Genomic DNA, 288,358 nt, shown 5'->3' with positions numbered 1-288,358 from the left:
AGGACAGTTTACCATTCGGTCAGGACAAAGCGACAGTAAGCTAAAAAGTACAGCCAGTAGGAGTTTAGAACAACAGCATAAAAGGAAGCCAATAATGAAAACAGCCTTGTAGATAGATAAAGAAAGTGCCGAGGGCAAAGGACTGGATGTCAAAATTGGATGAAAGAAAAGTAGGGAATCCCTTAAATGAAAGTAGGTTTGTGTAGCAAACAAAAAAAGGATCAACTCATTTTTTACCTGAGCGCAGTTGCTTGATTCGTCCATTGTTAGTGGATGTGTTGACAGGCAGGAAATCTTTAAACCAAGTAATTTCAGGATCGGGATTTCCACTAGCTGCACAAAGCATGGTGGCAGTCCTGGAACGCTCCACCACTTTAAGCTGGGGTCCCATGTCAATGGTGGGGAACCCGGAGGGTAGCTGGTCCTCTGCGAAGATAGATAAGTCATGTTTAAACAATTGCTCTTTCTCCATGATTTTCCTCGCATTTTGAATCATATTTACCACTATTTTTGCAACAAATGAAATCTTTCATGTACATTATTCTCATGTTTTTCTTGACACCTGGAATCATGAAGTGTATTTAAAGTATAATGCAAAAACATTTTGGTCCCAACATTTATCAGCACATTATAGAATGTAAACGAAGGACGATGGCAGCTAGCATAAGTTATTTTCTGACAGAATCTTAAGAAAGATACCAGGCTTTGTATGTACCAAAAGTCTATAGTTTCATATGGCAGCAAAGATTGACACATAGCTATATGAATATATATGAAAAGATATGGAAGGAGCAATATATTGCTATACTTTGACCTTATATCTTTATATGGATACATATAGATCATATTAGATGGATCCAACATAATTCAAATATCAGCCCCAGGATTTAATTTAGTTTGAAGTGAGTTAGAGAAAGGCCTTTGCAAGCCTGTCTTGATGTCACAAAATACACCGGGAACATCAACATTAGGGTCTTATCTCCGTTGCACCACCAGCTCCTCAAAGACGCAGAAAGCGCTATATAAATAAATATTACTTACTTACTTACTTACTTACATTTTAACCTTCTTGTACATAATAAAATCCTATGAATATCACTGGGATTTTATCACATTTATCAATTCAGCATCATATTTACAGAGCAAGTATCAGTGTCAGCCATTTTTCCCACTTGGAATTTCAACCCTGGAATGTCTTCTTAGCACATCCCAGATTTCTATTTGTGTCATACCCTGCAGCATTTTCTCCATAATGCCCACCATTAGCTAGAGTCCATGCCACCAGCGAAACTCTTCTCCATTCACTAATTATCTCCTTAGCCAACTTGTTCCAGTTTCCCACTGAGCCAGTGTGTTTGTTTTTACTACTTGTGTCGAACACTTAATCACAACTGCATTCATTGGATTATTTACAGACGACAAGTAATGAGTGTCGCACACCTTTTCGGTGTAATGTGTTTAAATTGGGTTTTTAGTAATTGTTTCATTTATGTCCACTGTTGGTAATGTCTGTAAGAAACAAAATAAAGCTTAACCGATGGATTTAAACCTACTCTATGCATCAGTTGTCAACAGGTCAGAGCGGTTTACTCACCTAGTGATTGATTTGAAGGTGGTATTCATTCAATTCAATTTTGATAAAGTGCCAACTCATAATGTCATCATCTTGAGACACTTAAAATAAGCAACATAAAGTATCTGTACGGATAATTTTATTGAAGAAAATACAAACTTGAAATCTAGTTTGGTTTTTAACAACAAAAAAGATACTGAAAGTTTATGTTAACCTACACAAAAATGTGCCAACCCTTCCTTAACACGTGACAACAATGTGACAAAATACATTTTTTCACGATAAACAAAGGGGATGTTTAGATCACTGGTTACATCTGAACTTGCTTTGAGTGACTCTCCATACAAAAAGATAAGATGGTAAAATCCTTCAGGATGTTTGTTGACTTGACAGATATGATGAAAGACTTTTGCTTTCAATGGGGTTGAACTTGTTTTAAAGAGATGATGAACCAACAAATTTGGCCGGGAACGGCAGTTTTGGAACACAATCACAAAACAAGATTGAGATTCTTCATCCAACATAAAAAAGATAAGCCGAGCGAATTCCCGTTGTAAGTCTCGCACATAAGCTCCTTTGGAACCTGACCCTTCACACGCAAATCAACTATGCAGGCCCAAATTCCTTGAGACTTAACAATCCCTTTGAGGTGGCATTTCAAATGCCAATTCATGGACATCTGAGGCAATTAAATCAAACATGAAGACTCATTCCACAGTGTTAGAGGAAATCAAAGGCGGTTTCGTTCATCTGAGCACTGAGATGCTTCTAGGGGGTAAAGGATCAAAGATGTATAAACTAAGTTGAACAAGCGCTGCAAACATCTAAAATCCTGATAATAAACTGAGCTCTGTGCCCAGTTAAGAGTCACATTGGATACAAAGTTGAAAGAGATTGATGTAAACAGTTAGAAAAGAATGGATAAGGAAGTGGTCTGTGTTGATGCAAGAATTTTCAGCTTATTTGATCTAGTAACAAGCGTATTTGAATTTCGAAGCCTTTCCTCCCCCAATTTTCAGCCACAATCCTGTGACTCTATCCCTCTCAACCACACGGAGCCTCATTAACGGGAAATCCTAGCGCTGAACCTCGCCATGGAGATGCTAATTCTGGTACTGGCCCAACGAACTGAAGCCGACGGGTCATGAGACACTGGCTATGCAAGTGCACGTGTGGCCTTTTAACAGCTCCGGTTTCAATCAATCACCACAGCGACAAATGGAAACATCGCTATAATAAACCAAAATAACAAGATGAGAAGATGTTTGTGTGAAGTGTCGGGGGTGGGTGACATAAAAGCACACACTTGCAGAAAAGGAGTACAATGAAACAAGATCGTGGACAACGGAAAAAAAAATATAGACAAGAAAGAGGGAAAGAGGAAACCTTAGTGCATAACAATCCTGGTTCATTCTTTCATTATGCAAACAGTTACTTCAAAGCTGGCTCCTCATAGGCAGAAATAACTTATTCCATTTCATCTAAGTTTGATGGGACGCTGCACCAAACAGCCGGGATGCACAGCTAGACATCTCGCATCTCACTCCTTTCTGTTCGACAACCACAGATGCAAAGTTGTCCCTACAGCAACATTTAGCCGGCTGGCGTTAACGCAGAGTTTTAAAAAGTGTATGAAGCCATTATATTCTATGAGCAAGATTTTGATCAAGCTATCTGTGTAACTGCAATACAAATACACCCATTCATATCAAGTCAAGTAGTTCATGTATGGTATTAAAAAGGGAGCATTGTGTACTTTTAGGTCAATTTTAGTTTCCGATGCCATTGATTACAATGCCGGCAATCTACAATCCATTAATAGTAATTCATTGTGGCTTTTCTCTTCATATCAGTGTTGGTTGCAGCCGCAGAACAATTGAACCCTTGCAACCTTAACCCAGAGGTCCGAAAACAAATGTGTTTGTGGTATCACTTGTGTTGTCTCTGGGTCAAGGTGAACATCTATTATTACCATCTTTAAAACTCTACGCTCATTAACTATTAAAATCACTCACTAAACAAAATATCTCCAAATGAACAAAGAATCCATACCGTGACTTTAGTTCTACTTAGGATTCTGCCACAGAGAGGTTTATTCAAGTCACAATGGAAATTGAATTAAAATACCAGATGAGCGCAGACAACAGGGAAAATATCTACATTGTTAGACTCAATCTTGCAATCTTTTCTTTTTTAAACTTGGAGTCCGTTTAGTTTTCATGAATGTTTTATTAAATATTTTTGTTAAATGCTGATTTTGTGTTGCGTTTACAATAATGGCAAAACGTTTGCTGAATCTGATTTGTCTTTATTTTTCCTTTGTTACTTGAAAGAAAAGGCTTTTCAGCCTCCGCGAAGAAGCAGTTGATGATCCTCAAAACGTGCCGCCTTTTTTGTTCAAAGAACCAACCCCTGCTGATCATACTGTCCCATCAAACAACAAGTCTAAAGTCGCAATAACTTCTTTCTCATGGCTATTTCACAGAGAACAGGTTAAATGGCTACAGTATGTATATCTTGAGATGGACCAGTCACTTTTACACTTTCTTTACTGCGGTCCCTAAGAAAATAGTTTGCAGATCTAATTATAGTATCAAAAGTACGATTTTCTTAACATTTATGAGTTTGAGTTTGGGTATGGGTTTGAGCTTTGAACTTTCATTGAGTAGCGTTTTTCAATGTATTTTGTGCTGTATTCATGTGTCAATATATCAAGTGCTTGCTTCAATGAGTACAAGCTTGTGTACAACAACATTGACAAGATGTTTTACTGACACAGGCTTAGTTTTGTTGGAGAACTCAATATGCTACTGGTGTTTACGTGTCATTCTCAAGTTTTCATGTCAGGATCAAAGTGAAAAAGAAAATCAGTTTCTTTCAGATTCAGTTATTTTCCCTTAGCAACTCCAAGAGAGCAAAGGTTGTAGCACAAAAAATAACAACTTAAGGTTTGCAAGAGCACAAAATATTTTTCCTTGTGTGTGGAAACATGTCAAGTGCTTGGAAAAGCGTGGATGAAAAGATGAAAATAAGAAGCTAAAAGAAATAACGTTCCTCTACACACTGTCAAAAAAAAAAAAAAATCAAAAATCATATACAAACTACCAAAAGCCAGAAGAATAATGCTGGTTCAAATCAAATACATGTGTACCATAAAAATGTACTTTGTTTAATTGTATTATTTCAAAAGATGTTTATCAGAAATACAAAAAAGCTTACTTATATTGAAGTCATGAATGAGATTTACGGTTGAGAAGCAGCTGTGGTCAACGCAGATGCAGAAGTTGATGTTCTCTTGTTGACAGAAGCTCGCGCACATTTCATTTGGACGGACTCCCGCTTGAGTGTTTCCATAGCGCAATAGCCCGATAACTTCACAGCTCATATAAAAGTCTGGTTTCTGAATCATGAGGAATTCAGAGCAAACATTCTTGTCTCACACACGATGAGATTCCCACACATTGTTCATTGGTTTTGGTGTTTAAGGAGCTGGAAGACTGGGAACCATGATAATCGCTGGTTTCCAAGAAAAGCCAGATGTGCTCTAACGACAGAATCAACGATTTTCTGCTGTGATACAGAACAAATGAACGGTCGCTCTGCTTGGTTACTCAAAACAACTTGATTTAAGATGATAGAGCTGATGGGAAATCTATGCAAATGAAGACATGGACTATGGAAATTGATTGGTCTTGATATGGATGCTATTCGTTTTACTTTTCAAACTCAAGGTGTGTTCACACCTCACCGCTCAGACTGGCACAGAACGTTGGATTCATCCTCCACTGACGGCTCATACAAGTGGAGTCCAGAAACTGAAAGCTAGCAACACTTTTCTGTCCGAGTCCAATGATCCAGCCAGAAGTCTCATCCCTAATGTACTCCTGAAAACAAACCTGTTCTCTTCAGTCACAAAAAACTTGGGAAAATGAGATGGTTTAATATGTCTTATTAAAAAAATCATTACTCTGAACGACTTTTTGTTCCATTTAGAGCTGGGAAAGATGACATAAATATCACAACAAGATCTTTTTTTTATTTGAATTACGACTCTATTCCATCACTGACAGGTTTTTTTTTTTTTTAACTCATGTTCATGACTTAAATATGTGTTTGAAACACAACACATTAAGGAGTTACAGATACATTTTGGTTGTTGCTGGCTTGATTTAGTAACTCATTTATTCACGAGGTAAATCTTGTTTATTATTGCTTAATTTTCTAGAATCAAACTGCTGCCAGTAAATAAACTTGTTATTTTCTGTATTTTCCCAAATTAAACTTACATTTTTCACCTTAGCCATTTCTTGGCGAAATGAGAGGTTAGTTACAGTAAGGCGTATGGACGACAGGGCAACTTGGAGAGTTTTCCTCTGACCCCAAGTCCCTGTTTGGGCTGTGGGAGGAAAACCGTAGTGAACTCTTACGGGTCAGGGAGAGCATGACTTGACCAGTGCCAAAGCCGGAGCTATAGTATCAGGAGGCTTAATTTAGAACCAGGATGTCATTATCTTAATGCTCCTTTCCGTGCATGTCAAATAGTAATTGAAGATATTTTTAAATGCATCTACGATAAGTGAAATTCCACCGAGGATAAAGTTGTCCCGGGAAAATGCCGGGAATAATTGCGCCGCGCCGTCGACACCGAATTAAACACTCTGTCTCGTACATGGGCCCCAAAGTATTTTAATTGCTCAGGGACGTTATTTTTCAGCGACTGCAATCACAGTGGTTTGCTGGAAGCCAAGATTTCAATTAGGCGTATTGTAATCCTCAGTAATTAAGCCCGCTGACCTTAACACCAGATCCCTGCTGTCAGGGCTGCGCCCGTCAAGCCGTCAGTGTAGGTTTCCAGAGCGAGCGCAGAAGTGAGTGACACGATCCCGCCTTTGTGCGGAACCTGAGTGAAGATATGCCTCAGAGTGTGTGTGTGTGTGTGCATGTGTGTGTCCTAGCTGCCATTTAGAGTCTTTAAGGGGCTATTAGCCGGTCCCGTGTGGCCTTTTGATGCAATCGCAACACAGCGACTCCTCCGAGAAGCTTGAAGACACTAATCACTAGATAAAGACTCAAACATTGGCATGTGCACTTGATTGTGACTTCCAGCACGCATTAGTTAAGGCTTCCTCCACGCCATATTGCACAACATGCACAGCACAACGCGAGAGCGAGACGAGAACAAGCACTCGCCGCACAGCGCCGGAGACGCAAAGAGTGAATTGAATAATTTAGAGGGTTCTGTGTGGTGGACCGTGGTACAAGCAGAGAGTTAAGGCGAAAAAAGAGAGAGAGAGCGACACATCTAGGTAAGGGGGACGCTTTAAAAGAAGGAGAATTTATGGCGGAAACAAAAACAGACTGATGGGATGGAAAGCGAGGTGTGGTCGATAGAAGGAGGGTAGACTGTATGTATCCGTTTAATATTCCTCGGAGAGACATGAGGGGGAAAGAGGAAGGATGGCAGAGAGATGAGATGGTGGAACAATACACTGCACGTCCTTCCCACAACCACGGACTGTAAAGGCTGGCTATGTGATTATCAACACTTGAGCAGTTACACCCACTCACGCGCTTCCAACTACCGGTACTTAATGTTCTCCTAATGGACTCCTCTACCATTAACATCACTATCTGCATTAATGGATTATTGCTAATGCTAACAAAGCTGTAGATGTACATGTATCTACTTCAGAACAAACAATGTCTCGGCTTACACTCAACTGGGCTCCCAGGTACACAAAGAACTATTGTCCAGAGCACCTTATTTAACATGTGACATCACTTCCATTATGACACGTTTCCAATTGTTTCCCTGCTCGTCTGAGCTTAATAATGTAAAACCATAATGATAATACAATTTGAGGTCATAGTGTTCACTATTATACTGAATAACAACCCACCACCTGCCCTGTCACAACAAATCGTACAAGGTTTTTTTTAGTTAGAATTAAAGGGCAACTAATGTTGAACTCCAATTCTCCTGACTTACTCTCATGTTCCAAATATTTCAAATGTAAACGTCTTACTCTCCAAGATGCAGTCAAGCAGGATGCTTGACCTATCACGGCAGAGTAGGTGTGGTTATGGTAAAAAAAAAAGATGTATTCTCCAGAAAAAACAGAAAAGTGTTTTCAGTGGGTGGGGCTTCATCACATTTTCTCATGTAAATATTGAAATTAAAAAAGAGTTTTTAATAAACAGACGTTAAAAAATGAAGACAAAATCAGTTGTACATTTGAAACTATGAGAAAATGTTGAAAAGAATGTTGGAGAAATTAAAAAAGTAACATTAAAAAGAAAATAATAATATAAAAATTAAAAAGACAATAATAATATAAACATCTAGGAAACATTGGAGCTTAATTTGTTGAGCCAATCTTACCTTTCTCCAATATAGCTGTTCCATCTTCAACAACCTGAACTCACCTCGCAGCACACTCAGTCGTGTTGATGCTGTGATCTCTCCTGCAGTGTTGGACGCGTGACATTCGTAAATGGCTTCGTCTCTGGGGGTCCTCAGTGGCTGGATCCTCAGGACCGAGCCGGAGCCATCATCAAACTCTATCACCTGTGTGATTGAGGATCAGAGTTCAGATGCCAGCGGTTCTGGTGATAGTGTTACATAACATGTACACAGCAAATCATAATAATATTAATATAGAGAATTTATTGAGCATATATATAAATCACACACATATATATATATATATATATATATATATATATATATATAAATCATGTATTTATATATATCAATCCAAACTATTCACTTTGATCTAAAATCAACATTTAAAAAATCATTTAAAAAAAAAAGAAAAAATATTTGCTTGAATAAATCCAACAAAAATAAGGCAAACAAATTAGAATGGGGAAGTAAACAACTGACCAAAAGTATTGAAAATGTGTCTTTAGTCAACTAATATGCTTTTTTATAATAATATTTAGTAATTGAAGGGGAGGATAAACGCTAACATACAACTTGTAACAACAATAATATAATACTTAGAATCTAAGAACTTTGACAATATCATCCAATTTTTTTTTCCTGATTTCACTTTGAAACTTTAATGATGTCATTGTGACTTGATACCCAATAGCAGTCAAACATGTAAGGTAACTAATTCATACCTCAAATCTCTGGTTGCTAACTTTCTTGCCTTTCTTGTTCCAGACAATCTTGGGTTGAGGATCTCCGGAGGCTTGGCACACGAATGAGGCCACGCCCCCTTGTACTCCTATTTGGTCTTCTGGGGTTCTTGTAAATTTTGGGGGAGCTGCGTGGAAATAACAAACGGGTGAGATACTTAGCACACGATCAGCATAAGAACACAAAGAAGAATCCCTTGACATCTTTACAATTCTCCCAACTCAACAATTGTTCATAATAAGAAAATAAATTGTTGTCTTGTAACATATGTTATATGAATTATAACATATAGTTATTAGATTAGAGGTACATGGTTCTCTATTTAGAGTCTCATTTTGAAGACAAAGGAGAGATCTCCCAATGGTTTATTTCATATTTCATCTCAACAAACCAATTTAAAAAGGCAGGGGGGGTGTTGTTCAAAACTGTGTGAGCAAGCTGCAGTTTAAATTCAGTTTAACTGTACACAATGACTAACCCAACTTTTGTGCTGCAAGGGATTCTTGTGAAACAATATAGTAAAAAGTGTTTGATGCAAAATGTTTTTTTATCTTTAACTGTCTATATTTAGTGACACATGTATGATGAAATAAGCAGGATAACCTTGCCAAAGGGCACTTACTTTAGTCATTGCCTTATCTTAGGTTTACCCGCCTGACCTATGTCAGAGTCACTGGTCAGTTAGCCTAGAGGTTAAAGGTGGTTTTCTCACTTATCTTTGTTTGAACCCCCAAAGAAAAAATTTCCCTTGAAAGAACAGCAAGTGTTGAACATTTCTTTTATATCACAACCTTTGTTGGTTAAAGTCCATTAAAAGACTGTTGATAGTACAAATATAGTGTTTTGTTTATTTTTAAATCCCTGATATCACAGCAGCGTTGGTTCAGCGCGATTTAAATCAATGAGGTAAACATGGATTATATTAGGAGATGACAGCTATCAGCATCATATGTGGCAGCATATGTGTCTGTGTTTAGAAAGTGTGCTGGTGTCACCCTGGGAGTGTCTCTCTCTGTCGCTGCCAAAGAAGCTTAATATTTAGCGGCCATGGAAGATTTAGGAAGACTTACTCTTGGCATGACCACTAAAGCTCCATGTTGAGGGACGCAACAATATCATACCCGGGCACACCGCTGGATCGCCACATCACAACTCAAATCATAAAAGGTTCGACACATCAGCCCATGCACGTCATCGCCAGCTTGCCTAATGGCATTTAAGCCAAACCAGAAAATCCCTACTTAGAGGCTCAGAGCAACTGCCCTGACAAAGGGAGGAATTGCTTTTTGCAGTTTATAAGGAAGAAGAGAATGCTGGTCGAAGTAGAGGAGAGAGCGGGCGAGGGTGAGAGATAGAGGCTGGGACAGATGGAGACTGTAATGGGCAAGGAAGAGAGGAGGATGGGCAGCGAGAAGATATGAGACAGAAACAGACAGAGACAGATGCACTGGCAAACACAGCCAAAGAGCCTCAAGCTGCTGAGGAACCTCTACACCTTGCTGGCCCACGACCAGACTCAGAACAATCACCCAGGAAAACTACAGCAAAAGCTCTTTTATGTATTCATAACTGGGATAAGATGGTTAAAGATCAAACTGATAATGACCATTTAGATCTTTCTTTTGTTAACAGAGAGCTGAAACAGAACTTATCGGACTCAAAAGAAGTGCCTTATCATGAATAACTGGCTGTTGCTCTTATAAATCTAGAATCTAGACAATAAAGGTGATCGAGCACTCAGTCAATGACACGTTGTATTCTGGAGCATGTACTGCCTCACCAGAAATAACTGTTGAACCCATGACCAAAACAGCGTGCGCACACCAAGTCTTTCACTGGAGTTTTCAAGAAGATTACATTTGACTTCATTTCAAAGTGACGGCCCGAAGCTACGCCGTCCATGTTTCCTCACCTGTACTCACTCCTCACCTGCCTGAGAAGACCAGCTGCACTTTCCATTTATAAGAATGCAGACATGCACTCTCCCTTAAAGGTCGGGGGGGCGTGTTGTCCCTTCCCTTTGGAAGTCAAAATGAGATTCAAACGTCTTTTTAAGTCACCTGCTTTTTGAGAATTCCTCACAAATCTATGCAATGTGAGGAAGAATCACACCGGAATCATGTCACATTCTTTTCTTTACTTGAACAAAGACGCTACTTATTTACCCCTGGATGTGCACGACTGTGGGACACATCATTTAAACATCAGAAGAAAAGGAAGCAATTACGTATTTATAGGAGTCCTTCAGTCAGGCATCATGTGGCACTCTCCAAATCTTTAACACAAATTGATTTTTATTGAACCTATAAAGAAGTAAGCAGGAGAGAATATAAAGTGATTGCTGCAGCTGGCTGACTGTTTCAATTGGAGACGCTCTCTTCCATCATGCCCCAGCGAGCGAGCAGATGTGCGTGCTCACCATCTGAGAGCGAGAGAAAGAGGGAACAGAAAGAATGCAAAGCGGGAGAATCGCTCTCTTAATCCACTTGCTAATCTCTTCTCCACAAAACAAATGAAAAGTGTAAAGCCAGCAGAGCCGTACTAAAAGGCACAGTAGATCTTTCAATTGCTTTTTCTATCCTTCCATTCTCTTTTATCTCTTCACTGTCTTTAGTCCTGTTTTATATTTGATTGTCTGAGGATCCCTTTTTTGTCAGTTTTTCATCACTCTGTCAGTTTAAAACCTCTAAAAGAGATCACCCCTTACACAGCTGCTTTTGTTCTTTCATCCTGCTCCTTGTTACTCTTCCTCGTCTCCTCCCTTCATCTCTGGGGCGTTACATAAGTTCCTCTCACATTGACTGACTTAATGAGGGAGGATGCACCCATATGCTGTGCTTCCAATTCACTCTCAACGTTCCCACTATTCTCTCCCGCTCACTCTTCATCTCATTTTGATACAGCATCCTTAATATCTCCTCCTTCACCTCCTATTCTTAAGAGCATCCGTTTCCCTCTCTTTTTCAAACAGCAGGAGAGCGAACAGAGAGAAAAACATTAAACTAATCAGAGAACATTTAAATCTATTAATCAACTAATCTGGATTAAAAAAAAAGACAAATATACTTATAATTCAAACATTTTATCTAAAGCCAATCAACCAAGAACCACCACTAACAGTGTGTTTCATATGGCTTCCTAAAAAGTCTCCCAGAACCATTTTCAGTATTCAGGAATAACACGCAAAAACTTAAAATCAAACCTGCGTTGAAAATCCAGCCCACAAAGTCATTCTATTTGGCCCGCTGGAAAGTTGGCTCAAATCAAAGTAGATTATTGTTTATGTAGATATCATGACCTATGAAGATGCCTCTGTGTAAAGAGGCTTTCAATAACAGTGAAAATCATTGTAAAGGAAAGGAATTTGCTTAATGGAGGACAAACATTGACATAATTAAGCATTATCGAGGCTATATACAGTATATGGCAGATACATATCTGGTAAATATACATTATTTATTATCATTATGAATTTCATTTTGTCCGGAACTCAGTCGTGCTAAAGGATTTTGGCCCATCGTGAGTTTGTGTTGGACAACCCTTCTCTAAGAACCTGCCTGCTCTTCCTGTACCTGTCAACATTCTGATGCCCCCAACCCATTGCAATTCATATGTTTTAGACATTCATTTCATCTGGAGCTGGGATTGAACCCACAACTTCTCAGGCCACAAGCCAACCACTCACCATCTGAGCTATGACGCCCTGGAAGTTGTGCACTTTTTGGTTTGTTTACAATCAAACGAATCCATTTTAGAAACAAAAAAAGTATATGGAATAATAAATAAAATCTAAAATAAAATATATATGAAAGAGGTCCAACAATGTCATGGAAGGATATATCAATACAACAACTGAAAGAAAAAGATGGAGTCCACTAAGACTGCGTGATGATCCAACTAACTAACTAATTTAAAAGCTATAACAAAGGCTAAAAACCTTCTAACACAATGTTTAATGACAACATTAGGAAGTATAGCTGCTAAATTTATCTAGAAACAGGACAATTAAAGCTTGTTTTGACATCGGAATACAAATCTAACCTACATGGTTGACATGTTTGTTGTTCCTGTTTACGATCTAAAGCTCATTCATTCATTCATCAACAATGGGTGAAGTAAGTAAGTAAGTAAGTAAGTAAGTACTTTTGCCAGACCCCAAGCTCCAATGATGTCTTTGACAAAGAGGAGTTTTTCACAGGATACACAAATTGTTAATAATTTAAAGCACCAATAAATATGTTTATTTTTCATATGTCTGTGATGATGGTTTAATGTTGAACAGTGACGACCCATTGCGACTCTAGATATTGTTTGAAAGATGCTCTTGACTGGGTAACTGACGCCCAGAGGGTCTATGGGTGTCCCTGAAACACCAACTTGCTACAGCAGATACAATGATAAATACATGTCTATGCAGTCAGTGTGTGGCAACAGCTAACTTTGACATTGAAACTCTGGTCTATAGCTGAGACCAAGACCCTTCATTGACGATCTGAACTTATTGATATTGTTATTGGATTGATTATCTTAATGTCTCTTTTCTTAACTTTAAATGCAGCTTAAAACATGAGTCACATTTCTGAATTGGCAATGGATTGCCTGGCTTGGCTAAATAGGGATTTTTGTTAGTTACCTCAAAGCCTGCCTGGATAGACATTGCCTGCCGAGGAACTGGAACTCATCACAGTTGGCATTGCTTGTGAGCAGCAGCATCAGTTCCAAGTATGAAAATGAAGGTTATTTCTATTATGGGATGTTCACTTACCCTGCAGACCATTGTGTAAAAGCAAAGACCTTTAAAACAATAACTTTTTAAGACCTTCAAATCTGCCTCACATTGTTAATTTAGGAAGGTGGAAACGACGGGTTGACAGAGGTCAACTTGAGACATAAATGTCTTCCCAAGAAGAATCAGATCAACACACGTCAGCTCTTTATTATCCTCAATTCCTCTTCACTTGTCACTTGTCACTTGACCGGTGCTGGTCCTAAGTGTCGAGTTGATTTCAATGTTGTTTTACAGTTTTTAGCACTAGGAGCTGAGCCGATTGGACGACTATTGTAAGGAATGAAACTACTTTTATGAAACTACTTTTATCACCTATTCTTCAGCATCCTTTTTTAAGAGCTATAAAAAAAGCTCTTTTGGTCTCCATGTTCGTGACAGCATGCAGGACCGATGACTGATCTGACAAAACCTTCTCTTTCAGTATGTTGAAGTAAACCCTAGTAAGTTGTAGGTTTAGGACTCAATTGGGGCATAATAACTAACTTTTTGACAGAAAATGTGGAGGATGGAAAAGGCCAGTTATAATAATTACCTCTGCCAAGGAGGTAATAATTGTTTTTGTTGAGTGTATCACAAAGATTTTTTACAAAATGTAACTTGACGGATCAAAACTGATGAACCAAACTTCTACTGTGGTAGCAGACAGCACAGATGTTCTGGGATTATTAAAAAAAAAGATGGTGTTTTTTAAAATGTTGTCGCTCATTCTCTATGTACGTGGATTTAACCAGTTATGTCCCCCATGGTGCTGTAGTTCTGCTCCACTTTTTAATGAGGGAGACTGACAGCACTTGGAGAGATTGGTGGCTGTACAAGTGGGCAACACCCCAGGCGGCCTTCTTTCCTTCAACATGACCCAAGATGGATGTTATAGGAAACTAATAAGCACAGAGGGAGATTTAGATGGAATTAGGCAGCGGCAATCTTCCCTACTTTGGGTGTGTGTGTGAGAGAAAGTGAGGATGGCCTACATAAAGGATGCCATACAGTTACCATGACCTACACAGATGGCAGGGATTAACAATCCGGCACCCATCGCTGCGCCCATTATAAGACGCATCCTTAACTTGAAATAAGTGAGTCCACGTTTGATATTTTTATTGAGAAATGATGTCGAATCATCAAGTCAACACAACAAACCAACATTACAGGTTTTCACACAGCCTTCCCCTAATCCCTTTAGATTATAATCAATCTAAGATTTCATGTTCGTCTTGACCAACTATTCCTGAGTGAACTCCTATAACAAGCTTGTAAAAGTGAGTTGATTGTACGTTGAAATGACACACAGCGAGATGAAATGACGCTCAGGACGGAGAGGGGGGTAGCTGACAGATGCTGTCTTAACCTAGAGGGACGAAGCGAAAGAGATGAGTTTGTAGGAGCAGATGTTTGCTCAAACCTTCAGGGAGAGATTATGATTCGCCAATATTGCTTAATAAGAACGAATATTATATAACTGCCAAAATTAAAAAAAACATCTTAAAGAGATAATGATGATGAAGAAATCATTGAAACGCTGTCGTGAGCTTATCATTGACAACACTAAGGGCCTTCACTACGCTTCGATCTGCACATTTCTGGTTACTTAATCAACTATTAAACATCCCGGTCACTCATGTGGATTTTATTTGATGGACGAGTTGCTACCTGTGGGCCCTGGAAAGAATGAACAACCAAGTGACCAAATGAAATTGAACCAATTAACAATTATTATATTATTTCACATTATAATTATATGACAGGAGCTGATATTAATGTTCACATCTGTGTCCGAAATAAATCAAATGAGGAAAAGCAATCCTCCTTAATCCCACAGGCCCATTGAGACACAATTTAAGGATTCTGTAAAAATTGTCATTTGGCCTTCAGTTCATTGATTAGATGAAGTTGTTTGGCATAAAAGTTTATAAATTATAGCAGAATGACCAAAAGAAATTATTAAATAATCAGCAGAAAAACATAACTGAATCTCAACACATGATTTAAATGTTTTAGAAGATTGGTTAAATGTGGCTGAATGTCATTTCTTTAAGGATTTGGAGAAAAAGTAACTGACATCCACACATATATCAATATTTTAAAACTTAAGTTTTTTAACATATTTATTTTTGGTATTTTGGATTCATTAAGAATTAATTTGTATTAAAGTTAATAAAGTTTGCTCAGTAATAATAATTGAAAATCAATAAGGATAAAAGATCAACAGTATTTATAATGTTGGGGATTGTTTAGAGGAGATGGAATTCTCTACAGCGCAATGTTATGATCATATTTCTGAGCAGATGCTTCTGATTTCTGTGGACACACTCAGAGTGCACCAGAAGCTCTGGAGAGGCTTTCTGTTGCTGAAAGTTTCACATGTGAAAGTGGATGTGGGAACGACTTGCCAAACATCTGCTACTGTGCTTATTTTCCTCGTTAAGTCAATGGTTAGGAATGAAATGACTAATTTACATTTCCTGCCAGGGAAAGATCCAGCTGTAATGTGTTGTGTGTGGTGGCAGAAGGTCGCTTGATAATTCCTTTAATGTGCCCAGAATTGGACCTGTCAGACAAGTTAGGGAGCAGGCAGATATCCAGGGTCTAAGCCAGACCAACGATAGCCAGTCTCTAGAGCCGGTGGGCAGCCAGCCAGAGTCATAACTTAAAACACATTAACATCAAACCAACACATTAGGAGCAAATTATCAGCTACTTAGTTGAACCTGGAAATGAAAAAAAACTCTTGCTGTGGCTGATGGAAAGTGCTATCCCCTATCTCAATTTTTTTACTTGCTGCAAATCTGCATGTACTGTATTTTTCGCACTATTAGGCGCACTGGTTATCGCACGGTCAATGAATGGCCTATTTTAGAACTGTTTTCATACATATGGTGCATCGGATTATAAGGCGCATAGAATTAAAGATACAGTCAAACGTTTGACTTGGGTTGCGTTATGCATCCACTAGATAAAGCTGTGCTAAAGGGAACGTCAACAAAACAGTCAGATAAAGTCAAACTTTATTAAGCGTTTTGACAACTCCGTTCACTCCCATGGTAACGATGTTCAAATGATGTTTAAAAGGCTTGAAGCAGCAGCATGCGAGACTGGTGTTGTGAGCAGACAATGAAGTGGAGTGTGTGTATGACAGCAAGAGCGCGCGTGTATGACGTGTTGTACGCTTGTGTATGACTGGATGACACACTCGCTCAAACCGGTGGCAGTAATCTCACTCCATAGCTGTCCGCCATGATGTGACGTGCGTCGTAAATCCAACCCCCTTAATGACGCAATGACGTAATCCCGCCCACTGCGTGTCGGCGCAGAGTCATGAAAGTGTTTATAAACAAGTCACCCACCAAGTAATGTTCATATATAAGGTGCTATAGATTCTAAGGCGCACTGTTGTTTTCTGAGAAAATTAAAGGGTTTTAAGTGCGCCTTATAGTGCAGAAAATACGGTACATAAAAGATGAGATTACAATTTAAATAGAATTTACTAAATATCAGCAATTTCAATTTAACATTACATAAAACTAACAAAAAACCCTTTTTAATTATACATTTTGCTCAGTTTTGTCGTCACTGTATAATTATTGCCTTTTAACAAAGATGTTATACAGGTAGTTTATAAAGGACCATGTTATCTGCTGTGGATTTTTTTGCTTCGTAGAAGATATGGTTGCAAAAAAAGATGAATAAATTGTGATGCATTAATAAATAAAAATAATTTCACCCAGAAAAAAAAAATAGTTTCCATATTATATATTTGTACTGTATACAAATGCTGGGCTTACATCTTCTTAGGTCATCTTATAAAGTAGAACAGAAAGAGCTGCTCATTCAGCCGAGCTAGTGCCTCGTTTTATAACCTGCTAGAACTAATAGCAACACGATTACATTACCCTTGCAGGGCTACAAGGCCCTGATACTGATGCTAGAGCACAATGTGTGACTTGATTTGTGCTTTCTCTCGGCCAGTTGCTGGTCAACTGCGGGCTTGACGTGAATAGAAAATGATGGGCAACTTATTGTTAGAGTTTAGTGGGTCAGTGTTTCAGAGATGGAACCGGACAAGTGACTCTGAGGCTTGTTTTGAGCCTCAGCTCAGCAGAGAGGAAGTGCAAGGGTTTTGAGGGTGATCACATCTGATTTTCTGATAGCGGGTCTGAACGATATCAGTAAAATAATGTTATATTTGGAGGTTTTCTGCAATTGTATTCATGATTTTCTTCAAATTCAGCAACATTAACATAAATGACAACAATAATAACTAGCATTCGTCTAATGCACAATTTATCTTCACCTGCTTTGCCATCAGAGCTTCCTTAGGCCAAGCATTACTCGAGGTTGCTTTGCAATCATGATCACCCCAAGATGGCTATTATAAAGGCCCCACACATCTTTTCGTTCAGGTAGCCTCCCCAGTCATTAAACACTGCTAGCAGAACTACCATGAAATAAACAAAAGCAAATTCAAACACATTTGTATCATTTGCTTTGACACGAAACATACCACAGCATGTAGACCAGGGTGTGAAACTAAATCACAAAAGGGGCCCAACAACTGTAAGCAGTCCAAGTCGTGGTCAGAACAAAATTTAATTTTATCTTTTCATTCTTTGACCTTAAACACGAAGACTTTATAGGTCACCATATCAACATAAACATTGATCTTCTTTGATTTTGGGCCAAACATCTGGCGGGCCACGTAAAATGACTTGGTGAACTGGATACATTTGACTGAAATGTCCACAATGTTCCTAATGTAAAAACAGGGAACTCCCAAGTCTACAAAAAACGACTGCTCAGGCCATTTGTGTTCGGCGATTTGCTCAAGAGATCCTCCACTAATAAAAATTGGGGACCTGTCAGTTGTTAAAGATTGATCCGAACCCCTTTCCCATTCTTATCCCCCCTGGCTACTGCTACTGCAAGGCTGAGTTATATGGTCCTGTGTTGACAGGTTAATCAGTCACATGTAAAGGTTTGTTCTTTACACCGACGGTGCCTTGGATGAAAAGGTCACAATATATTCAAGGAACAGTCACACACTTACGCTCACATTATATATCATATATACATATATATATATCCCTTCAAAAATGACAATTAAAGATTCATGCACTGAGCATCTTGTCGTGACAAGTATCTCACCTCCCAGCACTAATTGAAATCACAACAAATATTACAGTATTGTCTGCATAGAGGGCTGCATTCCCGCACAAAGGATGTCTCATTGCCTACATGGAGCAGTGGCCTAGTTTGTGACAGGATCAGGGCATTACTCTTAATCCACTAGAAAGATGTCATTCGTACATGTGTGCAACAGAGCACAGCTGCAGAAGTGAGGGAGATGAAACAGGCGAACGGAGCAACATGTGATTTTGAAAATTCGCTCGTGCAAAATTCAGAAAATGCTAAACTGCACCTCTGGATTTCCAACACACAATGGACAGCCTTGGTGGCATGCAAGCTTTTTACGCGAGTGGCTTTTCCATAAGATTAAATCTTAATACCGCTGCCGCACCATTGTGTTGCCAGTGTGCAAACTTTAATAGTGTTATACACAACATGCACAACACACATCAGTGGACATACACTGCTTTAAGTAAGGGTAATCTTGAAATACCACAAAAGTGTTTTAATTGATAAACACATTCTAGCTTGAGTAACATTCAGTTCTTAAAATGCTTCTGTTAATGACTCTGTTCACACAAACGTCTGCTGTGTGCACTGATCTAGATGAAATACACACACAGTGATTACGAAATAATGACAAAACCAAATTTCCAGAATTGATCTATGCATAATCCAAGAGAGAGTACTGGTTATTAAGGCATTTTTTCCCGGGATGCACGGAAGGTTAAAATAATTTATAATTTATAATTAAAATGTATTTATTTTTTGCTCCACTCCTGCCCCCAAACTCAAAATTAAACAGTCTATTGACTCCTTCAAGAACATCTTAAGACACTTTTATTCGTGCAGGTTTTTCTTGATTTCCTGAGACTCCGTTGTTGTCGGTGTTATCTTGGTCTTTTAATTATATATTTTATTGAGTTTTATTTTGATTGTTTAAGCGCTTTGTGACCCTGGTCTGGAAAAGCGCTCTACAAATAGAATGTACTTACTTACTAACTAATAGCACGAGGAATGAATGAGTCCCTGAGTCTATTAGTGTTGCATCTGGGAAAAAGCATTCATGCACTCCTTGATATTCTATGTTAATGTTTGTATCCTTTGTCTTTGTTATCTTTTCTTAAATCTTGTTCTTTAACTTTAGACTCAGATCTTGTCATCTTGCACTTTCCTTTTATAGAAACTTTGTTCTTGTTCTGTATTGCTGTGTGCTGGCTGGAAAAACATTTTCCCGAAGGAGACCTCCAGGGAAATCAATAAAGTTTTATCTATCTATCTAATTTGTTCTGAAAAATGATATTTTCTCTGAAGTAACACTAGCATGTGACTCGACATGTCAAGACCCTTGTTTCAGTAAAGTTAATTGAGAATATAAACCTGATAATGACTGTAATGCTTTTCCTTGATTTTATGGAACTCCTGTGTTGTTCTCAGTATTATCTTGATCTTTAAAGTGTATATACTTTTTTGAGTATTGTTTTGTTTGTTTAAGCGCTTCGTGACCCTGGTCTGGAAAAGCGCTATATAAATAAATATTACTTGCTATATAAATAAATATTACTTGTAAGTGAGTTAAATACACACTCTAAAAGAGTGATTTTTACTGTTTTCATCTAAAGGTTGGTCTATAAATACAATGGTTGCGAAGCTTTCGACTAAGAAAACTGTTAATAAGTTACAAACCTTGATAGTTACGTGGATATTTAAAAACCTTCTATTTGAGAGTGAAATCCACATCAGAGTCTGCACTACAAGCGCAGTGATACACACTGTGATAGAAAACCGAATAGAAAAAACGTTCTTGTTTGCTGCAGCACCGCAGCTCTCGGCATCTTTTTTCTCTCCACATTAAGAGGACATTTGGAGATCGGCATGAAAATGGTCAGGAGAAGAAGAGAGGAGGTAGTCTAAGCCGATGAGAAAAGGCCAAAACAGACGAGGGAGACACATTTTTTTCGACCTGGTCACAGACCCGGTCCTCCCCATAACTCTCATAATGGCAATCTGGGTTCTTCATTGTTTTGATAGATGACCAGGCTTTTACTAGACGACCCTGAAACTCACACAGGGGACAAAAGGGCAGGAGGGTGAGGGAAAACAAGAGTGCTCTGTAGCTTTCTCTGGCCTCTCTGTGACTTTGTACTTTATAGCACGGCAGGAGTAGCTGCCCTGAGCCAAGACTGTGTGTGTGTGTGTGTGTGTGTGTGTAACATGGCTGACAACTGCTCTGTTTCAGATGATATACGTCTGGAGTTGTAGCCACAAGCTCGGAGCAATGTTGCTCTTTCATTCCTACACGACAACAAGGCAAAGTTGAGTGTCCCTGCATGCAAATCTAATGAAGAAATATTAGTTTCAGTTTAGAAGGAACGATAATTACATCGGCAACAAATAAGAGATAACATTTATTTTATATATTTTAAAGGTGCTAAAAATATCTTACTTTTTGGTTTGGAAAATAAAGAATATTCTACATTAAATTATAAGAAAGATAAATGAAAATTCCAATCATCCGAAAAATGACCTAAAAAGAAAATCATGTGGCTGTGAGGAGCTTGATGTTGTACCTCATGTGTTCTTCAGTACTATAAAAATTGGCCCAGGTCTCTTTTAAAGGAAATGTTTTCTTTTCTTATCTGTGTATCAAATGGGTCACGACTGATAAGAAAAAGATGCTACAAACAATCATGTTTAGCACTTGTATAAAAGCTGGATGAACCTATGGCATGGATCAAGACTACGCTCGTCTGTCTGGTCCAGGTATCAGTTGGTACCCAAATATCCTCATGAAATTCCTCCACATCTGTATTAAGCAGGAATTTGGGATCATCGCTTGTGTGGACGCACCATAAATTCTTGTCTCCGGGCAGTTTGCCAGAGAAGACATGAACTAATGCACTGTCCATTGACTTCCCGTGAATAATGTTGAAGTCATATACTGCATTTATACAGAGAGTAATCAGATCATTGCTTAGTGCACTTAACTCTATTCAATCTGTAAAAACAGCGCTGTAATCATGCTTCAAACTCAAGCACGGAATACGTAAAGACACATGATAGACAAACAGAAGAAAGAGGAAAACAACACGCAAACACTGAAAACTAATTTATACAGGATTAATATGACTTTGTTTGTTGAGATGAGAGAACATTGTTGATAGAACAGAGTTGAGGGAACAAGGACTCACAGTCTCCATTGGCCAGCAAAAGAACGCTGAGCAGGAGCAGGCTCGGGCCGGTGGAGTGCATCGTGGGATACGTTGACACATGCATGCTGTATCCAGCGTGAGCTCACTGCCTCACTGTACAGAAGGACGAAGGAAACAAGCCCTTACAACCTGCGGAGAAGCAGAACACATAACGCTCTCATTAAAAGTACGACACTGGCTGTATTAAACTTACACACATCAACACACATGGACAAGTGTGAGCCCCCTCGAGGCAACTGCGGTATCCAGCTGCCCTTTTCACTTCATTAAGGTCGAACACTCATTGCCAGAGGTGTATTTTGCAGATGTGTGTTTGTTCGAGAGAGTGCAAAGTTTACAGAAGTAGCTATTGAATTACAAGCATTTAGCATCAGTCAACACATTTTCCCCAAAAAGTATTACAAGTGAGCCTGGTGATTATCCAGTACATGATCCCAAGCAGACTGCACTTCACTATTTCAGATTAAAAAAAATAATGATTGGTTTTAAGATGGAAAGCTGGAATGATGGAGTGCAGGATTGATGGAGAGATTAAGGATGGAAGGGGGTTGGCGAGCGGTGTTTGCGGCTATATTGCTTTAAGTTGAATAATCATACAGCTCAATAGCTCCATCCTTTCATCCTCACTCTACAGACATACACTTCTTCTTTCAAATTTTCTAATAAATAGATGTTACATCTCTCTTCTCATGTCATCTTTTTTACATTTGTGCTTTTAGTTGCAATCAATATTGTTCAACAACAAACAAGGTTTATTGGCAAAATGTAGGAATTAGCAACTGTTTGCAAGAGCAACTAAGATAGGCCAACTAATATTACAACACAAAATCTCATTTTTGATGACCACTGCAGTGTCAAAATTATTCAACCCCTTCATGACCAGCAACTTTAATACTTAGTAGAGCACCATTTTGCTGTTATGACCTGACCATGACACCAGCTTCTGGCAGCGTTCCTGGGGATTCCAGTTCACTAATGTTCTTGGGTTTGCGTGCGGCAACCACATTTTTCAAATCCCACCACAGATTTTCAATAGGGCTCAAGTTAGGCGATTGTCATGGTCACTATAATATCTTCCAGGACTTCTGAAACCAGGCCTTGGTGGGCTTTGAGATAAACTTGGGATTATTGTCCTGTTGGAAGATCCAATGACGTCCTAGCTTCAGCTTCCTCACAGACAGCATGACATTTTCTGATACTTGATGGAATCCATCTTGCCCTCTACACGCTGCAGGTTTCCAGTGCCAGAGGAAGCCAAACAGCCCCAGAGCATCACTGAGCCACCACCATGCTTCACTGTGGGCAGGTGTTCTTCTCCGCACATGCTTCGTTCTTCCTCCTCCAGACATACCACTGATCCATAGGCCCGAAAAGTTCCAGTTTTGTTTCATCGCTCCACAGAACAGAATCCCTAAACCTCTTCGGCTTTTCAATATAGTGTTGAGGAAACTGGAACCGACTTTTCTTGTGCCTTTGGGTCAGTAGTGGTGTAAGTCTTGGAATTCAATTCTTCAGCATTTACTGTGGACACTGCTGCCACCAAGTCTTGCTGCAGGTCTTTCGCAGTAAGTCGAGGATTCTTAACCACCTGCCTACTCAGGACTCTGGTAGCAGCCATTGATAAATTCTTCTTTCTGCCACGTTCAGGTAGTGTAGCCACTGTTCCTTTCACTTTAAACTTGCCAACTATGCTTCTAACTGTATCTCTAGGAACATTCAGTGCCATTGCTATCTTTTTGTTACCTTTTCCTTGTTAATGTAAGGCAATGATCTCTTCCCTGAATTTTGTGGACAATTCTCTTGACTTAGCCATATTTCTAACATGCAATATAACATCACCACCAACAGGTATTTTATGTGTTCTCACGCACACCTGATTTGCTAATATGTTCTCTCATGAAGAATTCTATTCAGTTGAATAATTCTGACACTGCAGTGGTCATTAAAAGTGGCATTTTGTGTTGAATTTGGAGAATTGTTCTTATTTGATTTGCTTATTTCAAATAGTTGCTAATTGGTGCATTTTGTCAATAAACCTTATTGAAAAATGTCACACTTGGAAAAGTAACAGTCGATAACTTCGATTGTTTTGCATAGAGTAGTTTGTTCACTTCCTTATTCGTCTTTTAAACAATTTGTAGTGCAAAAGAAGTTTGGTTTGCATTACAGTTACATTGTGAAGAAGCTGAACAGTAAACTTGCACTTCATGTGGAAGCCTGGACAGTCGCTCATCTGAGTGACTTGTTTGCGATGTCAGTCTGTCAACCATCTGTTAGCGAGGATTGTCTGGCTTTAGAGAAGACAGGCGTCATTATGTGTGTCACAAACACCATTGCTCGTGTCACGTGATGCCGTCCAGAAACCATAGTTTGGAGCAGGCGGGTCCACATTGTCCCTTTTTTGGACGCATATCCTCAGGTTCATGCACTGGTCACAGCCTGGGAACGTTCCGAGAAGTAATGGCTGGTGGGAGTATTAATGCAACCAAGTTGATTGCATAGTGTTGGTTTTCTTTACATATACATCTTACATGGAGGCCACTAAGTGCATTTTGTTTGTGTAATTCTCAATTCTGGACAGGGCCATCATCAGCAGCAGCAGTTTTAATCCTCCACTACCCAACAAGCCATTTGATTAAAAAAAGACAAGAGGGCAGGGGGAGATACACGCCGGGAGGACGGGAGCAGCAAACCAAAGCCACACAGGATTTTCCATTTGGTTTAGTATGAAACAATCGCAAGTGGATAACCTGGATTTCCCCGGGTCAAATTGAGTCAAGTGACGTGTGCAGTACAGACACTCGACATGAAAAACATTTCTGATTTCAACAAAAAGTGTCCACCACGCTTGAAATATTAGACTCACACAGGTACAGAGCCACGATAACACGCTGTAAGCAATTGTAGGCAAATTCAAAGAACAGAATAGAAGGAAGAAAGGAAAGAGAGCCTGTTAAAGCTGGATTTTAAAAATACAGTACTGGAAGCTTCAAGAGCAGAATAAGGAGGGAAGGATAGATCACCAGACATAGAGAGAATCAAGGGGAGCATGGATTTATTTTTTAATTCCGTATTAAAACGGATCAGACAAAGTGTGGCTTCAATTTTCACAATAAAAAGAATAAAAAGTAGTTCATCTTCCAATAAAGACAAGTGGACCCTCTATCAAATAATACTAGTTAAAATGCTTCTTTTTGTCTTCTGCTGAGGTCATCAATTTTACCTTCACCCAGAGCAACAACGCCGGCTTGTCTGGACTCTCTCTAAAGTGAGTCCAGACGCAGTATCCTACCAAAAGAGCCTCACTGACTGTGTGAGCCTGTGCAGCTGCTGTACTTCACACTCTTCTAAGTGTTAGTCTGTTGCATTAGTCTCTATCACTCAATTATACACTCTGCAGCAGCCTTCGGCAACCAATCACACTTATCTCCCAGATACCTTCTGACATATCAAAGGGTTGCTCCAGTGACGGGCGGCTTTATATTTTCTCGCAGCGCTGATTCTGACTGATGTCGAGGCTGGAGTGTTTGCTGCAAGTTTTTTTATTTTTTATTTGTAATGTGTCAGAAATGCACAGCGAGAGCGACTGGAGCAATTAAAATCATTATCTGCTTTTGTAGAATAGAATTGATACTTCGATACTCGAAAAAACCTGAAATGTGAAACGAACATCTGCGTCACAAAAGGTTCAAGCAGCTCCACACTCACTTTCTGCCTGCATTGAAATATTTATACTTATATTCCTACTATTTCCAGAAAGTCAGTCCTGACACCTGTTATTCACGCCGATTGATGCTACGCTAATGGAAGCATTAATCAGGATGGGAAGAACACTTCAGCGAAAGAAGAATTCAGTTTGAATGACTCAAGATTGAAGCAAAGACATTGGTTTAGAGCAGGAGTGTGTGTTTATTGATGAGGGAATAAAAGCTTAAGGAAAATGCATTTTAGATTCATTTATTGTTCAACTATTACTAGCATTATTGGTATTTTTGCGGGCCACATTATATAGGTTGGTAGGCTCTGTTATGTCCCCCAGTCTGAGTTTGATACATACATACATTCATATATTATCGATGGCCTTTTACTATAAATAGGAAAAACATAATATCCCGGGAAGGAGATTTATTAATTGTAACTACTAGACACAATCCTGTGACATTACAACATCATTTTACATCATCATTTTGTTATTTTGTGAAATAATAATCTAAATAAATAAGATACTTACATCATTTCATGATTTCACTTCACAAGCTGGTTATTTTGAAACACGGTGAATGGTTGGATTACATGAGGAAAAAGGTTTGGTATAAGAGAATCAAATGATGCGTAATGAGAAGAAATGGTTCCAGGAGGAAGCGGTGTTGTACGCCCAGAGGGGAAGTTGAAACGTCGCAGACAAATACAGATACTGAAAGCTTTGCTTTGGGCAAACGGTGTGCCATGTAAAGAAACACAAAGTGTCTCCTTCTGATCGAATTTCCCTGAAGCCGAGCCACCAAATTCACTTGGACATGCTAATTGATCGATTATATTTGCTGTGATGAAACAGTGGCGAGCTGACAAGAGCCTCACTGCAACCATAATCTGGGTTCGTTGCATCACCAAACTGAATTTAAAAAAGAGATTTTATTTATATATTTGGCATCTAAATACAAATGTAATGGGATTAAGGAGGCTAAAGAAACGCCAGTCACTAAGGAAAGTGTCTCAACTCAACTATTAATTCAGTGGTCCCCAACCACCTGTACGGGTCTGTGAGCCATTTTCTATTTACAGAAAGAGAAAAAAAAAAGTTTATTTTTTGTTGTGTGGATTATACCTGTCTGAAAGGTGATCTATTTTCCCGAAACAAACATTATGGAATTGTATCAGTGCCATCAGAATTTTGAATGCTTGAAATTAACATTTCAAATGTTGTTATTTAAAAGAGAATTGTTTCATGATTGTTATGATCTATTTATTTATTTTATTTAAGGTTTTTTCTTTTAATTTTATGTTCAATAACATTTAAAAGTTCCAAATCAATACAGAGTATTTAAGGAACATCATGATTTCCTTGTAAATTAAAATCATTGTGATTATTGCTACAGGTCACTGGGTCGCAGCAAGGATTATGGAGTAGGTTGGTGGTTTGAATCCCAGTCCAGATTCCAGTTTTAGCAAATATAATCCAGTTGAATGTCCAAGATTTTGCATCCTATATGAAAACTTATTTTTTAGTCAGAATATTACAGATAAAAACTTAGCTTTAACTTACATGAAAGTGTTAAAGCAACTGAAAAATTATACACAACAAATAAGTCAGAAAGACAATCTAATGTTTTCCCCATAACAGAGCAATACAAAGTACATTAACAAACAAACCATAGCTAGAAATAGCTGAAAGGGAAGTGTTGGCTTGATGGACTGACTTCACACATGTTCACAGCCACACACACACACACACACACACACACACACACACACACACACACACACACACACACACCCACACACACACACACACACACACACACACACACACACACACACACACTGACGCTCAGGCACTCGCTGATTAGCAGTGATCCGTCTTCCCTCTTGACACACACAAACAGACTCAAAAACTAAGCCGTGAGCTCATTTGGGAGAGAAACATTGATCTTAAAAGGCACATAACTCAGGAGGGATGGCAGACAAGAGCGACACACCTGAGCCACATCTAAAAAGCCTTTAATAGTGATTAACTATATAGTACTATATGGACTGGCATTTATTTTAATATTGACAAAACACACAACTTTAATTTTATTTTTTCATTTGTTGTTTCCTTAAAAAAAAGCCAGAAAAACAAACTGTGCCAGGACCTTGATGGTTGATAAAACCATGGCTCAGTGTGAAGGTTCAAGAGTGTTATTACCTAAAAGAGTGTCCTTCCATGAGTCCAGCGACGGCAACAGTGTTCTTTTAGGGCTGTCCAATAATGTGACTGGCAGAGAAACACTCAATTAATCATTGCACTTGCTGATTTATTTTCAGCTCTGCACTGATGGTTTCTTTCACATGAACGAGCCAAAGCCAGTGGTACTTGAGTTTAGTGTTTCTTCCTGGATTTTGTCGCTGGTCGATGACAGTTAGGAAGACATTTGAAATGTCGAGCACTGTCAGCAGATTTGAGACCAAGTCGTGTGCAGTTACAGGAGCTCAGGAGCTTTAGTTAAAAAAAGGTAAAAAGTGATTCATTATCCATATGCCTAAAACCAACTTACATTACGATTGTTAATGATCGTTTGGTTCACGAAGAAATAAATGTTGTTGATTTCAGCATAATAACTCAAAACATGAATATATTTTAGTCAAACTTTTGGTGGTGTTCTGTAGTTTCATTGTAATTCATAACTGGATAGTGTTTGTCTGGAAAAAAATGAAACAAGTCTTCATATAAAGTTTGTTCATCTTCATCCAAAAAGACACACTTTAACCTTGAGTTATCTCAAAGGTGACCTGAAACAAATGTATTTAATGTATTCCTTTTGTTTTCTCTGGGTCAAGGTGAACGACCCTCAAGGCTTCCATTAATGTATATGCAGTGGTGGAGGACAGAACAGCACCATAGAAGTATGTGGATGTTTTTAAGTGTCTTTTGGATGAAGATTAAGATAAAGAACATTGAGCTACAGTCCCTTAATTAAAATGGACTTACATTTTTGCCTATAACTCTAAAAAAATAACAGATAACTCCCTTTGTCGACATGAGGGTGAATAGATAATTAGAAAAGTCTTAATTTTGCATGAAATATCACTTTAAAGAAAAAATAAATCTCGACTTTTAAAACATGCAATGTAAGCGAGTCATATGATGAACTATTGAACCTTTAATTGAAAACCAAAATAATTAACTGAATGAAACACATACTGTATTTTCCGCACTATTAGGCGCACCAGATTCTAAGGAGCACCTTCAATGAATGGCCTATTTTAGAACTGTTTTCATAAATACGGCGCACCGGATTATAAGGTGCATCGAATAAAAGATACAGTCAAATGTTTGACTGTGGTTACTTTATGCATCCACTAGTTAAAGCTATGCTAAAGGGAATGTCAACAAAACAGTCAGATAAGGTCAAACTTTACCAAGCGTTCTGACAACTTCGTTCACTCCCATGGTAACAATGTTCAAATGATGTTTAAAAGGCTTCAAGCAGCAGTGTGCGAGACTAGTGTTGTGAGCAGACAATGAAGTGGAGTGTGTGTATGACAGCAAGAGCGCGCGTGTATGACGTGTTGTACGCTTGTGTATGACTGGTTGATCGCGCAGCACAGTGATTTTTTTGGGAAATGTAAAGGCTTTTAAGTGCGCCTTATAGTGCGGAAAATACAGTGAATCATATTTGAGTCTGTATATTGAATTGTCAGATACTATACTGTATGATGCTTTTAAAACTGACCTGAGAGCTGGTCAAAGTTGTTTGTGTCGGTACCTCAGCAGGGTGTCCCTCAGTGAAATACACAGAAACATCTTCTTCTGAGTGACTAGCTACATTCACTCATCGTCACTTTAGAATCAAGTCTTTCACTGCGGAGTTTGACCTGTTGAGTTCTCTTTTCAAATTGTCCGAGTTTGAAATGTGAAAATGTCTTTGAGGTGCGTGTCACGAGCGCGTCGTTCTCACAGCACCAGGAAAAGTGCTGAGTGCAGACAATCTGAGCGTTTAGCCAGCTGTGACTAACAGTTCATGCTGAGCCTTGACTGGACCCACAATTGCTGCCGTTGACTACAGAGAGAGAGGGAAGGAGGGCGGAGAGGCGAAGATACAATGGAGTGGCATCAAGTCGAGTAGATTAGTAGTAGGTGAGGGACGACAACATGTAATCATCGTCAAATTAAAGTGGAGGACTAACTGATGTGTGATTCAAACGCTGGGGGGACGGAAGAAGGCAGGAAAAGTCAGGAGGTGCGAGACAGAGTACCGGTCAGGGCAGTGGATTGGTCGATGAGTGCTATTTGTGCATTAAAAACGTTCAGGGGAAAAAGCGCTTCTCTGTGCTAAAAGTCATGTCTACTTGCTAGATACAAAAAGATCAACATCTCACATGAGGCTCTTAGTAATGACCTTCTCTCAACTTGAATGATAAAGAAGGAAACTGATGTAGTAAAGTAGGGGTGTGATGAAAATATTGATGCCAGATACCGTATTGTATTTTTTACATTTCGATGTTTTTGAACATAGATAAGTTACGATAATGACCCATGAGATCCTGGCTATTGCTGAGGATGATGACACAGTCCACTTCAGCAGATATTATAGATGATGTTTGAACATCTACGACGAGGCTTCTCTTCCTGTCGTCAGCATTTCCCCCTGTCACCCACTGACCAAAGGAAACTCGAGTATCTGCTTTTATTCCATTCTTCTCCATTTGAGTTGTTGCTCCTCATAGTGCCCACGTTGGTCTCCCTGCAGTCGTATAGTGCTGAGGCAGAAGTGGCACATAAGAGGCAGTCATCTCTGTAATGTGTTTAAGTTCAAGGATGGATGAAGAGAAGGATACATCTACGGATGGATGAGCTGCGAGTATAGTAGCCATGCGACCGCCTCTGCACCCCAGCGACAGGCTGCAAAGAGTACTGTAGGCGGTCAGCTTTGGCTCACATGAAGCTGCTGACACACTTTAACGCAGAGAGAGAGACGCACACACACACACACTGACCTCTAAAGCAGGTGGAATACAGCAGTAATAATTTACCGATCTTGAGCGGCTCCCCCGTCAAATGAAATATGGATTTCCTCCAGACAAGGAGCCCGCTAGCCCTTTAGTACCTGTCCTTTCATCTCCTCCGACTATTAACCAACTCCCCCACACTTCCACCGGGCTGTATATAAGGTATGAAGTGGAGATGTTTCAGTCGGGTAAACCCTGGAAACTCTTACAAACGCACCGTGACTTCACTAATGATCACTTACTACGGTTCAAATCCAAAGTATAATTCATGGATTTAATCACTTCAAGTGTATTTTTAGTATAGTAATGATGACAACAAACTGCTGAGCCGGCAGAGAAGACGTCATTCTGCTGGACAAAAGCCATAAAAGAAATCACTGAATGATAACTGAAGAGAGGAACAAGGTGGCGCCGTCAGGAATGTGATACAATGATGATCAAAGTCAAAGAATGTTCTTTATTAAGTTCCAGAAGTGAGACAATGTTTGGACCTAGAGTTTGACTAAGCATCTGAAAGATGTTGTCATGATTGAGAGCAAACACGTAAAAAGAGCTTCCTTCAAAGAAGTGATGTGTGTCTTATTTGCTTAGGTTGTGAACTCTGATCCGCTTGTTTGAATTAGACTATGTATGATATCATTGACAAATGCTAAAAAGGTATTCAATCAAACACAAGACAGCTGTCGTAATAACATAAGTGATTTTAAAATGTATAACTTTTGGTTGAAACATTTCAAGGATCTGGGATTCATATCTGTGGAAACATTTCTTCACAGATTTGTCTCCATTAAGTTTGCTGTCGCGGAACATTGACTCCACAATTGATCCGTCAAGTAAGCGTGATTATCAACGGTCAATGACATCTGCACTCTGGTATTGACTAAAGTGTGACTCGCAGCCGGCAGTGGTGTTGACTGAATACCATTCACTTTTGGTCTCAGGAACAGATGTGTGGGGGAAAGTATAGTTCACGTATACAATATCACAATTTAACCTTCATGGAGGTCAAAATGGAGTGTGATGGGGTATCGAGTCCCAAAATATCTTTCTTGATCAATCTTCTCCGATGTCATGTTACAACAACTGAACCAGCAGGATGAGGTTACCAAACCTCTGTTCCTAACATTGATTTTGGTCAGCAGTGCAAGACTACATGAAAGTACAACTCAGAATATCACACATGGAAATAATGGTGAGAATCCTGTGACGAATCAATCCGACACTTTTCAAATGATTTCATGGGCATCTGCTCATTCAATGTTGTCGAGGAGGTTGGATGTTTGTTTTTGAACCCAATGATTGTCACAAACCAACTCAAAAGTTGATCATGGTAATGATAAAAAAACAAACACATCCTGTATCCATAACATCAGACATAATTTTGCTGTACAATGCAGTCGACTTATTGACCAAGACGGAGATCAGAACAGAGAGGAGATGAAAGCCACTGTAGACAATCTCATGCCGGTGAAATGAAAAAGCACGGGGAGCAAGCAAGAGAGAGATTGCACCCCACTTCCCCTCTGGCTCTATAATTAAGACTGGGGACAATAAATATGTAATGGGGGGCTTTTTCCACCAAGTGCAGCTGCCTCCAGTCCGTGAAGATGGGACCTCAGGGAGACAGGCCTAGAAAAAGCAACTAAGTACACTGGCTATTAAAAATGAATGTGAGGAGCACCGGCCTCGAACTGGCACCATCAACTAACCACCCAGAATGTTGTGATGGGAGTTACCGTGGATACAAGTCTTCTGAATGCTCCTTAGTCCATGTGACTGCAGTCAAACCTCCCTACCAGGGCACCTTTATTTTCTCTATTGAAAGTGAAAGTGATTAGAATGAAACCAGGGAGGTATGAACATGATGATAGAATTCAATAATGACCTATTTTCAACATCTGTTGACGGGCCTATGACAGGAAAAAAGTGTCTGCTCTGATCCGAGGTTCTTATTTCAAAAGGTTGGTTGTGACAGGACAGATGCTAGAGCTTGCACACAGACTGACGTCTTTTGACGGATTGACAAATTTGTTCAACAAAACTAAACAGTGTTATCAAGACCAGGCTGTGAAAAACTAATACTTGAGCAACAAGAGGTAATAGTTTGTCACAATTTTGATTTAGCAGTGAAAAAACACTTTATTTCTCTTTGTTGTGGTCATGTGTTCTTTAGCAGGATATTCTTTAGGTTGATTTTATTCACCATATTTGAACCTTCTCCAGCCAGTTGCAGATACACTTCTTTAACTCTATGTAAACCTGTAATCCTTAAGTTTTTGGAGTGAACCCTGAGCTCAGGTCGTAGAAGTAATGAGTTACGACGAGGTATCAAAATCGTTGCTGACACAAGATTATACTTCTGGAGTTCGACAAAATACAATCTCAGATTTCCATTGAAACAAATCTCAGTAAAGTACAGAACAAAAAGGAAATCCTGAGGTGATTAAAGCATGTCCTTGTTTGAACGTTCTTCCCATGACGTCACCAATCATACTTCAGACTAATCAGACCATGGATTTAAAAGTCGGAGGTCAGAACAACAGACTCTCCACAGTTGAGGTCCACAGATGGATGTATGAGCCTCTGCATCAACTGATTCTTTTGTGTCCAGTGACAATAACATGCAGCAGGAGACTCGTGTCTCTTGCTATCAAGTTAATACAAGTATTTCTGATGAGGTGGCAAGTTTTCTTACACACATGCAGGATGTTTTCTTTGGTTTGTGAGTTGATTTTAGAACATTTTAAGCATCTGTGGAAGATGGAAAATGATCAGACTATTCACAGCTAAATCACTGATTTTTCAGACTCACTGCTAGTATTCTGCACTTTCACCCCTCTGCCCAGAATCAATTGCTGGTCTGGCATACATTTGATGTTTTTCTAAAGATTATAAATTCATAAAAGTTGTTTATTGATTTCAATGTGTGATTTACGTTTTATGATTCTAATTATATTCTAATTATTATTTTTATTGTATTATGGTTTATATTATTAGTAGTATTAGATGTTGTTTTTGTAATTGTTTTTGTCATGTGTCATGTCTTACTATATTGATTATGTGTTTACACTGGCCATAAAAGTTTTCTGATTTTTTATCTGATGTATTTATAATGTATTTTTTTAGTATTAATTTAAATGTCCCCAATGTGGGAAGACCAGAGGTTTTTCAATCAATAATAAAAAAACAACATGTGGATCTATTGCTTTAAAAAGCAATTTAGAGAAAAAAAGTCATTTAAAAAATCATCAACTATTCTTTATTTTCTTTTTAGTTCACAGTGTTTTGTATATATTTCCATGTTTATTCTCACCTCGGTCATAAAAGTAAAACCTACTTTCTGTCGGATCCTACTTCCGAGAAGCGGCACAAACTCGCACTGGATTTGAATTTAATCTATATTTTGCAATTAAAGGCATGTAATGATCTAATCTGTCACTTGGTCACCATCTGATGGTCCAATACATCAGCACATGGGAAGCCATCTATCACGCAGCCTCAGCAGGTTCTGCTGTTGTGCTGATGGATCGCAGCTGAGAATATAGAGGATGGCTGAGTTGCCCTTGTCCAAGTTATGAAAAGGAGAAAGATGGGTGGAGGGTGGCGCGCAGTGAGACCCAAATGTGTTCTGAAAACAGTCGTTTGTCACGCTTTGTCATCTGGGGACATCAAGGCAGTAAACAGCGTGTTTGTTTGTGTGTTCAGTGCATAACACCATAATGAGATGTGTGTGTGTAGCTGTACACCGATGTGTGCTTCGTCGCCATACGGCTCATTTGGGTATGAATTGCTAATAGGGGAAAACACAATGTGAATCTCTGTGTTTGTGCCTGAGTTCCCATCCAGGCTCAGCCTATGGTTGTGGAATCCAAAGCATTTGACCCCAATCTGTGCAGCTGCATTATTAATAGTTTGAAGCCAGCTTTCTTTTGTTTGGCTTTCACAGGGTGTCTATGGAGCTGAGGTGGAAGTACTGGAAAATGAAACAGCAGCGCAGAGATTCGCTTTCAACTCAAACGTACAGAATTCAATATCATGATCGTTCTCAATACACTCAACATAAGACCATAGCAACCATCTTTGTGCTCTTGAGCCACGCTCCAATCACATCCAGTGCCAAGTATGGATGGGTAAAGTTCCAGAACAGGGCTTCTTAGACACCATGCCACAAAGTAAGACATATACAAATATGGGTCTAAATTTTGAGAAGGCCACACGAGGAGCCTAACAAAGTGGAGTAAGAGCTGTTGTATATCTGTACTTTCATTTAGGGAACATAAAACCAAAACTTAAAACTGGTATCGGTTGTTTTTCATTCGGGTTGCTTCTGTTTAGGTCAGAAATGGTGCCTTTATACCCATCCCTACAAAGGAAGCTTTGTGGTTGTCAGTATAAACAAATATACTGAAACACAGAGACCTACATTTTTTAAAGGCTTGGTTGAGAATGTCGCCATTGGTCCTCTGTACCTATGCTTCTTGCTTATTTTGTGTGTTATCTTATGTATTTCTTTTGTTCTGTACTGCCACCACAAAAACCTTGTGTTTACAACAAATGAAGGTTTGTGATCCTGTCAATGATAACGATTCAAATGATATTTCAATTGCCAAACAAGTTAAGGAGTAACAGGGAGTAACAATATTAGTAACCTATTTTAGCACTTTTCTAGTCCCAATATCTTCACTTCTCACAAGTTAAACATACACTTTTTTGCCTCCGCTTTCATCCTCAATCATGACAACACAGATTCAAAAGCTAGTGGTAGTACCACAAGTGTAATTCAGGTCCACACCTCTAGGATGCTGTCAATGAGAAACAGTTGAATGAAGAATGCATGTAAGTTGATGTCCAAGTGCTTTCCCTACCAAAAGACGAAGGCATTGAGACGTTCATATCCAAGCACATTCATGATATACCATTAGCATCCATGAACCTCGCTCGGGGACAGATAAATCCCTCCGTCAATCACCTCAAGTGTCCCTCCCCTTCAACCACATCTGCTTTTGTCATGGCCGGCTGGTTTTTAATTGGTGAGTCAACGTTTGAACCAAGAAATGTCAGATTACTTTATAATCCTTCTTCTTTTTTTATCGCATGAGCACACTAACAAGACATGCTTAGACAGGCAAATTCACGAGGGATGAACAAGTATTGGGTCATCGGTGGAGCAAACGCTGAGAAAAGACGACGATCAATATCGGCTTTGACTGCATTCTGAACCTGTGTGGTACAGTGATAAAAGACGGATGACTAACAGCTAACTGTTTTAGGGAGTCTGAATAGAAAGCCCATTTTGTGATCGTCCATACAAACATCGCTGTTTGGTCACAGGTCTCAATAGAAGGAGCTGAACTGGTTCTAGCTGTCGACAGTTATCACACTTGGGGAAATTAGCAGGTAAGCTACACAGGAGGTTGAAATTCAGAACCTATTGGTTGACCTATGCTGGTTATTATTGAATATAATTCATAAGAAATAAGAGTTTCAGGTTAATGACTTATATATATATATACACACACACACACACGTTACGTCTGCTAAAATGTTGGTTTGCAGACAGAAACACACACACACACCCCATTGAAAAGAGTTCCATCGATGGATGCAGAGCCAGTCTGAAACACTAGTAGTGGACCATGTTATTTTCAATAAATCCATTACGAGGGCTGCTGGTGAAATGTACAGGGGAAGCCGACCGCTGGTCAGGTATCTCTTCGCTTCAGCTAGGAGATTCAAAGGATGAAGAGGAAAACTGATGCCAATCTCTTCACTGGGGATGTATTAAATGACAGTTATAATCTAATACTGAGATACTGAGAGACCTACTGAGGCACTTCCTGTGTCTAAAGGCCATCCAGTCCTGGAGTAGTTTAGAATTGCTGAGTAGATGAGTTTGAAGTACATTAGAGAGGGAAGGAAGTGATTTCATAATGCGTGTTTACAGTTGAAGGTGATGGATGGAGTAGCTTTAAAAGACGGAGACTATAGAGTCATGAATTTATTTAAAAATAAATCAGAATCACAAAAATAGCATGGTGTTGGTGAAGGTCAACAGGTCAAAATGTATTTAATGCCGGGATGCATAGGTACATATTCTATGTAGGTACATACATAGTGATTGGAAATAGAGCTATAGATGGGCAAACAAATGGTATTGTATTGCACAATAAAAGAGGGAGCATATGTAATAAATGTAATAAATACAGAAAACAGAAACGTGTAAATTAATAATCTATCCAATTCATTTTCAGCCTTTAACCTTCTTGCTCATGTACCTTCTCCTTGTCAGTTCCCTTCTTCTTGTCTTCCTCCTGTTCCTCCTACAGGATGAACACCACATGGAAAAAGCACTTACCGATCATTCTGTTTACAGAAGCAGTGGAGTGGCTGAAATTGATCCTTCATTTCAAAACTATCGATTTGAAATCTTGAATATATATATATATATATATAGCTAGTTTTTCCATCACTTTTTTATTATCTAATTATTGCACTCCCAGTCATGTACTTCTAGCGCCACACATCTGCTCGACTTCACTTGCAGGAGCGACAATGATGTTTTTTTGTTTTTTTGTAGCAATACAGGAGGTGGATGCGGTAATGGCTGCAACAAAAAAACAAAAAAAAAGGTTGAATCAGAACATCCGCGTTGGTCCTAAGAGACCTGCTCTCCATCCTTATCATCTTGACATTAAATCTGCATGTGATACAGAGTGCAAGCTTTTACAATCCCAGCTGTACGTAATGCCATTACACGAAAATGAAGGCAAGTGAAAAAAAATAAAAAACAAATCGGATACAGTGGGACGTTTCGGGGTAAGCTTTGCATTCAAGTCCATTACATTCTGTCTTCTAATGACAAAGCCTGTCGAGTAATTTCAATGTTGGGTGATTGTAAAGAGATTATTCGTCCTTCCGCATCATGACACACGGGCGAGCTTGCCCGCACGCACACACAACGTTTAATCTCAGGTGCCTCAGGGGGGTCTGAGGGAAATGGGAACGAAAACATAATTCCTAACCATGAACAACAAGAAATGGGCTTTGTGTCCCCCAGAGAACGTTAGAAGAGAAATAAACACCATCAAGAGGATAAATGACAGGAGAGGAACACTGTCAGTTATTTTTCACTCTCTTGGCAGAAACACTGTACGCTGCTGGAATAATGCATAAGACTCATATGGACTTGAAACAGGCAGTGTAATTAGAGCGCCGTAATGGAATGAACATGCTGTGATAGTGAATAAAGGGTGCTGGCTATTACAAGGTGTCCAGTCGCGATTTGGCCGGTTGATTTAAACAAGGTTGTGTGTTCCAGGCCAAGAACTGAAGGTCTGCCATGACTGGGACAGGAGCGGTAACAGCTCCCACAGAGCTCACTCTCCCAGCTCATATTATGATCTGGAAAATTCCTGGCGAGAGAATTCATCCATTGAATGTTCGCAGAAGCGTCTGTTTTGTTACTCCGCTGCTGATTGATAAAACACAATAGTGGGCCGAGCATTTGCATTTTTTCCTTCTTCACACTTCAAGGTGGGAAGTTTGGAAAATTCTCTCTGACACATGAAGCCGAAAAAAAAAAGATTTTCCAGCAGCAGAAATATTATTTTAATATGCCCATAACGCCACCCACTGCGAACAAAGACAAGTCCTATTATTATTATCATTATATACAGTGTTTGAGAGAAGCTCACCACACTGTTTGACTGACAGCAGAGCTTTGGGAAAATCCCACAGTGAATGCTGAGCAGGGAAGATGCTGCCAAGAGCCAAAAAAGGGATATAAAAAAAAGTATGCTTGTGGTCGGTTGAACAATTTGAATATTCTGTCTCTTTAAAACTCCAAACAGAATGTCATCTTTTAACATCCAGACAGTTTTAAATCCAACGCTGACGCTACTTTGTTGCTTTTGAAAGACGTAAGATATGATTTAACGCTTTACTGCTGGTTTGAGATGTACTATTGGATCCATCCCTTCAGTCCTGTACTCTGGTTAATGTGGCCAAGGACTGCTCTATGCTCGTGCAGATAGTTGCCACCTTGAAAAAGATGCTACTAAAGTATAATCCAATCTTACTTCTGAATTATTTGAGCACCTGTTTTGAATGTTTGAATGTTGTTGTTCTGAAATGATTATCATTGTTAGCAAAGGCATAGCTTCTCAATAAACCAGTCAGTGAAGTAAGCTCTGAATCAACCTGAGTCATTTTGTCACTATAGTCCTGTGACTTATTTTAGTGATTGCATGTTGTCTTTTAAATTCACGGGTTTCATCTTGTTTCCTTTTTTTTTTAAAGATTGTTAAGGATATGGCTTAGCATTAGGAGCAGCAGTTATACATCTTAATAAATCGGAATGGAGCTATGGTACATTGCAAAATGTAAACCATCTGAACTAGTCTGGTTGTAAACAATAATGAAAATCCCAGGCCAGGATGATAATCAATTATTTGTAATACTTCATATATGTAACTACTTTGGGCGGGAATTTTATTTTAATATAAAATATATAAATTGATTAGAAATATATATTATTTTTAATACACTTTAATTTGCCTGACTCTTGTTGACCTTCATACACAGTATCACATTAATAACTAAAAAATAAGGATTGAAAGTTATTTTGTAGTAATAAATTCAGTTTAGTGGATCTTCTGTTAGACTTAGGACATTCTTTACCAATAATCCCGACACGTTTCTTAAACCAGGAAATGTAAATTGTCATCAAGAGAATATTAAGTATTTGATTAATCAGTATTAAAACATATTGGACATAACTAGCAGGTTAAGATGCCGTGGAGTGAGCTCTGAAAGATACAGTATATTAAAAGTAAATGGTTTGTAAATGATTTTGGTCTTTCCACTAATGATTGACTCCATTCATTGCAGCCATGTGTGTTTGCTGGAGGCAAGAGTGATGCAGAAAGAGGACTTTGTCACTTTGTCTGTCGTCTTTTGCATTAAAGTTATGGCGTTTCTGTATTTGTGTTTTGCCCAGCCCATTAAAAGTGTAAGAAAAACATGTCTATATCAGAGAACGCTCGAGCAAATCTTTCCATTAATGCTATCTATGCTAGCCGAGCATTGCCACAAACAAATATCGCAGCGGTACCCATGATGCGAGAAATAGAGATTACAAAGACATTTAAACGTGGAAAATGTTGGTATGAATTATTAACTCAAATAAGCACTTAAGGCCAAACAGAAAATGGAAGACACGGAAATGGTAGAGCTGGTGGAGAGCAGCGACAAACAGCAGCAAATCCTCCAACTGAGAGAAAGAAGTGATGTGGAAGTCCTGCAGTCGTGAAGCTAAGCCCCTGCTGCAGATTAAACCGTAGACGAGCGGGGGGGTGGAGGGACTGATAGAGGAAAAGAGAGGGAACTGCAGTGGAAACATAGGGCTTTGGAATGTCAACTGTCATTTGTTACACATGGATAAAGAGTTGATTAATCAAGAGATAGAGAGAGAAGACATTTTAGATGTGATTGTTTCTGTCTGACAATCATCGGTGTGTCGTGATGAAGAGCAGCATATGAAACATGTCTTTGACTGGAGCAAAAAACTTTGGTACATAAAGAAGTGACAACAGTCAAGAAGAGAAAAGAAAACCATGAGTCAGAGATGGAGCGCTGGAGAGTTGCTCACATACATTGCGTCGTAGTTTGAGGAAGATCTATCACTAAAAACATTTGGAAAAGCAGGCGAAACACATCCCAGACAAGAAAAACACACAGAGAGTGCAGACCTCCACCAATAAACTCATTTCTACCCAAAAATATATATTACTTATATACATTTAAAGTATCTTCTTAAATTTTGTGGTATTGGGAATCTTACAAACTGAGAAAAAAAGGAACAAAAGATATATTTTCTGATTGGCCTTTTTTTCCAGTGTGTCCCTACAAAATAAGCAACAATGATATCCATGAAGTCTATTTTTTAGTTATTTTGCTAACAATACACATACAATCGGTTGAATATGTATTCGGGAAGGTAAACGTTAAAATTGGGAATACTTTAGTGAAAAGGAAACTTGTTTTGACATTAGCTGGTGATAGAGATGGAGAGCACCAGGAGAGGACAACAGGTTCATCAGTGCCCTGTTAGATGCTTCTGCTTCCTCCTCTACCCTCATTGATGCTTCTCGTCTCCTTATCTTCTCGTCAGTGCTTCTCCGCCTCCTCCTCTCCATCACTCAGGAGAGAAGAGGCACAGCTGGGTCTGTCTCTTCCTGCTCACTGCTCCAGCCTCTTTACCTGATTGTCACTCAAAGTAGTGAAAATGGAAGCCTATATATATATACAAACACTGAGGCAGCTGAGACCGTCAAGGTGAAAACCTAAATCTGCCCGAGGTCGAGAAATCAGTTATGAAATCAAGTGTGATGGAGTATCATCAGACTGAGATGTTATGTAGGTTTACCTTCACACGATGCACACAAAGACCCGTTTACAAACATTCATCATAGTCTTCAAGTGTCATCCGAGGCCTTGAGATGGAGATTTCCGTCTAGCTCGCTCAAGGGTTCTAAAGGAGCTCGTATCCAGAGGAAAGAATCAATTGAGACGTTCTGTCAGTGGTGTTGTCTCTAGCAATTTTCACTTCCTCCCAAACTACACTGCACTGGCCCAGTCTGTGGGAACCACAATGATCTCCAAGATACAACTTGGCTTTAAATCAACCTCATAAAATGACCCTGCGCCGGGTAATGACTCAACACTGCTATTGGTGGACTCTCAGCTCCGCAACTGAGGGAGAATGTAAACACATACACACACACACACACACACACACACACACACACACACACACACACACACACACACACACACACACACACACACACACACACACTCTCACAGACACACATGTTCACTAACACACACTCTCTCACAGACACACATGTTCACAAACTCTCTCACACTCTTACAGACACACATGTTCACTAACACACACACTCTCTCACAGACACACATGTTCACAAACTCTCTCACGCTCTCACAGACACACATTTTCACAAAATCACACACTCTCTCACAGACACACACATTGACATTGACAGTCACACACACACTCTCACACATCCACACACACACACATCCAGACACACACCCACACTCTCACAGACACACACATTCACATACAAAATCTGACACACAATCTGACAGACAAACACACACAAGTGAATCTACCTAAAAGGAACAACAGCTGTAGTGTCACACATGTACTGCAGTAGTGAGAGATCAGCTGTGCCTCATAGAAAAGGGCTTGTAACAAGTGACCTTTGACCCTAGAGAGGCAGCTAGTGTCATAAAACAGGTTGTAGGTCACCGACCTTTGTCCCTCATTTTAGAGAGGAGACTCTTTTTTAAGACACAGCCAACATTCAACAGTTCATGCAACGTAGCTTTCAAAGTCAAAAGATGTATCAATTTGATTTAATCTGTTGAGACAATAACTAGTTGGAGTCGAGCGGATCAATGGGGAGGTAAAGTAGATCTCAAACAAACCATTTCCCTCACAATTTAAAATTGAGTTGTCACAAGAACCGATACTTCGGTACCATTTCTGTAGCAACATGCTAAAAATACGATAACACCCTTTTTCGGTGAATGTCTTTAAAAAAATAGTTCCTGGTATTGTTTTGTCGTTGTTCGGTCATTTACTGAATGTTTGATGTGTGACCTGCACTAGATCTGAAGCTGTTTTTCTATTGCTTATTTGTGTGTTATCTTATTTCATTCTTTTATTCCGTACTGCCCCCACAGAAAAAAACAAACATTGTGTTCAGAACGCTGGCAATAACATTGTATTAATAGATTCTGATTAAAGTCCCAAATTTAAGTTTGAGTTTGTGTGTGCTTGTGTGTACGTAAAACTGTGTGAATACGTGTCAGTGTTTGTGCGTTTGTGTGTGTGTGTAAGAGATAGATATTGGATCTTGTGACTGCATGAGTGTCACTGTGTGTGTTTAGAGGTGTGTGTTTGTGCGTAGGTGTGTGAGAGATAGACGAGTGATTTTGTGTGTTTGAAGGAGAGTCTTTGTGTGTAAGTGTGTCTATGTTTGTTTGGAGGAGAAAAAGAGTGTGTTTGAAGGGGAGTGTGTGAGAGAGAAAGAGGGTGTGCGTGTTTGAAGGAGAGTTCGTGTGTTGGTGTGTGTGAGTGTGTGTGTGAGAGGAACACCTCCAGTCCAGTCTACGGGAGCCTCCAACACCAGTTCAGTGAGTGTTTTTGGAAGAAAAGCATCTGGACCAGAGGACAGGTCCACATGAGTTCACATCTGCTGCAGCAGTATTGAGTGACAGTCAGAGGAGAGAATACCTGGGGACCCGCGGCGGGACCTATGCTGGGACTGATGCTGGGACTGATGCTGGTCCTGATGCTGGGACTGATGATATAGACTTACGTGTGAGGCGACGAATTAAAGCTTATAAAGTCAATCTCCTCGCGAGCCAGTCCTTCTGGAACGACTGACACACATGCACGCGCGTGCTCGGACGCAATAAGTTGAACAAAGACACACGATCTTACCATATCACCAGGTTCAGGTCCGCGCGTGTGACGGGGGAGAAAAAGAAAAAGTCGGAATCTGTCCAATATGTCGTCTCTGTGTTTTACATCCACGGAGGCTGCAGCCGATCTGACCGAACCACCGAGAGCTGCGCGGCTTTTCCTCCCCCTCTCTCTCTCCCCCTTCCTCTCGCTCTCTCCTCTCTCTAACGCTCAATCGTTTTCTCTCTCGCTCCAATAATTCTCTCCCCTCGTGAGCGGGGAGTCAGTAAGGTAGCCGCTCTCTCCCCGGTGTGCTGGGAGGAAAGTTGGGACACATTTAAAGACGCAGTAGCTGGTGGAGTTCGTGATGTTTTTTAAGTGAGGAAAGTCTTCCACACACAAACAACAAGAACACACACCTTTCTTCACCACAGGTGGTCCATCAAGTGCAACACAGAATAGTTCCTTTCACAAGTGATCTGAGTGGAGGGACACCCTGGAGAGCTTGTCACAACACAAGGCTCGTACAGAGACGACAGACCAAACTTGCGTCAAATACGATTGATGGCTGATCATTCACAGACGTATCAATAAAGCTCAAATCACAAATCCATCTCATATGACAACAGATGAAAGAACAAGATTAAGTTACAAATCCTGGAGAGTCTCAAAGTACAAAACTTGAAGGCTCTCAAGAAGAGAAGGTAGACGTAGTGACTTTCCTCTCCGGTAATGGGCCACAGGTAGGTAAGTAAGTAAGTAAGTAAGTAGTTCATATTTATAGAGCGCTTTTAAAGACCAGGGTCACAAAGCGAAACTTTAAACAATCAAAACAATACTCAATAAAATATATACTTAAAAGGTCAACGTCGAGAAACACAACAGGAGTTCCAGAAAATCAAGGAAAATCCTGCTCAAATAAAAATGTCTTAAGATGTTTCTTGAAATAGTCAGTAGACTCCATCAAATGCAAAGAGAGAGGAAGATTGTTCCAAAGCTTAGGAGCAACAGCCTGGAAGGATTTCTCTCCTCTGGTCCTGAACCGTGTGCGTGGAACCATCAGTAGATTCTGATCCACAGACCTCAGAGCCCGAGCTGGGGTGTAAGGCTGGATCAGATCAGTGATGTAAGGAGGAGCCTGACCATGAATAGATCTGAAAGTAAGAACCAGAATTTAAAAGTTGATCCTGATAGAAACTGGAAGCCAGTGAAGAGTTTTAAGGATCCGAGTTCTTCTACTTGAGCGGGTCAGAATTCTCGCTGCAGAGTTCTGAATCAACTGCAGGCGAGACAGCTCCTTCTTGTTAAGACATGAAAACAAACTGTTGCAATAGTCCAGGTGAGAAGACACATACGCATGGATTACAAGCTCCAGATCATGTTGTTACAACATTTTCCTAAATTTAGAGATTTTTCTCAATTGAAGTCAACAGTTTCTGGTCAGTTTTCTGCAGTGTTGAACTAGAGACATGTCTTTGTCAAATACAACACCCAGGTTTCTCAGGCTCAGTTTGACAGAATGACCCAAATTTACCCAAGTACTGACTCAACCCTGGAACCTCATTATCAGGAGCAATAACCAGAGTTTCAGTTTTGTCCACATTTAGCTGCAAAGTGTTTTCACTCAGCCATTTTTTGATTTCTAGCAAACAATTGACTGAGCTGTTCAGCCTTTAGGTCTCAGTTCGATCAAAAGAGCAGTAAAACTGGATGTCATCAGCAAAAATGTGGTAAGAAACATCAGGATATCTCTGAATGATTTTACCCAGGGGAATTAAGTACAGCAAAAACAAAACAGGACCCAGAACAGAACCTTGAGGGACTCCGCACAACAGATCCGTCAATTCAGACCTCATTTGATTGGCAGATACACTGAAACTGCGCCCAGAAAGGTATGACGAGAACCACTGTAATACAGACCCAGACAGTCCCACTTCATCCCTCAGTCTTCTCAGCAGGATCTGGTGATCAACTGTGTCAAAGGCTGAGGACAGATCCAAGAGAACCAGAACAGTGTATTAACCAGAATCAGCCGACATCATGATGTAACTGGACACTTTCAGTAAGATGGTCTGCTGAGAGTAGTGTTCTGTAGTTCTGTTACACACTGAGCCGAAACATCGCCTTTAGTCAGCAAACTGGTTTGTGCACTTGTTCAGATGGCTACAAACACTGTCAACTCACCATTTGATCAGTTTTTAATACTTTTTTAGTCATGCATGTGCTGGACTTTTTTCACAGTATTCTAGTTTTGCACACATCTGCTGGCAACACAGATCTGGCAACACACAACTTTCCTCTGGAAATAGAAAGTGTTTACATTTGGTTTCTGTCACTTTGGTAGCATGGCTTCTTAAGAGACATGGCATCTGGAAAAATAAGGTTAAACTTCTGATCATGAGATCAATATTCTCACAGTTCTTTATATTGACTTTAATAAAACATTTAACTAAATCTAAGTCAATAATCTATTGTTAAGATTTGAGATTTATAATAACACATAGTAACACATATGTAACTGCATGTTTTTTACAACATGTGTATGTACAGAGCAAGGTTTGAAATTAAGTAAGTAACCATTGAAAAATATTAACAATGACAAAAAGAAAGGCAGAGAGAGATTGAGACAACGAGACAAATGGAAGCAAAAACTACTTGAACTGCCGTGGAGGACGAGAAAGATTGGTGTGTTGAGTGTCTTAAAACTTTGGCTGTATGAAGCCAAACAGATTAGGATTTCAATTCAATTAATATATTATATGACTCTATATATTTCAGGAGCATTCAGGAGCAGGGACAGAGATGCCATGAGGTCAACACAGCAGGAGGTGAAGCGATGCTTGAGGGAGGCAAAAGACACCTACAGGAGGAGGTTGGAGGAGAACCTGTGCGGGGAAGAAATAAGAGAGGTCTGGGATGGTGTTAAAACCATCACTGGACACATGACCAAGGCCTCTCTGACTGCAGTGGACACGGTGGAGGAGGCAAACAGTCTCAACAATTTTTTTCAGGTTTGAGCAGGTCACCTCACCCACACTTCTGCCTGCTTCAGGACCTGCCACATCTTCTTGTGCCCCCCTCAGCTCCAAACAACCACTTCCTAGCTTCACCTCACTCCAGGTACATGATGTACTTCGGAGGATTCCAGGGAAGGCTGCTGGTCCTGTCAAGGTGACTGCTCGACTGCTAAAGACCTGCGCTGCTGAACTAGCTGAGCCGCTCCAGCATGTCTTCAACCTCAGTCTTCAGCTGGGGAAAGTACCAACCCGGTGGAAGACTTGAATTGTTCCAGTCCTGAAAAAGCTCTGGCTGAGCTGAACGATTACAGACCGGTGGCACTGACTTCGCAGCTGATGAAGACACTGGAGCGGCTGGTCCTAAAACATCTCAGGCCACAAGTCAAGCACGCACAAGACCCCCTGCAGTTTGCGGACTATCGCACTGATCAATCACAGGAGCACCTCAGTGGACAGTACTGGCCCCTTTCCTCTTCACCATCTACACTTCAGACTTCTGCTACTACTCCGAGGGGAGTCTCATCCAGAAGTATGCTGACGGCACTGCCATTGTTGGATGCATTAGGGAAAACAGCGAAGACGAGTACAGGAGTGAGAGGAACCACTTGCAGCTGAACACCTCAAAGACTCAGGAGCTGGTCTTGGACTTTGTGAGCTCCAGGACAAAGCCATGTCCAGTGTCCATCAGAGGCGAAGAGGTGGAGATAGTTCACAACTTTAAGTACCTCGGTGTGTGGCTGGACAGTACACTGGACTGGTCCTGCAACACAGACCATGTGTATAAGAAAGTTCAGAGTAGACTGTACTTTCTGAGGAGGCTTTGATCATTTAACATCTGCAGGAAACTCCTCTGCATGTTCTACCAGTCTGTGGTGGCCAGTGTCCTGCTCTATGCTGTGGTGATCTATCCATCTATCTTAATCATTTATATAATTTATATTCCAAATACAGTATATACCATGAATATTCTCATAGTTCATGCTTTAGGTCACCTCAATCATATTCATTCCAGGTTCAAATTAGTCTTAACATTTTGAGAACGCACAGAGACTCTGAAAACACTTTTATGTTTCATCTCAGCAAAAGTTCAAGTCATGACATTTCCAGTAATTCCTCTAATCTCAACATCATAGAGCCCCACACTGCCACCCGCGTACACAGCTTTAGACCGTCTTAATCATTCATGATTAACAGCCCACGCATACATCAGCCGTCCATTCACCAGCAGCAAACACCATCACGACAGCATTGCAGAGGGAACAAGCTGATGTGGACGAAGAGAAGGATGACGTCATGACTTCCAGCATCACATCAGTGATGTGTTTTAGACCATTCCAAGAGTCATTAAAGCTAAATAAAAAATGGGAAGATATTCCATCAGTCGGCTAGTTAGTATTTCCTCAGATGCATCCACTTGATACTCTGTTTAGAGTAACATCATCTGCTGTTAAGTTGCTTCATGGCTCGCTTTAAATGCAGTAGACTCTCCATCTCAAAGTGTAGTTACTGTTGTAGCACTAGGAAACAAAGTTGTCTGTCTGTGTTTTAGAAGCTGTTTCTTAAATGATGCTTGAATTAAAACATCGAGCTATCTGTTTTATCAAAGTCAAGCTCACAACACAGGAGGAGTTTGTAATGAAACACATGCGGGAGTGTAGTATGATGAACATCCAGCCAGCTACTTTCACACAAAGGAAATTGCATTTGGGAATATTGAGCCTGCTGGATAGATGAAGTGCACCACCACCCCCCACGCCCAAACGCACAAACGCACAAATGCACAAACGCACAAACATATAGCTGCAGACATACAGTGTGCTCGCCTGATTTCATGGTCGTGCATATCCAAAGTAAAAAGATGATTTTTATGGCATCATAAACATGCAGAAACACACTCCCGCACAAAATCTCATTTAGCCAGTGTTCACAGACGAGATAACTACTGTGGAATACTGAGGAAGCGGAAATGAAAGTCGGCACAATCGGGTGGAGAGAGAGAACACAAAAAAGAGCAGGAAGTGATTGGAGGCCAGGGACGGATGCTGTGGTTTGTTTAAACTTATTTGGGGAAACATTGCTACCGTGCAGACAACAGGTTTCATTGCAGGCAGACCATTACCCGCCGCTGCTGACTCCATCAGAATGAGCGAGGAGTGACAAGCTAAGCAGCGCTCACATTAGCGGCGAAGACTGAGGAAGAGTTGTGCTGCTGTCCTCCAGGCATGAACCCACGGAGTGTTAAATGAGAAACACTGAGCTCAGAATGACATCCTAATGACATTTTGTTGAGTCGATACCTGAGCTTAGACTTTATGGGATCATAGACTGAATGACAATGCAGAGATGTATGGATGAAAACATGACATAGGCTTCTGATGAAGAATACAAAGCAGTCTTCATAGGAGTAAGTAAGTAAGTAAGTAATTTGTATTTATATAGCGCTTTTCCAGACCAAGTGACTAGGATAGACAAGATAAGAGTTCATGTGGAGCAGAAACAATATTTCCATATTATCATTGTTGTTCACGCTGACGAATGAAAACAAGTGAAGTAAATCAAAACAAACATGAAGATCTGATCCTGATCCACACAGTTTCAATGACTTACACTAAGCTGCAGTTACATATAATAATACTTGTTCAAGGCATTGAGGAAATCTTTTTTACTAAATCTGTGTTTTAAGTGTTTTTTTTTCAGATAAAGTGGGCCCAAGAGAAATAAAACATTTACAACTAAATGGAAAACACAACATTTCAGTACTACATTAAGAATGTGTTTCTCAGTATTTGCATGGACAACATCTCAAGTTGCATCTTGTTCTGCAGGAGTTTGATGAGTTAAATCATGTAGATACAGGAATATTTTCCACTAAAGTTTTTGTTGTTTTCATAGGTTCAAGTGAAGAGACGTAGACACTGTTACCCTTTAACAGTATGAATGAGGATAGATGGTTAGATTTTTTTTAAAATATTTGCTTGTTTTTTAAGAAACAATATGTAACATTTTGAAGGAGGTCATAAACAGGAGAAATTTAAGTCTGGTATTAGGTAGGTAGGTAGGTAGAACTTTTTTTTTTTCCAATTAGCCACAGCAATTATTCATAAAAATAAGAACAAGAAGATGATACAATCTAACTCTAAAGATAAAGAACAAGAACATAGATCAAAGAAAAATAACAAAGACAAAGGATACAAAGATTAACATAGAATTGAACATCATGATACTTTTACTCCACTCCTGCCCCCAAACTCAGAATTGTACAATTTAATAGCCCTAGGAATGAATGAGTCCCTGAGTCTATTAGTGTTGCATCTGGGAAGGAGCATTCGTGCACTCAATCTACCTCTCTGCTCACTGATGACAGTGTTGAGACAGTCATCATCCATGATGGACAGTAGTTTGTCCAGTGATCTCCTCTCAGCAACTGTCACCAGTGAGTCCAGCTTCATGCCAACCACAGAGCCAGCCTTTCTGATCAACCTGTCCAACATTTTGACACTCCTCTTGGACACATTCCCTCCCCAACAGATTTCCTGCAGATTTTAAATGATCAAAGCCTCCTCAGAAAGTACAGTCTACTCTGAACTTTCTTATACCAATGGTCTGTGTTGCAGGACCAGTCCAGTTTACTGTCCAGCCACACACCCAGGTACTTATAGTTGTCAACTATCTCCACCTCGTCGCCTCTGATGGACTCTGGACGTGGCTTTGTCCTGGACCTCCTGGTTATTTTATTTTGAAGTTTAGAAACTCTTGGTATGATGTCGAGATTACGATTCGGCCTTGCATAACAGAAGTCTGGGATACTCTGTCATAGAAGTATTTGGTGGCCATTTTGGTCGTGGGTCTTGAATGTGCTACAGTCAGGTTGCTGTCAGGTGGTTTGACTTGTAATCACACAGAAAGAGGAGAAAAGGGATTCACACAGATGCACACGGGTCATAAAGAAGTGGATGTCATCACCAGTGCTACCTTGTGCCAAAAGCGAAAACCATAATGAGCAATTATCTGTTATTATACACGACAGCGGCTCTTGAGGTCTGGAAGTCTGCGAGTGTGTTACAGTGGCAGTGATTGCAAATTACTGGTTACAAATTTCTACATTCTCAGAGGAGCGAGGAAGAGAGGAGGGACGAGAGGCAAAAACATTCAAAGGGGAGATAAAAGCAGGGAGTAGATTGACGATTATGTTTGACAGTTGGAGCGAAGATGGATCGTGGAGAGCCGCAGAGTTGCGTGCTGATGACAGATGTCTGGTGTCCAAGACATGCTTGGCACAGCCGGCAAAGGAGTGAGGAGACACATATTGAGGCTCTCACTCACTCTAATCTGGCCACATAGATGAGCTGTGTGTGCCTGAGCTTTGACCTTTTCTTAGTCTCGATACCTAAACACCATCAAACACTTAACAGACAGATGCACACAGTCACTTCAAAGGATGACGGTCTGCATGTTCCCCTGCTGTACACATACACACAGTCGTGTAGGTAGGTAGGTCGGTAGGTACCGTATTTTCCGAACTATAAGGTGCACTTAAAAGCCTTTCAATTTCTCAAAAAAACAATAGTGCGCCTTATAATACGGAGCGCCTTATATATGAACATTACCTGGTGGGTGACTTGTTCAAAAACGCTTTTGTAACTCTGCGCCGACTGAGCTGACGCAATTACGTCTTTACGTCATCACGGGGTGGGATTTACGACGCACATCACGTCATGGCGGACGTCTATGGAGCAAGATTACTGCCACCATTTTGAGCGAGTGTGTTTTGGTCTTTGTACACCTCAAAATCACAAAAATGACACGCACGCTCTAGCTGTCATACACATGCTCAACTTCTCTGCTGCTCACTCAACATTTGTCTGCTCACAACACAAGTCTCACGCGCTGCTGCTTGAAGCCTTTTGAACATCATTTGAACATCGTTACCACGTGAGTAAACGGAGTTGTCAGAACGTTTAATAAAGTTTGACTCTATCTCACTGTTTTGTTGACATTCCCTTTAGCACAGCTTTATCTAGTGGATGCATAATGCAACGCCAGTCAAACGTTTGACTGTATCTTTTATTCTATGCGCCTTATAATCCGGTGCGCCCAATTTATGAAAACAGTTGTAAAATAGGCCATTCATTGAAGTTGCGCCTTATAATCCGGTGCGCCTAATAGTGTGGAAAATACGGTAGTTAGGTTTTAATGTAACGTACATGTTGATGTATGTAACATATACATGTTAATGTAAAATTTACATGTGGACATAAGATGTATATGTGGGTGTAAGATGTAAATGTTAAACATTTAGTTGTTGATGAAACGTCAGATGAAATTCTCATAATTTCCTTCATGTTGTTAAAAGGATGTATGCATTTTCTTTCATCTGTTACAGTTGTGTCTGACATATAACTGCAGCAATATTTAAAGAGAAAAGGGAGACGTTGTGCACATGAATTATTCACTCCATGAGCAAGGCATGACATCTCTGTCACTCTTGGGCTGTGCCTTTCGCGTCCAATAATTGATTGCCGAAGCGTCTTTGCTGCCCAGTTGAATAATCTCACTATTTAAGCTTCAGTGGTGCTCTGTCATGACGCTTGACGCTCAGTCATCAAACCTCAGGGTAAATCCATATTACAGTACATCCTTAGTACACATCCAGTATGTATGTGTTTATGAAGTATGACACTGATCTGTCTCTGCCTGTTCTACAGCTTTGCTTCTATAATCCTCGTCCTAATCCACAGCCAGTGTGTAGCCAGGAGAGTGAGTCTGCGTCAGTTGTGTGTTTACGTGGCCGGGTCCTGGCATTTAAGCGTTTTGCTTTCAGAGGCCCCCTATTTCCCACGCCTCACAATCCACGCGTAACACTGTGGATGGAGCCTCAGGCCATTCGCTGCTTTACGTCCGAGCACTCAACACATCGGCCTGAACAACACAAGCCTGCGCTCAGCTGTCTGCGTCTCCATTAGCATGTCAGGCAGCACAAGACGAGGACTGAGAGCCTTTAGATGACTTTATTTCAGAGTTGATTAAAACGAAGCAGTGATGAAGTGAAAGAAGGCGCTAAATTGGTCTGTTGAGGATAATGGAAAATATAATTCGATTTTTAACATATATTTGTTTCACCCTCAATGAACGTGTGTAATCAGCAAAGCCAACAACATGAGACCACAATAGATATGTGGTCATACTCACTTTTTGTGACTCTCTTTAGGAGGTGAAAATGACAATCGTCATAGTTTATGTTTATATAGCTGCCTAAACACAGACTGGATTCTTTGGCACGTGCGTCAAGAGCAATGCAGGCTTCTCAGTACAGAAGCTCCTGAACACTCTGTGGTATGTATGATCACTTGATGGTCACGTTCATTTAGCCTTTTGGGTCGGCAAGGCCGTGTCCTGGCTCCGAAGTGTCTGCTTCCAAAGACCTCACTCGGCTGAGATCATTGCAGGTGAGGTCATTACAGTGGTGAAAGAACCAGCCGCTCTATGAAAGATGGCTGCAGAAGAAGAAGGGAGAATAGATAGATGAGCTGGACCCCCAGTTTGTTAATCCCATTAGCACTTTGTGGTGTGTGTGTGTGTGTGTGTGTGTGTGTGTGTGTGTGTGTGTGTGTGTGTGTGTGTGTGTGTGTGTGTGTGTCACATGTAAGGAGTCAAATGGGCAATTATCAGATATGACTCACATGAGGATGATTACAACATCTAGAACTGTTGGAATAGGCTAACAATGACCCATGAGCCGCATGAGATAAGATGGACACACACACACACACGCACACACACACACGCACACACACACACACATGCACACACATAGCCCTCCTGTCAAAAAGAAATGTAGGGGGACACGCTTTCCCTGGGATTGCGTTTGAGAAGCTAAAGAGCTTAGGGGGGTTGTCAAGGGACGCTCTATCAGGAAGCTTATAACTCAGTTCTTTTCTCAGAATATAAAGTAATCGGGCTTCTGTTCTCAGTGCTGCACTGTGGTCTCTTCCACAGGTGAAGATTAACGCTCACTGGCCGAGACTAAACTCTCCAGTGAAGAGTCATCGCAGTGTAATCCCTGTGTGAAGCCATCCTTTTGCCGGAGCACATTACATCTCGGACAATGACTATTACACTGAGCTGGTGGAGGCGAGGGTTGCGAAGGTTAGCCGACAGTTGGAACTCCACAATGTAGTTTGAGGTCAAATTAAAAATGTCAAATTAAGATTTTCTTTGCAAATCAATATTTTACTCTGATCGTTACAGTTAGGAAGTATTAACTTTTTAAATGGTTTACCCTGATTTACCAAGTTTCTTTATATAAGGTGCCCAGTAGGCGGCGCTGTCCATTCAATAACCTTTGGAAACTGATAACATGTTAAAGTGGTGCATCGGCATCTTTTCATTAAATTGGATGTATTTGCTTTCATTTTTTATTGATGATTTGCTCATCACTAAACTCGCTCCCCAGAAGAAAACGTATCTGACGGTCCATGAATGTTTGCTTCAGAATGTAGAGCAGTTTTGAATCGAAATAAACATCCATTTCTGCAAGTGTAAAAGAAGAAGATAGAAAAGATGAATCTGAGCACGGCTTTACTTTTATTTAATTGATTATGATAAAAATAACTTTTCTTTTCTTATAGAGTGAACTTGATCCTAGAAAGAAAATGAAAGCAGCTTCACAAAGTAGTGAACTGAAGATCACATCATTCATCGGCGAGATAAAATTTAATTTTTGTAACTTTTTCTTTGATGTCAGATGAGAACCACTTTATCTTCTCTGGAATAAATCCTTAACCATGGACGCCCGACCTTGAAATAACTTGCAGGTTCACAATTCACTCACTGCAAGGAAGGGTTTAAAAGGTGATCAACTATTTTAATAAGAAATATGTTGACATAAGAGACACAGAATAGAAAAGTTATTCAATTAGAAGTTTAAAAATAGCTGTTCAAATGATTTGCCTTTTTACAACACAAGTGAAATTGTCTCTTTGAGTGGATTCCTGAATCACATCTTAATGCCATTTAAGATGTGATTGACAGCTCTATAAGTGTGTTCCATTCATCCAAACTCCTCATCACATCTATCAACAATGTGTAAAGCGATCATGCTGATGTCATCAAGGGAAACGTCTTGCTCCACATGTTAAATTAAGAACAACAACACACTTTCAGGAGCACCACACAAACGCACGGGCCAAAAGCACTTGATTTCCAAATCTACCCCCTCATCCTCAGCACCCTCGTAGTCGACTTTGGCCTCCCCAGCACTCAACTGACAGTCGCCATGGCAACCTCTCATCCTGGCAGCCACAGGGCTAATGTTGTTGTTCCAACATCTGTCAGAACATGACAAAAAACAAACCCTTGAAATGGTATGAAGTCTCTAAAGAGTTCCGGTCAGTGCCAGTGTGAACCCCAAAAAATGACCATAATGCAGAAACACAAAGGAGGAGACAACTATCTTACTGTCACTCACGGTGCATTCTTGGTCTGGATGTTGACATGAAGAGCTGCAACGAGAGATGAAAAGATTTTCAGAGTGGGTTTCAGCGGACCACTTGAACAACGACAAGCAGAAAGAATCATAATTTTAAAGCTGAAACGAAACCACAGCCAGCGAGGTCGCGAGCGCTGCCCTGGCGCCATCTGTGGGTCAAAAGTAGTACTGCGGTAGTCATAAAACCAGGTCAGGAAGTTCAATAATATGAGTTGAACTCGCATCATACAATTCTGATATTTCTAACAGACAAAGAATAATCGTCTTCAATATCAAAACAAGCAAATGTAGGCCATGTTGCTGGTTGTATAACAGAAACAGTTCAGTTGGGTTTGCTTAGATGACTCACATAAGACCAAAACTCTGTGCTTGTCTTCAGAACAGGAAAGTGCCACATTAAAGAACGCAGCACATGTACCAGAGTGAGCCACTTATTTAAATATAGAATAGTGACGCGAGGCCAGCCTCAGCACTAACATGAGAGGAAAGCTCAGTGATGCGTTGGAGTGCCAAATATTCAATAATGTATCAGAAGGCTGTATTTTTAAAACACGTCCTGGGATCCCCGCTCTGTCTTGTCTTATCTACTCGTCTGTCTCTTCGCATGTCTTTGCAGTAGCGGATTAGCTTCTGCAGGGAGTTGATGTGTTGTTAAACATTCATCCTGTTGTCAGAGTTTCCACAAGCTGCTGCCGTCTCATAGGACAAAGTCTTTCTCTTTCTGTGTCCTGATATTCTCTGTGTATGTTGTGCAAGTTGTCAGGGTTTCCAAGACGAAAGTTAAGTTTTTCTAATGACAAATAACAAGGTGACATGTTAGCAACACGAGCCGTCAAACCGCTCCTGTTTAACTGAATCAAAGTGTTTCCCTATGCTGTAATTTGACCAGTTATACACATACATTGTACCACATCTTCCCCTTATAGCTAATTTATTTATTAAATCAATCACCTCCGTTGAAAATAAATACTTTTATATTTATACATAAATTCAGTTTTAAGCTACAAGTGAATGTCACGATAAGCTAGAAATTATTCCAATATAAAAAGTCTTTACAAGAAAATACTTTAATTTGAATGACTTTTTTCTTTATTAACTAAAATACAGATGTTTTTATTTGATACTATATATATATTTAATGTAAAGAGTTGAAAGATCTTGTTACATTTTTTAAAATAAGATGATAATGTTATTTTGAAATTTAAAAAAAGCTTTTTTTCCATCATTAATTATATAAAAAATGCTGATTTTAAGAAATAATCGGCTTGTTAGTAAACACATGGATTTATTTTCCTCCACATTTCATTAATGCTTCACATACAAACATTGCTTTCAAATTGGGCCTCAGAACCCCCATATACATTTTGGTTTTGAACTTAAGACTCTTTTACCTGTTTCAGTAAACAGGACCGCAGGGCTGTTTCATCTTTGACGACGAAAGTAGGAAATCTCCTCCGAATTCTCCTGCAGGAGACAGAAAAAGAGAGAGAGTGGGGTTTAGAGGGCAGAGGAGGTGAAGAGAAGGAAAAGTGAAAAGGGATTAGAATAGAGTCTTAGCCCTTCAGAACTCCGGAAACCAACTCCGGCTTTTTAGCTCTGTCTTTGCCTGCACTTGCATTTATGCCAGAGCTGCAACAGTTTCAGATGCAGGTCGGGGGAAATGGACAACTGCAGCTGAACACTTATCGCCGGAGCTTTTAAGGCTTTTAAGGGTTTCATGCTTGCTTCTTGAGAGCTACATGTAAGATGAGAGGCATATGTGCTGGGAATGAATCAACAGTTGGAAACCCTGATGGCACTGGTTGACCCGGCACTTGAAGCAGCAATTTACCTGTGACTACAAGAATATATTTGCTTTAATCTTGTCTTAATGTGATGCAGAGAAGTCGGCTGCATAGTTTTCTCTTAAAAAAAAAAAAGCAGAACAACACAATGACTAGACCAAAGGAGTAATTGTCTCAGACCGTTCCTCTTAACGCAACAATTATTTGAGTTATTATCTTTATTCTATAATGATGGTTTAAAGCCCAAGAGTCAGTACAACTCAAAGTAACTTTTCTTGACCTTTGGGTGTCCTCAGCAGGTTGATTTCAAATCTAAGAAAAAACAATACAATATTTTCTCTACTGTCTCACTGAGGGTCGGAGGCCCAGCTGACAACCATGGAACGTGCTTCACAGGTTACCAAATCCCCCATGCCATTGAAAATCATTAATCTTTCTCTGTGTGTCTTTGAAATAAAGTCTTAAAGGAAACGTACACAAGTTAATTGATTCTTTGTTTTAACTGGCACACTCTAATATGCTATGTTTTAATACCACCTAAACTAAAACTAGGAGTTTTACAAAAAATCTGAATGTGTTTTTGATTTTATATTTATTATTTGTATTTGTTACTTTACAAGATAATAGAAAGTTAAATAAGAGAAGAACATTTCTTATTATTTATCCCCTTTTTTCAGTGAACACATTTTTTTTTTTGTTATTTAGTTTGTTATCATGTTATTACTGTTTGTGTTCTTGTTACAGACCCAACTGATCGATGGATGATATTTTATATCCTGTTAAGGTTAATGTTTTTCCGGTGCTGTCGACCATACCGTCAGTTTTATTTCTTTTGATATTATTTATGTTTGGTCTTGTTATATTCTAATGCGATAATTAAATTGAAGTTAAAGAAACATCTCGGATTAATGTGGAAATATATTCCTAAATACTTACTTAATTAATTCTTTTCGGCCTTCATTTATTTTAACTTAAATGATGTTTGTGTGAATTAAATAATAGAAACCTATATACACGAGTCTACTGACTCCTTTAAGAAACATCTTAAGACGTTTCTATTTGTGCAGGCTTTTCCTTGAATTTCTCGAACTCCTGTGTTGTTCTCGGTGTTGTCTTGATCTTTGAAGTATGTACTGTTTTGAGTATTGTTTTGATTGTTAAAGCGCTTTGTGACCCTGGTCTGGAAAAGCGCTATATAAATATATATTACTTACTTACTTACTTACGAGAGCATGTGATAATAAAGTGGAACAACATGCAATAGCACGCTTTCGCCACCAGCACGCGCTGCTACCCCGCCGTCAGTGGCGAAGCGATGACGTCAGCATAACTCACGCGCAGGATTAGCTGATGTAAACCTCGTCAACAATGCAATATCAAATAAATTCCAGAGAACTCGGCATTAAAATTGGATCGTGCCCTATAAACACGTTTGATGTCAGCGCCTGTCTCGCAAACTAAATAGGTTTCCTCCACCACTTCCTGCCTGGAGTTGAAAAATGCATGGGCTGCTGGGTAATAGGGCAACCCCTCTCCCCACAGGACTGCTGCAGTTAGACAGGCACAAGTGTTGGTGCAGGTGAGTGAGGAACACCAAGTGTGATCTTGTTTTAGGGAGATGACACAACGCTCCACTAATTATCCTCCGCTTTCACTCTGTTTTCTCGGCGGCGATCTGACAAGCGTTTGTGAAAACAGATGGGAAAAGAGGCTGTTATCGTCTCCAGTTACCGTCATGTTGCAGGCTCAGGTTTTTTTTTCTCCTCCATCATGTCACGCTGCTGTTTCCCTCTCTGGTTGGTTAGCGGCTTGTTAGCAAGACCGGTTCACCTGCACTGACCAGCACCAGTAATGAAGGCCGTCCAGCCAGCGGTCCGTCGTCTGGACCGAGCATGTTGCAGAACTTGCTTCAGATCACAGCAGGGGTTCTCGTGGGATTCCCATTGGGAAGTATTTGATTCTCTTTATTATAATTAAAGCCAGGAGACTCCTCTTGTCTACACGTGATTAGAGTTCCAGCTTTTCTTTTGACTGAAAATGATCTAAATCCAGAGATTGAACCTGACCCAGATCGCATATTTTGCAACATTTATAACTTTATTGAATGTGATGTTTTTGAAGTTCCAGCCATTATCGGTTAGAGTTAGAAAATGATCAGATGTGCCACTCTCCTTGCCATACTGAGTCTGGACGCTAAAAGCTCAGGGGCCTCATGTACTAAAGGGTTGTACGCACAAAAAACGTGCTGAGCCTCCATTCGCGTCAAAGTCCATATGTATCAATCCTGAAAAGAACGGTAAAAAGTTAATAATTCCCACAAGGTCTGTAGGTCGCTACGCCTGGATCAGCTGTTCAGATGCATGTAAGTAAGTAAGTAATTTTTATTTGTATAGCGCTTTTCCAGACCAGGGTCACAAAGCGCTTAAACATTCAAAACAATACTCAATAAAGTATATACTTTAAAGATCAAGATAAAACTGATAACACAACAGGAGTTCCAGAAAATCAAGGAAAAGCCTGAACAAATAGAAACGTCTTAAGATGTTTCTTGAAGGAGTCAGTAGACTCAATCAAGCGCAAAGCGAGAGGAAGATCGTTCCAAAGCTTAGGACCTCAGAGCCCGAGCTGGGGGTGTAAGGCTGGATCAGATCAGTGATTTAAGGAGGAGCCTGACCATGAATAGATCTGAAAGTAAGAACTTTTAAAGTTGATTCTGAAAGAAACTGGAAGCCAGTGAAGAGTTTTAAGGATCGGAGAAATGTGAGTTCTTCTAGTGGAGCGGGTCAGAATTCTCGCTGCAGAGTTCTGAATCAACTGCAGGCGAGACAGCGCCTTCTTGATAAGACATGAAAATAAACTGTTACAATAGCCTCACTAGTCACGTTGTGATGTTCATCAGATTATCGATCAATATTGATCATAAATTAACACACAGTAGTTGTAGTTACACTATATGTTCTCTTCCACCAAAATTGATGATCTGTTTTCATGAAGAAAATATTGATCATTTTATAATGAATGTTTTAATCCACTATTTTACGCTATTCAGAAAAAAAATATTAAAGTAATTATGAACTTGTTTTTATAAGTCGACAAAAGATTTTTTGTGAAAGAACGTTTGATCAAAGTGAAGCTGCAGAATGAAACTATCTTTGAACAACACACCTATATAAATACACTGTCACCTGATTTGTCATTTGTACACGGAATGTTTTTATTTTATTAATGTAATAAGAAGTCGCATGTGTGTTGCAGTTGCATCACACATTTATATGAAACTCAGACGATCAGATCATCTTCATCATCAATACTCTTTAAGTCACTGATTTACACTTTTATTCTTGTTAAACTAATTTTGAAACGTTTCAAATAAGCCCCTGATCGTCTGTAAATAAAGTATTCACGTTAATAACTGTGTATATAAAATATTAACATTTACACCAGAGCTCGTCTGCACTATTTAAATGTAAGCATGTGATCCATGTCAGAAATGTTTAAATGAAGGAATATAAATGATTAATCCAGTTTACATTCATTTTTTTATTTGTTTTCTTCTGATCGCAGGGAGAAAAATCACGGACTCTGCTTCATTTAAATTTTATTTAAATATGTAAATGAGGGCGTGGAAAGGGACGAACATGTCTGCGATTAATTCTAGGTTGATCGTGATGTACGAACTAAAAGTGCCTAAATTATTGTCGCGCACTCTTGATCCAGGGGTTCTCACAAACCATGGGCTTTTCTAATGTCTTCATTTCAAAGATTCTGGAGAAAGTGGTTGCGAGTCAGCTCTGTGATTATCTCCATGACAACGATCTATTTGAACAGCATCAGTCTGGTTTTAAGGAACACCACAGCTCAGAGACCTCCCTAGTAAAAGTTAGTAATGACCTGCTAATGGCCTCTGATCAGTCTTTCAGTTCTTGTTCTTCTGAACCTTAGTACTGCATTTGACAGCGTTGACCACCAAATCCTTCTACAGACTAGATAAACAAGTAGGTTTACATGGAGCAGCTTTAAACCGGTTTAAAAGGCTAAAGAAAAAACGATATACGTGTATATCACCTATAGTATCCCACAAGGCTCTGTTCTTGTCCCACTCCTTTTCATGAGCGTTATGCTTCCACTACGCCATTTATTCAGAATAGACATAAACAAATATATTCTCAATGTTATGCTGATGTCATCCAATCATATTTATCGATGACGTGAGATGAAAGGAAGAAGCTCAAAACAACTACACTCAAAACTGAGGTTTTACTAGTCGGTCCACAACATCTCTAACGATCCCTAACAAATAATAGAGCCTTTCATAATATACTTGGTCCTGCTGCTAGCACCACTGAAAATAAATTTGGGGATGCTTTGATCAGGACCTTAACTCATACATAACCAAATCTCATGGACGGCCTACTTTCACCTTGCTCAAATACAAAACAGGACTTACCATCCCTTGGCTGCTGCTGGAATACTCATGTATTTTTGACTAGTGTAGTTCATATCTGTTAAATAAGTATCTAATAACTCTTCAGCTCATATGGAACTCTGAGCTGGTGTTAAGACTAAGAGTTGTGATCACATTAACATTGCCTTTTAGGAGAATTTAAAATGTAATTAAAATCCTTCTCTTAACCTCCAAAGCTTTACATGGTCTAGCACCAACATACATGACAGATCTAATCCGAACTACTTAGCCTTCTAGCATGATACGTTCCTTATACCTATGTCCTATTCGCACAGGATAAGTATTACCTGGAGACCTTTGGTAATTTGTAATAATTGCGGAGAATGTCTCAGTTTAAATCCCGCGCGAATGTGCCATGTCTGTGATTTGTAATGTAATAATTCCGCCGCAAATTACAGACTGTAATTCACAGACGTCTGGTGATAATACTAGTCCCGTGTGAATCTGAATGTCTGCATTTTTAATTCTGAATGTCGCATATGCCACTCTAAAGGACTTCTAGGCACTCGCCATTGTGTTTATATTTACCTCTGCTGTTTTATTTTGAAGGGGTTGAAAAGGAAGTAGATCGAGTTTGTTGTTGTTGGGGGTGTGTTCCACATGACGAAAGTAAAGAAGACGTGCGCACTGCACAGCTACAAACTAAGTTCCAGCCTTGTTGTTTCCCCACACGAACACACTCGGTTACACTACTGTAACAGACTATGTCTCTTCTGTAAGAATAATTTTGGGGCAAATTTATGTGCAGGGCAGGGCTCTTGCTGTTGAGCATCTGCACAGGTTGTGAAACGAAAGAAAATAAACGGTTGTCCACTTCATCTTCTCTAAAAGAAGAACACTTGGTTACACTAACTTTCTCTTTCAGTAATTGCGCTTTTTACATATGTATCTCTAGGTAATGTCAATAAAAATGACTATTTTACCGGCATCGCTTATCCTTTGTGAATGCACTTAAAATAACGCAGAGGAGGGGGGGTCATTTACAAAACACAGAGGTCCCAAGGAAATACTTTTCCCGTTAGAATAGGACTATAGATAGTTGTTCCAAAAATCCACTGTCGTTCACTGCGAATCACTCACCAGTTCTTCTTTTCTCTCATAAAGTGTTATATGAACTTCAAAGTGTCTTGAGATAACTATGATTTGACCCTTGGCATTTGGTATTTCACAGAATCCTACACTGAAAAGTATTAGAATCGTAATGAAAAATTTGTTCTGCAATAACATGTTATCAGTTAATCAAGGATTTGTGCAGTTTAACCCTCACATGCTAGATCAGTGGTTAAAAATTCCATCACGAGGCAGAATAGCTACAATAGGGCAAACGAGTATTGTCACAGTTCAACTGTGAGAGAAGTCATCCAAAAATTAAATCTAGAAAATCACATTATATTCTTTTATTTGCATATTATTGCATGACACCTACCAAAAAGTAAGAATTTTGTCTCTTACAGACTAATGGTGTGTCCCAAATAGCTGGTAGTGCACTTACACTTAATATTTTGAGTATGCAAGTGCATTCACAATGAGCAGAGGGCAAAAGTGGCGCACTCAAACGACTCACTCAAACGGCAAGAAAATTGAGTGTGGATCAATGTACACTTTCCACTCTTAATGGCCGCCATCTTAGTGACTTGGATGCACTAAACGTAAATTCCTCACTGACGACATGGCTGTGTCCCATATCACGCACGAGTGCACTGGTTTATAGTAGACATTAAGTGCACGAACTTGGCAAGTGTGCAAATTTTCGACAGATAGTACTGTCTCAAATCAAACACAATCACTGTTGCTATATTGTTTTGTGGTAAAATTAGTGTTTTCTTGAGACATTTACGCCGGTATCTGCTCTGATGACGCATGGTCAGTGACGTATCTTCCGTTTATCGTCATCTACGTCACTAAAAGTTGATCCTGAAAGAAACTGAAAGCTAGTGAAGAGTTTTAGGGATGGGAGTAATGTGAGTTCTTCTACCTGAGTGGGTCAGAATTCTCGCTGCAGAGTTTTGTATTGACTGCAGGCGAGACAGCTCCTTCTTAAGACATGAAAACAAACTGTTGCAATAGTCCAGATGAGAAGACACAACGAATGGATTACAAGCTCCAGATCATGTTGTGACAACATTTTCCTAAGTTTAGAGATTTTTCTCAGTTGAAGGAAACAGTTTCTGGTCAGTTTTCTGCAGTGTTGAACTAGAGATATACATTTGTCAAATACAACACCCAGGTTTCTCAGGCTCAGTTTGACCAACTGACCTAAGTCACCCAAGTACTGCCTCAACTCTGGATCAACTTTAAAATTCTGGTTCTTACTTTCGGAACTCTTCATGGTAAAGCTCCTCCTTACATCATTGATCTGATCCAGCCTTACACCCCAGCTCGGGCTCTTAGGTCTGTGGATCAGAATCTACTGATGGTTCCTCGCACACGGTTCAGGACCAGAGAAGAGCAATTCTTCCAGGCTTGGTCTAGGAAAAAGCGCTCTATAAATATAAATTACTTACTTACTTACTTACTAAGATGGCGGTCGCTGAAGGTGGAAAGTGTCCATCGATCCACACTCAATTTTCTGGCCATTTGAGTGTGCATATTTAGTGCTTATTGCGCAAGGTCAACAGGACTATTGACAAGCAGCTTGTTGAGAAGTCAACAAGTGTTGATGCAATTATTAGTAAATGTAAGAGGTTACAGCTGATGGTCAATCTCCTTAGTCTGGGGCTCCTTTGCAAGATCACACCTTGCAAGGCATCAATTATCAGGAAAGAAGGTGAGATATGAGGTCAGATGTACATCAATGACCTGCAGAGAGCTGGGACATTAGTTATACACCACGTCGCCATGGATTAAAAGCCTGCAGCGCACACAGCTCCACTTAAGCCAGTGCATGTCCAGGCCCGTCAAAAGTCAATGACCATCAGGTTGATCCAATGGGCGACTGGGAAATGGTCCTTTTATTCTATTCTATTCGATAGCTTTATGTTTGGAGAAAAAAATGATGAGTACAACCACAAGAAACTTTTCTTTGGGTAGGCATTTCTATAAAAAGGACAGGACAACTTCCCTGCATTGAAGGTAGGATGAAGGGGCCACATTTTGGAAGACCTTGGCCATTATCCTTCTTCACTCAGTAAGAGGTTTCAAGTTGTCTTCCAGAATGACAACAACCCGAAACACACAGCCATACAGCAACTGAGGAGTGAATCCATAAGAAACATTTCAAGGTCTGACTGACCAAGCCTATCCAAATCTTTGGACGGAACTAAATATCCAGCAACAACTCTGAAGCCTGAATGATCTGTATGGAGGAGTGAAGGTCAAAATCTCTGCTGCAGTGTGAGCAAACCTGGTCAAAAACTACATGGAACACCTGATCTCTGTAATCAAAGGTTTCTGTGCCAGTAAATAGATACTGCTTTTATTGCTAATAAATATAAATACCATGCAATAACACTGAAATAAATTATCCAAAAAAATATGCAATGTGATTTTCTGGATTTTAGTTTTAGTTTCCATTTCGCAAAATCAAAGTGTACCAACGTTAAAAATGACAAAACTTGCTGTGTAACAAGAACTGTATCTTCCATCTCTGCTGTTGTGGCGAGAAGTTAGTTAACTAACGACCACAACCACTGTTCTGACTCCCTAATTAAATTGGGCTTTTATTTTGTCAAGCCCAGCAGCTCCTGAAGATGATTTTTCTTTCAACTCTCTGGGTGAAAGCTAAGTGCTTGAATCCTCAGACTAACCCTCAGACAGCCTCATCACCCCACATCAGGCACCAAAGCAAAATATATGTTTGAAGAAATTCAAATGAAAGTTTGACAAAAAAGTAACTGAATGAGTCTGCACTGACGGTTCCATCAAGGAGAAGTCCCTGTTACCAACGCGAACCAAGATCTCACTGAACTGATCTGCAACAGCCTCGACCCAAAAAGATTATTCATGTTTCAGACAAGCTGGCCAAAAAGGAGTGATTCAAAGAGAAATCAAGTTACCAGAGCAGTGCAGTTAATGTTACGTGTACCTCTGCAAAAGTAAGTTTTGCATGCAGACACCTACACTGACTCTGAATCTTTTGACAAAAGTGCATCTCACACATAAAATGTCAATGTGTCAATATGATGAACACATGTATATAAGTAGAATCACATGAGGAAAAACATATTACTTCGTATTACATATTTATTCGTCTCTTAGAATAAACAATATTGACTCAAGAGACAGAATTTATCCTCACAGCCAGTGATGTACGATGCTCATGCAAGACAACAACTTAAATCATGGTGGTTTAGTTTCACTGGTACAGTCAGTATCAAGTTAAATTGGTGAAATAACGGACAAAAAGCAAGTTAACTCTAGGTTGGGTCATTGTCCGGAATCTTGGATTTTGACTTGACTGTAGCGATGTGTGGAGTCAATTTTTTTTTAAAAGTCTTGTTTAATATTTCAACAGAACCAGATGAAGTCACAGCACTTCTATAATGAGGAATCTGATCTCAGATGTGGGATTTTGATCGTGATTTGAACACCATATGGAATGAATGAAATTTGACTTTCAGGCACCACCAAGGAAGATCACAATAATGTAATTAATAATAACAACACATGCTGTTCTAAGAATGTTTAAATACCCATGAAATAGTTAATCTTTTAATATTTAAGGGTTATTTTAGTCGGTACGTCTTGAAAACACTGCAAGGGTGCTCCGGATGCCATTGTGTGCTCGGCTGTTCTCACACACATGGATTTATGGTGACAATTGAGAATGATCATTTGTTAGGTGCGACAAATTGCTCATGGATGTCCTACTTTAACAGACAAATTAGATGCCTCTGAGCTTGAGGCTAAAAGAACAAATGACTGAGAGAGCGGGAGAGGTAAAAGAAAATGCCTACAATGCAGAGGGGGAGCAGGAGAAATTACAAGAGTTATGGCTTGTATGAGAGGTGAGCGGAATTACATGAAAAAAGGGCAAATGAGCAATGAGATGGAGGAAGGGTGGAGAAATTCTCGCAGAGATTCGCCATGTTCCATCTGCTCAGCCATCATCTTTGAAAGGCTCAATTACACAGTACAGCTAATTCCTTTGCACGGCTCAAAGTCAAATTACAGCAACAATGACTTCTTCGCTTGTCAGCACAGCTCTGGATAACAAATGTCAGCACCTCGGAACATTATTGAATCATGATGTAACCCAAGCCAGGTGGTCTATACACGACACCTGCTCATGTTTACGGCGAGAGATATGAAGTTTGCGAGTTCAAAGTGGGAATTGCGATGGAATTAGAATACCCACAGAACCTTTTCAGAGCATCTCCTAATGAAGTCTCAAACTCCCTCTGCAAAAGTGACCCATTTTCCCCCCTTTTATTTTTTGCCTATCCCCCATCACTGATATAGCTGCCCCATATTCTTCACATGAAAGGCTTCTCCACCTTGGATCCGCGCAGCTATCGATATATCACTTCATTTACTTCAATCTCAATATTGTTTTGACTCAGAAAGGTTAGACGTCTGAGGGGTCAGTCTTCATTCTAGAGACAAAATGTCACAATGGCGACAGTACAGTAACTTGCACTTTAAAGGACAAGAGGAAATTGGAACAGTTTTGACTTTGCTTTAAACTTGAATAAAGAAAACGATTTTTGTTCTGTAAGCTGGAGACTTGCAGGTGATGGTTATATCGCAGGTGAGTCTCACTGTGAGGAGGCTTTTAGAAGGTGAAAGGTTTTATCTATTGGTTTGAAAATATTTAAAATCAAACAAGAAAGTGTTAAAAGAGTGGAATGTTTTAATCATCTGAGGGAAGCTTATCAAGTTGTTTCAAACTGCAAAGCTTTGCAAGAAATAATGTCATTTTTTAAAAACCTCTTGCAATTGCACAACCTCCTGAGGCGAGTGATTATACAGCACTCAGACACCTGCTCGGAGCTGGAAACGGAGCTAAAAAAAACTGCAAGATCATACAAGAAGATCAGCTGAGACTTATGAATTGATTCTAAAGTTTTGGCCAAAAGGCCAAACAATTAAGACGAGTTGCGGCATTTCCGATTTGATATGAATTATTCTTAACAAAGTCCCCACAGCCTCTTTGCCCTTTGTTAGGAGCCTGCTTCATCAACACAGCAGTTGACACGTGCACCTATTAGACCTTTAATGCCCCTCGTAGAGTCATGTCTGCATGTTAAAATTCCATTTAATGTTTTGTATATGGGCAGCCTCTAGAATAGGGTTTAAATTGAAAAACATTGTCATTTTCCTGGATGTTATTAGAAGGAACCGACTAGGATTTTGCATGATTCACATGATGAAATGAATCCTAACTTGCAACTGTGTAGGAGGGGTCCCTGACCCTGGTCCTACTCACACTGACTACTACACCAACATTGTGAATCAAACTGTTTCCATCAAGCGAAGATACTTTCAGACTCAACATTATATTAGAAACAGATTCAAAGGATTTTTGAGTTTCTTCTTTGGGAAAATGTGACTTTGAAGAGGCTGAAGAAACTGTGAGGATGGAAGAAAAATGTTCAAGAACACCTTCAGGAGACCCTTGTCTTGGTCTTGTGCACACATGGTTTTTGTTGGTGTCCCTCAATACACTGGCTACTCTCTAATTGAAAAAGCTCATTCTCATAAGCTGCGTCTCATCCTTTCAAACTAAATTGGAAATATGTAGCTTAAATATTAAGCAACTTTTAAAAGTCAAAACTACTCCAACGTTTGGGCTGCCGCATGATTTTTCAGAATGTAACGCTTTAACGTTCATGCAGGCATGTTAAAGGGACAAAGAAATATTTAAATCTAGATTACATGGCCCTTTTTTCCTGGGTTATTTCGGCCACATTATATACTGTGACTGTTTCAATCCAAAAGAGAGGAGCGAAGAGCAAAAATATTGGAGAAAAACTTAAAAAAACAAAGCAAGTAAGAATAGTAAAGAAAGAAATCACAACATAAAATAAACCTTATTATAGCAACAAAAAAAAAGTATAAACCTTTTGTGTAAAAAAAACTCATAGAAAAATCACCTTTTTGTCTGAACATACTAAAGTTACACAAAAAGTCAAAGAAATCTGAATAAAAAATACAAAACATTTTTTATTTAGATTTAATACAATAATAAACTTGAAATAAAATGTTTAGCTGCACTTTTCCCAGGTGTGAGCTAGTGCCTTCATAAAAAACAAAGAAGAAGCCAATGAAAGCGCTTGCACATTGCATCATGGTGAGCAAAGATGTTTCCCCATCACAGCGGACAGACAAGTCAGTTGAGCTGTTTTACAAGCTTTTTTTGAACCACCCTGGACTCTCCTGCCCTTCGTATACTCCGTCCTCAGCTTCAGTTCTGCCTGGTAAGACTCTTCCTCACACCCTCATACGTCCATTGAATATTTGGCTCTGAGATTTCTCTGCACTCTCTAATTTACCATGAACCTTTTTGTCAGCGCCTGTTGTTAATTGTTTTTTTGGAGACTATTATTTTTTTCATTGACCATCTCTTTTCTACTCTTCTTTAGTGGATCGTGCGTCTGGACGCCACTCCCTTTATACTTTAAATGAAGCTTTATGACGACAGTCCAGTTGCAACCAGACTGGTAACCCTAATCTGACACTGGATCAGAGGTGATGTGACTGATTCATCAATTGTCAACCTTTAGAAACATATCATCACAGAGAAGGTGCTATCTCATTCTAGTTGCCATGGCACCTGTGAGACAAAGTTATCTATGGCAGAAAGACCCCCATCCTGAAGACATGCTCGCTGCCAATCTACTCACTTGCATTCACTTTCTGTACCTCCTGTTCCCTCGAATTTAATTTAGATTTGGCATCCGTGGAGGAGCATTCAAGAAGCACCTCGTGCTTTCTGATAGGTCAGGTCGGAGCCAATCCCAAGGGTCATCGAAGAATGGAAAATGGTTTTCATGTAGCTATCATGACAAAACAAGAAAGTCTCACTGTTTACCTAACTTTCATTTTTAATTTTATACTATTCAAATAGTTATCCAACTTTTCTTAAACTCCAGCAACAACTTCAAGAGCTTCCTAGCACCGGTTTATACCTGATTCTTAGTCACTGCAACTCCCTCAGTGACGCTGTTTCCTTACAGAGCAGTGACCGATAAACTGGTCCGATCAAACCTTTGATATGAGTTGTCCAAACTGTCCAAAAAAATAAATTGCGCAATAAACACTCCAGAAGCTTCGCTGAGGATCCTTGTCTTACCGCTATAATGAGCCAATCGGATATGGATTCCGTGCTCTTTTTCCCAATTGGTTCTGGACAAAGTAGAAAGGTAGGGTGATCAGGTTCTGAACCCTCGGATCGCCGGCGAGTGTGTCGCACCTGTGCAGTTATTGACTGCTAGTGAGTTGAACGAGTGTGACGGGCTGTTGATGTAGTTTCATGAGCGTGAGAATTTACTCTCAGAAAAGTCTATGGATAGTTCTTCACTATGCAAGTTACTGCTATTCTGGAACCTTCTGTCTGGAGATACCAACAAGAACCTTTTGAGGGTCTCCACAATGCGAGTTCGTACTGAGCCCTAATGGTCTCGAGAGGTCTCTTCTTGGAGGGCTGCATGCTCTCTTGAGGTCACCTGACTTCCTTTAAAGAGGACACTGCTCAGTGTCCTGTGGCTGCAGATCGTTCTTCGTGATGAAGACATTAATGCTCCGGACTGGCCCTCCTGTCCCCCCACTGGACCTAATCAAGCACATCCGAGACATTGTCTATTGTTACTTCCTCCCACTAAGCCATGTCAGCTAGATCGTCCAGCACCTCTGGAGACATCTCTGGTCTCTTCTGGAGTCCAGATATTCAAGTACACAGAGGCCATTTTGAGGTTATTGGGAATGTCACCTACTATGCACCTACTACTCATTATTACTACTACTGATACAGAACATTTAATAGTTGCTAACAATTGAAAGTCTTCCACCGCACGGTTAAACCCTCTGTTATGGACAAAACAGCCCATCATAAAAAGTCACGGTGAGAATAATGTGAGCGGTGCCGAGACCTGCATTTTGTAAATAAGTCCTCTGGTAGAATCAATAAAATGAAAGTGTAAAATGTCATTGAAATAAACAATTGTTGTCAGTTTAATTTATTTTCCTGAACATTGAGATATATTAACTATTTTATAAATGTTGATAAAGAAAAATCTATGACCCACGTCATATGTTACATATTTTTTTTAAATAAATGAGGTTTGCTGCTCTGAGTCATGCTGGTGTGCTGCTGTTGGCTTCTAAAGTGCGTGCTTCTGCACATCAGCTGTCAACCTGTGGGTAAGAAAAAAGGCCCACATAAGTCATCTAGTAAAAGGGGATCCCTAATAGGACAACGGCTGTTTTGGTGTGAGCTTTTCAGGCACAACACACACACAGCCCACGTGGACAGCTGGTGTGCACAAACATACAGCAGCCCAGGCATGAGATATGGCCTTATTATCCTTCTTAACTCCGTGCAGCCAGTGTCCTCCCGTAAATGTCTTCCAAACACTTCTTGTGCTGCACACGTATTTCATCAATCCATCCATCCATGGATCTCTCCGCATTTCCCTTCAACCCGTTTCTGACTTCGTTCCCTCCTGCGTCTCAGCTTTTCACTCTTTCGCTTCACCTGCTCCCGATCCTCCCGTCCACGCCACTTCCATGATTCCGCCCAGCACTGAAATAGCTTCTTCGGGGCACAACTGGACAGAACCTGCTGGTCATCCAGGATCATCTTCAACTTCCTCCCTTCTTATTCACGCCCATCTTACCATGACCCCACCTCACTCTCCTTTTATTTCCTTTACTCCCCATTCTATTCCAAACTTTCATCATGCTCCGCTTTGCTTGATCTATTAATCTTTCTCCGTTCTCGCAGTCTGCCATATTCCCTTGGCTCCTTCCCTTCTTTGCCTCCTACTCACCCTATTTTATCTACCTCTCCCATCTGCAGCACCTACTGCTGAAGATGTCTGGAGTTGAAATCAAAATGAGAATGAAGAGGGGGAGGAACATGGTGGAGAGTGGATGGGAACCAAAATAGACATGAGAAGAAGAGACATGGCGTTAGCACTGTTTGAAGAGAAAGATAATGTAGATAAAAAAGAAGGAAATACCCAGAGAGTTAAAGATGTTCATGAATCTACATAAAAAAAAAGACAAAATTTCAGTGCAGCTTTTTGTGCTGTGCGTCATAAGTTGTTGTATTCTTAAAGAGACAAAAGTGATCACTGATTTACTGAAGCATGTGTGAAGATGATCTTCTTGATGACATCATGAAATGAATTACAAATGGTTGTAACAGAATTAATTATAAGGACTATTTTTCACTCATAATAATGTTCATAACATGGTTTCATTCACATTATTCACCCAGTCTGTTCGTACACAAGGTAAATCTGGCATCATGTTTTATAAAAACAGAATTATTGTATCAGCCTTATATAACACATGAATAATGACACTATTTGTTAATTATAGTTCATCTTGTTTTCTTTTTTCAATGAGCCTTTAAAGATGTCGTTCCAGACCTTTTTTGCACAGTGGACCTTAATGTCACATTAGATTCACAGAACAAGCTTCAGATAAAACCTGTACAAATGAATAACACTTAATTTTGAGTAATCTTGACTGAAACCAGTGGCTTTTTTCAAAATAAAACACCTTTCGTATTCAATATGTTCCAGGCTGCATCCCAGTCTGGAATTCCCACTCTTGGGATACCACCTCTGAAATTTCCAGCCGAATATTGTGGCATGACTAGGCCTCATTAGAAAGATCTTGTCAACTGACTTTATTTTGATGCAGAGCAGCAGCTGTTCCACAATGGTACTGAATGATAAGGTTTCTCAGTAACTATTTAAATGCGAACATTTGGGGGAAAGTCTTATTTTGCCATTTGATTGAATGATCTTGTTCCTTCGATGACTCATCATCCAAAGGTGAAATAAAAACTTATTTTGATATTGATTTGAATGTACTTTAAGATGCAAACATTATTTTGTTCAGTTCAATGAAGATAAAATGATAATGTACAGCATATTATAGATATTCTTTTTAAACTACTTTTTAATTATTTTTTTTTTTAATTAAAAGTGAATTGAATTGAGCATTCATAACATGTTCCATGAATGCATGTTTATAACATTACAATTGTTTTTTAAATAATAAAGTTAGCAATTATAACATAACAAGTTGTATCAATTCAATTGGTTTACGCCATAATACGCACCTAGGAAACAAGGTGTTGGATGCAAAGGAAATGTGGGGCATTGGCTGCTATAACTTCTGCACAGTAAACAACATCACACATCTATGCACAAACATTGACACGCAGGCAGTGTGCGACATGTTTCCTGTACGTAATAATTAACCTTTCTCCTGCTGAGTATAACCATTGGAACGAGGCAGTTAAAGTGTTGATTGACTGTAGCAAGTATTTCACACATAGACTGTTGAGATGATGGTTCAACTCTTGAGTTAAAGGAGTGTGTGTGGCATATGTTTCAAAGTAATTGAGTGGAGTAGAACACGAGGAACTGTCACACTTGATGACATTGACGGCTGATCACATCTATCTACGGTTGATCTGTGAGGGCAGAGTGAACTTGTGATGATACAGGTCGACAGCACGGGGGAGTGGTTAGTGCAGACAGCATTAAATATTGAATAAAACTGTCTGTAACAGGGAGTATGAGTCTGATGGTGATGGTGGTCTTTTATGTTAGTTCATCTATTACTGTGGTCAAGAAGAGTTATCAATAAAGCCCTGAGCCTCACCTCAAGTTGCACAAACCTTTTCAGTTATAGTAACTTAACTAACAATCTGAAGGGTTCAGAGCCGTGTAAGGTAACAATGGATTGTGGATAGAGATGATCAGGGACGTGTTTCATAGAGTCATCTCGACTGTAAAACATGGTTGTATACGTGCTGTCTTTTAATTGTTTGAAAGCGGGATTAATCATAAATCATCCTGGGGAATTTCCACCGCTGAGCCAGCAGAACAGCCCGAGCGTTGCATTTAAATTTGTCTTTTGCCTATTTTTATCTGTCCTGGAACCCCTCTCATGTGTTTATTGCACAATCTGCTTGATTCCGTGCACGTCATTAGCATCGGCGACAACTAGACAATGTCGAAATGCATTTCCGACATTCTTAATCGTAGTGCACGTAGACGTGGGTGAACCGTTCACACACTTTTGAGTTTATCCCTCAACATTATAATGCTGACTCATCGTTTAAACAAAAAAGCCACAGACACTCACTTAATTGTGTCTGTTGAGGAATCACACACTGAGGAAGAGCATCTCTCCCATCTGTTTTCTAATTTAGCTTTTCTTAAAAAAGAAAAAAAAAAAAGTCTCAAGTCAGGGCCAACATGGCAGATGGGCCAACAGTAGTGTAACATATGACTTTGTGCCCACAATGAGTCTCCAGTTCAAACACACGAGCCAAGAATGTAGCCGCTAATGAGGCTCTACATGCGCTCCCACAAGAGTCCACTCCAAACACTGCGAGCTAGAAAGCAAAGGGCAGGATCCTGAGAAATCTCACACTCGTACACAACCTTGAGCAGACAAACACACCAGAACCAGCTAATTCAGCGATGCTTCTGCTACCTGTCAAGGTGATGACGTTTTCACTACATCTTACAGCAACTGGGAGTTTTGATTTCTAGCTTAACTTTTTCATCTTTATTTATGAAAACTGATTGAAAACATAAAAAGACAAACCAGATTTCTAATCTTAAATATTGTCATCAACATACAGCTAGTATATCAAATATCAGTTTCAGATTCATTACTTTCTACATAAAGGTAAAAAATAGATTACAAATATCTCTGTACTTGATGATCATCATTTATTTATTATTCTACAATGATTGATGTAACCTCAGTCAGGTGAAGTGAAGTACAGTGAATCAGAAGTCATCTACATCTTAAAGGTCAACTAATGTGTGGATTGGTCTGTTTGTACTATAATGGACTTCGCTCTTGTAACCTCTTGTTCGCCAAGATTTTAAACAGGGGAGAACTTTATTAAAGGGCAGCTAATGTGAAAACCCAACTCTCCTGACTTATTCACATGTTGTAAATGTTGAAGTCTTTCTCTACAAAATGCAGCAGGTCATTCATCATAACGTTGCTCCGATTTGAAGTTATTACTGAATAAAGTTCTCTCCCGTCTGAAATCTTGCCAAACAAGATTACGGTTTAAATTAAAAATTCGGACATCACTCTGGTGGAGGTGCCCTAAATCAGTCAAGTACCTACATGTTAATTGTGAGAAAAAAAACAACAATATTTATGGAAACATGTTGAGATTTACATCTGCCTTTCGGAGTTTTTGTAATGTGTACATTAAGCAGCGAATCTTATTTTTATTATTTGTTTTTAATGTACAAAACGGGAGTTTCGTGGCTGAGTTTGAAATTTACGTGAGTCCTTGAATGCAACTCATGTTTTTGTGACCAATGAGAGCAGAGTCGGCGTGGTTGCTTGGATGAGACTTCTTCTCAGCTAAAACAGTGCATTTTAAGTGGGCGGGGCTTAAGCGTATTTTCTAATGTAAATATCTTTATTCAATGAGAATTTTTGGCAAAAAGAAAAATACTGATGAGTATAATGGAGGTCCTAGAATAATTCAAGAGACACTTAAATCAGCACATTAGGTTCCCTTTAAAAGAATAACTTGAAAACATGCTCATGATGAGGGACTTACTGCATCTGGCAGAGCAAGACATTGAAACGTGAGAGAGTCGGTAGAAGTAAGAGTTGGGTTTCACATGAACCCTTTAAAGGGTGTTCCGTTTAATGGTTGGAACTAGTAATAGTATAGTAACAGTAAACAAACATTTATATTCACTGCGGTTCTCAGTTTAAGAGCTTCATTTTGGTAAAACAATGTTCATGAATGCAGGTTTTTTTGGTTCTTTTATGTGCAAGTTTTTTTTCTTTGTTTAGAAAAAGCTGCAGAAATTAAAATGAGCGTCTCTGAGTTCCTCGATTTCTTCTGCTTCCACTTATTGAAATGTTGACCTGGTCTCACTCCAGGGGCTTCAACATTAAGACGTGTTTGTCCATGGACGGGTTTCACTGGGAAAGCCAAATGTTTTTATATGTGTTTATATGTCATTCATATATGTGAAAAATTGTCAAATGTAAGAAAGTTGGGATGACTATTTATATTTATCTATATGATAGTTCCAGTGTGAAGTATCGTATTAAAAACTCTGGATGTCATAATCTCATATTATTGTCAGCTCAAGTGTTTTGGTATCACAGAATGAACTGATCAAAAGGAGAAAAGGTTTCACGGAATGTACATTTAATCGAGAAAACTACGACTAAATCTATTCTGAAGGCTCTTCCTAAACGCTTCCTGCTTTAGTTTTACTTTGGAATAATCATTGTCTGGATGAATGAGACTCCACATGGACATAACATAATATAGTTGAATATAATACACAGATGTCGGAAAAGAGACGTCACCCGAAAGAACAATACATCTCTATCAGGAACACAAGTTTGAGCATAAGCTTCGAACACAAGGTTTGTTGACTATTGTTTGTTGTTCAGCTGCTGCAGTCTGTTTGGATTTATCTATTTAATTGGAAATGATTTTACCGAGTCAAAAGGGACTTTCTAATAAATAGATGATGTCTCACATGAAATTAAATCAAACATTTTCATATACTGAGCAGACTTGCTACACATTGAGGTTCAGTAAATGGATGTGGACTCAACAGTTTTTTATCAACAAATGAAGCTGTGAATTTGTCCCCCTATTTTCTTCATGAGGGGCTTTTGTAAGAGTTTTCTTCCTTTTTGATGTACGAGTGTGAGAAAAGAAATCAGAGCAAAATGGATTTTCAGGACATAACAGGATACACACACTGAGCTGAGAGCTGATGGCATGCTGGGTTTGAAAATCACAGAATTAGAAGGAAGGCAAACACAAACCGACAGTATCTCTTACCTTAAGAAGCACTTCAACACCTCAAACTGAGGGCGGAGGGTGGAGGAAAAAAAACAAGAGAAAGAGAGAAAATTAGTTTGTCACATCGTGTTATGACTCAACAGCTTCCCAAAAGGCTTCGCGATTGAACATGAGATAAGACTCGTGATGTTTCAATTCGATTTTTGGGGGTTTCAGAAGTCGACCTGTTGTCATTTGTGTTTCGAGGACAACACAGATCTTCACGGTCACAGTTGGTCACTTTCAAAAGGGATTTGACTCAGAGGGCTGTTGGAGCCGTGGAAGTGTGATGATGTGTGAGTGAATCTGCATCTGTGCTGCATGAAAGTCAAAGTAAAACGAATGTGTTAGCAAATAATAGTTGTGGAAAACGCGTTATTCACACCTACAATAAATTTAACTGACACAGGCAGAGGGAATACTTTTGATCTCACAGAGTTCAATTATAATATAAATATTTATGAATCTAAATATTTATTATATATATTTTACATTCACATGCAAGTGAAGCCAACTGTATTACAAATACTGGAATCACAGAGACAAACATCATTCTACAGCGGGACTTTATCATGACAAGACACCAGAGACACCTCAAGTGGCTGACGGTGAACAATAGCTCCGCCTCTGAGCCAATCTTATCTGCTCAGGGTGGGTCTTAAATTAGTGTAAAGTCAAAATGGCGGATCAAATAAAACTGAAGCTGCATTCCAACTTCTCCCGCATTGTTGTTCGACAGTTTGTTTGACTTTACAAGTAGTTGCTCACAAAACATGCTTTTCATGTGAAGCACCATTGGTGTGACCCATGTCACCCTTTTGAGAAAACTGTCCTTAGTGGTAAAAACAAGCTGTGTCCTTTGGCTCCGCTCTATCATTAACCCAATAGACAACGTCGGAGTCAACCATCAACGTTCTTCTACCAGCAGTTTGAAGTGTTTTAAGTGAGTCACACAGCATTGTTGTTCACAGATGGTCAATATCTTTATTAGTAAAAGGAACACTGGACACAGGCTGAAACCTGCCTGTCCGTCTGTCCGTCTGTCAACCATTTCAGGTGAAAAGCCATGAGTCGGGCATTACCTGAACTGACATCTTGTTATTCGCTGCCATCGTGTGTTATGAACTGTTGTTCTGGCAAGAATAATGAAGTCTCACTCAATCTACTATCGATCTGACCCACAAAGACAAGCAAGTAGTATAATCTTAGATTCGGTCAAGAAAGCAGCTTCGAACAAGTAGCTGTGCGTCGTCTCTTTCTGCTAATAACGTGATCACTTCTTTAATTTCGTCTCTGGCCGTGTCTGTGTAGGTGGACACCCACTTGCTCGAATCTGCCCACTGAACTAGAAAAAGCACTATTTGGTTGTGAATTATATAGAGTAGAAAATATAACTCCAGTACTGAATTATTGAGAAAAAAAAAAAGACGCGTTGGATTATTGATTAGCTATTTCTCCAGTGAACCAGAGTTTTTTTCTGTTGATTTGATGTTCTTGACTAAAAGCATTTAAACATCAACTTTTGTTGGAAGAGAAACTACAAGTTCTTGATTTGCAAAGATTCAGTTCAGTTATTTTATGAGCACTTGTTTTACACAAACCTTTATGTTTTTATATTTAAAAAGTGTTTTAGTTTGATGGATGGATGTATACAATCAATAAATACAAAACATGTAAAAATACATGAATAAATAATTCAAACAAAAAGTAAAAAGTGCATGTTAAGCATGAGGCAGGGATCTGTTGTAACATCTAATGGCAGAATAAACAAAAGATGTCTTAAATCGTTCTGTTCTGCAGTGCATGGAGAGGAGCCTGTTGCTGCAGTTACTCTTCTGGGCCGCCATAGTGACGTGCAGAGGGTGTGGGGGGGTCACTCTGCCCTGCATAAGAGCATGAAGCGTATGAAGAGTTTTTGCGGGTACTTTGGTCAAAGTTGGATAATAACCAGTTGACAGTTGTCAGCTGAAATATATATTTTTTTAGTTAGTTCAAATGGCAGCTGTTTCCTAAAGTAAAACCCCACAAACCAACATTAGTTCAAAGTAATTATTCATGAATCCTGTCTAAATGTGTCAGGAAGTCATTACATGCAGTGTTTTATTAACTTACTAATCATGTTATAAGTTGGTGACATCATGTGTGAGAACACCTACGACACCAACATTTACCCGCCTTGTTCAGTGAGTCAAATGATCATCTCATTTTTAACATGTTTTAAGTTAAATACACACACACACACACACACACACACACACACACACACACACACACACACACCCACACACACACACACACACACACACACACGAAGGCAAACACATACGCAAAGAGTGATTGTAGTGTTCATTAGTGAGGAGCAGATAGATTACGCTCCCGATGGAGACATTGACCGAGAGCCCTTCGATCGCCTGTGCTAAGCCAATCGTGTGTGTGTGTGTGTGTGTGTGTGTGTGTGTGTGTGTGTGTGTGTGTGTTACAGAGAGGTTACTGATGGAGTCTTTAAGATGTTAGAGTAAGCACAGTAAATCTAATCCAGTTGTGTTTAATGGAGAGTGAACGAAGCAGGCTGTAGACATATTCATTAGGCCCAATTACTCTGTCCAATTACCAAGAGACGGAGCGAGGGAGTCGGGGCGAGGGAGTCGGGGCGAGGGAGCACGAGTGCAGACACGTATATGTTGGCGAGGGGCCCGAGACAGGAGACTGATTACACTTAAACATAAATGAATACATTCATTCCACTTAATGCCTGACAGGCATTTTGCATGGGCTGGCATCTAATATCATTTTCATCTCAATGAAGCCAAACGCACTCCTGAAGTGTAAATCAATTTGGCTAAAACAGCCATTGCTAAATAACACGTGTTATTGATGATGCCATGATGATTGTGGAGCGCGGCGGTCGGGGAGAGCGTGAATGATGATGATCATACACTGACAGAAACAATTCCTGTAACAAGTCGCTCGACAGGGAAGATAAACGTCATTTCAGATCATCAATCTGCATATTTGTGTCCGCTCCGCACACACACACAAACACACACACATTTGTGAGAGTGTCACCGCAAGTGTTTTGTGTTCACGTGTGTGCGGACGCTAATTAGCGTTCTCTTTTGGATGCATCGGCTCTGAAGGTAATTGGACACAACGTCGACACCAACCCTCAATCTCTGTCAACGTGTGTGTGTGTGTCTTTTGTATTCTAGAGGAGGACCAGCTCATTAGCTCGTGCGCCGATTATGAATCGTCAGTAGTGAAACTATTAATAGGCTAAAAGTGTTCGGTCGGTCGGACGGTCATTCGAACGGGTTCTCTTCTTTCCTGTAAAATTCCTTTTTCATTAAAGTTGACTTCGTATGCGAGCGGGGAATGTGAGGATGCGATGCTGTGAAACTGTAATTCTTTGAATGTTCTTGTAATTAAACACTGAGATGAGCTCACGCAGGGATAATAGCCACAGACCACCGTGTCATTAATTACACTTTTACACCTGCTTGTCTCTGCTAATTAGACGTGCTGATGCACACAAACACACACACACACACACACACACACACACACACACACACACACACACACACACACACACACACACACACACCGCTGTCGCAATGAGACAACAGTTCAAACTTTTTTCACTGACGAATCAAAACTGCCTTTCAGCTTGATGAGGCCATCGAACCACAGTGATGGAAGATTTCATTTTTATTTCACACACCTGCAGAAATTAAAAGTAAAACTATAAAAACAAAAATGATTCTGGCGATATCAAGAATAAGATTGTTAATGACACTTTTACTGTTCATAAAAAAACATTTGTTTACTTGATTTTGAATCGATTTTGGTGGGCCACGTAAAATGGCTAAGCAGGCCATGAGTTTGACACTAGTTTCCAAAAATTAAACTGATCAATAGCAGTAGAGAACAACCTACCGCCACCAATAATAATGTAGCCTATACTTGAGCAAACCAGTTTTTAGACCTTTTTATTTCAGGTTTAGGTTTAGTTTTTCTTGCGCCACTCCTCCTGTGGCGTCCTCTGGCGCCACCAAGGGGAGACAAGCCTCACACTTTGAAAACAGCTGCTTATGGTCGCAGTGGTCCGCACATATTTGCTAACACTGCGAATGAGTCTTCCCCCCTTATGTTACCCTCGCCTCGTGTTGACAGGAAATCATGCTGCATTTAATGACGAAAAACAAATACATGGATTACTACCTTGTTTTTCCAGCCTGCTCCAGACCTGGTCAGTTCATTATTGAAATGATTTAGGCACGTTTTGTTTTTTTCTCGGGGCTGACGGGCTGAATCATCATATTCCAATTTTTTTTTCAAATCTACTTCGTTTATCGTGCCAACCTTGACATAGAAACATTTGTATATATTTGAAATGCTCAACTTCAGGTTTAAACCAAATACGTACCCTAAAATATATATGACATATTCCCAAAGATGCTACATACATGTGCCTACGTCATATTTATATGTACCTCGAGTGTCTGTGTATGCATGTGTGTGTCTGTGTGTGTGTCCTGGTGAGGCAGAATCCTACTTGTTTTATATACAAAGCTCAAATCGGCTGTCAGTTGGCTAAATAAGAGATTAAAGAAGGATAATATGGAGGCACGAAGCATTGATTTGGTCCAATTTGAATAGCATTAGCTTCTCATGTCAGCTCTGTTAAAGTCTTCTAAACTAAGGCAGTTTTTACATGGATCCTCCACAGCTATTATTTCTCTGTCTCCACACACACACATGCAAACACTCACAACTACACACACACACACACACAAGGCTCATTGAGCATATGGCTATTTCTCCACTCTTTGAAGGGTTTCTTTGAAGCTATGGCACTGGTATCGATTGGCGCTCAGATGAGCTTGCTTCGCCAGAGCCCTGCGATTATCTGTCGCTTTATTTCAAACAGCGCATGAGAAGGGAGGGGGTTTACACACCCATCACTCACCCGCTCTCTCACAGTCAGTTATGCACTCTTACAAGGGGCACACACACACTTAGGGGGATAATGAGATGAGCTTACCGACGGAATCCTGATACTCAAGGCGTGCTTCAGAACTGACAAGTGAGTTTTGAATGTTAAAGAGACAGAGACATAGCCCCGGAAAAAAGGGTAGAAAGTCAGGGAAAAAGTGATGAAACTTGATGGAAAATCCTTCAGCCGCTCTGATTAAAAATAGTTCTCAGAGGGATGCTAAATACCCGAACAAGACTCATTGTGTGATTTGAGGGTGAAAAATGTTTTCGTTTTAAATATTTATGCCGTTTTAATCTCACTCGTTTATTCATCAGCCTTGAGGAGAGGAGGCCACTGCCTCACTTCCAAGCTAATGTTCACATCCCATGAACACTAGTCAGCTGCCACGTGAAACAACGCCAGTTTCACGAAAGACGGAAGTGAGAAAGAATAGTACATTTTAGATTATCCATTCGTATATTAAATATGTAAATATTAATATTCCTGCATATTTTCTATCTAAATAGGAAACCAACACAACAAGAGCCTTTGCTCATATATAGTATATAGTTATGATATCACTCTTTTTCTAAGTAAAAATGTGCTGATATATAGTTGTATGCTAACGATAACGAGCTAAAACTACTTTATTTCAAAATCACAAGTTTAATGGCACACAAGTGCTGGGTACAAGTGCAAAACACACACTTTCTTCAAATAAATGGATGACCAAAGTAAAAGCTAGTCTGTCTCCGCTGACTGATGAACTGCGGCAAAGATACATCTGCACCCAACAAACAATGATGTTTTAGAAGTCGGCGTCTACAGAGACTGATTATCAAGGAAATGTTGTGGAGTTAATGAAATGCAACATAAATCAACTTTCATGTGACTGCGGCGACAAAAACGGTTTCGTTATATTGTTTTATGGCTGCCTGTGAACACACGTGTAGAAAGAGGGCGTATGATAGTGATTGACACGTCACCATCTGAAGCCTCTTTTATTGGATTGAATGAGGTTTTTTTGTCGCTTGACTAAGTTGATGTTTCTGAAAGAGTCATGTATACACCAGTCATGTATTTCTCATTATGGCTGCGTGTTACTTCCTGATTATAGTAAGACTCACCTCCTCATCTGAACGCAAGTTTGCTTTTCTGACACTACAAATGACACGTAAAAGAATCAAAGAATGAATTACACAATTAATCATTTCAATGGAAAAGCTTCATGACGTTACAGACTGCTCACTTTTCGTTTAATAGACGTTTTGCTCCGAGCCCGTAGAAGCAAGCACAAGGGTGACATGAAATGTTAATGGTCTGCCCAGGGCAGCAAAACTTCATAAAAAACGTGATTTAAGAGCTTCAGTGGCTGTCAGGGACAAAACATTGTCAAAACACACACAGATAATCAACCAGACCAGACGGGCGAATGAGGAAGAAACCAGTTAGAAGCAGCTATTATTATTATATATATATATATATATATATATATATATATATATATAATCTCATCCACTGTAAAATAATGTGTGAAAAGTCCAGTACTGTGTGTGTAAGTGAGAGGGACAAACCTCGACTCAGTAACTGACCAGACACAGGTTTACGAAAGCAGAGAATTAAAAGCGTGTCAAGAAAACTCATCGTAACAATCCAAATGTTCACTTAAGAAGTAAACTAGACAAACCGTTACTGCCTCACGTGAATAACTATTTCTCAGCTCTTTGTTGAATGACCAAGCGTTTCCATGTAGAGGTCAAAGCTCTTTTTAAAATCCAAACCACACTCCGACTTAGAAATACGGTTTGACTTGCATTTATTTTACCATATTTACAATAAGACATGAATGAACATAAAAAATTCAATATTTTAAAGAATGGTTATTATTTTAGCCTTTGCCTCTTATACATTGTTTTATTCTTGATCACTAATAATAATACTATAACCCTGACTACTATTACTACTGCTACAACTAATAATAGTGGTGATAATAATGATATTAAAGTCTCTTCCGGCATCTCAAATGTCTGTACCTGTGCCAGTCATCAATGGCATATTGAGAGACATTCACAGCAAAAGCCCCTCATTCTATTCAATTTCCTGCAAAAGTGAGGCTTCGGGACAGACTTACAATTAATAATGAATTAAGTGAGATACAGCGGCTGCACCGGGTTGAATTGAGAATAAAGATTTATTCTGCTTAAGTCAGTAAAATCTAGCAGTGAGAGTGTGTGTTCGAGTGAACCAACTTTTTACCTTGTAGTGTGGGTTACTGTGTGTGTGTGTACTAGTGTGCAAGTTTGTGCGTGTGTGTGAGTGTGCGTGCATATGGAGTGTAAATGCACCTTGGAGAGCCAGAAGAAATTAAAATGTGTGAGAGACATGTTGGACATGTGTGTGTGTTAGTAGAAATGTATGCGCGTGCGTGTGTAGTTGTGCGTGTGTAGGTGTGTGCTGACCTTTCCTCACTCGTCAGGTCGACATCCAACCGTCGCAATCAGCAGTAATCCTGACTCAGCACCAATTATGACCCCATTAGTCACGAACCCCTACTGAAATACCAATGCAAATATTTGGACACATACAAATGGCAGGATGGATTCCGGCTGCCATTACCATACATGACTACCAGCAAATGTTGGTTTCCATTCATCAGCCTTGGCGAGAGGAGGCCACTGCCACTAACGTTCACATTACCTGAACACTGGACCATCACTGAGTCAGGAGATTCTGTAACGCCTCTAAACTTGACTACATGAATTGAAAATAATCTTTACAGATTTAAAAACTTTAAAAGGCCCAGACATCATAGCGATAAAGACAGCAGCCCCTAAAAAAAATTAAGAAAAAGCCAGGGCAAATAAATTGGTCTGGGGTGTAAGGCTGGATCAGATCACTGATGTAAGGAGGAGCCTGACCATGAATAGATCTGAAAGTAAGAGCTAGAATTGTAAAATGGATCCTGGAAGAAACTGACAGCCAATGCAGAGTTTTAAGGATCGGGGAAATGTGAGTTCTTCTACTAGAGCGGCTCAGAATTCTCACTGCAGAGTTTTGTATTAACTGCAGGCGAGACAGCTCCTTCTTGTTTAGATGCAAAAATAAACTGTTGCTATAATTTAAATGAGAAGACACAAACCCATGGATTATCAATGACACAATTTTCCTGAGTTAAGAGATTTTCCACAGTTGAAAGAAACCGTTTTCGATCAGTTTTTAGCATGAGCGGACATCCAGTAGTGTTTTTTTTAGTAGGGTTGAGTATTGGCAATAACCTCAACATTTATCACAATATCTGAATATTGTGATACATTTCAAAGTTCTATTAATGAAATGATAATTTGGAAAAATGTTCAATATTAATCAAAATAGACAAATAACGTAATCAAGAAAATACAGAAGGTCAAATCAGTTATCACATATTATTTTATTTGTAAATAAGTGATTAAAATAAGTGATTACACGACTGATAGGGTCAATGTTTCCTATTTAAGATTATCTGAAGTTGCAGGATATATGTTTTTATGAGGTACGAACAACAATTCAATCACAAGCCTAAAATATTGAGTTCATTAATACAGCAAAGTCAAAGGTGGCTATTGAAAAAAATGAATATAAAGTTCACATTAAGGAGCAGGAAATGAAGCCTTGGTTTATTGCAGACTGATATTTATCCAGCCTCGGCTTGAGCCAGCTGGGGTGGGTTTTAAGAAAGTCATTTTATGTGCGTGTGGGAGTATATGTGCCGGTGGGGGAGGAGGAGGCACAATGATAAATAACACACTGTCTGACTGCTGCATAAGCAAAGATATAAATATGACCAGGACAACAATAGAGTGATGAAAACGCGCTCGCATTCACACGTTTAATGGGCGCCATTGTCCAGTGAGAGGGAAGATTGCTGACAGGGTAAAGGCCACGGGTCAGGGGTCAAAGGTTAAGATCCAGTCAGCAAGAGCGGACCTCACCGGAGAAATCCGCTCAGCTCTTCTTCTCTGCTTGCTGTGTTGGTGCGTGAGTTCCTGGGTGACCCCGGGGCCGCACATCTCGACAGAAGGGCCAGTGGGTGAAGAGACAAACATTGGAACTGCTGCTGTCAATCACAGATTGAGATTGACAGACAAGTTAGCTAGCCTTGCAGTGCACTTGGATTCATCCATGCTCGCACTCTCGCCTCCCAGGACTGCTCCCCGTCATTCTCTCCGGCTGCTGGCTGTCTTTCACCTCCTCCTCTCCTTCCTCTCTGTGTCTCCTCACATCCTGCTCTGTCCCTTTTGCGTCTGTCTTATAGCTGGTCCCAGTACATGGTGCCATTCTATCCTCACTCTTTTTTCTCTCTTTCGCTGTGTTTCTGCTTCACACACAATCTGTCTCTCATCTTATTCTTAGAGAGACTTTTTTTTGCCTAAAACTGTTTCTTTCACTTCTTCAGCGCTACAATGTATGTTCACTGGTCTGAGCTAACACGATGTCAACCTTGTCATTTGTTGTTTGCTTTGAGGAGAAGACATTAAGGGTTCAATTTAAGTAGAATATGTCCGTCTTAAAAACAAAGAGGTTGTGTAACTGTAAGTTACAGAGACCTTCACACTTAAATGTATTGGGATGAACCACTTGGAAAGTGGAGTTTTCACCACCTAAATAAATGAATCCGTGGGCATTAAACTGTATCAATATGTATCAGTCGTGAGGAAAGTAGAGCAACTAGAGTTGGAAGGAACACCAGTTTCAATGAGATCAAATTCTGCAACGATAAAGAGTCACTTTTTTTTATTATTCGTTTTGTCACACACCAACTACAATGAACAATCCTTTCACCTACACTTGCACCACCATTAACGACCACAGCTACAGGTACATCCAGGTACATTTTAATTCCTTGGGGTGCATTAGAAATGTGTTTCTCCAAATGTGAGCTCTGTAGAGTTCTACTTTAGAGGTCCCCATTTATTACAATTCCTAAAGACAATAATACGAATATTTTGGAGGTCAAGTAGCTGGTTTAATGAGCAAAATGCCAAATTGAATATAGATATCTATATAGAAATATATATAAACATATAGACCTATAAACCAGTAGAATGATTCTAGTTGCTTCTTTCAATTATTGCCTTTTAAAAAAAAAAAGCATTTTGTGATCAGCTGTGCTTTATTCATACGAGGTGTCCAGATTGTGCTCGCACTGAAGCCAACATTGACAGGCTTCCATAGTGTGAACGATTCGTGGAGCGAAAAAAAAAAGGCTGATAAACAAACGCTGCTCCCAAACGACAATGGAGTGATGAAAGGACACCAAATGTTTCCATCACTACCTAAAACGATTATTAAATGAACCATCTACTAATGCAGATCTTGTCATATCGTTCGGGCTGACGGTGTAGCTTTTCCTGCTTTAATCCTGTCTTAGGGGAGCGAAAAGTGCTGTCCAGTGTCTAAGCAAATGACAAGCTTTTATATCTGGACTTCCTGATTTGTATCTCATCTCATGCCCACACCAGCACAAAATCTCACGTTGTGAGGCAGAGCTATTTCTGTCCCTGCAGGATGCACTGCATCCATTCCACGAGTAATTCCCTGCAAATAAATAAAAGCGATTTTACCTGGAAACCTTTAAAATCTAAAAAGATAAAAAAGGAAAGAAAAGTAAAATACAATAGAGAAGCCTTCATTTCATTTTAGATGTCAATTAAGTTTCCAAAAACTTCTTTTAACAACTCCGGCGGGACATTTGTTGTTTTTGTTGGGATCGCTCACGATTACTTCCTGTTTCCTACGTCCAATCAGACTGTCCTTACAGCTGGCTGTAATCACTGGCAATCCTTAAAGGCAACACATGAAATGTCGTATTTCCAATTTCTCTACAATAGGATGCACAAATGTTTAGTTGCTGACTTGATAGAAATCCTGAAGTTCATGACTTCATTTAAATTGCTACGTCTTCAACATTGTGCACCAACACCTACTTAATGATTATGCCTATAATCATGCTTTTTTATAATCTCAGAAGAATCTTTGTGAATAACTGAATGTGGATCAAAATATGGAATTTCAATTGTTGAAATGCATTATGGGTGTGATCACTGTTTCTTACAAACAGGCCATTATCAACTTAATCAATCTCTTCAGCTGGGTTTGAATGTCGACAATAGCCTGGAGGACTTAAACCAATATTTTAAAGAAACTAGTTAGTACTTAACTGTCACTGACAAAAAACCTGAGAGTATGTCCGGTTACATCTAAGCTCTGTGTCATGAAAGGCTAAGAAAACGTTCATTTTGACCTACACACAACACCATCAGCCCACTTTGGACGATAGTAAAAACACAACTTTTTCTGTACTTTGTGTAAGTAGTGAAACACAAAAATGAAACGTTGTGTACCTTTATGTGAACTTTGTGAGAAGTACCGTCTTCAGATGTCTCTGTTGGAGGGTTGAGGACAATCTAAACCTTAACCTAAATGTACCAGCCAAAGGAGATCTAGAAACGTGTTAATTGTTTTCTGAGCTTAAGAACCCATTTCACACCTGTGCGTTAACATAAATCAATTCATCCTCTCATGCATGAATATCCAAAAGGTAATTTCACGTCCTCCCCCTTGATTCAAGCATCTTCCATGAAACCACTTTTTCTATTTAACATTTTATTCACATTCCTATGATTCCATTCTCATTCCTTAGTTCTAGCGCCATTATCCCTTCTCCTTCTTCGGCTCAGACTCTGATTAAATTTCCTGCCTATGTCTCCCCCTTCATCTCCCTGCACTTTTCTCCATCTTCCATCTGCTTTTCCCTCGTTCCTCCCTTCATCGCTTTGCTTTCGTTTCGACACCTGACAGAGTCAGGGATCCAGCAGTAAATCTCCTAAAGCACAGTCATCCACCTTGGTTCTCAGCACAAAGCGGGAGCGAGTGTGAAGTAAGACGGTACGGTGGGAGCCCGCGAGATGTGAGATAACACAAAAAACAAACACAAAATGGAATGAAACTAAGACACTATTGAAGACTCTGATGGTGTTAAACGAGAGATGGAAGTGAATAGACTGCGAAGGGTAGAAGAAGAAGAGAGAGGCTTTTTCATCGCTCACACACACACACATTCAACTGTCAAGATGAGGAGCATGATTTCAGGTCCCCCAGGGCCAAAAGACTTCCTTGCCATCCAAGTAGAGCAGGACAATCCAAGCTCAGCTCTTTAGGGCTGTAGAAGTGAAGTAATCAAATACCTAAACTCTCCCTGAAGGGTGAATGTGCATGAAAATGGTGCAGCGGTTTCACATGCTGATTTCTTATTATTTGTGACAAGAGCTTTAATTGCATCTGGGCTCATTTGTTGCATCGCACACACTATCCAAAATGTCAAAGTAACGTGAATTCACTGAGGTAAAAATAATAAAATCCTACAATTCTACCGAGGCCTCGAAACGTTAAAATGTCATAATTATTATTTCATGATTTAAATATACTTTTGTTTGTTTAAAACTGAGTTTTTCCCCTGTTCTCATCCTACAGATTAAAATACCATCCTGGAACACATTTTATAAGCTTCTACAAAGACACTGTCTCTTTAAGATACATCGCAGACATAACTTAAACACTTGAAGGAGCCAAGGTGCTCCAATAACTACACAAAATGTTAATGTTTTTAGGGATATCATGAATATTTTAGCTCTTTTGCTCACTATTTAAAGGACAACAAATTAATTGTCTCTTAAATAAATATTGAAACTCTATTGTACTCATCAGTATGTGCCTCTTTTATAGAAATATTTACATTAGAAAATGTACTTAAAACACTCTTGTTTACCATAACCACACCCACTCTGCTGTGATTGGTCAAATACCGAGGTTTTTCATTGCGTCTCATCAATCCCGCAAGTCTCCGCCTCCAGGGGACTCATTGTATAAACAAAGCGAGAGTGATTACAGCTGGCTGGAGGAGGAGTGAAGCCGTTATTACGTCATAATGGACTCCTCTCTCGTAACCTCTTGTTCGCAGAGATTTTAGACGGGGGAGAACTTGTGAAGTAATAAGTTCAAACCATGGCCATGATGAGGGACTTATTGAATCTTGGAGAGAAAGAATTAAACATTTGAAACATGTGAGTGAGTTGGGTTTTCACGTTAGTTGCACTTTAATAAACATCATATTTTTTTTATTAAAAGCAAAAACAGTGCATTAAGTTAAGAAGGAGGTTTATAGCAAAATGTAAAAAAACGAATAATTTAATGGTTCGAATGTGTGTGATTCTGGACGGTTTATTTCACACAAACTGATGTTTGCTAAGGGCTTGATGACATCACGGCGGTGCATGTCCACACCGGTGTGCGTCTGCATCGCGATATGAGGAATGATGTTTCCGTGTTCATGCACGAGCGGGTGACAGCAGGCGGAGCAGAGTGTCCATAGCTGCTGGTTTATGGTCGTGAGCTCTGATTACATGGGTGCGACTCGATGTGCGACCAGACTGCTGCTTCTATCCGTCTTCTGTGAGGCTGACTGAACAGACACACAGCCAATGGAGATGGCTCAGCCGGAACCTCTTGGCTGCGCTCCTGGAGCTCTCACAGGGAAGCGGACACATAATGAAATTCACACCAGAGGACCGTGCACATTTCCTGACACACCAGTTCGTATCGATACGCTTAGCTTCATTAGCATCGGACGAATCATACAGTGAGACATTGGAATACTGTACGAGAAGAAATAAGAAATCCACCTGGAAATTGTGGAGGGATAAAGCGAGAGATTTTCTTTGATATAACATTCAATCTGCAATTACCTCACTGTTCTAGCCGTCATTGTCAGCAGATGATAAACCCAGATTTATCCCGCTGATCCAAAAGAACATGACCTGAATCTATTGACTACAGAATTACATTTTCACTTGTGCAGATAAAGACTCCCAGCGAGACGCACTCCCTGTGATTTCCTGTCCTTTTCCCCCTACACGGTCCCGCAAGGTTGGGTTTTACGTATACTTTTGGCTTTTGAAGTTTTTCTCATTAATTCAATTTGTTGTTTGTGGGGGGAAAACACTATAAATAACTTACTCATTATCAATCCCAGTTGGGAGCAATTATGGGCTCTGAGTTTTGCTTTTGGATTTAACACTGCGAATGAACTCGATAGCTCACACTAACTAGATGACCACACAGACGTGGAAGATGAAGATGGGAAGCAGAAAGCTGCTCATGCCATAACTTGGTAACTGGGCCAAAGTCAAATAAACATCTAGAGAGTCGCGTCTTCTCCTGTGTCTCCATGTATCCATCTGTCTGACCATCGATTCTTCCATCCATCCTTCCATTAATATATCCATCCTTCAAACCTTCACAAATGAAATGTAGCAACTTCATCTGGGGGAGGCTGTGTTAGTGAAAAGGAAAAAGGATCCCTGCAAACAACAATGAGTGAATCACAGCGTGGCAGTGGCGAGGAAAACCTTGTAGAGAAAAAGAAACAAACAGACGAAATGAAAAAAAAAAAGAACAGACAAACAGAGTTTGGGTGGGTGTGACACAGCGGTACCTCAGAAGTACCTTAAAAGGAGTTGTAAGTTTATATTCTCAGGTCAGGTCTCAAGACATATCGTAGGAATCGTATGATGGGTCTGAACTTTAAAGATGGCTGCACTAAGCGGATGAATTCATTCCCAGCTCTTTGTAAAGGAAGACTGTATTTACGCCATCATAACCACGGTGAGTTTGTGTTATACACAGTGGGATAAAGCCGAGGCAGCGGTTTTTATCACGTGCACATGCAGGTAGTCTATCCAGGGAAAATAAGTGACAAGGAAGGGCGGTTGTGAGGAAATAGGGGGAAAATGTGGAGGAGGTGAGAGAAGAGAAAGTGTGTGAATAAATGGTGTTAACATAACAAGTTGCCTGGTGAAGGCAAAAATTAAGCAGAAGTGTGATCAGCGTATAGGAAACAGAAGCAGGACGAGGAGCCATCAGGATGAGCTAGGGTTGAAGGTGGCGCTGAGCATGCGTGTGCGCCGAATTAGACAGAATGCTGTGGTGTAAAGTGATGAGGGAGTCTCTGAACCCTGATGTTGTTACACTTTGCTTCCACGCTAACCGGGAAATATCTCCTCCAAACCAGTCAATTCTTGTTTGAAGGGGAGCACCAATAGAGATGGAGTCGATGACAGAAGAGACGGGATGAGAAGGAGACATTATAAAGAGAGGAGGATAATGATGGAGGGTAGGTACACCGGGGTGTGTGTTAGCGCACGTTTGAGTTTATGTGCAGCTGATTGCATGTGAAAATGTGGATGAAAAACTAAGGCTTTAGGTTTTTAATCAGCCCCATCAGAGTTCCGTACGGGGACTGGGAGAAGCTTTCATGTAGTGGAAACACACACTATCAGACACACACACACACAAAGCATTCCCCATGCCTTCTGTTCTAAATTTACACCAAACATGAGAACAGGAGGCTGGGGGAGGAGGCAAGGCAAAGGAGTGAGGAAAGACAGTTAAAAAAAAGGTGGAGGGCAGAAGTGTGTAGTCAGTGGGTGGGTTGATGAGAACCACGGGGAGAGACAGGAGTGGGAAAGATCCGCCGAACGACTAACTAGTCGCACTAAGACAATGACTTGAAGATACAATCGTGTGTGTCACACATGTAGACATCGATTATTAAATCAAAGTTATTGCACATGGCTGTCCGGAGAAGGACGAGAGGCCAGATTTGATTTAGATGTCCAGCAGGAGAGATTGAGAGAGGAAGGGACTGCCAGAGAGCAGGAGAGGAAGGAGGACAGTGGTATATTAGTCAAGGTGTCCAGTCTGTGTATTGCCTGCTGTGCAATACCACCTCTTTGATTTACTTCGCCGAGTGACGAATGATAGCGGGGAGGAGAAGGAGTGCAGCGGAGATGAAGAGGGGAGGAGGGAAGTGTAGCCAACAAGCGTTTAGGCCAAATTAACGGCACCTCATAAATTAGACTAACCGCCACACCGCAGTCAAGGCACGAGCGTAGGCAGTCGAGCAGTGTGTCATTGTGTATACAAACGTGTCACTTTGACGGCTTCGGGTTCCAGTGACGATATGTCTGCGAAGAAAGCAACATGGAAGCGCAGCGCGTGTTTTCTTGAGGACTAGGTGATGTCAAGTAACCGAACATCCGGCTAACTACTTGTTGTTAACCACAAGAATAAGTGAATATCCTATAATGACTTAATAGCAAAACTGTGCTCCCTTCAAACAATCTTTTCAGATATTTTCAAATTAGAAACATTGTTTCAAAAAACCTTTAACCAATTTTCCCTCAATACATCCTCAACAACTGGGTGAAATTCTGCTCTCTTTCAAATGCAATAACAAAGCTATTATTTCCTCGATGGACAGCAAGAATTTCCATTCGGTTAAGCAAAAGCAAATGGAAAAAAAATGAAAAAGTTTGTATGATGTTATGACTATCTTCTTGTCAGTAAAACGTATGTTAAAAAATAAATGAAAAACAAGAAGAAGAAAAAAAGATTTTCCAAGACCCATTCCAGAGTAGTTTAAGTAGCCTGTGGAACTCCAATGTGACACACAGACCTAAAGATTTAAAGCAAGTCCGAGGCTGAACAAAATTAATACCTGAGAGGAAGTTTGCATCTTGATATTATCTTCTCATTCAATTTATCTGAATTACATCTGTGTTTGTCCTCCTTCAAACAAGTACATTTCATCAGTTTGAGTCTTATATTGTAGACATTCATAATCTATGTTATGGTCGTCATCGCTCAGATGGTAGAGTGGTTGCCTGCAGTCTGAGAGGTTTCAGGTTCAATCCCAGCTCCAGATGAGTTTGTGGCGTTGTGTCCCTGAGCAAGACACTTTACCCTGATTGCTCCTGATGGCAGAGTTGGCGCCATGTGTTGCAGCCTACTCCCATCAGTATGTGTGAATGGGGGAATACGTGACTGTCAAAGCGCTTTGTGACCCTGGTCTAGAAAGCCACTATACAAATATACATTATTATTATTATGTTCCTTATCTTATCGGTAAATACAACTTTTAATCAAATAATTCTGTGAAATATTTTAACCAGGGTGGTGTATTTCTATTAATTGCAGTTATTCTCAATCTTCAGTTATAATTCATAATACCTGATTTTTGCTCATTCCAAGCCCACTCTCTGGCTTTAGCTGCATCTAGAATACCTCTGGAAGGCAGCTCTTCTGCACTCAATTTTAAGCGAACTTTCCGTTTTCACTGCTCAAAATGCCCCGTAGCTGTGTAGCCAGAGATCTTCACAAAAAGACTGTCATGAAAATCTCTTTCGCTTCAGGGATGAGCCAACGTGAGGTCTGCTGCACCACTGTCATGATATTAGTAATACGCACACACAAGTTTAGTTCTCCATTATATGTTCATGTCTCATCAGTTGTAAATGTTGTCGTACGTGTGAAGGATCTGATGCTTTTGCAGTCCTTCTATAATCTCTTATTTATTCTTTCACTGGATAACATGAGGATATGAACATCGGACAGAACTTTGAAGGGCCTCATGATGCATAAACTGCTCACTACATGATGTTAGAAGCCAGAGACTGTGTTATTTTAATTATATACATACATCATATTATACATCATTGGTTCACATCTCATCAGACGTTTCATGTTTTTTTCCGTCTGACGTGACTGTTACATATATATAGATATATATATAGATATATAGATTTATATATATCTATATATATATAGATATATATCTATATATATTTATATATATATATATATATAAATATATATTTACATTTTGATGGTTATTTTAGTGGATATGTTGTTTATTTTGTCTGTTTATTTGCTGTTATGTTTTGTATTTGATAAGAACACAACGAATGACAGCTGTATGCTAATGAATGTGATGCATATCTGACTCTGAGATATTTTGATAAAATCTTTGTTATCAGCATATATGTATATAATAGTCATCGACAAAAATAGTGTGATTAGAAGCAATAAATAGCAAGCAAAATATTCTGCACTTAATGGGCAACAAATGTGAAAACCCAACTTTTGCTGACTCACTGTAATCTTTCCAACATGCAGTAAGTACCTCATTATGACAATGCTTTGAACCATCTGAAATCTCGGCGAACAAGAGGTTACAAGAGTCCATTACTACGTAATAATCGGCTTCACATCTCCTCCAGCGAGCTGTAATCACTACCCCTCTTTGTTTATGCGAGTCCCTTGATGCTTGAACAATCACAGCAGAGTGTGTGTGGTTATGGTGAAAAAAATGGAATCTCTAGAAAAGTGTTTTCAGGGGGCGTGGCTTAAGTAGAGTTTCTTATGTAAAAATTTCAATGAAAAGAGAGTTTTGTAAAAACAGACAAATACTTACGTGTACAATAGAGGTCCAGGATATATTTAAGACACACTTGAATTAACACATTTGTTCAAAACTTCAACAGATTTAAATGTGTCATTTTGTTTCATCGTCCTCGACTCATGTAATGTATTGGCTATTGGAAAAAAACAATTTCCCGAAGGAGACCTCCGGAGGGATCAATAAAGTTTTACCTTACCTTACCTTACTTAGAAGGCACAACTTCACCTCATGCTGTCACAGACCAGAGCTAAAATCCATCTTTTAAATTCTGCCAGAATTCTCATTTAATACATATTTCCATGAAAAAAAAGAACTATATAAACTATTGTCAATTGTCCAAAACTCACTTCACCAGCAGTTTAAACACATCTCTATTAGTTGCCATTCCAACATGAACTTTAATCTACTTTGATTTAGGGGCCAATCATGCAGCAGGCCACGTAACATGACTTTTGATCTATATATCTAAAATGACCTGGTCCCTGGGAAGGATTGTACATTTCTTCATTTCTTCTGACATCATAAAGACCTCTAGAGACAAGTGACAGAAGGCCTCCACACAGGATACACATTCAATCGTTTCCAACTTTGATGACCGTAAGTCAACTTAGCATGCCGTGTTTCAAAAAAAAAGTGAAGTAAGTAACTTCTGTGATACACAGTGGTCAGTTTACCAATCCTTCCACAGCGTTCCATCCTATAAATTGACTCTGCCAGCAGTGTTGCCACTCGCCCATGGCTGTGTGATTACAGAAGGTCTTTGACGGAGCGAGAGACTAACACAAACACACCCCCCCCCCCCCCCCCCCCCCCGAGTGATTAAAGTGACGTGTGTCACCTGGCGGCTGCTCTATCTTAAATCAGGACAGTGAAGCTCAGATTGGGTATTGACTGGTCAGCAGAAGTCTCCATCCATCATGCTGAGAAACGATAGCGCCGGGGGGGGCACCCTGAGGGGGTCATATAGCACTGATGCGGCTCAGCGGCTGACTAGGTGACATGAGGTTAGGGCCGGAGCGTAAGCTATCATTTATACAGCAAATGAGCAGCCGGACGCCTCCTGAAGGCAGACTCAACAGTTGAATAAAGTTTGGACCGTGTTATAAAGTCCTCCCGCATCAGACCGACGATTCACTAAATGCTAGACCCTCGTCTGGGACGGGGTATCTCCGTGGTGAGTCCCGTGTACACACAGACGCATCACTCCGTCTTAAGCAGCATCTTTGGACTCTGTGCCTAATGATAATAAATGAGCCATCATGGATGTGTAGGGAGGCAGTAAGTCATCCTCCTCATTGACAGGAGGAAGACTGGGAGACCCAAGGTCACCCACTGTCAGCATCACTCTCCCTAATGACTGCATGTGTGCGCTCACATGCATACTTCATACGAGTGGCAGCGAGTGCACCTGATCATAGAGACTTGTGAAGTAACCAACCTCCAGGAGGCTGCATTTATCTTCGGGATAAAGCTTGCTTTTGCCAAACACTGCCTCGGTTTCCGCCCTCTAATATCTCACGAGCGGTGTCACTTCGCTGGAGGAAGACGTTTCATTAGATTTAGTGTGTGTTGTTGAAACACAACCTGCAGCGTTACAGTGGTGTCTGCAGAATGGAAACGCAACCCTCTCCACAAAGGTGGAGCGTATTTGTCAATTTGCCAGGTCAGTTGGGATAAGAAAGACGTAATTAGACTTACAGAGGAAATTCTCATTAGGTTGAATGTTTCAACTTTTCTTAAAGCTGCTTTAGAAGTCTTTTGCTGACTTTGTGTTCTCTCAGAAATGAAAATAAACACTTGTTGATGAATTATCATGTATTATTTATTTTAATGTACTTATTAAATGTCTATATGCCCAATTAGATATTAGTGAGTTACATCTTTCATTTAATTTTAACCATATTTCAATGCATTATTTTGTTGTATTTTGTTGTATTTTCACTCATTCATTCTAACCTGCATTTAATCCACAACACAAACAAGTTCAGTTTTCACAGACCAGGGACACAACGCACTTGAACAACAACACAATAAACAGTTAAAAATACATACAAACTTAAAAACTTGAGGAGGTCAAGGCAACACCGTGACAAACAGATACACACCTAATGTTCTGTAAGGTAAATGGGTGTCAGAAGGTTACCTCTTATTTACAATTTTGATTTTGTCTGATTATTTCTCAACTAGCTGTCTCGTCCTTGACTTCACAAAAATGTTTTCCACATAAAGGAAAGAACTGAGTGTTTGTTGGCGGGAAAAGGGAATGTGATGAGACGAATAAGAAAGTGGAGCCTTCACTTTAAACTGTGGGAATTCTTTTCACTCTCCAACATATACTTACATCATGCGAGCGTGTGCTCATGCACACACACATGCAGGTTGCAAGTTTGGACTGGGAGCTGCAGAAAGCTCATTTGCACCATATTGAAATGCATCTCAATTAAAGAGAAACACATCGAGGTGCCAAGGGAGGAGTGAGATGTGAGAGAATGGGAGGGGAGGGAGATGGTGTGAAAAAGATAGCGTGTGAGAGGATGGGAGTTATATTAGGGAGAAGAGTGGGGGGTTCTCAACTGTCTTTGGCAGGAGAAGAAGGATGGAGGAAGTCAGGGAATCTTCTCACATCTTGCAGAAAGAAAATGCCATTTATATTTGGAGAGTGATACTGGAGGTTTAACTTAAAACCGATCCACCTCATCTTTGTTACCGACTCTTTGGGTTAGAGCGAGGCGTGTGGCTGTTAAACCCGCGTGATTCAGGGTCCATCTGTGGGCTGTTGCTAGTTATTAAAAACCTCAGGCTACGTTCAAACTGGCTGAGTTTGACGACACAAAAAGTCAAAACCTGCGGTGACATTTTCATTATGGATGAGTTTTATGTCCCGACATTATGCCTGTAATTGATGTACCAATTATATCTGCGAGAGCATGTTGTGTGTCGGAGATTGTCTGAGTTTAATAAAGAAAATAGATGACACACAATCTGTCACGTGGAACAAAATCTAAATTGGCTTTGGATGCCTCCGACATTTTTTATCGTCTCTCACGTTCTTAATTAAGACCGTGTGGAAGCTGTCGCTGGTTCCACAAAAAAAAAAAAAAAAAGCCTAAAAGTCTGGAATCCTCGCTCACTGTGAAGCAACCTTGCGATTTACTCGAACCTGAGCTTCCCTCAGCTCTTCAGACCTGTTTATTCCAGAAGACGTGACCTACTTTTGACTTGCGGCCGTTTGGCCCCATTACCATGACAATGTCCCTCCTAGTAAATTATCTCCATCAGTGCTGAACCCGCCCGAATCATTAAGCAGAGACTAAATTAACACCATTATTATCTGAACTGCCATCAACATCACCATGTCAGCACATCGTCCGCACACGGATCATCACATTTGTACCTGATGAGAAACTGCTGCTTTATTCAAAATAACAAAACAATAATAAAATGTTAAAATGATTTCTCAAAAATGAATAGAAATTCCAGTAACCCGTACTAAAATATGATTAAACAAACCTGTTTGACCTATTTTTTATAGAATAAAATCGAATCCAGACTCAGGGATGTATCAACTTCTGGGCCAACAAAGCTCATATCATTAATCTGTTGATCAACTTCCTGTCGTGAATCACTTTACAAACGTTTATGTCAAAATAAATGTAACCTGTTGAGACACTCGACTACATCATTTCATCTCCAGGAACAATGCATTGATATTCAAACTTGTGCCTGGATTTAAGTGCCATGCTCCGAAGAAAAGAAACGCTGTCGGAGAGAGGTCAGCCATGACACCCAGCCACCTCAGGGGCTTCACCCTCAGGTTGAAGTTCTTCTTCTCCGACCTCGCTGATATCTGAGGACTGTCAACCTACACGGCAGAAGGTGAGTGAGACGTGGACATACGTAAGTCTTTACTAAGCTGCCTAAAATATTACTTCGCTCACATATAGAAGGAGCCAAAACAATAATAGTTTGGGTTTTTCCAAAACCAGACATTAAAAAAAAAGAAATATTGCATTAAGGTTACCTTGATTCTCTCTTCTGGTTCTCATGAATGTCACATGGTTTATTAAATGACCCAATCAGATTATATAATGTTATCCTTCATGATTGGTTGAAGCATCAGTATCTTCAAAGACGTCCATTAATACTGAGCAACTGTCTCTCCTGAACCACTTGGATAACTAACCATGACCTGAATGTATGAGAATCTTCACTTTATATATGAATCAAATAAAGGTTTGTTTCATTTATTTATCAAATTTTTTCAATTTTTTTTTCTTGAATTTGAGGGCAGATCTTGTAAAAACGAATGGCTGCAGATGCATAGGATTGTTAAAAGGAGCTATATTTTTTAAATAACTAAATATCATGTGATAAATATTTCACTTCTCACGCTTTTTCATCCTTTATCACAAACCACCTGCCATGGTCGATCCATTTCAGTTTCCAGACAGGAGGAGCTACCGAGTTGGAACTCAATTTTACAATAATTACATGAACACATCAAAAAGAATAGAAAAATAGTTTTTTCAGTGATGGGTTTGAATGATTGAAATTCAAGATGGGCTGGGGAGGATTCACCGGAGTGGTGCTAAAAACCTCAGAAATTATTATTTTTTTGCCGTAGTTTTTCTTTTCAGTTTCTAAAAGGACAAATTGTTAAAAAAAAAAAAAGTAAAATTCATTTTAAATGAATGTGTGTGCAGTATTGTGATAGTATCATTAAGTAATTTAAACATGAGTCTAATAGTGAAGTATTAATTCAATTAACAGTTTTGACTGTATTTTTCATGCTAAACCAGCAGAAGTGATGAGAAGAATTGGTGTTAAAAGCAGTCGTGTGACTTAAAACTCAATACTTTAAAATGGGAGGAAAACAGAAATAAAAATATATTTTACGAGACTGAATTGTTTAGTTAAAAGGTTTTAAAAGTAGGGAATGCATTTTGTTTTGCATGTTTATCAAGCTCTTCTTGAAATAAACTCAAAAGTCTACAATCTAAATCATAACTTTATCCCAACAAACTGCTGAAAGATAAAAAAAAATGGTGTTTCCCCTTCACCGCACCTGAGATTTGAAGCAGTCAGTGTCATGTTTGGTCGATCCTCTTATCATATATCCCGCCTGTCTATAGTTACAATAAGCTTCTTTTAAATAAAACTCTGGCGGGTGACAAGCTTGAGGGCCTTGACAACTAAATATATAAATATATGGAGGAAAAACTGCTTACATTGGGTTTTCTTCTATCCAATTCTTTGACTTAGCATAATCTCTGTGTCTTTTTTTTTTCCTTCTCCTTCCTTGCATACGCCACTGAGCAGACAAGATGCTGGTTTCTGACATGTGGTGGCATTTGTTACTGTCTAGCTGAAGATGAATTTCATTTACAAAAGCTCCTGCAATGTGAGAACACTGGGAACATAATATTTCAATGTATGTGGCTAATGGAATTTTTTTTTTCTTTTTGTAATTACACATCCACAGAACTACATGCTAAAGTCAAGTTGAGGAAATAGAAAAATGTTATATACATTATGAATGGTAGTGGATAAGGTTTTACTTTAATTTTACTTTGTTACCATTGATTGATTAGTTACAAAATAAAATGTGATTTCATATTAAAAATAGAAAAAAAAAATCACAAAATTAGTCTCAAATCTGGATCAATTAAAAAATATATATTTTTATTTTTTCTAGAATGATCCTTAATTATTTAAAATCTCCTCTGCATATTATTAAAAAAATAAAATAAATGCTCGATATTGGACAGATTCAGCGAAATTGCATTGGTAAAATATACGTAAACTAGAAAAGCACTCAGTTAGCACATACCTCAGCCAAGGAGGAATAATAGCAACTACTATCGACTATAATATATAATATTATAAAATAATATGTTAATAAATAACAACAAATAAACGATTTGGACCATTTTAAATTGCTTTACACACCTACAATTTCTAAAAAAAATAAACCCCTAAAGGCATCTTTTGGAAATATTTTGATAATATCTTCATCTTGCTGCATTTTTTTTAAACAGGACAAGCATGAGTCAAGAGTAAAAAACATCAGGGTGCAAATCTACCCATCTAGATAAAATAATAATATTTAACTTAAATCGACCTGCCTCTGTCATCTTCCAAATGCATTCTGAGAATAATTTTGATAAAGTCTGAACTCTCTATTCGAGCAAATGTGGTAGTACATAACAAGACAGTCAGCACTGAAGAGCAAGTGGGAGGTGAGATTCTAACGGATGGTGTGTGGGAGAGTAGTTTGGTCGGAGGAAGTGTGATGTCTTCTTCTCAGACCAGCTTAATTGATAAACAGCAAGACTTTGATGGATCCTGATCGAGCGTCCGTGAACGCATCACGACAACAATATCACAAGACTCTCTGAGTGAGTTCTTCTAAAAAGAAAAAAACACAACCTCATCCTCATTCATAAGTTAGAATTTGAAAGATTCCAACTAATACTTGAACATCCACGTCGATGCGCGTCGTCCATGTACGCGCGACACTACTTTTTGCGTGCACGGATGTGAGATGAAGTGACCGTTAGGATGAGTGCGCGCGTGTGCTCACCGGAATATCCTGAATTGTGCTCGGTGTACGGAGAATCCAGAGGAGTTTCGCTTCTTTCTTCGCCTCAAGTTGAAGCCATGGAAGACGCGCGCTCAGAGTCCCGAGGAGTCAACTGCAAAGAGGGGAAAGAAGAGGAATAAAAAAAAACAGCCTCACGACTGGAAACTGTGGGAGAAATTGCGCACGTTTTACGCGATAATCCAACGCTTAACCTTTTGTTTAAACGACGAGGTGCGGAGAGACGGTTCGGTGTCCCGGCACGGCAGCGATTGTCAGATTTCACTTGAAACTGAAGCTGACGATGCGCACAGAGATAAGCTCCGGATAAAGAGAGAGGTGGAGGAAGAGGATGAGGGAGGAGGGAAGGGGAGGAAGGGAGGAGAGGGATCGGAGGTGCAGAAGCTCGAGACTGATTCCGTGAACGGAAAAAAAAGGCCACTCAAAAGTTATTAAAGTGGGTCAAAGAAAAAACCTCAGACACTTTTTCATTGATTCTTACTTGTATGCATCTCTCACGCCTTGAAGTGGCCAGATCAGATTCCTCATCTTCCAACGTGAAAATGTTTTCATCAACTAATGTCATGGATCTTCTAAAGAACAATTTCAAGGAGGCATGTTCTTCTCTCAACGACAGAGCCTTAAAGCTTTTGAAGAGGTCTTATAAGCCGGGATGAAACGCCACATGAACATGAAGGAAACATGTAACATCCATGTTTGGATCCTAAGGGAAGGATAAATGAAGTCCCATTGAAATCACACGGCAACAAGTGACAACGTCAATGTAATAAAATACTAAGAAATGCACTCACGATAATGGATCTTAAAAATAAAACCCACCCTTATTTGTTTCTTATAAAGAGCCTAATGCTTTATTTGTGCTTCAGGTCCATGAATAAGTGTTTATCTATATCTCCGACCGAATCCATCAGTACTCTTTCAGCCATGCTGTATATTCAAGAATATTTTCTAGAGGTAACAAAGTGCTAATCCAATGGAAGGACATGACACAACCATGTTAGTTCACTGTAAGTGCTGTTTATTCAATCACATTGTCAGTTAAGGCCCGCTGGCTTCTCTACTGGTTACAGACCCTAGAGCTGGTTGACTAGTGCATCCATCCGTCTTTATTCACTAACTTGCTGCTGCCATTACAATCGATGTCAGTAACATCACTAGCTTGCTTTTTGGTTTTGTTCTTAACAATGATTTTTCAATAGCAGCCTATTTCTCTGGTACCCTTGATAAATACAAGCATGATGCAATTGTGCTCTCTCTGTGAGTCCTCAAGGAAAGAATGCACAGAAGGTCACCTTTAAGAGGCTGATGGTGAGCAGCAGACGTTGACTTCTGTGGAGGGGCTCGTGGAGTGAAAACATCCTTCACCGAACGGGGCCGAGTGGAGGAGGCGAGGTCGAGGAGGACCAGCGACGTCGTCGAGGACTCTCAGTCAGAGACTCGTCCTTCTCTGGATGCTCTTGAAGCTCCTTTACACTCTGTTTTAGTTCCCCATCTGTGAGGAAGAGTGTCGATAACAACTCTTTTAAAAAGCATCAGGGTTCAGATGTCTTTGTAACCGGGCTTCAACATTAAGTAGGTGAGGTACGAGAGGGAGAAACAAGAACCCTGTGGTCATTGACACCCTACTTTGTCAATTCACTCCTCAGCAAGTCAGCATTTAAAAGCCGAGGAGTGTGTTACATGTGTAAATAGATAGAATAGAAAAATAGAAAATAGAAAAGCTTTATTCATCCCCAGAGGGGAAACACACTTTCACAACAGCGCAGTTGGAAAAAAAAAATAAAGTGCAAGGAAAAAGAAATAATAAAAGAGATAATACAAAATAAAATAAAAACGATCTTAAGAATATACAAATTATTTACAAAATTAGAAATTGACACTATTAACAAAATAAAATAGAATAAAAATAAAATAAAATAGAAATAAAAAACGGAAAAAATAAAATAAAAACACACGAGAAGAAAAACACACTACGGATTAGCATCAGGATATTTAAAGTAGAGAGTTAAATATCCTGACACCAGTTGGGATGAAGGACCTTCTATAACGCTCCGTCCTACACTGGGGGTGCCTGAGCCTGCCACTGAAGGAGCTGGCCAGCTCCTCCACGGTCAGGTGCAGTGGGTGGAGAGCGTTGTCCCTGATGGAGGATAGTCTGGAGAGTGTCCTCCTCTCTCCCACCTCCTCCACCGAGTCCAGCGAGCGGCCCAGGACAGAGCCAGCCCTCGTGACCAGGCGGATATTTAGCGGTAAATAGGCGGATGATGACACTAAGATTAATAGGATATGTGTCTCTAAAAAACCCACTTTGTTCCAGGGTCTCTGGACAGTGTAGAGTTTGGGAAGTTGCTTTAAGATATTTCCCTTTCGGCCCAAAATGTTTGATTTCAACAAGAACGTATAGAAAAATGGAAACTATATTAATATTTCATTATGTAGATACTATTTATCTTGATAGTGTCACCAGGCAACCTTGAGTATCACAATTCTAGCCCACGATATTTTTTTACCAGCACTGTGGCTCTCGTGAATCGAGTGTAAATGTTGTAAATAGTTACCACGACTCATGTTAAGAGAAATGTGGAGGAGCAGCAGCAGCAGGAGGAGAGAGAGAGAGAGAGAGAGAGAGAGAGAGAGAGAGAGAGAGAGAGAGAGAGAGAGAGAGAGACAGAGAGAGAGAGACAGAGACAGAGAGCTAGCCCAAGACTGCAGGTTTCTTCATGTTTGTGAAGCAGTCGCAGCCTCAAAGATGATCGCTGGAGATTTATCGGGATCTCAGCCAGTCTTACCACAGGAGGAGGAAGTTTCTCAGCCACATGTGAGAACTTTGAAGGAAAAGTGAGTGATAGAGAGATTCGGTGGGATAGACAAAGTGTGGGTTTAGCAGGAAACACAGGAATGGTAATGTTTCTTTGCAGTGAAGAATGTGTTCAATCGTCAATTGTTTGATTTGAAAAAAGGGTTGAATGTGATCTTGTCTTGTTGGAGAAAACTGCTCAGGCTGCTGGATGTGCTGCCTTGGCGTCTCGGAAACTTTTCAAGGTTTTTAATTGAATATTAAAACACACGCACTGACTTGAGCAAATCATAATAAATGAATGCAAAGTTCTTTTAGGTTTATTTGATCATGTGAGGAGTTCAACAAGACATTGGTGACTGTCGGTCAAAACCACAAATATTTTAATGGTGAATCATATCGTCTATTTATAAATATATATATATATATATATATATACTGTATATACATTTACAAATAAAAAGAGCAGTTTATGCAGATAGAGTAAAACACAAATAGCAACATGACTTAAAACAAACAAAAAACTTATTAAGAGGAACATATTTCACAGCACAAACACAAGATAGACGCAAGATCAACAGTCTTGTTAAAGTTCTGTTTAAAATTAAACTGAAGTCTATCGATTGTTGCCTCGATATTTTCTTTTGTCCATTCTACCCAGGATCGGCCCTTCGTAGAATGTCAACGGCAATTATCCACACAATTGTAGCATTGTGTGCACTTGCTGGGCCACTGTTCGTCACGGGCCCTAACAAGTGCACACTATTACAGGCCATTTCTGAGGAGACCAGTGTTTTTGTATGGTCCTCCTGGGAGATGACATCAGGACTGTAAAAAACCACAATCTAACGGAGGGGACCCAATGGCTCCAGGTTAGATCAGGGGTCAATCTATTATCAATGATTAATAAATTAATGTAAAATGAAAATACAATCTTTTCAATTCAATTCAATTCAATTCAATTCAATTTTATTTAAAGTGTCTTATCATAACAAAGTTATCTCAAGACACTATACAGTTGAAATAAGACTACAGTTGATTAAGGAAAAATAGATCCCAGCAATTCAACAAAGAGCAAGAAACAAAACACTGTACAGTGAGCTGTACAATGAGCAATGGCGAGGAAAAACTTCCTTTTAGAAGGCAGAAACCTCGAGCGGAACCCGACTCATTGTTGACGGCCTGCCGCTTTGACCGGCTGGGAGGAAGGATGGGGGGGTAGACAGATGGATAAGGAGAGGAGTGAGGGAGGATATAGTGAGAGAAAAGAGGAGAGTGTAGGAGGGTCCATGGGGGTGCTGGAGAGAACTCGGGATCTGATGACGTGGTGAAGATCCTGGATCAGCAGCAGTGTGAAGCATTGCATTAATATGTTTTTTTTTTGTTTTTTTTGCCAGATAATGGCATCTTTATTATTACCTGCACACGATTGGCTCTAAATTAAAGTAGATAAATGTTCATGTTGATATTTTTTAAAGATGCCAGTGACTAATCTAAGATTAGACATAGATTATCAATGTCAACAATTGTACAGAGACCAACAATGAGAGTACAACTAAAGATTAAGTAATTGGATTGGAATTAGATAACGTTAAAGACAGCTTGGTAAATACCAAATGTGTCTGTGTTTGAACATAAAGACTTCAGATTGACTCATCGTTTAACTTAGGATATTAAAACAAAATTAAAATCTGAGAAATCAGCACAAATGGAACTTGAAAATGATAGCATGTGTTCTGTTTTAACATTGTTTTAACTCTATAAACTCTAAAAAAAAAAAAAAAAAAAAGGGTTTCATTTTCAATGAGTGTCAATGAGGACGTACTGTGTGCAGCCTAGACTCCATTATTCTGATCATGATCAGCATGAGAGTTCACTCAAAATATGAAATATCCCAGACTTTGGACGGGATCTCGGTGAAGGCCTTTTCTTCTACTTGTCCTTGGCTATCTTCCAGATCTGAGTGATGTCAATGACTTAAGCTTGAAACAGCATCCATCTTCTTTATGAATTGATTATAAAGCAGTCATGGTGACAGAAGGCACATAACAACAAGACCTGTGAAGTAAATATGATCAATATTCTTAGAGGTCCATCTGTCAGTGTGAACCAGTGACGTGCGGATGATTTAATTGGAGCTGTTGGTGAAGTATTTTCCCAACAAGTTTAGGGCACCTCAGTCCACAGATCGCTTTTTAAAGGGTCCACAAATGTTTATTTTCCATTCAAATTTTAGTTCTACCCTATAGACCAGACCTGGGCAAAGCGCGAGCCACATGCGGCCCTTTGACTGTATTTATGCGGCCCTCGTAATGCAAAAGTATGATCATGTATAAATGGTTCTAATGCATTAACAAATGTATTTTGTATTTATTATTAATTTAAATTTCAACATAACACTTATTTACTTTTTGTGTGTAATTTTCAGAGTATCTATTAATCCCTCAAAACATTTTTTATAAGTTAGTTAAAAAAAGTTTTTGAAAAAAAAATCATATATACAAGAATAAAATGACAGCTTATTTATCTTAATAAAAGTCACGGCCTAATGACGAATGTCCTTTTTCTTAGGGATTTTTTCGTCTTCTTTTTTTTTTGACGGCCCCTAACAACTTTCACATAATTGAATGTGGCCCTTGAAGAATTATAATTGCCCACCCCTGCTATAGACCTTTATATCTCCCACATTACATGATTTCTTTCAACCAATATCCTGGGTTTATATATTTTCCTTTCTAAAGGACACAAATCATTGAATCTATTATTGTCAATGTGTTCAACAGAATCTAGAGTTCAACTAGATTGTGTGTGACACATTGACAAAATATAATTTCAAGTGCAAAGGAAATAGCTTGTATTTAACACATGAAGGCTACCAAGAAAATCAACCAATCATCATGTTGGTTTTCGGGCACACTCGTGTTTGTCTACGTAAACAAATATTTGCAACATCTTGCTGTATGTTTGCAGAGTGTTTGGAATAAAAATTCAGCTCTGTGTGTGTGTGTGTTTGTCGGAGAGAGCTGTACTTGTGAAAGTCTGCGGACCCGAGTCTGACTGACAGACGAGCTATGGCTAAATACATGATGATGGAGTTGTTCCTGCGAAGAGATGGACCTTTTACTTGTCATGTTGATTTGTTGTTGCTGCTGTCAACATCTCTGGCAGTTCAACGCTTCGCTTCTGGTTCATTTAGAGTAACATATACATCCATCTTCTTCGCCTCATTCATAATATATGCTGAATATTTTGTCACCAACAGATTATGATGCAACACTATGAGTGTGTAACCCAGCTAAAGATTTGACTAACAAAACAAAAGCTGGTCTCTTTTAGTTCACGTAACCTAAATGAGTCACCTCTCTCCTTGTTGTCACAGATTTGATGCAAATTGAAACTCATAATGTTATCTAAACAATTATGGAATAACAGATGATCATTTTTCATAATCTATTTTAAGATTTTGAGCAATAATTCTGTATCTGCATCTTCTTGGAAAGCCAGTTGTGACACCTTGGCCTGCTGTCCCCGTGGCATGCACATGAATGAAACAGTAATACGCTGCTGAGTACATGCACGTACAGTTACTTTCAGTAATAGCACAACATGACTAAGTGACGCCTTGTAGCAAAGATATGCTGAACGTTAAATTCCATCATACTTCCGTTTGAGGCTCACTAAAACGGATGGGATTTGTATCAATGAGTCAACTGGTCACTTCAGTCGATGGCTAATCAATCAGGTCGTTTTCAATTTTCTAGTGCAGGCAGAGGACAGGAAGTGGGAAGCATCAGACGGCAGGAAAGTAAATCATCAAGCTCTTTAAGTGTGGATTTTACATCCCCTTCCTGTTGGTTTATACACATCAAGAACCAACACTTTCAAAGATTTACAACTACTAATTTGAGTGCCAGGCACCTGCTGGTACGTCCACATCAATCTGTCCCCGTAATAACCATTAAAAAAGAATTTGTACCAGCTACCGTGTTAAACGAGAAAATTGCTTGATTTCACCTCAAGGCTACAAAGATAGTCAAGATTCTTCCTTTCTGTTGTCTTATTCCAGAAACCTCCTCCTACACTGAAACATAATTCTTCCTTCAGCCATATTGCAGTGGAGGCAAGAATGTCATCCCTCTCTTAATTATCTGTCCCAGGGGCTGCCCCTCATTAATGCACGCCAGACACCAGAACATACTGCATTTGGCATTATATTTTTAATGCTACAACCATCGGCTCAGCAAAAAACACCAGTCATTACTCATTGTGTGCCGTTGCTCTATTCTTGTCACATTATTATTCTTTAATCCCCCCATTTCCCCACTCCTCACCTTCTCCTCCGTTATCCTTACAGTCGGGCTACACATGCGATTCTCGTTAAACAGAACCTTCAAACATGCACTTTGATATTCAATCACAAGGGCTATATTGAATGTTGTTTGTGTCCATGTTGCAGCAGGAAACTGGGAAACTAGGACACGCCGACCACCCAGGGGTTTGACGGCTCAGGGGGCATCAGAGCAATGTGGTTTGAATATATAAAAACATTTAAAACACAATAAAGGCAGAAGAAAGCTAACAGACAATGACTTTTAAATGAACTGCATCAAGAAAAAGGTCCTTATTTGTCTATTTTGGCCACCAGACCACACTCCTGTCCCTGTTTCGTTTCACTCTGATTGGTTCATCAAAGATAATAAAGACACTTCATCTATCTTGTTGCAATTGGGAAAAAGAATACCTAAAAACTCCAGAGGAATCCATTATGTGTGTGAAGGTTCAGTTTGATGTGTTATATTATAAAGCCTGTGCTGACTCAGGGTCAAGGTGACCCGAAGGCCAGTATAACTATATATAAAGTATAGACCACACCTGTCTATGGTGTTGAAGTATTTACAAAGATAGATTTTAAACTATATGCTTTTTCAACTATTACCAGTAACCTGGCAGTAACTCGAAAGTTACATAGTTGGATGAAAAAATAACCATGAAAGTTCTTGTCGTCTTTTTGCATTGACTGCCGTCTCCACAACGTACCATTGTTAATTAGATTATTAACATCTATGCATCTATGTTGCAGGCTGTTGATGGAACTTTTTAACCCTTGTGTTATCCCGGGGTCAAGGTGACCCGAAGGCCCGAAAACAAATGTAATTGTTTTATCCCTTGTGTTGGGTGTTTTGGGTCAAGATGAACAACCTTCAGCACTGTATATGTATATATGGAAGCCATGTGGGTCCTTCACCTTGGAACCAAAAACAACATAAGGGATACAACAAACACATTTGTCGAGGGCCTTCGGGTCCTTTTGATAAAACTATGAAAACGCTATTTATGTTTTTTGTCTATTTTTGTAATGCTGCAAATCAAAGAACATAAGTGTGTAGTTTGTACTAGTTATCTAATTAAATCACCTAGAATTTGTGGTTCAGCCACCAATACAAAAAGATTGACTGAGCTTTTTATCTTTGCTATTTATCTTTGCTATTTATTTGTCTCCATAGACCATCAGTCACTCACACTCAAAAACAATTTACAGTTTGTGGGTAAAGCCTTTACAATAAGTGATGTTTTAATTTTAATGCACATCTTTATATCGGGGTAAATATAAAGCTTTTAGAAATGCTGAAAGGATAGAAGCACTTGGGACCATCAATACCGTAATTAATTTTTGCCAATATCCTACCACCACAGGTCATCTTCAGCCCGCCATATCTCCATCCTGACATTGATTATGTCTATTTCCTGTTGACCTTCGAACCTTTGGCACAAACGCAGCAAAAATAGAACTCTTTTGTAACCCTACGCGTTTAGGTCAGGTCACCCCGCGGGACAGTTCTTTTAGAGAACATTTTTTGGCAGACGAAAGAGTCATCTCCATCTTTGCTTACCAAAGAAAGTCATGGCAAATTTTGAGGTGTTTGTTTTACCTTCACCACACCACTGTGACTGAATAATGGCCACTCACAGATTTATTTTGTAAGTAAAATGCTGAACGTCAACCTTCATAGTGTATATGATACATTGTGTTGTTGTATTTATAAAAAAAAGAAGTTTATTTTAAGGTTTAAAATCCACAGAAAAACCTGTACTATTAAAAATGATAGTTACCAAAAAAATGAAAGTGTCCCTTTATTTGTGATTTTTCATTCATTCATTATCTATCTCTTATTTACTTACTCCTACTTACTTACCCAGGGTTGAGACGACACCCGCGTGGCTCTACAAGACAAGACCACCTAGAAAACCGACTCATCAGACCATTCTGAAAAAACTGATTAATTGAAAGTATTGCCGTTATAGCTGTTGCTGCTAAAAAAGAATCCTACTCCATACGCTGTGATAAACTCTGACCTAACAGCAACAAGACTTCAAATTAACATCATTACAACATTGTGCTAACTTAGTATGTAAAAACATATTGTGTATCAAATAAGTACAAGCTTAAAGCAACAGAGTGGTCTAATATAATATAATTATTAAGAAATATATCAGTGGATACTTTACCACTATATCCCTAACCTGCTGAAGAAACTGTAAAGCAGGACAACAAACATTGATTTAATGTAAAAGTGTGAGACTTTCGGTGTCTGTGCAACAATGGTGTTTTTCTTTGATCAGTCTCCATTAAAGTGTTTAAACCTTCCCTTACCTGTTAAATTCTGTGGGTTGTCTTTTAGGAACAGACAGTTTCTTCAAGATCGTGAAGTAAATCTGAGGGATTATCGCTCTCTTTGGGATAAAAACAGATACTGTGGAAATTTTGCCCAATACCCCACAAAAGGTGAATCTGAAAAAAGACAAACTTACAAAGACTCTTTCAGATTGTTGAGTATACTTACTTATAATGTAAGATTGCCGTTTCATAAAGCTCTTCTACCTATCTATGCATTTGTTGTCCTCAAATCCTGTTTACATTTATAATATGTTCCTTATTTCAGCTGAAGAACATCCATCTTCTTTTATTTGAGAGCCAATAAGGCCTGCCAGTGTCAGCCATTTAAAATTATGTTTGGCAGGACAATTAAAATGACACATGGTGGGGCTCACCTCGATGTATAGCTTGGGCTCTGGAACCCAGCTCCTGGATAGGGGCTGGACTCTGTCCTCCTCTGGTGTTGCTCATGGTGTGAGGCATCAGGCGGGTGGGGGGATGCTCACAAGCCCTCGGCTGAGTGCCTGTATATTGGAGTTTGCTCCGGTGGATCAGAGGGTGGCCTCCCTTTGGCTTAGGCTGAACGGAGGTATAACTCTGAATGTTGTTTGTGCATATGCACCTGGGGACTCCATTGTCCTTCTTGGAGACTTCAATGCACACATGGGCAATGATGGAGAGACTTGGAGAGGCGTGATTGGGAAGAACAGTTTGCCTGATATTGACCCAAACAGTCGTTCGTTGTTGGACTTCTGTGCTTGTGGTTCGAACATAGGGAAGCTCATAAGTGTACTTGTTACCAGAGTTCCCTAAGCTGCAGGTCAATAATCAATTTTGTAATCATATCATCTGACCTGAGGCGCTATGTTCTGGACACCCGGGTGAAGAGAGGGGCAGAATTCTCAGGAAAACCCAAAATGTGTAGTGCGGGTGAACTGGGAACGTCTGGAGGACGAAGCTGTCGGAGGAGTTTTCAGCACTTCCGAGAAGCTTTTGCCGACATCCCTGTGGAGGTTGGGGACATCGAACATGAGTGGTTGGTGTTCAAAGCCGCCATGGCTGGAGCTTCAGTTGCAAGCTGTGGTCTGAAGGTCATCGGTGCCTCAATTGGCGGTAACCCAAGGACATCTCGGTGGACACCAGATGTCAGTGAACCTGTCTGACTGAAGAATGAGTCTTATCGCGACCTAGTGTCTTGCCGGACTCCTGAAGCAGTTGAAAAGTACCTCCTGGCTCGAAGGGCTGCTGTTTCGGCTGTTGCAAAGGCTAAACAGCGGTTGTGGGAAGAGTTTGGAGAATCCATGCAGGAAGACTTTCGGTCGGCACCAAGGTGCTTCTGGAAAACGGTCAAGCACCTCAGAAGGGGGAAGCAGCAGAGTCTCCAAGCAGTTTACAGTAAGGATGGAATGTTGCTGACTTCAATTGAGGATGTTGTTGGCCGTTGGAAAGAGTAACTCCTCAACCCGGATGTCCCACCCACTCTAGTGGAGACAGGTAGATGGGCTGAAGTTGCTGTGGTGGTCTTGGCTGACTCGTCTCTTCAACATTGCCATCGGTTTGCATCAGAATGTGAAGCGGCTGGGACAAGGATCAGCCCCTCTAAATCTGAGGCCATGGTTCTCAGCAGGAGAAAGATGGGTTGTCTTCTCTGGGTTGGGATTGAGCCCTTGCTTCAAGAGGAGAAGTCTAAGTATCTTGGGGTCTTGTTCTCGCCTGAGGGTGTTTGGGAATTTAAGATTGGTCGGGAATTTATGCAGCAGGGGCGGTATTGCATTCGCGGCTGAAATTAGTTTCCTTCGACGGGTGGAGGGCGTTTACCGTAGAAATAGGGTGAGAAGTTCTATCACTCGGGAGAGACTCGGAGTAGAGCCGCCTCTTTTCCACATTGAAAAGTGTCAAATGAGGTGGTTTGGGCATCTCTTGAGGATGCTCCCTGGGCGCCTCCGTTTGGAGATGTTCCAGGGGCGTCCAGCTGGGAGGAGACCAAGGAGTCGACCCAGGACCAGGTGGAAAGATTATATCTCTTCACTGGCATGGTAGCGTCTAGAGATCCCTCAGTCAGAGCTGGCAAATGTTGTTAGGGAGAAGAGCGTTTGGCGCTCTCTGTTGAAGCTGCTGCCCTTGCGACCCGGCGACACATAAACGGATGACGATGGATGGATGGATTAAAATGACATGTGCCCTATAATATAAAATACGTTGTATTGATCTGATTTATACTTGTGACTCAAAACTGCTGCCAATAAAAAGCTGTTTATAAAGAAGAGGGACGTCACATATTCATAACATGGTTCATGATTCGCCTACTCTGCACTCATGGAATATACTAGAAAAGCTTCACCAGGACAATAGCTCAGAAGAAGGGAGGAACAATATTGAGGTTTGACTTCACCAGCAATGAAGCCAGGACGAACCCAGGGAGTTTAAGAAGCAGCTGCAGCAGCTGATTACACATTGATTCCAGTCAGGGGTCATTAACCTGTCAATGGGTAAGACTGAGAGAAAACTAACAAAATAAAAGCAAATCCAAAACGAATCATGCCAGAGAGGGTGAGACGCCTTGATTTGTTAGAGAAGGATGTGAGTGGAGAAGTTTGTAGGAGCGTGGCAAGGGTTCTTTCATAGGCATAAAATATAAAACAAAGAATCAAAGATGTATGTATAATTTATTCTTCTATGTTATCCTCCTTGTGGTGGACAAGGGACTACTGTTTGTCACTAAACATGGGCAGTTATGGTTAGTAGCATTTGTAATTAAACTAAATTAACTGTTGAAACATATCAGAGCTGATTATCAGTTCACATTTTATCTTGCTCCCGTAGAATCTTATTAGTTTAAATCCTCTCGGGTTCCTGGGATCAAGGCCTTCTGCCTTCATAAATATCTCCACTAGTGAGACGAGTCAGGACGGGGGCAGGGGCAGAGAAGTCATGAAGCAGCAACAGAAGGGGTGAAGCTGAAGAGGACGATAGGCCTGGACAAACGCTGTGTTGGATCTGGACGGTTAAGGTTGCAGACAGATCGTAAGACTCAAAGAAAGTTTCACAGAGCTGTTCTCATCTAGTTTAGGATGAGTCACAGTTCGTAGAGCTGTTAATTACGCCGATGGCTGAATCAAACTCGGAGAATGAGAGCAGCTGTCTGCACATTTACATATCACACAGCCTACATGTCGTGGAAAGACGGGAACATAGCTGGTTAGGGAGACAGGAGGGAAGCTGACACAGAAAATGAGCGAAACGAGAGGAAGTGGACTAAAACATTGTCAGCGAAGAACTTCATGGTGTGAGAAACGAAAAGAAAGAGAACAGCGGAACGAAAAAGAAAGTGAGCTTACAATGAATGAAATCGCCTCATTTATCCCTTCGTAGCTATTTTTACAGAGACCTTCACTTATCCAGGTCCTTAAGTTTAATCTGGACCCGAGAAGCTGGACCAACGAGAATAAAAGACGTTCCCCGATATGTGTCTGTCTCTGTCCTGAACGGTTAACTCTTAGCTCGAGAATATAAAACATAATTATTAATATTGTGTTTGCAGAATCATTTCCCAACTTGAGCGGTGATGGGGGACCAGGACCACCCTCTAACCAAGAGCACAGCTAAATTTGAAAGAACTGACAGGCCGGGTCCTGCACAGGCCAAAATTGAACAAACCCCATTCAAGTCACAAACTTGGAAACACATTAGCATGCAGCTGCTGACAGGCCTGTTGCTTTCTTGACCTAACCTCCCGTACAGAGTAATATAGGGCAGGGAGAAAAGAAAAAGTCAACAAGGCAGGTGCACACTTACAATTTGTACAATTCCTAACTGAAATATTATTTTTGGGTGCAGATCAATTCATAATCTTCAGCTGTAGCAAAGACAACATGAACTGAAAGGCACATATTGTTTGGGAATAAGAAAATAAAGGACGACACAACAACAAGCATGCATAACCTTCTTTGGGGAAATAAAATCGATAACAATAGAATCACATAATAAATGTTATCAATATTTTGAAGAAGTGTGTCTTTCCATGACAAATATTTAAAGCTGTGATTTGTTGATGTAAATATTGAAATATTGAACGTATCAGAAATAAAAAGTTGTCTTTAATGTCGTATTAAATGTGAGAAAATAATTCATCCATCTGATCCGTTTTTACTGTTTTAAATCTGTCATAAAATATTACTTCCTGGTTTTATTGTGAAGCCCTGATGCCTCTGTGTGTCTGTCTTGTCAACTTTCTCTCGTGCAGGTGAGACGCAGACACAGGTGACACAAACATAGGATCTCTACTCCATTGTCCATCCAGTTATGTATTGAAAGTATATAAAGATAAGAACAAGCATAGATTAGATGTCCGCCCTCTGTGTCTTTGTCGTTCCAAATCCACACTTCATAAAACACAAACGAGAGTATTATAACAATCTACTACAAGGTACAACACATTTTGACCCCTTTTTTATTGAGCTGCAGGAGAAAATCAATAGCTGTAGAAACACTGCGGGACATACAGCATCTCCCTTACAATATGATCTTGAATGCTCTTGATGCCACGTGCAACCTTTTGACTGTATTTATGTGCCCCCCGAAAAACCTAGAAATGTTTCTGATAACCAAACATTTTATGTCTTATTGTTTTTATTAAAAAACACTGGTATAACTCCTAATATAACTCACATTCTTTGTTTAATGACTTTTCCCTTGTATTCACATTCTTCTTTTTTTTGGCCCCTTACAATCATATGAGGTCATATGGAGACATTTATTTATAAATATAAAATGTATGTATATACATACCTGCAATATATTCAAGTTTGAAAACATTTTCTATCAAAAATACAGAAGATAGTAAATGACTATTGAAATGAAACTACCTTTTTTTTTAACTTACAAATCATTGTTTTCATCAGCCACATTAATTACTATGAAAGAAGTTTAGGGCTTTTTTTATTATTTCTAGGTGACTAAAACATTTTAGATCAATATAAGGTATCATAATTAACGAATCTCTAAATGTTAATCTCTTCTGTTTAACAGAAGTGTTGGTGCGGCATTCTCATACGTGACAGGTTGTCAAATGTTGAAAGCTCGAGAAACCCTTGCATTTATCTAAAGTCACCAAGTGGTGCCGTTTGCCTCTGAGACCCATCTGACCTTGATGACCAGCTCCTGACTGAATCTTTAAAACGTGTCTCCAGGAACTCTCTGGAATCAAGTTTATGATCTGCTCTCATTAAACAGACTGGGCTGCTGCTTTTTTGGCCGCAGTGTTTACAGAGCGTGACGTGAAGGCAAATGAGATAATTGAGTCACTCACAAAGACGCTGTTCATGATTAGCAGGTGTGTCGGTGTGTGTGTCGGTGTGTGTGACATCAAAACCGAGTGTCACAGGATAAAAGAAAAGGCTATCAAATGTTTTTGAACTGAACTGATTTTAAAGAAACAAGCTGAATCATTGTCTTGTAGCATTACCTTGTTTCTCCCCCCCCATTAGTTCCTGCTGCCAAAATAAAGAACTGACTGATCTTTTCCAAGTTTTCAAAGAGTTTTTATCCATCAACAACATAATTTAAGATTGAACCAATCGATGTCAGCACGTATGTATTCACTCAATGAGCTTTTGTGGATATGGACTTTTAATGTTAATCTTGGAGATAAAGTCTAACTCATTGTTTCATTTATGTGGTGGTGGGTGTGATGAGGTCCAGCACAGCTACATAGGGCAAAAGGCAGAGGTGACAATGGACAGTCTATCCAAGCCCATGCATAAGCAGAAAACCACTCACACTCGCATCAACAGAGAGCTTAGGAACATCAATCCACTACTGTATACTTTTGGGCTGCGGAGGTTACCCAGAGTATCCAGAGAAATACCCTGAAAGCTGTCAGGGATTTTCTCCCGGACAATCAGAATGAGAACAGAGACAAGTGTTAGAATAACAAACAGAGTCAGAATCCAGTTTTTACCACCAGCAAGGAGTGCTTGCCTTTTTATTGGAAAGCTCAGAGCATGACACACTCAAATACAAACGGTTTGTTCATCAAACAGTTTTCTGTATGAGTTAGTGAGCGCGGCATAACAGCCTGAACGGGGAGACCAGCTCCCATATCTTGGTGGGGTGATTGTATCTTAATGCACAACCTGTAAATTCTCGAGAAACAAAACTTTGCTACATGTTTATTGTGATAAGACTATAAAAGCAACATAAATTCTTTAACAAAAGCACAAGAACCGCACTTCAGATTTCCAACAATGAGACACAGTGACAACTAACCAACCCCAAGACTGGTCTAACGTGACACATGACATGTTGGTTAATACAGATGTAAGGCTGCAGGCCACTATTGACTGTCTCTCTCTTCCCTCTTTACTTTGACAACTTCCTCTACTGCTTATTGCCTGACTGAGGCCAATAAAACTGTGCGTCTGCAGGTGCTTAAGCTATCTTTTAAAATAAATAAATAAATCTTCTTAGCATCCAAAGCGGACTAAGCTAATCATGAACATAAGCTGTGCTTATTGAAAAGTCTCACACTGCCTCAGCTAGAATATTAAGACTCTAAGAATTAACAGACATAAAAGGAGGCTATATTTAAACATTGAAATGATGTAGTGAAACTACTTTAACATTTTCAAGCCCACAAACAGTAGATGCATGTGAGGAGGAGGCGGAGCTGAGGAGGTTCAGCAACAAGCGACAGCAGGATAATGGCACTTTTATTTGTTCACAAGGTTAAACAGTCAAAAGAAAATGATAACTTGCGTGCCGCGACAACAACAGTTTTTTTTTAACTCTCCTTCTGTGGATTTCATGAAAAATGTCCTCTCCTAATTATTATCACTCAAGAAATTCAGTCTGAAGTCAGAGTGTGCGTCTATTTTTGTTTGTGTTGCTCATATGCAGATGTTCTTCAGAGAAATTGACTTGAGTGCCATTTTTTTCAGTTTAATGACATAATTAAAGTGTATTCCTGCACAATATTTAACCTGAAATGCCCAGGAGTAAGAAAATAAATCAGAATTGAATTTGTGTATAAAAGTGCTTGTGTAGCCATAAAATCTGTGACGGTTGGTTTAGACGTCATTATTTTTTCAAATTAGTGAAGGGAGTCAGACTCTACTCAGTGGGTTTCGTATGTTCTCACCATGCTCTAACAAGTATAGTCTGGGCATCCCAAAAACATTCAGAGGTTGATTGAGGACTAAAAACCCTGGTAATTTTCAATCAATTCACTACTTCTTCTTCTACTGAGTTTCAATTTGAAGTTGGAATAATAGACTGAACTAATGACAGAATGTATATAGGAATATATATATATTTTGGGCATAACATTTACATTTAAGAGTTGTCAAACTAAATGTTCTCTTATAAATAGGATCCATTTGAGTTTAAACGTGTTTTGAATGAATAACCTTGTACAATGAAATATACGATGTTAATCATAATAAACAGGTTTAAAAAAAAGGATTATTGACATGACAGTGATATACGCTAAGAAAATGACAATAGAGGTTGTGACACATTTCAATCAGTTAGTAAAAATGAATTCAAATATTTTGGAGCTCATGAAACGCACCAGATACAAAAGCGAACATATTGTAAACTGTTTCTTATTACAAGTTCCAAGATAAGCTGTGTCTCCGACAATGAAATCAATGAAAGATATTAACATTTTCTATTCAGTTGAGCCGCAGGAAAATTTCTAAACAGCTTTTATAGAAAGTTGCATAAAGAAACACAGCGGCGAGTCTGGAAGAAAAATCTCACTTGATGCATCTCGTGATTTCAGTGAAATCATCACCAGGGAAATCATCTTTCAAAGATGTAAAAAAAAAAGAAAAAGATCTGAGCACAAGTTTTAAATATAAGATTTGATCCAGTTGCTTTTACTGCAGCATAAAACGTCATCCAGATTCTTAATACATCATCAGTAGTATAAACTTATATCCATAAAGCAAATAATGAGTGTACTTGGTATTCACATTATGATGGCATGTGACTGTCCATACATAACAATGATTCCAAACATTGAATTATGTGTCTTTTTTAAAGTGACAGAAAATGGGGTATTTTAGTTCAAAAGGGTTATCAAACATGAGGGGTCCACTTCCTGAGTGATGCTGTGACAGTAACAAATGGAACGTCTTATCACTTTTCATCAACTGTCAAATGTTTTGCAAAGGTGATTTGGTAGTCAAGATGAAATAAAGGAAAGAAAATAAACTCTCAGTAGAAACAGAAATAAGAATTCCTCCTGGTCCTCGGCTGTTCTCTCTCCTGCCCTACATACACAATTACACTGCGGGTGAATCTGAGATGGGTTTTTTTGGGTCAAGACTCGTTCCTAATAGCCATAAGTATGAGTTTAATTAACTGCTTTAAAAGAGGTTTCTCTGTAAATGAAGCTTCACACTAGTATTTGGTTTAATTCTTGCTCCAAGTCATTTGAAACAGGTTGCTTTGATAGCTTACTTTATAGTGTTGTGCTCTAAATAGGAATATTTCTGCTCTTTACTTTGATCATCCGGGTAGATATTCTTCAGTGACATCAGACACAAAGGTCTCTCGGCTGCAGTAGGAAGGGATGACATTCTTCTACACAGTCGAACAGGCACCATGTTACATAGTTCCTTTAGGAAAGTTTCCGAGTTGTAGAAAGTTGTTATTCGCCTCAAGAGATGCTCATTTCAGCAGCCATTAAAATGTTTCTCAGGTCTTGTGATCTTTTGAATTTTAGGGCTCCTGGAGGCGTATCAGAAGAAAATAACTCATCACTGAGCCTTCCCAGAAGCATAACACGGCAGAAAGCCTGGTAATTAGAAGGATCCCTTTCATGCGGACGTATTGTCCTGGAAATGATCGTAATCCATGTTATATATATTATACAGTTTGTAAGACCCAATGTTTAGAGATTGTTAACAACATGTGATGCTACAGTGACAAAAACATCAGTTGAAGGATAACAATGAAGTGGTGTAACTCCTGTACTTTACAGGAAGATTAAATTAAGATTACATCAGGAAACAACCTATCACTTGTAACAGGATTGTTGAGTCCAACAGCTTCAGTTGTGTAGGGACAACATTTACTTCAAAGTATTAAAAGGTAGATTAGCTCACTTTGTCATTGTAGAACAAGGGCAGCCTATAATCATTATTGAAAACAAACATAGAAGTAATAGTGGATGGATTACAAAGACTTTACAAAATAATGAAAACTTGATGGAGGAATCTACTCTTCTTTAAAAAGAGAGAATTATCCACACAACGCAAATCTGAAGACATCACATCAGACACCATTAGGAAAACCTGGCTTACACACGGAAGTGAGTTCAGCCCTCAAAGGCTGAGAAAGTGACTAATTTTCGGCGAATGCTGCGAGAGCTGTCAAGCCACAGTGATTGGGACGAGATATAAATAGAAGAAGTATTCCCCATAAAAAGTCAAGAGGAAAACATATGCTTTGTTTCCAGTGATTAGTTGTTACACAGCTTTGATACCTGAAGCAAACAGAAGACGCTTTTCCTCAGTGAGCAGGCGTCTAATGAACAACAAGAACTCTCATCTGAGAAGCCTTGACTTGACTTGACAGCTTGTAAGGATCTAAGTATCAGAGGCTGCAGGAAGACGGAGAAAATGGTGTATCTTTTCATTTTCATCAGATTGCATGCTTGAAAAAGACCCTCCAAATCTTGCTGTAACTGGGGTTTCACTGAAGAAATACAGTTTTGATGAGAGAAAACATGAACATAGATTTATGGCAAGACCTCTAAATGTGTTGGTCTAGCGTATAGTCCTGGGACTGGGGTTCACTCTCAACCACAGAAATGTTTTAAGCGCTGACGGTCCGTACTCAGTATAGTCCTGTGCCCTTTTTGCCAAATATGAGGTAAAAAGGTAGTAAAAATGAGGCGTAGTAGAAGCCAACTAACCAAAAACAGTGATTCAATGGAAAACAGACCTAGAAAAAAGACAACCCCTTTTTTTGTCGTCTCATACGATCTTCCTGTCTGGCCTGGAAATAGAAGAAACTTTTCTGTGACCAAAGGTCTTTATGAATTGAACCTGACGTTTCCATATCTGTAGTTAAAAGTGCTGCTCCTGTTACCACATTTCTTGCTTAACCCCTTCTCTACCAATCAATTTTCAGCAGCACATAAACTGACATAAACTGACATGATTGTACTCATCTCACTAATCCATCCTTGTGGTTTCACCATTAAAAACCAGCTTAAGGCCATTTTGAACTGAGCTTCAATGATGCAACTGGTGATGACACACAGGACTACAAATATATACCTGGTCTTATTTGATATATTTTTCATGGTTATATTGATTGATCTCGCTGATATCATCTCCTCGTGTAAGGTAATGTTATCATTAGCTCAATGTGCAGCACTGCTGTCTAGATGTTTGGAATATAACCAAAGGTGGTCGGTATGTTTAGTATATGGTTGGGGTGGCCAATTTTTTCTAGGAACCATAGTCACGAACAGTGGGTAGTGGTACCAGTGGCCAAAAAGAGTCTGGCTCTCCCTTCGAGGTAGCATGGTCATTCGCTGGTCAGTTGAGGGGGCTTCCTAGATACCTTGCTGGTGAGAGGTTCAGGGCATGTACCACCTGTAGGACACCACAGGGGAGACCCAGGACACCCTGGAGAGACTGGAGAGAAATCTCATGTGACTCTTACATTATGAAAAAATCGGCTCAGAGGTGACCAGTCTGATCAGAGTGCTCAATCTTTACTTATCACAAGGATCATCTTTACATTTTTCTCATTAACTCTGATCAAGCAAGTGAGTAAATGTGTTTTCATCCGGAGAAAAAACTCTGAACCATGACGCCACATTCATAACAAAACAAATCTGTGCTGTGTAATAGGATAAAACACATATAAACAAACAAGCCCTGTCACTCATCTGACGGTGAGTTATATAAGGACTTTCCCAGCGATGGCAGCTGTTTTGCTTAGAGGATAAAAATGTTGCAAAAATATTGATTGGGCACAAACAAATAGCTGCCGACTCACTGGGCAGATCTGGCTGGCAAATAGACTGAAAAATAGAATATTGATTCAAGCAAACAGATATCCATCCATGGACAGAAACCGGCTGGCAAACAACATAGCATTATTAAGAGCTAAACATGCGTGGATTTATGTGCGGCCACTAATCTCCAATCGGCCAATATTAAAGACTCGCAACCCGCGGTGAGCTATCTCTCTTCACACTTGCATTAATGAACGGAGTCTCATCATATGACCCTGATGCTATATACATCCACTAATCCTTGCAAGTAAGTAGTCCCAGCATGTTCATGGGGCGGACTAAGCTCCATTAGAAGAAGCACATTCTCCCAGGTAAACATCATTCCCATACCCCTGGCAGCACTGCTAATCCCACTTCCAGATATGGAAGCCAAGTCACGGCTTAAGAAAGTTTATACTGCTTTGTACCTAAAATACACAATCTTTTTTTTATTTCACAAGTGTTTTTTCAATTCAAGAATAATAAACATTCATGTTTTTTATTTTGATGTAAACAAGAAAAGATCGCTTTTATCACGTCCTTCAAGTTGAAGTAATGCAACATTGCATTTGGAGTGCTGGAATCTGTGATAATCAAACCTCATAAAAACGATCAAGTATCAGAGAGAAATTGGATGGACTGAATAAGTGGGAAGAGAAAAGATGAACGAATTCGGGCACAAACGGCGCAGCAAGTTGGTTAGTGATTGTATTGATTCAGCAATTCAAAACTCTGCTCTAGTGAAGAGAGCTGAGCTAAAAGACATACAGTATTTTGATTTGCTGTGGTTTTGAGACAACGATTTTTAGGGTGAGATACTTGCACCACAAACAAAAAGATGTTATTCACTCATTACGCACATAATCATGTACTGGACATGGATATTCTCTGAGACCGTCGACCCCATTGAGCTCTTTTTACGACTCATGCTTTCTTCTTAGAAAGAAAGAAAGAAAGAAGAGAGAGAAAATTATTCATCGCCTTACAAGGCTTGGTCCTCGAGCATAAAGTGTCTCCTTAAAGCTTCCTTAGTTCCAGCTGTAGCCACCTAGACTAGGGGTTCCCAAACACATATATTTGTGCCTGAACATCCATCAAATAAAACATGATGTAGGATAAGGTTCAAGGTTATGGTTTTGTATTTAAGGTTACCATGAGTTCTTGGCTTTTTTTTAGCAGCAAAATCTTCCACAGTGGTTGTTTTTAGTTAAACGAATGCAACATTTCATTTTGACTGGTGGAATTCATGCCAACAAAAATATATGGGGGTCCAAAAGGCAATACTAATTGATTAAAAAAAAAAAAATCCTTAGTTATAAGTTAGAATTTGGATCTTAGCTCTGCAACTTCTTTACTTTTTCAATTTCAATCTTCTGTTTTTAACATATATGCTGAAGCAAAGAGATAAAGAAAAAATAACAATTACTGCAATTCATCTCATGCAACAGAGGTGATTTACAGCTTTTTTTCCATGTGTACAAGAACTAATGTGTTAAAGGTCCCAGCAGGTATTTTATCAATAAATACATATCTTTCACGCAAAATATATCATCCCTGAGTGTGGTAGGGTGCAGCAGAATGGTCGCTTGAATCTATGTAAGAAGTAATCCTGGTGTGCGCGCATACTGTATTCTTGCATGTGTATGAGAAAGAGAGAGCTCGTCCAGCTCCTCTCTCTCCAGAGACCCCAAGACTCTCTGACCTATTTCTGCCTGGGAGTAGCTGCTTTATCACCGCAGACAACTACCAATGCACCTGGCACTGTGTGTGTGTGTGTGTGTGTGTGTGTAAGAGAGAGAAGAAGACAATGTGGCCCTTGTCTCACAAGTGTTACTTTACATTTTTATTTGGTGCCTGCTGGTTCAGACATCCACTTCCTCCATTTGCTCTCCCCACAATTTTCAACACACACACACACACACACACATATCCACTGGTGTGTGTTACTGTATCTGTGTTCACAGTAGGAGACACACTCACACACAGATAGTGTTACACTAAATGTGTTCACAGCAAGATAAACCTGATTCAAGCACAGGGCAGAAAAGTCTAATGATTGATGATATGACTGCAATAGTTGCAGTGGCAGCGAAATCAACTCAAACGGGTTATTTGGGACCTGAAGGCGCTGAGCTGCCTCCACACAGCCGAGAAGAGAGCGGTCGGGATTATTAGCACACTCTTAGGTCACTCCATGCGAAGGCCAGACCTAAATCACTCCGGCGACCTGGACAGCGAATACTCCAGCAGTATTTAAATAGTATGTAAAGGAGAAGGAAATTGTGAATGCACCGCTGCTCCTTTTCCACGTCTTCCTCGGGTGCACTTCTAGACAACTTTCTGCTGAATTGCTGAGGAGGCAGTCACGTAAGCAGACACATCAGCAGAGGGGCAGAGGTGCTGTAAGTCTGATGAGCAGTAAAGCTGTCTCCAACACCAAATAGCTCTGAAGACTGCAGCCGCTGTCATGTTTAACTAACAAGAAAACATTCTCTTGTACGGTGGTACTATCCAGTCAGAGGCACTGAATATGTTGAGCATTTGATTGTTCAACCTCAGTATGTGCTTGTTCATTAATAAAGATATTCACACCAGGCAGGAAATAGAATCAGAAGAAAAAAAACAACAGTGAACACATGCAAATCATCTTAATTTAGATTATTGTACAATATTTTGACTCTAGAAATAAGTGATCTCAAGTTCCTACTCCTGATTACCAACAAAAGCCTATTTTCTCTTTTTTTGTCTGTCAACAATTCCTTAAAATTTAATTTACATTTTTTAAAACATATTTTTAAGGTTCCAAAAAAAGAGGAATCAGAATGATTTGACAGTTTGCCCGTATATAAGGAAATACAGTATATCTGCTAAAGGAATATTATCCAAAAATGATTGGTTTCAGTTGATGGCACATGTTGTCTTGTCCTCAGGACTCAGCAAAGATGGGCTAAGAACCTGAGATCACAGACCCTCTCTAGCTCGCTCACACCTATTGTAACTCCAAAGATCTGAATTGCTAAAATCTGATATTAAATGTCAAACCGGATGAGCTGATGTTTGCTGTTTACTGGAATAGGGTAGGAGGTATGGGAGTCTGGGAGAAGGATCCATGATGACGTAATGGAGTGTGTAGGAACTAGTAAGTCTCCTGATCCCCCTCCTACTCCTCCTCCCTTTTCATATCATCACTACTCTACTCTTTTTTTCCCCCTTTTTCTTTTTGGCAGGCTACACTCTGCTCCTTGGGGATTCTCTAATTAAAACTCAACAGCTCCCTCCCTTGGCCGCTAAAATAAGGCACATCTCATGATGACAGGTGAAAGTTGTACCTCCAAAGACTCTTGTGGATTTTATCCAATTAGCCATTTTCCTTTTTCTTCACACCCGCCCCTGATCCCTCTGCAGATCGTCTGTGAAAACACTTATTATACCCAACTTAAACGTTCCTCTGCTGGACCCTCCTTTTGTTGTTTTGTTCTATTCATTCTTCTCATTGATCACCAGCCTGTCATTGTCAGGATCAGCAAGACAAGCCTCTCGCAGACCTGCTGGATCAGCTGAGGAGAGATGAAACATCCACATGATGTGCAAGTGCTGACGCGTGGGTCCTTTAACACGCGCACGCACACGGGCACACGTGATTACACAAACATTACGACTATGTGCAGACCAACAGACAAATGGGGGGGTTTCAGAGCGAAGACTCACAACATAAATATCCAATTAGCAAACACATCAAACGAACAGAGGATGAAATATTGATCACTTTTAGACATTTATGTAATCCACAATGGTGTCTTATATAAGTGCTCTGTTTGCGAGAGGAAGCAGAATGTGTAGGGAGGTATTGTTTCTTCCTTTTCTTAGCGTCAGAGGACGGCAAACAACGACACTCTTTCATGCATTAGCTGTCTTACCCTGAAAATATGAGTCGGACACACACCATTCACACGTTTCACAACGTCAAACACTCTTCCGTTTAAAATGTCTGTCAATGTCACGTGGAGCATTGGTGAACTAAAGTAGCGGTGCTGCGTTCAAGGCCCATGATATACCGTCGTCATCCGTGTGGCCCTGACGGTGGAGGCTTTAGCCTTTGAGCAGCCGATGACAGGACCTTTTCAGAGTCACAAACAAGAGCAACACAACAAATTCCCCTCTAATTCATTGCAAATCACGCTGCTTGAAGTCTGAACCGAGAGTGATGTGTGATGTGTGCACGTGCTTGCGTGCGAGAGTGGGAAAAAAAAGGGTAAAACTGAATAATTTGTTTTAACTTAACTGCCTCATCAACAAGCCACTCATGATGCTTTTTCTCCTTTGAAAAGGCTGTTCCCTCACTAACGCTGAATAAATTAGAACTCAAAATAGGAATAATAATGAGAGCATACATTATTCCTGTTGTTGGTTTATCTTGTTGTTGTTGTTGTTGTTTGTGTCGGCAGGAAGGCTCACATCTCCATATATGCAAAAAAGGTAACTTCTCTAGATATTTCATGAGTTTGTATGAATGTTTTGGTGACCTAAAAAGATGCCCTAGATATTCAGGAGAACCTCTTTTTTTCTCCTCGTGAAACTGCAGATCGTGTGCATGCAGGGGAAAAAGAGAAGCGATAATTAAGGAAGAAAGATTCAACAGACTCATGTTAATGACTTTTTAATTATGTCTTCTTCATTTATACTTTTCCTTTTCATGACATAGATGCGTGTTCAGCAATTTTAATTGTGTGACATAACTGTCCAGCTGTGGCTTAAAAGATACACCGAATATTCGAGTCATGTGAAGATAATTAAAGTGTTAAACCTGTATTTATTAATGACGTTCATCAAAAGTCACACCAATTAAAAGGTAATAGCCCCCTCTGGTGGCTTTTGACAATTATGTCAAGCAGACGGCTCTTTATGACAATATTGAGGATATCTGTAGATTTTACTGCATCCGACGATTTATGGAAGGAATTAAAAAATAATTTCGTGAACTGTTGTTGTGAATGTGATTCATGCAGGGATCTATATTAACACACATCTTTTTGACACTTTTGTTCCTTGGCTGAAGGGTCTGTAAAGGGTTGTCCTGGACCTTCAAGAAGAAGATTCAAAATGAACCAACAAACTTTCAAATTAAAAACAGCTCATTCATGGTCAACGGTTGCATTGATGCTCAGATACTTATTAACTGTGATATTTCCTCCAAAAGTTTACTTTAACCTTTGTTTCATGTCACTTTCTCTTATTCTGCTGGGCCTGACCTAACTCTGGATGAACCTCCGTCTGTATCCTGCTGAGAACAGCTGGACACTAACTTACAACACTTCAATTGACGACGGCTGATCTCTCAGGTGCCACAGGCTCCTCACAAGACATATGCTGGCAGAAATACACTTGTGACAGCCGTTATGTTTCAAATGGAATAAAAACCTCTTTTATTCACCGTCAGAATGGACTTCTTTTCATTATGATCACCATAGTTGTTAAGTTTAGGTTTCAGTGTAAAACTTATAGGTCGACATAGTTTCATCTATTTTGCAAGCATGAATTTAAAACAAACATTCTTTCACCATGGGAGGGAGAATTAGGTTAATCAGAGCTTTGGAGCATTTCTGCAGAAATACTTTTGACTGGTTGCTGAGCCTGAAGTCCAGTGACGAGATCCAGCCCTCAGGGGGTCCCATGAAGAACTTGTTTTATGTTCGTAACATCCTCTTAAAATAAATGATATTTTTAATTGTAGCAAAATGACAGCTCCCGTTTTTAATTTCCCTTGTTTTCTTTATTGTATTTAGAAAAAACAACAAGCAAAAAACAACTGAATGAGAAAGAAACGGTCTTGAAAGTGAAATAGACTTGATGTCTGTTATATTTCCACTCTGTTAATATCACTGATTCAGACTCGGGCTTGTTTTTTGAAAGGTTACGTGCAAAATTCTCTCCACATTAGGAAGTTGGAAAGAAAGCGAGCAAGTTGAGGAGCGGGCCTCATCGTGCGGCTCACACACCACGCGTCTTTCATGAAGCGCACATTAGACATTCTAACGTCCACCAGACAAATATTGAGCTGCACTCCTAAGACCTGAGAGGACGACAGGGAGTGGCACGATGCAGTCAACGAAACTGATGTTTCATCATGTTCGCACCACTTATCATCATGAATTAGAAATGTATAAAAACTGTATTTATATTCAAAGATGGTTTCAATTGTTCAGTGCAACTTTGACAAAAAAATAAGTCAGGAATGTTAAGAGATGATAAAGAGACTTTTTGTGTAAAACCAATGTTTTTTTGTGTCCAGAGAAAAGAAAATCCTAAAATAAATAACTTGAGTTGAGCTAGTAGTTGATAACAATTGAGTTAAAAATGTGAGGTTTATAGTCACCTATATGTCACCTATGTGTTTAAACAATAAACCCATGTCTTGCAATATCACTTTGAGGTATTTCAAAATGACAAATGAATCCAATCTCCTCTGTCTTTTGATGAAGAACATCAGTTGACTTAACACTAGAAAATACAAATGCTGTCTCAGAAAAGACTATAAAGAACTTATAGGTCACTTTTCATTAAACAAGAAAAACTGCCAGCGAGTGAAGCTGTGTCACAAGTCCTGACGAAAAAGTGCTGTGTCGGTCAGAGTACAATGAGAAGCTCATGTGAATGTTTGACCTCTCAGACCTATAATACCCTGCAGTCACGAACCACACAGAAAATACCAATGAAAGAGCTCAAATTTTCAGTCTTCAGTGAAAGTTAAGACGACTTCATTAGAATTCAACACAGTCGGCAAAACAGGGAAACGATTTCAGATCCATGTTCGTGCTCAGGTGATGCCCTCCAGACAGATTTTTGTTTAACTGTGTTTTGTTTTGAGGCGATAAGCAGCAGCTCCTGACAAGCCGGGGAGCAAATGTGCCATTGAAGTGTCAAACACATCGACGCGACGATAACAGAGACGCTTTTTAAACATGACGACCACGAGGAAAAGAGAAGTGCGGTCGCGTTCATCATCAGAGTCGACAGTTCTGGGTTCACAATCAGCCGCATTAACTCCATAGTGCTGGCTCGGGGTTATCTCACATGAGAGTGTTGCAGGATCACTTGATCCCATTCAAAGGTTACATGAAGTGCAGCTCTGCTGAGGAAACATCTCCAAACCCAACCATATGTTACCGTAGCTCGTTACTTTTCAGGAATATTAGGACCAAAATGAAGTGGCACACACTTGCTAATGTTTTTTTTAATTAAAAAGATGACATGTCTTTGCAGTTTATTGTTTTGCACTGTAACAATAGAGAGATGTTTAATGTTTAAGTTTCTGATAAATACTCCTGTACATGTAACTCTACTTGGCCACTGACAGCTTTTAAACCAAAATATAAATACTTCAGTGTTTAACCTCCTTATGTTCATTTGTACTACTGTCTGGAGTCAATATGATGCAGTATATTAAGTGAGTGTTGAGACACAATGCTGGAGCTGCAGCTAAATATCAGCAGGTCTGTTACACAGTTTACTCTTTTATTGCACTCCAACACGTGACATTTGGGAATCGTCGGATCTCTCCGGGGAGCACATCGGAAGAAGTGGGTGCGGAGAGTGGCGGCAGTGTTTGCTCGGAGGGTTAACAGAAGCACGAGCAAGAATGACGACAACGTTGACAGTCATTGAGGCAGCCATTGAATGGCGAGAAGATTTGGAAATGGAAACAGAGTTACAAGACAGATAAGTCAGACGATAGCGTGAAACTGGTTCATTCAGCTTCCTAAGAGCTGATTTTCTTTTTTAGATCTCATCTCTTAGGTATTAAAACCCAAAGCCCAGATCTGGTCCACATGGTTTAAATGGTTGTTAAAAATAATTTATTATTATTACAAAAATAAATAAAATAATGTAAAAATAAATGACATTGATATTTGTCAACGTTGGTCGATAACTGGGCATCTTTCATTACTGGTCTGATGGTTTACAAAGGCAGGAGTTAAATATCGACCTTTTCTTCAAATTATTTAAAGATGGGTACTTCAAGACTGTCAGTATTCACAAGAGTCAGTATTGTTTAGATATATTTATTTCAATACAGAGCTCTGTGTTTACTGTTTGGATCAACAAAGACATATCAGTACTTTGCTATTTTTATTCAACCTCAGATGATAAATCTGTCCAATGTTTTGTGGCGCACTGCAGGGAAGTCCCACAGACGCTAACCTGGATATGAAAATAAATAAAATGCTGCGTAAAAAAGAAGCCCATGATTATCTCTCCCTGTGACTTTACACGTGTAGTCAAAGCATCCTCAACAGATATTGCTTCAGCGACTATAAGACTGGACACGATCATGACAGATTAAACATCTGACAGCAAGTCTTTAAATTCAACTTATTGTTGAAAGTTTGATGATAATGAAGTACGACAAAGTACAGTTCAACGTTTACCAAGTCAAATGAGGTGATCCTCGAGGGTGCTTGAAAGGATGTCATTGTGACAGTTTTATGAACGACACGCACAATTTATCCATGTCCAGACTGACTCACACAGAGTTAGCACCTGTGAAACACCTCAAAATGTATTTCTTGAGCAAAATGATATTTTAATATATTTTACGTACATCCATGAACTCTTATCGTTCTGGTCACCACTAACACACTGTTTCTCTAAGTAAGATCCAAGGCAGGCAACATTATGTTGATGATTTATTTAAAGAGTTTCACCGCAAAACCCTGTAACAAAGAAAAATATGTAATGAAAAGTTTTCAACTGGCTAGCTTCAATAGTCAATAACTGTGCTAGCTGCAGTCATTGGGGCGAAATCTCCTGCTACTTTAACGCAGTATCTTTGTACATTTTCAAGATTGCAAAGACAAATTCTGTTGATCTCTTTTGAAGTTCAAACCATCATTTATAATATATTATTCTTAAAGTAAAATATTAAAATGTTTGGCACCCATGACATAACTTGGAATTTCCTCCATATAAACCATATACCACCATAAACTCCATAAAGTATTACACTTTCATTAATCTGCTCACATTAACAATGATTCAACATTTATACGGTCATGTGTGTCTAACATATTGTGAATGTCTTAAAGCAGTGGTCCCAAACGCCCTGGGACACTTACCGGTCCGTGTGACTTGTGTTACCGTAAAAAAAGGACTATTTATCATTACTGCCTAAGAGTGTTTCATTTAGTAAAATAAAAACGATTTTCTCTGAAATAACATTAGCATATGACTCTTGACTAGTGAAAATGATCAAGATACATACTTTAGAAACACAACTTCTTCCATATAAATAATGTTCTAACACAACCATGCTCACACATTGGCACCAAGTCTGTATAAGCCATAAGACGCACACATATAAAACACCATCATCAGCAAACAATCAGCAAATACACAAACATCTTTTTGTCATCAGTCCAGAGCTCTTGCTGATTCAGCGTTATAGATGTTTTACAATGCACCTAATCATAGTTTTTTTGCAGGTCATGCTATTGTATTTTTACTTTCTTCTACCGTGAATATAATCCTGATATTCAACCTGTTCGAGGTAGGAAAAAGGTTGGGTCCACCTGTCTTGTCAGAAAAGGAAAAGGCTTTTCATTTTGGATTATATCTGTACTGTATTAGACCTGACAAAAAATCGTTTTCCTCTAATTTTTCCATTAGATGGAAAGATCTTTTAGTTCGGCAGCACAGTCCGGGCTTTTCTCAACATCAGTTATCTCCCAAACTCACAGCACACCTTTAATTGCTCTTTCAGAACACATTTTTTCAGTGTCGCACCCCTCAGTGAAGCTCATCCCCTGCCGGGGTTCACCCACCGAAGCGACCACGTCACTGGCAAACTTCACTCCCCTTTCTAAATGTACGCTCCCGCTGGAAGGCCACACACTCTTGTGAATGTTGTGTTGTGCGAGAAGCTTTTCGGATCAGATAATGGAGTACAGCTTTTCAAAGGGACTCCTGCTGGTTTTGTGGATCTGTCACTGTACTGCAGAGGGTGAGTTCGCATCTGTCTTGAGTTATACGTTGGCATGTTCACTTATTCTGTGGTAACTTACAGGTATTTCCACAATCAGCCTGGAAACTACCACACAGCTGCCCCACAACAAAGATGAGGTGTCGCTGGTCGTGGCCCCTCCTAATCTCAGAGATGTTCAGCAGGCAGTTCAGGAGGCCACAGAACAGGTGGAGGGTCACGGAGCAAAACAAGTGCTGAAGGAGCTCCTGGAGCGTGTGGTTGAGGCGGCACTAGGACAAAGGGAAGGAGAAACAAAGGGACAGGATGAGACGGATGAGGCGAACACTGGCCAGGAAGCTGAGCTGGTGGACGATGCAGTAGATATACAAGCCAAGGATGGAGTCGTCAGCGTTACAGAGAAGCAGATGTCAGAGACACAAGTGTTTAATGTAGCTGGGAATTGGAAAGATCTAGGTGAGGGAGATGCTGCAGTTAAGGATGAGACGGCTGGAGAAACAGATGCCAATGAAGCAGCCACAGTGGAGGTCATGGAGGAGTCTCCTGGTGTTGAAGTCAACCAAGAGTTAGTGGCAGTTCCTTCGCAAGAAACAGGTAGAGATTCAGCTGAAGATGGTGTAGGGCCAGGACGCAATGAAGAGCAGGTAGAGGACGAGGTTTGGGGAGAAGCTTTGGAGCCTCGAAAATCCCCTGCTCTTCTAGAAGGAGGTTCAGAGCAGCAGACAGATATAGCTGACTTAAGCCTCAAAGTTGATGATGTTGGGCCAGGTGAGGACGAAGGACAGGTAGAAACTGTTTCAGAGATGATGATGAAAGAGTTAGAGGAAGAAGAACCAACAATAGTGGAGAACAACCTGAGAACAAATGGTCTGAGTCAGTACACCCTAGATCCTGGTCTGGAAAGTGAAGGAACAAACAAGGAAGTTGGCGACAAGATTATGGAGAGCAGAGAAGAAGCTGACATCGCTTTGGACGTCAAAGAGGATTCAGAAAACCCAGAGATTGAGGAGGGTCACCCGGTACCAGATGGAGAAGAACTGGTTTCAAAGGAGGACTCACGTGGACGTGAAGAAGAGGATCACAGTGAGATGCACATCTTCGCAGCTATGTTTCTAGTAATGCAGGACATGTGAGGCACAAATACACCAGCTGGAAGATATCCGCTGAAAAATGAGAAATCTCTCTTCTCTAGAGAGCAAACACTTAAAAAACTTTCACTCTTTAAATATTCAGTTGTGTTAGACTCAGCAGCTTCACTTCGCCTGTTTCCATCTTAACCCACTTTCACAAGAAATCCTTCCAAATTATGTTTAGAGGCAAAAATACAGTACAATCATGATTTTAAATAACATATATGTATCTATTAATGCATGGTGAAGGCATGTGAAAACAAGAAACACTATATATTTATACATATTTAGGTAGATATATACTGGTTACAAACTCAATTTCTTATTTGACTTTTGAACCTATATAAGAGAAGATGTTCATTACTGTGGTAAAATCTCCTCGACAGCTTCAGCACTTAGCTGCAGAGATTAGAGTAACAATGTGAGTGAACTTTCGGCAACTTGTAACTCGCACACAAGGCTATCATTCCGCATTCCGTACGTTCACTCAACAGTACCTAAACCTTGGCCTGAGATTCATTTTCACGTGCATGTCACATACCACTCATCTCTTCTAGAGGCTCCACTGATCCCTGCCCCGGCGTCAGAGCAAGCTGCTGGACCCTCTCTGGAACAGAGCCTGAAGCTACAGACTCCACTCCTGAGCCCAACCCTGGGTGAAGAGGTGAAAAGAGAGAATGCTCTGCTCGAGGAGGAGCACGTAGACGACAATGACATCATGACCCCGAGCGATGACCTTTTGGCCGGCTCATTTGTGGCCAAACCCACACGAGATAATTACGGGAAAGTCACACTGCCTGTCGAACCTGACGCTGGCCCAAATCATGACCCCGTGGAGGGAACAGAACTCACCACAGGTAATGTTTCAGTTTCCCCTTTATCGTGACACGTCCTCATCATGTACATCATAGAATATTATGGTCATGTTTTTGCACACTTCTATTCTAACATCTCTTCTACAACCATACCACTTCATAAACATGTGTTTATTTAATGTCTAACTAACTTAACTTGTGCATCAGATCATCATAATAATAATAATAATCATAATATTTTCAATTTTCAAACAATATTTTCAATCCTTTGTCAAACATCATCAGTTTTGACTACAATACATAAAACTACTAACAAATAAGGCCTTTATCAAATCACAAAGGAATACAGGAAGGAAAATATTTCTACAGGTTGAGAATCACATTTATCTTGTTTTGTATAGTTTCAGGAACATCTTCAATGAAGGCGTGGAAAATCGGAGCAATTGTTGCTGCTGCCTTCCTGGTCTTTGAGACAGTTGTCATTGTTGTCTACATCCTTCAGCGTCGAAACAAAAACAGGTATTTAGGTCTTCAGTGCTTAACATATTTGTTAGAGTCTATTTCAATTATGTTCGTTGATAAACATTTAAAGATTCACTTTACACATGATGCTACAGTATGTATCTAGTATTGACACAGAGGAAAACAGACACTTTCTTACATGGCATTGGATGTATTCAGTATAAATGTGCATGTTATAATAATAATATATTCATTTAAATATTAAAGACAAAATAAACAACGAAAAGGAAATTTGTAGACCAACAGATGGCCCTCTCTGTTGTTGGACCTTGTGGAAATCAAGACTTGTATAGTATGTTTGTTCATCTAGAAAAATACATTTGTCCATGTCTTTGTGCAGCACCAGAGCCTGCCATCGGTCATGTGAGGAGCCCGAGGCAGCTCCAGGAGAAGACGTCAGTGATGAGACACTTCCTGCCAGCAACGGAGACACACAGCAGTACGAGCAAATCCGCACACATCCTTGTGGTTAATATATTCTTGTCACCAGGAAACAACGTGTAAAATAAAATGTGTACAAAGACTAAGTTAGCTATAGCGCTGATAACACAAATGTACTGTTCATGCTAATGTGCCAATAGCTAGTTCAATACAACGCTGCCATTTATTGACCATCCAGTTGTGGTTCTGTAAAAAAAGCTCAGTTTATCGATGAAATGCTTTGTTTGTAGGATGAAGATTGTTGAGAACATAAGGATTGTTAGTGGGAACCGCAGGTCATGTTATTGATGGAGAAATGAGTGTAACAATGAACGTTATGAGGACAAAGATGTGTTGAATGGTGTAAAAATACCAGTTAAGGTCTTTTCTTCATTTCATGTTGGTAACTGTTACTACACTTCAAAAAAATGGTTGAATGTCAAACAACCGTTGATAACAAAATTCAACTTTATTAAGAAAAAAAAATTTGATTCAACAAAAACACAACTTTATGAGATGTGAGATCAAACAAGACACCTCGGTTAAATACTATCTTGTGGCGTGTTGATGGTGTCCTCATATGTCCTCACTCTGTCTGCTAACTATGATGCTGACACTTAACATTTGCGCCTCCAATGTTGCTGCTAGTATTGTATCCTGCAAAGCCCACATCCCCCCTGACCACCTGACCCTCCACTTAACTTAATAACCCCACATGGTATCTGGATTCTTCCTCATAAACGTGGGCGAGAAGTGTATTGATCTGGAAAGACCTCGGCCTCTCCTTCTCACCAGCAGACGGTTGACGCTATCTATCGGAGTTGATCTGGCGTGTGCTACCACACGGAGCGCCGATCGCTCTGATACGAAGCAGTTGCTGAAGGAGCCGATAGATAAGCATCATCTGAAAACATGATCTTTTGATGAGAGTACATTTCACCATTTCTCAAGCAACTCATACGAGAAGAAGCATGTGTATTCACAAGTTCTTTTGTTCACAATATATTATATTATATTTTAATGTTATTTTCTTGGGAAAATATACACAGAATCTACCTAAACCTCAGTGACAGCGGTATGACAAATCTGCCTCTGATAGTCTGCTGTTGTGCTTCACAGGATACTGTTGATTGATCCGTCGGAAGCGGCTTCTACTCTTGCACATAAAGACAAGGAAAGACAGGAAGAACAGCATGTGACAAACATGGAAAACCTCCCACTCGGCTCTACAGATGACATGTCAAACGTTTTGCCGGGATCAGACAGTTCAGAGCAGAAGTAGAAATACAAATAAAGCTCCTAAATACACATTCAAAACACAAACATCAGACTCTGATACCGTCTGTCGAACGATGCTGTCCTTGCTTTGATTTATTATTTTCATGACATCCACTAAATAAAAGCTTTAGAACGGACAACTTTGTCTTCACATAGATTTGTGTGGTACAATACCTCCCATTGGTTCACTGTCAAACTTATGAACTGCCAATTCTAGTTATCCTTTTCATGGAATAAAGGTTGTTGATGATGGATAAATTAAGAGTCTGGTTTCTTCCAAAACTTAGAATCAAAACTCTTCCTCGTAAGAATGGAAAGATACACATATACACCCTAGAAATATGTAATCATTTGTGTAGTTAATTAAACTCTTTTTGTAGGTGTCAGGTTCAGATCAATTCTGGTTTACTTAAAAAAAACAAAAAAAAAACAACCTTATTTCTGATCCCTGACAACCACTGGAACAATGAGTTGGAGCTCCAATCCACCAATCATTTAAACAAAGAAGATTTATTTTTTGCTCACAATAAATTGACTTAATTCTCTTCGCTGGCATCTGATAACTGCTAATAATCCACAGTAATTGCCTGATCTACTTTCAAAAACATCATGGAGGAAAGATGGAAGAGAGAGGTCTGTTTGTGTTACGTGAAATCATGCTTTTTACTTTGACTAAAGTCGTGTTTTAGTAAAACATATATTCAGAGCTACAGTTGGTGGTTTTGTGAAAGAATGATTTCATATTGAATGTTTGAAAAGAATTCCTCCCTCAAGTGTTTTCATCACATGTTCAGTTGCGTGCACACACTAGGACCTGGTCATGCGGGCACTAGCTATTTAAGCCGGGAAAAGGGAAGGAGCCACTGTTGGGGGGAACGTGTACACGGAGCGTCAACATGATTCTTTCAAGGTAAGAAAGACTAAATATTTAAATGAGGACTATTCTCAAAAGAAGCTCCATTCATGACTGCAATCAGATTCAAATAGCAAAATCTTTTAAAAGTAATGTACTGACTAATACAGATCAAAAACTGGTCTTAATATTATCTAGCCAAACATTTGCAATAGAAACAATTTGAAAAAATAATCGTATTTACTCATCATTTAATAATATACTCCTTATTTTCCCATAAAATGGTGGATCTTGAAATTTGTTTCAATTGACTTGGCCTCTTGTTGGGCAGCCTTTGGACAGTGAGCTTCCTGTTGGTGTCAATATGTGCTACAAGGAGTCTGGCACAGTTCCCTCGAGAATGCGTGACCGTAGATGGACTTCGCAGTGGCCAGTGTTGCCCATCTCCAACCGGTGTAGCTGGGGACGAGTGTGGCTCGAGCACAGGACGGGGCCAGTGTGTGGACATAGCTGTAGACAACCGGCGCCACGGGCCACAGTACCCTTATACAGGGCGTGATGACAGGGAGCGGTGGCCCCTGAGATTCTTCAACCGTACCTGCCAGTGCATTGGAAATTTCAGTGGCTACAACTGCGGCCGATGTCGACAAGGGCTGTCTGGACCGAACTGTGATCAGAGGATCTCTGTGGGTGAGAAGTTTAAATTGTTCATATGTATCAGTGACAGACTTACGTCCTCAGCTCCTTCAATTCTACTCCATTCTCTCCAGTAAGAAGGAATGCTATGCAGCTGAGTGCAGCTGAGAAACAGGCCTTCGTGAGCGCTCTTGACCGAGCCAAACGGACCGTCCACCCGGACCTCGTCATCTGCACAAGACGGTGATTGATTTTGCTTTCACTTGCAGCGGCAAAAGTTACATGTTTTGGGACACAACACTTCGTAGATCGGATCTCCACTGCGTCATTCTTTTCACCATTCTTTCATGTTTTAGCGTAGAAAGAGCTTGTCTCGTGCATTCACGCCCAATGACAACTTCAGTATCTCCAACTCACCGCCACTTTTGGAAACTCAGCATCATAGCATGTATGAACACCTAAAATGTTCAACAGTGTGTATTATTAGTATTTTTATCACTTCAAGATCTTTCTCTTCTTAATAGCTTGACTCATTCACTCTCGAGATCACTGATTGAAATATGTATTGACTGAGATGTATTCAATAAAAGGCTTGAAAATGTTCCAATCATATTGAAATCTGTAGGTACCAGGAGATACTGGGCCCCGACGGCAACACGCCTCAGTTTGAGAACATCACCATATACAACTACTTTGTGTGGAGCCACTACTTCTCTGTCAGCAAGACGTTTTTGGGACCCGGAGAGAGCAGCTTCGGAGGCGTGGACTTTTCACATGAGGGACCAGGCTTCGTAACATGGCATCGTTATCACCTGGTGCAACTAGAGACAGACATGCAAGTGAGTTCGTTCACACATCAACCCCGTCAATGTGATGTTTGGCTCCATCAAGAAATTATGTTTGTATAAACACATAGGGAACATATATCCTTATTTTCCATATCTGATTTCCGTCATTATTAAAGGAGGTGCAGAAGTTCTTTCAAACTTCTTTGTTTACTAAAATAAACAAGCTTTCCCGAAAACCAACACAAAGGTTCCAACATAAGCTAAACATGCAGTTTTGATAGCTTTTTTGATAAGTAATTCTTTATTTTTGAATGAATGGACAGCACTCCAAATAGTTTGAAGGGCGAGAGCTGGCCTGCGGGCCTTTAGCCCAGCTCCAAGTTAACGGTTCAATCTCTTATGTAAAATGAGTGTCAAAACTAACAATCAGGTGTTTTCTTGTGTGTACACAGGACATGTTGGGTGACCCCACGTTTGCTCTGCCCTTCTGGAACTTTGCCATTGGTGGCAGCGAGTGCGATATTTGCACAGACGACCTCCTCGGTGCTCGCAGCTCTTTTGATATGAACTCCATCAGTGCTAACTCCTTGTTTTCCCAGTGGAGAGTCATTTGTGAAAGTGTGGACGACTACGACACCTTTGGCACCGTTTGCAACAGTAAGTCGAGCCGTGAGCCTGAGGAAGACAATCAAAGTCGTCTCTGCTGCAACTAAAAGAGGGCAAAGAGCTCATAAAAAACAGCATGTGGAACATAAGCTGCAGTAAATAAAACCTCACAGCTGTCGATATCGCTTGCAATAACTTCAGTTAGTTAGAAGCGGCTCTGCCCACGTTATACGTGCATCTGAAGCAAAAGACATTATGGAAGTCGTTCTTGCTAATAGGTCATAAGAGAAGCTGTACAAGACGCACTTAGGGTGATCGGATTTGCAGAGATCCGATCTAGTCCTGCGCCGGCACAAACTGAAGCACTTTGAAACCTAATTCACATTCTTTTGTTTGATCTCACTCAGCAGCATAATCTTCAAATTCAAATCCTATTTCAGGGCTTTGTGACCGGCCCAAGAATAAAGTGTTTTCTAAGAAACCTACCATGTAAAGTCTAAGGAATGGAGGAGCAATAATGAAGATGTCAAGTTGTGTTAGAAGTAGCCTACTAATCTAGTCTACTACTTAAACTAGTCGTGACAGGTCTGCTACTTCCAGCACGAACCAGCAGCTCCGTGCATGGCTGGAGGAGATGCCTCAATCGAGCTACCATGACTTAATATGGCTGCATTCCTTTGATCACAGGGGAGACCATGTGACTTCTAGACATGTTTTCTATTCGTAGTGAACAGATTTGAGATGTTAAGAGGTGGACTTGCGAGTCCGATCACCTCCTCCATCCTCTTTGCGATGTCGTAGATAACTCCAACCAGCATGAGCACCTTCGCGATTCTATCATCCTGCGATCTGACCGGTGTTCCACCCTTGACATGCAGACTCAGAGACCAGTCCAATCAGGCGGAACCCAGCGGGAAACACAGCGAGAGCCATGGTGCAGAGGCTGCCGGAGCCCCAGGACGTGCTGGACTGTCTGGAGCTCAACACCTTTGACACTCCACCGTACTACTCCACGTCCTCTGAGAGCTTCAGGAACACAATTGAAGGTCGGTTTTCACTTCCACCATTAGCAAGTCCTTACTGGAAATGATGGTGTGTTTCGTGAATTTGTTTCAGGCTACAGCGCCCCCAAGGGAGCGTATGACCCAGTTATCCGTAGCCTCCACAATCTGGCCCATCTCTTTCTTAATGGGACTGGTGGGCAGACTCATCTCTCGCCTAACGATCCCATCTTTGTTCTGCTTCACACGTTTACCGACGCCGTCTTCGACGAGTGGCTCCGCAGGCACCGACCGGGTGGGCAAACACACGTCTACAAAGCATCATTCATTTTGAAGAACGGGCGGTGATAGAGAGATGTTCCTCTGTTCACAGGTGAGCTGGTTTATCCGGAAGAGAACGCACCTATTGGACACAACAGTCGCTTCAACATGGTTCCATTTTGGCCCCCGATCACCAACGCAGCCATGTTTGTTCCAGCCTCCGACAACTTAGGCTACACCTATGAAGTCCAGTGGCCAGGTAGATCAGCACATTCGAAACTTTGCTCAAACACCACTGACCTTACAAAACACTGTCCACAGGCCAAGCCTACACTTTGTCAGAGATTATCACCATCGCCATCGTGGCCTCGGTGCTGGTGCTGGCCGTGGTTGGGGGAGTTATCTCCTGCACTGTTCGAGCTCGGTCCTTCCACTTGGCTGAGGCCCTGGAGCCGCTGTTGGGAGAGACTTTCAGGCAGTATTCAGGCGGGTTTGACGGATCACAATCGGTTGTCTAAACATTGATTCTTTAAATCTATTTCTTTTAATAAACCTGAAGAAAAGACATGTGCGTTGACATGTTTCTTTGTGTGAAGCAAATACTGATACTGACTTTTGAAACTACGAGTTCTGAGGGCTCAGTGTGACCCATTGGGCTACAATCACTTTGACACACTTACACACACTGAAATAACTTAATATATATAATTATGGATGACTAATGACATTGCATTATAGATTCTCCCAGTATTACCATTGGGTCAGTCCAACAGGAACCACGTCAGTGACCCCCGATCTAAACTAAAACAAAAAATACAAAAGACAAGAAAATACCACAAATCTTGGCACAGATTTTTAAAAGGATGTCTATGTGATTATATTGTTTACTGGAAAGTAAACTGGACCAGTGTCTGCTGTGCTTCTATGAAGTCTAATTTGTGTCTAGTGAGCATTTGACTGAAGGAGCACTACTTCCTCAACACACCTCAGAAGCTGCTGAAGAAACTCAAATATTTCTGTTTAATTTAAATTAAAAAAACATACATAAAAATGGCTGAATAAAGCGCCACTATTCTTGTTATCCGTTCAAATGTCCTGCTCAGAAAAAACAGAGGGAAAAGAAAGTAATGCCAGAACAAATGAAAATTAAATGTAAATAACATACATTACATTAATTTAAAGAAGTAATGTGTTCTGGTTTGTGTTTGAAAAATAAGATTTTTCAAATTATTTAACACAAATTCATCTCATCACCTCTTTACAACCACGCGTACACTGCCCCCATGTGGATAGACATTATTTTGCAGGAATTTAAAAACATTTAAAGTTTAAATGTAAATATATTTATTTATATTCCGAGTCTAAAGAAACGAGAAATCCAACATAATATTTATTAAACTTAATTCCAGGTAGTGGATGTGAAGAAGTAGAGTGATTAATTCAAATTTTTATTATTATTACCTTGTACTTTTTTCTTAAAATCATAATACTTTTTATTTCCCTTAAATCTTTGTGTCGTGTAAAATTCAGCAACATATTAACCAGCTAGACTGTCTCGGATCTTTAGCTCTCTTGTGTATGTTCTACAGGTTAGAGTACTATAATAATGTGTTGCCATAAATAATTTTTTTAATTGCAAAAAAAGATGATTCTAGCTCTTTTCTCCCTGTGGGAAGTCACGTCTGCATACACTGCCTATAATGAATTATAGTGGAGTACATGTTAGCATGTCATGATGATTCTTCCAAACATCTGAAGTTAACGTCTAAACACAGAGAAATGTGAAATTAGCTGTCAAAACAAATTTTGAGTTGAACAAAAGTATTGAGGTCAGCGAGCTAGACGCGGTTGAGGGAGACAGGAGCCATGGGGTTGGAAAGCTGACACGTCAAAAGGTCGTGACGCCAGTGGCCCTCAAGTTTATTCCTTATCAATGATTAAAGGTGCGGAATTTGAGCCTGCTGGTGAATCCTTATGAGTTTTTCATCCCTGAGAGCCTGATAACCCCAGAGACGTGGATGCTCCTCCACACCATCGAAATCCACTGAAATGATTCACCTAAATCATCCAATTATTTTCTCTGTTGGAGCTGAACAGCGGAACACAGAGGCTTCCCTCTTACACAAAATAAAACAGCCTTTTTTTGGAGAAATGATCTCATCAAGAAACACGAGGCATTTTGCCATTTCTGCCGTCTATAAGCCAGTGGTGCCCACATTTTGGTGAGGCGATAGTTTCTCCGGCGCAGAATGAGCCAGTCTGTGATGTCTGGCTTTCAATGAAGCTTCCTATGTGAACAGATGGCTTTAATGAATGCAGAGGCTCCTGACAGACTTTCCCTCGGTGCTCCCTACTTCCTAAATGATTCATTTGTGTGCAAATGTATTGTTTGTCACGTTGTCACTGCTAACTCCGGTGATTAAACTAAATTTCAGAGCAAAAAAAAGTTTTCACAGGTTTGCCTTCTCTTGGCATTCATTACTGAGGCTGAAAATTATCTTTCTTTTCCCTCCCGAATTGTCTGCTGCAGTTTATGTACCTTTTCTTTTATATTTATAACTAACAAGTAGATCAAAAAAATCACAAAAAAATAAATAATAAAAACATGTTTTTAAAACTCTTCCTTGAACTAGTGTGAATGTACATTGTGTTTGTGCTAATTGTAATTATTATTATTTTTTTTCATTATTTGAACCCATAACTGGCGATGTCTGTTGTGTGTTTGTATGTCCTCGCTGGACTGCACAGCTTCAATCACTCACACCATCATAATACATTTCTTCCTCCAATCATACAAGTCGCTTTTGTTATTTTTTTTTTTTCACCAAATAAAATACTTCCTTCAATGTTAATTGATGTCTTTGATAACATCGGTTTTGATGATTGTTTCTAATTGTTTATGTTGTTTTCCATGTTATAGTTGCAAAGTTATTATTATTTTCATGTTATTATTACTAGTATTAGCATTATTTATATGATTGTCAATATCTCTCCTTGAAGCACATGTTACCATCAGCATTTTCCTGTTTGTTAGAATGGCAGTAGAAATGCTGATGTTTTGTATTTCCGCCTGGATTATCAATGTTTATGACAATTTATTTTAACAGTAACAAGGTACTCAGGGACTGTGCTGATCAACTTTGTGAGCTGGTCACACACATCTTCAACCTGAGCCTCAAACTGGAGAAGGTCCCGGTCCAGTGGAAGACCTCCTGTGTGGTTCCGGTTCCCAAGGCGGTGCACGCGAAGGAGCCAAGCCACTTCAGACCAGTCGCCCTGACCTCCCATCTGATGAAGACCCTGGAGAGGCTGGTACTCCGCCATCTACGCACGACGGTGAGCTCTGCGTTGGATCCGCTGCAGTTCGCCTACAGGCCAAAGATGGGGGTGGATGACGCCGTCATCTATCTGCAGCACCGGGCACTGACTCATCTGGAAGCCGCCGGTAGCACTGTGAGAGTCATGTTTTTTGACTTCTCAAGTGCTTTCAACACCATCCAGCCGGCGCTGCTAAGGAAGAAGATGGAGGACGCAGGAGTTGGGACACAGCTGGCAGCATGGACGATGGACTACCTCACCAACAGGCCGCAGTATGTGAGGCTGCAGGACTGCAGGTCCGAGGTGACCATCTGCAGCACCGGGGTGCCTCAAGGGACAGTGCTGTCACCTTTCCTTTTTTCCCTCTACACGGCGGACTTTACTTATGACTCCAGCAGCTGTCACCTCCAGAAGTTTTCTGACGACTCGCCATTGTGGGCTGCGTGTCTGGGGGGGACGAGCTGGAGTACAGGTCAGTCATCAAGGACTTTGTTGACTGGTGTGAGAGCAACTACCTTTGCTTAAACACCGGTAAGACAAGGGAGATGGTGATTTACTTCAGGAAAAAGTCCCCACCACATCAACCGGTGAGCATACAGGGCTCGGACATTGAGCTGGTGGACAGCTTCAAATACCTTGGTGTTCACCTCAACAATAAACTGAACTGGTCCACACATATCAACGCCGTGTATAAGAAGGGCCGAAGTCGCCTCTGTCCTGGGCCGCTCGCTAGACTCGGTGGAGGAGGTGGGAGAGAGGAGGACACTTTCCAGACTATCCTCCATCATGGATAACACTCTTGACCCACTGCACCTGACCGTGGAGGAGCTGGCCAGCTCCTTCAGTGGCAGGCTCAGGCACCCCCAGTGTAGGACGGAGCGTTATAGAAGGTCCTTCATCCCAACTGGTGTCAGGATATTTAACTCTTTACTTTAAATATCCTGATGTTAATCCGTAGTGTTTTTCTTCTTGTGTGTTTTTATTTTTTGTTTTTATTTTATTTTATTTTATTCTGTTAATAGTGTTTTTAATATTGTAAATAATTTGTATATTTTTAAGATTGTTAATAATTGTTTTATTTTATTATCTCTTTTATTATTATTATTTTTTTTCCTTGCACTTTATTCTCATTGTGCTGTTGTAAAAGTGTGTTTCCCCTCTGGGGATGAATAAACGTATTCTATTCTATTCTATTCTATTCAATAAGTGGACCCGTTCAGAGCCTCTCAACATGTTGGTCTGCCATTGTTGATGGTTTACATGTTTATCACTACCTTAGTTCAGATTGAACTCTCTTCAAAAAATGTCCTTGTATGAGCACAATAACAAAACGTTCATCGAATTAGAATGGTTTTCCATTAATTTGATAGGATAATATGTTTCATAAAGGTTTCTGAAATGAGCTCCTTGTGTGATTATACTCACACTTAAACCTTGTTTCAAAGAGGCATGTCTTTTGTCTAATGGTATTTTTTATTTAAAAAAATAAATATACCTGTATATATATATAGTACACACCATCGTAATTATAAAGTTGATGTGCTCTTTGGTGAGTACAAATATGGTTGTTGCCTGATGCGCACGTGTGTCCGTGTGACTGTGTGCAGATGTGGGAAATGATGAGTCAGAATGAAGTAGATTTCAACTCTTCATTCAGATGTCACCATACACAATATGAAGTACATGGAAGTAAACAGAATGCATAAAAACCTGAAATATCTACGCTGACTCATAAGAAACTGCAACTAACGGAATTACAAAAAGTGAGGCTAATATTCTGAACACCAACAGTCTGGACACACTTGTGAAGACAAAGATGAAACTAATCTTCCAAACACATTATAAATGCCACACAGCAGATTGGCAGATGCACTTGGCATATACAGAATACAGCGACAGTAGGCCGAGCTAGATTATATCACATTCTTTGTACCAGTGGTGGCTTCAGAGTAACATTCATATAAAGGTTTCATACTTTATTTCATTACACGAAGACAATGGGAATGAGAGGAAATATTATATCATTATAAAAAAGTTCTATACCTCTATATAGAGTTCCTAAATATTTAAAACATGTGAGGTTTGAGTTTCATTATCTTTCGGTTTCTAATACCGCAATGACACAGTGTTCAGTATCAGTCTTTGTTGAAAAAACTGAGGATCTAGGACAGAACCGTGAGAACTACAGTTCCCTTGGTCCTTTTGAGGACGTTAACAGCTTCGGCATGAGTCACGCCCTCCAGACAGTGTCCATTCACAGCGATTATCTGATCTCCGCGCTTGAGTCGGCCGTCCTCGACCGCTGCCCCCTGATAAAGGAACCACAGATAAGACGAATAGTTTACCTTAACTAAAGGAATACATGGCACACTTGAATATAAACCACACGAGCTAAGAAAGTGCTTTTAACATGGCAGTAATTTGGCTACCAGCCTACCAAAAAAATCGGTGTTCTTTTTGGGCTGTTGGCTTTGAAAGCTTATCCTTTTGGACTTTACGCTGCCATTTTGTATTGTATTGTGACGCTTGTGTTATGTTAGCATGCCGAGCAGCAGTTCTGTCATGATGATGTAATTGGAGATTATAATGTCCTTACCTTGTTGAATACAGTTTTGATGTAAATGGGCAGGTCTCCATGAGGGCTCCCGTACCCACCAACGACGCTAAATCCTAAACCTGATGAGCCTCTTTCCAGGGCTATAGTCTTGTACATCCGGGCACTGGTGACACAGAACAGACATGATTCTCTAACAGGAAGACTTTGGCCATTTAAGGAAGTAAATGCATCACTTTTTGGAAAGAAAAACAAACGTGAAAATAATAATAACCATTTGCTATTAAAGGTTTTTAAATAACTGATGCAAAATCTTAACACATAAAATAAACACACACACGCACAATATATATATACTTTTGTGATTTTAATAAAACTCCCAAAGCTTTCTTTCCTAAACTTAATTCAACCATAACTTTGAGAGTAAGACATAAAGTAAAGTCAGGATCAGAGTGAAAGTAAAGTGTCATACCAGAGAGTGCTGTGGGAGCAGGGCAATGTGCAGGGTCGACCTGAGGTTATTGTTGGAACATCTGTGTGATGCTGAAGGCTTGATGATGATGACGCCACCTGAAAATATCAAACAGCATTCACATATTTGAACCAGCGGGTTCTCTTCCTTAGGAGTGCTTATGTACCATTCACTACAATTGCATTGTAAGTAAGTAAGAAAGTAGGTTTGCAGCTCGACATGAGTAAAAAGTAAAGATGATCACTTCCTTGCACTGTTTTTAGTTCCCTGTGTTAAGTGCAGGAAGTTTTATAAACCATCAAATCTCAACTTTGACCTGATTGTGGTACTAGAGGTTGAAATTTGTCAGTATTTGTTGAGTAGATAACACTAGAGGAAACTTCAGCGTTCATAAGGTCATGTTTCTGCTGTAAAACAACTTTTTCTATACATGTAAAAATTAAAATAAAAACAAATAAAAATAATAAAAAATAATTCTCATTCCATAAATTCTAGTAGGATTAATTTTGCTGCTGTAGGAGTGTGGTTACCTGCAGAGTGACTGTTCCAGAGATGGTCTTCAGCAGCGCACCACATTGAACATGAGTCATTCCCTTCATGGACACGTCGTTTATGCTGAGAATCCTGTCGCCTGTCTGATAAACACACCGAAAACACATTTAACACGTACCTACACACCGACACGGGGTGCACAAACTTAATCACAAAAGGGGCTTTATCTCAATTATCTTAGTGTTTCTTATCCTTTTCTTGACCCTTGTGTTATCTCAGGGTCAAGATGACCCGAAGGCCTGAAAACAAATGTGTGTGTGTGGTGTTCCTTGGCGTACGAATCTCCCTCCATAAACACATACACAGTGGCTTAACTTAACTTAGGTCACCTTGACCTAGAAGCAACACAAGGGTTAACAAATGCATTTCCTTGGACATATGTTTTACTGTTATTGTTAATAATATCTGTACATTATGACTTTATAATTCAAACATATGTTAAGGACCCAGAGAGATTGGTCTGCAGTCCCGATCCCATGTAGAAGAGTGATGTTGTATAAACTTAGTTAATGATATATTTTATACCATAAAAAGTGTTTCGGTAATTTGCTCATCACTCATTTCAAAATAAAAGCAAAAAGCTATGATTGATTTGCATTCATTCCCGACAACACCATACTCCAAGGTTCTACCCAAGGGGTCTGTGGTCAGAGAAGAGTATGCCACAACTGTAATTTGGTGCAGTATCTAAGACACTGTCCATCGAGACATGTCAGTCTAGCTTCGAGGTCAAACACAATCACATCAAATGCATTGCTTCCTTGTTGAAACACACTCATAAGAACGGCTACTTGTTCACTGCTTTGGTACAAAGACATCATAAATTGGCGTTCCTACTTGTAATTGCTCTGTTTTGGCAGCAAGTCCATTGGTATCCATGGTAGCAATAAAGATAGGTACGTTGCCATGGGGACTGCCCACTCCTCCTGCCAAACTGATTCCAAGGGATTCACATGGACCCTGTGGTGGAAAAGGGCCTATAAAACATCCGTACTCAACCACATTAGATTTACTGCTTACCTTCTTCATCAACACTTGTCTTACTTTATTATAGTCTTCTTTAACTGAAGGAATATAACACAAATGCTTCAAAAACAAACCAAAACAACGAGAAGATAACTGTTTGGATAATGGTAAATGTGACGCTTACCGGTTGTCCATGCTTTGATATTTGTCTCCCCCTGATGGTCGACAGGGAGATCATAACCACTTGAAGGGTTCAAGGAGGAACCCTCGGAGTCTTCCATCTGGATAAAGCACAACTTAAAGTACGCTTAAATTCGAAATGCACTTGTGTGTATTAAATGAAAATAAAATAAAAGCTGTCCCATTTACTATGTTTGAATATAACGTACGTGTTTACCTGTTTTCTTTGTGGACATGGCACCCCAGCTTTAAAGCGAGCCACTTCCAGACAAACCGTTCCACTGCAGCACTATAACACAGAATCCTGCATGAGCTCTTTTGAAAGTTACTGATGTGTTGAAAAAATTTTTACCAGCAATTTTCTGGCATCATCTTGGGATGCATCACGAACATCCTTTCCATTGATTGACAGGATCTGGTCACCGAGCAACAACCTTTCATCTAAATCTGCTATGCCTCCATTAATGATATCGGACACAAAGATGCCCGTGTCATTGCTGTAAGGAAACATAAAGGTTAGAAGACTGTGAGTCACTGATCATGCAGTAACAAGGACGTCTAAATATTATTTAACTTTAATGAATCATAGAAAAAACATACTCTAAAAAAACCTCTAAATATGGGATCTAATCAGCAACAACAAAAAAGTTTTTTATAATCACTTCAGATTTTTGATCGCAGCAGGCCTCAATGTGACGTTTTCCATATGATTATGGAGAAGATAATCTTACTTTAAGCCGTTAAATCTGTTTAATTATTGCTGTCAATGAGGGCAGTGCACCTAGAAATAAGTTGGCATTGAAACTACAAAATAAAAGCCCTGTATCTACACTGGTTAATATGGGAAGAGTCAGCAGTCAGTAAAAATGACTAGACCACAAAGACTGCTTAGTCCTATAAAAGAAACCAAAAAAAAAGCTCCTAGATATTGAAATTATATTTTTACAGAAAATAAAGAAGAATAAAAATGTTACAATTCAGGTAAATACAAGAAACAAACTAAATAATACATGGTCAATATGCAAAAACATATGAAGATAACTGAAGTAGATGAATGTACAGCTTACAGCTTTTGAAAACTCACAAAACAACATTTTACAAACTAGAAATGTTTAGCCAAAAACAGAAAAAACCCACATGGCTTTTGTAAAATTATTCAAGTTAAATAATTTAAATTCTGGATTATTTTATACAAAATACCTTTTCCCCACTGTGGTAAATCCTAATCCCATTCTGGCGTCTGCTGTCAGCTCAAGAGTGAAGACATCCCACAGGTCTTCCTCCCGGTAGGCCTCGTGATGCCGGAAAATGCCCATGTGAACCCGCTGTGTGGTCAAACGCAGAACCCCGATGGCCTCGTCATGAGTGGCCTGTCGCAGATCTATGCCGTTGACCTGGAGAAGCCATTGGAATTGATTGTCACATAAGCGGCAAGACAAATGTGCCATTGAGATGCACTAAACTAAATAGCACTGAAGGTTTTTCTATAAACACCTCCAGGATCTGGTCTCCAGCCTGTAGACGTCCGTCTCTCTGAGCTGCTCCTCCATCGTTGACTTCATGGATTATTACCGACCCCTAGTGGAGGAAATACAAAACACTCTCAAATTAACTGTGGAAGTTCTACACTTGCTGCGTATTATTATTTATGTACACTTTAATAAATAAATATTAGATTAAATATTTATTTACTAAATAAATATATGCTTATTTTAAAGAAGTGAGTTCTTCTAACCTGCAGAGTGTCGCAGCCCCCTACAATGCTGAGACCCAGACCAACGTTTCCTTTATAAATCTCAATGTCAGTTCCTCTGCCCGGCACAACTGGACATGTCCGGGGGTCAGATATTGAAGTGGACGTCGGCCAATTAGCCCGACCCGTCGGGCAAGGCTGCGTCTCAGTGAGCGAGGCAGAGGACGCGGGGGTAACAGGAAGGGTCGCAGATAAAGAGATGAAATTGGACGTGAATTCTGGAGGAGGCAAGGTCACGGAGGTCGTTTTCTTCATGCGAGGAATGGAAGTTTTCTCTGTGATTCTCGCTTGTCTTGTTGGACTGGATGGCTACAGAAGAAAAGTGATGAGTGGCTGTTATATGATTAAATAAAAATGGTGATGCCGGGGATTTTTACTACCGTTGTATTAACCTTGTCCAAAGGTGGTCTGGTCCAAGATTCATCCGCAAAGAAACGATCCCTCGCCTGACGCCTGCCCTTCAAAAAGATTCAGCTATTAAAAAGTGAAATATGCCAAGAAGTTTCAGGACATTTTTATTAATATACAAATTACAATACGGGGTGTGAAATTATTGCATGAATTAGGATTTATTCATTACACTCATCATTTTTTACTAATGTTTAAATCACTTTTTTTTTTTTTGTCTAACTTCTGTGTCAGTTTGATTTTTTTTTTTTTTTCAAAAAGAGCTTTTTTTTTGTCTTTTTGTGCTTGTTGAAGTGAAAATAATTGTTTTTTATATAATGTTTGATTGTGGGAACTTATAGCACTTTGTATAGAGGAGGGGCATCATGTTTCCACAGGAAAATATGTATTAATAATTAGTGTACGAAAGTTTGAAAGTGTTGGAAATGTACAGTTCTTTCATTAAGGACGATTAGGAAGAGTTTGGAGTTTGGAGAACTCTACTACTGTGTTTAAATACTTTTTGGATTGTGTGACAACCAGTAGTATAAGGGAAATGTCCGTAAAGACAAGATCTCATACTTTACTGTGGGCTTCAGGCTGGATCAGAGGACCGACTGTCACTTCCTGCCTCGACTTTTCCTGAGGATCCTGAGAAACGAAAAGCAGAGCAACTTTTCAAAAATGCTCCTGCCTTACAGAATAAACATTTATGTATTAATAAATACACAAACTGCATGTTCACACATTCATCAACTCACCTGAGGTAGCGAAGCATGCCGACCAGCTCTTGGTGTTTTGTTTGGTGTGTATACTGTGTCCTTAACCGCTACTGTGTGTGCTGGAGCCATCTCGCCAAGAGAAGCTTTATTTCTTAGGAAACACCGCCAAATTTTGGATCACACACAAACATTTTTGTACATTATATTCAACAAATGCATTCAAGGTACCTGATGAGAACAATCTTGACTTTTGATGGAGTGTTTTTGATGATTGTGGACGCGTTCTGCTGACTCCGCCCGTAAAGAATTTGTCCATTGATCTGCAATAAACAACATAACAAAAGTATTTTATTCGTCTAAGTTAATGCAACATGTTCGACATGGTTCCAGTCACTGACCTCTAGAATCTCATCCCCCACCCGTAATCGTCCATCCAATCCAGCAGGTCCCTGAGGGTCAATTGCTGCTACATAGACACTCATGCGAGCTTTGGAGTCTTCCTTGTTGCCAGAGAGGCTGATTCCCAAGTCACGGACAGTAGGATCCTTTTTCAGCTCAATCACTTGCAGCTTGCCAGTCAAACTTCCATACCGCTGAAGGATCTTCTCTGTCAGCACAAAAGGAGGTTTTGTTTAGCTTCAAGATGGTAAGCGGCAGTATTTCGACTAGTGCTATTTCACGCATGTAATCCATGAGTTGCTGGGCTTGGCCAGAAAAACAAAAATAAATAAAATAACTACAAAATGTATGGTCAGTTGAAGCCACTTTCTTTAATTTTCCACAATATAATGTTTGCTTTTTGTATGCTTGCATCTTACTGCCAATATTATATTTTTAGCATCTTTAAGCGTTTGAACTATAAGAGATGGCAATTAGATCGATGGGTCAGCAGGTGGCAGCAGCTTCCTCCTTCTTGTCCCATTATTGACCAGTTACTTTGACAGATACAGATAAACATATGACAATCACACATCCAATTTTTGCTGAGGTAGTTTTTAAAAAATCATCATGCCAGTACAAAGAAACTCAGGGTCTATACATGTCATTTAGGGGACAAGAATGGACCAACAAATGCCTGTATGCGTTAAATTTGCAATGCACTTGTGGGAAGACCCAAAACATCCGGAGGAAACCCACCGAACAAACGAAGGTAGAGATAAACCAGCCTCAGGCTGGACTTGAACCAGGGACCAAACGATTGAGTTAGATCAGTACAGACTGCTGCATCAGGTTAGACATGAAGACTAAAAGAACCCTAATACTATTTCAATGAAAATGAATGATTTATTCAAACTTAATCGTTGACAAACAGCTAAATAATAATCTTACTTCTTCCAGTGGTTTCCTCGTCTATGGCGGCTGCTGTAATTGGCGCTGGGAGAGTAGCGGGGCCTCTGTGCTGCTTTCTATCACATGTTGGCGAAGGTACCTTGGGAGAATTTTTGCATTATTGAACAGGCTGTTGGAGATGCCTCAAGGGCCCTTCAGGCTTAAGTCGTACTACCCCTGAGGTTTGCTCATCAAGCTTGATGTAGCGAAAAGAAAGAAAAAAACATGACTACGATGAATTAATGAAGGCAATTTTAACGCAAGCCGAAAATAACATGAAAGGTGACCAGTGCCAGGGATTATTTTATAATCAACCTACAAATGTGCAGAAAATACACTTCAAAAGAAGCGGATGTTTATTCCAAAAAGTGATGTATCTTATCAAGGAGGAAAACAAAGGCGAGAAGGTTGACTTTGAACTATTTTATAACTATAGACAGCAATTAAGATTTTAGGAAGATGGCTTGTTAGAAATGCTAATGTATGCCGTGTTAAGATGCTTGATTACATGCATGTGCACACATACAAACCTTGAAGGGGATTGGCGTGAAGGTTTTTGTAGGGGAGAGAATATTAAAGAGAGAACTGACAGGTTCCTGCAACATCATGAGGGAAAACACAGATGAGAATGTCGGACTAGAAACATCAACAGGTGTCTCTCTTATTTAACCATCTTTATTGCTGCTTATTCAATAATGATCATTTATTTGTCAGGATCAGATTGAATATGATCTGAAGGAATTGGTTTTGTTTATCTTAGCATTATAATCATCCAGGTAACTCCAATGATCAATTTCAAATTTATAAAAAAATTTCACCTTTTCACTAGGAGTCGTGAAAACTTGAGTTACTTCTGCTTGATTCCCCATCTTTGGCTGTGAACGATCAATCATTAAAAAAAGATGAATACTCAAGATGTAATGAATGTTCAGATAGGTAGAGGGTGAGAGTTTTAACATCGAAAGTATAAAGGATGTCTTGAAACTTTCCATTCTGCAGTGCAGGGAGAGGAGCCTGAACACATATTGATTTGATTAAATGTATTAAAAAACAATTTGATTTGAACTAAAATAAATGACATGAAAATAATGCAACAGAAATGCAAAAATTCCATTATTTATAGTAAAAAAAAAAGTCTTAGGCTTTGTAACTTTTTATATCAGATTCTATTTATTCATAACATGTGGAAACACAAAAAAAACCCAATTAGAACATGTACCTGTGATGCATGTTGTCCTGACTGGACAAGGAAGAGCATGTCGTGTCCTGCACTACGAATGGCCTCTACTGCTTGCTCATGGCTAGCATCTCTGAGATCCACACCACTCACCTGTGACATATCACAGCACACATACAATATTACAAAAACATGATCGTTGTTGATCTTTGATATGTTAAAGGGAAAGTTCACACATTCACTAGTGCTGTAATCTAACATTAATGAGGTATTTGGTTAAACTGTATTATTATATATACTTGGATGCTTTGGATCATTATCAGGTATATTCAACTATTTGCCAATTTAAGGTAAAAAAAAGTAAGTAAGTAATTTTTATTTGTATAGCGCTTTTCCAGACCAGGGTCACAAATCGCTTAAAAAATCAAAACAATACTCAATAAAGTATACTTACTTTAAAGGGCAAGATAAAACTGATAACACAACAGAAGTTCCAGAAAATCAAGGAAAACTTGACGCTAAACTGTGTTTATGCCAGTGTTACAGAAATGGTCAGAGTGGGTGCAGGTGACCGCCAAGGCTGCAGACATTGGTTGGAACAGAAAAATGCACCCACTCTGACCTTTTATGGATCCCTTGCATGCTAAAATATATAACAACAGTTACAATATAAATAACATTAACAACAATAAAATGCGCTCATATGTACACACACAATCACACAGGGATGCAAACACACACAGGCACTCTCAAACACACAAACCTACTTCTAGTATCCTGTCTCCAATCTGCAGGGTGCCATTATGTGCTGCCGGACTGTCAGGGCTGATCTGCTTGATGAACACTCCTCTCATCATCTCTCCACTGCTCAGTCTTCGGCCCATTCCTCTGCCACCCATTATGCTGATACCGATGGACTGGCCTGGAGCTCGGGTTAGGTGCACACTGGTGTAGGGGAATAATGGACGAACCGGTAATGCATTTCCACAGATTTTTTAACGAGCTGTTTCTTTTTCTCAAATAAATCTGAAGAAGCCACAATACAATAATAAGTACAATGTGTGCGTACACTCCATTTTTGGTCCTGTAGAGTCCGCCCCTGCGGCTCAGAAATGAGGATAAACTTTGAAAGATTAGGAGAAAACAATGGCATATTTTACACACTTGGGAGACAAGTATGAAAGCTGAAGAGTGAAGATTATGTGATAAATCTGCGGGGAAACGCCTTCATATACTCTGTGCGACACAAACACATGTGCCTGGGTAACAATTCTATTGTGTCTCTGCTGGGAACCAAACTGGGACACATGGATCGGACCGAGCAACAGTGCCATTGAGACAACATTATATTAGAAAATCATGGGATTGGTACTGACCTCCTGGCCTGATCCCATGATACCGGCAGATAAGAAAGAAGCGCATCGTCTTCTTTTTTCCCGTCGATACAGGCATCCAGCTCTTTCCTTAAAGGACTTTTCTCCTTTGCTTCAAGCACCTTTTCTTGTCCCTCAATACCTTTCGTGATATACTGAGGATTCACCCAGCTGAAGAAAGAGGTTTGGTTAGAGTGTTTGACCAATGAATACCTGAAGGTTTGTAAATTGATACAATTGATATCCTGTTGCAAGACCTTAAAAAGGTGAATCACTTTTTCACACAGAGCTATGTAGGTTCAATAATTTAACCCAAATTTAAAAACTCATTTTGTGTTCACATTTGTTGTCTTTGGCTAACACTTAAACGTGTCTAACTGCTTACTGTGTTGACCATAGTGTCCGACAAACATGCAACAATTCTCCTCAGCGAGCGTTTATTCTGTTCCCTGTTCCTTATATATCCAGCCTAACCCCTTCACAAATGCTGTGCTATCCATTAACCACCGCCTAGTTGTCTGCACTCTTGACCCCTATCTACTGTTCTGGAGCCTTCAACCTGCCTTGGCCTCACACAAACCTCTGTCTAGTATATTCTGGATTGTTTGGCTTGTGACCTTGACCTCAAGAATTGATTATAAATCTCGACAATTCTTCATTCTGCCTGAGAGGTGTGGGTTCACCTTCCCCTCTTGTCAGGAATCTGTCTTATTTATATTTAAGATTCTAAAGAGGCCTAGCATACATTTTATAATAAAAAGAAAACTGATTTTCTCTAATGGAACAGTAGCGTTTGACTCTTGAATAGTGAAAATGAGCAAAACACAATCTCCAGAAAACAAAACTTGTTTCACAGTCCTCATTCCAAATAACTACTACCTAAATACAAATATGCTCCCACATTGTCTCTAAAAGCTAGGAGACACGCACATACAGAACACTATCGTCAGCATACGATCAAATACACTGTACTAAAGATGCAAATACACAAACATCTTGTTGTAACCAGTCCAGAGCGCTTGCTGATTCAGCGATATGGTGAGATGTTTTTTTGGAGGGTTTGTGAATACGATCATGACTAACGCAACTAAAGCAAAAGGGCTAAGGAAACAGTTAAATTACACAGCACAGATCATGACATACTGAGTCACATAAGCAGTGGACACGTGTGATGCACAGAAGCAGCGACTCAGACTGTTCTCAGCGTTGTATATATATTTGAGGAAAAATATGATTGCCATATTAGACGGTTAACAATAATGATTTGAGTTTCTTTGGATGAGATTTCAGAAGAATACCAAGTCGTCGGCCAAAACAATCTACTGAGTCTACTGAATTTATAGAAACATTGCTTTACTTTTGGGGAATAAAACGATGATAGATGTTTGAGCTTCTTCGATGAAATAAAAAGAGATATTAACCAGATGAAGATGAGATTTGACTTGTAATATGGAAATCACACCCTCCCTATCGATCTCAAAGGACCTTTCTCATATGACCTTTCTCACTAACCTTCGTTACAAAGGCGTTTAAATAAAATACCCATAGGAAAATGCTCTGAACTAAAAACTACTAGTTATTATCTTTTCAAAGTGGCAGGAGGGATGTGACTAACCATTCATTGAGATTCAAATGAGTATTTTTGAGTCCACAGATAAATAGGCAGCAGCAGTCCATCGTGGAAGATGTTGTAAGGACACACACATTTATGCTCTTATACCCATGAAAATACATGCCTTCCCTCTGAGATGCTGTATTTATGTGTCTGTATGATGGAGGAAGAAAGAGAGATTGGGGGCAAAATATTTTTCATGAATATGTTTAACAGTGCAGGAGTGCAATAACACCGTGGAGGTGATGATAGTGGCGCTAACCACATGGCAGGAACTGACATTCAGTCATGGTACAGACAGCGGAAGAGCCAAGTTCACCTGCATGGAAATAGGGCTGTCTTGTCTGAGAGTGAGAGCAAGGAATAGTGTAATGACAGGGTAAGGATTAATGAATGAAGATGTCGTAAGATGCACTAACAATACAGACATTTCAGAGTAAAGCACAACCTGCTTCGAAAATAGTGCTGATTGTGAATTGGAGTGAGGGATGACGAGGCAGGATTTATAATGGGACAGCTTAATACAGCCAATAGGTAATTATTCACACACATTCCTAAAGTTTAAGACTAAGACTCATTTCTAAAAGAAAAACTTTTTTTTTTCTCATCAAACTATGCACAATATCCCATAATAATGAAGGGGAAACAGTTTTTTCCAATATTTTTTAAATGAAAAGTAAGTATTCACACTCTTTGTTTTGACCATCAAAACTGAGTTTAAATGAATGCTGTTTCACCTGGTTGACCTTGATATGCTCCTACAACAGGTGTGCACATGTGGCAAACTCATTTTATTGGACATGATTTGGATCACACCTTTGTATATAAGGCCCCACAGCTCATAGTCCTAGGAATTACCTGTAAAGCTTCTTGTTTGGCTGACTACAGTTTAAAATATTGTATTGTATCGTAGTTGACAGTTGTATGATTAAGACATATAAAAAAAACAGTCTATGATTTATAGTGTAATATTTTTGAAAATGAACTACAGCTGAAAACGTCTGATTGCGGTTGAAAATTCTACGGTTGTGTGATAAGGATTTACTGGTATACAAAACCAAAATATGTTTTACTTGAAGTCTATTATTGTTTAAAAACTAACAAATGTAATGTGATGCTAATGACAGGACAAAATTAAACAAATATCATTCATCACTACTCGTCATGGTGAGAACTGAGGAAAAGGACAAAACAACTAAAAGACATCAGATTATTTTAACCACCAAGTATATTTTTAAAAACTGAATTTAATCTGAAATTAAACATTTTAAACAATTTAGTTTGGTTTTAAGAACACATGGAAAACTATTATTGTGATTTTCTTTAGAAAAAGTAATTCAATTTATTTTTTGATTTACCTGCTGTATAATAGTAAACATTTATGAATAAAACTCACAGCCCTTCTTTTAATTGAAATATGTAGCTAAGCAATGGAGCTGCTGAAAAGTATCAAGTGTTTCAAGACAAGGCTTCCAATAGACTAAATTAACTAAACATTGGACAAACTTTACCTTGAGTCAGGGGCTGGATAGATGGTTGGCACGACAGCCAGACTTTGTAGTTGACTCGTGAATGACCCAGCGGATCTGACTGTGGAAGCATCCGGAGCAGCTGTTTGACCTCTGCCAGAGGCCGAATGTCGTAGTGCTGATGATGGCTGACTAACTTTGTGATCTGGACTGGGAGTTCTGGCTGCAAACATCTTTGGAGGTTCAGGAGAGGCAGTTGGTGGGGTTGGTGTGGAATACAAAGTTCCCTCTTGGACTGCAGTAATAGACGGCAGACATTGCAGTGCACGATACTCATCCACCTCATGTGCTGCAACATAAGTTATACTAAGGGAATCAGGGAGGGTGAAAAGAAAAAAGAAGTATATGAGAATTCAAATGAATAAAACAAGGAAAATCCACAAAGTAAAGCAATTCATTTGTCAATACTATATAAATATTTAGATGTCTTTTTATTACGGTGAATAAAATAATGGTCTGAAGTTTATTTCTCACTCATATGAAAATGTTCAACATCAAGTGAGGGCCACTTTTGAACGACCATTACAGTGTTTCCTACACTATGAACCTCAGCGTGAAATAAACTCTCATCAGTACTTCACATCATGGAAGCAAACTGATTCACTCATACTCGGGGAAGGTAGCCACAACACTCACCAAGTAAGGTCTCTGTTTCCAAACAAGAGCCATCAACGGGATTAGAGGTACAAGAAATGATTCTGTCTGTATCTAAAGCTATAAAAAAAAGGTTTATTTTGGCTAATACGAGATTTGACTGCAACTGATGAGTTGATTTAAGTGTCTCTTAAATAGATTTTGGACATTCATTGTACTCATCAGTATGTGTCTGTTTTTACAAAAATTGAAATAATTTCATTAGAAAATGTTCTTCATACGGAGCATCATCACGATGAGGGACTTACTGCATCGTGTAGAGGAGTCAACGTTTTAAACATATGAGGGATTCATGAAAGTTTGGTTTTTGCATTAGTTGCCGTTCATAAAGCATCCATATCTAAAATGGTTTATGCTTGAAAACTCAAGTTGAACTCTCTAGGTTTGATTTTAATTTCACTACATAACTAGACCGTGTTTTCATATTAAGGTAAGGTAAGGTAAAACTTTATTGATCTCTCAGGAGGTCTCCTTCGGGAAATTGTTTTTTTCCAATAGCCAATACATACAGCAATTATTTTATAAAAAATCAAAAATAAATCAAAATAAAATAAGAACAAGAGAAATAAAGAGAAAGAACACAATTACACAATCTAAGTCTAAAGTTAAAGACAAATAACATAGATCAAAGAAAAACAACAAAGACAAAGGATACAAAGACTAACATAGAACAGAACATCCAGATACTTTCACTCCACTCCTGCCCCCGAACTCAGAATTGTACAATTTAATAGCCCGAGTAAGTAAGAATAAGTACTGAGAGACTTTTTTAAGTTACGAAGAAGATAAAACCAGAAACACATACATCAAGAGTATTGATCTTATTTTCTGTTAAGTCCTAGATATCGTTGCTTTTAAGAGGAATGCAGTGTAATCCAGGGGAAGAAAGCATTATTATCTCCCAGGCTACAATTAATAAGGAACACAATTCTAACTTAATTAAGAACCCCCTCAATTGGCGTTAAACCAAGGTGTCACATCAGTCGCTGATGCCTGAAATTAAATTTGATTATGGTATTCAACATTTTCAAGGATCTTCTTGTAAAAAGCACTGGTTGATAAAACTGACAAGAATTGAATTGGGAGTGCTTCACTAAACTACGACTGAACTGTGTCGACAACCTGTGAGGCAGCTATAAAATAACAAGCCTTCACCCTTTACTCCTATTTTGAGCTTTCCGAAGCAATTCATCTACCTCCACTTTCTGTTAGATTGCCAAGGGCTCGGTCTGAAAGAGGCCTTTCCAGGATTTATAATTGTTCCCCTTCTTGTGATAAAAGAAAAAACAAGATGCTTGGACTCTTTGTGTACATGATGGCATCAACAAGAAGCTATTTAGAATGTTATTCAGATGTGTGTTGTTCAAGGTGACAGGCCTGATGAATTATTCAAACATCTATCACGGGTTGTTTAAGAGGTTAGTGGATTCAAAGAATGTCCATGGGCCTGTGTGCGTGTTTGTGTACGTGAGAAAGTGGAATGAAAAGAGTGAGTAGGTGTTTTTGTTGGGTAAGGTGGTGGAGGTGAGGTTGTAGCTTCGATCAGCTGTTGCAATGTGGCATAGTGAGCAGTGTTCATTGAACAAGTAATAACTTACTCAATCTTCCCTCAGGCCAAGATGAAAGTATCATTTCTTTATCCTATTTAACATATTTCTGCTCACTCTCGCCAACTAAATCATGATATGTGTGTGATATGTAGGTTTGTTGATTTTCATTATACAAATATTTGATTATTGGTTATATTCTCTTATCTATAGTTTATTTTAGTTTAGAGTAGAGGAGGACCATCATTCACAATGACGGAAAAAAGCTCTTTTTTTTTAAATTTGACTGCTAGACTGGTCTTTCATTTTCTTTTTGAATCATCTTAATTAAATCTTGAGATATTTGACTCTTTTTTTATAATACCCATGTAGGATCACCATTATCTGTTCTGTGTAATCCAGGCATTGAGGTTAAATAGTGTCATTGCACTCACCTGATCTCAGGCCCAAGAACAGAGTGTCTGCGTAGCATGGCTCTGGCTTTGGCGGTGGTTGCGTCGCATGTGGATTCTCCATTGAAGGCCAGGATGACGTCACCTACCCCTAGTCTGCCATCCTGGCACACAGCACCTCCCTGGACAACACTCCGCACCAACAAGCCTGAGCCATCCTTGATAGCGCTCACAGACATGCCTGCCAACCCGCAAGCACACGCGCAAACACACACACATACACACACAAGCTGGATGAAGTGATTGGAGGGTTGGCTTAGGCTACTTTGATTTTATGCCAAACAGACAGACAAACACTTGACACTGTTATAATCAAGACAGACACTAGGCAGATTAGCACACAAACATGGCTACCCAGGCTTCACATTTAAGCGGTACTGCTCTTCACAGTCACACTTCTCAAACCCACACCATCAGCCGGAGAGCAAAGGGGACTAGAGGGATAACGGTGACAGTCGAACAAACACACAACTTTGTCGTTATTACACAAGACACTAGGCAGATTACAAGAATGTTAATTAATATAACCTGGCAAAGTCAGTAAACAAGTTCACACACGTGAACAAACACAGACTGGAGGTGTCCATCTAGCCTATCAACTGCTGCCTCACAATCTACTGCACTATTCACATCCACAACACTATGGTCGTACATAATTTGTAAAAGGTCAAAAAAATGACTGTTTGGTTTAGTCAAATGAATTGTTTATTATTTATTATATGACATTCAAATTACAATACAATCATAGTGCCTGGAATACAGTAGACTTGAGACATAGCTAATAACAAACCTAGGGGAACACAACTGAAACACATGATAGATGACCGAAAAATATACGGAATTTCAAAAACTGAAATTAAGCCGTAAGAATAGAATGCACAGTTTCTTTAGATTAAATCATGTTTTTGCTAATACAAACACACATGTTCAAAACTGTTTCAACATTATACCAAGTATTATTGTTTGTCATGAAGATACAAGGGTTGAAATCAAAACAAACCTGCCATACAGTCTAGTGCATTCTGCAATTGCTTTAAACGCAAAGGCCTACATATCAATAAAACCTACATAAATATATATGTAGTATTGGACAAACGAAAATGTGCACATTCCCTACCTCATGACTTCATAGAAACAATAATAGTCCAAATCAAAGTAGCTTATCACTGCAAAGAGTTTGGAAACGCCACCCAAAAAACATTTCTCTTTTACCAAATTCCTATTAATGCAGGTAATATATTCATCCTTCAGTGATTTGATTCAATTACCAGTTTCTACTCCCGATGAAAAAAAGTTTGAACTTCTGAAATGGGCTGAATTGGTCTTAACAATTAAAAAAACATGAAAACACCACTTTAACCAGAACTCCATCTTCAACACACTAAACCATTCATCAAGGTCATTTACCCGGCAATTACGTGAAAGTTTGAGCCCAGTGGTTGGACCATTGAAGACCAGTATCAGTTAAATTCTAGCACTTAAAGCCACCGTGATTTGAAGTAGCATGAAGTATGGTATTCTAAACAACTGATGAATCTCAACCTGCTCAAAACAAATAATGTGAATGGTACATGTTTAAGTAATGGATTCACAAGAAAAAACAAATGAATAAAATATAACAACGAAGATCAACTTCAGAAACCCAATAGCTTAGATAGGAAAGCCAAGTTGGGGGAACTAGCAAAAATATGTTTTTGGATATATGTTTATCTCAAACATTTGAAATACATTTTCTTTTTTCGATTAAAAGGAGACTTGTAATACATATTATGAAAAATGTGTGTTCAATCTAAACACACTTCCACTTTAGTTCAGTTCCCATTGCCAAAGTGAAATATTGCCATGACTGTAGTGCCAACGGCGTAGACAAACCAAGTGACCACCATCATGATAAGTATGGAGAACATACCAAGGCTTTGGTTGCCCCGATCAACATTGACTGTCCTCTGAAAACTCGTGTCCGAGGCTGGAGGATCTTGTTTCCTATTATTTTCCATTGTGCCAAATCTCGGTCGCGTTTGATTTTCCTGCAAAATAATATTTAAAAAAAGAGAGAAAGGTGTGAATGAAATGTATAAAAATGTCTTGCATTAAGTGACAAGTACATGTCCATAATTCGCCTTACACGACTTACTAATATACCAACAAACTTGAAGAGAGGAGGAGCAACACATTTGTTTCAACTTTTTACTTTCTTGAAAGGAACTGGTTGGAGTAAAATATACAGAAAAGTCATTGCCTCTGGTTTCTTTGAGCCATTCTCAAAGAAAAAGTAGCAAAGAGATTTTGTTTGAACCCCTACAGACAGCTCAACCATCTACGTATGTGGTTCTGACACTGCTGTGGCAACAAGACTTTGATGCATCTCTTTGTAGTTTGTGTAAGGGTGAGAAAAAAAACTGCGTTCTTAGATGCATCACAAGTTTGTCGGGTTCTTAGATGCTTCTCGGTTTGAACTGTATTGTCATGACCTAGATAAATCAGCGTTAAGAAGCGTGAGCATGAAGAGCATGGTTTACACCCATGAGACACCTCAACTTGATCTCTTGTTGTCTAAACACACACATGGGCATCTAGAGGGTTCATAAGTCCTGGGAGATGAATTTGATTCTCAAATGGCCGATTGTACTTGTGGCTAAATGAAAAATGGCAGCAGAAGGATTTTTATCGGAAATAGTAAGGTAACCTATAGTATGATTAAGAATTAAAACTATAAAAAACACCATTTTTTATGTACATTAGGTGAACATTTGATTTTCAAAGGTTTAGATAAACTATACTATTAATTAGGTCCTTGTATCCCCAACTGAACAGTTTATAATATTTCAAACCAAAAAGACTCAAAAGCGACGATCAGCACTTGGTTGTTTTGCTTTCCTTAAAGCAATGCACTTTCACCTGCAGACAAACGGCTGCAACTGAGCTCAGAGGAATACAAAAGGCTCATTAAGACTGAGTTGAACCTTATAATTAAGTATGTCTGACACTGAGAACCTTCTCTGTCCCCGACCCACTGATGTCGATGCTGAAGGCTTCATAAATGGGGAATGCATAAAATGAGACAACATCGGCAGTAAAGACAAAATGAAATAAAAAATGTTAGCACCATCCCAAGCGTTTAAATATTCTCATGTCAGAAGTCTAACGGAAAAATCTCAACTGGGAATCACATTATAGTATATATAAGTTGTTGACGTACCGTTACAGTGTAATAAGGCTGAGTCAAGCTGTTGTCTTCCAAATTCCAAGTGTGACTGTTAGCTTCTGCTATCTGGCTGACCTGAGAATGGATTTCCTTGTCATTGCAGGTAACCAGCAAACTCCCCTCAGAGATGGGTGTCAAACGTCCACAAAGTTCCAGCTGAGAAGCAAAATCATCAAAGAATGAAAATATATTTCCAAAAGCGGGACATTGGGAGCAAAAGAGATGACCAAATTAGACGCCCTCTGTTCCTTCTTCATATGTAGTCGTGCATTGTGTTCATTCTCTCGGCCACATTAAATATTCAGAAGGCCTGTAACTGGATTCTGTTCCTTCTGTTACTATGACACTGTGCACAACAGAAAAGTCGAGTTTAAAGAAAACACGTTTTTCTGATTCTGCAGTTTGGCTGTCAGTTTGCAACATCTTACTTAAACCTGTGTAGCGCACACCAAGAGATCACATGTGCTACAGGTATCATATTCCAATATTTTGTATCATTAATATCATTAATTTGAATTGTGCAATAGTTCAGTAGTAGATATACACTGTATGTTGATGATATATTTTCCTTGATGTGCTAATAATGAAATAAGCACCTATGCCACCCTGAATAGTATTTCATTAAAATGGTTGAGGACTCACTGGAAGTGGCTTTGAAACACCGATGTGTACAGGGCCGTATCCAGTGGATTTCAGGACGTGCACAGCATAATCCAGACTGGAACCTTCCAGGTCAATATCATTGACAAACATGAGACGATCTCCTGGAAGAAGGTGGCCGTCTTGGTCTGCTACTCCTCCTGGTACCAAGGAACGAATCACTAAGACGGTCTTTGTGGCATCCTCTGGATCCTACACCACAAATATGAAACCGGTTTGAAGGAAATTATTGCAAAATAAGCAAAAAACAAATAAATTGTATACATCTTATCTTTGATGCATTTCAAAAGGCTCAGAGGAATGATTCTAACCTGGTAGTCCAGAATGCTGAAGCCAAGTCCTAACTCGCCTTTCTCCAGCACCACCACCTGAGCATCTCGCTCCCACATGGCCAGAGGAGGAGACATGGGGGGCACACCACGCTTTGTAATGTCCTCAGCTGTAGGGCAGGGAAGCACACAACCCTGGTCCAACTGGAGAAGCAAATAAATCAATCCTTGTGTTCTGTAGTTTCCACTGAGGGTTTCTCAATCCACCTTGTCATTGAATTCAGCCAGTAGTTCTTTTAGGGAGAGCTGTATGTCCTCCTCTTCATCTTCCTCTTTGCTGTCAGGAATTGTGGGGGGTCGGATGCGACAGCAGACAAGGCATACGCTCAAGGAAAGCTCTTTCAAAATATTGACCACCTCCTTATGTGTTTCTCCAATTAGAGGGACCCCATTCACCTATTTAAGGGAAATAGAATTGGCTTAAGATATCAAGTTATTCATTCACGGTCAGTCATTGCAAGACTCTTGGTTATTATTGTAGAATTTGCAAACCTATTATTTGAAATTTTGAAAAGAGCAGTCAGGTACGAAACTTGAAAATGATGACCACATGAGTCCTGTCTGCACTCACAGATATATTCAACTACTCATTTATATGCTGAATCGCTTAGGAACAGAAAAGATGGAAGCAACATTTAGGGTAAATGCACAATATAATTCAAGCATGTCTAAAGAAATAAACAAACCAACAAAAGTGTCACCTCCAATATCTGGTCTTGTGGAAAGACCTTCCCACTTTGACCAACTGGGCCTTCGGGTAAGACGGAGCACAGGTAGTGATGTCCAGCCCGTGCTTCTAGACTGATTCCAAGTCCACTTGTTTCGCTAAATCGCTCCAGTTGAAATACCTGTATAAATGGGAAAAATATAATGGGAAAAGAAAATATATAATATCGCACATGAACAAATTAAAATGTTTTGACATATAATTATTACTACAATTTCTTAAAAAAAAAATTAACTGTGTGAAGGGACATACAATAACTTCATATCGGGGGCCAACTGCATGCTGCCACCTCATCCTCAGGCCTTCTTCTTCTGCTTGTGTCAATGGAACTCCTACACAAAGACACACACATCCAGACAGACAGAGCAAATTTCAGTTGAAATAATGTATACTAATATATATATATATATATATAAGGTAGTTCTGCTGCATCAGCAAGGTTTCTCCCAGACAAAGATTTCAAAGCAGACTGGGGTTTCAAGATGTTCAAGCTCTTTTGAAGAAGCACAAAGAAACGGGTCACGTTGAGGATCGTAGACGCAGTGGTCGGCCAAGGAAACTTAGTTAAGCAGATAAAAGACACATCAAGCTTATTTCCCTTCAGAATCGAAAGATGTCCAGCCGTGCCTCATCACCTCAGATCTGGCCGAAACCAGTTGGTCCCAGGTACATCTACTGTCTGGAGAAGTCTGGCCAGAAGTGGTCTTCATGGAAGAGTTGCAGCCTAAAAGCCATTCCTCCAACATGGAAACAAGTCCAAGCGACTCAACTATGCACGAAAGCATAGGAACTGGGGTGCAGAAAAATGGCAGCAGGTGCTCTGGAGTTGAAATATTTGGCTGTAGCAGAAGGCAGTTTGTTCGCTGAAGGGCTGGAGAGCGGTACAATAATGAGTGTCTACAGGCAACAGTGAAACATGGTGGAGGTTCTTGCAAGTTTGGGGTTGCATTTCTGCAAATGGAGTTGGAGATTTGGTCAGCATTAATGGTTTCCTCAATGCTGAGAATTACAGGCAGATGCAATACCATCAGGGAGGCGTATGATTGGCCCAAAATGTATTCTGCAGCAGGACAACCACCCCAAGCATACAGTCAATGTCATGAAGAAATATCTTCAGTTTAAAGAAGAAGAAGTCACCACAGAGCCCTGATCTCTACATCATGGAGTCTGTCTGGGATTACATGAAGAGACAGGAGGATTTGAGAAAGCCTACATCTACAGAAGATCTGTGGTTAGTTATCCAAGATGTTTGGAACAACCTACAAGCCAAGGTTCCTTCAAAAACTGTGTGCAAGGTTACCTAGAAGAATTGTTTAGAAGCCAAAGGGTGGTCACACCAAATATTGCTTTGATTTACATTTCTCTTCTGTTCATTCACTGCACTTTGTTAATTGATGAAAAACCTTGAGGCTTGACCAATTACAGCACAGTGGGTGTGGTTAAGTTGAAAAAGATTTAATTTCTAGAAAAACATCAGTGCTCTTAGGAGTCATCCTCCCAGAAAAACGCATGATTTCAAATACTAATCGAACATTTTGAGGTGCCATATCAGTGACATCAAAAGAAGTGACATTTACATCCACTGTTGGATGTCATAAAAGAAAAATGTCTCTCTCTGTAAAGACCTTAAAACAAGCTCTAAATCACATCCTGGATCCAGACACTGTGAGACAAGATTAGCTGAAAGAGGAGGATTAACACATGATTGCACAACACTATAAATAGACCTCCATCTAAGAGAACGCTTCATTGAAATCTCCTCAGGCATCATCGGTTGTCCTATAGATCCTGCGTCTCTGCTGGAAATGACATTGGTGTAGTTTGATTGTTCTTGGATCTTTTTCTCGCAGTTGTCTAATATGCATCAATGAATTACAATGTGCTTAGTATGTAAGTAGAAATGCTTTATTAGAGTTTGTTTAGAACCGTTTGCAGTGCTAAAGTAGAACTTACCATCTTGATGTTGGTTGTTGGCACATGCTGCTCTCTGGCACATTTCTCGAAGGGTACAGATCCCTGTTAAGAAGTAAATGAAAGATGTAAGTGCATGCATTACAGAATTAGGTTGCAAATAAACATTTTCATAAAGTATTTCAAATTCATAATTTAACTAATATTAAATAATTTGATTATAACCATTCTGTAATTGGAAAATCCATTTCATCAGGACATTATTATCTAAACAACTATGACAAATTACCTGTCTCTTGAATTTCCTTAAGAGCCGCTCTGTAAGACAATACGTCATTAAAGCTATGGGAGTGTCGCAGGGGCTGCAGGGGAGGAACCTGAGGCATGTCATGAGCGGCGAGGACAGCTTTCCGTAGCATCTTTAGTCGAACAGTAGGACCTGTCCTCCTAAGCACCTCCATTGCACGTTGCTCAGTACAGCCATGCAGACTCACGCCATCCACCTGAGATTCGTAGAGATAAAGGTTTTAGAAAGGTTAACACATCTGACAAATATGTGCAGAATAATTGGAATGTGTTTTATTGATGCATTTAGCAGAGATTAGCAAAATCGTTTGTGGGCCATCTACGGAGTTCAGATATCTTGAAAATGTAAAGGAAATTAAAAGGATCCGAATGGATCATTTGATTGTAAATTACACAATTTTCACGATATTTCACTCTGGAGTCCCACATAGAATTATCACAATGTAACACATAATAATTAGGGAAACTGCAAGAACTGTGGGTTTTCCCATATGTAAAGGTAAATACATTTTAAACTGAAAATAATCTGTGTATGTTTTGAAGCTTTGACTCTCAATTCTGAACAATTCTAATAAAATGATATTTTTTATATGGAATGAAAGCAATTTTGTGACAGAAGAACAGCACCCTTTGTTTGTTTTCTGTTGGTTATTTAACTAATACATTAATTGAGTTATTGAATTAAGTAATACAAAAATACCACCCAAAGGCTGAGCCTGAGCTATCCCCTGTTGATAAAAGTAACCTTGGGTTTATATTTATATTCACAGCAGGAATGTTTTATCATTCAAGATGAAGAAGACAAGATTTACCAAAGACAAAGAAGAAAAAGACTTAAAATACAACATTTTGAATCTGACTTACACACAAAATGATATCTCCAATGTGGATCTGTCCATTTTGATCGATAGTGCTGCCTTTAACAATAGTTTTCACCATCACACCAGCACTGTACACTGTGTGTCAAGAAAAGGAAAAAACATTGAAATGCTATTATAGAAGTAAAGTTATTTTCTTGTACTTCTTATCAAAGAATCATCACTGTCATTTGCTAATTTTCATAGATCACATTACCTGAGTTTAGATTACCAATGTAACTTGAGATTGTGAATCCCAGACCGTGTTGGTTTTTCGTGAACTGCACATTGTACTCATAGTCCTTATTCAAGTTATTGAGCTGGGCAAGAAAGAAATAGTGTAAGATACAGGTAAGAATGAAAGTAGACATTTGATGGCATGTTACATATTCGAACCATCACACACCTTACATTCCAAGCTGTTCTGGCTGAGTGGTGCGGAAGAGATGTTGTCCTCTTTGCTATTTCTGGCAATTAGCAGTTTGACCTTAATGCCAGCATTTCGCAGCACCTTGGACATGTACATGAGAAATGACAAGATGATACTCCTCTCCCAATATTATATGAGCAATTTTAAAAATGGGTCTATATCATAAAAATGACAAATGTATATTACCTGTGCAGCCTGTTCACTGTTCATACCAGCCAGATCTGTATCACCTATTTGCAATATTTGATCCCCACTACGAAGGCGCTTGTCCTATAAATACAGAAAAGAGAAAAAACACTACAATTACTTAATTTGAAGGTTTGTACCATAAGATAGTCATGTTTTCAGGACTTAGATTAGGGCAACTAATGTATGGATTTAAGTATCTCTTGAATGGATCTTGGACCTCTGTACTCATCAGTATGTCTCTGTTTGTACAAAAGTCTCTTTTAGCTGAAATATTTACATACAAAAAATTGCACTTAAGTTCCGCCCATGGAAAAGCATTGTTTTTATGGAGATTAAATCTTGTTAACTATAACTAGCTCGCTCTGCTATGATTGGTCAAGCATCGGGGTTTGTCACTACGCGTCATCAATCCTGGAAGTCTCCACCTCGAAGGGACTTGTTATATAAAACGAGACCGGTTTGCTTTCTTAATACATTATAATAGATTCCGCTCTCATAACATCTTGTTCACCGAGATTTAGACGGGGGAGAACTTTATAAGTTAAGTAATGATGTTAAAAAAAAGGAAGACTTCAACATTTGAAACATGTGAGTGAGTTTAGATAGTTTAAGATTAGTTGCCCTTTAAGAATAGTGCTAAATTAATATTAATTATTTGTAATCAAGTACAATGAAGAATAGAAATGGACAGGTAATCTAGAGATCCATTTCAACAGATGGAAACAGGAAGATCAAACTTCGGTTTAATCGCAGGACTACTCTGAATCATACAATAAGAACACGTAAAAGCAAGTCTAATTGAATTTACCCTTCCGGCTGCACCACCAGGAAGAATGGTTTTAATCATGACCCCGGTGCTTCTTCCTCCTATGATGCCAAAGCCTAGCCCCTTTCCATCATTTACTAGCATAATCATCTCCACGTGCCGTCTCTGCGTTGGTTTGTCAGGAGAAAGGAAAGACAAAAAAAAAAAAGAAGGAAAAACACATCACAAATGGAAGAATAACCACATTTGTATTCCAGGAACAATACAAAAGAGGTTAATAATGAATGTACCTCATGAGCAATAGAAAATAGGTTTCTACCCATGGACATGGTTCGTGATATTCTTGGTGGAGTGCAGTACTTCAATCAAAAGAGACGTACTGGTGTGAAATGACATTATAAAACTATTCTATTTTGTAATTATATAAAGCAAACAAAGTGTTCAAACCTGAGATTCGACGTTGATGTAGTTATCAGAAAAAGCATCTGAGAATGAGAGCTCCTGTGAGCCTAGAGAGGAAGTACTTCCATCTCTGTGCAATGTCCGCTGGCTGTCCATGGCCCATGTGTAGGAATCACTGTGGCTCATCCCCTTTAGGCCCAGTCCTGTTTCTGGACATGAACCACAGTTCATGGAGACAGATTTGGAGATGCCTTTACTCTAAATTCATGGAGAAACAGAGGAGAGTGGCATGAAGAACTCGCAAGCAGGAGATTGACATTTGTGATAGTAGGGTATAAATAAATGATAGGATTGTAGGACAGGAGAGGATTGGTTGGATGGATGGATGGATCAAGGACAGGTTGAGAAAGTGATAACAAAAAAGGGTAATAGAAAAGATAAGAAAGTTGGGAGAGTAAGAACTGTGGGTTGGATGTGAACTGGCCATGACTCTGCATGTTTTGTTTGGTTTTATAATTATTTTTTTAATTCACAGTATGTTTCAATTTTGAAATGTATGAAAGCAGAAAAAACATGTACTCTATAATGACTGACTTGATGAAGTGGGTACTTTTAAGATGAGCGTATATCATGTCATTATGGCGGCTGTTACCTAAATCATTCAAGTATACTCAAACAAAAGAACATTTGAGTATCTTATACTCTTTATACTTTTGTTTAAATCCCTACTTGTTTTTGTTTTTACATTACTGGCAAAAACACTTGATTTGGATTCCAACAGCCTCCAAGAAATCTTACTTCTGTGATGTGTTGCCGACACCATGGATTGTGTTTCTCCTATTTATTTCCCTGTCAATATAAATAACATTTTTATTTTTTATTTTTATCTACAGAGTAGATTTTAACACTTTGATGAACCTTATGGTATTGTTCACCTAATTCCTCTTTGTTATGGTATTATTCCAGGCCAATTTTAAATCTTGTTTTGGGTTATTTCAGTCACTTTTTTCAACACTGTCTTCTTCATTTTATCCCTGTGCTATTAGACTGTGAAAAATGCAAGGCTTTTGTTGTCAACTGCAGTTGAAGTCATCTCTTGTAAACACAGATTCCTTGTAGATTTCTACTCTAAGGACAAATAGTTTGGTCAAGTTCATTTTGGGATTGACATGAATAGGAAACCAAACAGGGCAAACAATGGTTCTAATTCAATATTGTTTAGGGAAGTATAACCTACACAGCATGTTGAAACATGTAATAAATAAATGCAATCTGCAGAATCACTTCTATTGAGTATTCAAACTTATTTCCTCCGTTATGTCACCATGTTGCACTCTATATCTTTCTTGGGGCTTGAGTCATAAGCTTTGCTTAAGCTGATTATATAGCAAATGTGGTTCCTGGTTTCTATATTTTGGGAATTATTCAGGCTCCCTCTTCACAATTCAATAAACAAAACACCCACGCTGTGTACCTTCATCGGGGGCCTCCGCTGAGGCTGCTGTAAGCTGAGTATATGATGGAATAGGGGGCTCTGCAGCACTGTTGTCAGCAAAAAGAGTTTTTCTTGCATTGGAGCTTCCCCTCTCTCCTTCAGCTTGGCTTGTAGTCGCTCCACAGCCTCCAGTGCACTCTGTGTATCTGAAGGGATGTTATACATTTCACCAACATTCAACATACATGAGATACCATTCATGTATTTATTTAATGAATAAAAGTCTCAACAAATAGATCAGAATATTTTATAAAGAAAGAATTTGTATCAATTCAATTTAAATCAATATACTAGTGGTGCTGCACCAACAACAAGAAGTCATGTCAGGTTATATAGATCTCGCAGCTAAGAAGGACAAGCTGCCGTGGCAAACGGTCAAGACCCTGTCAAGTCTTCATTACAAAGTTGTGACTAGAGGGAGTTCTGTGCCACCTGCCCATGTAAATACAAACTTGTCTGGCTCTCGCAGCCATTCTTGACACCTTAATTGTAATCTCCTAGTGATGCTGTCGGATGTGTGAAGTCTTACCCAACTGCTCTGCCAAACATTTGGCTTGGATAGATGCGCTTACCTAACACTTCCATGATGGTTCTGCAGGGCGGCTAAGATGGATGAACCGTCCTGAGGTCTCAGTGAAGATTCATTGCTAGCCGTTTCGAGAACTGTAAAATATAAAAATAAGAAATACCTTTTAACATAGTGAACTTCAAACCTACTTTTGACTATAGGTGTTTAAATGTTGTAGATCTAACTTTATAAATAAATAATACTCATTAGGGAAGGGTTTGCAGTGTAAGAATCGGGTTCACGCTTGTTTTGAAGCCTCTTGCTTGCCAAACTAATGCTCTTTAGGGAGGCTTTAAATCTCCCCCACAGGGCTTTATCAGCCAATGACGCTAATGGACAGCGACACATGGGGTCGCGATCATTGAAGTTAGGCTTATAAATCTCAACGATTCAATTTATTAACCGATGCTAAATGAAGGTTTCATCTAAAGTCTAATGGAGATGAAGCAATGTTGACTTGTTCAACACCTTCACGCTCATCTGATCAAATTGTGACCCTCGTCAGTGCAAATGAATAAATAAATAAATAAAGTGTTAATCCGGAGCCATCGTGTGTGTTCAGCGGGGAACTAATGCATGACTCGTGCCACGGTTATGAGTCTAGCCATGGCCGTGAACGTACGTGCGTGAAGAACAGTCGCAGGAACACTCACCTTCAGGAGCGCACCGGAGGAGGAGGATCAACAGGTCTCCATCCGCGTTAAATCCAGAGATCCAACCCCAGCGAGATCAAATGACATCCAGACGAACTGCTGACAAATATAAAGTTATAGAAGGACACGACACTAAGAAGAGAAGCCGGGGAGCAGAAGATGTTTTCCGCAGCATTGTCAAGTCGTCTGACGCGCGGAGTGCAGTGCGCATGTCACCCTCTGATCTCCAGTGCAGGCTCATCCCTCATGACGGCGATAATCCTGGACGCATGTGTGGAGTGAACACCTGAGGGAGGATGATGGAGCACAGGCTTCCGATTTTAATTTTTAAACAATACTCTTAAAGTGAAGATATTAAACCATGCTTCAAATGTCCATAACAATTACTGAAAGTTCTCAGAAGGGTTTGCAGATCAAATTGAACTTCATTTTCTGTGCATCCAACAATCGAAGTTCAGTTTTAATTCTATCGATCCTTACCCCAGATCATGTTTTTCATTATAAACAATGATATAACTAAATGTAATTTTTAAGAATATTAATCATATATTTGATCAAATGTTTCATGAAAAGTTCTTATTTTGACATCTTAAAAAAAAACAATGACGCATTTCACAGTGGTGTCACTTTCTAGGTGTTGCCTGAATACAAAACAACACAGTCGTGAGCAAAATAACACAATGTTCTAGATCAAATATCTCAATATCAATCCAAATACAAATAACACATACGAATGTTCAACAGTAAAAAAAAATCAGATCCAGACCATAATAATAATAAGTTAGATTGAGATGACGAGTTCTATTTATACATTATTGTGGCCGAAAACATAAACAGATATTTTAACCAATAATTATCAATAATTATTGAACCTTACCCCGCTTAAAATGTAAGGATTTTGGACAAAAATACATAGCATTGCTTGATTTCTACAAAGATGCATTCACTTGTTTAAAAGGTTCAAATGAAAGCAAACAAACAACGATAAAAATGACCCACATGTTTTTACTGAGAAACAAGAAAGTTTTCATTATAATAATAACTATGATTTTTGAAAGTGACGCAGAATCTGTGTGGAGTATTCCTTCTTTCGTTTTTCTTCTTTGGGTATGATTCACTGGCTGCGTGGGGTCGAACATGGTGCATTTTTTAATGGACCATACAGAGAGTCAAAATGATTTTCTGTGTATAATTTCTCTTTAAATCATTATTACTATCTGAAAGGTGTTTTTTTTTTTTTTAAAGATGTTTTTTTTCTGAAGTAACATTAGCCTCTTGACACGTCAAGACACTTGTTAAAGTCAAGTTTACTCAACTGAAACACACTTTATCCCTTGGGTTATCTCAGGGTCAAGGTGACCCGAATGTCTGAAAACAAATTTCATTGTTTTATCCCTTGTGTTCCTTCTGGGTCAAGATGAACTACGGGTCTTTGACCCTGAGAAAATACAATGGTTACATTTTTTATTTTAACTGTTTACATCTAAATGTTCGTCCGTAAATAAAACGGTGGCATCTAACCGGTTTTTTTTTCAAAACATTTCTTCTATATTGAGGGAATAATATATACTCAAAAAATTACACGAAAATGGAGGGAAGAAGGAAATAAGTAAGTGAAAATGTAAATGAATAATAAATACAAAATACACTTACTTTTTAATGCATTAGAACCATTTATACATGATCATACTTTGACGTTACATAAATACAGTCAAAGGGCCGCATGTGGCCCCTGGTTCAATGAACTGTGACTATAATATTTTCTTCAATAATTGTTGCCATTCGATTCAACAGGAATGGAGTGAAATGAGTTTACATGTTCAAAACCTGTTAAAAATGAAGGACGATAAATTACATAAATATAAATGTTTAAATAAATACAGAACTATATGGTCAAGAAAGAAAAGAAATACTTATTTCCACATGTATTTATATATTTTGTCGCTTTATTCTTAGGGATCCATGTGATACCTTCGTCTACCTGTCCAAGACAGACAGGTGGTGTTGGATCGGAACCGTTCAAATCCAGAACCATTCGAATCCTTTTGGAGGCTCGTGAGTGCACTCGGCAGGTGGAGCCCTAACTCCAGAGATCGATGGAAATCCAGTTCCGCGTTTTGCGCCAGCCAACCCCGCTCCTCCGCATCCCCGAGCAGGAGCCATCGCCTCCTCCCTCCTCGCCTCCTCCTCGTCTCCCCGCCCGCCCCGCGACACAAGGAGGCTTCTCTGGCCGCGCAGATCAAGTGAGCATCCACGGCGCCTCCGAATTGGTTTGTCATTCCTGACCCCGCCGAGTCCTGCCGTCCACGCTCCCCTGCTCCGCTGCTCCTCCAGGAGGAGTCGACGAGGACATAAAGAAACAGGGGGTGAGAAGGAGGTCCGGACAGACGGAGAGAGGGAGAGACATCATCCTCCAGGCTTCGTTGCATTTGAATTCGGCGATCGTGGGGACGATTGTTGTCTTTTTCTGGGAACCATTTATCGACGCGCAAACCACGCACGGGATCCTATCTTTGTCCTCGCCGTCCCCGCGCCGGGACTGCGTGAACCCGTGAGGAAGAAGAGCGTCGTTTTTTTTGGCTGCTGTTTGCGCCTGCATCGCTGCGACAGCGGAGAAGGTAAGTCCTTCCTCTCGCCCGAAATACATAAAAAACACATTTTTTTTGTCACGGTCGCGGCATCTCCGGGACGATGTCGGCTTCGACCACCGATGATGCTGAGGAATGTCCACGGTGATCCCCCCCCCCACCCCCCCCAGAGCACCCATGGGAATTTGGCCTGCGATTGAAATGATGACAGAGGTGGTACAGCATCAAATGATGACAGGGTGGTGGTACAGCATCCATAGATGCTCACGCCGCGGCTGACATGGGCGTCACTAACATGCAAACCAAAGACTTGTTGTAGGAGACCTGCTCTTCCAGGTCCTGTGATGGGAGAGCATCATTTGAATGTAGGGAAATGTTCGCCCTGATGGAGGTTGCAGTGGATTGTCAGCTGGATGCAGGAGGAGGAGAGCAGGCCACTGCACCCCATTGATCACTTATGTCGAAGAAAACTGACTCTTTATTTAATAAAAGGCCTCTGGAGGTGCAAATGACCTTCATTTGGTTTTTATTGAGCCTGTAGCTCTTTGGAAAATAGGTTTGAAAGTGTGTTCTCCAGCTGACAATGGACACATGGGGAAGAAGCCGTGATCAATGATGATATTATTGACTTGTTTATGGCAATAATGAGAGCGTAAAACAGCACGCTTTTGCAATTAAATGACATCTCTGACCTCGGATTGGTGCTTGTTAGTCTCTGGCACTGAACATAGTGTGTATGTTGACACATTCCCGATGTGATTCTCAGGATAAAGTGAGCAGAAAAATGTTGACCCCCTCGTCAATTTATTTTAAACGCTTACGTGATTCATTTTGATGACGAGTCTAGTGGATTATACATGTGGAAGATGCATAGACTTCCATTTTGGCAGTATCTGTTAAAACAGCTCAGGCCTGTCTCCAAGGAGATTGTTATTTTTGTGGATGGTATGAATGTTTATACCAAGACCAGTAAGCATGTCGCTCTACTTTACGTTTGATTGGGGATGAAGTGGAGATATTTAGTAAGCTTTAAGTTTAGAATTTAAATATGTTTTGTTGTGAAATCCCTTTGATCAATATCCGTAAGTGAGTATTTAATAGATGGTGTTGTGATGCATTGTTTAGCCATTTGCTATCACTAAAATTGTGTCAACAAATTTAGCATGAAATGCTTTTAAAACAACGACAGAAAAATGAAACAAATGGGAAAAAGTTTTTTTTCATTTCACTACATGAAAGAGCTAAACAAAAAGGAGACCCATTTTGTGTTTATCTGCTTAGTTTGGCGTCAGAATAGAATGTGTGTGTGACTGAGTAGGCACCTATAACAGAGCATTTCATGACGCTGATCATTCATCTGAAACAAACCAATGGAAGTCATATCTGATGCCCAGGGAAGCATAAGGATACATGTCACATGTGAAAAAAAAAGTGCAAGAAAACCCATCACCAATAGTTGTTTTTGGCCAAGTGCAAACTTAATGTCGCGGAATGATCAAAAGAAGTACATTCATCTTCCTGTAGGACAAATGTAAGTTTGTGGGAGAGTAAACTCTATATGTGGTTACACTGATGAAAAGTTCCATCTCACATACAGATTTGACTCATATCTTGGCACTCTTGGTTAGAATTGGATGTGTCACATTGAATCTTACAGATAAAACCCCCTAAATGTGTGATATTGAACCACTCTCTCTGAGAAGGTCTTGTTGCAGCTAAAGAGATAAACCCTTTAAAACATGGCACTTAAACGTCACCTAGAGATTATATTTTAAATTCTGTCCTACTGGACTGAAATGACCAAACTCCTCAAAGGTATATGCTGTCAAGGGAACTCAAAACCATCTGAGACCACACGACTATTGTATAGTATGTGACGTCTGCTAATAATCTTCTGACTGTGTGTCTGCATGACCATCTTAACAAGGTCGTCGCTTAACTTCACTGACTCACAACACAGTACAACACAGTGTAGTCTCATTGACTTCCACTGGTTTGTTTCAACTTCTTTAAATGGCATGGGTCTAGATCATCTATATTGTTATTGTATTTTAATTATTATTTTAATTTTTTCATTAATAAAAAATAATTGATGGATTTTTATAAACATATTTTGTTTAACAAAACCAATCAAAGACATTCAGGAAATCATCTACTCAAACCCAATAATTATAATTATCACTTGAAGGGAAAATAATGTGTGTCTCTTAAATTGATCTTGGACGTACGTGTTTGTTTGTACAAATCTCTCTTATCTCTGAAATATTTACATTAGAGAATGTGCTTAAGGCCGGCCCACTGAAAACGTTTTTTTGGCGATAAAATCTTCCTCCTATCTTTATCGTAACCAAATCATCTTTGTTGTGATTGGTCAAGCATATGGGTTTGTCACGCAGCGTCATCAATCCTGGTAGTCTCCACCTCCAACGGACTTGTTGTATAAACAAAGCAGGCATGATTACAGCTGGCTGGAGGAGGAGTGAAGCCATTAGTAGGTCATAATGGAATCCACTTTTGTAAACTTTTGTTTAGATTTCAGACGGGGAGGAACTTTATAACGTAATAAAGAGGATATTTAACGAAGACATTTGAAACATGTGAGTAAACCAGTGGAGTTTGGAGTTTTCACGTTTTTCACGAATGAATTTTAATTTGAGTTTATTCGTGGAAAGTGACACGACTATTACAGAAATATCTCTCAGCAGGATTTAGTCAGTTGAACAATTGCCTGTCTGAAGTTGAGGAAGCGCGTGATGTGCAGCATTCTTCTTGTGAGACGAGGAGCGCTCAGTAGTCGTCGGTGTAGCTTCTCAGGACACTGCCGCTTTTAACAGCAGGGGAAGAAAGGTTTGACAGCATGAATTGACTGACTCACAGCGGGAGCGACAAAATGTGTGTCCTTGATGTTAAAAAAAAATTGCTTACATACAGCTTTCTATTCACTTTTCTTTTGAAAGTCAATATTACTTTCTATTGAGAATGAATCATTATTTTTCTGGTAGATAAAGTAGATTTGACTAAAACATCTGCAAACTTCTACTACCTTCTTCTTTTCCTTTATTTCTTCTAAACTATTATTGAGATTTAATATTTATTTTTAATATTAATAGTTTTAATATGATCAACATAAAAACACCTTTTGTAGTCCAACATTTTATTATGAAATGAGACAAATTAAAGAATACATTGATATAAATACTAAACTGAAAAAAAGTGCAGTAGAATGTTGAATTAGAGCCTAGTAAAATTGTAGTTTAATTCATTAACTTAAATAAAATCAGGATCCTGGCCCAGTGATTGGTTGTCAAAAACAGAAAATATGGTCACACCAATATATTGCCATATTTGTTTTCTGTTTATTTGCTTATTTACTTTTTCTTTTTTATCATATCAGTTTTTTTTATGGTTTATATTTCAATGTGTGTTTGCGACCTGTACCGGGATAAGTGGAAGAAAGCAAAAAGAGGAAAATAAAAATATATTATTTTTTTCTATTACAATTTAACTCTGCGGGATGGAAGCAGTCATTATGCCTTCTGCAGCTTAAGGCACAATTAATGACTAAGGACGAGAGGATACAGTCGACTAGAGCATCTTTTTAAAGCTCATGTTGGGGCATACTTTGGTTTAAGAATAAATGAAGGCAGCTATGACTTTATTAACCCTTGTGTTATCTCAGTGTTGAGTGGACCAGAAGGCAAATGTGTTTGTGGTATCCCTTGTGTTGTTTATTGGTCAAGGTGGACAACCTCCCTGGCTTCAGATGTCCTGAAGTTGTTCACCCTGACCCAGTGACTACACAAGGGATACCTAAAACACATTTGTTTTCGGGCCTTCGGGTCACCTTTGACCCTGAGATAACACAAGCATGGAAAATAAATCTCTCTCTATATAGTATTTATAGTAATAGAATATTATTTTGGGCCAGCAACACCTAAGGGACTGTTCTGCTGCAAAGATAAATGGTAATAACTGATTACAAATTTGACTCGTGACAAAAGGGGTTAAAAACCTTTCCCTGATTCAGTTACTTAAAGAAACACCAAAAGTACATTTACTAAAACTCAATTACATTTTATGTCGGTTTTTTTCTACTAATAGATTTGCAGTATATTGCAGGATTTAATCAGTCAAGCGTTGAAGTTGAAATAAATGTTGCACTCCATTTTTCATTTGAGAGTTCCAAGAATGTAATTTGTGTCTCAGACAGCACTGGATTGATTTTATGTCCAGCCTTTATATTGTAACTATGTTATTGGTAAATGTGTCTTAATGAGGATGTTTGACTTATAAATAACATAGGTAAAAAAAAAGTCTATGGCATAATATATAATCATACAAGCTTAAACAAACTTAAATCCATGATTATATAGATAGAATTGTTTACAAGACAATTCTTTCAAACATCCTTTAGCTGAATGCTTTTGTGTTAAAAACCTGTTTAGACACAATGTGATTATCGACTCCCGAGCACACCCCTCGCGGCCCCGGGAGAAGATGTATGCGAGCAAACACACACTTAGCTCTAGAGTTGAAGACTGATGGCCATTAATGAGCTGAGCCGTCAATCACTCGGCACAATGTCCAAGTGATTGTAACAACCTACTAAGAGATGCAGGTTATTTTGGTCCAGGCAGGAAAATATTTATAAAAAAAAATTTCTCTAGCCGGTGCAATCATTTGGAGACTGGGTGTGCTTTTTTTGGTGTCGTGCCTTGTCTCACATTGCGAGCCGGCACAATACTGTCGGGTGTCATCGTCTGGTGCTGGGGTTTAGCATGAAGTTGCATGAAAATGGGGGGTGCTTGCAAATGAGTCATACACTTTATGATGCAACTCAGCGAATCGTATTTGAATTATGGGGCAGTGAACAATGAGGTCATCTCTATGCTAGCAGCATAAATCTCTCACTGTTATACAACAAGGTTTCTAGTCAATGAGAGAGTTGGGAAGAAAAGTAGATAATAATTGTTAAATAGTTTGACCTCTACAAAACAATAGAAAGGAAGTTCAGCTTCAAATCACATCTTCTTGCAAATATCCGTCAAAACACCTTATTTTGTTTCTCGCCATGTGGTTAAACTTCCGTCTTTTCTTGTTCGGAATATCCTTTCCTATATCCTCTGATACTTTCCACATCATTTTCCTCCTTCAGTGGATTGTGGACAATCAACGCTGAGTGTAATACAATCATCCCCGTGCCCCTCTTAAATTTCCTGCTTACTGGGCTTTTACTTCAACTGCATTACATCTAAAACCCTTTTGCTCTGCATCTGCTTCCTTTCAGAAAAGCCAGCCTTAAAGATCAAGCTGCAATCTCTCGTGTGTGTTTGCTCAGATGACCATCTTTCTGGACAGTAGCAAAGAGGTGTTGAGGTTTATTCGTAAGACTGAAGTTCCTTTCTACGCTGCTTTGGCTGTGACATCATCCACACAGTTGATAAGATAACAGCATATTCTAAAGGCTGATGAAGAATACAGAAAAAATGACTGAATGAATGGCTCAGTTTATCGTGCTTAAAAAGTACTGACCAAAAATTATTATTATTTTCAAAATGGGTTGTTTATTTGCTGTGTAGTGGTTACTTAAAATAGCATTAAACGTCTCCATGGCCTGTTACTGAAGGAGTCGTTTCTGCGCCGTATATTATCTTTGTGTACCTCAGAGCAAAAGAGCATGACCAGGGTTTGTAGAGCATAACTCAACAGCTCATCTCCTCATATCTCGAACAATTGTCAGGCGGCGATTGTGTGTTGCGAGTGTGAAAGCGTCAGACAAAGACAGATGAGCGCTGCCAGAGAGACTGACCTGCATTAGTACTAGCATGTTTGCTATCAAGCCTCTTGAGAGTTCTAATGCATTTTCCCACACTCTCATTGTCAACTGCGCAGGAAATATATGTGTAGTAGATGACATGGCATCAATCACATAGATCAAGAGAAGATAGATGATTTTTTCTGGAGGGAGATTTCATGCGTACTATTGTGTATTTAAAACCCAGAGAAATGACCATAACCTATATTTCACGCTTCCTGAAAATGTTGGTGTTGCACTCTCTTTCTTTGTGTGATCTCATTGTCTGGGTCTGAAAAATAAGTTATTTACAGTTCAGCGATTCACTGTTAGAAGAATAGCATACCATCTTTCATGTGCCAGCTCACCTTCTCCCGATTGATATTGACACAGATAACAATCTTTCCTTTTATATGGGCTCAGACTCCTTGTTGCTTCCAACATACTATTTCTTTATTTAAAAAATACAACTTTGAGGTAATGGATGCTTTATTTAAGTGCAACAATAACATTTTTCATTTGTTGTATTTCTAAATCTTTTTGACATATTTTGAGTCAAAAACATTTGGCTTAGCACTTTTTTTTATTGTTTCTATTATCAAAAATGATGATGTTTACTAGAGCTGTGTATTGGCAAGATACGATCAGTATCACGATACATGTGTGACGATACGATATATTGCGATACTGTAGTAAGAACAATATATTGTTTCTTTCAAAGAACACTTTTTCTGGCTTTTACGATTAAAATATAAGCCATCAAATGACTTAAAAATAGAATACAATGTTATTTCAAAGGTTAAATATATATATAATTATATTTTTATAAACTAAACTTGTTAAATGTATTTGTTGTGTCAACATTGATCGTCCTGAAGTTTGTGAAATTTAAATTGAACGGAACATTTTATCATTTGATTCATTTTTCTGCACAATTTATTGGATCGAGGAAGATTCCAATGATGAAGTCAACAGTAACACCAGCAAGAACGTTCGTATTGTCGACTGAACGTTTCTCTCGTCTCTATAGATCGGCAAAATATAATGCTATGTTTTGTTTTCGCCTTTCTTGCCTCTTCTATCTGCTCATATTCTTTGTCAAAAGTTAGTGCTGTTGAATTTTGTAGCCGGATTTCTCCTCCACACTTTCGCTCTCATCTTCACTGCAGCAGAGCAGCTGCGCCGGTGTGTGACGTCAGCGCAAAAATGTATTAAAAAAATAAATATCGATACAGTATCATGGATAAAGATATCGCGATATATTGTTTTATTGATATTTTCTCATAAATGTAGTCCAGTACAGTGTTGTCACATCGAGGAAGTCTTTAACAGGACATTTCTTTCTTGCATTTGGCAGTTAAATGTTAGCTATTTATGTTTGCTATTATGACATGAAATTGTGTTTTCTAGCTACAGACAGGAGGCTGTTATGGTTTTGATTTGTTGCAAAGTACGTGCGCACGCACACACGCACACACTCAGACACACATGATACCTCGGAGTCAATATTGTGTGTGAACAGCCGGGTTGTTGTGCCTTTATTATGGCTTTTGACACAATTTGGAGGGTGACGCTATTCACACTCTGCCTTCATTTACTAAATAGAATGGTTATCTTTTGTGTAGGATGACCTAGACTCTGATTCAGTCAGCTCCAGTAACCACCAACCCCTCCCTTTACCACCCCCCACCCCCTGCTCCCAACTCTCTGTTCTCAACAGGACAAGGAATGTCCAGTTTTCTTTGAGATGTGACTCTTTGGGGTTTTAACTACAAAGAAAAGACGAACAATAACAGGTAAGGATGTGTGTGTGAGTGCTTGTTTGTGTTACAGTATCAATGAATACAAATGAAACATGCATCCAAAACTTGAATTAATTTTTTCACTGCACTTAAATACCAATATGATGATGTAACGGTATGACATATACTTAAAAGTACTGCCTGTTATCCCTTTCTGACAACGAATTCAGTATAGTAATAAACTATTTTTAATAGTGCCATGTTTAATGTAAGTATATGTTGTTTCCACCTGTGAGACATATAAATACATTTTCTCAACACCAGCTCATATTTAATACAACAAAATTCATAGATTTAATTCAGATTTTGTCCCAATTTATTAGGAACCACATTGGATTCATAAACAACTTAAAATATAATTCATTAGTTGATACCGGTGTCTCATGGTTTTCATTGGAGATGATATAAGTGTGTTTCCTAATTATTTGGATAATCTCCAGAATGAGTAGATTTGTTTATCCTTCAACACAATTTATATAATCACAAGCACCTGGAGCTTTGTTTTTGCAGATACTTCAGGGTAGATGCTGTTTTTAAGAGACCTAATGTGACTCATCTTTGTCCCTGGAGACAACCGGGATCCATCTGTGCTAGAAAGCGCTCTAATTGGTGATACAAATGTGTTTCCTCAAAGTGTTAGTCCAATAATATATGGCTTATAACATCACTGAGCCAAAACATCTACTAATTGAGAAGATATATTGTGTTACTGTCTAAACATGCAGCTTAAATAAAACGTTTATTTTGAAAGCAATATCCTATTAAATATACTGTCTATGCAAAAGAACAAATACAATTAAAAAAATATATATATATATAATATATATATATATATATATTATATATATATATATATAAAACAAGATATTTTAAGATTAATTTGGAAGATATATTGAGTCACAATTGTATTTACTTCCATAAGTATTTCTGATGCTCAAGGACTTTTTGTAACACACTCATATGTTACCTTAAATACATAAGAGTTACATTCAGTGCCAGTCAAGTTTGTATTATAGTCTCTTTTTTTTTTACATTTTTATTATGAAATGATCCAGAAAGACCAGTTTGAGCAGGATGTGTCCATGTTCACATTTCCTCTGTTCATGAGTCGCTCGGGGGTGAATAAAACCAAGCTTTAAACAATGAGGATATTGAATTAATTTCAATCAGGACACTGCTCCCTGAAGACATCAGCAGGAGTGAAACAACAGAGATCTTTAACTGCCCATGAAAGCATTCGCTGCAACTTATCCTCAGTAAGTTTACCCGCTGAGTCTGGCCTGTAAAATGTCAAATTTACCACCTTCTTTTAATTAGAAATAGAATCAGGATCAATTAATCACAGAGGAAGAGGAACACTGCCCTCTGGAATCGTACGTGGATTTGAAGATTCACAGCGTGTTTTATCTTTGCTTCTTAAACTCAAAGATGTTTTTTTTTTGTCATGGAGTTCGTTATATCAGTATCATATTTTGAAATATATGGAAAATTAATATTTATTTATTTATTTTGAGTGTATAAATGCATGCTTATTTAATTAGTTACTTTATCTGAAGGTCGCTTCGCAATTTTACTTTTGCATACAGTGATAGAAGTAAGACAAAATAATTATGCCTTTAAATGATAGCCTTTTGTATTATAACCAAGAATGTGGCTATTTTGTCTGAAAACAATGGGCTCCCTATTGTGAAAACGCCATCCTCTGAGCGCATGTTCTGTCAAGGCACCTGTAAGTAAGTAAGTAACTAATATTTGAAGAGCGCTTTTCCAGACCAGGGCCACAAAGCGCTTAAAGAATAACAAAACAATATTCAATAAAATACATGCTTTAAAAGGTCAAGACACCACCGAGACAAACACAGGAGCCTCAGAGAATCAAGGAAAAGCCTGCACAAATAAAAGTGTCTGTCAATTGCAAAAGTGGCAGGATGCCCTATTGTCTTCATGCAGGTGTGTATATGTGTGAGATGGACCATTGTGCACGTACATCTGCGACACACACAGCAAGACACATCAGGAGAAGGGCAAAGTCGGTTTCAGAAACTGTTTCAAAAATTGATGAAGAAATGCATCCGTCCGTCCATTCATGCCAGTTCAGAGGGAACAATTGAATTGAATTCACTTCTTGAAGCTGTAAAGAAAAGATTCAGATGTTTTGTAAGATCATTCTCAGAAGCAATCGCAAGTTCATTTTACACAAGGTTACCAAGAATTCATGAACTGATACCGTTTCAATGAAAGAGAAAGTTCTGATTATCATTCATTTGAACAGAACAGTAGCACAAAAAAAGCCTTAATCACAAAAGGTTTTCTCGTGGGGGGAATTCGCATGGAGCTTATCCTGAAGGAGTTCTTGGGCTAAACCAACGATCTTGATGGATCTGTTTATTAGCTTAATATAGACTGCATCAACATTATATATTTACAGTCATATTTAAGTTTTGAATCCCATTCTGAATCGAGAAGTATACATTTGTAGAGCAATAAAAGACACAGAGACTTAAAGTCCCATGTGTTTTAACATCCTTAACATTTTTTGCCATCAGTCATGTATTGACACATGAAAACAAACGGGCACAAATTGAAAGGTCAAAGTTGAGAGCTTCGGGACTCGCGCTAGAGTGAGAATCCTGACAGTTTAAATCCCTCAACTCCTACCATGGAGGCTGTGACCTCCTAGCACTTAACCTTTTATAGTTCCAGTGGAGCAGCTCGGTCACCAATAGTGGCAGCCTGTGAGTGTGTTCCCAGGTGTGAGTGTGAGAATGTGATCTGACTTCCTACCTTCGACCCCCCCACCAGTGATCCGTGGCTGCAGGCTCTGACGTTGAATGCTAGAACTTAATCCAGTCGTTATTGTGTTTGTTAGTGTTTTGTATAGAATGTCATGAAGTCAAAGACCATTTGCTTGGATTCCAAACTGGTGTTTTGCAGCTGTCGAGGAGAGAGAAGGACTCATGCTGAACAACACACTCATGAACATGCACACATGAACGCACTTTAAACTCCCTCACACACATCCTTGACAACACAAAAACCCTACCGGGAGTCTCGGCTCGAGATGCTCCTTGTCAACAAGCTCAAAGATCTATTTGGGTTGTGTGTATTCTTTTGAGAGTAAAGCATTTATTTGTATGAAGAGTCATTGGAAAACATAATGACTCTTGTGAGGGTTAAACTCAGGAAATGCTCAAACCGGCGTCAGAAGCCAGGAACAAAAGGTGAAGCTTTGTCGGCAACAACATTGTTAAATAAAATCTTTGTATTTAACAATGTCTGCTCTTTGTTGATTGAGCAACCTGGAATATCAACCTTCGGCTATCAAAAATACGATAAATGAAATGACTATTCAATTCTATTTGAACTACATCCACATCGAAAAATGGTGCTTTTGTACCAAAGTGTAGACTATTAACATCTTTAAATTTCGATAATAGAATTCACTAAAGTGACACACCCAAATGTTAAGCCATGTTGTCAATGCCGGCAAAAATAATACAAAAAAATAAGATCATATTTATTAGACTCAAGATCAGAGAACTAAATTCAGTTCGCCAAATAATTTTGCATAGCTAGAGCTTGTTTACCGTTTACTCAACATCTGTTTTAGATGTTTTTGATAGCACAACAAAAACTAGATCAAGAATTCAGTGTTTCAAGAGTTTCTCTCCTCACAAACCACGATTGAAAATGTCAAAAATGTATTTCAGATCGTAGGCTAAAACGACATATAATGTTTTATGCTCTAAAATGGGCATTAATAGCCTAAGTTACTTGCATGAGAAACTTGAGGTCTTTGTTATTGAGCCGTGTAGAAGTCTGTGTAGAAGTATTCTGAAATGATGTGGCAAGATGGAATCTTCTGATGATTCACAGCTGTATTCACAGATTTGTTCTCTCTTTGTGTCTGTTTACAATTTTGATTTCCCCAATCGCACACTGTTGTGGTTTTCTCTCCAAGTTTAGTTTCCAACCAAAACACGACTTGTTCAAGTATTACACAGACTCCAAACATTCCGGCTGGAAGAGCTTGCATGTTTATAAACAGATGGTTCAATCAGAACACACGTGTTTTTCCATAATTGAACAATTCATTATTAAATATTAAAAAATGAATCTCATTCAGCGGAATTTACATGCTGATGGAAGATTATGAAACGTTGTCCCGTTAGATCAGGGTTGATTGAGACACTCCCTCTATCTCTTTTGGCCATCATCACGTGCACATTATACAAATGCCTTGCAAATTTGCAAAGATATCCGCTGACTGCATGAAGAACAAAAAAAATAATATCATCTTAATTTTTTCTTTTGTTTTATTTAAGTCACAAGCTCTGAAAAAACAACTTCCAAAGTCTTTCAAACATTTGAATGTTACGTTCATACAGTTTTTTGACAGGTTTTACACAGCCCCTCTTGTGAAATCTTCGGCTTCCAAGCACGAACATGATCTATTACAGTGCAGTCACATAGAAGCTGTTGTGGTTTACCCGCTGTTCTTTTGAATCACTGCATTCCTCATGCATTTGCTTGCTCGCGTCTGTTGATTGGAATATATCAGCACACCAGGGATATGAGACTGCAATAGGATCCAGACCCCTCTGTGCCGTGATTTGAATATGAAATGATTAAATTATTGATTTGGGTTATTTGCGTCTCCCGCCCAGACGTGATATTGTAGCAGAGCAATCAGCATCGTTGACATTTAGCACTGTGTTTACCTTTGCTGTCGCCATTGATTGCCTCAGAATTGTTGCACATACATCCTGCCGGAGCTCATTGTATCATACGCTTTACGCCTTTCTGGAATAAAGATGGATGCAGCTTATAAAAATGCAACAGTTGTGGTCGGGCTTGTGCAGAAAATAACCACATTGCTTCAATTACGGAACAGCGGCTCGACCAGTTGTGCGTTTCAAAGACCTTGAAAAGTCATTACTATGATAGTGGATGCAAATAGATGCTGAACAACATTTCAATAGCTCCTATAAGCGTGCGTGATTGCATAGGCATTATATTTATAGGATTTCACGTGAAAGTAATGGCAGTTTGAATTGAATTCCAATGACATGCCAACCTACGCTTGGCTGCAAGCTGACCACTAAAGCTGTTTTTCATATTCAAGATGGGTTTTGTGTAGGTAAAATTTAATTTAATTAGATCCCTGCTAGGTATTTGCATAAACATTTAAAGTCAGAAATAATCAAAAGCGTTAAATATTTTTCATTACAGCCGTTTATCCATGGAAGAAATATATTTGGGTATTTTGGACCGACGTAATGTAATTGTAATGTAGTTTTCCTCTTTTCTTTCTGTTGTCGACAACATGACGTCACATTTTGGAAGTTGTGTTTGTTCAAAACCACAAGCTTTGTCAGAGTAGTCTAATTGTTTACACGTTTATTTTATTTTATATTATGATGTTTTTAATTCATCCGTCACCTGATCTGGAATATCACTTTTTTCAAATACATTTTAAAAACAGAAATGTTATTAATATGTCAATTAAAATAAACAACGATGCCAACTAAATAAAATAAAAGAGAGAAAAATAAACAGTACAAAAATAATGCAGTGCAATATCCATCCTTACTAGACAACAAGGGAAAAGAAGAAGAAAAAATCTTATACTCATACATTGAATTCCCTTCCGCCTGATTCAATGGAATTCATTTTGACATCTATCTGATTCCCAATCACAGCCTTTCGCAGAAAAAACACTTGTTTTCTCTGAAGGCCATACAATGTGTTGAAGTAAATTTTAAATAGCCATAAATTCAATGTTTAAATCGTCTGCAACTGGATTTGCCTCACAGGCATGTCATATGTGATTAAAAAAAAAAGGTTGGAAATATACTTAAAACACCTCAAATCTTCACTCAATTTAAAGTGTTTTTTGTATGTTTACATGGGCTGTAGTTTGGGTTTATCACCTAAAAAAATGTAAATTTCAAAATGAGAAATTGAATGTATAAGATTCATTATTTATATATTCCTGTTCTAATCCGTGCTCTTGTGTCATCACACACCGGTAACAGCAAATAATGGTTAAAAATCAGACTCACCCTCCACTCAAAAGTGCATTTAAACATTAAAGCTGCTCTCTCCGGCTCACAGTGCAAGAGCCTGTGAAGAGGGTTTAAATCTAGGCCACGAGTGTCATATGTAGCCGCTTCGCCTGACTCTTTTCGGGTGCGTCAATGCTGAGGTGGCTGTTCTTTTGTACTGTACTAGACAACTTTCTCCCCCTCTGTCCTCCCCTCATAAACACAAGTAGACAGAGAAAACTTTGCCTCTCACTGTGTGTTGCTTTAAGGCACAGCGCTGATGAATCCAATGTGACAGTACTGGGTTTAGAGCTCAGTGACGGAGGAATACGGTGGATGGCTGTGTTTGGCCATGTAGACAGCTTCATCAAAGAAAGAAAAAATGTTGGCTGAAGCAGTAAAATCAACATCACTGCATATCTATTTAATGTAATTGATAGCAGCAGAGGTAGTTTTGTAATTCATTACCGTCTCCTGTGTGTGGGGTAGTGAGCTACACTTCCTAGGCAGAAACAAGCAATTGTGAGCGCAGATGGCTATTGGTATGAATCTTTTAGGTGGAGATATGTGTATTTAAAATCCACAAAACCTTTGGAAGTTAACTGTAAAATATTTAAGGTAGTGCTTAACTGAGTCAGTTGATATTTTTTATCTAATAATTTAACTAGCACATCAACCTTAATAAGGTGATTTAACAGAGATTGATTAGTTGTGTTCCCTTTGTTGATATTTAGTTTACTGGGATTTTAGTATATTCATTATACATGTATATATTTTTTAATGTGTGGTCATAACTCCATCTATAATCATGTAGAAATTGAAATAAAATATACAGCAGTAAAGCATAATCTCATTTACATTTTCTTCCTGGGAGGTTTAGAACATAATGGAGTGATTCATCTTGCATTTTTTAAACAGGCATGTTGTGACCTTAAAGCAATTTATTTACTTTCCAAATACGGGTCAAAATGACCTTCATCAGAGTTTTGCCAAAAAATACACACACACACACAGACATGCTGTTAGTTACACACCAATGCACATCTAGTGGATGCATATACACACACGTGTGCTTGTCTGAAGTCAATTCAAAAACAAATTTTAGTCAGGTTACTAACTCGACCAACCTCAGCATTTTTTACTCCCCGTCGACCCCCCACCATCAAACTAATCAGCCTCACTTCTAGTTTAACCTTCTCCAGCACTTGTGACTGCTCTATAGCTGAACTGCTGTGGCATGCTTTATGTCCTCTCCCCAGATTATTCACCTCACAGATCTTGAGTTTTACATCTTTGCCACTCTCCATCTTGGAGGCATGGAGAGTTGATTAGACTCTTAAAGGCTCAGAGGAAAGTGTGGCGTCGTACCAGTAGCTGTGAGGAATCGAAACAGTGCTGCTGTGCAGTCAAGGTTTTGAGCAGCGGATTCTTAGGTCGAGTTTGGTGCATCAGATGTCTGCGAGCGCACTCGCAGCAGCAGCCAGGGTTAGTCATGCGAAAACTGAAGCGGTCTGGTCAAAGATGGAGTCTCCCCAGACCCAATTTTCTGACAGGCAGAGAATGTCTAACATGGGAGGAGAGGATGTGGTGCTCACCCCGAAGCTTTGAACTAGATTACTCTGGAAATCTTTTTTTACGGGTAGATAGATGATTATCATGTTATAAATTCATTGCAGCATCTTATGAAAAAATAATATAAGGCATTTACTGCTTATCCCTAATAGGGGTTGAAGGGGGGCTGGAGGAAACCCTGGACAGGACGCCAGTCCGTCATAAGGCATAAAAAGACATACAACCATTCACACACACTCATACCGATGGACTACTTCTTCAAGTTCCAAATCCATCTCTGTATGTTTTTGGACTGTGGGTGAAAACTGGAGTGAACCCACGCAACACATGGAGAACATACAAACTGGGTCGTAAGTTGGCTGCCTACCTAACCTGGAAACGAAACCAGCAACCTCCTTCTCTTTCTGTGAGGCGATCGCCCTAACCATTGCGCCATAAAAGTAATAAAAAAATTCTGATCCGTGAGTTCATTTAATTCGAATCGAGAATTCGAACAAGCCGCGGTATTCAAAGCTAATACAGGAAACAAAGCCTTGAAAAACGGATGCAGCCAACTGAGGGTTCTGAATTGATTGAACCATGTCACAGTGATGTGGGGGTGACCTATACCTTTAAGGCTAAAGCATTCTGCACATCTCAGCTGCAAAACCTCACAAAGGATTTACAACCAGTGTTGTATGAAATAAATTGCCTTCACAACCACTTGTCTTCAGGGCACGATCACAACAGTGCACATTCCTACAGGGGACCAATCCCTCATCCACATCTCTGACCCGTTTATGTTGCGTGTAAATGTGTGTTCCTCGTGGGCAGGCTTTTGTCTAGTGTATTGTTGTTATTCTACCAACGCTGATTATAAAGTTCATGACTTTATTTAAAGAATGCTTGATGCTGTGAATGATTTTGGTCCTCATGGGCCTCCGTCTGACTGAGGGGATTTTCACTGTTAATCAGAATCTCTGGCTTCGACTGGACAAGAATGAGGGCAGGGTTCTTATTCATGTGGCGTGTGAGTGCGTTGAATGTGACTCTTTGTGTGGGCACATGCCACAAGTCGAGCTGCCACCAGTGTCGCAGGGGTTCTTGATTACTATTTTCATCTGCTCCACGTAATGAAATCGGCTACCCGTGTCTCTGTTTTTGTGTTGAACACTCTGAATTTTCCCTGCCCCCCACCCACCACCGACACTTCATCATTGTGCACAAACACACAAGCCTGTCTGTGTTTGATAAACTTTCTGTTGAGGTGACCTGGAGGTAATTTACCGTAGCATTGCAGACACACATTGCTTAGGCTACAGAGATTTGCTTTACTCTCCACCCAGCATAGATGACACTTGAATGAAGAACAGATTAAGTTATTAAAACAAGTTTATTGTGTCATCATCACTGTCACATCCTCCTTCCCTGCATCTATTAACCTCATTGGTTGTCGACCTCTTTAACTTTAATCCTAGTTATCAATAACAAATATCACAGACAGCAATATCTTTTACTTCTATAACGGCTCCTGGAAGATACTTTCATCCAAATTTTTACATCAATTTTTACATAATTTAACCCTTGTGCTATCTCCGGGTCAAGTTGAACAAAAGGCCTGAAAACAAATGTGTTTGAGGTATCCCTTGTGTTGTCTCTGGTTCAAGGGGAACAACCTCCATCACTTCATATGTATTTTTGAAAGCCAGGGAGGTTGTTCACCTTGACCCAGAGAAAAACACACGTTACCTGGTCTTCGGGTCACCTTGACCCTGAGATGACACAAAGGTTAATTTAACAGTTGATCTGTAGAAAAGGTAACCGGGCTGTTTGTTCATAGAAATGAATACCGTTGAGGTATCAAGTTTTTGCATTGAACACACCGTAGCAATCCCAACATCTTTGAATATATCATTCATGCACCACAATGTTGATTTATTAACGTGTCTAAATGCGAGAAGATCAAGCAGATCAAGTAGAGTCACAATGAAGTGCAGAGGATCCAAATAAATCTAGGTAAGGCAGGTTAGCAGACAAGTCAGTCATATGTTGTTTAAAATCCCGTTTCGGACGTGTTCTTTCTGTGATAAAAGTCTGTTGGGAAACTTGGTGCTTTCCTAATAATTATATAATAAAATAATAATAATTCATGTTGAACCAAAAGCATACATACACATATAAGGTTGCTTTATTATTTTGCATTAATAACCATAAGATATAAATTAGTTTAAAAATGGCGATCAAATATTTATTTTAAAGGTTAGTAAACCACAGTTAGTCCCTTAAGATGCACCACGGGACACGAAAACAATAACACAACAACTTGAATCAATCCATCCATATGTCCATTTTCCAAGTGCAGAGAAGTACAGAACAAAAGGTTCTCGAGAGTACAACATGGCCTAGTTACCCGTGTGTGTGGAGGGAAATAAACATTATCAAATGGATATGTTTAATTTCATGATCTGTTCCTTCGTTTATGAACTTGTACAGACAGCTGTTCTTCAAATGCCTCATGCCATAGGTGGGTTTCTTTTGTTGTCGGAAGGCTTGACATTCCTTCAAAATAAAGAAAAGACTCAAATTTCCCATGAGCACTAGCTCTACTCCCTGTGATAAGGAGATGAAAGTGCATTTGCTCTCAGGATTTTATACGTGTCTTTCATGTCTCTGTGATAACAGACACACTGTAAATGGGTCATGATGTATAAAGTTAATGGATTTAGATTGATTGACAGCCACTTAATGTCACTACAATTAACCTTATTCATCACATTTTTTTTTAGCAGTGAAGAAAACAAACGTGTCTCATGTTTGGTTGGTAAACTCTACTTGGTGTAGCTCAATTCAAAACGGAGTTGCTTTAAATTGAAGTATATTTGGAATTTAAATTGAGTATAGTGCTTCATTCAAGACTTGAGCAGCCACAAACATGACCTTGTGATATGACCTTGAAATTAATAAAAACAGATTTAAAGTGTAGATTTTTAGAATTTAAACATTATATACCATTTGGGTGGATTTGTTTTCCAAAACATTTTGTATTAACCACTCTTATCTGCACGTTTATCAAAGTGTTCATCACATAGAGAAGGTTCCATGATTGATTCATGCATGTGTGTGACATTTGTTGACAAGGTAGGCCTCCTTGGTCCACCCTCATTATCGAGAGAATCTCTGGATGAGGAGTGCTGTGACAGGCAACGACAGGTGTTCGCACACACAGACACACTGTCACAATAAAAATAATAGAACTGTGAAAGAAGATGACAACCTTATCGTTCATTCATTGTAACGACAGATGCCTGATATGACCTGTCAATTAGGGGATCAACGGCCAACACAGGAATGAAATATGCGTGTATTGTTTCAATTATAATTCAATTCAATTATTTTTACCACACTCATGTTTAGTTCTTGACTGAAGGAACCCTGTGATCACAAGTAGCATTCAACCATTTTGCTGCTTCTTCGTATAATCTTCACCATATATTGAAAGACATTGTGGGAGATCTAGTCTATATGTTTGTCAGCAAAACAGAAGAGCAGCTTCAGAAAACTATTTCTAGGAAATGTTGAAAATGGGAAGAGGGACAGATGATGTGGTGCTGTTTCTTTTTTACCATCTGGTCCCACTTATCTTGTGTGTGTTTGTCACACCCTGTAGCGAGAGCGCTGCCGTGTGAGGTTCCCTTCACATACGTTAATAAGGTTATTTCTTCATCATCTTGTTACAATATCATTGTTTAAGACAGATATAACGTCTAAAGATGAAATATTTTGGAGTGAAATGATATTGAAACTGTAGGTAACATATTACTTAATACTTAAACACACCTGCTGCCGTTATCATTTTGTCTTTTAGTTTATAATTAATAGGTTGTAACACATTAGGTAATAAAAAGGAAAAGGAAACAATAAAAGATTCAGGAACATGCCTTGGGCAGTGTGGACAGAGTAGATGAGCAGCATCAGTAGAACATATGGGACTATGCAGTAAGAGGAATTATGAAAGCAACTTCAGTTTCTGGTCGGCTGGTGGTCGCCACAGAACTATTGTCTACAGACTTGCAACGAGTGTGGCAGAAATGAAAGGGTTAGTCAACTGAGAGGAGAATTGGTGGCAGAGCATACGGGGTGATAGAATTGCTTTTGAATAATGGAGGAGTGGAATGCTGTGGCTGGTGGCGTCTGGCCATATGTCACTTTGTGTCTTCATGAGGACAGCTGGTCGTAATGCTCATGTTCGACCGACTTAGAGCTCAATCAATCAAAATAGCTTTGTGGAGTTAAGCTAGACATGAAGAAAGCCTCCGTGTCTTATTGTCGAGGTTCATGGTTTTTGGCACTTTTGGACATTTGTCAGGATCTATTTCTCACATGGATTCTACTCCTGCCCGAGTCTTAGGTTGGTTGATGATGTTGAAAGTGGAGCCTTAGAGATGATCTTGAAGAAGATATAAGATGAATATGTAGGTGATTAAAGCCATTTGTTCCATCTTTAAAGCAGGTCCACTCACTCTCAATTTTTGAGCTGAGATCAAAGGTCAAGTTTAAGACAGTTGTATGTGGTGTTTCAAGACAGAAAAAAAGGTTTTCTTTCTTTGGATATGAACCATTTGTTACAAAGATTTTCATGTATTATAAAGTCTGACAATGAATGATGATTAACAAGGCGTCTTTTCTTATTTAAGCCAGACGTCGTCATAGTGACAAGGGTGAACCAGAGCTGAAAAACAATCTATTCATTAAACGGTAGTTAATGTGAAAACCCAACTTTCTTGACTCCACACTAATTCAAAGTCAACCTTTTCAAGATGTAGTGAGTCCCCTCATCATGACGATGTTTATTATATTAGTTATTACTTTAGAAACTTATTCCCAGTCTGAATAATGGCTTCACTCCAGCTGGCTTTAATTATGCCCTGCGTTGTTAATACAACAAGTTCCTTGGAGGTGGAGACTTCTGGGATTGATGACGTGCAGTGACAAACCTCGATGCTTGACCAACCACAGCAGAGTGGGTGTTATTAGGGTAACAAGATTACCGAAACACATTACTTACTAACATAAGTTCCCCTTTAAAGCAAGTGTTTGTTTATTTCCAAATATAGAGTTAGATTATACAATAAATTATATACCTGGTTAGAGCCTGTTGATCCACATTTATTGTTGGAAGATTTGTGTGTGTTTATATCTTAATAATAATGGCCATGAATGTCAACAAAACAATATATAGAAAAAATAAATAGTTAATTTAAAGATTCAAATTTTTGATGAATAGCATTTAACTAAATCATTTCCAATATAAATGTTGATTGATCACATACTCTGACATATCTAACTGTTTTGAAAGATAATCCAGGAATGCTGCTGCGATTGAGTAGCAATCAAGTGTAGTGTGACAGAAGTAAAGACAATCTGACATAGCGGACTGGAATCAGAAAGCTAATTTATTAGAATCAGAATTATTTATTGTCAAATTGCAACTTTGTTGGAACAGTGCTGTACAATTAAAGTTTAGTTGCTCTATAATGCCAAATATGAAATCTAAAATCAACACAGTCAGGGCAGAGAAAGACATTGAACAAAATAAAAACATACAAAAGAAGCCTGTCCTCCTTCTAAGGGCTTTTTCTTGTTTAATTTCTTCATTTTATTAATTTTACTTCTTATATTTACTCAACTCAAACATAATATCTAGTTCTTAATTGAGGAAAATGCGTGAATTCATTCTGTGAGAACAAAGTCCTTTAAGGACTGCAATGTTTTTTTCAATGTATTTAATGATGATGAAAAGAGTAGATCCCAGGCAGACAGCGACATTGCAGTGTGCCATCATCACAGCATGGTGTTGAGGAAGCAGCTTTGGATATAGTCTGAGCCAGAAGTGTACAACTGATCAATAGCCTCTCTTGCACATGATATATATCTCCCATGACTCTCCTGCTTGTCCATCTGTCGCTGACGGATGCACACTTTTTTTCATTTTCTATATTCTCCGTCCAAAGGGTCTGCGTGGAAAATCCACATTACACCTTTGTTAAGACTGAGGGAAGAGGAAGAAGATTCAGTAATTCGACTGCGATCAGGAGGCGGATGTAGCTTCATTTGTCAGTGAATTGAGCTGTGTCATATTTCAAACTGATATCAACCTTTATTTCTATGATTATTTTGATTTATTTTATATATTTTTAGCATTTTTTTTGCAATGAGTTCTTTCTAACCAAAACATCGAATCGTTTTTTTCTTGATTTATTCGACAGGTCTGTATGCTGTTCCATTTGATTAGCTCGACCAGCAGCCAACCAGAGCATTCCTGAGGAGCAAGAGGAAGTACCCTCACCTACTTCCAGGTTTATCGTTGACGTCATGTGGACCAGATGCCTTCTTTTCGTCTCCATCTTGTTCGCTCCCATTGTCATTGGTAAGTTACACAAGCACACTAGGCACAAGGTACAAACCAGCATGTTTACACTGAATTATCCAGAGAGTGGAGCCAAATCCCACTTATAGGCTTTAGAAACACATTAAACTACTACTTTTCGATATGAAATCATCACGTTGTGAACACATAATATATATATTCCCCCAACCTATTAACTTTTTGTTACAAACTGTAAATGTGATCATTGTGATTGACTTTGGTTTTTACTTTTTCAATAGTGAGGGGCCCCGGTTTATCTTTTGTATCGGCTTTTTCCTTCTGAGCCAGAAAGCCTCTTTTGAATGGCATGAATAGCATCCAAAACATTGAACAATCTTAGTGATTTTTCCGACATTTCTTTTCGTTCCTGAAAAACACCGGCCTCTTTGAACCCAGAAAAGAGCTTGCTAGGTCAGACTCTTGCTGAGGTGTTTGGCAATTTAAGTGAGAGATCACATTTGAAAACTCTCCTTGGTTCTGACTCTTGCCTTTTCAGTTCCATCTATCAACCTCCTCGCCACTCTCTTGTTCTTGGCCCATCTGTAAAAATCAATATCCTTTTGTTTCAGCCCCTTGAGGCAACCAGAGTGTTTGAATAAGATTCTCTAGTTGTTGGCTGCCAACCTTCTGTCATCAAGAACACAACTAGTGACTGACACATTCACATGCAAGAGGTGCAAGTTGCACATAATCAGAATAATCGTTGTAAATACATTTTTCCTTTATTATCGTCAATGGTTTAATTTCTTTCTACATATTGCTTGGAATTTAATGAAGTATTTTGGGATTAATTGTTTACCCGCGGCTAATGAATTAACTGTTGCTTAATAAATATAATGGGCTAATAAAGCTTCATGTTCACTTCATTTTCCAGGATGATTAGAAGACACGTTTAGTTTAAAACCGATCTTAGGTGTCATTACAACTATATATCACTGTGTGGTGGCAGGAAGCTCAAATTATTACGGTTAAGATCATTGGTTACGAAGGTATGTAACAGAATGCTGCGAATGTGACAAATGAAATAGTGAGAACTAAAGATGCAATAGTAACAATTATGGTATAAATATTTCAAAACTACCTAAGACGTGACTGAGCTAATATTAGAGAAATCTTGATAATCTGTCGTCTAGTGTTAAACCTATGATATCCAGGGCAACTACAACTCAGGGATGAATAGCTTTTGTTTTGAAAGCATAGATCGCACAACAACACAAGCTGTCTCATCCTGTTAGTACTACAACCCTGACTGTATGTGGTGCTTACAGTATGCCAGACACCTGATCCACTGTGTGTCTCGATGGCTGAGTCACAGTCATAAGAATTGATCACATCCACCCTCATTAACCCTGATGTAAAATATACATCCATGCCAGAGCAGATGAGGTCACCGATCGTCACGGTAATAATCCCTCACAGCCTTTCTAAGACTTTGGCGCCGACAGCAGCATAAATTATTCCTGTCTGTGTGTGTTAGACGGTAGCGTGTGCCGATATGAGCCATGTATAGATCGGTATTATCTGTTAGCTTCCGCCTGCCATTTTCAATGTAGTCCCCTCAAATTGTCTGTCCAAGATGACATTCCTAAAACATTTGTATTCCTGTCATGCGTGTCTCTGTGTTTCTTCTGTGATGTGAAGGGCAATATTAAGTACCGCTTAGGCAAACTGTCATCGAGCTCATTCGAATTCTCTGCCGCATTCGTGTAAGTGACGGGCTCTTGCAGCCAACTAGAGAGTCTGGAGCGGGCCGACACGGTTGCTATGGTTACAGATACGGCGAGAAAGAAAGGTGGTGCTTTATAAGGATTTTCCGGAGAAAGATGCATTAGTTAGTTTGCTGCCTAATGACGGGATTGAAAAGCGTATCAGCATGGAGAATGTAGGTATTCTAGCGCAGTGTATATGTGAATAACAGCAACACAACCTGCCTGTCAGGGGAAGGTCACCATCGCTCCCAAGGTGCTCGCTCAACTCCAACAGTAGAAAAACATGTCCCATACAAACAACTCCAGGTCCCTTAAGATATCTCCAGCTGCGACCACATTATTCAGTGAATAAAATCAGATCAATAACGTTATTGAGAGAATTTGCCTCATTAATTGGCTCTAAAAATGTAAACAATTTGTTTTGCATAATTTGTAAAATGACCAGATAAATGAACACAAACAAAAAAATTATTCACAACTATTTTCACCAATAGAGCAGGGGTCCCCAACATTTTGTGCACCGGTTTAATCTGGGCATCATAGTCATGGACGGACCTTTATATAAAAACATTTTACCACGAGTTTTTGAGTCTGAAATGAGCGTCTTGACGTGTCAAGAGGAACCGGCTAATTAAAAAAAGAAGCTCCTTTAAAACGGTAATACCACTGCAATAGATCATGGATGCCAACACTGGCCTGCAGTATCATTTTGAAATGACTTCGCCCTTTCCTAGCTAGAATGACATCCAGGCTCTTACCTAACATCAGTGGTCATTTTGATGATAAGGTGAGGTGACACAATATGACTGTCTCACCTGTTGAGGAACGCAGACAGATGAATGATCAAAACATGTTTAAGACAAGAACTACTGTGATTGTGTTGTTACAATAAATGATGAGTGAAAATGTATTCAAATGTTGTAGTGAGGAAGGAAAAGTGAAGACTACTTTAATAGAGGATCTATTCAGTCTTAAATCAGATCAATGCTAACTCAAGTTTATCGTCAAGAGTAAGTAAGTAAGTCATTTATACTTATAGAGCGCCTTTCTAGACCAGGGTCACAAAGCGCTTAAACAATAAAAAAAATAAAAAAATACTATAAATATTTACTAAAAAGATCAAGACAACACGAGAAAAACACAGGGGTCCCAGAAAATAAGGGAAAAGCCTGCACAAGATGTTTTGGATGTGGCACCTTGACCCTTCTTTAATTACAAGAATCTTTATAAACTTTTTTGGAAGCTGGATTTTACATACCTTATGCAGACCATACTATTACTTGGGTACATTAGCTCACAATGTATTTTCTTAAACAATGGTTACAGTTCAGGAAATGAAAGAATTATTATAATTTTCCAATAAGCTATAATGTATTGCAAAATAAAATATAGTATGAAGAGCACACAAGGACAGTTTTAAGATTATGAATATTGCTCGCTATACTAAACCAAGGTCAGCTGCTTAAAGGAAAAGACAAGCTTAACTTCCTCCTCTTTCAGAGCAAGTTATTCCCGTACAATAATCAATTTCTGTGCATTAATCAGTCGCTTAAGGCACTTTTGTTAATGTAAGCTTCATATCATTTTATTTATTCTATTGTTGGTACTCACATCTCACATACTACACATCAGAAGGCACCGTTCATTGATGTACATAGTAGATTGTATTTTATTTTCGTTCTGTTTGCTTGTTTATTTCTTTAAGTGTTCTGTTTCTGTCCCTGTTACATGTTTTCTGGTGCACAAGTGAATTTCCCCGCTGTGGGATCAATAAAATTCAATCTAATCTAATCTAATCAAACACATATTCAGGTTATTTTCAAGGTTAATTATGGCCTTCCTTTCAACGACAGCTAATAGGGTAGTATTCTAAATATATTTGAGCTAAACTTCCTACGTTTTCTCTTTTATGTTTTGCTATTCTTCGTGCATCTTCACATATTCCTCACTAGCATGCTTTTGAATTTTTTTATAAGCAAATGCTGAAAAAAGAAGCTAGCATGTGGTAGGATCCATTTCTTGAAACTAGTTTTAATGATCGAAAGCCTAAATGATGGAGATGACATTATTTAAAAAAAATGGAAAATTCTCCATTGACCATTTATTAGTAAAACATTAGCATGGGGCAAATAATGAGTAGAATTTAAACATTGGATCTATAATGAATTGGTTCATAGCTAATGTAGTGAATCAGAACTAGAGTAAGTAAGTAAGTAAGTAAGTAAGTAATATTTATTTATATAGCGCTTTTCGAGACCAGGGTCACAAAGCGCTTAGACAATCAAAACAATACTCAAAAAAGTACATACTTTAAAGATCAAGATAATACTGAGAACAACACAGGAGTTCGAGAAATTCAAGGAAAAGTCTGAACAAATAGAAACGTCTTAAGGTGTTTCTTAAAGGAGTCAGTAGACTCCATCAAGCGCAAAGAGAGAGGAAGATCGTTCCAAAGCTTAGGAGCAACAGCCTGAAAAGATTTCTCTCCTCTGGTCCTGAGCCGTGTGCGTGGAACCATAAGTAGATTCTGATCCACAGACCTCAGAGCCCGAGCTGGGGTGTAAGGCTGGATCAGATCACTGATGTAAGGAGGAGCCTGACCATGAATAGCTCTGAAAGTAAGAACCAGAATTTTAAAGTTGATCCTGAAAGAAACTGGAAGCCAGTGAAGAGTTTTAAGGATCGGAGAAATGTGAGTTCTCCTACTTGAGCGGGTCATAATTCTCGCTGCAGAGTTCTGAATCAACTGCAGACGAGACAGATCCTTCTTGTTTAGACATGAAAACAAACTGTTACAATAGTCCAGACGAGAAGAAACAAACGCATGGATTACAAGCTCCAGATCATGTTCTGACAACATTTTCCTAAGTTTAGAGATTTTTCTCAGTTGAAGGAAACAGTTTCTGGTCAGTTTTCTGCAGTGTCGAACAAGAGACATGTCTTTATCAAATACAACACCCAGGTTTCTCAGGCTCAGTTTGACAGACTGACCTAAGTCACCCAAGTACTGACTCAACCCTGGAATCTTATCATCAGGAGCAATCACCAGAGTTTCAGTTTTGTCCACATTTAGCTGTAAAGTGTTTTCACTCAGCCATTGTTTGATTTCTAGCAAACAATTGACTAAGCTGTTCAGCCTTTGGGGCTCAGTTGGGTCAAAAGAGCAGTAGAGCTGGATGTCATCAGCAAAAATGTGATAAGAAACATCTGGAAATCTCTGAATGATTTTACCGAGGGGAATCAAGTACAGCAAAAACAATAAAGGACCCAGAACAGAACCTTGAGGGACTCCACACAACAGATCTGCCGATTCAGACCTCATTTGATTGGCAGATACACTAAAACTGCGCCCAGAAAGGTAAGATGAGAACCATTCTAACACAGACCCAGACAGTCCCACTTCATCCCTTAGTCTTCTCAGCAGGATCTGGTGATCAACTGTGTCAAAGGCTGAGGACAGATCCAAGAGCACCAGAACAGTGAATTTACCCGAGTCAGCCGACATCATGATGTCACTGGACACTTTCAATAAAGCTGTCTCCGTAGAGTGATGTTTACAGAAGCCAGACTGAAACTTCTCATGGATGTCGCTCTGACCCAGGAACAAAGACTGCTGCTCAGACACCACCTTCTCCAAGATCTTGGACAAGAAAGGGAGCTTAGAAATAGGCCTGAAATTACTGAGGTCAGTTGGGTCTAAGCCTGGTTTTTTGAGCAGAGGCTCCACAATGGCATGTTGAAATGCATTGGGAAAAACCCCTGTGGAAAGGGAGAGGTTCACCATATTGGTAACCCAGGGGCCAATTACATCAAATACTTTGATAAAAAGCCTACAAGGAAGGACGTCATCTGAGCAAGAGGATGTTTTCATCTTGTTCACTAGTGCTGAAATATCACCCAAAGATACAGCAGTGAAGGAGGACCAAGAGGAGGAGATGGGCTCAGAGACAGTAGGGGTTCCAAACAAAGGGGGAGAGATTTTCTCTTTGATCAATTTAATTTTGTCAATGAAAAATCTCAACAATGCATTGCTGTCAGCTTCACAGAAGACAGGCGTGATTTGAGGAGCAGGAGACACAAGAGAATTAATCGTGTCAAACAAAACTTTGGGGTTTTTCCTATTTGCTGCTACCAGTTTTCTGATGTAATCAGATCTAGCAGTTTCTACCATCTCATTGTAAGAAGTCAACAGATCCCTGAGGTGAAGTCTGTGCACCTCAAGTTTAGTAGACTTCCAAAGACGCTCAGTCTTTCGACAAAGTCTCTTCAGACTCAGGAGATCTTCATTTGTCCAAGGGCACCGTTTTTTCTGAATTTTCAAGTTCGATTTAACAGGTGCCACTTGATCCAGTATTTCAACACAATGACCAGTGAAACAGTGAATCAAACTGTCCACGTCTGTGCAGTCATCAAAGGAAAGAGCGTCAAACATAGCAGAAAAACTGTCTGCAGTATCGGCTGAGATGACACGCCTCTGAGACCTAACTTTCAAAGGCTTAGGTTCAGGGATGAAGTCCAGGTTAAACAAGACAAGAGAATGATCACTCAGATGGACATCATGTACAGATACATTAGAAATGTCCAGGCCAAGAGTAAAAACTAAGTCTAAAATGTGGCCTTTTTGATGAGTGGGTTCAGAAACATGTTGCTCAAAATTAAAGGCTTCAGTTAGTTAAAAGTTCTTTAGCAGAACAAGATGTGACGTCATCAACATGAAGATTAAAGTCTCCAAGAATAAGAACAGATTCCATTTGAATAATGGAAGATAAGAAGTCACTAAAGTCTTTCAAGAACATCGCCGCAGGACCAGGCGGGCGGTAGATTGACACACAATAGAAAGGTCTTGTAGAGTCATGTAATGTCTAAAGCTAAAGTCATTGCCTTCTTTTCTGGTGAAAACAGACAATAAGGAATTGCAGAACTTATTTTTATAAGACCAAAATAAAACGTGGTCAAATGTATGTCCTCTCATATCATATATTTTAGTCCTACTAACCACTGTCTTTCTGGAGTTCTTCTATTATTCTTATTAATAAGTGAGGAGAAAAATCCGAATTAAACATCTGGGGCAAATCTCAGTCTTCAGTCTCCGAGGAATAGCTGACACATTTTCTATGTCATCAGGGAGAGAATGGCTTTCTATATTCTGAGAATAATGAGGCAGATCATCTTGACAGAAGCATATATCTTTGTTGAAATCCTGGGCAATTATACAATTTGGTAACAGGTGTGGAGAAACATCAGATATTTATTAGGGAAAGATGAAGACTTCAGTATGTCATCAAATATGTGCAATAGAAAATACTGCAAATACTGCTTAATGTTAAAGGGATTTTCACTAATCTACATATGTTTGTGTTCAGCCTCCAGAAGTGCCCCCATCCCCATGGCCGTGGTACGAAGGGAGCTGTCTTGTGAGTCATACCCAATAGAACTTCGCTGCCCCGGCACGGACGTCATCATGATTGAAAGCGCCAACTATGGTCGCACCGACGACAAGATTTGTGATTCGGATCCAGCCCAGATGGAGAACACCAGATGTTACCTGCCCGACGCATATAAGATCATGTCACTGAGGTAAGTGTTCTGAACTAGATATAATATTTGCAATATACCTTAATAGTTTTCAAATCAACAAAAATAAGATATGTCTACCTTTAAAACCTTTTTACACTGATATATTGATGATGTAAATATGAAAAGTCGTAATCAATTTAATTATATTCAATTTCATTTGTATTCAAAGTAAAAAATGAGTTTAAGTAAGACAATATGTGCATCAACAATGAATGAATCACTGCGTGACAGTGGCAAGGGAAACTTCCTTCCTATTTATAGAACGCAGAAGCCTTGAGCAGAACCAGTCGGAAGGATACAGAGCGAGCGAAAGAGAGCTTTGTGTCTAAATACTCTTCCTATAGCAGCAACAAGAAGTGATAGATAAAACCCTCAAAACCATTCTAATGATACCGAATCAGAATCTGAAGAGTTAAATCAATCCTGAATATTTAATACATTAGAGATGCTGATCCAATAACCTCACCAACAAATGGATTTTGTTCTTAAGTTCCACTCGTCCATTCATATAGTCTAAGGTTAGTGGTGGGTGTATCAGCCAGCGCATTTAATTCAAGCCGAGAAGATGTAGTTCAATTTATTATTATGTTTCCCTTTTTTTTTTAGGTGTTTTCATTATGAATCTGTGGTGGTAAATGCTTATTGATAAACAAAATGTAAAGAAAAAAATTCCCGGGTTAGGATTAGGATCTTCCATTTCTATAAAGTTTGTGCCTAACATGTTCTCACTCACTTGCTGGTGATGCTTCATCTGTATTGCTAACAAAGTACCTGTGTGTGTCATGTGGCACTGCTCTGATAGTGATTACTTTGGCCTAGCAGTGGCTCGGCTCACTCAGGCTGCTGCAGCTCCTTGCCCCCATAATTGATGAGCATACACAAAACCTCACACATACAAAGACACACACAGCATGGGAGCGCTCACTGCCCTGGGGCTACACCAGACTTTAAGCTCCAATTAGCAGAGCCAGAGGCCAAACCTAATCTTCAGGGATCCTCTACAGTGGTGACTCAGACCGGAACAAGTGTTTATCACTGTTACTTTCTGTTTGTCTGTGTATTCTATAAGGACTCTGTGAGAATAAGTGCTTGGATTGTTAGAGGCTTAGATCAATGCATTAAGAAAATGTTTAGTTAGAAAACCCGAAGGTGGGAATATTTTCCCTCAGTTTTCATTAATTCTTTTGAAAGTGTATTATCGACACATGAGAGAGGAAAATGGACATTTTAAAACCGTTTCCAGTTTCTTAAAAAAAAAAGTTTGAATTTGAAACACAAATGATGACTAACTACACAAGTAAACAGAACCTCATGGTGTGTTGTTACAAAATGAAGAGGTCAAAAACAGGTTGGTTGACAGTTTACACACAAACACTATCACCCACTAGAAAGATGTCTTTGACAGAGGAGTGGATGTGACACAAGTCTTTGTTAATGCTGCTCATTCAAAGAGCAACTTTCAAGTCAAGTTACACAAAGCGCTGCCCCGCACTCTCTCCCTCTCACCTCCCCCTCGCAAGAAAGAGAGGGAAAAACAGGAAAGGGGCGATGAAAACTAAAACAGATGGTGAGGAAGAAAAGGAAAGTGCCTGTGATCTTGAAAACTAATTCTGGAAATGTGGATCTGCCTTTCTGGCGATCGCAGGAGGACAGAAAGGACGGCGAGTGTCCATTATTGTATTTCTCATCTAAGTTGTGTTCAGGGACAATATAACAACTAAACAGCAAATGGATAACCAGCCATCGGAGGAAACCACTCATGCTTTAAATTCTCTTGGTCTTAGTTGTTTAGTCGTTTATCATAGTAGTTCTTGAAGTTCATGCAGTGGTGGCTCAATACATGCATGTGCAGAATGCATTTATGTATCAAGATGCTCGGGTCAAGCTTTTCCACATAATTAAACTGATTTCATTCAGTACGGTAGCTTGAATGGTTTAAACATATATATGTTCAGGAGAAAGCAAACACACAGCAGCAATCCGACATTGTCTGAAATAAGGCTCAACAGGAATTGAGCTCTCATCTGAACATCTCTTCCAATCGAAACTCTCAAGTGGAAACCAAAGGGAGTCTGATAAGACAGAGGCTGAAACAGATTGAGCAGATCTGTCGTTACTGTGGTTTTGTCATGCCTTTGCCCAAGTGTGTCCCACGCGGGAGATAATCTCGGAAATGCTTCGATATCAGGATCTCCTTAGGTTGCCTTGTGAAACCCTCCTGAGATAAGCGTCTCTGATACCATGACCAATTATGGGGAACGGTTGTGCACACACATGAAAGTGTGTACAACCCACACACCCATGTAAACATGCTCCCTGGCTCTGTTCAGCTGTGAGGAGGGGAAGAAAGAGCAAATGTGATGGGTACGGTGGGCAGGCGGAACATGCTCTGATTTTATCAGCCAGTCCAACTGAGCTTGAGAGCCGTCGATGAAGCAGATTTTGAAGTCATGCTAGAAACTGAAGCTGGAAGGAAAATGTCAGGTCAACTACTTCACCATTTACTGTAAAATATGTCATGGCTACGCTGTAAATTATATTCCCAAAAGATTGTTACTAAAGAAGAAGCTGTGCCAAGCCTCCCAACTTCACCCATCTGTGATTTCTTTCAAAGAAAAACATACTTTAATACTACCATTATCATCCTAACATGATTTTGTTCTTACCAAGAACATGAACAGTAACAGTACCTAACATATTGAATCAAAATCACCTATTAAAGAAATTTAAAAAATCTTAACTTAACTGAAACTAGTTTTGAATAAAATTGTGCAGTAGAAAACACGTTACAGGGACAGAAACAGAAATAAAAAAAAAATAAAATAAAATAAAATAAAATACAATTAAAATTTGTATTCATTTACGTTGTAAACTGAATGTGCAAGCTTAGCTAGTGTCAAACAAACATATTTAATAATAAGAAAATATGCATTTTCGAACATTGTCTTTACAAATGCATGGTGCAACACACTCCCCAGTTTTTTCTTTCATTTGTTTTGCGATTGAAATCAGTGAAGTCACTGTCACTTCATCCAAATAGGACTGGGTGTGTGCCTCCATTATCCCAATGGAACGGGCGGTGCAACGCTCGACAGCCAGGCTCACGACTCATCTTTTTAGCTTTAAGAAGGATTTGAAGTTCATACAAGCAGGTGGTTGTGGATTAAACCGCAGTGTTGCATACAGAAATGCACACTGGCACACAGATGTGAGGCAGAGAAAAACACAGCATGTCAGCAAAGGGAATATTTCGAGGTGGAATGAAGGGGAAAGCAACTCGAAGCAACACAGAGGTTACTATGGTTACAGGTGGATGTGGAAAAGGGATAAAAGAGATATAGAACTGCTTTCGATTGTCAGTTTACTTGGTTACCTCTAAAAGTTAAGTGGAGTCTGAGTGTGTTTGCATTGTGCATAATGATACAATATGGCAACTGTTACGACTGTCAGTTTACTTTTCAATGGGTTTGTTGATCCATCCATCCTTCATCCACCAATTTGATGTGGTATTATATGTGGAAATGTCTGTTTCTTCAGAAGTTTCATAACTATTTCGAAACAAAATAGTTACCAGGACTACATAGAGTCATACAAATGTGATTCTAGAATTTCAGTTAGTAACTAAAATGGGACCCAAAAGCATCATATACATAGTATCTATAAGAAGTATGCCCCTAATTTCCCCTGATACATTATCCCAATGCATTATTACAGTTACATCTATCTATCTATGTACAACTTGGATGACCTCAATAGATCTAAAGAGAAAAGCAACAGATATCTGAATGAAAGTGAAATCCAACCCTGTGATGATCATGTCAGCTTATTCCCACCAGAGTAGGTTGTATTGTTTTACCTGTGGCTTGTTGGACAGGATTTGCAATTACTGGCAGAGATGCATTAGATTTAGCCTGTGTATGTTCATTGAGACTACTACTACTTCATATGTATACTTGTGATGGCTCAGATGGGATGTGTCCGCTCCACTGCAACACACACCCTCACACAAACACATCAGAGACACCTGTTTTTTTCACAATGGCTTCCCACAGCTGTCAATCCAAGGTATTGCTTCCTGTATCTCGATTCTTACCCACCCAACTATTGTCTGTCATCTCCTACTGTTTACATGTTAACTCCTTCTGTCACTTTGACAGATGGTTGGAGAGACTTTCTGTGAGCCACCTTTAAAAATGTTGGCTTAAATGTTTTTACCATTTTATTTGGTTGATTTCAAACTATCTGCGCAATCATCAAATACAAATGTTTCCTGTTCACATACACATACTCATCAAAAAATAAACAAAAAGAGGGGGGAAACAGAAGAGAATACATTCAGGCAGACTATGGACATTACAATAGTCAGAAGTAGCTAAAAGTATGGATGTACTTAACCCTTCACTGAGAGTTTTGTAGTCCACATGCTAAGACATTTTGTCTTCATGGAAATAGATATTTGAATTTTCATAGTCTTTTTTAAAACATCGACTCATGATGCATACAGGATAGCTTGACAGACGCACATCCTTGAATGTGAAACAAACTCTTATATTAAGATTACAATCTCTAAATTTGGAAATTTCCTTGCGTTTGTATCTTCTCGTTTGGACTATTGTAAAAGCTTATTTTCGTGTCTAAACAAGAAGGAGCTGTCTTGCCTGCAGTTACAAAAACTCTGAGAGAATTCTGACCCCTAGTAGAAGAACTCACATTTCCTTATCCTTAAAAATCTTCACCAGCTGCCAGTTTCTTTCAGGATCAACTTTAAAATTCTGGTTCTTACTTTCAGATCTATTCATGGTCAGGCTCCTCCTTACATCAGTGATCTGATCCAGCCTTACACCCAAGCTTGGGCTCTTAGGTCTGTGTATCAGAATCTACTGATGGTTCCTCGCACACGGTTCAGGACCAAAGGAGAGAAATCCTTCCAGGCTGTTGCTCCTAAGCTTTGGAACGATCTCCCTCTCGCTTTCCGCTTGATTGAGTCTACTGACTCCTTCAAGAAACATCTTAAGACATTCTTATTTGTGCAGGCTTTTCCTTGATTTTCTGGGACTCCTGTGTTTGTCTTATGTGTCTTGGCCTTTTATAGTATATATTTTAACTGTGTATTGTTTTTTAATGGTTAAGCGCTTTGTGACCCTGGTCTAGAAAGGCGCTTTACAAATAACCTTTACTTACTTACTTACTTACTATTAATAGAAAAGCACTTCTGTTATCGCTTCTAATGAAAACTTTGTTTAGTTGCAGTGTTTGGAACTGGAATTTGAAAGGAATAATAGAGTGACCATTTATTTCATATTTAAAATGGTGTGCAGCAAAATGAAAAGAAGTGTTGAACATTCACTGTGTTTGTAATTGTAAAGAAGAAATCTGCAAGTTCATTTGTCAGTCTGTTTGTTTCTTGGATTTCAAAACATATACACAAATACACACTTATAATCTTATGACAGAAAAAACATGAAAAGCACCATATGAAACCCTGTCAGGTTCATTAAATCATCGGTCAATAATGATGATGTGATTAAACAGCGACAGTCTTATGAGGTAAAACATTCAACGGTGTAAGCATCTATTGCCATCATCGCCGAGGCTCGTCTCTGTCTGCACCCTCTCTGCTTTGTTAGTGAATACGGCGTGCGTAAATTGCAGGGAAACAAGCCAGCAGGCAAGGCGCTATCCAGGCCACTGCTGTGTTTTGATGTGGTCATGCTAATTAAAAAGAGGAAAAAACATAAGGGACTCACACACAAACACAGAAATACAGATGTAAAAGAAAGCCTGTAAATGTCTCTCCATTTGAGCCAGACAGCAGGTGTCGAGTTTTCCCAGCATCATTATAAACGGTGCTATTTGGATGGTTTTGTGATATAGCTATATGTCGCATTGATTGGTTTATATATGCTGCTTTATTTAGTATCCAACATTATATCCTTGATAGTCTATGCACTGCATTTGATTGTTTTCTGTGTGTGGCTTTTAAAATCGGTAGGAAAGTCGAAGTGGGTAGCGGTAGGATTTTTTGATGTGAGTCAGACAACTGGCTCAGACAGATTTCTGACGTCAGGGCTGGCTTTACCAAGGATGGACGAGTAGAGAAATATAAAGAGCGAGGCTGTGCACGGAGCCCTGGGGAGGATGGGCGGGGCGCATATCAGAGAACCAGGATGCATACAAGGAGAGAAGGCAGGCCCACCACATATTGTATCCGTACAAATATTACGGTGCAACTCGAGAAACTCCAGTTTAGTGGGCTTAGATGAACAGACTAAATGGAAGACCAAAGAGAAGCAATGGCAGCTGGAATGAAAAAAAAAGGAGGAGAGAAGACGGCATGACGGAATCGAGATCTAGAGCACAAGCGCGGTTATGTCAATTCTTTGTCCCGACTCCTGTTTTTAAATTATTTTAGTCCCTTCAGTTATGAACATTCTTTTCACAGCTAAGCCAGTCTGATAGGAGATGAAGGTTCCAGGCCATGGAGTCGATGGGAATGACATTAGCAGCAAAAAGGCAGAGATGAAATCTGTAGCTTCTTCATGTTTTATTGACAACATCAACTTAGCTGAAGTTTCTGCTTACTCTTTAGAAAAGGATTCCGATTTAAAGGAGATAAAAGACAGTCAAGATTCATGTACAAAAATTGGGGCTATTAATTTGACTGAATGAATATTGCAATTGGCATCCAAATAAAATATTCTCAAAGAGTTCTGTATGTTATTGTTCAGCAATTCAGAGATTAAACAGTAGTCCTAATTTATTAAGATATCTAAAATAATTCCACTTCTTTACTTGTTAATTCAATTTTATTGTATTTAAAGCGTCAATTCGTAACAAAGTTATCTCAAGACACAATACAGTTTATTATTGGAGAAAAGGAAAACAGGTCCCAGCGATTGAACAATACGCGTGACTGTGGCGAGGAAAAACATCCTTTTAGAAGGAAGAAATATTGAGCAGAACCAGACTTAGTGTTGACGGCCTCCTGCTGTGACTGGCTGGGAGGGTGGATGGGTGTTAGACAGATAGATGGAGAAAAGAGTGGCGATATGTGTTACGCCTACATTGCAATTTATTTTAATTCTCTTAAAGAAAGGTGGCGTTACAAAATGTTCTTAGTTTTGGTGTTGAAACTGCATCTTGCAGCGATAGTGTGTGAATTCGCAAGATCTTGTGGGTCCACACAACTACCGATGTCTGACCGAGCTGAGCCACATTGTACTATAAACGCATCCATGGCATGTTAAACTCTAACAAATTAATGTCATGGAGGGGATTTTTTTTTTGGAAACATACAACCTCATAACTGTTTCTAACATTTTCAATCATCCGTTTTCTTCGTGAGAACTCTGAGGATGATACCTAATGACTAATCAGAGGCCTTGGTTGCAAGACAGCAACTTTCACTCAGCAGTAAAAACTTCAGATGAAAAAGTCACTGTAGGCGGTAAATACAGATCCTGTGCCACATATTCTCACCTGTCTTAATAAGAGTAAGGTATACTTACATTTTGTGTGTCAGAGAAGAGAGCCTTTCCAATATTGAATTAATTACTTGCCGTTCCTTGGAAAACCCTCCTCAGGTAATGGGTCATTGTTCTAATTGCAGCTGACACTCAAGTGATTATCCTACAGCATCTTTCATAACCCCTGAAAGAAAAGAAAAAAGAAAAATACTCCTGTTTGTCAGGTGATTTCCCAACCTTGGTCAAGTTCTCCCCCCTCTGAAATCTCGGCGAACGAGATGTTATGAAAGCAAAGCCCATCATGATGTAATAATGGCTTCACATCTCCTTTGTTGATACAACAAGTCCTTTAGAGGTGAAGACTCAACCTCAATGCTTGACCGATCCCAGCAGAGTGGGTGTGGTTAACAACATGAAATCATCTCCAAACACGGTTTTCAGTGGGCGGGGCTTAATCAAATTTTCTAACGTAAATAATTTGATTAAAAGAGAGTTTTTGTACAAACAGACACATACTGATGAGTACACCTAAGAGACACTTGAAACAAAATATTAGTTGCTCTTTAAAGATGGCATACAAATGTGAAAAAGGAAAACAATATGAACTTTAATGAATGATCTATGTTAACGCTATTCTTTTTACTATTTTATTCCACCTGCAGATGCAACAATCGTACCCAGTGTGCAGTAGTTGCAGGTCCAGATGTTTTTCCGGATCCTTGCCCTGGCACTTACAAATACCTGGAGGTGCAATACGAGTGTGTTCCATACAGTAAGTATTATTTTGCTCTTTACTATTATGCATGTTATGCAAATGCCCCCATAAGAAGTGTTCAATGGACTTGTGTGATTGAACAAGTTAGTGAACTTTAGAGAACACTCACACACATGCCAGCCACACACGTCACAATACTAATGTACGTACCAATGTCAGGATGTAACCGCTGCCCAATACACTGAAGCCTTGTCCTTTAATCCTGCTGCCATCATCATATTTGTGGTTTGAAAACGCAACCTATGTGCATAGTTTTCTTTTAATTACGATTAAATTGTGCATGCATCTAATCTTTCAGCTCTGGTCAGGAGGATTAATAAGTATGATCGTTGGACTTAATTTAAAGATATAGATTCATAGCTCAGATGGTAGAGTGGTTGCCTGCAGTCCAAAAGGTTGCAGGTTCAATCCCAGCTCCAGACAAGCTCGTGTCGTTGTGTCCCTGAGCAAGACACTTTACCCTGATTGCTCCTGATGGCAGATTCGTCGCCATGTGGTGCAGCCTACTCCCATCAGTATGTGTGAATGGCTGTCAAAGCGCTTTGTGACCCTGGTCTAGAAAGGCGCTATATAAATAGAGATTATTATTATTATTATAGCTGAACTCTCTCTCATATAGCTGAACTCTGTTAAGGCCGAGATTCATGTCCTCAGATTCATAGGCGCTGATTCTCATTATAGACGTTTCAAACTCGTTTGTGAACCAATACAGGGAGAACTGAAGGTCAAAGCCTGATAAGGCCAACAGGAACACCTGTAAAATGTGTTGACCCAATCACAACCTTAGTGTGCCTAAAAAAATATTTGCATAAAAGTGAAAAGGCAAGATTAAAATCAGACTCCTGAGTAAACATACTTTGAGACTGCTAAAAGATTATGGCCCCTGGTGTCATTGGATTCAACACACCTGGTGGGTACTGTTGCTCCACAACCTGGGCGAAAGCCAAACGGCTCCTCCTGAATCTGGGGTTTCACCATCTGGTGAATCTACACTCCAGACATACCTTGACTTTTATTAATTGGTTGTGTTGTTATACTTGGGTTGTTTGAAAACTTAATGAAAGTATGAAGAGGTGTAACACAGTTGATGTAAAATTGTATACGTTCAGTGTGAATAGTGGCCTTCTCTGTCACCAGATGATACTTGAACCCAAATGATTCATCACTTACACCTGATGGTCAGTCAAATATGTCAAGTCAGAGAAGGGTATATTAAAATACATTAAGGAAATGAAGGTGTCTTGTGCCTCTTGGAGTCAGAAAAGAATACTTCCACAACATTCAGCTGTTTCTTTTTTTCCGATGAGCAAGTCTTGGCTCAATACTCCAAACTGGCGGCCAAGGTGATCTCCCGCACCGAAGCATTCAATTATATCTGGTGAAACAGCTCATGCCTGGCGTCTAGAATGACCAGCAGATTAAATAATAGGACTATCAGTGTTCTCTCCGGAGCAGATGGAAACAACCTGATACCTGCCTAATGCTTCACAAGTGCCGGCGCACACCCTTGAAATACACACATGTAGATGTCGATGAACAGCGTTTTCACTTGAGTCCAAACTGTTTGTTTTGAAACGTTATGTTAGCACGACTGCTTGAGGCGTGAGTTTTGTACACTATGTATTTAATAGGTGTAAAGGGGGCGCGAGCTGCCTGTTGATCAGATAAATAATGGGTGTGTGGGGTGGAGTGTCCTTCAGGAAGATAGGCAGCGTTTCAAACCCAGAGTTATTATAGAGCTCAGCTGACAGTGAGAAGGACATGAAGATGGATGGACGCAGATTTAGGGAAAAAGGATATCTCAGTTAACAGAGATGGAGTAATGGTAATGGAGAAAGTGGGAGAAAGGGCCTTGAACAATACATTAGCAGTTTCCGTGTACTGACTAAGTGTTCTGGGCGTATCAGGTAACGCTGTTATATAGAACCAAGTTCCTGTGGGTGCGTGGGAAATACAAGCTTACCATATGTTAAATAGGACAACAAACTTAACTTTGATGAGTGATGTTTAACTGTATTTAAGTCTGATAGAAAATAAAAGAGTTAAAATAACATTGATAGATACTTTTGACCAATTATTTGTGCTAACACTATATTTGATTGAAGTGTGTGTATGTGAGCGATGCATTGTAGATATATATATAACTATTGATATTAATATAACATTTTTTTCAATTATTTATTTTATCTATTGAGAAAAAGGCAAAGAGAGTTTAATAAATGTTTACTCATTGAAATATTGTTATTAGCGATGAGCTAAATTGGAAGATTGCACTAGTGTATCGGAGTCACTTGCAGAGCACACTGAAAATATATATATCTTTTTTTTAAGTAATCCATACGTTTTTTAAAGCAAGTCATAGAGAACAGAACACCGTTCAAATGAACTCTAAAGTTTAAGAGTCAAATACTGATGAATAATCCTAAACAAGATGGCAGAGAAATAATGAACGGAATGTGTCCAAACCACAACAAACATCAGTAACTGTCAGATCTCAATGTCAAGGTGATCAATTTCACAAACCACTCTACAATGTGTTGGGTCAGTACCATGAGGATGGCTCACACACTGTTTCATTAAGCATCTCATCCACCTGACTGGGTTAGCACACCTAACTCCAAATGACACAGATATACATTTTCGACTGGAAAAAAAATGGTAATGGATCAAATGTGCTTTATTTTTGCTAGAAGCTCTAATAATTTCCACTCTGGTGCCTACATACACTCTCGGGCTCTGACATTCCCATCCTTTCATTCTTGTGTTCTTGCAGTTGAAAAAAAACTGCACCGGTGCTTATCTTGCCTCTTGCACTGCATGATTTCGGCTTTTCTCAAAAATAAAAATAAATCCACATTTTTTTCAGCCATCACACTGTACCGAAGGGACTGTGGGGCAGTCGTGCGCCGAGCAAACTGGCCAGTTTCAAAATTCACTCATTTTCTACGCACCCTTAGGTCGAGTAAAGGTTGGAATTATTAGTAAACAGTTCCTTTTAAGAGTTCATGGGAACAATTTAAGTCAATTTTAATGTAGTGACTAATAACCTGTCGTCTCTGTCCAAAATGACGCACTTGAAAAACATCCAAATACGTCTGTGGTGCTCGTCTGTAACGTCCATCTTCTATCGAAGCTGCAAGAGGAATTGTTCTAGTTAAAACTTAAACATTAACTTAAAACGTAGTCTATATTTTAAGCTTTACTGTAGCAGACAGGAAGTAGGTAAATTATATCGCTACACTTAGATTTTTGCATATGAGTCTAAAATAGAAACGGATTGCTCTGAAAAATAACAATGTACAAGGATTTGTCTTTGTGTTTTCCATCATTATTCACAACTGAAATAAAAAAATATATATATAGTTCTCTCTACTGGAGCGCTTCCTAGAGGCTGCAATGTCAAAAAACTCCATAGATTGACGTACTTATAAAAAAAAAGGTCAAGAAAAAGGCAGACCTTTGATGCCCACTCCGGCCTTTCTATTTCTCCCAATTGTTGAATTCATTCATTTAAATCCAACTTTATTTTTGGTTTGTGGTTACATGTTTACAAACCACTTTTAATTAAGAACAAGTTTAATACTTTAGTTAGGGTTGAAAGTGTGCGGTAAACAAAAGAACGAGCCCACTCATAGGAAAATAAGTGTGCTCCCTGTAGAATTAAAGATAATACAATAGTTTCTATACTATCTCACAATTTAAACATTGTCCATTTGTAAACAGTTCCTTTGTGTCTACTAAAATAAAAAGTGTTTTTTGGTTTTATTGTCTTCAAAACTGTAAAGGTATTAGAGAAAGAGGATTTTGAACTGCTGAGTTTCTCTTTCTGTCTGCACTCTGCTCTCATTGTGATGCAGAAGAGGTCTTACCCTGACTTTCCAATGTAAAAAGTTAATTAGCATTTTTATTGAAAATCTAAGCTTTATTAAGAGAGAATATGTCCAAAGAAATGACAAAGTGTGTGCGCTGGAGGAGGGTTCTTGTGTAAGCACAGAGCCAGGTTAAGTCTCCTGCAGATGAGCGCTGACAGCTGCCTCAACGCTCTTATCTCTGATCTCCTGTCGGCCTGGCTGGCCTGTGCCCAAGGTCATTGACGGTCACTGGAATTTTTGCTTTTCTTTTCATATATGTCCACCTATCTTTGACTACAATTCCCTATATGTTGCACTCCTGAATTTCTGGACTTTCCCGGTCCACTTCCACCTTGTCCACTCTCACTATATCTTTTATCAGTTAATGTGTTCTTTGTACTCGTTGTCTGCCATCCTCATCAAACCTCATTTTCTCTCCTCCACTGTTACTCTACCACCTGGTCTCATACATCCTGTGTCCTATATTTCTTTTTGTAATCTTGGAAGTGTGTACTCCAAGAAAAAAGTCGAACATAATGTAAATTCAGTTAATAACCAACCACAGGAATGAAGACATTTTAAGAGCAGGAGTTCTGTGTCAAGTTGAATAAACCTCAACTCAGATGTGCCAATGTGCCAATTAAACAGTGTATTCAGCTTAGGCTCAAAGAGTTTTGTGTGCTTTTATTGATTCATTTATATCAAATGTATCTTCTTGTGTGTGTTTATTTAATGGAAGGCTAATTAGATTGTTTGCGAAGAACGTCCTTCGGCCCCTTGCCCCATGAACAGCCTTGTTTTAGGGGTTTTATACCGTCTAAGATTGCTTATTTATACAGCATTTGTGTTAAGCCGCATCAGTTAGCTTGCATCTTTCATGAGCCGAGGACTTAATGGTCGCTTGTGTTTATGTGTTGTGCATGGTACACATCCGTGTGACGCACATGTTGGAGTATGTCTTGTGCTGAGTGATGAGTCTTCAGCTCCAACGTGTTAATGGAGAATTTATGCATGTGTGCTGCGATATATAGTGCAGTTGCTATATTTAACCACGCACCATCCACAAGCCCAATGTTTCCCTTTGAGGGCCTGTCTTTCTGTCTTCCTTTTTTTTCCATCTCTCACTTCTCATCTCGTCATTTCTTCTTTCCTCTCCTCCACTGCATCCTTCTCTCTCGTCTCGTGGGACCAGTTCCATTCACCGGGTCTCTAACGGCCTTGAAAGAGACACAGGGAAGTGCCTGCGGGATTAGGTTTTACCATGTTCACAATCCACTCAGTCCCCCGGGGAGCAAGGTGCAATGGAATTCATATGTTTAAGAGGCTAGGAGCAAGTGTGCCCATTTTACTCAGAGGTGACACGAATAACTCGCCGCCAAGCTGCAAAGATAACGCTCTGAATATAATGGAGAAGCTGCTTGTGTTGAGATTGAAGCAAACAAGTGCAGCCGCTAAGCTTCACTTCTGCTCACAGATGTTTGCACAGGCATTAACAGAGGAATAGGTGACACACAACAGAGGTATTAGCTTGTCAACTTTGCGTCACCAGAATTTTTATTAATGGGGTTTAAGCTGAATTAAATTAGCCTAATTCAAGTTCCATCACGCTCCAGGCACTTTTATAACGTATCAGACACAATATTGTTGACGTTAAACACATCTTTAGATCGGGGGCGGCAACCACCCTGTTTGACCTGTGTCCTTACTGTGTGCTCGCATGGGTTTACTCGGGGAACTCCGCGTTCCTGCATGCTGTTAAAAACATAGAGGTTGATTGAGTACTTTAAATTGTCTGTAGATCTCAAGATGATTGATCAAGAATGGTCAATTTGATTCCATGTGAAGATCTGACATATGTACATGCTAAAACAAATTTTGTAATTTCCCTGGAAGATTTATATTTATCATACATGCAAAGCCGTCAACTGTTTTGTTCTAACGGTTCATTTATTTAGACATATATCTGCAGACATAATCAAATGTCTCTTGAATCTTAACTAAAGAACAAAGCTTAATATAAGCTTCAAATCTTAAAATAGATACTTTCAAGATATGTTGTAATACGCTTTATTGCACAATATCAAGAATTCATGCAGCTTAACCAATCTTCGCACAGGCTGGCAAACTCGACTTCTTTCTCCTTGAGTAAATCAACATATGAGTCACACAACATAAAAATCGTTTTTGGTTCAACCTTTTCAAAATGAGAATTTGAGGCTGAAAAAGTGCTAAAATAAGTCTCTTTCCATTTCCGCTGGGCACATGTGGAACATGTTTAATGCAGTCTGTGTGTGTCTGAGTGCCACATATGGAACTTGCGTTACTGCCAAAAGCAGCCTTTTTGTAGTCTGCGCAAATGCTTATGTAACGTCATTACCGATCACACTGGAAGAGAGAGCCTGGCACTCACAGGACTGGCTTGAAATAAGAGAAAGATTACGATAATCTGATATTGTCTTATCACGATTTCCTTATTATTGCACCATTAATCTATTTCTCTTGTCTCTTCCCCTCCTCGTCGTTTTCTGATTGCTCCTGCAGAAGTGGAACAAAAAGGTAAGACAATCATCAGTCTTCACATTCAAATGCTAATTGTGTGAAGTCACTGCTTCCTGTCATCCAGTAGCAAGTCAGACACGCTGCTCATTAGACACACTCTCTGCTCATCTTCCTCGGGTGCTACAGATGAAATGTCACTTCAAGTATCCTGAGGTGGAGCACATTTTTAATGAACACAGGAGTACAGTGACATTTAATATTTCCAATGATGTGAAAATCTTCTCCGAGCTTTGACGGTACAATAAAAGTTGAATCAATACCATCCAGCCTTTTGCGCTTGATCTGGACTTATTGAGCCAAATTGGAAAACCACAATGTGCATCTGCTGCATGGCTGTGTGTATCTGGTCGCACTGCTTCTCCCAAATTTACGTTTCCCACAAGCCTCATAAAACGTGACCTCAGTATTCCAAGATGGATGTGTGGTGATCGAATTATTGTAATAATCGCAGAAACAGCAGGCGATAAAAGATGTGTTTGCGTCTCTGGTCGTGATTTTCTCACAGAAAGGGAAAGAGTGAAGAGAGCTTGGGAACTAATGAGGAGTCTGGGAGGAAGGATGGAGCAGGAAATGAGAGGCTGTGGAGAACACTCATTTTTCACGATTTTAAACAAAACCATTATCCAGTTGTTGGGTTGCATGGTATTGCATTTGTCACTGTTACATATTTGGATTTTTGAAAGAACAAACACACAAAAACTCAATTGAAGTTGATTATATTCCAATAAGTCCCAATAATAAATGGCAGAAATTATGTTTCAGGATTGAGTCAGTATTTTCTACTGAAAACATAATTTATTTGACAACAGAAAGGAATGAAAAAATTATAAATGAGGCCTCTGTTATTAAAATAACTGATATCTTGCCTGCGGTTTTAAAATGGGAAAAAAAATAAAAAGCACAAATTTAAATAGAATAAATGCTTGAAAAAATTGCGAGAAAGCAGAAAGAAAAATGTAGTTTGACTATTCACACACAGGATAATAGAACAACACATTTGTTCTTAGATTTAGAGTTTTAGGTAATATAATGCTATTGTTTTATACTGCTATAGATTCATTGAATATCTTTCAACATTTTATATTATAAAAATAAAATTCCTCGTAAAATAAAGTTCTTCAGTCAACCCGTCATTGTTTCTCCCTATTATGATCTCAGTTTCCCTCATAGTCAGTTGTTTTGAAAAGTGAGTTTGTGTCTGAAGAAAGGGGCTCGAATGTCAAATGTTTCCCAAAATGTACATGTATTTGTGAATAGAACCAAACTGGCATATCTCACATATCTAATGATTCTTCACTGTCATTATTCTAGTTTTCTTATGTCCGGGGATTCTCCGAGGAGTTTACCAAAGTGAGCATCTCTTTGAATCTGACCACCAGTCTGGAGCGTGGTGCAAAGACCCCCTACATGCCTCTGACAAGATCTACTACATGCCCTGGACTCCATACCGCACCGACACCCTGACCGAGTACTCGTCAAAGGAGGACTTTATTGCTGGTCGACCCACCACTACTTACAAACTCCCTCATCGCGTGGACGGCACTGGCTTTGTCGTGTACGACGGTGCTCTATTTTTCAACAAGGAACGCACCCGAAATATTGTCAAGTTTGACTTGCGCACACGCATTAAGAGCGGAGAGGCCATCATTGCTAACGCCAACTATCACGACACTTCGCCGTACCGCTGGGGGGGGAAGTCGGATATCGACTTGGCTGTGGATGAGAATGGACTGTGGGTGATCTACGCCACAGAACAGAACAATGGTCGGATTGTGGTGAGTCAACTTAACCCATACACGCTCCGCGTCGAGGGTTCCTGGGACACGACCTACGACAAACGCTCGGCCTCCAACGCCTTCATGATATGCGGCGTCCTTTACGTTGTCAAGACTGTTTACGAGGACGACGACAATGAAGGGACGGGGAATAAGATCGATTACATGTACAGCACGGACAAGAGCAAAGAGATGACTGTGAACATCCCATTCCCAAATTCCTACCAGTACATCGCTGCAGTGGATTATAATCCTCGAGACAACCTCCTCTACGTTTGGAATAACTATCATGTCGTCAAGTATTCGCTGGATTTTGGCAACAATGGTAAGTTAACCTCAAATTGAACGTCTGTCTTTGTCATACTGCTTGTTTTCTAAGATGTTATATAAGGAAGACAGTAATACAGATAATAATAGTACTGCTCCAATGAAGGAGGATTAAAAAAAGGAAAATATAAAATAGCTGGGTGGTGAACGAATGTTGCCACTTCGTCAATTAATACTAAGTAGAAACTGCAAATGTATCGAAATGTATTTTGCACTTCAGTTAAGTTGGCCGATCAGCAAAAAAGTACTTTATGGAATAAAAAAAAAACCATAAGAGCAATTTTGTCTTAACTCTAATGGCAAAGGGCTAAGTGAGGTCAGAGTCCTTCCTCTCCCTCTTTCTTTCTCTGGCTGCGAGGGTTGAGGCCCCAGGAGCCTGAAGAGCTATTTGCCCAGTGTAATTGCCTTTTAGCACCTTTCGATGTAGTGGTCAAGGCAGTCTGACTGCGCGTCTTATTAAATGATGTCTGAATTAGCACGTGACCTTACACATAGTTAGAGGTGTAGTACAAGGGATAATAGAGGGAGATCATCGAGAGAGAGGAGGAGATAGCATCAAATTTGGTTTCTACCGATCTGCAGGTTTCTATATGTGATGTACTTAGAACATAACATTGTGTTTGGCTATTTATGAGTGTGCATATGCTATCGGTGAACAATTGAGTTTGATGAGCGACTCCCATAATGGAGCTGGAGGTGTGTCTGAAGGCTCTAAAGAGGAGATCAATGTGAAGAGTGACCTCCGGTGCACATCAACAAGCCAGAATGCTGACCAGTGAGAGATAAATACATGTTAGATCAATCCTGCCACACCGTCTGCTCTCCACCAAACTCTGCTCCATCATTCGGGCTGACAAGGATTTAATTAACGAGTGTGCATGATTTACACATTCTTAAAAAAAAAGAAGGTAATGATCGAACTAGTATTTATCAAGGTCTAATATACTTTTCAATGGGGGAGAGAGGATGGCGGGGTGTTTGTGTTTCCTTTTAAATTGAGTTTTTAAAAGATATGCAATGACAGTTTAAGTGAGCCATGAAGTTTGAGGAAATGAAGAATCTCTTGGGTATTTATAATCAGCTGTCTTTATGACAGATTAAAGATGGTTACACAATGTCTTTTTATTTAATAAGTTTACTTAATTTTCTATTTCGCTTCATGACAATTTCGTATTTACAAGCGCCCTTTTTAAAAAAAAAAAGAAAAAAAGAAGAAGTACTAATCAAGTAATAGTTCCTTGAGTGACAAATGTAACTCTGCTAAATAAGTATGTATAAGGGCACAGATATGGGTAAGACACATGGAGATCTAAATGGGGAGGTCGTTCCACCATTTGGGATTTTATGTCTAGAGCAAGATTTGACCAGTAAATTGAGAGTAAGGAGTTTGGCAGATATTGATATTGTTCCAGTTGTACACTGAACATGTTCTGTTAGTAGCCAAGTGGGCAGAGCCACTGGACGTAGGCTCATATTCTTTTCAGTAGGACAGGATTTTTATTCAATCCCCAAGCCAGCGTTCACAAGAGATCACTCTGACTTACTGGATCTTATTTACAATCTGGCAGCTTTAGTTCATACATGATCATCATAAATGATTATGGTATAAAGCTTTTAGAAACACTGCTATAAACCATTGGTCAGGAAGGGTAGGTTTTCTATCTGTGTTTATCTGTCAGGGTAATGGATGTAAATCATATTAAAATGCTGCAGTTAATTGTTGAATTTTAATTAATCGACTGTGTTAAAATAGTTACTGTATTCTTGTATTCGATCATGTGTTTTTACTTGAATCCGTCCACGGGTCTAATTCCCGTTTCTGACTATGTAGCGTCCTCTTACCTGCTAATATTATAGTTTAAAGTTTTTTTCTTGTATGGATAAAGAAAATTGACTTTGGTTATTTTACGAAACCAGTGCCATTTGCCTAAAATCTAGTAGGGCCATGAAAATTGAAATTATTATGAATTGGAATGTGTTTTATTGTACAGAAAATGTTTAAGGTGGTTATGATTCTCACTTTATTATTAGTTACAGGATGGTAAATGAAACTGAACTTTCTCATCTCAACAATATCAGATTTCTAGAAATTGCAAATAATAAACATCAGATTGTATGGGAACCTGCCTGCCAGAGACCTTGTTTTATGTTGTCTCGGACACCTGAAGATGAAACATTTTAAACTCAAAGATTAGACCCTGCTAACTAACCAAAATTTCCTTTATTTCTTAGAACAGCGACAATTATTTGCTACTATTTACCTGTTGTCTTCTTTTGTTAAAAATGTTTAGACATATCTACCACTTTGCGTCTTGAGCATGCACACATCATTTTTCCCTCCTTCAGTCTTCCCTCCCTGCACACCCGTGGGTGTCCTGGACCATCTTGTTACCCTGGCTAGGCCTGCTTAATTCGGCATCTGCTGTTTGATGGAGCGAAGGGTGTACGTAAGCCAAAAGCACGCAGAGAGCCTGGCTCGGGCGATGCAATCGATACAGACTCACTGCAGGCAGAGAACAGGTGTGTCTAGAAAGCAGAGTTTAATCTCTGCTGAAAAAAAGGGAAAGAGAAATTTGGAGGGGCTATTGGAAAGAAAAAAAAGGAGGTCTAGCTGAGATCAAATAGAGTGTGTCTCATGGTTGGTCTGTCTTTTTCCTGTTTTAAGCATAGAGTGAGTCAAAAAATATTTTTCCCTTCAGTCAACTCTCAAATGGGTGGAATTGTATCCACCTATAAGTGGTCCAACCATCTATTACTCCAGCAAATTTAAAGGACAGTAGAGCTGGTTAAGAGGCAGAGGCAAGAGGTATGTTGGGAAACAGAGGGTTTTATTGGGAGTGACTAGAAAGGGATCAGACATATCAGGAGGACAGCATTAGTTATGGAGGCTAGATTGTATGGATAAATAGAGAGAGAGAGAAAAGACAAATGTTGGACAAAGAATGAGATAGAACACAGTTAAAGGGACGCTAATGTGTAGATTTAAGTGTCTCTTAAATTGATCTCTTTTCTACTAATATTTACATTAGAAAATGTGATTCAGACCCGCCCACTGAAAACTGCTAAAATATAGTTTCCATAGCCACACCCACTCTGCTGTGTATATAAAGAAAGAAGCCGGGTGATTTTTGTTCTCGAAATATGAGACAAGACCATTATCGCATCATAATGGTCTTCGCTCTCGTAACCTCTCATTCGCCGAGATTTCAGACAGGGGAGAACTTTATAGCAATTAGTTTAAAACATCGTCATGATGAGGACCGTGCTGTATCTTGGAGAGCAAGACATTTAAAACATGTTAGTTAGTCAGGAGAGTTGGGTTTTCAACGAACAAGACATTTCGACAAGAAATGTCGGAAGATAAAGTGAGAGGATTAAGGGTTGTGTTTTTCAATTTTAAATGTCTTTTTATTGATTTAATTGATTAAAGACACACTCACAATGGTAAATCATGTGAAGAAACAACCGAAGAAAATAAACATTGATGCAGAAAATTACCTTTTTTTTTTAACTTTTTTATGACATAAAAAGTATACAGGTAATTTCAGTCTCCATCAATGGAAACAATCATTTAAATAAATGTGCACTTGTCCACATTTTCAAAACCACTTTTGCGACACATACAGGGGATTGAGTCTGCTATTTATTATTGATACAAACGGAGACAATTGAACAAAATTTCTCACATGCAGGAGTCTAATGAGGATTTTCTAATCAGTGATGTGTTGAAAGGTCTCCACTCAAATGGCTGACTCATGTCGTTCTTCACATTATGTCTTGTTCCCAACATTTCCTGTTGCACATAGCTTTGACACTTGATTGCAAAGTAGCTCAAAGGTCAAGAGCTGGAGAGCTCACAGAAGAAAAGCAAATGACAGGAGAGGGTAAAGTAAACAAATGGAAACAATAGAATCTCCATGCTTGGCCTGAGGAGGAAGTGAGGCTCTGGGATTTCAGTCGTTTACAGCCGAGCTGGTCATTTAGAAATGTTCTTAACCCGACACAGTGGATCAAAGGTCAAGCTGAGGTCATTCTATTGTAGCCTGCCACTCAAAAGACCGACCAAGCAGTCTTATTTTACGCATGTGTTGTCTGAAGATCAAGTTGATGTCATGGTAACTGCGTGTAAACACATCTGTTCAGAGTTATTCATTATATGACTTTATAAAAAGTTTGAAACTTCGCTATAATCTCCGCTCCGTTATAATCTCCACCCCAAACTTGATCGACTTTTAAGTTTTATTCTGTATTTGCTAATGGGAAATGGTCTGTTAATCACATCACATTTACAGCTTCTTCATAATTCATATTTACGTTGTGAGTAAAACACAACAGATTATCATCAACAAACACAGACACACACACACACATACACATATACTTTATATATATTAACCAAATGAACAAGCAATCTTAATATATTTTTTATGAAAAGACTGGCAAAATATGTGTGAATTCCTTGATTTTGATAAAGCTTAAAGACCCTTAATATAAAGAGATTTGTTTTTAGTTCCCCCTACAGTCAGAAAAGTGTAACTGCAACGTCGTCAATTCTTTGTTTCAGTGTCGCCATTTTACTGATGCTGTTTTTGTTTACAAAGCCACAAGAAGAGTCTTGTTTCAGTTTCTGGTTTCATCTCTATCCGGTAAATTCAGACAATGATCTCCGTACTTCATATCAAAACACTGTGTCCGACCCACTACTTTGAAGTTATGTGGAGAAGAGCGTTGTTAAATAATAGCCAGTGGAGAATATAAAAAATAATAATGTCAAAATGTTACATATTGGTGCTTTCAGAACAAGTATTTAGACCTTGATTTGCTCTGTATTTTATTCAACAGACCCTTTCTTTATTCAAACTGTGAGGTTCCAGATCCTAGTTAAGTCTCCCTCATTTAAATATAGTTTATGACCAATATTTGATCATAAATACCTTTGTTGATGTAAATGTTTAAATTGTATGATTAAATTTGCAATGGAAAGATTGGTAACAACTTGAAAATGAACATAGACACATAAATCATGTTCATTATGTAGAATTATTTTTCTGTGAGCTCTCAGCTCTCAGTATTGAAAAGAAAAGAAACTGTTAGATTTTAAAGGACATAGTGCATTATGGACGGATGGAATGATGGGCAGGATTCAAATGGGACAAGATTTCAGTTTATCTAAAGAGAGTAAGGAACTGTAGTCTTGTGAAAGTAATAGTCTAAATCTAGGAATAAATAATAAATAATAATTATTTCTGTGCAAATAATCAGTTTGAGCATTTCATTTTGCAACAACCCTAAAATAGTTTAATAAATGTCCCATGTTGCCAAAAGTTATGTTTCCTAATCATGGAAAAAGGTGTATATAAAAAAACCATGCAAGACAACAATGTATCTTTGTGCTGTTTCAGCTTTGAGCTTTCCCTGAGATAAAGAAAAGGAGTGTAATTGGCAAAGTTCCTGCAGGTGTGTTTCTTGCGGTGGAGGAGAGTCATGTGCAAGAACAGTACTAAATGTGCAACATGGTTTGAACTTCAAGCCATTTTTGTGAGAACCTACATTATTTATTTATTTGTTCTCCCGGTATCATTTCTTTGAAGTGCTCCACTGTCTTATCAGCATGCTGGAGCAGCTCGCTAAGAGCCTTTTGTGTATGCAAATTATTTGAACCAAAGAGCTTAAAAAAGGATGTGAGATTAAGTATTTTAATCATGGTGCATGTAGTGACTAAAGAAAAATGTTTGTTACTTTTTCCCTAAGACTTTTAGCCCACAGGGCCATGAGTTATCACAATTTGCAGCTAGTTTGGCTGTAATGCCCCAGGATCTATCACACTTGAAAGTGTGCGCTTGTGTGCACAGGCAATGAGGAACATCACACGTATTAGGGATAATAATATCTACAGTCTTGCTCTTAAACAACTGCATATCCTCTCAAATGTTGAAACTGTCCACGGTGGCCTTAGTTACTGGTTAGTTGTGTACTATAAATGCAAACACAAAAATAGTTTGAATTAATTTTCCATTAAAAAAATAAATGATAATAAAAATGAATTAAATAAGATGGTTGTGTAAATTAAGAACAAAATCACAACCAAAAAACGATCGCCTGAAAATTATTAAAAAATATTATTAGGACATTAGCTTTGAGGAAAAAAACATAATAATGAACAATTGTAATTTAATTCATGTTATTATCTCTATTAAAATAAATAAAATAAAATAAAATAAAAAATTATATATATATATATACTGTATATAATGTGTATTAAAAATCTTACATTTTTTAATTGTTTTTATGAATAGCATAATCACATATTTTCAAAAGTTTTCACATCAAAATAGTATAAACTGTTGTGCTAGTCAGTTCAGTTTACTGTTTTAAAATGGTATTCTTTTGAGACCCGTGTCTTCATACAAAGAAATTTCATTTATGCCCTTTTTTACAATTTTTATTACAACTTCTTTAAATGTGTGCACTATTACCACACATTGCATCTATTTTTGCAAAACATTCATTTGTTTGTATCCAAGTATTTAAATAAAAAGTCAAATCATATGGCATTGACATGTGGCACATTTTAGTAAGTGATCACTAAAGGTCAAGAACTTAATAATAATAATTGTAATAACACTTACATTAAACAAGTCAAATAAAAGTATTCTTAGAGGTTTTGAGAATAAATGTAGATACAGTAAAAGAAGAACACTCAAACAAACAACACAAATTATGTACAGTACATAAATTCAATAAAAGGTGCGCATGCATAGAAGGACCTTAGAGCACAGAGGTCTGGATGACTTTTGTTCAAGAACATGGTTTAAAACACAATTTTACTAGAAAAGCACTCAACAATCACATCAGCATTGACAGATACTGCGTGGTGCTGGATTTATTGAATAATGATGAGAGTTTTCTGTTGCAATCCTCAAACTTGATCATAAATTTGATCTGGGATCAACACGATTTAAAGTTTCTCTCGTCTCTACAGAACAGCCAAGCTTACTGCTTCAATTTGTTTCCTCTTTCTTTTTTCTCCGATCTGTATATATCTTTTTTTTATGCTTCTCGAAATGCTTAATAAAGATAGTGGTGTTAAATCAATAAAGCGTTTTTTCCTCTCCAAACAACCGCTTGTGTCTTCTGTGCAGCAGATTTTAGCTCTGCTGTTAGCAGCGGCTTTACCAGCACCGGCGCGTGACTTCAGCACTAACATAGTTATTAAACTTCTAGGATCAGATGCGTGGATCACAGCTTTTTCACCGATACCCAATTCGACTATGAGGGGCTTTTTTCATTCTGCAATCTTGAAAATCGATCTGCATATTGCAGACTGCAGACAGGTATTTTTAACACTGATTTTTTTTTTAAGATATTCAGTATATAGCGCTGCTCTTGGTGGATTCTTTTGCAGCTTCTTTTTTGAAGAGCTTCGAAAGCAAACGTGAAACCCTCAAATCAGAGTAAGTGAGAGTGACAGGACATCTGTGTTGTGACATCAGGAGCTTGTCATTGTGCATCAACTCAAAGGCCTTTGGGCATAAATGCTGGCGTTTAGTCACCATGTGAACAACCTCTTGCCTTTGTGCGTGTAAATGTTTCACGGTGTTATGTAATGCTTCTCTTGTTCGCCAAAGTAGTTTAGAGCTTATTGAGTCATAACAGTCCTTTTTCTTGTCTGATCAAGAGCAAAGTATATGGGTTGTTAACAGTAAAAAGGAAAAGGCCAACGGTAGAATAAATCAAAGTTAGAGCTACAATAAATGCTTAGATCACTTTGAAAGCTTTGTTTACGTTCACGTGCAGCGATAGCTTGATGAAGTCACGTACACATCACGCCATAAAATTGTTCAATACACACACTTGTTCCAGGATCACAAGCAAAGATGAAGTCATCATAAACCACCCTTCATATTAGTCCCTTCCCATTGCCTCACAAGCCTGAGAGCAATAGCTCCAGAAAGTCAGTTTGACACTAATTCAATGTTGAATTAAAGAAGGGTGGATACGTTGCAGGAGAGTTGATACATCTGGACATGTGGAGAATGAGTTGAGTTAGAGATCCCAGGTTGGTTAATCTCAGTCACCTTATGTGTTTTTCTACCTCCAACCAGCCTCTCCGGTGTTCATCACAACCTCTTCAAATGAAAGTACTCGCCAAAGAAGCGTGGGAAGTGAGTAGCAGAGAAAGTAAAAGGAAGATTGACGGCCGGTCTCTAGGCTTGTGTTGCCACACATGATTGATTGCAATGTCCCTTGGAGAATGCATGAGGCAGGGCGACAGTGATTCAGGAACACGGAGCGTTGCAGTTTAGGTAAAGGAAACACTCCATTGACTTCTGTCAGTCTGGCAGATGGATGGAGGAGAAGGAGATGAGACGGATATTTAATTAAAGATATTATTAGATGTTATAAACACCTTATGTTCTCGCCTATACCTACCGTCACACCTTTTACCGAATGTACCACGGCACGTCATCAACACTAGAGACTAGTGCCTTTCGCTCTAACTTGTTGCTTATGTGCTATTCCATCATGGCAATGTCACAGTGTTCGAACCCGCAGGGAAGCAACCTTTCGCTCCAGAGCCGCTTGAGACTTTCAAGCGTTTGCTTATAGGCTGAATGTGAAAAGTCAAATATATGATCATGTGGGTTTGTCAATGTTAGCTCATTCAGGAAGAGTATATGTGTTTATATATGTTTCGTAAAATGGATAAAGAAATTGATATGTAACATTAAGAATAAATAAATAAAATAAATTATGAAGTAAATATCATTTTCACTGAAATAGAAAAAGGCAGAAATTTAAGAGGCAGAAATAAAAAGAGCTAATTTTCCGTCTCAATAAATATCTTGTCTGATCAGTTGAAAATATTTCGGAATACAGATTCAAATTGTTGCAAATTGCAGCACATAATTCGGTTGACTACAAATTAAAAAACGTTGTTTTAAAAAAAAAACTAAAAAAAAAATTAAACGTGAATAAAAGAAAAACAAGTGCTGTATGATTCTTTTTTTAAATGTATAGAAACTGATGTAAAGGACAGGATGAGATTAAAACAAATAAACATACAATAAAAAAGTGTAGACTGGGATGCTTGTTCTATTTATCAAAAGTAAAAATCAAAGGTAAAAAAAAAACAATGTACTGTGCAGTTCAGCATGCCTGGCACCAATTATATTATGGTGCTATGAATCATGCATGACGCAGAACGGATGTTTCTGCCTGGTTAAGCAGAAGCATTCTCATAAGAATAGTTAAAAAGTTGAGAATATTTAGTGAGGAGTGAACAAATACTCTGGGGACGTGTCTGGCTGTATAATGTGATCTTATTTGGCAGCTTTCACCAAAATCTGAAACAATCAAATAAATTCGCAGCTGTTTAAAATGATGTTTGGTTTATTGTTTGAAAAAAAAATCAGATTTACTTTTTTCTGTTTTATTTATTATATTGCTAAAAAAGTTAAACTTGTTGTGATTCTTTTCTGTTTAGATTACCGTTCTCCACTCATCCCTCCAAATCGAGGAGGGGGTGTAGGTCCACCATTCAACGGCGGTGGGTCCTCCTCATCGTCAACCAGCCGCACCACCACCCGTTCCCCGCCTTACTACACCACTCCTCGACCCCTCCTCACGACGTCTCCCGGCCAGCGGTACCGGACAACGACAGCAGTCCGCCAGCCTCCAGTGATTCCGGCCGGCGGTTCATCATCTGATACCAATCAGATCCCAGACACCAACCAGAAAGCAGGACGTTATCCACCCTTGCACGTCCCTCCAGCTGCCCCTCAACCCCCAGCTCTTCCTCCACAGGACTTCTGCAGTCCAAGAGTAACCGCGGACATATCATGGCCCAGAACACAGCAGGGCCAGACAGCCAAGCAACCGTGCCCAGTAGGAACGTTGGGTGAGAACAGAACAGCATGTATTCAATTCAATTATCAGTCAGTATTCACAGAAATATCAGTAGGATCATCGAAGAAATGTCATGAGCTTCAGAGGATGCTTCTAATATTTTTGAGCCATGATTACTGTATTTTCCGCACTATTAGGCACACCGGATTATAAGGAGCACCTTCAATGAATGGCTTATTTTAGAACTGTTTTCATAAATACAGCACACCGGATTATAAGGCGCATAGAATAAAAGATACAGTCAAACGTTTGACTGGGGTTGCGTTATGCATCCACTAGATAAAGCTGTGCTAAAGGGAATTTAAACAAAACAGTCAGATAAAGTCAAACTTTACTAAGCGTTCACTCCCATGGTAACGACGTTTGAATGATGTTTAAAAGGCTTCAAGCAGCAGCGCGTGAGACTGGTGTTGTGAGCAGACAATGTTGAGTGCACAGCAATGAGTTGAGCACGTGTATGACAGCTAGAGCACGCGGGTATGACATGTACTCACGTGTATGACTGGTTGAGCGCACAGCAGAGTGCAAAAAAAATGTTTTGAGTGAAAAGCGCTATATAAATAAATATTACTTACTTACAACAACCGAGACACACTCGCTCAAAACGGTGGCAGTAATCTTACTCCATAGCTGTCCGCCACGATGTGACGTGCGTCCTAAATCCCCCCCTTGTGATGATGCAATGACGTGATTCCGCCCACGGCGTGTCAACTTAGTCGATGCAGAGTCATGAAAGTGTTTACTGGATCATACATGCAGATCGTAGGATAGAGTTTAACATGTTTAAACGCCATACGTAAAAAAAAAATATGATACTAAAAAAAAATATCTAAACTGATGCAACAGTGATGTTGTCATCTGATCATTTATGCATGCAAGTATGATCCAGTAACTCAGTGCTCGTTTGGTTTTGTCTGGTAGCACTGTTATGCTGTATATATTTAAAATGCTTTGTATTTTTTAATATTGACTTTAAAATGCTTTGAATTCAAAATATTGAATAATTGAAATGAAAATATAACAAATATTGAATAATCGAAATTAAAATTTTACAAATATTGAATAATTGAAATTAAAATATATGAAATATTGAATAATCGAAACTAAAATATAAAAAATATTGAATAATTGAAATTAAAATATAACAAATTTAATAATTGAAATGATTTCAACCTTTCAATATTTTGATGGCACTGATTTACTTTCACACAAGTCACCCACCAGGTAATGTTCATATATAAGGTGCTCCGGATTATAAGGCGCACTGCCATTTTTTGAGAAAATTAAAGGCTTTTAAGTGCACCTTATAGTGCGGAAAATACGGTAATTTTTGTGTGCCTGGCAACAAACCATGGTACGTAATTACACAGCGAGGCATTCTGCCTGTTCAGTGAACCTCAGGCTAAACTGTGTTTGCTTGTGAATGTCAACAATGCCTTATCACTTTCTCATGGCCTATCTTGCAGGCGTGGCCACATACTTGTGTATTGCCTATCTTGGCCACTGGGATCCTCAAGGCCCTAACCTCAGCAACTGTACGTCGCCTTGGGTCAACCACATCATGCAGAAAGTAAGTCTTAACGTTTCTGTGAGCCCCTCTGGCTGCCTCAGAGCCCCAGATTCAAGATGTGTGTCACGATAGCGTCTGAGAGAAATGTTCATGCTTGAGGAAGCCTTGACCCTAAGGAAGGATTTAGGTCCCAGATTTATCCGTGATGTTGACCCAACTATAAATGATGAAATGAAGTCCAGAGAGAACATTGATACTAGAGTCATTTCAGGTCACTGTTAGTGGTTGTCTTAGCAATCCTTTATTCATGTTTTTTAATTCACATTAATTTACGTTATTATACATTTCAAGTTTATAATTATAAGGTCAGTGGACGCATGAGTTGATGTGTGAAGCCTGCAAAACTATAATACATTCCCTTACTGGGTAACGTCAGTTTAGTGAGGTGGAAAACTCACTTATGAAAAATAAGAATACAAATAAAAAGAAATAGATTATAATGCGAACAATTATTGCCAATGTTTAATTGTATTGGTATTCTAATGTTTTTCAACCCTTGTGTTATCACGGGGTCAAGGTGACCGGAAGGTTGAAATGCACCACTGCATATGTATTTATTGAAGCCACCTTGGGTCACCTTGACCCAGGGATAACACAAGGGTTAAGTGATGACTTTCTTTTAAATCTTGCCTTTCAGTCTGATATAAGTCTTATAGACTATATACAGTATGTGTGCCAACATTATTATAATAGTCAAAGTGAGTAATTCATAAATCAGGTGTTTCCTGTTGAGTTTTCCTGTGAAAACAATGACTCCTGAATAAACTGGAGCTAAGTTTAGCACAGGAAGACAATAGAAGCTGTATAGAGAACTTTTCTACAACTTTTCTTATTAACTTTATAGTACTTTTGACTTTCCCGACTCTCGATCTCCCCTGTCTCACCCTATCTGGCTCAACAGCAGTCAATCCTCAATTGTCTTTGTCACTTCCAACGGTCTCGCTATCTTTCTCTCATTGTGTTGCTGTAGCTCCGGTCAGGTGAAACAGCAGCGATCGTTGCCAGAGAGTTGGCAGAGCAGACTAAAGGGCTCCTGCGTCCTGGAGATGTGCCATCAACAGTGCGGGCAATGGCCCAATTGGTCGAACTGCTCGATGTCCAACTCAGAAACCTCACCCCTGGAGGCAAGGACAGCGCTGCCCGCAGCCTCACAAAGGTACTGTGGTTGTGAGATAAAAAAGTTTTGTCAATATAAATCGCCAGATTATGTTTTCCTCACAGCGACTGCTGTGATAAATGGTTTTCATTATTTGAAGAGACATAAATCACAGCAGAGAAAGTATCTGCTGTACACAGTCACATTGATATTAAACAATAATTACCAGTGGGGATTGAAATCACATTTTTAATTTCATCTTAAGTGATGTACTTTGTATTGATCTAAACATAGATTTAGACTCAAATCACAATCTCATCAACTCTTTGGCTAAATATTTGATTACTTTTAACAACATTAATTACTGCCATATATATATATATATATATATATATATATATATATATATATATAACATTTTTTATTTTTATTTTATATCACTTTTGTGGAAGACCAGCTTGAAGTTGCCGCACAATACAACTACTGACCACTGTTGCACAAACCCTTTTCATACATGCTGCAAAAAATGTATTTCATGGCTTCAACCCAGATACTAAGCCCTGATGCTCACTCCACAAACGCAAGTTCCTTAGAATTAGTGCTCCATTTAAAAAGGAATAAACAGGCTTCTTAACAATTTAAGGTTTATTACAAAGAAATAATCAACCAAACACAAATGTGCTTACTTTTCGTGTTGCTGGACTGAAAATCAATAAGAATATGAAGGTCAATGTAATCTCTTTCTGATCTTCAACATCAAAATGTGTCATGTCAACATGTCATAAACAAAAATATAAAAAATAAACTATTACATAGATGTTATGGTTTTACCATATTTTGTTAGATAGAAATATAAAAATAATATATTTGCCTTCAAATATTTTCCACATATTATCGGTAAATGTATAACAGAATTCATTAATTTAAATGCAGTTTCATGTAATGGTGTGAAAACAAGTGATGCTTACTGTGTGTTTCATGGTGCACATGCATGATGATATCTGGGACAATGCTAACAAATGAACTGTTTGAATTCACAGCTTCAGAAGAGAGAAAGGTCCTGCAGGTTTTTCACACAGGTATTTTATATTCCTAGTATTGTCAGTTCCTCCGCCGCCATATCACCTTGTCTTTTTTGTATGTCCTAAAGTGTTTTCACACTCAGCATGGGATTCAGTTTAGCAAACCTTTTTGTCCAGTTGCTGGTTATGAATTTATAAACAGCTTTAAATTTCATGCTGCAAGAAGTCTTTTGGCTTTCCTTTTTTGTAGTTGATTTTAATTTGATGTTTTATTTGCTTGACTTGACTATACTGCTTTGCTGCACATCAATGTTTCATCTATTGACCTGATTCATTATCTCCTATATAATATCAAATACTTTGCTTATCTATGAAGATATTTCCAGGCCAAACATGTTCACCGCAGACAAACCTCTGATATGGTCATTGCAGTAATATTAAAAACGTGTTCGCAGATAGAAAGGATTCGTTTTTTATCCTCTGTTTGTTCAGTCACATCAGTCCACAGAGAACAGCTGTTGATCTGGACCTGTTTTTTTTCTTAGATAGACAGGAAGTATGTTCAGGGCTCTGCTACGATTTAGCTTCCCAGTTTTTCAAACTTTAGTCAGAGCTCAGGTGGAGATGATTATTCCAAGCTGAGAATTGATCAGTTCAACTGAGTTCTTAATGATTATATTGTGAGAAATATTTTGATTAAAATGATCCATAACTAAATGGTATGGAAATGTCGACAATACATAATCCATACAGTTATATAAATATTGTTTATACTGTTTAAACATTTATATTGTTAATACATGTTTTAACTATTGACCCTTATTTTGATGGATAAGGTATCGTTTACTTCAAAAACAGCTTTGTTCTATTGCCCCAGCTCTTTAATCTATTTTACTTTTCCTTATTATTTGAGTGAGAAGTGAGCTCTTTGTGTAGTCCTTCTAAAATTGCATTATTTTAAGAAGATTTAAGTCTAGATCAGTCACAATATTTGGACTAGTGAAATAACTATTTTAATACTTTAAAACAACGTCAATGTTCGATGCAATATGCGTTTTTCTACCTAACCGTGATCAGGGTGTAAAGATGCTCATTGCTGGTCCTCACAAATCTCTATTTATACCATCAAAGGATCCTCATTCCTGTTCATGGAGTCGACTGCAGAGTCCCTCTTTTAATTCCACAGCACCCTCTCTCTCTCTGCTTTCACACAGGCGACGGGGTCAATCTTTTTCTCCTGATGCAGGCTTTTCTCTGCTCTCTCACGAAAACTGGTTGTGTCAGCACCAGTCAGCAATGTCACATCATAGAACACGGCTCAGAAGAACATGCAAACTGACACGTATTTTAAATAAATTCATAAATATCGTGAACGTGCCAACATTCTTTTTGACAAGATAGAAATTTAAGGGTAAAAAATCTCAGCGTCTTTTAGTAACTGTTGAAATTAGCCTCTGGGACGCGGTGTAAAATGATGGCAACATGGCCGTATAGAAATGTCTGTGATTAGGGATGTGTCGCGCTGGCGCACTCTCCTGCGTAATTATCTACAGAGCTAATTGCCAAAAGGGGGGAGTTTTGGTTTCCTAATAGAGACTAGAGGTAATTGAATTCTTCCTTCCCCCCTCTAGTTTGATTTTTTTTCCCCCACATCTCCTTTTATGTCAGTCATCTCACTTGATTCGGGCATCTGGGACTTCAGTCAGTTTCTTCCTAATTGGCAATCTCTGCTTGATGAAGCTGATGGTGTCCAGAACTTTGATGCTGTTGGGTGGTTAAATGGATCATTTTTAGAAGCTTGGCCTTCATCAAAATAATATTCCTAAAAAGTCCAACCTTTGGCTGAATTCAAAGAATGTGGAGAATGTAGACACATCTTGTTCATGGAGTTATGAAGGAAGAGACTTATCTAAGCACCACAGTATAACTGCCATAGACAGGAAACAACAAAGCTTTTGAGTGTCCATCTTCCTGCACAAGACACTCACAGGATCCGATTTGACAAGAGTTACAAGGCTCTTGCCCAACACAACCCTCAGTGGTACGCTCAAAGTGTAATGAAAACCCAACAAGAGAGAGATTAGCGAGAGATTGTAGAATAAATGAAAGGATACAGCCAGAGAAATATAATCAGGGCGCACATTGAGGAGACAGTGAAGCTCGATGACGATTTTCAAATTTGTCCGATCACAGATAGAAGCCAGAACCAGGAAATACTTTGAATTTAAAGTCCGATTTAGCTTCAAACTCATCCTGTCAGGGATAACAAACTCTAACAACAACTGGCAGATAAGCCTGCTTCCCTGACGAAAACATACACTTTCTCAGTGGAGGGAGGAGAAATCTTTTTTTTCTCTCTTTCTCACACGTTTCCATCCATCAAACATCAAGTCATTTTACTAAGTGTGGCTCGCTGTGGGTGTGTTTGTACTTACCATCCATGCATATGTGCCTGTGAAGAAGAGCAACCAAAGCCGCATGTCTGTCTTGCTGCTGCTGTTTACGCTGGATTACCCTGAAGCTTCAAAGCATTTCTATTCTGCCCCATTTACTGCTCTGTGTCTGCTTTAGTGTCTATGCACGTGCGCTACATGGAAATGCTCTTGCTTACGTACGCGGACGTACCTGACAGGCATTGCTTTCACGTTTGTCTTTTTATGTTTCAAGCTATCTCAAGCTCTTTTGTTCTTAAATATGGATATGTAAAATGCAAACACCCTCCAAAAACACCACCTTTCACCAGATTTAACATTGACCCCAGCCATTGATTCAATATCAATTTAAAAAGGCCAAAAAAAAAATATGAGGGTTTGGGCCTAAGGAATTGGTGGATAATGAGTTACCATTAGTAGTCATGGTCATTGAATTATCGAGCATGCTAACATATACATGCAACAGAAATAAATGTTTCTAAGGTTCAAATTTGGAGCAATTCCTCCTTAACATCCAATGGTATTTCAGTTGAGGAGCCTGTTACTTTAAGGTAACACCATTTTGTCAGAAAGAAAGTACACGTCGGCAATATTCTTCAAAATGAAGAATACATTTACAATTCAAGGCTAAGCTGTGCTTGGTTTGCATTTAAGCATCTTTCACTTCAAGGCTTCGGTGAGGCAGCTCAATATTAGTTCCTGAGCAAGAAGGGAGTGAAATATAAATGAATCAACAATTGACATCTTACAAAAGCAATGAGATTATAATGGGGATGTTTAGTAGAAAAAGAAGAATGTCTTGCTCGTTAAAAAGATAACAATTGACGATTAACAGCTAAGATCCTCTACCTCACTAATGGAACCATTAAGATTATCCTTAGAACTCCAGGTTTTAATGATTCTTGCAACAATAGTCAACAGTTTTTCGCAGTAGGAGAAGGTCTTCTCCTGTCACCAAAGTACCCCATCTTGTGATCCATAAACCATAAAGGAGGACTGATTCTAGTTTTATATTATAAAAGAATCCTCCAACATAAAAATGCTTTATTCCAGATTTGTTAAGAAATCTATGAATGCGTATTTCAATGTGTTCTCTTACTAGTTTTAGTCATTCTGAGGCCTGAAACTTGGTGATGTAGAAAAAAAAAATTGCAGCTGTTTTCGTTTTCACTCGCGCCTACTTGGGTTTGTTTGCAGGAGCAGTGGAATAATTAGTTTTTGTTTACACGTAGTCTTCTCCAACTCATCCAATATGCATCCCAGCTAATTAGCTTGGAGCGCTAAAGGAGGAAATCATATTATCTTGTTTGCTTGTTGGCTAAGCAACCTTTCATGTGTGCAATTGAACAGTTTCAACATGTGACTGGCACCCCCAAAAATAAAGGTGGAGTGCTGTTTTTCTACCCCAGTCCCATCTGTAGTGTTGTAAACTTTATCAAACAAACAATTCCAGTCTCCAAAAATAATAAGAGAACTAGACATAATGGAAATAAAGGAAGACATGAAAATGTTGATAATATGAAGAATTTTTTTATTTGTTTTTAGATTGCTTGCTAGCTATTATTTTTTACCTACTTCAGTCCTGCTCTCATATTACCTTAACAACTCAAGGCATGTGTTGCAGAAAGGTTGGTTGCGAGTTTCAAGTCATTTCTAATCAGAAATGTTTCATCAGCGGCCCATATCATAATAAATCAAATAATTCTTAAAAACATACACACAACCGAAGCTGTGAGGTTTGGTCAATAGGCGAGAGATGGGAGCTATGTTTACTTTAGTTAAGGTAGCTTACGGTCTGAACAAGTTGAAGTTGGACACCAGTGTGAGATATGTTTTTGAAAGAACCTTTTCACTTTTGTCCCTCAGATGACGCCACACACATTGGTATCTTCCTTTCAAGGCCCCTGTTGCTTTTCTGGTAGCTTTACAACACATTTATTACCCGCTAAAAGTCTGTATAGATGTGTTCGATTTTTAGAAGTATAATCTTGATAGGGACCTATATTAATTTTGTGTGGTTGTTGGACACAAAAGATCCAAAAGCTCTCTTTAAAATGTGCTTTGTGTTGCTTGTGTTTTTGCTATTCCGCATGGGAATGCTGCATTTGCGTTATTAATGTTTTTGGTAGATCACTTCAGTCAATCACAATAAGTGTTCTCTTCTGCTGAGAGATGTAACCCATGTAGATGGATGTCCATTCACTTTCACAGTGTCATATTATTTGGTGACGGATGTGTGTTTCTGTTGCTGTGCCAGGCAATGGTGGAGACGGTGAATAATCTTCTGCAGCCACGAGCCCAGTCGGCGTGGAGAGAGCTGTCCACCAGGGAGCAGCTACACTCAGCCACTCTTCTGCTGGACACTGTGGAAACAGGCGCCTTCATGCTAGCGGACAACCTTCTCAAGACAGACACTGTGCAGGAGACCACTGAACACATCCGTGAGTTTAACTCTGTCTCCTCATTGTTTCAGCTGAAACGAGGTTTGCTGTTAAAATCTCCTCAAGTAGTGTGTTTTATAATAGTCTTGTGGATGATAAAATACAAATCACCACATACTGTAAGAAGACCTTGATGGTTAATGTTTGCCTGCACAGTTGTTGGCCTATATGGTTGTGAAAATACATTTTTAAGCTTTATAAAAATCCATGTAAAATAAATGTATAAAAGAAAAGAAGAAAGAAATGCATATTTAGCACAAGACATATTTCAATCATTCAAGGTTTGTTCCAAACACACACATTATCACATGTTTCTTAAGCCATATTCTTGAAGATTGAAGCACCAGAGCATGTTCAACAAGAGACCACCCAGGGCAGAAATATTTCTTAAATTCAAATATCATTTCATCATGTCATTTGAATTGTATTTGTACAGTATGTGTTGGCATGAGCGTGCTCTCCACTTTCATCTCAAACATTGTCATATTTATTGTGACAGGGCTAGCTTATGAATATTATTCATCATGTTTCCTTTAATAATCCAATTCTGCTTTATTTACAAAAATGATGAGCTTACACTAGCCAGTTTACATAATGTGTTTTAAATACTGCCTCATAGGAAAAAGGACAATATAAGATATATTTATGTTGATATCCACAGAGACACAGATGTGTGGGGAAAATGACCATGAGGCTTTTGGATTTTTTTTAAGTGCAATTGAAAAAGCATTGCAAATATTGTTGCCATGGTGTTTCTTTTTGGAGATCATTTGATCTTTTTTTTTCGCATTAATCAACCTCTTTAGAAGGTAAAATAGTTGTTGTTAATAGACCTTGTGTTGGTGTTAACAAGGTTCCGTACGAGCTTTCATGAAAGGAAGTGGCAAAAGACCACCTTGAAGATCCAGCACAAACACCAAGACACAGATTAGTGTCTGTTGGTTTAAACCTACAGAAAGTAGAGGAAAGGCGTTTTCCTTATTCTTCTATGCGGTTATTACTTTGCACGGTTGATCTAATGTCTACTTCACGAGAGACCCTCCCACCATTTAAACTACTTTTGGTTGGGAAGAAATATAGAAATATTTTTTGCTAATATCTTGTAAAATGTGTCTGCACTGCATCTTGGTCAACATTGTCAACTCGCGGATGTAGGTTTTTTCCTTGTGAATAAAAATGAATGAAAAACTGTCACAGCACTCACGCAAACAGCATTACTATTTCCCAAACTGCTGCAATAGGATTGTGTTCTTTCATTCAAGAGCACACTGGGGTGCTGCTGGAAAAGTTGGAGATGAGCAGAAAATCAGTAATAAAAGTAAATCAATTTAGTATTTGCAGAGGTTGAATCACACAAAACGCTTAACTGGACAGGCTGAAATACAAACATGACTTGTGAAGAAGATCTCACTTCTCTGGATCTTGCTCAATGACGATGAAGAGAGGCTCTATTGGATATTCATAGTTGCCCATTTTATACGACACCATGGCTGGAATGGTTATCAGGCGTTCTTGATATTTACTCACCTTGACCCTGATATAACACAAGGGATACCTCAAACACGTTTATTTTCCGGTCACCTTGACCCTGAGATAACACAAGGGTTAAGCTGTTCTCTTAACGCCAAAGTAGCATCTAGATAACAGTGATGGAGTGAACTTTCGTGGACTGCAGCCTCATCATCCTCTGGACAAAAATAACATGGATCTGAGAGATTGACCACGATGCAGTACAGAAGGGCTGCACAGAGCTGCCAGATTTAGTCTCAATCATCAGCTAGTGTGTGGGTGAGCGGTTGTCTGAGAGACAGACTAGTCAGAGAATTGAAATTCATTTTCTCCATAGTGGCTTAACTCTCTTGAATACTCTATTTTCACTGAGCCATTTTCTATTACTATTTCAAGACTTTCATTGAGACTTTCTAGCTCTATATTTCAAATATTGTTATGATCACTCTCCACAATATCAGATCTGTCATCCTCATTTCACCTGCACCAGAGAGTGAAAATACTGCTTACTTTTATTGGCCTTGATTTTCCTTTTTAACAGCACTCAGCATACAAAAATATTACACCATTGATAAAATCATTGAAAGTGAAAGTCACCATGGACTTTGAGACGCTTGATGAGTCACATGGTCCAGTTGTCCTTGCCTGTACATGCAGGAGCATGTGCTTGGATTAGATGTTTCTGGTAATATTTCAGGGTTATCTTCACTTGTGTTCACTTTGGTAGTTAAATAATCATGATATACCATGATATAATCATGGTTTATCATGGCAATATGAGAAAGCCATCACAGTTCTTGTTTAAGTTGCATTCAGACTCTGTTCTTCAGCAGTCTGCACTGAAGTTATTTAATCAAATTAACCTAACCTAAATGGACCATATGTAACAACATAAACAGGGATTTCTGATAATTGCATTTCTGCAGAAATTAAGAGAGGAAATATTTTGGTGGAAAATTTGTCATTGCAGTACTGTAGTACTCCAAGCCAATAAAAAACAATAGTCCCTCTTCACACCTTAGTTCATCTTTTATAGTAAGTAAGTAAGTAAGTAATTTTTATTTGTATAGGCGTTTTCCAGACCAGGGTCACAAAGCGCTTAAACAATCAAAACAATATTCAATAAAGTATATATTTTAAAGATCAAGATACAACTGATAACACAAATGGAGTTCCAGAAAATCAAGGAAAAGCCTGAACGAATAAAAACGTCTTAAGATGTTTCTTAAAGGAGTCAGTAGACTCCATCTTATTTATGTCCTTATTTTATTGAAGATTGTTTTATTCATTCACAGGTTTACATATACAAGTTGGCACAAATGCAGTTGCTGTTTTGTCACTCACTAACTCTTAAGACTCCTAACCTTATAGTTATACCAGCTCATTGCAAGTGCTTTTTTGTCTTTTCTGTTCCTTGTGAGGAGGGAGAAAAAAACAGTGGAAAAAAATCAGGCCAGTTATAAAAATTGATCCAGTGGCGATTTATCATTTACACAACATTTAAATAAGCACCCTTTAAACATAATATCTAAGTGTGTTTGAATAGTGCAATTGTCAATGCAACTATCTACATGGCTCTGTCTGGACACTGCTGCCTGATTTCTCTACACCGTTTCTCATCCTTCTCTCTCCATACTCTGGTGTCTCTTCTCCATCTCAGCCAGTCTGGTTCTGCTTGAGGTTTCTCCCTGTTAAAGGGATGTTTTTCCTAGCCACCGTCTTTCGTAAAGTTTGTTTAATAAAATTGAACCGAGTTAGCAGAGTCAGAGTTGGAGAACAAAGGAGACAGCATGAGTGTGATCAGGGTAATGAACAAGCTTAAGTCTAAAGAGGATTGTAGTGACAAAAAGACATTCATTAGATTAGACTCAGCTTGTTTCGATGTCCCGCCGCCATTGATGGGCTTGAATGGGAGTAAAAAAAAAGAGTTTTAATGAATACTCTGTAGCAAGCAACTCTCAACCTACATTTTTCTCAGGAATGCTATCATAATGAAAGCTCTGTATCTGCCTCCTATATTGTCCCATAGCTTTTTACCTCCTGTCTTGTTGTTTTCTGTGAAAAAACAACAGCTTGTCATTACGTTGCTTCGCCTCTAGCCCGCTTCCTTCTCTAAATCTAACAGCCCATTTCCTATTTCTCATCCATTTTGCTCTGCGACCCCGTGTTTCCTTTTATCTGCTTCCTGCACTCAACCTTGTCCTTCTCAGTCCGTCACTGCACACCGACGCCTCTATTTTCTTCTGGCTGTGCCGTTGTACTTAAACAGACGTTTTCATCATGAAAGCAGCGACTTCATCTTTGAATCCCACGGATGTGTAAGATTGCTCCAAGGGTGTAATTATGTGTTAATTAGGAACTTTATCTATTAAATTAAAATCCGATATTGCACAAGTACATTTGAACTTGGATCTTGAAATACCTTCTTCTCCATGATCCAAGGTCTTTGTCAAGTCTTTACTATACACAACTGAAATCATTTCATTTTTCATAGGTGACATACATTTGTGGGTTGACAACAATATATTATGCATGGCCTGCACTATTCCTCAGCAATTTCTATTTGACATAATTGTTTAGAAAATATTCTGCAAAGAAGAACCAACCATTAAAGAGGTATAAATAAATGTAGCTGTGCCAACAAGAAATGTTCACTACAACCTGGAAAAAGTTTGAATCGTCTTCCTGTCCCTATGCATTTTTTTTACACTCGTTTGTAGATCTATTATTTAGTAATTTCTTTTTTTTGGTTTGTATAATCACAACTGATACTGGATGATGTTGAACTTGAACCACATTTGACAGTGGCATATAACAAGAGTGAGAAGAAAAGAGAAATAAAGGAGAAGTTTATACATTCTTTAAAATAAATATACTATGACACCACTAACATTTGTGTAAAAGTAATATAGTACATTATTTTTTCACCTGATCCCACTCTGACATGCTCAGAATAATGATAAATAAATTATTTTTTATGAAAAATTGCTGTATTTGCTGTGGATAATTTGAAAAAAAAAAAAGAATTTCAATTCAATTCAATTCAATTTTATTTAAAGTGTCTTATCATAACAAAGTTATCTCAGGACACTATACAGTTGAAATAAGACTACAGTTGATTAAGGAAAAATAGATCCCAGCAATTCAACAAAGAGCAAGAAACAAGTAAGTAAGTAAGTAAGTAATATTTATATATATAGCGCTTTTCGAGACCAGGGTCACAAAGCGCTTAAACAATCAAAACAATACTCAAAAAAGTACATACTTTAAAGATCAAGATAATACTGAGAACAACACAGGAGTTTGAGAAATTCAAGGAAAAGCCTGAACAAATAGAAACGTCTTAAGATGATTCTTAAAGGAGTCAGTAGACTCCATCAAGCGCAAAGTGAGCTGTACAGTGAGCTATGTCGAGGAAAAACTTCCTTTTAGAAGGCAGAAACCTCGAGCGGAACCAGACTCGTTGTTGTTGTAAAGATGTATTTATTTAACTGAAATACCGCTTTGGAATCTTCAGAATAACCATGACCTGAAAGAGTGAAAATCTTAATGGACAAAATGTAACATTTTTAATCTTGGGGTTTAAAAAAAATTAAAAAAAAGTTGAATGTCTATAAAACATTTATATTGATTCTGACCAACGCGACTTGTTTTCTAAGAATTAAGAATTGATAAAGGTACATATAACAGAAATCTAGTTGTAAAACATTTAAAACATTTTTGAACCATCGGTTTAAAGAATTTGTTTTATGCATTATCGTTTATTCACAATGTTACATGTTGACATTGACAATTGACATGTGTGTGTGTCTGGTGTGTGTGAATTTCAGAGTTAGAAGTGGCAAGGCTAAGCACGGATGGCAACCTTGCCGACTTGTATTTCCCTCAATCGGAGCTACATGGAAACTCCATCCAGCTGTCAGCCAGTACCCTCAAACAACACGGCAAAAATGGTGAGAAGGAAATCTCACAACTCTTTCTGGGTCCCTGTGTAAATCCCATCTGTCTTGCTCTTTGACACTTCTGTTGCCTGAGTTTGTCGATAACGTTTGCTCTTTTTTCTTCAAGGTGAGATCAGAATGGCCTTCGTCCTCTACAGAAACCTGGGAGCCTATTTGTCCACAGAGAATGCCAGCGTGAAGCTTGGCAATGACGCTCTATATCCCAATTACTCCGTGATCGTCAACTCTCCAGTCATCACCGCCTCTATCAACAAGGAGAGTAACAAGGTCTACCTGTCGGAGCCTGTGATCTTCACTGTTAAACACCTACAGGTGAGAAAAGTACCTGATGCCAGCTCGGAATATCTTTGACTCTGACTACTGCAGTTGTATGTAACGAAATGTGTTTGTACACTAAGCAAATACACATTTGACCTGAAGTTTAAGATAAAATGGTCTGTATCTTACAGTCTGATTTTAAATTATAATATGACTAACAGACAGACATACACATTCATTAGCAGAGGTAATAACTATGAAATATTCTATTTCAAAAAAGGGGTAAGACACAGTGAAACATTACAGATCGTTATCTATAACTATGGCTGGAGTTCTCTTCCTTTTTCTTTATTTCACTTAACGAATAAGAGAAGTAGACGGCAAAAAATACTACTCCAATTTGTGATCCAGCCGGTTGGCAGCCAAAAAACTCCTCCTCTCTGTCTCACTTGGTCATTTGGACTGTAACCGTCCCTGTCCAACACACACAGTTTCCTCAGTTTACACAACACAAGCAGCTTCTCGCGCCTATTCATTGCCACCACCTCCTGCTACCGCTCCATGTTTATTTGTTGCTGCTCCCTGTCATTCTGTCCCTTCTGTTTGCTGCATTGTTGTTGTTGTGTGTTTGACTGCCCCTCTGTGTGTCTGTCTTCCTATCACATTTTCCCCACCTAATCCTCCCACATTTTCTCACTATTTTTGGCTTCTCTCACCACTCCAACCTCCCACCTTCCGATGACTAAGTAACCAAGCTCTTGCAGTGCATGCTTGTAGGATGATTTTTTTTTTTTTAATCTACTTCTGTTAATTTTCTCTCACCTCGTTCTTGTCCTCCTTTTCCTGTCCTCAGCATTCGGAAGGAAACTTCAATCCCAACTGTTCGTTCTGGAGCTATTCCAAACGCACCATGACTGGGTTCTGGTCGACGCAGGATTGTCGTCTGTTAGGATCCAATCGGACGCACACAAGCTGCTCCTGCACCCACCTCACTAGCTTTGCAGTTCTAATGGCCCATGTGGAGGTCAAGGTATGGGTTAAATAGGGTCATAGTCAGTTCAGTTCAGATGTTAAATAAGAATTGCAGGGTGGAAAGCAGTGTGACAGATTTTAAGGAAGTATTGAGAGATCTGCATGTAACATCTGGACTGTGGATTATACCTCCTTCTGCTACACATATGCTTTTCAAGTCATTTATCAAACTGGATGAGATTTACCTCGACTGACATCAGAGTTTGTTTTTGTTCCTAATAATATAAAAAAAAGTTTATTTGTTTATACTGTTAAATCTTGTACAAAATAAAATTCAACCTTTTTTTTCATTAGCTTTAAAACTAACCTTTTTGCCACTGTAGGAAATGTAATCTTAACCTTTTCAGGAGTTTAGCAGATTCAGTGTGCAGTTTAACGGTGAGACCGTTCATATGTATCAATAATGAAAAGAGCGTTCAAAGGGACGGACAACCCAAAATGTTTGTAGGTGGCATACGTCCTTATTTACTTAGTCAACCTCACTAGTAGTGTTAGGATGCGTTACATTAACACACAAGTGTTTGTAGTTACAATAGTTGATATTAAATAATTCACAAACTTCTAAACATGTTCTCATTCACCAAACTGATGATCTGTATTTATAAAGATAACATTGATCGTTTTATACTAAATATTTTAATTTACACCGGAGCTTGAATGCACTAATTTAAATGTTAGTATGCTATCCACGTCAGACATATTTTAAATAAACGAATATAAACTGTTAATCCAGTTTAAATTCATGTTTTCATTTCTTATCGCGGAGAAAAATCACGGTTCATTTAATTATTTGAATATGTAAATTATTTTATTAAACAACAGTTTACTGGTGGGTGAAATGTGAATCAAGTCATTTTATAACATTAATGACATTTCACAAATCCGATCTGAGGAGCTGTTTTTTTGGCCGCTGGGCTACAGGCTTCAACATCTGGAGCATTAATTGTCAGAGCTCCCAATTTGACCCATAATAAGGGATTCTGCACTGGATTGACCACAGGTTGATAGAAGCAACACACCTGAGTTACACACCATCATTTAGCTGTAACAGTTGGTGGCACAAAGTCTCACTGGTTAAGAGGATATGTTACTATTAAATAAAGCTGACTTCATGAGAACACTCATTTGGTTATAAGAACTCTGGAAAAAAATGTGGGTAAAAAATAGGTGAAAGAGTGTGACAAGTACTCAGAGAGATGCCTTTTTTTTTTTTGCCTTATTTTAGACACAATTGTAAAAATAATCTTGGTCTCCTCTTTAGTCCAAACGTATTGAGCCATGTTTTGAACTGGTTATTTATGACCACGTTGTCATGGTTTCTGAGTCAAGCTTTTCTAATTTGTGATGTATTATTTATTTTTTTATCATGAAATTGTTTGAACATTTAACAATGTCTAATCTTAGACTGTTTGGATCTTTGAAACCAAGCTATAATTGTGGAAAATCATGACAATTGTCCATTTGTTCTATATGATTTAGATCAAAAGAAAGAGCGTTGCCAAAATTGCAAACATATATTAATGATTCAAGTTCACAATTAACTAAAGAGCAGCTTCAACAGATATACTGGGTGACATTTTTTTCCCATAAGCTGTTGGAGATATTTTGCTCTTAAATACTCACAAACAGAACAATACATTTGCATGTGATGAATACCCCGAGGTGGTTTTCCTCTGATGTTTTCCTTGTTGTTCTCTTGTAGAAAGCAGACAGCATGCACGACCTGCTGCTTGATGTGATCACCTGGGTGGGAATCTTGCTGTCACTGGTCTGCCTGCTCATCTGCATCTTTACCTTTTGCTTCTTCCGTGGACTGCAGAGTGACCGCAATACCATTCATAAGAACCTCTGCATCAGCCTTTTTATTGCTGAGTCACTCTTCCTGGTGGGGATCAACAGGGCGGATCAACCGGTGAGCTTAATGTTGTGTGTGTGTGTGTGTGTGTGTGTGTGTGTGTGTGTGTGGGGGGGGGGGGGGGGTGTGTGTGTGTGTGTGTGTGTGTGTGTGTGTGGGTGGGTGTGAGAGTCTGTGAGTGATGGATGTTAATTAAAGAATCTGAATCTGAAATTGTTGAGATCCTCTCACTATGTTTAAATAAAACAACTACATACATCTTAATCTCAAATGAATATGCTATACGCTCTTTATCCTTCCAGTAAGGATAATTGTTTTTCATAACAGAGGTTTAAAATAAGGGCCATTATCCAAAGAAGCAATTAGTGGTGGTAACAGTTTCATGTACCCAATAAATTATCAATTACACTCATCGCAGCATAATAATAATTGGCAGGTAGTGTTGTGACGCCAGGCTGTATTTTGTTAGTTTGTTTTCTGTTGGCATTTTTAAAACATGTTTTTGTTTAATCTATATGATTATTTTGTTACCACTTACCCTTTTGAGTTAATTAAAAGTTAGTTTATTTTTCTTTTCTGCTGGGTTTATTTGGTGGTATTTGCTCTCTGTTTTATATCTACTAGTTTCATTCCAGAAAAAATAAGATACTTTTCAATACATACAGCAATTGAAATTATTATTTTTAGTTTGTTTAGCGTAATGTATCGTTTACTTTAAAGTAATGTGTATTAATTTGTGTGGATGTATTTTTGCCTTTGTTTGTACAGCCGTGATCATTCTTTGTTTCCATGGGTGCTGCTGTGGAATTTATTATCTTTCTAATTACTTGTGACCAAGTTTGACCTCCATTTACATTTCAGCCTGTAGCCAGTTAATCCATTAAGACCTGCAGGACATCTAAATGACTTTGCATAAGCAACTATTATACCTGTATTATGTGTTTGTACCTGCGTAATCGGCTCGATGCAATCATAAAAAATGAAGACGAGTGACTCACTTTCTCATTGTCTTCTGGAGATAGCAGAGTTTTCTCCCTTCCTGATTGCTCCGATCCATGCTTCCGAAGCAATGGTTTGATCTGGCCTTGTTCACCAATTCTTTGCATGTCTATATGAGACATGACAAAGTGACCTTCACCTCATCCAGTGCCACAGTAAAATGAGGCTGTTACAGGAAAAAAAATAATTAGAAGGCTTGTGTGCTAAACATGAATTTATGTTATTTGTGTGAAGGAGAAAGACTGTTAATTTCTAGGTGCACGAAAGACTTAAGCCACACACAGTGATTCTTTCCTTAAAAAGTATTATTTAATAAACTTACAAGCAGCTGCTTTACGCAGTCCGTACATTGTCTTGGAAGTTGAAAAAAAAAGCCTGAGAGGTTCTCTGTGTGCTTTTTGTGTTTAAAAGGGTCAAGTATCACCTTGCATGGGTCCTTAGTGAGGGCCCACATGTTAAATGGTTGTCACTAACCTAAGAATCACAACTTTATGAAGATCTTTTATTTAAAAAGAACCTTATAGCTTCTTTGTTGATGTTCATGACAATAACACTGATATATGTATCGCTTTCTCGTCACACACCGAAACCATGCAGTATAACAATAATAAAGTTGTTCCTTGGTTGTCATTTTTGAAAGAAAGTTTCCAAATATGAGACAGAAAATGTATTCTTTAAAAAGGTACTTTTTGTTTTAACCACTGCATTGTAGTTAAGCTAACAGAATATGTTTTGTATATCAATGCTTTTTTGTTCTTGCTTTCCAGATCGCCTGTGCGGTGTTTGCGGCATTGCTCCATTTCTTCTTCTTGGCAGCCTTTACCTGGATGTTCCTGGAGGGGGTGCAGCTGTACATCATGCTGGTGGAGGTGTTCGAGAGTGAACACTCCAGGACTAAGTACTTCTACTTGGCAGGATACGGAGTGCCTGCTGTCATTGTGGCCGTCTCGGCCGCTGTGGACTACAGGAGCTACGGCACAGACCGAGTGTAAGGACAGAGGAATGGTGTGGGGAAAAAAAAGTTGTTTGAAAGAAGTATATATGACGGGTGAGTGAGGAATGGAGAGAAACTGGTGTGCCTGCTGTCAATTTGGCTTTCAGACACACTGGACCTCTACAAGCTGTGACACCGCTGAAGAGACAATACAGACACATTGAGTGGGGATACAAGCAGAGACGGGTGGTGAGGGGAGGGAGTGAAGGACAGTGACGGGCAGGATGGAAGATTGACTGTCAAGTGCCTGAGAATGCACAGTGGTGTAGTGTGTGAAAACAGAAAGATTAAAGAGGTGTGGATGTTGAGCTCAGGTGCGCCATGGTGTGGACTGATGAGGAACTAGTGATGAGAAAAAAAAAGAAACTGGAAATGATGGAAGTTGTGTCACCAAACTCCCTTTTTCACTAATATTGAGCTCTATTGAGGCACCAGGAGACATTGGGCTATCCACACCAAAGATAAAACTACAGCCGCAACCGCAGGCAGCAGGTAAACTGTAACTGTAAAGACCACCAATAGGCAATTACTACTGGCTCTACTCCAAGTCTCCAACTGATTTTGGTCTGCTGCCCATTTAGCTAATGGAGGGGCCACTTTATTGCAGGCTAAAAATGTATCAAAAAGTGCTAAACACTAAACAGAGAAAAGTTAACAATGAATTTAAAATAAAGGAACAGAAAACACCCCTGAAAAAAGACATTTATATGGGCCTTCATTCTCCTTCGATGTGTCGATACTTTCATTAATGGTAACTGTCCAATTTATTTTCAAAAAAGACCAGATTATCTAGACATCAATATGGACGTTCACTCATACTGTAGGTGTTTATTAATCTCTAAATATGACCTGCCCTTTTATGACAATGAAAGGATGATTAATTCATATAGGCTGCACACTGCAACTCCCAATGCACATTTAATGTATACCTATACGATGCACTATATGACCTTCCATCCTGTTACAATCTCTGTGTGAATTCACAAGGACCCAGAGAGACGGTAATGGTGTGGGGGCTTAAAACACAAAACATAAATTTTAAAGACGATTGCTTATGAATGAGGAGCCGCATATAGAAAAGAGCACCGGAGACTTTATATAACTGTTAAATGTTTCACATATGCTTCTGTCCTTTTTCTGCTCTCCGCCTCTCCGCAAGTTTAACTCTCGGCTCCACACTTGCAGCACATCACGCTCAAGAAAGGCTACGTTTTTGCACTGAGCGTCAACCCGCACCAAGTCATGCGCCACTTAACTTAATATTTTATTGTGCTGTGATCATTTAAACATGAGCGTCTGAATGTCATGCTCAGAATGAATAATCAAACAACACGCTCATTTGGAAATGAATTGAGACATACAAGACCTTGTCACTGGTTTAATTCGCAAAGGTATACGTCACTTATAATGTCTCCATCAACCACAAAATACACTATATTTAAAATAAAAAATAAAGTTCATATAGTGGAATCTAACTTAACTGTTTAATTAAGGAAGTTATGTCAGTCATGTATTAGAAATTGCACATCACAGTTCTGGGAAACTATCAACCTCCTGCTATGTCACCTTAGTGCCTTAACGTGGCTCCATATTGGCCATTGGCTCGGAGAATGCCTCTTGTAATGAAGGTGACTAAGACTGCAAAGCGATAATGGACAGTGCTGTGACACAGTGAGGGAGCTGTAATGGAGGGCTCTCTAATGTAGTGGAAATTGAAAGATTAATAATTCAAATGCAGCTAGTCATGAATAAGTTGGCCGTTTTGCTCCAGTGGTTTCTCCCTCTGGTGCCCACGTTTCTGCACATTGTTGGCTCTGACCTCGGTGGAGGGCACTCAGGTGGCCTCACATCACATATTTGCATTTGACATGCAAAACTATCCCAGGTAAGAAGAGTTAGTATGCGGAAGAGATGTTCAAATCCAAATCTATTGTAAAAATTAACAAGTTGCTCAAACTGGCGGAATAGAGGGGGGAGAAATGGCGAGAGTGCCCAGATGTCTATTGTGTATTAGGTTAGTTTTGTGTAGAAATAATGAATGATTATCTATCTTAAGTATTGTATTACACTTAACTAACCTAATAACAATAATTGTATGAACCACAGTTTAGACATGGTGCTTTGTATAAAAGACATGATCGTTTGCAAAAACCTACCATAATAAATGTAATTGAAGCTACTGTTTTATTTTCTTACCCTCAAGGTAACCCTGACTTCATAAATGGCTACATCCATGTGTTCTAATTCAAATGAGCTGAGCACTGCCATATATTTGCAACTTCACAGTGTCAAGAATATGTGTCCTTGGGGAGGGAGCAAAGGTTTATTTATTGCTGGTTCTCCCCTTAAGCAGCGTTAAATGATTCATGTTTATAACCATTCTGTGCTGTGTCTTATTACTTCACCTCCAAAATTATTTTGTCCACCGGGATATATTGGAGGATTTGTGACGCCGACATAATCCTCCCTCTGCTTCTGTGAGAGTGATATATAACCACTTCCTAAGATCTGAAGTTGAAGTTGTAATCCTTCTCTGCCTTTCTCTTTTTGTCACTGTCTCTGTAGTTGCTGGCTACGATTGGACACCTACTTTATCTGGAGCTTCATAGGTCCAGCTACACTCATCATTATGGTAAGTACATGATGCTCCCATACATTCCAAACACTGGAAGTGGGTCTAGACGGCCGCCCCGCACTTGTTAATCTGCGACAAGGGTTGGCTTGAGATCTCTAGAGGCAGAAATGCAAGCAGAGATGGCGTTCTTGCAGTTTTATAAATCCCTATGCAGGGATTTACTCTCAAGTAGACACAAGCAGGAACTCTTGAAGGAACAGATGGAATAAATCTCAGATTACGATAAGAACTTTGCATAGTTTACACTTTTTTGTGACATTTTGTCCTCTCACACACACAGAATTACTGAGACTAGAGAAGAAAATATAGTGGCATAAAAAGATGATATGATGACACTGTGAACAAATTATATTTTTGAATTACTATGAGAGGGGACTGTAGCTGGCAGTATGTTCTTAGTGTCACCTGAAGTTCTTTATCTTGTTTTATTGATGAAAGTGAATGCTGTTTTTGGCAATTGTATAACTGAGATTTTAAGTAATTGATTGAATGACTGCTAACATTTAGGGTCAAATGTGTTTCACATGTTCAACCAATGTGTCTGCTTCAAGGTGAAAACACATTTGTTTTCAGGCCTTTGGGTCACCTTGACCCTGAGATAACACAACAGTTTATGTTTCCTGACACACAAAATATGCATTCTTTGATGAGAAATCTCAACAGTCTTTTTAATCATGTCCATAAAAAAATCAATTGGAGTTTTCTAAGTATCTTGACAATAAAAAACATTTTTGTTAGACTGCAAAGTGTTTTTAAGAAGAGAAAAATGGTTGAAGATTGAAATCTACAAAGCTATTATGGGTCTGTTGAGGGGGTGGGTTTATTGAGATGTAGAGCAGGGGTCACACATATGGTCACCCATGTGCCCACAAGGACCAGTGATGGCGCCCACAAGCCTGTTCTAAAACATGGTCCCAATAGAGCTCTGTCTCTAAAAAAGGTTGGTGACCCCTGATATAAAGCGTCACTAAGAAGATTGTTGAACCAGACACACTCAAGCTTCTGCAGATTTAAACAGGCCTGTGAGAATTGGATGTTTTTATTGTGAGATTAATCTTTAGTTAATGAGAAAGCTGCACCATTCTCCAATGCTTTAGTAAATAATGGGATAATATTGTTTCATGCTGAATCTCCTGAGCCAATTAGTCCTGAAAGGCTAAATCAGAAGTTGAAACACTTGGATTGGAATTGTTTTGCTCAAGTCTTGAATCAGCCTCGTACTCTTCGTATTCATCCAGGTTTGCTTTTGTTTGTTGTTTTTCAGCTCAATGTTATCTTTCTTGGCATCGCACTTTATAAGATGTTTCATCATACAGCTATCCTGAAACCAGACTCAGGCTGTTTGGACAACATCAAGTAAGTAGCCATCTATTTTCTCAACAGTGTGTAAGACACAGGCTGTTTACAGTTGTGCTCTAATTTTGTTTTGGATGTATCATCATATCTTTATTTATTTAAATATTGCCAATTCATTTACCATAATAAGTCTATAGCAGATCTGTAGCAAGTCTTTGCCTTGCACAGGTCACTGTTTGGCCTGGAAGTGCCATGATGTCTGACAACACTGAGAATTCCGGATTATCAGTGTCTCCATTGAAATCAGAATCATGATGTGAATTGGTGAACAACCACCAAGTGTAATCGCTTCATGGACATGGATGTGTGTCGACTTTCTATGCATCGTTGTTGATGAAAGCTCACACAATGTAAAAAATGGCTTCATGTAAACTGTACTGTTCTACATTTCTGTCACAGTTTATAAGTGACTGAAAAAAATCTAATAGATAGCAGTGAGAATAGAATGGAGTTTAAAAAAAAACATTTTAAATAATGCATTTTGCTCAAATTCGTAGTGGTAACTATACAAGCCTAATGAATTTGTGACTGAACTCAAGTCCCTCCAGACTTTCATGTTTGTGTGAGTTTCCGCTGTTTGATGTCCATATTGCATGAAAAAAATTCTGCAATTGCATCACATTAAGGCTCTGTTTTTAGGTCCTCTCATAACGCTCTTGCAAACACCGCCCGCAGGGAGTTCAACTACCTTGTCTTCCATGGATGCTGATGACAGGAAGGGGCTGCTTTTACTAATCAGTGTCTTGATGCATCTTATTGTGGCAAATGTTGGAGAAAAGCTTGAATTTAATTACTTGAATTTAATAATAATGAATGGATTTAAGTCTGGTTTACGCTAAATGCCCACATGTGGCTCATTTAATTTTTTCAATTTGTACCTTAAAAAAGGCTGACTCATTAGTTTTGTTATTACATTCCGATTTACGGTAACTGAAGATCTATGTGTCCTTTTATTCTGTAAGTGATATGTGTTCATAAAACCAGCTGCTGTGCTGCAGTTCAGGAAAATATAATCAGGAAGATAAGTGATTATCATTGAAGACTGATTTCAAAAGGATCCGTTCTTTTCCTCTGTAAATGACTTTTAATGAGTTCTTCTGAAACCTCCAAAGAGTGAACTGATTTCAATCCATCTCATTCCATTAGTCTTGTTTCATCGTGGTCTTTGTTCATTCATCAGCTCCTTTTTTTGTTTTGTTCATTTCTTCTGCTTGTTTTCCTTTTTTTGCATCTGAAGGTCTCTTAATTTCTCTTTGTCATGGATTGCCTCTGGTAAGGCTGATCTCAAGTCATCTTGTCAGAGATGTTTTCATTATTTGATTTCATCTATGTATTTATTATCCTATACCTTGTATTTTTCTCAATGGTCCTGTCCTGTTATGTGTGATTGTGATTGTAAGTTATACTTGAAGAAAATTACGACAACAATCATCGAGTGGAGCGTGAGACACAATATTTCAACATATGCTATAGTTACTGTCAACAGCCTTGATTTGAGAGACATCAATTGGTTGTTGTTTTTTCAGGGTTTCGGTTAAGGTTATAAATGATTTATGTTATTTTATCTGTTAAAAGGAAAAGATAAAATGAAAGAATTCACACATCATCGCAGAATAAGAGGGATGAGTCAGGCTCAATGACAGCGAGCACTAAAATAAAAATAAAATAAAAAAGACGACCGAAGAAGTTGAACCAATCAATAACACAAATTAGTGTTCAACATTTGCTTCAAACACTGCAGTCCAAAACTTAAAATTAAATTCACAGGCGAATTAATACAAGAATAGTATTTTGAGAGTGAGTATTTGGATTTTCTTCCAACATAATTGTCTTACATTAACCTTTATACTTTTTTGCATTCGAATATCAATGATTCAAATTAACTAAACTCAGTATAAGCCATTAAAAATAGGAGTGTATGTATGTGTTTGTGTGAGTGACTGTTGAGCATCAGGGGGGGAAATACTATCTTGAGTGATATTTGACCATGATTTCCCTTTTCCATGTTCAATAACATGTTAGCGTGGTTTGAGATCATTGTAAATTCTATCCGTGTCAACAAGTCGAGTAAAACAATCATTCTTAAAAGAGTGATGTCATATCCTCTCCTCCTCAGGTCTTGGGTGATAGGGGCCATCGCGCTCTTGTGTCTGCTGGGTCTCACCTGGGCCTTCGGGCTCATGTACATCAACGAGAGCACAGTGATCATGGCCTACCTCTTCACCATCTTCAATTCTCTCCAGGGCATGTTCATCTTCATCTTTCACTGCATACTGCAGAAGAAGGTAAGCGGTGTCTGGAAACAGACTGAGAAAGGTTTAAAAGGAAAATACATAAACAAGGTCTGGGTTATCTGCAGACCTGTCAGAATTTGATTGGCCTTTAGCAAAGTTTACAGGCTTTTGTCTTGTGGTTTATCGTCCTTACTTTGCTTTTGATAGACAGCAGGTAACATCTGTTTTTATCGTTAGACAAGGTCAGAAAAAGTGCTCTGAAAGAGAATGGAAAAAAACAAACAGAAAACATATCAGACTTCTGGAAGAGAACCTTTGTCCATTGGGCTGTGTATGTATGTGTAGACGTTTTAGAATCTTTCTGGTGAAAATGCAACAAATGCTTATTTATGTTTACATGGGAGGAAGTGGTCAGATCTCTACAAACCAGTCGCATCCATGTGTTTCTGCATTTGCAAGAACCCGTGAATTAGATCACGAGGGGTTGAGTGAACAGTCCTCACACCCTGGAGTTTTTTGCAGCCTCCCACACGCTGTCAAGGGCAAGAGTTCACTCAAGTGCATATTTGCTAAGGAAATAGATCAAAGGATTAATTTCCTTGCCTGGCAGGAGTCCCACAAAGTTTCCAGCTTATGGCCAGTAAACAATTATGTGTGGGCGTTTGTGTGTGAATTTGCACTCAGGTATGTGACATGCCATAAGATCAGGTATCCAGAGAGATCTCCTCAGAGCAGCTCCAATATTTTCTTTGGCTCCAAATCAAGATGGTTTCTCCCAAGATGTATAGAGCAACAGAGTGTGCAGCTGTTCAAACAGAGTGTGAGGGCAATACTTGTCTGCCAGTCCAACAGCCTTGTTAAAAAGCAATTACATTCCTATTTGTTCTGACTTGATTGGGATCTAAATGCAGATGTTCTTGAGCGCACACACATCACACATCTCCCACAGGAGCGAGTCAGTTTCGGATAGGATATATTGCAGTAATAATTTTGGAGCAGCTCTAATGGGAAAAAAGTTAATCACATGAATCTGTAAACGTTTGACTTTTCATGAAATTCAAGTCAAAAGGTTCAACGCTGTTTTTTTCCCTCCAGCTTATATAAGTCACTCCCTCTAGCTCAGAGCTCTGAGGGCTTTGTAGAATAGGAATACTCATTGTGTCACCAGTCTCTGAAAGAACAAGTATTACCCAGTCAGGTTATTATACCGACGCCCCTGTCTGTTAGCAAAATCTGTTCATCATACAAGAAGCATTGACGCAAAAAAACCTTGGCTTTACAAATTGCTTTTAGAGACTGTCATTATTTGTCAACTTGTTTTAGAGTTAGTACGTGCATGTGAGCTAAATCATGGTTGCGTGCTTTATTTAGTCATTTGAACTCACTTTAATATACATTATTAAAAATAAAAATAAAAATTCTTTCCATTTAAGTAATCTCAATAAGGCAACAGGAGGCAGTAGCTGGGTATTATAAGTTTTAAAAATCAAACCGCCTGCTATTAGGAAAACCATCTCTTCCACAATTATGTTTTTTAAATATAATTCCATCAACCCTTGAGCACAGTTATTAGCATGCCAGACCTTAAGGTGGCAGTACTTGAGGTCTGCAAAAGGACTCCTGCCAGGCCTCACAAAAGAAAATGCTGACAAAGATTGGCAGGTCTAGACCTCCAAATGAAGCTCTTTTCATTCATGGTAAGACTCCAGTTAAACGCTTGTGCTGACGTCAGCGCAGCAACTTGACGTGAAAACGATCAGAAAAATTCTAGTAAATCAGAGCAAACTTTTCCCGACGTGACTTCAGTGTGGAAGTTAGATGCCGGACGTCATCGTATGAACAATAGAACAAAATCGTCCAAAATGTATTTCAAGACATTATATCACAACCTCCCAATGGAGTGCAGTTTGACTCACCAAATACTGAATATGTCAAAATTACTTTTTGGACCCATAAGTTTGTTTGTCAACTGTTAAACCTAAAGCTTTTTAAACTTTCATAACCTTATTATTCAGAACTCGGGAAATGAGGAGCCGATTTGCATTAAAGGTGTTCAAGGACATTCGTAAGTGAAGTCAACAATTAAGATGACTCTGCCTCTCACCCGTTTAGGTGCGTAAAGAGTACGGCAAGTGTTTGCGTACTCACTGTTGCAGCGGCAAGAGTGTGGAAACGTCCATCTCCTCATCCAAGGCCACCACCTCGCGGACCCCGGGCCGCTACTCCACGGGCTCACAGGTGAGCTTGCCTGCCTGTACTCCAGGACGCTACAGCACAGCAGACTCGCAGGTGAGGCCAGGGAACAATGATGGTGGTGGGTTATCAGTTTTCAACATTAAAGTGTTGAAAATGTTCACAGCTCAAGCCTAATATACATTAAAATAAAATTCATGTTACACATATAACGTTTGAATTCATAAATGATAAATTATTGTTTTTCTTTTTTTGCTTATTTATTTATTCTGTCCCTCTGTCTTGATGCTTTTTATATATCTCGCCCTAATATGTTTTCTCCTGTCATGCTTGTTTCTTCCTTTCTTTTGTGTGTCTGATTACGTTTCTATTTCTATTCCCTCCTGCTTGATTCCCTTGTGTACAGAGTCGTATTAGGCGGATGTGGAATGACACTGTAAGGAAGCAAGAGTCCTCCTTCATCACTGGAGACATCAACAGTTCTGCCACGCTCAACAGAGGTAACCACGGGAACCCGCTTTTGCATCCTCATCAATGTCACTGCTCTGCCTTATTTATAGCCCCAGGTAGCATAGCTGTCATTTAGGAACGCTGCTGGAGACGCGTCTAATAACAGAACTTCTGTTGTTTAGCAAAATGCAGTTTGAAAAAAAAATCTTAGTCCGAGCTTATTACTCATTGCACTGTCGCAGCAGAATAATAGATGTTGATTTAAGTCTTCTGTTTCATCTTCAATAGTTCTTTAATGGACTAAGGCAGACCCAGGCAAGAATTAATTAGGAAGTGTTGCCGAATATGGATTTCATTATAAAAATCTGCCAACAGATTCTTGCCTTAAAAACATTGTGAGAACTAAAGTATCAGTGCAGTAGTAGTAACAAAGTACGTTAGTTTGCCCTTAAAGTAATAATATCTACTCTATTTTATTTTTTACTTATATTTGTTTTAATTATACACACCAAAAAGATGGAGGATGAGCAGCATGTGATAGTTGAAGTTAATGTTTCATGAGAAAGGTTGGCATTTAATTTCCCTATAGTCCCTTAATATTTTTCTCCATATTATGGAAAAACAGTAATGAAAATTAGATTGTTGCCATATATTAAAAAATGTTTATATTCATTTTTAATTTAAATATGATTAGGTATATGTTTTTTATTATCTAAATCTATATGTATAAAAGTAAGTTCAGTCAGCCTTACTGATGATACTAGGGGAGCTTTTATTATAGAATCAAACTTTTCTTACTTGTATTTAAAAAAAAACAACTTAAACCAGAGTTGAAATGGTTCTTAAATGACACTGAGATGACAACGAAATAGTCACTAGATGTCATACTTTCATCAGCCAGTTGATAAAAGAAGGAAAAATAAAATCCAAGCATTTTTCTTCCACTGATCAAGTAGGCTGTCACTGTTGGTCACTAGTCAACCTCAGAGTGGCTCATAACTCAACATTTCCAGTACTCAGAGACAGTAAACTACGAGTGAACATTTCTCAAAGCATCACACCGGAGGACTTTCATACACACAGTGCTTTTTGTTAGTCACTTCCTTCGGGCCACTAATAAGCTGTTAACTTGACAGATTGATGCCAAAGCAGACGCGGTGTGTGTCGGTGCCTGAATTATCACACACTTAGCAAGAATTGGCTCCAGTTGATCCGACCTCTTCCGCCGGTCTCTCCACTGAGCAGAACTGTACTGCTAGAAGTCTTTCCACTTTCACAGAAGTTCAATTAAAACATTACATTGGGTATTATGAGCATGAAATATTACTGCACATAAACTGCAGTAGATCCACTTTGCTTTTGGAGGGGAAACAGTTACACATTTTATATTCAATATTTATTTAAACTGGGCTCAGCTTCATTGATTTAACCATTTATTTTAATCTAAATTGAGGAAAAAATCCTCATGATTTATGCCATATAAATGCAACACTAATGTCAAATCTAAAAATAAGCGTTGTGATTCGACTTGTGAGTGCTGATGTTGTCAACAACAGTGTTGTACCTGTTGATCATGTCATTTGTAAATGAGATGTCCTTATCTGTTCATGATTTTATCTAGCATTCATGCCTCCGTGCTCGAGCAACTGAACTGCAGCATAATCTTCTCCAGGCACCGCTGCACTCCCACTCCTCTCCCCCACCTTGTCTATATGCAGTGGCTGCAAGAATGAGTTGTCAAGCTTTTTCAATGCTTTCACCTCAGACTATGTTTGCTCATTTGATTTACTTGTCCTCTTCTCTCCCTCTTCCTTCCACACACTTTTCATCACACCACTCTCTCCTCTTCGTTTCATGCTTACTTCCACGCTGCAACTCTCCACCGCCTCAATCTTCTCCTCCACTCTGCACTCATTTTCTCTTTCGACACAATATTGCTATTTTCCTCTCTCTATCTTCCTCTGCCTGTACCAGGAGCCATGGCTAATCATCTTATAACTAATGCTCTCCTTCGTCCCCATGGTACTAACAACCCTTATAACACTCTTCTGGGGGATTCTGCAGTCTATAACAACCCGGCCGTGGGCATGTACAACACTCAAGGTGTGCTTCATCCTTCTTTTACGACTACTCAGACGCTAGCCAGCATCTCTACCTTTATGCATCCCTTTGTTGGAAAGGTTTTGCATGGTTGTTTCATTAAGGAATATTTAGAAATACTTTAGATGATTGTTTGATTTATTTAAGCTTTATTACAACTCCCAAGTGGTGCAATCGATCATTGATAACAGTCTTTCTGATAGGACACCCTTAAATTTCTCAGTGACTTATCCAAACTCATGTTATCCTCAACACATTTGTTATTTGCCATCTGGACCAACACTTGGGAATCTTGTAATAAATGCTTTTTATACCGTTCTGTAAGTGTTTTGCTTTTGCTTTTACTGTCTGAGTAACTGCCACTAATTTATTTTGATTTCACTTTTGTGACAAACAATGGATGCATGAACTAACACCAGTCTCTCTTTTTCTCTCCTCATTCATGCTGTCCATCAGCACCTTACCGAGACACAAGTACGGGCAAACTCTATTGATTCTCTCTAGTATTGGATTCAGACTTCTGATCTTTAACCCTCTCATGCACATTGTCCGAAGCTGTCTTCTCCCATGTGAATAAATCAAAATCAAAATTGCTGATAGAAGAAATATATTTTCTTTTCCTCTTATTTTAGGAAACCAGTCCAGAATCGGCTATTCTGCGATCCTGGACTGCAGCTTGTACATTATTATACCAGATGTTTTTTGATCTGATTTGTTTTTATGTTACTTACGGCAGAGATTCTTAGCACTGACTGCGACTAAACTAACCTAGTTAAAAATATAGCTTATAATTATGTTTTAGTATTAGCATGTTCTATATTTATATGTTCTAATAAATATTAATTTTACTAACTTTTTGTTAGTAGTTGCATCCATTAGTCCCAAGACCATTAACATACTTATATTTCAAAATTATTCAAGATCACATTTAATGATTGAAATCATACTTATTATTCAAAAGTTGTTTCCACTATAAAAAAACAGTGTTCTTAATTAATAGTTCGGTAGATATTCTTCACAGTGCCAGTCACAGCTGCACTGCAAGGACCCACAGAACATCTGACAGCATTAAACCTCCAACTTTGGGGTTTTAATAAGTGTGGATGGGAGCAATGATAGTAGTTAATACCAGCAAATCAAATTTAGGTGATGATGAAATGATTCAGATTTTCTGTTTTATACTTTTGTCAAATACACTTAAACTCACTGAACTCACAGTGAATTCCATTTCAAGTAGGTGTCACATCAGTGTTAGAGCTAAATAAAGATATTTTGGTTTGATGTTTTTGTTTCTCTTCATTAATCAATGCATTAAAAAGTCATCAATAGTTTTGTTCTCCTTCATTTTTAGAGGGGATGTTGAACAATGCCAGAGACTCCAGTGTAATGGACACACTTCCCCTCAACGGTAACCATGCCAACAACTACAGCATGGCCAGCAGTGAGTACTTGAGCGACTGCGTCCAGATCTTAGACCGCAGTGGTGGATACGGCACTCACAGTAACCACAAAGAGACCACTTTGGAGAAGAAGATTCTGAAGGAACTGACCTCCAATTACATCCCCTCCTACCTCAACAACCATGAGAGAGCCACAACGGAGCGCAATCACAACCTGATGAACAAGCTGGTGAACAACACTTTGGTCAACGGCGGTGAGCACCCTTATTTGAATAATTTAATAGTCATATGGCACTTGAGCGTGTCCACAGCTCTCTCACAAAGGGTTATAGATTATTTCATGTAAAGTGGATATCATGTTATTGGTGATCGAAGCGTGATTATGTTTTATTTGTCCCTTATTTTTATATATTAGCTAGGTTGAACCTTTGTCAGAAACGGAAAGTGTATATAGTGGTGATCCAGATATAAAGTGCACCTTAGTAGTAGATAGTGTTAGTAGTGTTACGTCATACTAATGCAATGATTAAAAAAAAAAGTTTAAAGGTAAAATTGATTCTCTTCAATGTGTTGAAGGTGGAAATAGAAGTTAATTTGCTTCTGCTGGCGTCTGTAAGTCTTTTTTAAAACTTTGTTCAAGATGTTTGATTCCGAATCGATGTAGAACTTTTTACCTTTCATCTGAAGTTTGCGTCTATTATGCTCTGATGTTTTCAGGCAGCCTGGCAGGAGGCAGCGGCAGCAGCAGCAGTAGCAGCGGGGTTGGTGGATGTGTTGGCAGCGGTAAAGAAGACAATGTCCCAATGGTTTTGGATAACCCTGTTGCCTTCCCACATGAGGAGAATCTGAGTTTGGACATCATCAGAGAGGAGTCGAATGCACCCCTCTTGCCGCCTAGGCCTCCTCCGCCGGACAGTCACCCACCTCCTCCACCTCCCCACAGCTTTGCACGCCAAAGGCGCATCGTCCAGGAAACCAGTGAGAGTTTCTTCCCCCTGCTGACCAACGAGCATACCGATGAGCACACACAGTCACCGAACCACAGAGACTCGCTCTACACTAGCATGCCAGTACTAACAGATCTGCCTGATGGCCAGGTGAACGGTTTAACGGATGGAGAGGAGGATGGTTCCGGGGAGCTGCAACCCTGCAAGAGCGCCACTGCCCCGGAGTTAGACGATGTGTATTATAAGAGCATGCCAAACCTGGGCTCCAGGAACCATCTTCACGAGCTGCAGAGCTACTACCACATGGGCAGAGGTGGCAGCGATGGATATATGGTGTCTGGGAGCAAGGAGGAGTCAGATTCCTCACCTGAGGAACCTCCAGTAGACCCTTCCCACCTAGTGACCAGTCTATAGAACAGAGCCAGAGACTTCTGTCCTTCTCTTTTAAGCTTCTGATGTTTCGTTGAGACTGTTTCAATCCAACTCTTGACTAAACCACTTTTGGACATACAGTAAACTATGGATGGTGACAATATAAGTGATATTCCGTGTACAAAATAAGTAGGGACGGATCTGAAAGGAAGAAGACTCAGAAATGTGGCACCGATAGATGCTTTGTGAATATCAAACAGTGAAGGAACTTTGAAGCTGGAAATAGGAGAAGGGCGTCTGTAATTATCCCAACCTGTGGAATTCAATTTGTAATTTTAAAGTGACCACGAGTTCTCCAACATGGACCTCAAGCAGATCCCACCGTCACCTTTAGGACTGTCCGTCAACTGGTATTTGTGTCAAGATGTTTTGCACCTTGATAAACAGTGGTTACAAAAGACATTCCCCCTGTGGATTGCCAGTAAAATTGAGGATTTATTTATTGCCCTCACTACCACTCCACAAAAATACAGAAACACAGAAACAATAATCATACAAAATGCTTTGGATTATATCCTGTTCATTCCTGCTTCCATGGAGTGTGGTCTGATGTTTCTGTAAAAGTGACCAAGACATTACAAATAACATACAAGACACTTGACACGTGAAAAAAGAATTGTGTGTCTTTTTCTCGTTTCCCCTTGTACAAGTTTTGACCTATGAAGGATCCACAACCATTTTTATGTATTGTACAGAATTCAAATGTTGCATATGACTTTATGAGTCTTATTTTTTAAAATTTGATTTAAATCTACTTCTGAGTGGAATTGTTCTGGACTGAACATGACTGGTTCTGGACACTCGTAGACCACGGAACGAGTGAAGAACAATATTTCATATCATTTTCAAGTTTATGGATACAGTGGAAGCACTTGTTCATTAATAGGCATTTAACCTGTGCACATTTCTCTCTGCTCCTTTTTCTAGCAACATCACTGTCACTTATGTATTACAATTTAATTGTTACAATATGCTTTATCACAATGTTGTTCTGAACTAGAGGAATAAAGCAGGTGGAAAAAAATGAATTGTAACCATAATAGTAGCCATGCTAGTCATAGCTGGAATTCGGTTTGTCTAAAAATATATATATATATCTTTTAAAAAGTGTGTGATTGGATGCAAACATTAATACAAGAATGGTATCTGAGGTGTATATTACCATTTATTTCTTATATTTGTTCAACGTCTCATTCTGAATGCCATAGATCAAATTTTGTAGAAACAAAACTAGTGGCTTATCCCTTTAAATGCCATAAAGTTACACTATATCTTTGCATCGAAGATGTTACAACTGCACAAATCGACACTGTCTAATGTGGAAGCCTAATTTTTACTATTATAGAAGGGAAATGTCATAGATAGTATGTTTTCCATGTTCCCCTGCAATGTTCCTAAGAGAGAGAGAATATTTATTTATCTTTTTATTGGTTTTTCTATAGAAAAACTAGCTTGCAGAAGAAAAAAGCAGATTTAGGCAAGAGTTACTAAAGTGGCACTGGTTTTATTTTTTTGTTGTTCTTAAATTATTATGACCATGATTATAACTACATATTGCTAATTATTTATTCTTTTGTATGGGTTCGAAGTTGAATGATCTCATAACTAATATTTGTTGTAACAGTGAAAGTTGTTTGCCAACAAATAAATTACTGACATAGAATTCCAGCCTCTTTTTAATAACTCAAAACACATTCATTTCCACAAATACGTGTCAATTGTGTATCTTAGTCAAGTTGTTTTTATCTTCTTTTTCTTTGGTTTCTCACATTAAGGTTTCCGTCAGCATGTCCGCCCCTACGACCATTGACTGCATACATTCATCATGTTCTTTTACCTAGAACTGTCATCTCGAACATTCTTTGTCCTCTGTCTCCCCGTTTCCCTCTGAAAAAATAGTCCTGATGATATATTCCACCGCATGAATTACCAGATCCACTGTTGACCAATATTACCTTCTTGAAAAAGGAGAAGAGATATGGACTCATGTTATATATAACCCTTTGAGAGACAAGTCATAAATAGAGCCAAGTAGCAGCCACATGCATGCTATCTCTGACACGCTGATCCCTCTGTAGTCCAAATAATAAGAGGATAAAAAGGACATTAAAGGAGAAACCCAAAGAATATTCATTTGATTGTTGCCTGGCATTGATATGTGCCTGTGGCAATCACTTCTCAGGCGTGTCATTGGGTCTGGTCTTTCACCCTTCTCTTGGCGATACAGATAAGATGAGTTTGCTGGTCAATAAAACATGCTGATTGAACTGGATTTTGCTATATTTGTCCCGCTGGAAAATCTGAGTTTGTATTAGGTCTTTTCTGCAGAAGAAAGCATAACATGCTCTGAAGATTCTAGGCAGAGCAACCAAATGGTTGGTTTTCAACTTATGATCAAATATCAAATAATGCACATCGAGTTCTCATGGTTTGGGAGAAAAAGAAGTAAAGCACAGGATCCAAGAAGCATAATGGAGTAAGTTATTATTTGTGCAACAATGTTTTCTGCTGGTGTCCGTGCACGTTGTTGTCTGAAGTCCACAGTCAACCAGGAGATTCTCCACCAGATAACACAGTGACTCACTGTGGTAGTCAAATTTCGGCCTCCAATTTCTTCTCAGTTATGTTCATAATATTCACCTGTGGACCAGTCACACTGCACTATGAACTATGTCTTGGATGATGACGACAAATGGCACGATCTGGTCACAATTATGAAATTGACTCTTGTCTGCGGTGACATTTTTAGGTCCAGATGGTGTGGCTGCTGAAGTTGAACTAACAACTGAACAAGGTGTTCTCTATGCGCTCTCTGAAACTTCTGTCCCTCGTGTTGCTCTTGTTGGTGGAGAAGCTAGGGCCCTGGGACACATGATTAAGAAATGCAAAGTTGTTTGCGAGTTGATGAAAAAGCAGACAAATCTAGCCCCTTGGAGACATGATATCTTCCTGAGTCTAAGATGTAACAGCAAACAGGTAATCCCAGAATAACATACTCAGATTGCTCCACTCAGAGCTATGATGAAAGCAGCAGGCCATAAGAGACCTTATAACATTTATAAAACACATATGAACACACACAATCTACTGTTGAAAGAACACTCTCAGACATTCACACAGATCTTACAAATAAGTGTCACTGCCTCAACCTGCTCTCTGTATGTGTGTGAGAATGAAAGAATTCCCTCGAACCTCCGCCTCTGTGTCTCTCTTCTCAACGAAGTCAAAACATACTGATAATTTGAACTCTCTGCTAACTTCAAGGTTTATTCAAATAAAACACATGACAAACTTTTTACAGACATCCACGGACATGCAAAGTTCGGAATACACAACTCATGACACACACAATGTCCTCATCACCACCTGAATAGATTCATAACTTCTGATCATTCTCATCCTGTTAGGTGGTGTTGAGAAGCTCTCCAGTGAGGGAGAAATAAGAAGCCAATGTCCACTGCAGACTTTTAAATGTATCAAATGACCTTGTTAAAAGGTGAACAAGAAACGTGAGCCAACATGTGTAAAGCTAAAAACTTGACTAGCAGACTTTTAGATTTATGAATGAATAAATGTAGTTTTAGGGAAACTACTCTTTAGACATGTATTAAAATAGTTATGATGTACCAAACACAAGAAATCATGATTTGAGATAAATCCAACTTACTTCAAACTAATAAGACTTTTCCCCTATGCTAAAAGAAGGTACATATTGGTAATATATATTTAAAAGGACAATCAAATGAAAATTGTCCACAAAAAAAATAATCGGAGGAGTTCCAAAGAACAGAAAATATCTTGTTATGATTAAAACATATTTTAGAATTCATAATTTTAAGGACATTTTTTTTTTAATATAAATAAATTAAAATAGAATACTTTTATCTACATCAGTGGCAGCCAATGATACAATACACAATACGAAAAGTGAAACTTGAAGAGAATTGACTCTTGAAAAATGTAAGAACAAAAAAAATGTTGCCTTCAGGAAAGAAAACACTTAATAACATATTTAAAAACTACAGAATCATATCAGGCCCTAAATTAACTTTGTTAAAGATAAATCTACCTTAAATCTAAGTTGATAAAAAATAGGAATTAGAGCAAGAGATTGATGGAAAGTTGAGTTCTAAAATTGACTGAACATATGGACTTGCAATTGTCATTTGTTGAAAGGAATTGAATTATGTAAGCATTGGAAAATACTAGTCTTCATCCACATGACAGAATGATTTGATCTTTTTTTGAAGTCTTAAAACAAAGTAAACCTGAAATAAATACCACAATTTGAAATACTAGAGTTTAACTGTTCTTGGAGGACAATATAAAGATGAAAAATGGGTAAATAATGGAAAATAAGGTTCTCAAAATTTTAGTGGAGTTGTAAATCCATCAGAGGACAATAAAATAAAATAAAAGAATGAATCATGATAATTATAATCTGAAAAATAGTTGATTTTTACTTTAATTTATTTGCTTCATGAAGTAAGTCTTAGTTACTCTTTTATTAATTGGTTAAACTTAGGTCCAGAAATCCGACAACAGAAATGCTAACAATAAAAACATAATTAAACAAACAAACAGCTGCAGAAATGGTTGATCATAGTCACTTTTTTCTATTTGATATTATCCATTTACTTCAGCAATGGACTTTCAAACCAAATCTAAGAGGAATAATAATGATTCAAATGAGCTTAGAATATCTTTGTAGCTGATAATGTCATATCATTTATGTCAAATTTAAGAGAGTCAATACCAAGGATATTATGATTAATTAAATGATTTGAAGATATATTGGAATGTAAAGTTTGTCAAGAAAACATTGTTTTAAATACAAAAAAATGAGGTTGTTTTATTTGGGGGGAGAACTTAGCTGGATAATATGTTTGTTACATATTTGGGGATTCTTGTTGGACGGTTCTGCCGAACAAAACACTGCTGAAGGGGGCTCTGTCCAGATGAATTTAGTTAAAATTGTTGGTGTAGTAAAAAGGTAGATAGATAGATAGATAGATAGATAGATAGATAGATAGATAGATAGATAGATAGATAGATAGATAGATAGATAGATAGATAGATAGATAGATAGATAGATAGATAGATAGATAGATAGATAGATAGATAGATAGATAGATAGATAGATAGATAGATAGATAGATAGATAGATAGATAGATAGATAGATAGATAGATAGATAGATAGATAGATAGATAGATAGATAGATAGATAGATAGATAGATAGATAGATAGATAGATAGATAGATAGATAGATAGATAGATAGATAGATAGATAGATAGATAGATAGATAGATAGATAGATAGATAGATAGATAGATAGATAGATAGATAGATAGATAGATAGATAGATTTAACTCACAGCAACACAGACGATAGATTCATAAATATAAAAATAAGAACAAGAACAAAGTTCCTTTAAGAAGAAAGTGCAAGATGACGCAATATATAAGTCTAAAGATAAAGAACATAGATCAAAGAGAAATAACTAAGAAAAAGGATACAAAGATTGACATGGAATAGAATATTATGACACTTTCACTCCACTTCTGCCCCCAAACTCAGAATTATAGTAAGTAAGTAAGTTATTTATATTTATAGAGTGTTTTCTAGACCAGGAATTCACATTGTAGGATTTTTAAAGAATTTATTTGTAAATTATGGTGGAAAATAAGTATTTGGTCAATAACAAAAATTCAACTCAATACTTTGTAATATAACCTTTGTTGGCAATAACAGAGGTCAAACGATTACTATAGGTCTTTACCAGGTTTGCACACACAGTAGCTGGTATTTTGGCCCATTCCTCCATGCAGATCTTCTCGACAGCAGTGATGTTTTGGGGCTGTCGCCGAGCAACACAGACTTTCAACTCCCTCCACAGATTTTCTATGGGGTTGAGGTCTGGAGACTGGCTAGGCCACTCCAGGACTTTAAAATGCTTCTTACGGAGCCACTCCTTCGTTGCCCGGGCGGTGTGTTTGGGATCATTGTCATGCTGGAAGACCCAGCCACGTTTCATCTTCAAAGCTCTCACTGATGGAAGGAGGTTTTGGCTCAAAATCTCACGATACATGCCCCATTCATTCTTTCCTTAACACGGATCAGTCGTCCTGTCCCCTTAGCAGAAAAACAGCCCCAAAGCATGATGTTTCCACCCCCATGCTTCACAGTAGGTATGGTGTTCTTGGGATGCAACTCAGTATTCTTCATCCTCCAAACACGATGAGTTGAGTTTATACCAAAAAGTTCTACTTGGGTTTCATCTGACCACATGACATTCTCCCAATCCTCTGCTGTATCATCCATGTGCCCTCTGGCAAATTTCAGACGGGCCTGGACATGCACTGGCTTAAGCAGGGGGACACGTCTGGCACTGCAGGATTTGATTCCCTGTCGTTGTAGTGTGTTACTGATGGTAACCTTTGTTACTTTGGTCCCAGCTCTCTGCAGGTCATTCACCAGGTCCCCCCGTGTGGTTCTGGGATTTTTGCTCACCGTTCTCATGATCATTTTGACCCCATGGGATGAGATCTTGCGTGGAGCCCCAGATCGAGGGAGATTATCAGTGGTCTTGTATGTCTTCCATTTTCTGATTTTTTTGCTCCCACAGTTGATTTTTTCACACAGAGCTGCTTGCCTATTGTAGATTCACTCATCCCAGTCTGGTGCAGGTCTACAATTATTTTCCTGGTGTCCTTCGACAGCTCTTTGGTCTTGGCCATAGTGGAGTTTGGAGTCTGACTGTTTGAGGCTGTGGACTGGTGTCTTTTATACAGATAACGACTTCAAACAGGTGCCATTAATACAGGTAAGGAGTGGAGGACAGAAGAGCTTCTTAAAGAAGAAGTTACAGGTCTGTGAGAGCCAGAGATCTTCCTTGTTTGAAGTGACCAAATACTTATTTTCCACCATAATTTACAAATAAATTCTTTAAAAATCCTACAATGTGGATTCCTGGATTTTTTTTTCTGTCTCTCACAGTTGAAGTGTACCTATGATGAAAATTACAGACCTCTGTCATCATTTTAAGTGGGAGAACTTGCACAATCGGTGGCTGACTAAATACTTTTTTGCCACTGTATATATATACTAATAACATCTAGATAACACCAAGAAAAACACAGGTGTCCCAGAAAATCAAGGATAAGCCTGCACAAATAAGAAAGTCTTAAGATGTTTCTTGAAAGAGTCGGTAGACTCCATCAAACACAGAGGGAGAGGAAGATCATTCCAAAGCTTAGGAGCAACAGCCTGGAAGGATTTCTCTCCTCTGGTCCCGAAGCGTGTGCGAGGAACCATCAGTAGATTCTGATCCACAGACCTCAGAGCCCGAGCTGATGTATAAGGCTGGATCGGATCAGTGATGTAAGGAGGAGCCTGACCATGAATAGTTTTGAAAGTAAGAACCAGAATTTTAAAGTTGACTCGAAAGAAACTGGCAGCCAGTGAAGAGTTCTTCTACTTGAGCAGGTCATAATTCTCGCTGCAGAGTTCTGAATCAACTGCAGGCGAGACAGCTCCTTCTTGTTAAGACATGGAAACAGACTGTTGCAATAGTCCAGACGAGAAAACACAAACGCATGGATAACAAGCTCCAGATCATGCTGTGACAACATTTTCCTAAGTTAAGAGATTTTTCTCACTTGAAGGAAACAGTTTCTGGTCCGTTTTCTGCAGTGTTGAACTAGAAACATGTCTTTGTCAAATACAACATCCAGGTTTCTCAGGCTCAGTTTGACAGACTGACCTAAGTACCAAGTCCTGACTCAACCCTGGAACCTTATCATCAGGAGCAATAACCAGAGTTTCAGTTTTGTCCACATTTAGCTGTAAAGTGTTTTCACTCAGCCATTGTTTGATTTCTAGCAAACAATTGACTAAGCTGTTCAGCCTCTAGGGCTCAGTTGGATCAAAAGAGCTGTAGAGCTGGATGTCATCAGCAAAAATGTGATAAGGAACATCAAGAAATCTCTGAATGATTTTACCCAGGGGAATCAAGTACAGCAAAAACAATAAAGGACCCAGAACAGAACCTTGAGGGCCTCAAAACAACAGATAATAGCACAAGGAATGAATAAGTCCCTGAGTCTATTAGTTTTGCATCTGGGAAGGAGCATTCGTGCACTTGATCTGCTTCTCTGCTCACTGATGACAGTGTTCAGATGATGACCATCATCATCAATGAAGGACAGTAGTTTGTCCAGTGATCTCCTCTATGCAACTTTCACCAGTGAGTCCAGCTTCATGCCAACCAAGGAGCCAACCCTCCTGATCAACCTGTTGACACCCCTCTTGGACACACCCACCCCAACACAACACAGCATAGATCAGGACACCTTTACTGTAATCAATCATCTAGATTTAACACACATTTAAAATAATCACTTGATTAACTAATCATCTTTCATATTTAATTATTAAATAAATTAAATTAAATTAATATTGTCATTGCCTCTTTTTCGAAATTCACAGGCCCAGGTCAAGTGTTTACAGTTACTGACCAATCCTACATGCACAAATGACTAGAGGCGTTGACCTGAATATTCATACTATAAAAGATCCACAATTTCGTGAGATCTTTGGGTGCTAGTGCCCGTGTTCACGTAAGTTTGTCTCTGACTTTTGCATATTACACTAAACAAGCATTTTTCTTAAACTCATCCATGTGTCTGTCCTTCATTTTCCACCACCACGTACGAGACAGGGGGGGGGTCAGCTCACCGGAAGAGAAACCCCCCACACAAGCCAAGGAATCGGGATTTCCCGTTTTATTGTTTTTACTCTATCCAGCCTCTTGAACTTACATATTTTTGAACCACTTTCTTTGGTTCTTAATCAAGGTAGTTTCCTGTTAAAATCCATGATATTTACAATTCAAAGACTTTCCCTTTGTCTGTTTGAAAGAAGGAGAATGATACATTGCCTCGGCTGTTTGTGTAACACAACAACAACAAAGATTGGGTACCAATAGTGGACACAAACAACACTGCTTTGACAGGCAACATTAAGCTTACATGCCTTCAATCCGGGCTTCTACCTGACTTAATGTGGCCAATGTCCATCTGTAAGTTTGCCGAATTAAACACCAATTGGCAGAAAGCATTGGTAAGTACGTAGGAAAGGTATATATACCTAGTTACCTCAGTTGCATAGGTCTGTATAGCAATGAAGCAAAGATTGAAATCACCCACATAATCCCCTTGACATGAGCATTGCTCCTGACTTTGCCACGGGAAGGGACTGAAGGCCAGAAACAGCACTGTTCCATGCAAAGGGTAAAATAGGTACGGGGCAACAACATCCACTGGCAAAAACCTACAGAGCTAGCATCTTGTGTAAGAAGATGTGAGCCATCAAGAAAAGATGGATTAGTGTGTCAGGGCTGATGGCCAAGCCTGACAAAGCTGCTGGATTGTTAGATGATTATCACATGCTGTTGAGCTTCACTACCAAAAACCGCAAATTTGAAAAACCAGCTTCACCCAAAGTAGATACAACTTACGCCATAACAAGTGCTTACGTCTTTGACGGTGGCACTGAGACATCATTTTCTAATCGCCAACTCCATGCTAGAATCCTTTACCTGTCAAATGCCCTCTTAGGTTTTTATAAAAGATGGTGATAGAAACATATTTCTAGGTTGTTGAATTTTTACGATTCTAAATGTAATACTCAATTGAAGTTGCATCATTCTATTTGCCAGAAGAGTGTTAAGTTTAATCTTAAATTAAACATCAGAGGAAACAAATTCACTGAATGTAGCACATCAACCTGATACCGGAAATGCCAGGCAGGTTAGATTGAACTGAGCATAAATAGTGTCATAGATATTGTGGAAATGATGCCTGTTAAGAAACTTGTATGCTGTTTCTCTTGTAACACTGAAAGTCGATTTATTTAGGTACCAATGTTTGTTTGTTTTTTTTCTTTTTGATGACATGCTGCTACAGAGATGATGGCAGAGGGCTTTCCTATAAGGATACATTTAAAGTCTTAATAGAAATTTGCTGCCCACTATGAGGTGATCACAATACACGCCTGTGATTATTGTCAAGATGCCCTTGAGCAACACTATCCGTTCTGGGGGTTGCTTTAAAAGCGTGGAAAACAGGTCCAAGTCCAGCATTCATCATGTTGTTTCCTTGACTTTGTCTAGCATTATTTTTGAACAAAGTTTAAGCATTAGTCATAACTCCATCCGTCTAACAGCAGCCTTGATCACAGATTCAGTTTGTTCAAATGGAAGCGGGAGAAAATACCATTTAAAATTTCCTAAAAACGAACTGAAGCCACCAAAACATTCCTCCCCCCTGTTTTGCCTCGACTCTGCCAGCTTGCAGGCTGATTAAACGAGCGTCGGTCTATGTGGGTCACGTCTCTGCTGGAGAGCTCTGATCGGTTAGTGCTGCCTGGCTGTGTTATCTTCCCACTCTCTCTGTTTCCTTCCTTCAAGGGGAAGGCATCAGTGTGTCGTACAAGGTGACACGTCTCACAGACTCGCAGGCTCGCACACCAAAGACAGTAGACTGTAGCGATGAGCAAATGAAGGAATTGAATGATTAATTAGAAAACCGCAAATACAAAAATAAAAATGGGTACAGAAGAGGAAGTGCAAAATCCTTCCCGAATACCACAATGCTTAATATAGCAGAGGGGTGTTAAAAATTTACAATGTTAAAATCTTCCCAGCCTTATCATCGGGATAACTTATCTCATCTCTGCAGTAGTCTCTGCATAAACTTGTGTGTGTGTTTTATTTTGAACTGTCATTTTTCATTTTTGGATCATATTTATGAAGACCACATGCTTTATATATTACCAATTGCCTTGCTAAAGACGGAAGGTCAGCTGTATTCTTCCTAAAATGTAGTGATGGGCTGATGAAGCTTCAGTTCGGGCCCTCAAGTTTAAAAATGAGGTGATGTTTCATTGGAACAAATTCTAGTGGGTCCTGAAAGAAAATGACACTGCTTCATGAAGCTTCTTCAGACCTTCACTACTAAAATGTATCTGCAAAAACATCATTCTGATCTGGACTGTGAGCGTTACGACCTTACGGTCCAAAGTGTTATTCACTTGGGTGCTGTTGGCCTGATTGGTTGTCTCCTGTACAACAAATTACCATCAAAGTCAGATACTGCAGGTCATCCCACCACCAGACGCACCGCTAGAGTGTCTTACAGGTTGTCTTGTCTGCTGTATAGACCACCAATTTTTTGTTGTTTCTGGCACATTTTCTCTGCCATCAGGATTTGTTTGTTGCCTGCCAGCCTTCATCAAACAAAGGAGTCTGCCAGAGACCTCATCTGCGGCACTCACTCTGGTCGTGTCCCTACAGTATTCTATTTATGCAGTTTTTTTTCAAACACCTCACTCCTGCCTTTCCTCATCTGTTTACATTTCATTTCCTGACTCCCCCTAAATAACTAGTGAGTTTGCTGGCAGTTCTATTCAACAGACAACACTTCTTCTAATGAACAATGGAGTGACTAGTGGTCCTTGTTATGAGACTGAAAACACATTATCCTCTCCTAAATCAATCGTCTATGACATTTAAAGACAAGAGAAGATTTGATTAAAAGTGGAAAATCAGCCCATCCATACACCGAATGACATTTGAGGATTTCCATCCCCTAGTTCGCCTTCTTTACCGTGTGGAATGAATTATAGCAGATGCTGTCAGGTAAGTTTGTGGGTCTGATGATTCAAAAAGGATAAGTAACAAAATAAGCTGTACTGCAATTATGCAGCCATTCCAGCTCATTCTTAACATAAAAGAACACTGAGAAACAGTGAAACAATATTTCACACCAACCTCATTGGAGTGTCTGAGTTGTGTTGTGATTACTTCACATTCTGTCTTTATTATTGCCAACAACAATAATAATAATAGCATAAATTGCTATCGAAATGTTTTACATTTATTTTTTGCTATCTTTTTATGCAGTCCACAGTTATTGTTTCAAAGAATTGTTTCTTCCATTATATCATTGTTGAGCTTCAGGCTAAAGTAAACATTCATGGTTAACATTTACAGTTCATGGTTTACATTTATACAAGCAGAATCCTTCTCCCGCTGGTACATGAATTAACTTCATTATTACCGATAGATAGACATTGGATTTCATCAGTAAAATAATAAAATAATATTTGTGGTGTTGTTGTGTGTTGGTGTTAATAATTTAACCTATGATTCAATTACATTTTTCTACTGAAGATACTAGGAAGACATGCTCCCCCAAGATATCATAGTATTATTATGGTGTCTGTTTCCATCGGTGGTTTATTTTTGCATAAATTAGATAAACATAAATGTTGGAATATACACCTTTTACTAGGGGAAATTGGGGGGTCAAAATAAGGAAATAGTTAAAGTAAGGAGTGTATTTAGGTAAGTATACTATAGAGTAGCCTTTCAGCGAACCATGAATCTAATTTTAATTTCATTTAATTATAAGCGCTCATTCAAGTGTTTTTCTCTTAATATATGGAATGATGTTTAAAAATATTAACATAGTTTGATGTAAAACAGTGTCAGATTTTGTCTGGGGAGCCTGAAGACTACTTTTAATGGGGCCTAAATCCCTTGCTTGTCTATAACCGTACACTAGAAAGAAAAATAAATGTGAAGTATGTATTTATAACTTACTGATTTTAATCATCATTCATTTTTCTTCATGTTTTTTTGGCAATATATAAGATTTGTTGCTCCCTCCTGATGATATATTTTGCTAACATCATGTTGTATCACCCTGTGATTTGCTCCTTTAGACTGTAAGATGTCATTGTGTATAAATGTGGCTTTGCTATTTTTATCCCTTTATTTCTTTTCTATAATTCATTGCCAAATCTTGTGCGCTTCCACATTAGTGCATGCACAGCCTGCATGTGCGCTGTCAACGTTTGCATCCTCATTGTTCATTGTCCCTTCAGACTTTTGCTTTGAATCCTCAGTGGGGAAACTAACAGGTAAAGCGTCCCTGAATTATTCATGGTACTGGCACAGGCTCAAATGCAGAGAGAAAAGAGTGACAGAGGGAAATGGACAGTGGAAAGTGGAAGATAGTGTGGCTAGCCATCTGCAGGTTTTTTCGGGGTCAAATGCAACCCAGTGCATGTTTAATTGGCTTTGGGATGACATGGTGTTGCTGCTTCCTCTGCTGTGAGTCACACAAAATATGCTTTATTTCTGGAGCCTGCCTTTTCACATCGGCTCAGCAAGGCTGTGGCTATTTTAAGAACACATCAAAAGGACAGAAAATGAGACATTTACACTACTGCTCACTTGGAAAGAGCAAGTTTGCTTGACACATGTATGTTTGTATGACAGAAAGACAGTTTTATTTCTATAGCCAGTTTTACATTTTAATATTTAGGCCACTCTCTAATGACTTGTCCATTAGGTTAAATGTTTGTTGATTCAACTCCATGTACAGATGAGAAAGTTGCACATAATCTGAGAACAAAAATGAATCGTTACCAGTTTCAGACAACATAAAAAGATCTGCTGTGATAGTTTTTTGGAATGATGAAAAATAATTATAAAATCCTGGAATATTATTTCTGGTCATTTCTGTATTGAAAAAAAAAATTAAGATCCAAATTATCTAATTGCCAAACATAAAAAGATTACAGAGTAAATAATCTAATCTGCCTGTATTTTTCATTTGCCATGCGTTTTATTTCAGTCAGATGTTGTTGCAACATTTTCCTCATTTATCTGATTGAAAAAAGGAGGCTCTGCTGTCTTATAATGGCAACAGCAAGCTCAGATGTGATTGCTGACGATCACTTGAACTGTAAAATCTGGCAATGTCATCAGAATGGCAATGCAATAGGAAGAAATTGGGACTTTGGTAAAAAAAATGAGATTCCAATCTTGGTTATTATGAACCAGAATTATGTTTTTGTAGTCTCAGCTAAATAAGGTGTTTTTGGCTTGTCTGTTGACTTTTGATTGGCAAAGAATTTGTTGACAAAAGAGGATGTAAATGGTTCTTTCTGGATAAAGGATCAGTTCTGAATGTGATTCACGTCTGAAAAAGGACATTTAATTTGGGATTGAATTGCTTATCTGAAGAAGTGTAGCTTTTCTAGCCACAAAATGATGCAGTACACAAGTGTAAGTCAATACCAGTCAGTGCCAAGATTCTCAACTGTTCAACAATGTTACCTGTAATCTTTTAAGTCAGGTGTGCTTGGTAAATAGAAATAGAAAAAGAGTCATTATTTTCATCCCTGATTTTAATGAACTTGTCAGTAAAAATACTTCTGACAGAGTCAATAGAGTGATACATTTGGTCTTGAGTATCTGTGCTCACCCAAGAACAATTGTCTTTGTTCTATTGGTCGGTGCATTCAGGGAATAATACCAAACATTCAGGCTCTGTTACTGGGGGGGATTTATGCATTTTGTTACAAGAAAATGAAAAAATACTGTTAAGCCTGACTTCACCCTGACTTCTTTGAAACCTAATTCAGGGTTTTCTCTAAACCCGATTCCTGAAACGGTCCCCAGATCCACCTGCCTGCTAAGCTTTGGCACTGGATTGATTACATTTATTTTATTTTCATTTTATTTACAACACATGAAACACTGATAATAACTCTTGTTAACTAAACAGATAATGTATTTCTTAGCTGTTGTTATTGTTGTTGTTATTTCAGTAAGTTGTTTCAGCTTCATCTCCTTCAAAAATGTCAGTTTGACTGTGACTGGCTGTCATTATGGTGAAGTTCAGATTTTATATACTAATACTACTACTATTCTGATATCTGATGCCTCCTGAATCTAAAGAGTGAGAGAGCATCAAAAAAGTGTGCTGTAGGTGAAGCAAGACTGTAAGTTGCAGCCAATCAGATTCAAGCATGATACATAAACACCAGATTTGGAGTTCCTTCAGTACTTTATACAGTTCCCAAATTGTAGTTTCACCATTACCCTTGTCTAGAATCTATTAAAACAGATATTGCTGTAGGATGTATCCAAGAGACCCTGGGTAGAGACTGTTGCATTAAGGTCAATATGATGATTTCGTTCAAGCTTGCTTTTTTTTAGAAACACCTTAAGGCTCAATTCCTTCAAAAATGTTAGGTCCATTGGTTATAAAGTACCCCTTAATGGAATGTTTAAAATTCATGACCCTTTAAGATGAAGATACCAAAAAATATCAAGTTCAAGGTAAGTTTATGAAGAATATTTGGATAATCAGACATGGGTTTTATTGAGTGCAAACATCTTAGTGCTTCATATCTGTAATATTGAATATTTGCACAGATGAGGGATATTTGCTCAGAGGCGATGGGGTAGCAGATCTGGTACTGTAGACTGTTGACAATAAATGACTGACACTCTAAACAAAGAGGGTTTGTGTAAATGTTTAAGTTTGCTGAAGAAATTGCATAAGCATCGTCAAACATGCCGTCTGATTAAATTCCTGTTGGTAATAGTACCTTCTATAATTAATATGCCCGGATGATTGATTATTAATTAATAGTCCTCGGCAGAAGTGCATACACACATGTGCTCACACACTAGTACAAATGATTTTTGATCATCCCAACGTGGTGGGGCTATAAAGGATACAAGGCGAACACGTATTGCCAGTTTTTATTAAGCAGACAAGTTATAAGATGCCTCCCAGGGAACAGGACGAAACATTTCTCGGCAAACCTCAACAGCTCATCTAAATTTTAAATGTAATTTTAGAACCATTCAAATGTACAAGAAGCTATTCACTCTGTGATATTAACAGTTTACCAGCCCACTGTCAGCCTGAGATGGCGATGAGTCGCTAGGCATCTATAGTGAATGTTCAAAAGTATTTTGTCTTTTGCACCTGGAGCTTGTCAGACATTCTCATATGTAAAATATGTAACCTGGGAGCAGAAAAGTGGGAACCAAACACATTTTTAACTACAGTGCTTCCTTTCAACTTACTGAGGTAGGAAACATTGTATTTTGAAACAGGAGACACAGAAGTCAATTTAAGTGCTACAGGAGTAAAGTTGAATAATTTCCTCAGAAACAAGCGATAAAGAATCAAACAATCTCACTTATTCTCACCTGAAAATGGTTGGAAATAATATTACTTTCCAACTGATCACATTTAGTTGTCAGTTTTATATTGTAGATGCTAAGAAAACAATGACTATACGAAGGAGAATATAAGAACGATGTTTCTATGTGAATGAGGGTTTTGAGTTGTCATGAAGATCTATTTGGGGTAAATCTTAGCATCCTTGGCTTTGTGCACTATTTTTGGAGTTGGACGTCTTTGTAAAGATTTTAAATACTTTAGATACAGTATACTGAATAATACAATGACTGTAGGGACACGATTAATCTATGATCTTGCCATCATATTGCAATTACAAGTTTCTGGTTTGCAAGTGCCAATCTTCCTGTGCAATATCCCACACTGGGGGCTGAACCATGGTCATTACTGACTACTATCCTGTAGACCACATTGTTGGAGACACACACGCATAAAACAAAATTGAACTGTTGAATTATAGAGGTTGAGGGACAGTAAACCAACACATCATTTTGCATTGTGCCTTAACAATTTGCACAAGATAAATTACAAATATGTTCATACAAAGGAAAGCTCAATTAACTCACTGAAATGTATTATTGTTATTTATTTATTTTAAACAACATAAAGTTGAAGTCAAGGTGTAATTTCTCCAGTGATATGGACATGAAACATGAGTGACTGTTTATGTTGTCTGCATCACTGGATTCCTCAACCAATAAAAAGGCATTTGTGTCCAAACATTCATTAGAGCACTGACCTCCAGATTGCAACAAGACTACACAGATTAACCAAGGTGTGTGTCTAATATTTAATTGATTGTAGTATGTAGACATTTGATTTGTTTAGCTGTGTTCTCTAGTTTAGTTGGAACAAAAAGTAAAAAAATGTTTTCCATATGTTGTGTACCTAACTTTTAATATTTATTTATTTATTTTAATGATCCCTTCTCTCCACATGTCAATCAATACAATTCTCCTGCTGTCGTTCACACACACATTATTTTTGAGAACCTTCTATCATAATGTTTGTGGTTGATACATCAGAATTTGTTTGTTACTTGCATGAATGGAAGTTTCATCTGAATTCCATCGAAACATGAAGAAACTTTAATATTTGTCCTAACATGTGGCTATTATCTTGTCTATCTATGACTACTGCTTAATGTTGTAATTATGTGATTGCATGACTATATGTATGTAGTACTGTATGAAGCATGTTTGCCATGGGGCTTTAATGCAGGTCGACTACACTGGATACAACATCTGCACACAGCTGGTGGGCCAGTTGCCAGTCATATGACCTACTTACAATGGTATCTCAGAATTTTCTTTCAATGTTTTACCACCTGAGGTTGTTCAAACTTTTTTTTATTATTATTATTTAATTTTAAAACAAGAACAACAAATTCTCAGCATGCCCACATGTAAATAATTATGTGCAAATAATTATATTCAGTTAAAACATTTATAATTTTAAGTTATTTTTGTGTCGTTGTGGCGATGTGTCCCCGAACAAGACACTTTACCCTGATTGCTCCTGATGGTTGAGCTGCCTAGTCCCATAAGCTTTTTAAAACGCTATATGAGTAAGAGTCATTTACTATTTACCTTCTAAAGATTGGCGGTGCATGAACACGCAGCGACTCCTCTCTCTCCGCCAGATCGGTGTTTTTGTGTTTTCATTCACCTATGTGCATATGTTCGTCTTCGTGGAGTTTCGGTGAACTCAAGGCACACCTACTCCCGTGAGTTTCTGCTCGGCGTCAGTGGAACCATAGCAACGGACATAACATTGCGAAAGAGCTGAACAGCTGTGGTCTGCTCCGGGAGCCTGCTCCGCTACTCCCCTACCCCTGCTCCTGCTCCCCCGACTACAACCAACACACAGTGAAAGTGCCATAAGCGGTGTATAAGGAAGCAGAAAAGGGGAAAGCTCGGAGGTATCCGGGCTAGGCTAGCCCTCATCGGCCGGCTCTCCCAACCATCATACTGGCGAACGTCCTCTCGTTGGAAAATAAAATGGACTACATCAGTCTACTAGGGACAACTTCAAAGACTTTGAGTGAGTGTTGTGTTCCCATCTTCATGAAGTGCTTCAAGCGGCTAGTCCTGCAATACATCAAGTATGAGCCCCCTCCTCTTCACTCTGCTGACCCATGACTGCACTCCATCATCCAGCTCCAACCTTTTCATCAAGTTTGCATATGACACAACTGTTGTGGGTCTCATCAACAACAGCGATGGGATGGTCTACAGGAGTGAGGTAAACAGGCTGACCACATCACATGGTGCAAAGACAACAATCTCCACCTGAATGTGGAGAAGACTAAGGAGGTCATTGTAAGTAAGTAAGTAAGTAAGTAATATTTATTTATATAGCGCTTTTCGAGACCAGGGTCACAAAGCGCTTTAACAATCAAAACAATACTCAAAACAGTACATACTTCAAAGATCAAGACAACACCGAGAACAACACAGGAGTTCGAGAAATTCAAGGAAAAGCCTGAACAAATAGAAACGTCTTAAGATGTTTCTTAAAGGAGTCAGTAGACTCCATCAAGCGCAAAGACAGAGGAAGATCGTTCCAAAGCTTAAGAGCAACAGCCTGAAAAGATTTCTCTCCTCTGGTCCTGAGCCGTGTGCGTGGAACCATAAGTAGATTCTGATCCACAGACCTCAGAGACCGAGCTGGGGTGTAAGGCTGGATCAGATCATTGTGGACTTCAGGAGAGTGCACACCCAGCATCTACCTCTAACCATCGTCGGAGCTTCAGTGTAGAGGGTGAGCAGCACCAAGTTCCTGGGTGTGCACATCTGAAGATCTGTCCTGGAGCCACAATACAGTATCACTGGCCAAAAAAGCCCACCATCGCCTGTACTTCCTCCGCAGACTGAGGAGAGCAAGAGCCCCACCACCCATGTTGCTCACCTTCTTCAGAGGCCCCATCAAGAGCATCCTGTCAAGCTGCATCACCGTGTGGAATGGCACCTGCACTGTGTCCTGCAGCAAGACCCTCCAGCATCGTGAGAGCAGCTGAGAGGATCATTGGTGTCTCATGCCCCCCGATATATTCTGATATTCTGTTTATTAGTTGATTATCTAAGTGTTTTTGATTATTTATTTCATTTTGTTGATTATTTATTTTTATTTATAATTTATTTTTTGAATGTCTTATTTAATGTATTTTCAATTGTCTACTTCATGTTTTGCATGGTGGGTCTGAGAGGACTACTCTTTTATCTGCTGTATGTCTTGCATACATGTATATTTGACAATAAAATAACTTAAACTTGAAAAGATACTTGAGCCGCCTCCTTTAGCTTCTCTTCCCCCTTTTGACTAGAGCTCTATAGCCTGTTTCAGAAAATCCGTTCAGCCACGCTGTGAAGAAAACTAATTTTGGCCACTTGTTCTTTTGGTTATGCCCCAAGGCTAATCGCCATAGGCGTGAGTAGTAACATAAATAGGATGGTAAATCAAGAGCAATGCCTTTTGGCTCAGCTCTTGTCTCACGCTGAACTGTCTTGTCCATCTCATGCTACCTCTTTTCCTCCCTTGTGATCAAAAGTAAGTAAAGTAGTTCACCTTCTAATCCCATCTACAACAGGGGCGACATAGCTCAGATGGTAGAGTGGTTGCCTGCAGTCCAAAAAAGGTTGCAGGTTCAATCCCAGCTCCAGACAAGCTTGTGTCGTTGTGTCCCTGAGCAAGACACTTTACCCTGATTGCTCCTGATGGTGAACTTGGCGCAAGTGTGCATGCCTACTCACATCAGTATGTGTGAATGGTTGAATTTCCCCTCGCGGGACTAATAAGGGATTCTAAAAAAAAACAAAAAAAAAAAACAGCTATAGAAATATGCGATGAACGAAAATAAAAACTTGTTAAAAATGATTTTCAAAACAAAAATGTATTTTGACAAGCAAATACATTATAGACTACAAATGAACTCATAATATTTACCTGTTATTGTGGAAATGTAAACACTGAACCTATTTCTTTAATCGGCTACACCCTTGCTGCAGATTGGAAACCAATCTTAAAAAGTAGATATAGCTGTAAAAACCCAGATATAACCCTTATGTGACTCAAGGAAAGATGTTATTTATTATCCGCAATCTATTGATCAGCTTCCCGCTCGTTATTTATTTTATCAGTCATCACTGCAAATCCCAATTTTCAACCCTTATTCTTTTTAAAAAAATATATATTTTCATGTGTCCCCCTTTTCTCCAAAAGTGCACAAAAACAAATTTAGTTTTCTTTACATCCAGGTGGTGCAGATAATTTGAGAAGAAGGTCAACATTTTTGCAAAACACAAATCACACTTTATTAGGAAAGTCATCCAACACTTACAAAACAACACCTCCTGCTAAGATCCACAACACCTTCACAGGACATGCTTGAACATTCAGACTACAAATCTTAGGGAATATTTTAGCTTAAACATTTCTATACCTTTTCCTATCAAAAATTCTCTCCAAAGATCAATGCATTTCAGTGTAATGATCTGATTATGAAAAATGTGAGAGAGGATTTGTTTCCATTATTTCAATTTACAGTTGACATCTGAGAAGTTGTCTCCACCAAGGACAGTGATAGGAACTATAGTCTGCATCTGTCTGTCTCCCCATGTATCTGTCTTTCCATAAAGTAACTCCATAAAATATGAATAGATTGCGATATTTTTTCTGGACAAAATCCTAGGAAAAATAATAGTTGATCACCTTCTGAACCCCCTAATCTTTTGAAAATATTTGTCACTCTGTGTCAGAGAGAGCTGCATGGGGCAGAGTTTTCTAGCCGCTTCTTCAATGTGGGTTATGCAAACAACTTCCTGGAGGCTACTTCCCCTTCTTAACTCATTGACCAATTATTTCAGTCAATGCTATTTCAAATTCTGAGAAATGGTTTTGAATTATATGGATAAAGTATGTAGGGCAAAAACAACAATGTGTGGGTTGTTCTCTCAGATATTTAATGACTTTGGGGTTGATTAAAAACCAACATCTTACACAACCCTTTGCTTACAATGTGGAATCATATAACCCTTTTGTAATCCACATGCAGAGACACAGGCTATAACTACATAGCAACAGACTAGCAAATGAAAAAGTCCTAGTCCTGTCAATATGTAAAATACTTTTTCCATATGGTACTTATTGAAAGGAAAGTTGACAGGATTTGAAAAAGGGAGACAAAGGGATTTGGGTGTGTGGTTGGTTACGATGTGTATTCAGTCGATCTGACAAACAACATCATAGACAAACAGTAGGAGTAAAGATGTGGGGAAAAGTGATGGAAAAAAGTAGTGCCCACGCTGCATCTCATTAGAGCTGTGTTTCAGCTCAGCATGAGAAGGATCAAAAGAACGAAATAAGAAACAAATAAAAAGCCTATTTTTCTGTATGCCGTCACATCAGTTACAAAGAATCATTGTAAAAATGCCTTTTCACATTCCCCAACATAAATGGAACAGTTTTTTCATTATAAAAAAAATAGTTTACTTTTTTCTCTTCATTAGTACTGCTTAAATGATCTGAATAACTAGTTATCATTTGCATAGAAGAGGAAACAATGTCCTTACGAAATCTAGTTAACCTTCAGGATATATTTGCATGAACACGTACTTAAAAATCTCACAAAAAGAAAGACATTATTTTTCCTAATGGTTGCTCACAAGATTATTCAGTGGGATCCACTGGTGTGTCGTGTCCCCAGACGTATCCCGAAAACTCAGTTTTATTGCTCTCTCACACTCTTACTTTAGACATCCTCAAAGGCACAGTAAGGATTCACTGATCTGTCTTGCTCTTTTGTTCCTGTTACACCTTCTCTATTTAACACCTCCTCCACAGATGCACGGCAAATACACAACCTAAAAAAGAGTCTCAGCAAATCAAAAACCAGAACAAATGAAATACCAATTCCTGTGAGAGCGACTGCGTCAAAAAAGAAAGGCAGAAGTAAAAAACCGAGCAAAGAAAAAGAAGACATCTATCACTGCACTGTTTCTCTTTTCATCCCATTTTAGGTAAGTTCCCATTGTTTTCTCTCTATTCCCTCACTCTATTCATCACTTGGTTTTCATCTTCTCCCATGTGTTATCTTTTCCCCATCTACTTTTGTGGTTCAATACATCTGCAGAATATAAATACAATACAGAAGTAGAACGGTTCGGTTCTCAAAAAGTTTCATGGTTATTTCTGCTGATTCTACTTTCCACCTATTTCTCTTGAACACTTCAGCTCATTTTGGAATAGACTGACACATAAACTTCTATATTGTTTGGAATAAACACCACTTGAAAAACAACAACCTTTAGCAACGAGTCCTGTGCTATAGAATAGATGTGGGTGAAACAGTACCAATTAAACATAAGACCCATGTTCAGACACAAATAGTTGTTTTATAAGGGTTCTGCTAAAAATTATTTATTATGATTATCAGGACACCGCTTCCGGTGAGCCTTTGATCGGCTGCTTGAACTTAAGCTCCTGCAATAATTGCCAAAAACAGTCGTTTTAATGACTACTTGTCCGGATATTATGCTCATATCACTAAAGATATGTCTCAAGCATCTCGGATCTATGATCGAGATGCTCTTTTCAACATCAGAGAGTCGATGGAGGATTATAACCGCGACCGTTTCCAACGTCCGGTGAATATATTTCCGGCTCCGCTTCTCATCGACTCGGACTCTGTGGAATATCGTTTGATCTCTCGGGTACCGGGCGATTTCCACAAGCGATCGAGTCGGTCTGGAGTTCAGGTCAGGATGAGACGCGCAGTCGCGATCGCTCGGAACAACTCCGACGATCATCGATGTTTGATCGACATTCCTCTCGCTGAAGAGCGTGACGACACATCAGCGCTGCCGTCTGTCCAGACCTCAACGAAAGGTGGTAAGATTTTTTCATTTCCTCTCTTTAATTTGGCTTTTACTACCGAGTTGAACGTGAGTGACAGCTGGTACCCACGTGACCGCTGTTCGCTTCAAAATATCCCGCTCTGCGCGCCTGTCAGTGACGCGGCGTCGTCAGTGACGCGGCGTCGTCAGTGACGCGGCGTCGTCAGTGACGTCATCAGTCTGAGACTTGGCAGAGAGAGGAAGAGTTTATTCAGCTGAACGAACTCTGTCCAGTAGGGAGCGCTGTCCTGGGGAAGCCTCGCCTCTCTGGTCGTGGGGGGAGGTCTTGCTACTGTTTTTAGGGAGAGTTGTTCTTGCAAAGTGATTCAGACACAGGAATTCACTTCTTTTGAGTCTCAGATGATCTTGGTTGGTTCTGCAAGACCTTTATATTGTGTCAATCTACCACCCGCCTGGTCCTGCGGCGGTGTTCTTGAAAGACTTTAGTGACTTCTTATCTTCCATTATTCAAATTTAATCTGTTCTTATTCTTGGAGACTTTAATCTTCATGTTGATGACGTCACATCTAGCTCTGCTAAAGAACTTTTAACTTTAACAGAAGCCTTTAATTTTGAGCAACATGTTTCTAAACCCACTCATCAAAAAGGCCACATTTTGTACTACTACTCATTGTGTTGAAATACTGGATCAAGTGGCACCTGTTAAATCGAACTTGAAAATTCAGAAAAACGGTGCCCTTGGACAAATGAAGATCTCCTGAGTCTGAAGAGACTTTGTCGAAAGACTGACCGTCTCTGGAAGTCCACTAAACTTGAGGTGCATAGACTTCACCTCAGGGATCTGATGACTTCTTACAATGAGATGGTAGAAACTGCTAGATCTGATTACTATTCAGAAAACTGGTAGCAGCAAATAGGAAAAACCCCAAAGTTTTATTTGACACGATTAATTCTCTCGTGTCTCTTGCTCCTCAAATCACGCCTGTCTTCTGTGAAGCTGACAGCAATGCATTGTTGAGATTTTTCATTGACAAAATTAAATTGATCAAAGAGAAAATCTCTCCCCCTTTGTTTGGAACCCCTACTGTCTCTGAGCCCCTCTCCTCCTCTTGGTCCTCCTTCACTGCTGTATCTTTGGGTGATATTTCAGCACTAGTGAACAAGATGAAACCCTCCTCTTGCTCAGATGACGTCCTTCCTTGTAGGCTTTTTATCAAAGTATTTGATGTAATTGGCCCCTGGGTTACCAATATGATGAACCTCTCCCTTTCCAAAGGGGTTTGAAGTCTGGCTTCCGTGATTGATTTTCTGGAACTCCTGTGTTGTTCTCGGTATTATCTTGATCTTTAAAGTATATATATAAAAAATTTTGAGTGTTGTTTTGATTGTTTAAGCGCTTTGTGACCCTGGTCTGGAAAAGCGCTATATAAATAAAAATTACTTACTTACTTACTTATTACCTGTATAAGTTACCAACAAATAATTGTATTTTAAGTATGTGGGCATTCGCATGACAATATGTTCAAAGCTTAAAATGCTATTGGAACTTTGAACAGAAAATGTGTTTCCAAAAGTACGTTTTGTAAAGTATGTATGTGAGTGGTGATTGTAACGCGAAGAAGACATGTAATCAATGAAAGGAGAGACACACATTATATTTAAATGTATCCTTTCATTCATAGCTTACAAATCTAATGTAAAAATGTATTTGGTGATTCCTTTGTCGGTCCAGTCTAGATTAGGCCATGGATATGTTTTCTCTTTCTATTAACCAACTCCGCCTTCAAATGCAATAAAGCCACAAAAGTCATTTGTAGTCT

General features: G+C 39.0%; 4 protein-coding genes across 27 annotated transcripts in view; 2 read left to right on the top strand and 2 right to left on the bottom strand.

Moving 5' to 3' along the window:
* ptprdb (protein tyrosine phosphatase receptor type Db) overlaps nt 1-101,075 on the bottom strand; it is a 145,217-nt gene extending 44,142 nt beyond the window's left edge. For 9 of the 18 annotated variants that reach the window (XM_087798393.1, XM_087798398.1, XM_087798396.1 and 6 more), the window contains exons 1-9: nt 100,870-101,075; nt 100,685-100,796; nt 75,788-75,813; nt 55,947-56,019; nt 54,535-54,568; nt 21,825-21,974; nt 8,702-8,847; nt 8,000-8,141; nt 238-426 (exon numbers count right to left, since the gene is read on the bottom strand). In XM_087798393.1, coding sequence (XP_087654519.1) covers nt 238-426; nt 8,000-8,141; nt 8,702-8,847; nt 21,825-21,909 — 562 coding nt within the window. In that variant the 5' untranslated portion in view covers nt 21,910-21,974; nt 54,535-54,568; nt 55,947-56,019; ... (1 more) ...; nt 100,685-100,796; nt 100,870-101,075. Of the gene's footprint in view, nt 1-237; nt 427-7,999; nt 8,142-8,701; nt 8,848-21,824; nt 21,975-43,089; nt 43,187-54,524; nt 54,569-55,946; nt 56,020-75,787; nt 75,814-100,684; nt 100,797-100,869 lie in introns of those variants that run through there. The other 9 variants (XM_087798425.1, XM_087798434.1, XM_087798491.1 and 6 more) reach the window with 5 other exon arrangements.
* A 35,416-nt stretch (nt 101,076-136,491) lies between these two features.
* Nucleotides 136,492-139,978, top strand: tyrp1b (tyrosinase-related protein 1b; the record flags this gene model as incomplete). Its single annotated transcript, XM_087811992.1, has 8 exons — nt 136,492-136,858; nt 136,939-137,047; nt 137,430-137,643; nt 138,045-138,249; nt 139,077-139,244; nt 139,315-139,494; nt 139,573-139,719; nt 139,782-139,978. Coding segments are annotated over 8 exons (1,587 nt in total), but the record flags the coding sequence as incomplete, so codon positions are not given.
* A 4,756-nt stretch (nt 139,979-144,734) lies between these two features.
* On the bottom strand, nt 144,735-174,814 carry LOC148088667 (multiple PDZ domain protein). Its single transcript, XM_087796470.1, has 43 exons — nt 174,517-174,814; nt 171,294-171,460; nt 169,865-170,077; nt 169,708-169,776; nt 169,460-169,582; nt 168,649-168,732; nt 168,439-168,543; nt 168,250-168,352; nt 168,040-168,131; nt 167,159-167,372; nt 166,912-166,974; nt 165,211-165,290; nt 164,933-165,079; nt 164,439-164,627; nt 164,214-164,375; nt 163,885-164,094; nt 163,237-163,398; nt 161,947-162,064; nt 160,020-160,218; nt 157,367-157,690; nt 154,247-154,414; nt 153,638-153,815; nt 152,913-153,023; nt 152,512-152,568; nt 152,224-152,289; nt 151,694-151,793; nt 150,763-150,971; nt 150,593-150,684; nt 150,404-150,515; nt 150,225-150,293; nt 149,636-149,713; nt 149,238-149,564; nt 148,997-149,080; nt 148,703-148,896; nt 147,855-147,999; nt 147,720-147,791; nt 147,507-147,603; nt 147,377-147,420; nt 147,194-147,316; nt 146,335-146,439; nt 145,805-145,902; nt 145,375-145,498; nt 144,735-145,087 (listed from the first exon to the last, which is right to left on the bottom strand). The coding sequence occupies exons 1-43, from the start codon at nt 174,812-174,814 to the stop codon at nt 144,941-144,943; spliced, it is 5,922 nt and encodes a 1,973-aa protein (XP_087652596.1). The 3' UTR covers nt 144,735-144,940.
* Nucleotides 174,763-265,272, top strand: adgrl3.1 (adhesion G protein-coupled receptor L3.1). Of its 7 annotated transcripts, none has more exons than XM_087798390.1 (26): nt 174,763-175,153; nt 182,638-182,713; nt 196,584-196,744; nt 203,817-204,030; nt 212,159-212,268; nt 218,664-218,678; nt 219,993-220,781; nt 230,271-230,684; nt 232,159-232,262; nt 233,233-233,418; nt 234,399-234,437; nt 239,070-239,253; nt 244,593-244,715; nt 244,831-245,036; nt 245,836-246,012; nt 247,717-247,926; nt 249,636-249,856; nt 252,428-252,494; nt 253,762-253,853; nt 255,970-256,138; nt 258,200-258,325; nt 258,687-258,780; nt 260,795-260,833; nt 261,287-261,304; nt 262,182-262,484; nt 262,948-265,272. In XM_087798390.1, the coding sequence occupies exons 3-26, from the start codon at nt 196,690-196,692 to the stop codon at nt 263,589-263,591; spliced, it is 4,599 nt and encodes a 1,532-aa protein (XP_087654516.1). In that variant the 5' UTR covers nt 174,763-175,153; nt 182,638-182,713; nt 196,584-196,689; the 3' UTR covers nt 263,592-265,272. The 7 variants fall into 7 exon arrangements, with proteins under 7 accessions (XP_087654516.1, XP_087654513.1, XP_087654515.1 ...); XM_087798387.1 differs by having other exon boundaries at nt 260,705-260,833; XM_087798389.1 differs by having other exon boundaries at nt 258,200-258,376.
* The last annotated feature ends 23,086 nt before the right edge of the window (nt 265,273-288,358 follow it).

Source organism: Callionymus lyra, chromosome 1 (assembly GCF_982586985.1).
Source record: "Callionymus lyra chromosome 1, fCalLyr1.hap1.1, whole genome shotgun sequence".
Classification (NCBI taxonomy): domain Eukaryota; kingdom Metazoa; phylum Chordata; class Actinopteri; order Syngnathiformes; family Callionymidae; genus Callionymus; species Callionymus lyra.
Note: the sequence above shows the minus strand (reverse complement) of the source record. Positions and strands in the feature narration are given on the sequence as shown.

Coding starts and splice junctions, on each gene's coding strand:
- LOC148088667 (XM_087796470.1), bottom strand. CDS start 174,814: ATGACAAACCAATTCGGAGGCGCCGTGGATGCTCACTTGATCTGCGCG. Junction 167,373..168,039: donor TTGGAGATATCATTTTGTGT/GTAAGTCAGATT, acceptor TACGAATCTCAG/GTGGATGGCGTGAGTCTGCA. Junction 153,816..154,246: donor TCATGGGATCAGGCCAGGAG/GTCAGTACCAAT, acceptor CCCCTACACCAG/TGTGCACCTAACCCGAGCTC.
- adgrl3.1 (XM_087798386.1), top strand. CDS start 196,690: ATGTGGACCAGATGCCTTCTTTTCGTCTCCATCTTGTTCGCTCCCATT. Junction 204,031..212,158: donor TATAAGATCATGTCACTGAG/GTAAGTGTTCTG, acceptor TTCCACCTGCAG/ATGCAACAATCGTACCCAGT. Junction 252,495..253,761: donor CAGCTACACTCATCATTATG/GTAAGTACATGA, acceptor GTTGTTTTTCAG/CTCAATGTTATCTTTCTTGG.